The 230000-nt window shown below is 31.7% G+C and overlaps 1 protein-coding gene across 1 annotated transcript; it reads left to right on the top strand.

The window, feature by feature from the left end:
- Nucleotides 1–67839: 67839 nt before the first annotated feature.
- LOC145286035 (acyl-CoA 6-desaturase-like) lies at nt 67840–218411 on the top strand. Its single transcript, XM_080134659.1, has 13 exons — nt 67840–68741; nt 100780–101005; nt 147716–147862; nt 165892–166038; nt 178254–178355; nt 182378–182437; nt 184559–184624; nt 201949–202009; nt 206961–207037; nt 207359–207456; nt 210106–210282; nt 211824–211949; nt 217630–218411. Exons 2-13 carry the CDS (start codon nt 100790–100792, stop codon nt 217688–217690), a joined length of 1338 nt encoding a protein of 445 aa, XP_079990785.1. The 5' UTR covers nt 67840–68741; nt 100780–100789; the 3' UTR covers nt 217691–218411.
- Nucleotides 218412–230000: the final 11589 nt, after the last annotated feature.

The raw sequence follows: 230000 nt of genomic DNA, 5'->3' as shown, positions 1-230000 counted from the left end.
GGAGAGATGGATAGAGAGAGATATTGAGAGAGGGGAGAGAAACAGAAGGTGAACTACACTTCACCGTTTGTTTCCTCGTTCAGTAGAGAAGAAATCTTTCGAGACTGAGGCAATTTTAATGTTTTGTTATTATCCAGAGTACCCCTTTTTTTTGGGGGGGGGGCTAGATTTTCCTCGCATTAGAAACCGACCGGGTTATCTGTACTTTCACTTAACAAATTAATAAAAGAAAAACATATTGTAAAATTTGAATTTAACAGGAAAATACTATTTTAAAAAATAGCACGGTAACATAAGTGCATAAGTCCCACTTTAGGTACTCCTTGGGCGTTGAGTTCCATGGCGACCAGCATAATTATTTAATGGTCGTTCCCTTAGCCCCCCCCCAGTCAATGCTAATGCATGCACATGTAACATTTTTTTATTTACTGACGTTGGCTTAGTAACTAAACGATTTATTGATAATTTCGTAACCCTTAAACACATGCCGGAAGATTTAAATTGGTTCATTATTGTTGTAATGAAAAAAAAAAAGTTTCATTCAACACAAAACCAAAAACACATATTAATGATAAATGATTTATTATTCTATTCATTGAAATTTACTAATTTTTAAATTAAAAATTAAAAAAAAAAAGTTAATAAAAAAATAGTTGCTTATGTGCGCATAAACAACTTGTTTTTTTTTTAGATTAGGTCCACCTTATAATCACCCCCCTCCCCAACCTCCTCATATTAAGAACAGCTTCCGGAATGAACACTACTTTTGGAGGGGGGGGGAGCTATTTGCAAAATTTAACTGATATTTGTTGTCAGCATACCCACCCGAAAATACTATTAAAAAAAAAAAAGGAGGGGTTCAGTGCCCGTGGCAGAGAAGTAGATTTATTTATCAATAAAAGTTGCGGAGAAGTAAATTTATTTATCAATAAAAGTCGTCATTTAAAAAAGAAAATTGTGGAGGTGGACCTAAATGTTTTGTTTTCGCACTATTCAACAATTTGTTCATCTGCGCATGTAAATTAAAAAATATTTGTAAAAGTGAGAAGTTATTAGTAAATGATTTAGTTTTTTTTTAAATTTATTTATTTATTTATTTTTTTTTTACATTAGATCCACCTCCACAAATGTTAAGAACGGCTTTCAGAATAAACACCCCCAACCTCTCCATGTTAACAACGGATTTCGGAATAAACACCATTGGGGGGGGGGATATTTAAAAAAAAAGTCGATAAAAGTCGTCATTTAAAAACAAATTTAAAATCAAATGTTTGTAAAAAGTGAGAAATTATTAATAAATGTTTAGTAACATTTTTCGGTGCTAATGCAGAGAGTGATCTGCGCTATTTTTTAAATCGTGTTTTTTTTTTAAATCAATTGCAAGGTTAAAGTACAGAATAGGTACAAAACACCCCCCCCATGTTAAGAATGGCTTTTTTAAATAATAACGTTATTATTTCAGCATGGATCACTCTCTGCATGAGTACCCATTTTTCTTTTAATATTCATAAAAAGTAAAACTTTTTTCAAAATAAATAAATAAATAAATAAATAAATAAATGTTTGTAAATGTGACAGATAATCGTTTAGTTACGGCAACGTCAGTAAATAAAATACGCGCGGGGTGAGGTGGGAGACTAAGGGAGCGACTATTATTTTTTTCTACTGGTCGCCATGGAACTCAACGCCCAAGGAGTACCAAAATTTAATTTTTTTGTCAAATAAATAAATTTCAGGCAATTTTTGCAATAAATAATAGATAGCAACTTCGTTAATTTTACGACTCGCCCCAGCATATTATAAACACCCTAACTTCCCCATGTTAAGAACGGCTTTCGAGGTTTATGGAAGGGCATTTTTTTTTTGTTTTTTTTTTAACATGGGGGGGTTAGGGTGTTTATAATACGCTGAGGCATGTCGTAAAAATGAAACAGTTTAGAAAAAGTTAAAACAAACTTTTTTATGTAAACAATGCCGTGAAAATAAACTAAACAATTAAAACGTAATGTTTCATGAGTGAAGCCTTAACATAAATAAAATTTAAAAAACATAAGTACATAAATGAATTTAAAGTTTTAAAATATGGGATTATTATTATTTTTGTGTGTGTGTGTGTGTGTGTGTGTGTGTGTGTGTGTGTGTGTGTGTGCTAATGCAGAGAGTGATCCGCGCTATTTTTTTAAAATCGTTTTCCACGTTTAAAGTTTTATGATATGTTTTTATTCAATTGTAAGGTTAAAGTACAGAATAGGTACAAAACACCCTCCCTTCCCCATGTTAAGAATGGCTTTTTAAATAATAACATTATTATTTCAGCACGGATCACTCTCTGCATGAGTAAGGTTTTTTGTTTTTTTTTTACTTATCGAGTTAACAGAAAATGAAATCTTTCGTCAATTCGTGGCTGTGAAATGAATCGAACCGGAAGTTCAGTTTTATCAACAGAACAGATTCGCAGTAAAAAAAAAAATATTTATTTTATTTAATATTTTAATTTTAATAAATCGCGAGGTAAATTTATTTCAATAACATAAAAACATACCTCGACTCTAAAGATGGGTTGTCTGAAAATTTCAAATAAATTGGTAACTTAGAAATAGGGTTTTATTTGTTTAGAACGAACCAACTTTACATTTTTATATATATAGATATGTATATTTATATATATATATGTGTATGTATATTGATATATATATATGTATGTATATATATGCATGTATATGGATGTATATATATATATGTATATGGATGTATATATATATATATATGTATATATATGTATATGTATATGGATATATATATATATGTATGTATATGGATATATATATGTATGTATATATGTATGTATATATGTATGTATATGTATGTATGTATGTATGTATGTATATGGATATATATATGTATGTATGTATGTATATGGATATATATATGTATGTATATATGTATGTATATATATATGTATGTGTATGTATGTATATGGATATATATATGTAAGTATATGGATATATATATATGGATATGCAATCATAATATATGTATATATATATATATGTATATATATATGTATGTACAAATATGTATATGTGTGTATGTGTGTCTATATATGTATGTATATATACATATGTATATATTTAGAGAAAGGGGGGATGGCAGGGAATATTACATAAGAAAAAGTTTTTATTAATAATTTCTTGATATTTATAATTTATTGATAATTACCTGATATTAAGGATTTCTAATTTTTTTTATTTCATTTTATATAAACAACAACTCTATGCAGAGAATTTCTAACTAATCTTTTGATATATATTCACGAATATTTGTTTTGTTGTGTTTCTATCTGCTTGTTTGTTGATGCCATTGCAAACAAAACCCTATACCAAGATCAAACAAGTTTTTTTTTTAAATTTGTATTAGGGTTTATTTTAGAGAATAATATTGTTGGATCTTTGCTTGTGCCAAACTTTCATAAATAGTAAATTCAGGTGATTTCTTTGAGTTGAGATTCCACAGAATGTAGAGATGTAACCAGTAAGTTATATTTTATATGATTTATAACTTGAAAATCGAATATTATAGGAATAAAAAATCGAATATTATAGGAATAAAAAATCAAATATTATAGAAATAAAAAATGAATAAAATGGTAATAAAGTTAAGGGTTAGTATACATAATGGTTTTGCTTGTAACAGATTGACCTTTTTTTTAACATTATTAGATTCTCAGTCGTTAGATTGAGTTGTGTTTTGGTTTTGTACATGGGTGCACACCGTCGGCTTATAATAGGATGCGTTTGCACAGAATCAAACTCCATATGTGTTAATGAAACTTAGCGTCAAAAATATGATTGAAATCAGTTTTGATCGCTCCTTTATTGGATGTGTTATCCTGTTCTCATCACTTTGCCACAAGCGATCTGCTACTATGGAACTCCAGGATATAACATTCGTTTATCGATGAAAGCCAATTTTTGTTTTGCTTCAGTGTTCACTTGATATTTAGTCGTGGAGATGTTGGTCTTATTTATGGAAAATAGTGACCTTTTTCTTGTATTTGATTGCAGTTAGATGCGGTCAGATGAAGATGACTCTACTAAGTTACATTCTTTGTCATGATTTTATTCCGAACCAGTCATCTAACGAATCACATACTATAACTAAATATTTGTTGCCAGGCAACGCCAGGGATTCTTGATCATATTAAATATTTACATTTGTTAGTTTATAAAAAATCAATTTTTTCTATCTATTAACTCCAATCTTAAATGACTTTTACATTTTAAGTGTCAAACTTTTATCGTAAGGAAGGCCAACTTCTGCAGAGTAAATAAGTCCATCTATTCAGAAAATAGATACAAAATATTGTAATCATAAAGTACAAACATCTGTTGCAAGATTAGCTTAATGAATGAACTATTATTTTTAACAAGTATTTTAGTTTGTAAGTCAATCAAATTGGCTTTCGTTTTTGTTCATCTCATATACTGTCAATTAAGTGGATTATCCAAATCACTGTACTAATCGTTGACAACTAATGCTTCCATTGATGAGTGCTTTCTTTTTCTGTTTTGATTTGTTCACTTCAAACAACATATATTGCTACTGAAGTGTAATGAGCTACTGTGAGATGAGCTAGATTTATAAAGGAAAACTTCAATGGGCAGCAAACTGTTTGTTCTCGTTATATTTAAATTCTTGCATGTTGGTACAGTTTGGGAAACAGAAAGCAGGTATGTAATTCCAAAGGGAAGCGATCTGAGCTAAAAAATTATTAGAATAAAAAATGTATATAACTTGAAAGTTTAAAATGCAAAAGTCAAGTATCATGGTTTGAGTGTACTTTAAACAGAAACATTCATTTTTGAATGCACGCTTGTCTTTTCCAAGAATGTACTGGAGATTTTATACATTGAATCCTTCTGCTTGTGCAGTGATAATATTTCTCAAATGCACTTTTGATGTTAGTCTGATTTTGGTCAAAGTTAGATTGGTTCTTTTTTAATCAGAATTTTTCAATTATCAATTTTTCATTCTTAATGGAAACATTTTGATACAAAACTTATTTAAGAACACTCTCAGACACATAAAGTACAATAAAGTTAATAGTGAACTCACACTCACACACTTACTCATACACTCACTCACACACAATGCCTTTCATATATAAGTACAGATAAACATATTATTGAATAAATGTTTAAAATAAAATGTAAGTGAAAAAAAAGAAGGGTGTTATAATAATGGCAGAATAAAACATATATATATATATATATATATATATATATATATATATATATATATATATGAGTGTATGTCTAAAATAGTTTAATACAATAAAGATTAGGTAAAGGGAACATTATTTGTTTCATTTGGGATTTACCAAGATTATCCTAAATGTACGAATAAACTTTTGTAAACAAATAGTATTAATCTAAAACTTTTACACACACACACACACACACACACACACACACACACACACACACACACACACACACACATATAAAACTCAATTAGATTAATATAAAGGGGATAAAAATAATTAAGTTGGTTGTATTCTCAAAGTCAGGTCGATATATTCATGCCCCTGGCAAACTGATATTTAATTCTTACTAGCCAGTCATTTATGTAAATTTTAAGCCTGTTTTTGTAAATAAAATCTATTTCATCAATTAGATACTAATTATATAATTTTAATTTTGTCTATTTTCGCTTTTACTTAGCTATATATGTGTGCACCAGTGTAATGTGCACAGATTATTCTGTAGTGAAGGTCCTGAAAGGTACTACTTACACAAATGACAGGATCATGGAAGGAAAAATTAAAAAAATATATACATACACGTGGCATTAATTTGAACATGAGGGAAATAGTGGCCATAAGAAGAATGAATTGGTGAGGATCGTCAGTTTAGTTTTAGACAGCCAAGAGAAAGTATAGATGTTAAGAATTACTTTTTAAGTTGAAAGGAATTGGTAAGAAGGAATTCCGATATTTTTTTCTTACAAGTTATTTCAACGTACTACTTATTTATTGTTTTTAACTTCCTCAAAATGGCAAAAGTGAAGCCCTTCTACAAGGGAGATGTGGTGACCTGCCTAAAAAAGGTGTTACTGGTTGCAAAACTATAGAAAATAGATGATGTTACTGTTATATTTAGAAGGAGAATCACTCAAACTCTATCTGGAGATAATTGAGGATTATCATATAAATATTAACCTGATTGAAGCCTAGTTAAAGGAGGTTTTTGCAGATGGAGCATTCTTTGTGTATGTAAAGCTGAAATAAGTGGCTAAGAGAATGCATGGACATATATGCCAACAAAATGTGGCAACTTGCAGGAATGGCTGAACTCACTGGGAAAAGACTTGAAGCTAGCATTTATGTTGGGTTTCTCCATTGACATGAGTTGCAACAGGCAATTTGCTGAGGCAGGTGAGGATGCTCATATAGGATATGATTGAAGACACTATTGCAATTACGCAGCATCTTTGACATGAAGTCAAAGTTTTGACCACAGCAAATCTCTGAACAGAGATCATCTGTTACAAGTGCAGTGGCCAAGACCATAAGACCAAAGACTGCAACAGGATAGCATGATTGGACAAGCATCTGAAGGTTATACCAGAAATTACAATGTTTTAAGTGTAATGAGATTGGCCACTTTGCTTCAGAATGCCAAGGAAACAGTTTTTGGGGAAAAACATCAGTGCCAATCTACTCCTCATGCAAGTGAAAAACGAGGCACATCCATGTACTTGTTAATGGATAACAATGCATGGCTCTAGTTGATACCGGCCGTTTCAAAATCCTGATGATCAAAACAGTATACCATTATTGGAAATGCGAAACTGTGAAAGTGATAACCACAGATGAAACGTTATAAGATGCCATGGGATTGTCCAAGTTGAGCTTACAGTGGGAAGCCTGTGCCTTTTGTACCTAGAGATCTTAACCATCAAAGGAAAACTGTTAGGCTTTGAACTTTTACTGGGATTTGATGTCCTCACGAAGTTGGAGAGTGACTGAATCTGGTCAGGTTCATTTCCTCATGGAGAATGTATCGGAGAATGTATCAGAGAATGTAGTCAGTATAGATAAATGATGCTTCTGACACTAGTAGCTCAGAAACCACCAATGATGCCAATGATGATGATAGATCGCCTGATAACAGTCTTGGGCGTAATTTTCCCATGGAAGAAATTGTTGCTCCCAAATCCCACAAGAGAACAAAGAAGCCCGCACCCAGCTGCACTATTTGAGATGATGATTAAGATAATGGAACATACTACTCACACAAGTGACAGCGGCTCTGTTTAGCCTGTAAAGTGATGGGATCACAGAAGGAAAAGAAGAAAAAAAATTAAGTTTGTAGATAGATTATTTATATACATACAGCATAAATTTGCATACGAGGAGTATAGCAGCTACGAAAAGGACGAATTGTGGAGGACAATCGGTCAAGATTTTGACAGTTGAGTATAGACATTGAGAATTACGGTTTAAGTTAAAAAAAGGTGAGAAGGAATTCTGACAAATATTTTTTTTACAGATTTTCATAAAATTTCAAAGAAATTATTTGTACAGCTTCACAACATTTTGTGTAGTTCTTGATGAAGTTATAACATGAAATGAGAATAAAATTAGAACTGTATTTTCACCGCAAATCATGGACATGATCCAATTGCAATCTTTCAATTCATAATTATCAAATTGTCAAAACTGCTGAACTTTCTGGGCACCAGAAATGTTAAGATTATAAAAATCAAATTGAAATCTTACCTATTTAATATTTAGATAAAGAGCAGAGGTTAGTTTGCTATGTAAGTAAATCGATTCATAGGTAGTATTTACAAAACTAACATAGCTGGATCCACCCTATGCTACTTCTAAAAATTAAACAGGTAAGTTTTTAAAAAAAGTTTTTATCATCTTAAAAATTGTTGCTGAATCGAGTGTTCCATAAACTAAAACATGTAATATGTACGTCTGTGTACTGTGCATAGGTGATTTTTTGCAGCATAAATTTTATCATAACAAAAGCATCTACTTATGTAAAATTCACTTAAGAATTTCCAAGTGAAAGTGTTTTTTATTTTAATTGTATTTAACATAATTTCACTTCGTTACAAACAATTGACATAATTGACCCAGTAAATGTAACAGTTCAATTTTGTAGAACATTTCAAGATTTTCTTTTAACATATGACACCAAATGTGAAGGGGAGTTAAATGTGTCGGTAATGCAGACACCATATCATCTTCACAAGTTTTATTTTCTTGTTAGCAATGAACATTAAAGCGGTATACTTTGCAATCTTAATAAAAAGGAATGTTTTCTATGTTCACCTTTATTCTTTCTTTTTTTTTTTTTCTTTGCAAAATTACTATTTTGAAAACAAGTTACTTATTATTCTGGGTTTTATTTGTCTTATCTTTTTTGTTTTTTATAAAAAAACGTCCTACTCGACTATGTTCAATTATTTATGAAAACATTTTGTCAACTTGCGACAAACTACTGCAGGATGCTTTGTTCTAAAAGAGAAATAAATCTTTAGTTACCTTACTATTTTCAACCAATTACGGTGAAAACATTTGAGACAAAAATACATCTACGCCCGTCTCCCTTCAAGTGTATTTTGTGCAAATATATTTATATTTTACACGTTTTTATGTGGTAATCAAGAAAAAAGATGAAAATAAAAATAAAACAACTCTACAACGTCTAGTTTTAAAACGAATCAAAATCAGTAATTATATCAGAATCAGGACAAATATTGAAATCATCCTGTTTGCATATATTTTAATGGTTTCATCCCCACCTTTCCTAAAATTAAAATGTCTCTGATTTGCATGAAATTTGTATCATATGTATTATAGACCAATTAAAAAAAATTGTCAAAATTTCCAGAATCATTTGAGTATTTGGAAGAATCGTTAAAGGTCATAAAAGGGACACAATCCTTTTTGCAAAAATTCTTTTGTTTGTTATGATTTTCTTCTTACCTTTTTTTGTATTATTTTTAAGCAGTTTAAAGTTTTTATATATGGGGGGGGGGGTAGGTAAACTAAAAAATAATTAATCAATCAGTATAAATTTTTTGACTAGTTCTGGGCATAACGGTGGGTAATGTGTGCTATATTTTATATAAAGAGGGAAAAGGGATTAAACACCTGTTTGAAATAAATGTATTCATGGATTAACAACTGCTGATCAGATTTTATGAGATTTAGAACACAGATAATAGACATAAAATTTCTCATTTCTTGTTAAACTGTTGCAACTGATATTTCCCCAACACACACCTGAAATTGATATAATTCTGTATTGATTTATATGATAAACCGTGGATGAAATCAATAATGTAAGTAAAAAGAAAAAGTAAGAAATAATGTAACATATAATTTGTTGCTGGACACTTTAAGGCTAACGACCACATGTATACATGTACAGAAACAAATTCTAGAAAGTGTTACCAAGGACGCTCTAACTTACAAAAGCTGACGATCGATACGTTTCTACGTGTAGTCTTAGCCGAAATGTATTGAAGGTTTGAATTCTAACATGAACCACAATTATATACAAAAAATCGAACGCTTTTATAAAAGTGCGAATATTTTATTACAAATCATAGTCTAACTTTTCATCTGTAGAATTTTTCAAAGTTATTCTCAAATCAATGTTTTTTGTAATGTTTTTACCACACCCTAAACACATTAATTAATGATATTTTTTAGTGCGAACACTTCCACTTCCATTCCCTCAATGAATGAGATCGTATTTGAAAATATCTATCTCTTCAGCTTAAAATATATAAGGGGTCGGGTACACCAACCAAGTGTATTTGCTTTAAAACAAGTTTTGTCTGTAATACAACTTATTTAATAAATTTGTTGCGATTTTTGTTGTTGTTATTATGTCTTTATTGGTATCGTTCTGGACCTACCATTAAACCTAAACCTGTGTAGTTAATAAAAAGAAGCTCCAATAAAATGAAAATAACAAATTCGCAAAACTCACAACATTTCCATTTGTGATCTATTTGCGTTTGTTTCTTACAAAATATAAACCTTAGATATAATATTAATCCTGTATTATGTACCCTGTTGAAATTTTAATAAAGAAATAATTTTTATTTATACACACACACATTCAACATTTAGCGAGAGGAACGCACTCTTTGACCGGCCATTTGCAGGGCACATCATCATCATCATCATCATCATCATCATCATCATCATCATCATCATCGTTATAATTCCCTTCCAGCAGTCTGCTACTCCCCCTCCCTCTGGAGAGGGAGGTGAGGAAGGGAAGAAGAAAGGGCCTTTGCCTATTTTCATCAGTTCAAAGATAACCTGCCTGCGAGGAGGAGGTTTTATTTCTTCGCCAAAGAGATTTGGCGTTAAATTCGTCAGGGGGATTTTTTTTCTTTCTCCTTTAGAAAAAGACTTACTAAAGTTTCATTGTAATTTTGTTCCAGTTATTAAAAACAAGGTTTTATCGACTGGAAAATTAGTCCCAGTTATTAAAAAGCACAAGGTTTTATCAACTAGGAAATTAGTCTCTAAAGGATTAACAGAAGAAACTGGCTGTGTTTTGAGGATTTCTGTTCTGTAAAGAACAGAAATTAATTTCGCTGTCAAGTCGAGCAGATTATCGGCGCATGTGACCTCCAGGAAAGATTATTCAACCGAAGTTTCCTCCACAAAAAAAAAATATTCCATTAATACCAGAATTTATCCTGTGAATTATTTTATTTGTACACTTAAAGCCTACCAAAGCGGCTTTTTTGTTTTCGTTTCTTTCCTTTGAATTTCAAGGTATCTGAGCCTTCACAAAGGAAAAATATTTTACCTCTTTCTCCCAATTAAAGTCAAAGAGACTTTATTTGTTTGTGATTTGTTTCGCTACTGGCTAATAACATCTGAACTTATATTACTAAGGCAGTTCATAAGACAAAACAAACAAATTTGCAGATCAAGTTGAATTCTTGTATAGGTTTTCAACTTGATACTTTGTCCTAAAGTTTAGAGAAGTGTCATTTTAGAGAGAGTGATAAAATAGTGATCCAAAATGAGCCAAAGAGATTCAGTTGAGCATTGATACTTCTCAATCGTTAATAGCAATGTTACTTTCATTTTCTACGTTTGTATTAATTTCTATGCTATTTGTAACAGCCGAAACTCGCTACAATCACAGGCAGGAGCTAATTATCACAGTTTAAGATTTGAAATCCATTTTCTCCCTGGTTTGTCCAATGACAAGCCAGCTCTCAATCATGTGAGCGAGTACATAAAAGGCGAAATCTGAAACTCTTATTCCTCTTTCCTTCTGAATCTGCCGGGCAGCTTTGGCCCCAAGCCGAACATGTGTAAAACAAGCTAATATGGCTATCGTGAAAACTTGCACTTCACACATGTACTCTTTCTTACTACGAGACACTAACCCTTCACCCTGTCTCTACTATCGGACGCTCCTACATACATAAATACATTAAACACTTTTCTCTCTCTCTCATTACAACAGGCCTGACCTGCATCTAATTGTCGGATATCTAATCTACGTCCCCACATCAGAAACTCTATATAAATACAAGCGCGCACGAACACTGGACTCTTCTACTAACCCGTTTCTCTTCTACTAACGCTACTAACAAGGATGACAAATAAAGTTGTTTATTAATATAGAATGAAATTCTATTCTATATTTTTATAGGACAAATGTGACAAATGTAGTATGAAGGCACTTGATGCCATTTCCATTTTACTTTAGTTAGATGAAGCATGATCACACCTCCGAGTAATTCTCAGTGTTTCATATATTTACATAGGCAAGCAGAATTGTTTCAACCTTTTTCTCTTTTTCTTTATATTCTTACTGCTAAGAATTGACAGTAAATAAATAAGAATCTATTATATTAAAGAAAGTCGTATTTCCTCTGTGTGTGTATCTGGCTAAAACTCAGAACTACACAAGATACACTTACAAAACTCATGTACTGGTTTGGCATTGCTAGATAATGGCAAAAAATGTAAAGTTTGTTTTTGCAAATTAATAATTATCTAATACTAACATTAAAATATGAAAGTGCATAAAGACACAATATTATTCCCCCATAAAGAGAGGAGGGTAATATCTGATGAGGTATAATAATATTTTCAATGCACATTTTGAAAATACATTCGTAACTAAATTTTACCTATCTTGTCTTGCTTTTTTGTTCTGTTCTGAAATCTTTGTCAAATAGGCTGTTAACCAATATCGTCTTGTTACATGTAAAACGAAAAGAGAGAAAAAAAAAGTCACCTATGTAAACGAGACCTTCGCAAATTAAAATCTTGAATAATTATCGAAACTCAAATGTAAATTAATATTAAGCCGACTTCACAAATTGATAAAAGTTAATTATTGGGTTTTAATTATAAGGTGAAGCTCGAAGATCCTGATAGATAAAGCAAAAAAAAAAAAAAAAAGAATAAAAATAGACAAAGAAATAAAATAAAATAAAAAATAAATAAAAGCATTACCCCCCCGCCCCCAACATACACACACAACGCCCACCATATCCTTATGTAGCTAGAATGAGTTTGCTAGGTTCCCACTTCCGATATGACTCTAAAAAAGGGTAGGACGCTGTTTCCAGACTCTTCAGCTAAGGTTAAAAAATGTTTCCAACTTTTGAACCTAATTTGTACTAATTACCGCTAACGGTTTTCTTATTACAGCTTTAACTTAAAAACTCATAACTAAATTTTACCTATCTTGTCTGGCTTTTTTGTTCTGTTCTGAAATCTTTGTCAAATATGCTGTTAACCAATATCGTCTTGTTACATGTAAAACGGAAAGAGAGAAAAAAAAAAAAGTCACCTATGTAAACGAGAACCTCCCAAATTAAAATCTTGAATAATTATCTAAACTCAAATGTAAATTAATATTAAGCTGACTTCACAAATTGATTAAAGTTAATTATTGGATTTTAATTATAAAGCGAAGCTCGAATTATTCAAACTCGAGATATATAATGCCAAAACATCCACCCATTAATATGGGAGGGGAGATTATCTTCAAAAGCATCCTGAATTGATAATTGAGCACCGGACTTTTACTAAGTAGATATTAATAAGCCCCTTGTACCCATTCCCCCACTTTTTTTTTTTAATGGAGAGTAGATAATACAGTGGATGTGTTATCGGCAGCTCCAGTAACTCTTGCTTCTCCTTTTTTGTCCCTCAGTCCTCATGCAAATGAGTGATTTTTCTGACAAAGGGTGAAGAAAAAGCTGCTTTAAAGGTCGGTAGTACTTGGTAAACAGTAGTCTGAGATGTCGAAAATTTTCTTGTCTCTATGTCTATCCTTGTGGCCATGTCACTAGTAAGGGTGCTGGAGGTAAACGTTTTGTCTGGGCTGACATTATCCGCCTGATAGTCAGGGACCCGAACCTTGGATTAACCACTAACGAGGCTGTCCTATCAGCAGGTGCAAAGTACTGGGACTGCTGTATTGCCATTTGGTGAATAGACTCTGGATCATGCAGTAGTCTCTGGTGGGGCCTTTCGATGCCATACTAGTGGGTAATTGTTACGGCTTTACCTTTTCATGTGCCACAAAAAAAAAAAAAATTTTCCTGTCTTTTTCTCTCTTACTTTCCGTCTCTGTACTGCTCTAACCAAGTATGCCGATCTGTTCCACAAATCCCAAAACCTCAACATGAAACATCTCTAAAAAAAAAAATCGAATAAACCTAGAACCCCTTCTTCCAACGTAGACCCCTACTACCATGTCTCCTTCTCCACCATCAGGGGTCTATGTTCCAACCTTCCAGAGGTTAAAACCCAATTACAGGAGACGACACCGGACATATTCTTTCTAAGCAAAACTGGAATAGGGCCGACCACTTCCCTAGATGAGTTCATAATTAACGGATGCTCTAACTTAACATCTAAATCTGACCCCCAAGATCGCCATGGGCATGGAATATGTGCCTACATTAAAGATGGCTTCCCACGTGGCAGGGATATCTCTAGAGAAGATCCTAATTTACCTTATATGTGCTTCTGGGTTGCACTTGCTTACACCACTGCATTTATATTTGCCCTCTATCGGCTCCACAACAGCGGAGTTACTATCTTTAAGAGCATATCTGAGAAAATAGACCACATCCTGTCTGCACACCCCTCGGCTAACATCCACATCTGTGGTGACTTCAACGTCCATAACGTGGAATGGCTGACCCACTCAAATAAGACGGACAATGAGGGGAGGTTCTGTCATGATTTTGCCATTGCTTATGACCTCACTCAGATTGTTCGCGAGCCTACCCATGTGCCCGATACTACAGGTCAATATGCAAGCCTCCTAGACTTTTTTCTCTCAACTTCCCCTGAGCTATGTTCATGTGCCATTCTTTCTCCTCTAGGACCCTCCGACCACTCCGTTGTATCAGTTAAGATAAAAATGAAATGTAATAAGTCCCCAGACGTACCCCTCCACCGTACTGTATACCGATACTCCATGGCTGACTGGGATAGCTTCCGTACATTCATATCTGATCTACCTCTGCATTCCATATTTAAAAAGGATGTGTCCTCTATAGTATCAGACCTGACCGAATGATTAATTATAGGCATAGACCGATTCATACCATCTAAAAAATTCAGATCTGATCAGCGGCTTGGTTCCCACCAGTTTTGGCAAATAACAAATAGGATCCTGAACAGAAGTGTGCGTTCTATCCCAACCATTATCAACGGACGTTGCCTTAAAGAGAAGTGCTTTCCAACAACTTTGAAAATCTCATCAGTATGCCCTATATTTAAGAATTCAGGTGATAAGTCATCTCCCTCTCAGTACAGACCAATAAGTCTCCTGTGTGTCATGAGTAAGTTGCAGGAATCCATATTAAATAGAAAAATAGTCAACCACCTCAGCAGAAATAACCTTCTTAGTGACACACAATATGGTTTCCGTTCTGTAAGATCTACCGCAGATGTGCTAACGGTTATATCTCATAGGATTAGTGAATCTCTTGACAAAGGCTTCCTTTCCAGGGCAATTGCTCTTGGCATATCAAAGGCCTTCGACACGGTATGGCATAAAGGCCTACTTCACAAGATCTCCAGCTACGGTATAACTGGAAATATTCTCTCTATCCTTAAATCATTTCTTTCTGATAGGCTCATAAGAGTAGTGGTTGATGGACAAAAATCAGAGGCCTGCAGTATTAATGCTGGAGTCCCTCAAGGGTCCATCCTAGGCCCAACTCTCTTCCTGATCTACATCAATGATCTTCCTAAACACATACTTAAATCATTCGTTGACATCTATGCTGATGACACGACCATCTACAGCAACACATCAAAGGCTGTAAATGACAAAGTTCTCTCTGATTCTCTCTCCTCTGATCTCGAACGAGTGGTTCAGTGGGGGAAGACGTGGCTGGTTACCTTTAATGCATCTAAAACCAAGCTCCTATCTTTACATCATCAATGCTCTGATCCCCATCTGGCATCAGTTGAAATGGATGGATCTCGTCTAGGAGAAGCCCGATGTTTTGACAAGCTTCTGGGCTTGACCTTCACTCCTGATCTGAAATGGAACACGTACATCAAGTCTGTTGCCAAGGTCGCTAGAAAGATGGTGGGATCCTTCTACTGCTCCAGAAGATATCTCACTACTGATGCAATTCTCTATCTATATAAAATCCAAGTATGTCCAAGGATGGAATACTGCTGCTACATCTGGGCAGGAGCTGCTAAAAACAGCCTATCCTGCTTTGATAGAGTACAAAATAGACTTCGTGGCTTAGTGGGGGATGCTCTTCCCTGCAACCTCTCTCCTACAGAAGAGACGTTGCAAGCCTATCTTTGTTTTATCATTACTTCCATGGTAGGTGCTCGTCTGAACTCCAATCTCTGGTCCCCCCTCGCCAATCTTTTACAAAAATGCCCGTCTAGCTGAATCCACTGTCAAAAAACTTTCTCCTCTCTTTATCTGTGCCTAAATCAAAAATAGATTCCACGAACAAAGCTTCTTTCTTAGAACTGCACGCCTGTGGAACTCTGTTCCGTTTGCCTGCTTCCCTCCTGACTACAACTTGGATGTCTTCAAGTCCAACCTAAACAAATTCCTGATGAACCGCCCCCTTAAGTAGACACTTTAAATATCCACACTAACGTACTGCACTTACAATAACTCTTATCCCTGAGTAGCTTCCGGGCCTTGATAAGTGGTGACCACCTTGTAAAAAAACAAAAAAAAAAAACAAAAAAACATTAACCAAAATACTTGAATAAGCATGTTAAGTTTTTAACAAATAGGATACAACATTATTGTTGAGTCTATATCTACAAAAGAAAATACATGGCAAAGATTACATTTGGGATGACCCTATGTCGAATAGCAACATATAATGATCTAGTATAAATCTTTGTTGTGAGACTGAAACTTACCTGCATCTCTTCGTAATATAGTACTGGAAGAGTACTATATTACGATGTGAGATAACACTCCCAATGGGCAGTATTGTAATACCATAGAATCAGCAGGAGTACTAGTAGTGTGTAATATTGGACACCACCAGATAGTAAGCTCCACTTACCCTTTCTCCTATCTTTGTAACCCTTTGTTAATATATCTTTCTTATACCTAATCCGTGTTCTGTGTTTTTTTTTTCTGTGATCCCAACCTTGGGTCTACATCAGTGATGACAGAAGGATTTAAAAAATGTACTCACTCCAAAATTACAGTGTCTGCCCAGTCCCATGTCAATAGTGACAGAAATATTCCGGAATTTCATTGAGAATTTCGTTCTCATCACATCAGTAGCAACAGAAGAGGACCTGTTTAATTACACAGCAGTGTTGAACGATGAATTAAGCTAACATTACTACATCAAGGATTACATATAAAATAATATGCCAGTTACCAAAATCAGGGATGAACTAGTAATTCAACACCTACAGAATATTTAAGATTATTTAAAGTTTGTTCAAACAATATAAACCAGTCAACTAAAAGTATCGAGAACGATTGCTTACACAAAAAACAGTTTGTTTTGTGAACAAATTTTGCGCATAAAATTATTCTCCACTCAAATTATCAAGACGAGTTTTTTTCTTTTCAAAAGAAAAAAAAAGCAAGTTCTCACACAAATGAAAAAAAAATGCCAAGTATTTTTTTCTGTCTGTAGGATATTTTTTCTTTTCTATCCTCCTCACACTTCTAAAGAAAAAAGTTGTCTACAATTATAAAAATCCTGCAGTGAAGAACATGAAAAACCCTGCTTACTTACAAACACTTAGGAAAAAAAAAAAAAGAAAAATATTGAGTCCCCACCAAAAAATATTTTTTTTTTTTTTTTTATTCCTGGGTGAAATTTTTTTTCTGGCTAACATAAAAAATAAAATAATAAATGTGTAGAAAATTTAAATGACTACATAAAAGTCATCGGAACAACGGTATCTTGAAATAACTAAAACCAGTAAATAGTTCAGTGTAACTAATAGCCTGTCGATTTCTTTTTTTGTTTAAAACAAAATGTAAAAAAATGTGTACCTTCCCTTTGGTACATGGGTTTTCATAGTATAAATAATTTTTTTTAGTTGTTCATCCTTTTATGCTACACATAATCGTCTAATGCTAAAGGTCCACATGGATCAGCAACAAAAATTCAAAGAAAGGCAGCTGCTTCACCAACAAAATTCAGATGAAAGACAGCAACAATCAGAGAAAGGTCGCAACTCCACCAACAAAAATCAGAGGAAAGACCTCAAGCATTGTTTATGGAGTTACATAAACAGCAACTAAAATCTCAACAAGTTATATTTCAGAAAACTGAGCTACAGCAAAAACAACTTGAAGTCAGGTTTTAATATACCTGGACAGTTGTTCTTCTGTGGTGTTACTCAGTGCATATTGACCAACAAAATTGAATAACATTTCGTTAAGGGACAAACTGCATGCGGACCATAGCACATTTCATGTTTCGGTGGCGTCAGTGAGCCGTATCATTTCCTTGTAGCATAGTCACATATCTTGGAATATAACCGCTCTATTATCCGATGAGTTGAGTTCAATAATTGGTTGCACAGGTTTCACACGTGGATGGTTCAATATGGGGTGACGTTACTTGGTGGGCAAAATAAGTGCGTCTTGGAGATTCGTTTGGTTAGACATTTTGAGAGATTATTAACATTTACCTCATGTCCTTTGGCTTCCCTGTGTTTTTTTCTTCTTTTTTTCCTAACTTTGGATGAGTTGTTGTATTTTCCTTTTATTCTTGTTTTAATTCGACTTCTGACACCATGTATAGTTAAGATATAAGAACATTACATAACACGGAATGACAACAGGACACAAGTATTTGGTTATTAATTTCTGATGTATATGAGATCTTTTATTGACTCTGCCATGACAGTGCACTCCTCTCATCCACTCATGGTCAAGGATAGATAACTCAACATTAAGTTAACACTAACTTAAATAAATAAAAACAACTTGTTTGTACAAAAATAGCTTATTTAGCCCCCAAAAGCAAAAGATTTTGCCTTCGCAGAATCACAATCCTCAGATGTATCTCTCCATCATACAGTATATCGATACTTTATGGCTGACTGGGATAGCTTCTGTACATTTATTTCAGATCTACCTCTGCATACCATGTTTAAAAAGGATGTGTCCTCTATAGTATCAGACCTGATGGAATGGTTAATTGTAGGTATAGACCGTTTCATACCCTCAAAAAAATTCCAGCAAAAACCTAATAGCCAGCCGTGGTTCTCTCCAGAATGTGCTGCTGCCATTGCGCACAGAAATCACCTTTTCCATTGCTTCCAACATAATAGATGTACTGAGACTAAAGCCGTTTTCAGGACTGCCAGCAACCACTGTAAAAAAGTAATAAAAAACGCAAGAGAGTTGTATGCTCAGTCCGTTAAGTCCAAAGTAGCTGAGCAGTGGCTTGGTTCCCACCAGTTTCAGCAAATAGCAAACAGAATTCTGAACAGAAGCGTGTGCTCTATCCCAACTATCATCAATGGACCTGAGGTAATCTCGTCAGCATCAGACAAAGCCAAACTCTTTGCCAAGAACTTTGCAGTTAACTCTACCCTTTGCGACCAAGGTCACCAATATTTCCTCCTGTATCAAAAAACACGCTATGTGATATACAAATATCTGTATGTGCTGTTGCCAAGCTAATCAAAAACCTTGATTCCAAGTAAAGCAACCAGCCCTTACGGTATTCCAATTATAGTACTCAAAAGACTTCAACCAGAACTTGCGCCCATCCTTACAAAACTGTTTAAACGTTGTCTTAAGGAGATTTGCTTCCCATCACCTTGGAAAATCTTATGAGTATGCTCTGTATTCATTCAGGTGATTAGTCATCTCCCTCTCAGTACAGGCCAATAAGTCTCCTGTGCGTCATGAGTAAGTTGCTGGAATCTGTGTTAAATAGAGAAGTAATTAACCATCTCAGCAAAAATAACCTTCTTAGTGACACTCAATATGGTTTCCGTTCTGCTAGATCTACAGCAGATGTGCTTACAGTTATATCTCATAGGATTAGCAAATCTCTCGACGGAGGCTACTTTTCTAGGGCAGTTGCTCTTGACATATCAAAGGCCTTTGATAGAGTATGGCATAAAGGTTTACTTCACAAGATCTCCAGCTACAGTACAGCTGGAAATGTCTTCTCAATTATTAAATCATTTCTCTCTGATAGGTTCATAAGAGTAGTGGTTGATGGGCAAAAATCAGAAGCTCTCAGTATTAATGCTGGAGTCCCTCAGGGGTCCATCCTGGGCCCAACTCTCTTCCTAATCTACATTAATGATCTTCCAAATCACATCCTTACATCATTCATAGACATTTATGCTGATGACACTACTATCTATGGTAACACATCTAAAACCGTAAATGACCAAGTTCTCTCCAATTCTCTCTCTTCTGATCTTGAGCAAGTAATACAATAGGGAAAGAGGTGGCTTGTTACTTTTAATGCATCTAAAACCAAGCTTTTATCTTTACATCATCAATGCTCTGATCCCCATCTGGCATCAATTGAAATGAATGGCTCTCGTCTTGAGGAGGCCTCATGTTTTGACAAGCTTCTGGGCTTGACCTTTACTCCTGATCTTAAATGGAACACATACATTAAATTCGTTGCCAAGGCCGCTGGAAAAATGGTGGGATCCTTCTATCGATCCAGTAGATATCTCACTACTGATGCAATTCTCTATCTATATAAGAGCCAGGTACGTTCAAGGATGGAGTATTATTGCCACATTTGGGCAGGAGCTGCTAGAAAGACTTATCCTGCCTTGATAGAGTTCAAAATAGACTTTGTAGCCTCGTAGGAGATGTCCTTTTCTCTTCCCTGCAACCTCTTTCTCACAGAAGAGATGTTGCAAGTTTGTCTCTGCTTTCTCGTTATTTTCATGGCAAGTGCTCGGCTGAGCTCCAAACTATGCCCCCCCCCCTTACGAAACTTTCACAAGAAACACCCGTCTAGCAGAATACACTATCACTAATTTCCCTCACTCTTTATCTGTGCCTAAACCTAAACGTAGATTCCATGAGCAAAGCTTCTTTCTTAGAACTGCACACCTATGGAATTGTCTTCCATTTTCCTGCTTTCCAACTGACTACAATATGGTTGTCTTCAAGTCTAACTTAAACAAGTTTTTAATGAGCTGTTCTATATAAGTTAACAAATTTACTGAATTTCCATTACTAACGACTACTATATTGTCCGATTTCTACTGTACACTCTGTAACCCTTATCCTCGAGTGGTCTCTTGGCCTTGATAAGTGATAATGCTTATGTGAAAAAAACCAAAAAAAAAAACCAACAAAACCAAAGTCATGTAAATATGGATTATACGGAAGCTCAAAATCTCAGACAGTCCAAAGGCTGTCTGAAAATCACGCCAGGTAGTTAAAGGGAGGAAGGGGTACTGGCCCCCCCCTCCAGCCATGCATCCGTATATTCCTATCGTAAATGTTTGTATAATTTTTACCATTTACTATTTATTTTTCAAGATTATATAAAAATTATGTCATGCCAAAAGTTTCACATTTAGGAAAAGTATTAGAATCTTACAAAAAAAATTATATGAAATCTATAATTCAAAAACAAAAGTAGAAATATTTTTTGTAATTATAATTTTTTGGTGTGAAAAAACAATTATTAATTCAACGATAATATTGGTAGTTAGAGAAATTAATTTTTCTTTGAGTTATATCGAATTCATTAATATGGATCTTAGAGACTTTTTTCAGAATGTTCTTATAAAAATTAATTTTTTTTTAATCGTTACAATTTACGATGATTTATTTTCATAAAAAAAAGCAAAAATAAATTCATGCATTTTTTTGCTACTAGAAAACCATAACTTTAGTTTAAACACTGAAAATTTCATTAAAATCGGTTAATTTCCTGATTTTTGGTGAACTTTTAAGTAAAGGAGAGGTCAAAATGTTTATACATATGAGCATCGACATTCATTTTGCACATACCTATTTATTTTTCTCTGATTTTATCTATATATATATATATATATATATATATATATATATATATATATATATATATATATAGATATATATATATCCACAGACAATGTTTACAGCTCATCAGTGCTGCTAGACAAGCAAGTGCTTTGCTTCAAGCCGGGATTAAAACCTAAACATCAAAATGACAGTCTAAGTCTCTACCTTTGCGCTATCATACAGCACCTGCTTAATGTAAGAAAAATCTAGATGACAAGAATGTAAACATCTTTTCAGCCATTCAGAGAGCGAACCAGTTTTACCTAATGAGCAATACCTTAATTTAGTAGTATGTAAATAGACATACACACACACACACACACACACACACACACACACACACACACACACACACACACACACATATATATACTCAAATATAAATACACACACATACACATATGACAATATAGTGTTGCAAGAAGTATAAAAGCTCATAGAAGACTCAACTCTGGCAGCCATCTTTTTTCTCTCAACATACATTGAGCTTTTAAACAAAAAAGATTGGTATACACAGTGAAATATCATTGAAAAAACATATTTTACCAAAACAACATATATATATATATATATATATATATATATATATATATATATATATGCTCACACAAAAACAGAAACAGTGGCTATGGCAGAAATGACAGAAAGGCATGATGGGAAAACAATATGAGCAAGAATGTTTAATGCAATAAAGCCATTATATACCAAATATATAGGCAAAAATTAAAAAGTAAGTGATTATAAATTATTGTATGCAAAAATTGTTTAAAATTATTCAATAGCTTGGCTGAAGAGAAAAAATATGGTTCTACAAGAGATTATATTAGAAACGAAAGTAAACAAAGAGGGGCAAGAATATATTAGCAGGAAAAAGTAAACAAAAAGGTGCAAAAGAAATATAGAAAATAGCAAAGATAAAGGGGGAGAACATAAAATAAGAGAGAAGTAGTTTATCTGTAGGGACCAAGAATTGGGCATATTTAGATTTTCTCCTATGCTTACAATGGAAGATGACTTCGTTTTTTTTTAAATTTAAAGAAGAGAATATGATTGAAAATCTTTGGCAAGATGTCGCATTGATGATCCAGAACTTTTGTCAATCATACTATGCACCCTTCTGAGAAACGCAGGTGTTCTGAGTAAGTTAGAACGTTGGCAATGTGTTATGTAATGGGTGTTATTATTATGACATATATTCTGTAATATTAGTATTAGAAAGTCTTAGTGTGATATCTAGAGACAGTCTTAGGAGTGTTCATGTGTCTTAAGATGTTCCTGTTTGTGGTACATGTTAATACAAGAGAGCCGACGGCTTGTAATACACAATGAGAGGAGATTTGATATATAGATAGATAGACCGAAAGTTTGTGCGTTTGGCATTTATATGTTTGACAGTTCTTATATGAACGGGAGTGTTTCTATAACCAATGACATATATTTCTTACCTATTTTTGAGATGATGATTTTCACAAAGTTCTTATAATATAAATGGACAATACCTTTTCTGTTGAATCACAACACGAAGACGCAGATACACAAAGATGATGACGTTCTTTATTTCATGACCGGTTCATGATTTCACTTCAAGAATTCAAAGTTTCTTTACATGGCTTTTTTTTCTCTAACCTTTCGCTTCCAAGGTTTGACGTCAGCAGCCGTCTCTGACCTCTCTCTCTCGGCTCCCTATCCCCAACTCTTCTCTTCTCCCAGACTGCATCTAAAACTCTACCTATATTGAGAACTCACCACGTCATCACATGATTAAACATGTGCTCATAAAGCACGTTAGATGACATGCGTCACGTTGCCAAACTTGACATGACCTCGAGTTCAGTAACCTATTTTTCCAGTAATATGTTTACAATTTCAATTGATGATTAAATTCCTTATTTTAATTTTCATTTTTATAACAGAACAAATTTCATCATTACATTCCTTTTCCAATAACAGATATGTAAGCTAAACAATTGCAATTCCACATTCCTTATTTCAATAACATTCTGTATTTATTTTAACTTATGATTGGATTTTTCAATTCCAAATCTAGCTTCGCAAGTTCGAATCCTTGACTATCCTATTTCATATTTACATTTAACTAATTCCCTATTTTTTTACTTACATGAAAAGTGGACAGCCCTTTATCATGTAACAAATGCTGTTTTCGCTTGCTTGTAGCCAATTCTTTTTATTTAGCTCCTTTCTAACTTGGCAAATGAAAGATCTGGTGACTTTAAGAAATATTGCAATTTCTGAATTGCTGTGTTTCGCTTTTATAGACACAATTACAGTGTGTTTCATTTCATTAGTTACAGTAGTTACATGGGATATTCTGAAAGCAAAAACTAAAAAAACATTAATTAGTATATTTTTACTTAAAATTACAAAAATATAAGTGTGCTCAAATACCTTACACAGCCTGTCTAAATTATCATACATATATCCCTACCTTCATCTCTTGTCATATATTAATATATATACTCTTATGCTGGTACATTTAATCCGCCCTCTTGTAAAACAGCATTGAGTTTTCAAATCTCGGTTGGGTCAATACACTGGTCAACTGGTTTCTATACCTCTTAGACTCACTTACATATAGAAGAGTGTAAAACATATTAGAATCTATTCTATATTTATATATAGGTATATTTGCGTATATATGCATTCAATTATATATAGGTATATTTGCGTATATATGCATTCAATTATATATAGGTATATTTGAGTATATATGCATTCAATTATATTGTACCTTGCCAGTTCATAAAACTAGCATTACTTTTTAACTATCTTTATGTAAACAAACACTTACAAACATCTCACATACACTCATCAAGTTCAAAATTCCAAAACCTTGTGTATATAATATTATGCTTGTTCCTTCCTAAATTACTATGTACGTTATGCTTTGAAAAAGAACAAATACAATTTTTCAAGGTCAAAATGCTTAAAAAAAAAAATGGCGAAATTCACGAAATTTGGCTGGCAATCCTGGATAAGAATATGAGAGTGATCTTCCTTTAATGTAACCTCGTTTTCGAATATCATTATACTAATAATATATGATCGTTGTTGTAATGATGTAAGAAAGGAACTCATAGTAATTTCGATGTGCAGCAGTTCTTCACCAAAACATTATGTAAAAAAGAAAACATTTGAAAGAAAGGGCAAAAGAACATTGTCTGACGAAAGGTGCTGGACAAATTAAAGTAAATTAAAGACTTCACCCATCGTGTCTCACAACATGATGGTGGCCAAAAATAATCCATGATGTAACAATTAAAAAGACAGGAAAACAATGAAATTATAAGTAAAAATTCTCAAATATGTGCACACACGAGAAGTAGAACTAAAAAAGACTTAAAGATACAACAAATAATGGTTAAATATTAATGTATAAAAATAGAATATAACACTGACAAAAAACTAATGAATACTAAAACTTGAATAAACAAGCAGAAGAGCAGTTCAGTTGAAAAAATGACATGAAAATAGGAACAATTATTGTTATTTTTTTTTCGTAAAGAAAAAGAGACTTAATTATTTTACAGTGAAACAATAAAATTGTCGGCTTAAAAAAGACGACAGGATTCCATTTTCGTTTGATGAAAATCGGTTTTCTTTTTTTATTGCAGACTATCTACTAGTTGTCCAGTTGTGTACAAATCTCAAGAGCGATAGGAGCCTTCTATCATGCCTGAAAGTGACACAATGTTTAATGAGCAAGATCAGAGATGCGCCGCTGTACAACTCATGTTCTTTACTGATTCAATTCACAACAACAGTATAATTGCGAACATCCTTAAAATGCATCGCTGGATTGCCACAAATAACAGGAACGTGTCCAAAGTGATGAAAACAAAGTTTCCGGCTACGGTTATGGTCTTTGGTGTGGTTTCAATTGAGGGCCACACCTTCAAAGTCAGCTTGAAAGTCAACACCAAAGTGTACCTGGATCTGCTGAAGAGTGTGGTGATCCCCTGGTGCAATCAGGTGGCCGCAGGCAGAGCTTGGGTGTGGCAGCAGGACTCGGTGCCAGCCCACAAGTCCAAAGCTTGGTTTCAGACGAAGTGCTACAGCCTTTGTACCATTCTCTCACTGGTCCCCCTCCTTCTCCACACCTGAATCCGCTGAACTACTTCATTTGGTCATAGGTCGAGAAAAGCACCAGCGTGACCTCCCACAACACCAAAATCAGCCTGATTGCCACCATCTGCCAAGTATTCACTGAGCTCCCACTGGTACTTCTGGGAAAGGCATCCTTCCAGTTCCAGGCCCATATCGAGGCAGTGATTGAGCCTGAAGGCAGTTGCATTGAATAGATGCCAACTCTATTATATAATCATATTACCTGAATTGATTTTGTAAATAAAAGTTTTAAAATAAAGCTGTAGCGTTGTTTGCTTTAGGGCGATACTTTTATCGTTCCACCCTGAATTTGATACAAGTATATACAGGTGTTTGTTGAGAGAGAGAGAGAGAGAGAGAGAGAGAGAGAGAGAGAGAGAGAGAGAGAGATACATGTAGCAACATGCATAGACTAAAAGCATGTGTGAGATGTTTGACACGCACAACAGTTATGGCAGCTGTGTTATTACAACTGAATGTCAACGTTAATTTTATGAAGGAACGACCAATAAAGAAAAAATTTGTACAAAATTCAAGAATTGTGAATTTAAGTATATATATACTAGTGGAGTTTAGTTGTCGTGAAATTGATTTCTTTGCTTGCTTGTTTAACTTTACAGTAGATGTTTGGGAAGGGGAAGCAAATCCAAAGATAAACTACATTTTTGCAGGAGATGGTATAAAAAAAAAATAATAGTAAACAAATAAGGAAAATCCCAGTATGGAGCTTAGAAGTTTAGGGATTGTTTTTGTAAAGAAAGAGTTGCAGAATCAAGCTAAAGAAAAAAGAGAAAAACACAAAGCAAAAAGATTCTGTTCAAAATTCTGTGATGGTTACTACTAACTACTAACTAATAATCATCATTATGACTATTATAAACATGTGAAATATCTCAATAGTTTACGTGATGAGCTATCATCCAGATAATCTACTGAAACCAAAGAATTGGTTCACCATAGTGCTAGAGAGAGAGAGAGAGCGAGAGAGAGAGAGAGAGAGAGAGAGAGAGAGAGAGAGAGAGAGAGAGAGAATGGGCAAAATAAGATCAAAAGAGTGTCAATTGGTTTCTTCTTTTTTATCATTTTAAAGAAACAAAATATATAAGCATATTCCAATTGTTTATTATAGATAAAGACATTTATTTTCAGATGCTAAAAAGGTATGCTTAAAAAGGATGACACAGCAAAATAAATGTACGTTTATGTCTCTATTAGTACAATCAGCGTTTCTGCATAATTCCTTTTAGTTTTGCTGAAATCTAGTTATTATTGCAAGTCTTTGAAATGTTGTTAAAATCATGATTAAGTATCAGACGAAAGCTAAATAAGGAAAGATGAAGAGATAAAATGTTATAAGAAAAGACTTGGAGAGACACGAAGATTGTTATGAAAGACCAAAGAATAAAGAAGGAATGAATTACACAAAAGAAAAATGGAGAACAAGACAATATTAACCTTTAAAATAAAGGTGAAGAGGATCATTGGTATTTCAAGACAAAAATCAAGTACTTTGACGATTTCTTTGTCAAAAATACTTTCTGAAATAATTTTCCTTCCTTCGTTATTTATACGTTTGATTATTCCTTTGGCGATATGTGTCTTAGTTATTTTAAGTGGATGTCGATGTGTCGTCCGTGTTATTGGTCACCATATTGTTAACTTCTTTTATTTTATAGTCAGAATGTGCAGCCAATAATCGACACTATTCAAAAATGTATGTGAAACAAAACGAAATATGGATGAAATTGATTTTTAAGAATCTCTAAAAGTTTGTTGTATGATAATTAAGTGTGAGGATTTATTGGGTGAGATGAGGAAAATGTTTTTATGTTTGTATATGTCCATAGTGTGAATTTGTGAGACATGCTGTTGCTATATTTAGAAGTCCAAGACTTCTTCTTCTTGAAGTTTGATATAAGTAACCAACTACTACTACTACTACTACTACTACTACTACTACTACTATTATGGTTGTTGGTGTTATTGTTATTATTATTATTATTATTGTTTTCTGTTCACAAAATTGATGTTTTATCTCGGGAGCTGAACTGCAATAGCGGACCTCACCTAGTGGTCTTAGGTATTGCAGCTACCCTATTTTCTCCATTTTATATCCAACACTTTCCGAATGATTCTGGCTGTTCCAAGTAAACAAAGATTTTGTAACATTTATGCTGTTATTCCCAAATCCAATTTGTGAAAGTCTTTCGTCACCGATCCCAATGCCCCCACTACAACAGGGATTACCTCAATTTCTTTCAATTTCCAAATTCTAGCAATCTCATATTTCAAGTCAGAATAATTGGTGCACTTTTTCTCTTTCTTCTTCCCGATATGAGTTTCAAAGGGGCAAGACCGGTCAATCAGAAGGCCCCTTTTCTTTCTTTTCTCAACTACAATGATGTCCAGCCTATTATGCTCCAGTGTTTTTGTCTGTTTGTATGGGGAAATCCCATAGAATCTTGCATTCTTCGGACTCCAGCACTTTTTCAGGTTCGTGTGTGTACCATTTGTCAGATATTTCAAATCCTCATTTTTCGCACAATTTCCAATGGATCACTTTTGCAACATTGTTGTGTCTTATTTCTTTATATTTCCTCTGTGCTAACTTCGGGCATTCAGAAACAATGTGGGACACTGTTTCCTCTACAGCACCACATACTCTACAATTTGGGTCATCTACACCATATACTTTTTCTCTCAAATTCTTTGTGGACAGGGCTTGATCTTGAGCTGCTATTATTATACTTTCAGTCTCTTTCTTCAAATAACCCTTTCTTAGCCAATCCGATGACTTGTTACTTTTCCAGTTTCTCTGTGGCTTTGTGGAACTGCCTATGCATCACTTTGTTCTGATGCCTTTTATGGATATCATCTCTTTTCATGCTTCTGATTCTCCAATGCATTATTGCTGTTTACTTCCTTCAACATGTTCTCCCATGAAGCACGTAAGTACTTATCAAGACAGTCAACTTCCACATACACACAATCTTCGACTCCGATTCAGCCTCTTCCGCCACTCCGTCGTTTTATGTACAACCTATCTACATCAGCTTTTGGGTATTGTGCCCCATACATTGTCATCAGTTCTCGTTCTCCTGTCCAGTTCCTGCAGTTCATTTTTGTCCACTTTATGACTTCTGCTCCATATCTGACAACTGATACTGCCCTAGAATTGATGGCGGAGAGGATTTTTCAGGATCCTCCTAATTCTTCTGGTATATTCATTTTTCACTTATTCCTTCATCTGGTCATGCATTATTTCATTCATCTCCAAAGCACCAAGATATTTGTATCCACTTTCCTCAATGTTTCTCATCCTTTCACCATCACTGATGCAGAGGCCATCACTTTCAACTACTTTTTCTCTGATTAGCATCCATGTTTAAATCTTCACTTGTAGTTGGTCTTTAGTCCCACGACTTCCTCCACCTGCACTTTTTTGTTCCCATGGCACTAACGTTGCTTGTTCAAGATAACTGTAAAACTGATCAACTACATTTTTCAAGTCTTTCACACAAAGTACAGTTTTCCCTGTGACCACCCAAAGCGGCAGATTATTATTTTGAAGACACTTATCAAGTTGAAAGGATATCCTACTATGCAGATTCGTTAACTTCTTTGTCCAATACCCTTGTACTCCATCAGAACCTATGCTTTTCCAATTTGGTATTTTTCATATCCGCTTCTTGCTTGCAGTATCTCAATGCTTTCTTGCACTTCTAGTCCTGCTAATTCTCCTACCTTCTGTATCCTCCTTCTACATTGCTTTGTAACCTACAAATTCTGAGACAACGTTCCCAGTTGCCCTCAATATGGTGTTTGTTTCCGTTACTGACTTAGTTCTGATAAGAGGCATAACTTTATTCACTTTCATTGTGGCAGCTTTAACTTTCTTTCTATCACTATATCTCAGATTTGGGGGACGGGGGAAGTCTTTTCTGAATTCTGATTTTGTCGAATAGTTGTTGCAATATTTGTCTGTCCTCTTCCTCGTACTTTCTATCATCAGCTCTCATCAGTACCGTTTCATTATCATCTCTCAGGAATATCCAGTTGTCGTCACTTTCATCTGTAGGCCCTTCTTCATGCTGCTCATCTGCGGACCTCTCTTCCTCTCTAACACGTAATGTCTCTTTAAAATAATTTCAGGTGTGTGCTGTTACTGATATATTAATCTTCTTGGTTTGGATTTTATTAAAGAAATTTATCTTTTCAATGTTCCCCATAACTCAATTTTCAATTCTTTCCATATTAATGCTTAGAGCAGATGCTGAAACACATTTTAAGAACACACTTAAGGAAAAGTTCAGCAATATTTTTCAATGTTGTACTGAAATGAAAGTGACTGCTTCAAAACCGAACTCAGATGCAAAACAAGTCTTTAGACAAAAGCGTCCTGTAACATACCCAGCTTTAGCTACAATAAAAAATAAATTGGACCATCTTCAACAAGTAGGAGTAATCCAAGCTACAAATCACTCATCCTGGGTAGCACCTATAATCATTTGAAAAAAGCTAATGGCAAGGTACGCCTATGTGCAGATTTTTCCACAGGATTAAATAGCATCATTATCCACTACCTGTACTGGAAGATTTGCTCTCAAAATTCAATGATAGAACTTGTTTTGCAAAAATGAACCTTGCAGATCCATATCTATAAATGGAAGTTGCTGAAGATTCCAAAGATCTTCTCACTATACACACCCACAAGAGAGTATTTCAATTTAACCGTCTTCTATTTAGGGTCAAGTCAGCTTCAGCGATGTTTCAACAAACTATTGGATGCAATGCTCACAGGATTGCCAAGTATCATCATTACAAGCACATCCCAAGAGGAACTTCTGTGTCACCTAACTTCTGTACTGAATTTCATTTAAGACCAGACAAATGCAAATTCTTCCAAAATTCTGTGAAATAGCTTGGATTTTTATTTGATAAAAATTTTCAAAAACCAGATCCGAATAATATCCAGGTAATAAAGCACATGACAGAAAGATGTTTCAATGCTATGATCCTTTCTAGGTCTTTTAAGTCATTATGGTTCTTTCTTACCAGAACTGTATAAGTTACAGAGGACTCTTAATAATCTTTTACAAAAAGATACTAAGTGGAACTTGTCAAAAAATCATTTGGAAAAATCAAATCACTTCTTCGTTCTGGCTTATTGCTTACACATTATTAGACATTACTGTGGTGACTGATGTGCCAGACTATGAAATCAGAGCAGTAATATCACTTTTTCGAAAAGGCCGTTGCACACACATCAAAATCGTTGGCACCCACTGAACGAAAATATAACCAGAATTATCTATTATGCTTTTAGATTATGATTTTTCCATAAAATACCAACCAGGCAGGAAAATTGGTCAGACAGATGTGTTATCCAGACTCATCTCTTCTCATCAAAAAGCAGTGGAAGACACCTTCATCATTGCTATATCTGTGGAACTTGATGTTGTCTCTGGACTTGTTTCCACAGTGAGATCACTACCTGTCATATTAGAGATGATCCAGGAGCCTACAGCCGCAGATCCATTATTACAGAAAGTTCTACATAAGCTGGCCAAAAACATGAACTGACCAGCAACTTCAAACATTTTTCAGTGACGATCTTCTTTATCCGCGATCAAAGGAACTCTCCTTTTTGCTAAACATGCTATTGTCTCATTCAAACTCCAGAATAGAGTTCTCAAGCAATTTCTGAGGATTAAGCCTTGACACATGGCTATGTGTATGTCAAGCATGGACAAGCAGTTAGAGGAACTTGTAAAGAGTTGTACCAAATGTCAACTGGTTGCAAAGTCTCCTTGGAAAACAATATTGTATTCATGGCCTACTTTAGTTCTAATTCCTTGGTTATGATTATATGCTGATTTTGCAAGATCCATTTACCTAATATTGGTTGATGCTTACAGTAAGTGACCAGAAGTCTTGAATTAAACTGTAAAGAAACCACAAGAAATTCTAAGCAGGCTAGACGTCCCTAAAATCTTAATTTACGATATTAGTACCGCATTTACCTCAGCAGAATTTTCCTTCTGTTAACAAAACAGTATTTAACACCTCAGATCTCTACCCTTCTTCCAACAATCAAATGGATAAGCCAAATAGTTTGTCGACACATTTAAGAAAGCAGTGTTGAAGTTAAAAGGGGAAGGAACTACACAAGATATCATGGAGCTATTTCTAAGTAGTTATAGAGCTCCTCTGCTGAAGCACTGATAAACAGAAAATATGTTTGCCAATAGATACTATTCGTCCATCATCAAATAATCTTCACAAGAGAAACAGAACGATGAAAAACCAGTTCAATCGCCATTATAGAGAAGGTCACATAAATTCATACCTGGACAACCTGTATTGGCAAAAGACTACAGCAATGGTAAAGAAAAATGGACACAAGGTCACATAGTATGTCGTTCTGGTAATGTAATCTATGATATAGATGTACAGTCATCTATTTGGGTCAGACAAGCAAATTAGCTTCATCACTCATACCTTCGAAAGAGACAATCAAATGACACACCCATTTCCTTAAATGCTTCACTGAACACATTTGAATTATCCCATAGTATTCAAACAACATACGGTAAACAAAGCAAGTCCCACAAAAATAGGTCCAACTAGAAGGACGCAGTGAAGGTGCAAATCAACTTCGACCCTACAAGTTGATTCACATCAAACATTCACATACAAGTATCATATTTCAAGGTGGGGGGTTATAAGCAGAAATGAAGGGAAATAGCTCTAAAAGAATAGGATTACCTCCTCTGGTAGACAGAACAAACAAAGATAGCTGACTCACATTATTTGCAATTATCATTCTTGTAAAATTATCAATTTTTTATATTATTAATAAATAGTTTTCATGCTCATGCGAAGTGCTCTTGCTAATTCTCATAACCAGCAACAAATGACATCATTCTGACGAACACAACGGAAGCAAAAATACACAGTAAAATAGTGCGTTTTATTGTTGCGTTGATTATTTAGTATAATAAATATTGTATATATGAAACAGGTCGATGATTATACGTATTATTTGTAATCATGTTTTGCGTTTGCTTCCCATATCTTGAAGTTTTTTATTCAATAAATTTAAGATATTCGCTTTTCTAAGGACGTCCGTTTGTTCGAACGAAATTGGTCCATCGATTTGTGTTTATTTGTTTTAGAGTAGATTTGAAGAAAACTGCAGAGACACCCCCACTCACATCAGTAATACACCTGCCATATGAAGTGCAGAGCGAATTACCCAAGAATGCAGGCCAGGGTACAGAAGAGATGCGTCACAGAACTACCTCAATATGAGATTCAGGGATTTCACATGTACGTATTATTTGTAATCAGGTTTTGCGTTTGCTTCCCATATTTTGAAGTTTTTTATTCAATAAATTTAAGATATTCGCTTTTCTAAGAACGTCCGTTTGTTCGAACGAAATTGGTCCATCGATTTGTGTTTATTTGTTTACACTGTTATGGGTTTATGTTTATGTACACATGCACAACCGGAAGTCGTAAACCGGATGTTGGGTTGCAACACCCGTTACAAGGTCATTAGAGTTTTATAATTATGTAGATTGTTGTGTTATCCGTTTCTTACACTGTATTTAGTAGTTTTCTTTGGTCATGTAAACTATAAGTATGCCGATATAATTCATGTTGTTTTTTGAAAAACTTCTTATCCAGAATACATCATTTTTCCTTATTTTCAACGCCGATACCTGAGGGAAGGGAGTATGGGGTTGGTGAAAAATAATTAAAACTAATTTCCTCATTTACTTGCATCCCCACGAGGGCAGAGTTTGTCAGACACAGGGCCAATTTTCTATGTGAGCAAAATTCATCATCCCATATATTATCTGCTCTTTTTTATTTGTTTATAAAATTTAATCGGTGTTGCCCAGGATTTATTATAATTATATCATAACAAGTGTGTTTAATTGCCTGCAAAACAGATTTTCTTTAAAATTTATTTAATATCTTAAATTAAAAATGGTCACTTTTTACGACGTGACCCAGCGTCATTTAACCCCTACAAAAAAAAAAAAAAAAAATTAACACCTACTTTTTGGGGGCCTAATAGGTTTAAACAGTCTTCATAAATAATATGAAAGAAGAAATTTTGAAAAAAAAAGAAAAATTAACATTTTAGCTTAGGGGATCACTTTTCTATATAAATTTAACGTAAAATGAGCACCCCACTTTTTGGCCACAAAGCGTTCAACGAGATATGTCATCTCTAGCATTTTTTCAAGTTTGACGATCGAGGGTGGGGCAAAACATGACAAATACAATTTTCTTTGTTTTTTTTTGGTGGTGGGCCGGGAATTAAGCAAAACGAACCCCAAAATATGACAAATTCAATTGGGGGGGGGGGGCGGATTACATTAGAAATATAAAATGACGGAAAATTTCATTTCATTGTTTTTGGAAAAAATTTTTGGTAGATTTCTTTTTTTCGATTGCACGGGCATTCTCAGCTATTTTTACTGAAACAAAAGTTGTAATGATTTATTTTTAATTATTTTTTTTTTTTGTGGGAGGTTCTTTCCAGTGCTCAATATCCGGAGAATAGTTTCTTCTCTTTGTAGCCCTTCTGCCGAAATATCTAGTGAAGAGGGTATCACATACTTCTTCTTTGTGGGGGCGATTATATTTACATGTTTTCATCTGTTTTTTTATTTTTGTTGTGAAGGTATCCACGTTGCCCATTATGAAAATGATTAGTATACAGGTGTGCTTCAAACAGAACTTAATCTCAACCCAGGCAATGTGGGGTACCTATGCTAGTATAAAAATAATTTCATAAAATCAATATTAGGTTCTCTAGAATGCAATGTAGACTACAATGAATTGTGGACTAAGTCACTGCAGAGAGGCATGTGAGGCTTTCTCCTGGTGCACTATGGTGGGTTCCTGACTAAAATAGGCAATCAATTGATTTTATTGGGTCAGTTCACTGATTTCGATGAAAAGTATTGGAAGTATGAAACATTCGTTGATCTGCATTCAATCCTGGGCAACATTGGTGTTGTATATTGGTTTATATTGGAGGAGATGATATATTAAAACGTGTCATGTGTTATCTAGTGGATGTAAGATATTGTTCTTTTAACAGACAGATAATAAACGTATAAATCATATGTATGTTGTACAGACCGGAGGACATGATATTGACGTGTAAACTGAGTCATGTTGTATCAGACTTATCACACGGGATATTTTTACAGTTCATATGTAAGAAGAATAATATATGCTTCATACCTTTTTTTCTTGAAGAGTTCTTCTGTATCTTCTCACTGCTCCATGACAAACCATGAAGTGATCAGCATCATCCAATTGAGACATCTGTTCTTATTTGTGAAACCATAAAACAACTCTTTATATTTTTATAATATAAATTTATTACAGTTGTCTCAAATGGTTTTCACAGGATCTGCAGTTCGTCTACATTTTCTATTCTTACAGTTCGCTCCCTAGCTGTCTGTCCACCCCTGTCTAGACGTCTGTCCGCTTTGGTGGTCAATCCTCAACTCTCTGAATCTCTCCAAAACTAACTACATCACATGTTCTCTTATGTCACCTAATTACGTGTCTCAGACCAACCTAATGTCCACAGCTAGTTATTTGTTTATTCGAAACCCCAAAATAATGTTTACATATATTTTCTATTTTCACATTCCTTTTGTGATTCACATGTCAATCATTTCTTCCGCAATTTAATTGTTTATTCTTCTAATCATAATAACTGATCCAGCGACCATCCGTTGCTCAAATCAATTAATAAGAACACAATAACAATAATAATAATGTTTTGACCCTTGACCCCGCTTGCCACAGTTAACAGATACTACGCTATGATCACAGCCTAAAGGGTCATAACATTACATTGGGTCTTCCTGTTCCTTAACAAAACAAATGTAGGGATTGATAATTTCGATTATTTAGACTCAAATGTTATTCTCTAAATATATAAACTTAGTCCTTCTTCAGGTGTATTATATCGAACGGGAATCTGTATGGAATTTAAATGGAATCCTTTATTTAATCAACAGAAGTAGCTTTCCTTTGATCTGTCAGCCATAATCGAGTAGGAGTCTTAAAGAATGTGTAATTGTATTCTTAATATCACCCACACTGAGAATTGAACCTTCATCCTCCAAATACTGTCACTTAGAATTAATTATTACTTAGCACTTTATCTGTGGACATTTCTAGTATGAAATATTTAGGAGTCTTAATTTAGAAATTAAAAAAGAAAGTTGAATCTAACACTGCACAATCCAATATATATGATAAATTGCTTACATGTGTGCATGAGATATTTGAATTAGGAAAGAATTGAAACTGACATCGAATTGAAAGTGACATTTGTTAGCAACGACATCGCATTGCGATAAATATCGGCAGAATAGTCGAAAGAACAAAGAGATAAGAAAAGGCAAAAAATTGGTGGGGGGAAAGACATGTTGCTGAGTTATGGACAAAGTAAATAATCATGAAGAAAGGCAGACGATCACAAAACAAAAAACTGGTGACTCAGGCGGATCTCCGTTATGTTTAGTGAAAGTGTAATTTCTTTCTATGTAGAACAAAAAAACACAATACAAACTGCTGGATATAAGTTAACAAAAGCAGAATTTACAATAAATAAATGAAAATAATTACTACGAACTAGTTTTTTTTTTTTTTATCTGTGAGAAAGAGATTTGCCCCATCAGTACAATCCCCTTTGAAATTCATAAATACTGAATTTAAAAAAGAAAAGAAAAAGAAAAAAACAATGAATAAAATAGGGGTAGCACTTCATATGTAAATGAAGCTGTTGGGCAACCTACATTATTTTTATATACGAATGCCTCCCTTCCCTCTACTTGATATAGCATCAGTGAGCAAAGTTGCAATAATGATTGTTACTGATCCAATGTCTACTTATACTCAAACTACATAACAACAATTGGCTTGGCCCTTTTTGAAACGCAACACATTTTGATATGGTCACAATGACCCCCGTCCCACCTCACAATACTACATAAGTCACAAATTGGTGATGTCTCATTGCATTTGTATCACACGAAACGAGTGGCAGTAGAACAGCAGCTACAAGCTAAACAATACCATTGTTTTGTGACATAGAAAATGAATAAAAGTATCCATGTCCAAAGGGAGGGGGTTAATAGAGGAAGTTTAAGAAAGAAAACGAAAGTTCCAGACAATAAGCCATTTACACTTGTGTTTCATTGTTATAAATAAGTGTTGAAAACAATGTCAATGAAGTGAAATAGTCTTGCCCGGCAGAACGGGACCATTTGCACAAAGAAAATAAAGACATCAGACGAATGTATTAGAATGATTTTTTGAAGTTAAAATGCAAAAAAGCCCTCTTTAAGCACCAGACTACTCACGTGAAAAGCTTATTAATCTGAGAAAAGTTACTGATATGTCCTCAAAGTTTCAACTATAACAGGGACGGTCAATTTTAAATGTTGGAATCTTATAAAATGCACTTCTCAACACTGGCATTTTTTATGTGTGTTTGAGAGAAACTAAAAAAAAAATGATTTTGAATTCCACAAACTAAGATACACATTGAGCTACATGTAAAATCTAATCTGATGTTTTTAAGGAGTGGAAGCATTTTAAGTTAAAAATTATGAAATTTTTGAACCCAGTCATGGGCAGATTTGTGTATAAGTTTAGGTAAAGTTAAGGATATGCATATGTTTATGTAGTCTTAAGGGAGTCTTAAAAATAAATTGAAATTCAATGAATCTTGCTTAAGTAGTATAATAATTAAACATCAAATTTAATGTATATTTGAAATGTTTGAATGAGAGGTTGTGATCATATGATTCTCCTTTAAAATTTTTAAAAAAATAATCCAAAGTAACTAAAGTTTGAGGAATTTATATTAATTGATATCAATCAAAAAAAAAAAAACAAAAACAAATCAGCAATATCTGGATTTCATGAAAGGCTTCCACTCTGTTTTTGCTTCCTTTGCATAAATAAATTAAACTTAATATAACTCACATTACCCATCCTGAAACTGTATCCATAAAATTTATAATAATTGGTTCATTAGTTTAGGATCGAATCTTGTACAACGAAATATATCTCTTCTCGTCTCTTTATTTATAAAGTTAGATGTGTTTCTTATGGAAATCGTTTGAGACAAGGTATGAAGCCACTTGATGTAAGGAGCTAACAAGAACGAAATTTTATTATTGCAAAGACAGGAAATATCTATGGACCTTAGTCTTATAAAGGAGGAAAACAATCAGCACAGAGAGTTCCACAATCTTGCAGTCCTTGGAAAGAAGCTACTGTCACGAGAAAACATGGCATAATGCAGAAGTGGCTATATCCCCTCTTTTTTCTTTTATTTTATACTAGCGGGGTACCTGGCGTTGGATCAAACCGGAAGCCCTGAGGCGAAGTTTGAAAATAAAATCGGCCAGCCAGAATGAGTTAGTGAAAGATGTTTGAATTTATTTAAGTAAGAACCAAATTGACAGGTGCGCGCCCGGAAGTCGTCGAGCGTTACGACGACGACAACATCAATGACCAGGTTTGTTTGTTATAAGCGAAGTAAAAAAAGAAGGGGGGGATGTAATCAAAACATCGAAAAAAACACAAAAAAAAACTAACGTAAGGCAAACGAACGATGAAAACAGAAAAACGAACCCGTGAAAAATTGCTTAAATAAGCCTGTTTCGATATTAAAATTTAAAAAATCGGTGGGTACTACTCGGGTGTTTTTGGGTGTGTGGTCGGGGGTGAATAAGCGAAGTAAAAAAAAAACAAACAGAAAAACGAACACTACGTGAAAAATGGCTTAAATAACACTGGTTCAATATTTAAATTTAAAAAATCGAAAAAAAAAAATAAAGAAGACATCTCACACCACGATTCGAACCCAAAACGTTTAGATAACGAACCAACGTGCTAATCAACTGACCTAACGCAGAATTTGTTCAGTTTTTCAACTATTTAAAGTAAATCAGGCCATGATGTCATCTGACGCATGCGTAGAACCGCTCGTCGTCACGAGAAGACCGTTTATCTAAGCTAAGAACTTTACATCTATCATTGAGTTGTAGAGGCCGTAGTAGTTCCTAAAAAATGGCCGAATAAAGCAGTTACTTGTAACCTCGTGTCTTAAATGTATTCATTACAATTATATACGTAACGTCGTATTTCAATAACAAAAAATAAATAAATAAAAGGAGAGAAAAGAGGTAGTGTTTTTTGAACATTGTTTTCCTTGTTTGTTTTTCTGCTTATTGGCCCATTCGGCATTGTCTGCATGTTTGTTTTTTTTTACTATTTCTTTTTTTATTATTGAATTTTAATGTATAATAAAATGATATGTATATAATACACATATATAGCCATGTTGTTTCGTCATTTCATTGCCTTGTATTTCGTCAACCGTGAATCTTGTTGGGGTATTCCATGATGGTGATACTGATAAGAATCTGAATAAAGTGCTACTTAGCCATAATAATTTCATGACTGGCACGTTACATTTTTTTATAAATCCCCTTTTACGATTTCTTAACTGAGACATACGGTCATACTACTGAACTCGGAAGCTGTATTACAATGAGGTATCAAAACAACAAATTGATGGAGATCACTCGACCAATAAGTCAAACAAACTGGAACAAACGAAGCAGGAAATAGATCCGACAATTCTGAGGAACACATGTCATAATAGTATTTGTAGAAAAAACTGAAACTAGCAACATCACGTCTGTGAAAGAGAGGTTGCAATGAAGAAGAAAGTGTGGGGCCAATCAAATTGCAGATACATTTCTGCAATTTATCAAGAATCTTCAAATGTGACATACATTCACCAGCCAACAATACTCCGTACATGATCTGATGATTTGTAGAGATAGAGAATAGCTTCGGTGTGAGAAAGTGTTTAAAGCGATAGCAAAAATCGATTTTACAAGAAGCAGAAAGAGCAATGGATTTAATATATAGACTTCAACAAAGATTTGATAAGAAAGAAAGAATCAGAAGTTTTAGAGTTGATTTCTCATCGAAAGCAGAGCCATCCATAAGAAATTCAGGAAGAAAAGGAACATTTTTGTGATTGAAGGACAATAGCTAAATTTTAATACCATTAAACGAAATGAGCCATTTCTTACTCCAAATCATAATAGAACCCAAATCAATTTCTAGATCAACTGCATATTTCAATTGATCTGAGAAAGATGAACAAGAAGCAATAACAGAATAAAGGGTCATCAGCATAAATGTTGTCTAGATTTAGAACATTCTCTAGAAGCTCATTTATATAGAGAAAAAACAGTGTTAGACCTGGTATCGATTAGAAAAGAAAATAATGACTACAAGCTTGCCATTGATCAACCTCTTAAAAACTTTGCTAATAACAGAGAGAAGACTAGCAGGACGATATTTAGTTGGGTCAGATCGATCACTAGCATTTTTAGACCGAGCATTTGCCTTCCAACAGAACTGAGACAAACAGAGATTGAATAATTTCGAAAGGATAGAAAAAAGTTCAGAAACACAACATTTGAGAACAACAACAGGAATCAAATCAGGACCAGAAGCTTTAGATTGTTCAAGACCAGCAAGAATTCTAACAATCACCTTTGGAGTGACCATTACAAAATCAAGAGTCTGGTCAGTTTTCGAAGGAAAATTTAGAAGAACAGCACCAGAATCATCGATAGAAAAATTGTCAGCAAAAGCACAAGTAAAGAGATCAGCCTTATCCTTAGAAGATAAAATGACTTGAAAAACATCCAAAAGAGGAGGAATAGCAGACTTGTCACTATTAATAAAACTATTATGGATTCTCCAAAAATCATGAGAGCCAATCTTTTGGAATGAAATCCTTTGAAAACAGCTAGAAATTGCTCTTTTAAGGCATTGTTGCTGTATGATTGAACCATCTCGATGATACTGATTGAAGTAATGATTATGATGGGCAATAGCAGATGCACAAATGAAAACCAGGAAGGAGAATGAGATTTGGTTTTCAATGAACGATAAGCTGTCAATTTCAACAATCAACCAATCATTAACCTCCTTAGCATCATTTGGAGACATACCAAAAATATGACCCCATGAAACGTCACATAGGAAGCTGCGAACCCATTCCAATCAGCCGTCCTGTAGTTAAACGTCTTCCTGGAAGGGACGATCAACTAAAAACTTGACAGCAAAATTAATCTCAACATCAACAACAGCATGATCAGAATAATGTAATGGAGGAAAATAGGAAACAGAATAAGATTCAAGAACAGAAGTGAGAAAAAGATCAAGTAAAGATGAAGGTGATGAAGATTATTATCAGGAAAACATGCAGGGAAGGTGACAATTTGGAACAAGTCATGAGACAAAGAAAGGTTAAGACAGATTTCACCAACAAGATCTGCACGATTACAGCAAGAAAGCCAGTTAGGATGGTGAACATTAAAGTCACCAAAGACAAAGATAGAGCTTGACGGATGAAGTTGTAATGCATTATCAATATTGTTGGATGTAGCATCAACAACAGAATAGTCACTGTCAGAAAGGGAACGGTATAACAAGATCAAATAACAAGTGGAGTGTAGCAAAAACAACCTCAAACAGTTAAAAGGAGATCCATGACATTCAAAACTGAGGACGCATACAATGTATATATATATATATATATATATATATATATATATATATATATATATATATATATAAAGTAGTAGCGCTTGTGTGTGTGTGTTTGTTTGTGTGTACAACCACCCATGTTCAAAGAAATATAAAGGCGATATGTGTGTACACCTCTCCTGGCTAAGAAATATTAATGCCCATGATAGGATACTTCTGTCAAAGGAGACATTATGTTTTATGCATAATTTCTATATATAGCATTCTTCAAACCACATCTACATTAATTGAGTTACGGTCATTTGCATATCACATTAAATTAAATCTATTTAAATAATTAGCTTGATGATATTACTTATTCGACATAATAGCCTCGTTTCAACTGTATTATTTAAAAATATAATTTAAAATTTAATTATTTAATTTATTTTCATTTCAATTTATATTTGATTTAACTTATTTTATCTGAAATCTGACACCGTTTAATTTTCACACCATAAAACCAAAGTTAGTTTAATTCTTTATTTTTAATTCGGAGCAAAAGTTTTTTCGCTTTTTCTTAATTTTTAAGTAACCTTTTTTATTTGTTTCTAGACTACCCGAGACCCGTTAGGTCATGTTATATTAGCTATGGAATTAATGTATGAACGTGACATTTGTGACGTAAAGAAAATAGGTTTTATGACATAACAGAAACATTTCTATGAAAGTATATTAAAATGAAAAAAGAATATAGATAGATTTCTATGAGTCGTTCTGTTTATAATTGTTTATTTTTGAAAAAAAAAAAAAAAACTTACAGCCATTGAATTATAAGTGGTTTGCCATACTTATAGGTAAATGTGCACTGAACAGATATCATAATACTTAAAGTTAAATTCAAATTGTGATATATCTTTTCATTTAAACGCGAAAAAAAACAAAAAAATAATTGGTACGCTAAAAACGTACACAGTAAAACAATACGTTTTATTGTTGCGTAAATCGCTGTTGTAAAATGCTTTTATGGTTGTCAACAGGGTTAAAGCGTGGCTACCAAGAGTAAGAAGAAGGCTGATGCATATGACAGCATAACGTGACTTCCTGATTAACTTGTATGTATAGACAGCTTCCGGTATTCAACCACGTGGTCATGCTAATAAGCAAGAAATATAGCTATCGATTTCCGATTATCCATGGCTACCAATATGTGTTACTGATTGTCCATGTATGTTCTAAAGAGAAAGAACAATTCTCCATTTGGATAATAATTATTATAATTGCACATTGGAATAATTTTAATCTAACAAAATATAGTAAGTGAACTCGTTTTTGAACCTTTAATTTCTATCGGAGAAAGTCGAATATTTCATTTTATTTTTTTATTTATTTTTTACTGCAAAACAAAAAAAATTTATATAATATTTTTCAGTCTGTTGTTTTAATAATAAATTGAACTTTTCACTGAGTATTTCCAAATATTTTAAAGCTAGCATTTTTCACGGCAGTTTTTTTTTTTATGATCGGTGAATTTTCAATATTTTAGCACCGGGTGTAATTTATTTCTTTGAAATATATTTAAAACTTCAAGTTTTATTTTTTATAACATTTTTACTGTAAATAATTATTTACATGACGGGTTTGTTTTACTATGCACATAGATTCGAAGACGTTGTCAAAAAACAAATATATAACCAATAAAATATATCGATAAACATTGTATGATTTTCGAAGCGATTACACGTTTTAAAGTGAGTAAAACCATTAAAAAACTTTTCCAGATAGGTAGAAGAGTAACTTATCTTGCCTTTGATAACATTTATTTGTTATATATTTGTTTTTTGATAACTTTTCCGAATCTATAAATAAAAACCCAAAATTTAATTTAACTTGGAAATAATATTCAAAATACACGTGCACAATTTTACGAAGTACATACGCGATCTCATTTCGATTTGTGAAGCTTTCTTTGCGAGAAAGCAACAAAATTAGCAGGAGCAGCGAAATATATCGTTTAACATTTCAGTGTTGTATACACCTACGCAATTTTCGCAATCGTAAAAGCTAGAACTCGTCTTATTTTTGCTGATGTGGTTGGAAGCACAGGATTGTTGTATTTTCAGCCAATCACATTGCAAGGAAGAGAATATAAAAATATTTTCCCTAACAGCCCCGCTGGAGCTTGTCTGTCCACTATAAAAAGAGGGCAAACGCGCCGAAACCAGTCAGTCGAGCCCAGAGTCACAGTCAGTCAAGCAGCATGGGGTAATCATTGGCTCCGTCGGATTTCTTTTTCCCAACGTTAAAAAATCACTTTCGCGCGCATCATTCATCAACTTCTCCACATGGAAGCACCAACAGCGAGAATTAACATTTTCATTTCTTATTTCATCATGTTTCCTATTAGCGTCCGACTTTTCTCTCCTAAGAAATTACAAACATTAACTTTATGCCAAAAATCTTCTTTCCTGAACATTCTCACATCCTTACGAACTTTGAACACTTTAGTTTGTTTTTGTCTTCTCGTTAAGTTTGTATTTTTAAATAAACGATTGAGAAATCAATCATTTAAAATTTAAATCTATATTGTTTGTCTGGTTCCTTCTAGCCACCATTATCATAATAATAGTAATAATAAAAAAAAAAACTGGTGTAGATGACATCGACTGGTGCCACTCCAACTAGTTGTGAAGGGTTACGGAGGATGGAAAGACTGAGGTGAGAGAGTACTAACCAAACTCCACTGGAAGTGTGCAGTTCAAATCTAGTACCTTGGGGAGATTTTGTCACTCAAACCCTAGGAAACACCAATGACCGATGCCAACGAGAAATCAGTGACAACGGCTGTTGCGATAACATGCAATCATCTGCACAAGTGGTCAAGAGGTGGAGAACACTGGAAATCTGAGGAAACTTGTTGTCACTTGGTCTCCAGGGAACACTACAGGTTACTGCCAGTGAGCGATTACTGATGATGGCCTGTGAGACAACTAATACGCTACACATTTTGATGAAAAACTGGAAATATTTTCTCAATCATTAAATCATTTCTCTCCGATAGGCTCATAAGAGTAGTGGTTGATGGACAAAAATCGGAGGCCTGCAATATAAATGCTGGAGTTCCTCAGGGGTCAATCCTGGGCCCAACTCTCTTTCTGATCTACATCAATGACCTCCCTAAACACATACTTAAATCATTCGTTGACATCTATGCTGATGACACGACCATCTACGGCAACACATCAAAGGCTGTAAATGACAAAGTTCTCTCTAATTCTCTCTCCTCTGATCTCGAGCGCGTGGTTCAGTGGGGGAAGTCGTGGCTGGTTACCGTTAATGCATCCAAAACCAAACTCCTATCCTTACATCATCAACGCTCTGATCTCCATCTGGCATTAATTGTGATGGATGACTCTCGTCTGGGTGAGGCCCTGTGTTTTGACAAGCTTCTGGGTTTGACCTTTACTCCTGATCTGAAACGGAACACGTACATCAAGTCTGTTGCCAAGGTCGCTGGAAAGATGGTGGGATCCTTCTACCGCTCCAGAAGATATCTCACTACTGATGCAATTCTCTATCTATATAAAAGGCAAGTACGTCCAAGGATGGAATACTGTTGCCATATCTGGGCAAGAGCTGCTAAAAACAGCCTATCCTGCCTTGACAGAGTACAAAATAGACTTTGTGGCTTAGTGGAGGATGCCCTTTTCTCTACCCTGCAACCTCTCTCCCACAGAAGAGACGTTGCGAGCCTATCCTTGTTTTATCGTTATTTCCATGGCATGTGCTCGTCTGAACTCCAATCTCTGGTCCCCCCTCGCCAATCTTTCACGAAAAACACTCGTCTAGCTGAATCCACTGTGAAAAATTTCCCCCACTCTATATCTGTGCCTAAATTAAAACGTGGATTCCATGAACAAAGCTTCTTTCTTAGAACTGCACGCCTGTGGAACTCTGTTCCGTCTGTCTGCTTCCCACCAGACTACAACTTGGATGTCTTCAAGTCCAACGTTAACAAATTCCTAATGAATGACCCTCTTAAGTAAACACTTCATCAAATATCCACACTAACGTAATGTACTTGCAATAACCCTTATCCCTGAGTGGCTTCCGGGTCTTGATAAGTGGTGATCACTGTGTAAAAAAAAAAAAAGAAAAAAAAACATGGGGGGAAAAATTAACATAGAAGAACAGAAAACGAAAACTTGAAATTTAATTTCTGTATTTAAAATAATAGTTATTTAAATATTTCAACATATAATCTTGTGGGCAAAATCCAGCTTCCCAATAAAGGGCATTCTGGATAGGAACAAAAATAATCTCAGTCATAAAAGATTTATCCTCCACCGACCGAGGACAAAAAAGGTAAAGTGTAGCATCAAAACAGATACTACACTGTGATCTTGTTCTGAAGGCCAAAAAGTATTTGTCTTTAATGTTTCTTTAATTATTTGTTCCCTAAATTCATAATGTAGTTTTATCAGTATTAAATTGTATATTGCTTTAAAATTACTTAATTTTATGTTGCATGACTAATAAGTGTTTTCACCATCTCGAGTTGCGTCCCTTACCGGTGTACGTTTTGCTTTATTATAATGATAATAAAGACGCCATTATATAAAAGCTGATCGATCGTTCTATCTTTTCTAATCCATTGACATCCTCAATAAGATGTTGACACATGGCGGCAGCGGTGGGATGGAAACAGTCCAAGTAAGATGTAGAAAAGAGTAAGAAGCGGAAAGTTATTTGCAGAAACAGATAAATAACTTTATTGTTCTTGTTTCAAATTGTAATTTATACGTGCATTACGTGAACAGGAAAAAAATTGTCGGAAACGGGCATGGAAGAAACAAATAGACCAGTGGCTGGCATAAAGCCTTCGGTGCCTCTATGTATGGAAGACAATTTAGCGGTGAATTGGAAGTTGTTTAAACTGAAATAATATAACTACACCATTATTACGTGTTTGATAAAACAGTCATTACAATATCAGAGGGCACTTTTACTTCATACATTGGGAGACGACGCATAGAAAGTTTACTATGGGTTTCAATTTTCAACACCTGAGGACGAAAGAACATCCATCGAAATTATTCAGGCATTTGATAAATATGCTATAGTGGAAACGAATGAAACCTATGAGTGTTATGTATTTCATTCTAGAAAGCAAGGAAAATCAGAGACTGTGGAATCCTTTATTACGGCACTTCGGACGTTGATAAAAAGACATCGGCACAATCTGACAGAGAGTGCTGGGCGTGTGCATTGCGGCATGGAGCGAGCAAAGAGTTATGTCCTGCATTTGGTAAAACCTGTTACAAATGTAAGGGAAAAAACACTTTGCCGTGAAATGCAAAATATCAAGGAAAAAGACGGGGCAGACGGTCAAAACCCAACATTATGACCAGGAAAACGACAGTAGTAGTTGTTCAGACTATGGACATGTAGACAATGTGACAATTAAGGAAAAGGTGAATGCTTTAAGTCAAGAGCTGATAAAAGCGGAAATGATGGTGAAAGGAAAACCAATTGCCTTTCAGTTTGATAGTGGAACGTCCGTGAACATATTGAATGAGAAACACATGATTAGAAAAACACTGGAACATTCAAATAAGACTCTTGTCATGTGGAATGGAGCAGAAGTGAAGCCATTGGGAGAGTGTCGAGAAATATGATAAAGCCCAAAAACTTTGTCATTGTGAAAGAGAATTTCCATCCCTTACTTGGAGCAAATGCAATCCAGAAAATGGAAATTGTCACAATCAATAACGACAAATTGTCACAATCAATAACGACAAATTGTCACAATCAATAACGACAAATTTTCACAATCAATAACGACAAATTGTCACAATCAATAACAACAAATTGTCACAATCAATAACGACAAATTGTCACAATCAATAACGACAAATTGTCACAATCAATAACGACAAATTGTCACAATCAATAACGACAAATTCAAAATGGTTGCCAAAGTTTCCCAAATGAATTAATCCAGCAGCCAGTACTCAGACAGCAATATCAATGACTTCAGAAATGTATTCAAGGAAGAATTGGGTCAATTACCAAGAGAGGTACATTTGCAGGTGGATCCAAGAGTAACACCAAATGTTGCAGCAACACAGAGAATACTTAAGGACAAGTTAAAAGTCGAGTTAGAAAAACTGGTTAAGAAGAATGTTATTGAGTCAGAGTGAGCCAACACCATGGGTAAGTGTTTTAGCACTGGTAATTAAGAAAAATGGAAGCCTATGGATATGCATAGACCCAAGACCACTGAAAACAGCTTTGAAGAGGGAACATTTTCAGTTACCTACACTGGACAATTTACTACCAGAACTGGCTGACAGCAAAGTATTTTCTACCCTGGATCTACGAGATGGATTTTGGCATGTAAAATTAGACAAAACCAGCAGTCGCTTAACAACATTTTCTACACCATATGGTAGGTTCTGGTGGAAAGTTTTACTTTTTGGGATTGCTCCAGCACCAGAGATATTTCAAAAGACCCTTTTTGACAATGCGTCTGATTTAGAGGGGTTGGTTAACAAAGTGGATGATCTTCTTCTGGTGATTGGAAAGGGTAAAACGATGGAAGAAGCAACAATTGATCATGAACAAAAACTCAGGAAACAGTTGCAGAGATGTTGTGATCGTGGGATGCGATTGAATGCTGAAAAATTGAACCTACGACAAACGTCTACATCTTTCCTAAGACACATGATTACCAGTGATGGTTTACGTCCTAATTCTGGGAAGGTAAGAGCCATAAAAGAGATGCCGTGCCTAACAGATCTGAAGGGAGTGCAATGATTGGTTGGATTCGTAAATTATCTGGCAAAATTTCTACCACACATATCTGACGTGATGGCCCCTATTAGAAATTTAATGAAGGCAGATGTGCCATGGACATGGTCCCAAATTCATGAAGAGGCTTTTGGGAAAATTAAAGAGTTAGTGAGTGAGGCACCAGTGTTAAGGTACTATGACCCCAACAATCTTTGGTCATTCAATGCGATGCAAGTGAGAAGGGCATAGGGGCTGCACTACTGCAAGAGCATCAACCGCTAGCCTATATCATCCGTGCACTGACTGACACAGAAACTTGGTATGCACAGATTGAGAAGGAACTACTAGCAGTAGTCTACGCATGTGAACGGTTTCACCAATATACATTTGGTCGACAGATAACAGTACTAACTGATCATAGGTTACTGGAAGCGATCATGAAAAAAGAATTGGTGCCCAAAACGACTGCAAAACATGCTGATGCGACTACAGGCTTACGATTCTACAGTTCTGTACCATCCAGGTCAGAGAATATTCCTTGCAGACATGCTATCAAGAGCATACATCTATGGATTGGGCGATGAATATATGGACGATGAAGATGATGTCAAAGAAGCAGAATATATTCCTGTAACAGAGAGAAGGCTGCTTGAACTGTGCTCAGCAACGAAAGAAGACAGAAGCATGCAGCAGTTGCAGCAAGTAATTTTGGAAGGATGGCCAGAAGACAAAATACATCTTGACCCAGAGGTGAGACCATATTTTAATATGCAGAGTTAAATGACGGTGTAAGATGGGTTAATTTTCAGAGGAAACCGGGTAGTGGTCCCACTTACAAAGCAGGGAGTATTGAAAGAAAAGATGCATTCCACACATCTGGGAGTAGAGCGATGTTGCAGAAGAGTAAGAGAATGTTTGTATTGGCCAAATATGAACAGTGACATAAGGGACTACGTTTCAAAATTTCCCACGTGTAGAAAATATGAAGTAGCCAATGTGGCAGAACCATTAAGGGTTCATGAAGTTCCTGACAGACCCTGGGCGAAAGTAGGAATAGATCTCTAAGTTTGCAGATAGAGACTATCTCTGCACAGTTGATTACATGAGCAACTTTTGGGAAATCGATCATCTTTTCAATACGTAAGCAAAGACAGTGATAACTAAACTGAAACACCATTTTGCACGACATGGAATATCAGATCAGGTGGTAACTGATAATGGGCCCCAGTTTAGTAGCCAGGAATTTTCTAACTTTGCAAAAACGTGGTGTTTTACACATACATCGGTCAGTCCATACAATCGCAAGGCAAATGGTAAGGTGGAATTTGCAGTAAAGATGGCAAAAAACCTTTTCCGGAAAGCGATGGAAGATAAGGCTGACCCATACCTAGCAATGTTGGATCACACGAATACGCCAGGCAGGGGTCTCTTACCACCAGCTCAGAAGCTGATGTCAAGGAGAACAAAAACAGTTCTCCCAACCAGAGAGGATTTACTCAAACCAGAATTGCCCAAAAATCTAAGAAAAATGTTGAAGCAAGACCGCAGGAGGCAAGAACATTCTTTCAATCACAAAGTAAAACCACTGAAACCATTGTATCCTGGAGATGTTGTATGGATGAAACCACAAATAAATAGTCAAAAAGAGTGGAGGAAAGCAGTTGTATGGTGGAGACTGGATGAACGATCATACCATATAAAAGTGGATGGGGAATTATATCGACGGAATAGAGTAGATTTGAAGAAAACTGCAGACACCCCCACTCACATCAGTAATACACCAGCCATATGAAGTGCAGAGCGAGTTACACAAGAATGCAGGGCGGGATACAGAAGAGATATGCACCACAGAACCACCTCAATATGAAGGTGAAATAAGAGAAAGCCCAAACCCGACCCCATCCCCAACAAAACCAAGCCCGGAAAAGTTGCGGACAATGCGGTCGGGAAGAATAGTAAGAGATCCTGTGAGATTAAGTGAAAGGGCAGAATAATCTGTTAGGTATGAGGGTAGTCAGCCCAATGAATGCCTAAATCACTATATTTTATAGACTCTGTTTTCATTGTTAGACTTTTTTTTTTTTGTTCTGTTTTGTCATTGAGAAAAGGGAAGATGTTGCATGAGAGACTAATAAGAGTTTTCACCGTCTCGAGTTGCATCCCTTACTGGTGTACGTTTTGCTTTGTTTACAATGATAATAAAGACGCCATTATGTAAAAGCCGATCAATCGTTCTGTCACACCGAATCCATTGACATCCTCAATAAGATAATGACACATTTTACATAGGTAATATTTATATTTTATATTGAATAAAGTTCAGTTTCAGTATTAATCGAACTGTGTTCCTTTTTCTTTTTAAAAATGTTTTATTGCTCTTTTTCAAATGGCCCTCATATAGTACTGACAGTCTGACAAATCTTACCTACATTGCCTGCTGGCATTTTTCAGTTAACAGGCCTTCTTCTAACTCTTGGTGGCCGTGGTTAAAGTAGATTTATTTGTAAGAAAATTGCATTATAATAACTTAAACGTAATATGGAAATGAACGATGTAAAAAAAAAAGCAGAAAGTATAACAATTGTTTATTTGGATAATTTAAATGTGAAAAAAAAATTTAGGACGCTGATTATTTAGTATAATATATATTGTATATATGATACAGGTCGATGATTATACGTATTATTTGTAATCACGTTTTGTGTTTGCTTCCCATATTTTATTCAATAAAATAAGATATTCGCTTTTCTAAGGACATCCGTTTGTTCGAACGAAATCCGTCCATCGATTTGTGTTTATTTGTTTACACTGTTATGGGTTTATGTTTATGTACGCATGCGCAACCGGAAGTCGTAAACCGGATGTTGGGTTACAACAACCGCTACAAGGTCATAAGTGTTTTATAATTATGTAGATTGTTGTGTTATCCGTTTCTTACAGTGTATTTAGTAGTTTTCTTTGGTCATGTAAACTATACGTATGCCGATATAATTCATGTTGTTTTTGAAAAACTTCTTATCCAGAATACATCATTTTTCTTTATTTTCAACGCCAATACCCGAGGGAAGGGGGTATAGGGTTGGTGAAAAATAATTAAAACTAATTTCCTCATTTACTTGCATCCCCACGAGGGCAGAGTTAGTCAGACACAGGGCCAATTTTCTATGTGAGCAAAATTCATCATCCCATATATTATCTGCTTCTTTTTGTTTGTTTATAAAATTTAATCGGTGTTGGCCAGGATTTATTATAATAATTATACCATAGCAAGTGTGCTTAATTGCCTGCGAAACAGATTTTCTTTAAAATTCATTTAATATCTTAAATTAAAAATGGCCACTTTTTACGATGTGACCCAGCGTCGTTTAACCCCTACAAAAAAAATTAACACCTACTTTTTGGGGGCCTAATAGGTTTAAACAGTCTTTATAAATAATATGAAAGAAGAAATTTTGAAAAAAAGGAAATTAACATTTTAGCGTGGGGGAACACTTTTCTATATAAATTTAACGTAAAATGAGCACCCACTTTTTGGCCACAAAGCGTTCAACGAGACATTTAATCTCTAGCATTTTTTAAAGTTTGGCGACCGAAGGGCAAAATATGACAAATACAATTTTTCTTTGTTTTTTTTATGGTGGGGCGGGAATTACATTTGAAACATAAAATTTTTTTATATGAGACCATTCTGTACTTTCACCTAACAAAAAACGAACCTCAAAATATGACAAATTCAATTTTTTGGGGGGCGGGGGGAGAGATTACATTAGAAATATAAAATGACGAAAAATTTCATTTAATTGTGTTTGGAATAAATTTTTGGTAGATTTTTTTTTTTCGATCGCACGAGCATTCGCAGCTATTTTTACTGAAACAAAAGTTGTAATAATTTATTTTTAATTATTTTTTTGTTGGGTGGAGGTGGGTGGGGGTTCTTTCCAGTGTTCAACATCTGGAGAATAGTTTCTTCTCTTTGTAGCCTTTCTGCCGAAATATCTGGTGGAGAGGGTATACTTCTTTTTTTTGGGTGATTACATTTGCATGTTTTCATCCGTCCTTTTATTTTTGTTGTTAATCCATTGTTACGCATGATGAAAATGATTAGTATACAGGTGTGCTTCAAACGGAACTTCATGTCAACCCAGGCAACGCAAGGTACCCATGCTAGTATATATATATATATATATATATATATATATATATATATATATATATATATATATATATATACTAGCAAAAGTACCTGTCGTTAACTGGGTTAAAAACAGCCTACAGAACATGGACTGATTTATGAAAGTATGATAGGTTATGAAAAGGAAGGGTTGTAAATAGATAGCTTCGAATTTGGGGGTATCAAAACCAAAGCAAAATAGGATGAAAGTAAAAATAAAATAGATAAACCCCATAATTTATTATACCATACCTGTTCACACTGAAACACTGATCACAATATTCTGTGGCTGCTCCTGGCTGCCATTAAACGCCTCGCAGTCAAGGAGGAAAGCACACTGGTCCATCACATGTGACTAAGCAAAATGGTTCAAACCCCAGGTACCCCCATAAGAACATTTCCGGCAGCACTGAAAGGGCAGGCTGCCCTTTGCAAGTTTACCGCCAGGTGTAAAGAAACCGGATGTCAGCACCAATATGATTACAACGTGGAGATTATTCTGGATAACCTCATCCGAGGCATTGCAGACCCGGAGATTCTCGCTGAGATACTGGGGGACCCGAAAACTTACCGCACCCTGGAACAAACTGTGGACTTGATTACCCAAAAGGAGCAGGGAAAGTCCACCAGGGCTGCAGTTGGTGACAACACTGCTGCAATGTCCCACCAAACTCAACACAAAATATATCCGACGACATCGTGGCCAGAGGCGAAAAACACCCCAACAGAGAAGTGCTGGGCCTGTGGTGGACGCAGCCATGGCCAACCAAATGATAGGAATAATCGTGCCAAGATGTGCCCCGCATGACTCACCACATGCAGCAAATGCTCCATCAAAGGGCATTATGCCACCTGCTGCAGCAGGTGCTCAGATTGCAATGGATGGGAACACCGCGACAAATCATCCAGGTGGTGCCAACAAAACTCCAGGTCAAAGAATAAGGGCAGGAAAACGACAGTCACTCTGAGCACTGAAGATGACGATGCAACCGCAGTCTACCATCAACTTTGCGCGGTAGAAAATCTGGTGAATAGATCGGCCCAGCACGGTCCCATGGAACACCACGTGTATGAGGACAAATGGATTGCCCGGCCGTCTAAGCCTCATCCTATTCTAACTGTACGCCTTACTCCACTTCCAGACGATCACGAGACATTGGGATACCCTTTGCGGAACTCGACCCCCACCCCGGTCGAAATACCTATGGTAGCTGATTCAAGGTTCCAAAGTTCTGTAATTCCCCTCAGGACGGCCCTAGCTATGGGTGTGGCAAAGTCAGACATATCTCCCATGAAGCTAGCCATGCGAGGAGCCATAACAGAAGACATGGGCGTCATTGGTGGCATCCTTGCAGAAGTCTCAACCACTGACATTGTAGGTTCAGCATGGGGTACTAAACAACTCATCTATGTGTCGGATAAAGTGGGGAAGGCTATCCTGTGCAGAAAGGCCCTAGTATGTTTAGGGGTCATCCCCAAAGACTTCCCCCGCAGCGAGTTGGGACTCCGCCACTCAAACCCATAACAATGCCTCCAGGCATAGCCGCAACGGAGGAAAACGTCCCCGTGCTCAAGGACTGGCTATTGGATTACTACACCTCATCGGCATTCAACACATGCGAACACCAGCCCCTACTCATGATTAACTGTGAGCCTTTGGATGAGGACGCAAAACAATTTTTTTTCACACAACCACTTTCCCCTCACTCCTCAACCCTATTTCCTGTTATTCTAACCCCCCTACTTGTCTGTATCCCTTTCTTTTATGCATTCCCTAGTAATTATTATTAACATTATTATCATTATTGGTGATAGTGGAGGTAGTGGTAGTAGTATTGTTATTACTATTATTATTATTGCCTTGTTTTCACCGCTTTTATTATTATTATTATTATTATTATTATTATTATTATTATAAGCATCATTATAATTGCTGTTATTATTATTATTATTATTATTATTATTATTATTATAAGCATCATTATAATTGCTGTTATTATTATTATCCCCGTTATTATCCCCGTCATTGTTACCATAACCGTTACCATTATCTTCATTTTCATTGTTATTACCATTAACATTACTTTTATCACAGCTAATGGTAATATTATTTTTATTTTTATTTTTATCTTCATTTTTACTTTTATTTTATTTTTATCTTTATTATTATTACTATTATTATAATTATCATCATTATTATCATTCTCATTATCATAATTACCCTACTATTATTGATATTATTACCACTTTTAGAAGTAGTAAATATCTCCTTACTCTTTCACCTTGCTAACTATATGTATCCTTAAACCTTCTGCATCAAGTTAAAAGCACTCATAGACATTGCCATCCGATCCTCCGACCGCCTTCTTGTAATCATACTCCCTATATCATAACAGAAGAAACTTAAAAATATTGCCGCATATTACCAAATCAATATTACAATCTTGCATAACCTCCTCCCAATTATAAACGAATTTATAGCCATCTTTTGCCGTTTAGGTTGCACCTGTCAAAAATACCACTCCATAGATAATAGACACCCCACAAACCGTTAAAATAAATTACCACACAGCAAAAATACACCCCCAATTGAACCCTAAAACATATACCCCTTAAACTCAACACTATGTTAAAGACCATATACAATCTTATATATCATACTATATATAACAAGCTTCTCCTTTATTTATTTAGAATTCAATAAAGCTTCCCTTAACATTTCATAATTCCCCTTAATCTTCTTCATCCCTAATGAACCCTATGCTAGACGCCGCATCTCCCCCATGCTACCTAGCACCTTCTCTACTCTTCTGATGAGAAGCATTAGGCTTCGAAATGCCCTGGCATAAAGAGTCCCTTCTATCCCCCAAATTTTGCTTGTATTCCATTATTCAATAAATGATCCATTCTAAATCTACCAATATATAGTTTTGTGTCTTCATTTCATACTCTTGTTGTCCTATTGTATAAGCTCCAATAATAATTGTTGAGCTTGGCATTATCCAGATAAGTCTCCTCTTGTGGAATTTAACTCTCTCTTTTCCTCTGACGCCTTAAGCTATATATATATATTTACTATAATAATTAAATGCCTACAGATACTAGTGTTTCATCCTTTCATGAATCTTCAGTGCAGGGTGTCACGATTAACACCAGTTGATATATTCGAACCCGGTAACACAAGCCATATATATATATATATATATATATATATATATATATATATATATATATATATGAGAACACTAGAATAGTGTTCCATTATTAAGAAAATTCAAAAACAAGATTGTAATATTATTTATATAGATATATTACAGATCTTCTTAAAAACGGGCAAAAGTTATAGCCTGTTAACTTAGAATGAGTGCTTTATGCCAAATTGAAGGTTGAATCTGGTTAACTTTGTACTCATTTTTGCATTAAATACCAATCCCTATTAATCCCTAACTGTGCATTGAATGGATACAATAATATTTAGTTTGCTGCACCTTATCATAACAAAAGTCCATACAAAATTTCAGTCAGATCGACCCAGTAGTTTCCGAGAAAAGTTATAGAGTAAACGTGGTATTGTGGTGAATAATTACTAGTAATCCCTATTAGTCTTTTACTATGCATTGAACAGATACCATGATACTTAGTTCGCTGCACCTTATCATAAGTCTATACAAAATTTCATCCTGACTGGTGCAGTACTTTCCGAGAAAAAGTAGAATGGACACACAGATATATATATATATATATATATATATATATATATATATATATATATATATATATATATAATTTTTAGGGGGTGAATGCTAGTATAGGCGGATGCACCCTTCCAAATAATAAAGTTTATAAAAAAAATAATGTGCCTATGTTAATCTATGTCTTGCTAAGAATTTATACTAAAAAATTTATAAAAGAATCTTAAAAAATTATGTATATGCACCTCCATATATTTTCTTATGGAAAATTATGATTGGATTCAAAATTCAACTATAAAAAAAGAGATTCATTCTTTAAAGTAAAGGTTTTTTATATTGCAAGTTTATAAAAAGTTCTATACAATATGTTTAATTTGGTCTAAAAAAAGAATAATCGTCTAAAAATAAATATTTTTTTTAACTTGAAAATATCTATGGGTGCAGAAATAACAAAGAAAACAATTTTTGTATGAAGAAACAAAATATATAAAACATATTCCAATTGTTTATTATAAGTGTAGACATTTATTTTCAGATGATAAAAAGGTATGCTTAAAAAGGATGACACAGCAAAATAAATGTACGTTTATGTTTCTATTAGTACAATCAGCGTTTCTGCATAATTCCTTTTAGTTTTGCTGAAATCTAGTTATTATTGCAAGTCTTTGAAATGTTGTTAAAATCATGATTAAGTATCAGACGAAAGCTAAATAAGGAAAGATGAAGAGATAAAATGTTATAAGAAAAGACTTGGAGAGACACGAAGATTGTTATGAAAGACCAAAGAATAAAGAAGGAATGAATCACACAAAAGAAAAATGGAGAACAAGACAATATTAACCTTTAAAATAAAGGCGAAGAGGATCATTGGTATTTCAAGACAAAAATCAAGTACTTTGACGATTTCTTTGTCAAAAATACTTTCTGAAATAATTTTCCTTCCTTCGTTATTTATACGTTTGATTATTCCTTTGGCGATATGTGTCTTAGTTATTTTAAGTGGATGTCGATGTGCCGTCCGTGTTATTGGTCACCATATTGTTAACTTCTTTTATTTTATAGTCAGAATGTGCAGCCAATAATCGACACTATTCAAAAATGTATGTGAAACAAAACGAAATATGGATGAAATTGATTTTTAAGAATCTCTAAAAGTTTGTTGTATGATAATTAAGTGTGAGGATTTATTGGGTGAGATGAGGAAAATGTTTTTGTGTTTGTATATGTCCATAGTGTGAATTTGTGAGACATGCTGTTGCTATATTTAGAAGTCCAAGACTCGTGTTGTTTGTTGAGATGCTAGTAATCAGTTATTATGTCCAGCGGTCATTTGTCTGTCAAGAGTCTGTGCAATAATGTTATGATTGGCAACAATTCCTGTTGTAAGTTGGGGCTACTTCTTCATCTCATTGATGACAGTGTTTGAGTGATCCCTTATATAGATAATTTGAACAGGCGCTCGGTTCTCAGTGGTGAAGTTTCTCTGATTAATTGAAATCTCATATAGACAACCAATCAAGATTGAGTATTTTATCCAATCATTATTAAGAGATTATTGTTGAGTTCTATTATCAGAGTCGATTTCTCCTCAAGAGCAGAGCCATCCATCAAAATCTTTGCTCAAAGATAAAGGAGTGTTGTTACTAAAAGTTTTGCTTGATCTCACAACTTTTTGATGATAACAGTGGTAATAGTAGTGGTATCTCAACATTATAATAATAATACTAATAATGGAAGTAAATAATCGCCTGCAGAGGCAATAAAACATTTAGATAATAGTTGTAACTGACAAAGGCTCGTATGACAAGTTTAGTCTCTCTCCTTTGCTGCACTTGGTTCTCATTTATATAGCCAATTTTCACAAGTGACAGCACGATCCTTAACAAATTTGTCCACGCAATTCCAAACACCACCGCTGAATCGACATGACCAAATACAGTTGAATCGACACACACATCCCCAAGAACGACTGAACAATCTCACCGAATCGACACGCTATGATACGAAAAGGCAATAATGCTAGACACGTTATCAAAGCAGTGTATTTCACCCCCCCCCTCAGAATCACTTATTGGCTTGTTCTTTTCAAAGCTGTTGGACGAAACAAAATTCTCACTTTGGGGTAAGATGGGTATAGTTCATTAGTGGACTTGATTTATAATCGAAAGGTCCCAGGTTCACTTTTCACCACAAGTAGACCTGACATATGCTTGTGTGCTTCAGCACATACTTGGCACACTCCTTCCTGACCTTGAGATCACACAAATGACAATGCTGAGCAGGACTTTCCTCCTGGTACTTTGCCTTAAGGGTAAAGGCTCAGGAGCTTCCTCAGTAGTGCTTGCATCTACTGCCTCATTAAATTCTTCCTACTCTAGATTATTGGGTGCGTCATCTTCTGGTTGTTTGTACAGCAGTGGGGCTTTGTCATCTGATGAGGTGAGTTTGTCACTGATTACACAATCATGTAAGCACACTGGGCACACATCTTTTATGTGGCGTGGTGTTCTATCAACTGAGATCGAGTGTTGGTTATTTATTTTTGTCACTGTGTTGTGCATCTTCCTCATGGATTCTTCACCCAAACTGCATCGTATGGATTAGCGACTGTAGTGTCAGGCACCATCACTTTATTGATACCCTTGACATGGATCTTATAATTGCATAGCACATTTGCAGGTGCCGTCATGGCCGTCTTGTCGTCCTTAGGTGTGATGTTGTGCCAGTACACTGCTTCTAAGATCATGCACTTTGTTCTTGCTGCAGTGTGCTTTATTGTGTGATGAAACCTTTCAATTATTCCGTTTCCGGAGTGTACATGGGCGCACTGAAATCGAATGTGCATGCCCCTACATCTGTGTAAAGTCAGCAAATGTCTTTCCACAAAACTCTGCGCCATTATCTGTAAGCAATTTGATCGGCAGTCCCCTTTCACAGAATATACTTTGCAACTGCTTAATGATGCTAGCAGAATCCTGTTGGTGCAACTGCCTCCAAACGGCAAAACAGCTAGGGCCACAGTCTATCAACGTCAAGTACAACTGAGTTCTGAAATGGGTTATATCCATAGCAACCCTGCTCCAGGTTTTGGGGACATCAAGCCTACCTGGCTTCCAATGCACCAGGGCAGAATCTATGGACTGCCATTCTTTACAATCCCCAACCATCGATTGCACTTCAGTTTCAGTTATTAGTGGATTTGCTAACTTAACAAAGTACCATGTCCTTTTCACACCGGGATGACTGATGAATTGTCTGTATCTGAGACGAGTGTTCATGTTCAGTGGCCACAGCACACACAAGTTCTCTGGGTTCTGTCGCTTTACGGATCTCATTTCACCACCACTGTGGTACTTGAGTAAGTTGATCAACTCTGTTATCGTGAGAATTAACGAGCCCTACATTGATTGTTAGTGCATATTCCAAGGCCAAATCTCGGAGTGTGGAGAGGCGACGCCTAATTAACATTTCTGAGGCTACTTTGGTGTGCACTCTCATCTGTCCGGACAAGGTGTCATTTATCCACCAATATACACATGAAACTCTGCGGAATAAGGACTTTGTAAATTGTTTTTTGGAGTATTCAGTCGAACAATAAATTTTGATTGTAAAGTTCAACTTACAGTTTTAATTTTCTTTCTCTGATAATAAGCTCTACTCTCTATTGCGTATTGAGTTTTTTTTATTCGGTTGGGATTAAATTTTCTATATATAAATACTGTTATTTATATTAGTTTGAAGTTTACCATAGTGTATATCAGGTAAACACTACATCCCTGTGTTTTCATTAATATATATATATATATATATATATATATATATTAATAAAGTGACAGCACAGTCCTTAACAAATTCGTCCATGCAATTCCGAACATCACCACTGAATTGACACGCCACACCACGAACAAATACCGTTGAATCAACACACGTTCCCAAGCAGGACCGAACAATCTCATCGAATCGACATGCCATGATACGAAAATGCAATAACACGAGACACGTTATCAAAGCAGTGTATTTCACCCCCCCCTCCGAATCACTTATCGGTTTGTTCTTTTCATAACCGTTAGGCAAAACTAAATCATAACTTTTGGATAAGACGGGTGTAGTCCATTAGTGGAGTTGATTTGTAATTGAAAGGTCCCAGGTTCGCTTTTCACTGCAGGTAGGCCCGACTCATATACTTGTGCACTTCTATGCATGCTTGGCACATCTTTCCCTTAGTATTACCCTAAAAATGTCTGAGAATATAAAGAATTCCTTTCCATTTGATGTCTTTGACATCCTGCGAAATGGAGAATATCTCTTGGATATCTATCTCCCTATCTTAAAGGTTAAGTAAAAACTAATCAATTCAGTAACAGTCTTTTATGTTTTCTATAATGTTATGCTGTTGTTCTTTAGCTAGCTTCAACTCACGTACAGTTAAAATGGCTATAATTAAGAATTTGAAAGTAAAGGCTGAACTTTCTATATAAATCGTTCAGTGTCCATTTTTACCAAAACTTGATGAAAAGAAATCTCTTTATGTGAAAAAAAAAGAAGATTTTCACATTTTTTTTAAATTTAGTATTTTAATATGTAATCATTCCAATTACAAGAAATTAAAAAATTTTTTTTTAGATTTTTAGAATGGGAATCGATTGAGCTATAGTTGAGCCATCCAACTCACTAATCTAGAACGAAATCAAAAAGGATGTGTGACGCCTCACTTTTTTAAAAAATTACTATAGCCTGTTTTTAATCCCTTTCGAGCACTGCCAAAATAAAAGGCATCCTCTGTTAAATAATGATAGCATTTTCTACTCTTTCTTCTGTGAACCAGATGGATTTTCTATCAATTTCGAACATGGAGTCAGAAGGACTATCGATCTTATCTTAAACCTTATTTATAATGGTTATGGATATCCAACCACATTCATTCAACCACATTATGGATACCTCAACCACATTCATAATAAGCCACCATTATAGTCTTGAATCGAGCCCAGTACAATCGAACATAATTTCTGGGGCATGAGTAAACCACGTTTTGATCTCACAAATTCAAAAGCATTCAATCCTTCTCCTTGGGATCACAAGCAGATACATAAATTGTGTTTGTATTGTTCATTTGTAACAAAATAAATTAGTCGATATAATCAATCACAAGAATACAAATCATTTCAGTTCAGCTGTTCACCTTTAAATTTATCACTTGGCAAAATGATACAAAAATATACAGCAAGTCCAAAAAACAAACAAAAACAAAACGAATTTAATTGCTAAAATATTCACTGTTATTTGCCATCTGTTACAACATGAACTACTAAATGGATGGAATGGATATTTGCTGTTTTGGATAAGCTTTTAGTTGTGTCTGGCATAAGGCAACATATGTAAAGCCCTCATGTGACATACACAGACATGAAAGAAGTGAGTGAACACCCTACAAAAATAATTCATACATATCTGAAGTTTCTACTTCCTTCGCCAATGGCTAACACTCAAAACCCTACAAAGTAGTAGTAAGTGCTTGAAACATAAATATTTTATCCTAATTGACATTTGTTTTCGTATTTTGAATATAAATATCTTGATCATATATTGCTACAACACTAACCAAAGAAACATTAATCTCTGAGTTTCAGAGGAGTCATATACGTTGATATAAAGGTAACCTTAATCAGTGTCAAATCACAGCAAACATTGGGATTCTATTTTCCACTGTTAACTAAAAAATTGTACAATTCATCAGCAAGGGAAATAATCGATATTATCTTGCCTAGATCCACCAGGCCACACTAACAGCAGTTTTCATGATTAATGATGATAAGGGTTTCCATATTATTTAGATTATTCAAACTACTGCTTCAGTGTTATTTTCACGTTTCAGTTAATGTAACATCTAACCTTCTATAGGTGTATCTTGTTGAACTCGGGAATCTTCACAGAATTTCAAACGAAAACCTTTATTTAAAGCATAAGGGTTGCATGCTCTTGTTCGTCAGCCAAGGACTTGTGGCATAACGGATAAAATACTTGATAAAATTCATTTATAATTGACACTCTTCAAGAGGTTAATAGTTCAATCTTCAGTTTGAATGATTTAAAAAATATAATTCATCAATCGTCATCTCAAAAATTCAGAAACATAGATTTTTATGTACTTTTTTATATTGTTTATTTTGCAAATGGTTATTGTTATCAATTAATCCTTGTGTCATGAGAAATACATTTTTCTTTAACACTAATTAATAACCCTGACTGTACACCTAATGGTTAGTTGCTTGTTTCTTGAGTTTGGATAAGTGTACAACCAATTTGAATGTACGTCAAAAGAGATTGAGAATAATGTAAATTTTAAAAATTTGTATGGTCAAAAATAATCATCTATGAAAAAATATAGTATTAAGGCTATTATGTCAAGCATTCATCAGATTGATACCAGAAACACAAATTATGATGCATATTTGATTAAAACCAGTTGTCTTATGATACATGAAGCCAATTCCTCAATTCTATGCTCCGAAGACTCAAGTATAAGTACTGAGAAATATCATAAGAAAGGGAAATAGTTTGAATACGATCGGATTTCATTTATCTTCCAATTTGGATGTTTGTCAACCTCTTCCTCCTGATCGCCACTGGTCGAGACATAATTGGAGATATGCACGAGAGCACCAAAGCTACACCTTATGATAAATTGTCATTTGTCAGTAATATAAGCAATATAAGCAGTGATACAGTCCACACTCACTTGATACTGGGAAATTGTTTTCATTTTTGTATAAAGAGATTTATAAAAATGACATTACAAAAGAATCACTATATTTTTATTGTCTCTTTCGAAGCACAGTAGGAACCACTGCTGTTTTACCATTAATAATGGAGTATATGACTTAAGGAAAGAAATTTAAGCATCGTCTTGAAGAAATATTTGTTCTTATTTAGAACTCAATCTAATAAAAAAACAAAAATACAGAAAAAATCTTCATGATATACATATTCAAAAATCACTGAAATTGATCAAGTAGTTTTTTTTTTTAAATGAAAATATCATTTTTAAATGATTTAAAACGATTAATATGAAATCGGGAGCATTACAAGGCTGATCTCGCAAGTTTGAATTGTTTTGAAGATGGTGACACAAGACAGTTCCTTTTGCTTACTCATAAATTTGATTTTCTTAGTTAAAAAAAAACTACTTGATTAATTTACATGATTTTTTGGAATATGACATTTTCATACTGTGATGAGCACTTACATCAGAAAGATTTTTCTGTATTTTTGTTTTTTTTATTAGGTTGAATTCTAAATAAGAACTGAAATATTTTTTAGGGGAAGAAAATTTGAAACAAACCTATAATCTTGCAATATGAAAAGTCTGTTGCATAGCAATTAAATATAAATTTTAAGAAAAAAAAAAAAAAAAAGAACAAAAGCTCAGAGAAATTGAAATTTCCAAAAATTATGTATGGTTGGATAAAAAAAAAAAGTTAGTATATTTACCTTTCCTACAATTAAAAATAAAATGTTATGCAGCTAAAGAAAATCCTATGAATCAGAAATTCTTTTTGTTTAAAAAAAGTGAAACATATATCCCTGGCCTTATTAGGACCATTTTGGATGATAGCATTTTTGAATTTTGCCAGAACCACACAAACATCTATAATATAAATCTCACCGGTCTGTTTAAATGTATGTATGTATGTCAGGTCATGTCATATGCTACTGGTACCATGTAACCCAGTACTACCTGCCTCATAGTCGGGTCACCGGCGACTAAATTGGTTCCCCCACCAGACTTGTTTGGTGAGGAGGGTGGCTAGTCTCCCTGAAGGATTAAAAACAAGACCTTCTAAAGGGTGAATGAACCCTTTTTTGGGGTCAACGGCCAACTAGCACCGTGCGTGTTTGTGCATATGTATGTGTGTGTTGGGGTGGCATGGTGAAGTCAACCTTTCTAAGAAGCAAATCTCTGATTTAAAAAACCATATAGCGGGAGACCAGTACCCGCATTAAGCTGGTCTGCAGATTAACTTGTTGCTGGCTATCTTGCTCTTGCTTGTTGCTGGATCTTAACATTTTGAAAAGAGAGAGAGAGACTTAGCTGTCGTACAAAGCTAAGACTCTGTAACATCATCTGTGTATAGATACTCCCTCAGGCATTTGTCTATTAAAATGGTCCTGTGGCGATGGAAGTCATTTTTGGGCTCATGGGCTTTAAGTGTCTGAGGGAATGGCACTCGTCTGACAAGACATCATGTATGTCTTGCAAAATCTTTCGACAGAGGTAACGGATTTTCATGAGATCGGTATCTTTTTGAAGCTCAACCCTTCGAAAGGTGTATAGGGTCTGTTTATACTACCTTCATTTAAGACTATAATAGAGATCCTATACACCTTTTTGCATTACACTCTATGCATTACGCTCATCCTTTAGCTTAGAATTTGATATAACTCCCCCAAATATCATCTATAATTTTATTGATTTATTTCGTTGCTGATGAATCCCACGCTAGCCGTCGCATCCCCATTATGTTACCTAGCATCTTCTCTACTCTTCTGATGAGAAGCATTAGGCTTCGAAATACCTTGGTATAAAGAGTCCCTTCTATCCCCCAACTAAATGTTTGTATACCCTTATTGAATAAATGAACCATTCTATATTTACCAATATATAGTTTTTGTGACATTTTTTCCATTACTATTGTTTTCCTATATAAGCTCCAATGAAACTTGTTGAGCTTTATATTATCCCGATAAGTCTCCTCTTATAGAATTAAACTTACTCTCTTCTTCTAACTCACTAAGCCATATATATATATATATATATATATATATATATATATATATATATATATTGTGGTATTTCGAAAATGTAAAAGATTTCAAGGCGAGATGTTGAATGTTTTATCTTGATTAAAATTTGATTACTCTAATGGATTCCAAATGAAATCTGACGTTTATTCCAAAGGCTGAACCCAATTCTGCTTTCAGATCTTTCTTTTTTATTTCATTTTTATGGAAATGAGAAAAAAAAACTTCGATTTTTATGAAATTTCAACTACAATTATGAGGCATGAATTAATATATATTTCCCAAATTTAAGTTTCTTTAGAATATTTTAAAGCACAACCTCTCTTGAAATTTCAAATATTTCTGATTTGCAAGAAATCTTACTATAATCATGAAATATCAATAAATCCGATTGCTCGGATTTAATTTTCTTTTTAAGAAATGTAAACCCCAAATTCCGGACATTTGTTGTTGTTGTTGTTAATGTTCTTCTCCTTCCATCTTTTCTTGATCAACAATGGTAACATTTTCATGTATCATCACACCGTGTATACATACCTCATACCTTTGATCAACAATGGGAATACTCTGTTGTTTGGTACCAGCAGAAGTTCCTTGAACTTATTCCATCCATTCTTAATTCTTGGAGTCACACTAGCATCAGGGTGCTCCAATAGTACCACCAAAGTAACAAGACTTCTCCACAACCTCAATAGCTTTGCGTTCTTAAATCTAAATCATTTAATAGATTTCTATCGAAATTGGAATAAAGATTCTATTGATAAGCTTTCATAGTATATACATCTTAGACATTGTCGAAGTTGTGGACTCTCAGCTACACCCTCCAGTGTAATTCTACTTTTTTTTTTATTATGCACGAACACCTTGAAAACTTGACGAAAATAGCAAAACAAAGAAAAACAATCCTTTTCTCTTTCCTACAACCTCTACCTCACAGAAGAGATGTTGCGAGTTTGTCTCTGCTTTATCGTTATTTTCATGGCAAGTGCTCGACTGAGCTTCAATCTATGGTCCCCCCTCACCAAACTTTCACAAGAAACACTCCTTTAGCTGAAAACACTATCAATAATTCCCCCCCCCCACTCTTTATCTGTGCCTAAACCTAAACGTAGATTCCATGAACAAAGCTTCTTTCTTAGAACTGCACACCTGTGGAATTGTCTTCCGTTTTCCTGCTTTCTAGCTGACTACAAACTGACTGTCTTCAAGTCCAACGTAAACAAGTTCTTGATGAGCCGTTCCACTTAATTTATCGAATTCCCATTACTAACGATGACTATATTGTCCTTGATAAGTGGTGATGCCTATGTAAAAAAAAAAAAAAAAAAAAAACAACTTAGGGTTGCTGGCAAGATTAAGGGAGATTTTTGTTTGGGAAGGTAAGTGCCACACTGCCACACGGACTTAGAATTAGTGCAAGTATTAAGGACAGATTTAAGGATGTTACCCGGACTTAGGGAGTTGTGGTAGAGTTGGTTTGTTCCTGCCAAGTTTGAGTTTGTTTTTCAAGCTATTTCTTAAACATAAATAAAGCGCACCCGCGCGCGAGCACACACACACACACACACACACACACACACACACACACACACACACACACACACACACACAGAGAGAGAGAGAGAGAGAGAGAGAGAGAGAGAGAGAGAGAGAGAGAGAGAGAGGCTCGCGCGCAAATAAATGAACCTTTATTCATTTCAATTTTCCCCAGCGCATTTTGCACAAAAAAAATAGGTTTTGTCAGCAACGGCACAATTTCAAATACGCCCAAACACGTGTCTCAAAACAACAAAAGTAAAACGAACATATTTTTGGCGGACACAGTTGAAGACAGCATCATGTGACACAAGTAACCAATGAAAAAATTGATTGTCTTTTTAACGCTTTTCCAAAAGCCAAAATATCAGCAGGAGTAATCGTGTTCTGGAGCCGACCAAAAATGTATAAAAGGCATCAAACAGTCTTTTCCTTTCTTCTCGCTTCGACGACAAAACGAGAACATACCTCTCGTGTTCACAACATCGTCGCTGCCAACACCGCCAACACCATGATACACACGCCACGCGGACACTCAAAAATCACTTATGCACACACGCATTCATTCCTCACATTTTCTAAATTAATAGCAACAAATCACTTTCTTCACGAATTACTTTCCTCATGGGACTTTTTAAGTAAGGCGAATTTCGCCAGATAAACACAAACTTTAAAATAATCTCATTAATTCCACGCAGGACTTTTTAATCATAATGACTTCGAAAGAACTTTCACCAATTGGACCTTTGTTTATTCACCTTATTGTTTTTGTAAAAAAAAAATAAATAAATGCGGTTCATTTTAAATCAGAAGAAGGTGTCATTTTGTTTTATTCCTTTTGTTTTTATTATTATTTTGTTTGGGGCGAGGAAATTTAATTTTACTTAAACTTCTGACCCCTACAATCTCCACTCTCAATTATAAAATTTCTTTTTACTTCAAGTTTTCCAGGGGACGCCAAGAAAAATAGGAAGAAATGAAAAGGATGGTACTTTGAAAGTTAATTTCATAATTTCGTAACCGCCTAAAAAAAGTTGCATCTCATTTGTGTGTGTGTATGTGTGTGTGTGAGAGAGAGAGAGAGAGAGAGAGAGAGAGAGACAGAGAGAGAGTTTTCGGGGAGCTGATGTCTTGCTTTTAATCTTCGCAACGGGACATAAAACTGTTCTGTTTTATTAATAAATCAACTAGCAAATTTTCTCTCCATGCAACGCATGTCCCCAACCCTCGCTAGTCAGGTTTCTACTTCATACCTCATACTTCGTAGAAACACTTGATCAACAGTGGCAATGCTTTGCTGCTCTGTTGGTTAGTAATGGCAGTAGTTCCGCGAACTTCATCCCCTTAACTCTCCCTTCTGAAGATGGATATTCTGCTTGTTTCTATTGCAAATTATCATGCAACTTAGATATTTTTTTTATACTACTAGAAAAGCATCAGATATTTTTGTGATTTGCGTTGCCGGGCCGTTGCCCCCTCCCCAGATCGCTAAAAAACTACTACTTCTCAGATCTTTTCATTAAAAACAATAAGATTTTTTTTTATGTTCGTTCGTTAAAAACATCGTTGCACGACGACACGTATCCGCTATTTATGCATCCAACTATGGACAATGGACACGATCCCAGGGAGATCTTTTCTTTTCTTTTTTTCTTTTACCAATTTTAATGATCTCGTTTATTTATTATGTAAATTTCTAGTCTCAGCTCCCGTTAACCTACCATATAAGTACAAAAACCGCTGAGCACAAATAACACTATGCGTAATAAACTTAATTATGGTGATTTTAACTTTAATACTTTAACTAAATTTAATTAAGTATTTTTCAATTTGTCATAACAAATACAATATTGTCAACATAAAATATTTTGTTCTGAGCAAATCTTCTGTAAATGATCTTCGTTCGTTTGTACAATTTTCAATATCATATCTACCTTTGTTTTCTAATTGCTTTTGCTACATTTGGTGGAAGCCGTTACTACTACAAAACCGAGTGCGCCTAGTCATCATCATCACCACCATCATCATCACCATCAAATAGAACAGGAGCAGCAAGAAGGAGAAAATGAAGAAGAAAAAAGAAGGAGGAGAAGAAAGAGAAGATTAAGAAGGCGAAGGCAACTTGCAACAACGAATAGGGAAATTTTACTTTTTACTGTCGGAGCTGCTCCTCGCAGCAGCTGCTGCCGCTTGCCAAAGTTTTGTTGTTCGGTGAGAGAAAAAACAAACAAAAACAATCTCTAATAAAAACAAATTCTGATTCTACCTTGCACCAATTTTTGAGGTATTATAGTCCACGATTTGTTTTTACATCTTGCGAATTTACAATCGCAAGCCTCGAGTCAATAAGCCGGCAACATCAAATATTTTCAAAGTAGACACTTTTCCCATATCCTATTTTTTAATCAGAATCTCTTGTGTGTGACGTTTTCTTAAAAACTTCAAGTAAGTCTTTTTATCCTTTATTTATTTTTAAAAATAAAGTAAAAAGTAAATTGGTATTATTTATTTTAACTGTAAAAAAAAAAAAAAAAATCGGCCTTCACATTCAGTAATAGTGATCAATTTATCTTTAAAATGCGGTTTTTTTTTGTTTTTGTTTTTTTTAAATTCATCGTTTCTTTTAATTTCTTTCTTTATTTCTGTTGTTTCATCAAATGAAAAAAAAAAAAAAAAATTAAATGACGTTGAAAATAAATAAAAATGCCACCTTTTTCAATCCTCCTTTTTTGGTCCGATCACAAGATGCACTCGTTATGCATTAGAAGAAAAGATATTAAACAAAATATTTTTGTCCCCATTCTACGCCACGTTATATTGTACACACACACACACACACACACACACACACACACATATATATATATATATATATAATACTTGTCTCTAAATCAGTCTTCGCGATTACAGCACATTTTCGAAAATTTTAGTTTGTTTCTAATAATCTGAAAAATATCGCATTATTGTTATTACCCCCCCCCTCTTATTTACTTAAAATTATTTCATATCCCAAATCGCCAACAAAACAAATACCACAATCTTTTTAAACGATCTTTTTATTAGTTTTAATCTCCTCGTTTTTCATCACTTTCTTTGTTCAATTCAATTTTGATGCGAATAATAAGTCTGATTCGTAGAAATGAAAGAAGACGTCATCGGCTTTCTTCTTCTTCCATTGAAGAAAGTCGAAGGTGTACAAATAGCGAGGCTGCTTCTCTAAAACTAATCATTTCATTCGAATCTTTGCAAACATCGGTGTTAAAGAAGTCATTTTTTTTTTCTTTCTAATTTTTTACTGCAAGAGATCAAATTTTCAGTTTCTGCAACTTAAAAGAAAATGTCCCTTCGTTTCAAAATTGACTTACTGCTACCGACTTAGAATTGCTATATAATTTCTTAAGTTCTGCTTCAAAGATATATAAAAAAAAAAGCATCATTATAGATTTTCATATACACGTAAACAATGATCTAAACACCTAGAAAATTTTTTTACATTTATTAAAAAAAAAAATAATAATAATAATAAAATTGTAAAAAATTACGAATTTCAAATTATAGACATCATATTGTCACAATTATTAAAAAAAAAAGTTGTAATTATTGTATTATGGAGTGTAAAGTTTTATCCAATTTAACAATATGATGATCGAGAAATTATTTGGTCACATTTTTAATTCTTAGTTTTTCATCTCATTTTGTAAAGATTCAAGATCTTAGATTACTTTCTGTTTTGTTATCTTCTCATATTAAAAAAATCTTTTACAGCGCCCCCCCCCTCCCCGTTAAATTCTAATAATCAAATTGAAGTCGTGGTCGTCATCGTCAATTTCTCGCACCTGTCTCTTTCTTTCTCTCTTTTTTCAATTTGTCGTCACGTAGGCACCGACGCATGTGCTCGTTGAAACACGCGCACACTCAGACTGCATTCGCCGTTGCAACATTTTCTGCATTTAAGGCAAATTTCGACGTTCACCTTGTACAGTATCAATGCTATTTCTGCCTCTCATCAACCTTAAACTAAAACCATGTTATGTTTTTACTGAAATAATATTTCCTTTTTGCGGCGCCGATAATTCTTGCATTTTGACATTTCTTATTTAGTGTAAAAAATATAAATTTCTTCCTTCTAGATTATTTTTAGAAATGGTACTCTTGGGTGAATGGCATTACCATTGTACATGCTATGTTTTTATTGGAAGATTATTGGCTATAAATCTGTAATTTTGAGTAAAAAGTAATTTCTAATTTTGGAAATTGTTATAGAATACTGATATTTTCAGCTCTTAGAAGTTTTTATATTAAAAACTTATATAAAAGAGATTTACTCCGTATTCGTAGAAGAAATTATGAATATTATTCCCATAATGAATATTGGAGATTTCAGTTTTCCGTGATTTTACAGAATAAGAACCGTGCTATTTTCAAGTTGACTTTAATTTTTACGGTATCTTTTATTTATTAAATTGTTAAATGAAAGTACAAATTAGTTACAAAACGCCCCTCTTTTCTGTTGAAAATGGGGTTCTAAATGTTATTTCAACACGGTCCGTGTTTTCTGCACCAGTGCCTAATTTAATTCTTATTTAATTGGCCTAAAGATAAAAACAAAATAAAACCGCGCGACAACTAAGATGACGTTTTGTTTGCTCTCTTTTAAAGCAATTACATAATCACTGTAGGAGGGGGGGATTGTCGACTGAAAATTCATGCATTAAAAGGCATGCATATATATATATATATATATATATATATATATATATATATATATATATATATATATATGTCAACCATTTCTCTCTTCACTTTTTTTACCTGACTGCTACACACACCTAGCACAATTAAACATAATGCCAGTTTATTGTGAGATAATCCAGCCAGCCTGCCAGCACCTAGAGGCATTCTGGACGGATGCAAAATGTGCCGTAAACCTGTCGGTATTCCCCGATAGAACTTCCTCTGGCGATCAGTACCCCCCCCCCAAAAAAAAGAAAAAGAAAGAATTAATGCCTTCTGACCAAACAGAAACACACCACACTTGTGCTATAAGCCGGAGAGTCCATTTCATTGCACAGTAGTTAAAGATTCTCAAAGGAAGCGACAAAGCCAATGAATATTCGGTTCCTAATCTCATATTTATTATTTTGTTGTAGATTCCGCGCGCCTCTACGTATATATCTTTTACATTATTAATATCTCGTTGATTATAATTTAGTTTTCACATTTTCTCGTCTCTTTACGAAGGCCATTGTATATTCTAAAAAAAAAAACCAAAAAAAAAAAAACCCCAAAACAAAACCTCAAATCATTTTCGTGTGACAGATGAGTGAATTAAACATTTCAATATTTAGGCGGAAAGTTAGGTAAGCATAACAGCTGAAGTTTCTGACAAACCTATTTTCATCATTTAATTAGCTGTAATTTGCCCGACGTTGCCCGAATGAAAGGCTCGGAGAAAAACTCATTTAAAATATAATTAGAAATATTTAAAATTGTATTGTTGATTTAAATAAATATTTGAATAGTAGATTAATTCGCCTCTCTTGAATTTTTCAGCTTTAAGATTAAAACGATATTATCTTAACCAAATAAATTTATAACAGTTTAGTTCAATTAATAATTTTATGAGCAAACAATAAGGATAAATTATTAACTGAAAGTGAAATTATTTCCCTTTTATTCTTCGATGACATTCTTTTCATCTATTCTAGAGTACCTATTTTCGAGAGCTGGATTTTTCCCACATTCAAAACCAAACTTGTACCTAAATTCGTCCTCGTGGGGGGGGGGGGCTAGTAAATAGAAACATTCTTTCAAACCATATCAACTTAAGTACGTATTAAAAAAAAAACAGTAAGAATACATTAAAACAAGCCCTTATACGCTGCAACTTAATATATGTGTGTGTGTGTGTGTGTGTGTGTGTGTGTGTGTGTGTGTGAATTGTGTTATTCCACGTATGCTTCCAGAGAAGTATTTTTATGGTTATAGGTAGTGTAAGTGACATAAAAACTGTTTTTCATTCATAATTTTTTATTTCAATATTTCCAGCAGTTCTCTGCTCTTTGTCAAAAGATACAGTGAAATGAGTAAAAGTAATCAACATGGACATTTTACATTTACTCCTTTCGGTATATTTTTGGAGAAAGAGTGGAGTACTGCTCGAAATATCAAAATAAAATTTTATACATTAAAAACAACATCGTTCCTATGTTTCTTGCATCATTTACAACCCTGAATATATATATATATATATATATATATATATATATATATAAAGCTACAATTTAGAGGCAATACTGAACCAACAAATTCATTCATTTCTGATTTTCTAATTACTTAGTCTGGGCCACCACCTCTGTTACATTAGATGAAGTAGAATTTACGGTCTCAATCCATATCCTAGGATTCTTGACCAACACGAGTGATTTGGGATAATGATGAAACTGTTTGGCTTAATGAAGGGGAAAATTGATTGTTGGCCTTCAATTCTGTCCCGGAATAAAATTTTAATAAACCTTTTAAAGTGTTGAAAAAATTTAACTTCAATTAAATGTTTTAATTCTTAATGACCATGTTAAATTTTTTGTCCTTGCACTTCTTAAAAAAATTACGGAAACACTTTGAACATTGCTTTTCTTTACAAACAAAATGTAACAAATGTAAAGTCAAAACCTGTTGATAATATAACAATTTGTAATTAATTGACGAAAATGAACGCACTAGTAAAAAAGAAAATTATGAATAATCAGATTTATGTGTTGAAAAATACCAATTACAATTTAATTTCATGATAAAAAAATGCCGATGCTTGTTCATGTAGACACGGTAGTGAAATAAGCCAGTTAAAAATAAAATGGCAAAAACTTTAGGAAACACTTGTTATTGAAAAATGGTAGCGTACATCGAAAATTACGGAAAATGATCGAGTATTTTTTTCTTTAGCTAATATTTGTAGTCTTTAAGGGAGATAAATCGAACTTTTCTTTTAAAATAAAGATGACAAATGGCGTTACTCTAGCGTAAAATCGTTGATCTTATACATAAATTTGTTTTATTTTTAATTAAAATTTTACTCCGTCATTTTCTATAATTTTCATTGTGCGATAATATTTTTTAATAAAAAGTAGTTCCTAAAGTTTCTTTGATATTTTAATGCAACATATCAGTAAAATGTCTACAATGTACATGCATCAAGATATTTCAAACCAAGAGTCACTTTTATTCAGCATTTCAGCAAATGCCATGTGAAAATAGGTGACATATTCCAAAGATCCCTATAATACAATTGAATCGACCCAGATGTACCCCGCCATATATATATATATATATATATATATATATATATATATATTGAAAACATTTAAATTCTTCACTCAATTTGCAAGTATTTACAATTATGGCTACCATTAAATGTGAAAGGCAAAAATCAGACAAAAAAATGAATACTGTAGATTAGTTTGCTTTCTCATCGCCTGGAAAACAAAACTAGTAGATAAAATTTGGCAGCTATTTTCGGAGCCAACCGCTTCAATATAACCAAAAATTGGCTGTAAAAAAGTTTTCATACGATTTAGATTTTTATCAATTGAAAAAGTAATTCAAGTCTCCACATGTAATGAGATATTTGATCACTGAATCTGAAGTGAGTATCATACAATCACAATATGATGTAGCACTTTTTATTCTGCCACTAATCAAAATCAGAGTGTTGTCTCATATTAACCAGTCAACAGCAATCATTTAAAAGTGCAAAAGAGTGTCGTCTCAGAATATTTTAAAAAAAGTCTGACATTTGTTGAGCTTATGGACTTTGATATTTTGCTTCCTCCAAAGTGTTTGGTAGAATTTGCAGATTATAAGTATTGCTTGACTAGGATTGCAGTATGAACACTTTTATCTTGATCTTCAAGCTTCCGCAGCCATGTCGAACCTCTAACAACATCCACACCAGCACTACAGGTGTGGACCAGACAGTTAGAGAACCCCCCGCTCTTACTGACATGGGAATCCTCTTTTGAGGTTCTCCCTCTGTTCAGAAGCACCTTGCTCCGTGAGGAAAAATCTCAACCATGTAAGAATAGGAATATGCGATTATAGTTGCTATGACCAGATGGGACTCCGAAACTGACACAACAATCTGCGAATGTAGAGAGAAGGACCACATGGTGCAACGTTATCTTGTCCACCCTTTACTGGCCAATTGGTGCAGCTTGAAAGATTTATTAGAATACAACAATAATGCAAAGGGTTGCATAAAAAGAAAGTGTGAAACTGGTGTATGATCACATGCTTCAAAACACACAAAAAGAACTTGAAAAAAGAGAAAACTCTATTGCAAAATCGGCAAATATTTAAAGCATAAAAAGTGGGTTTAAAATGTTCAAAAAGCCAGATCGGTTTTCATTTGTAAAATATTCAGTGATGTTCTTTTTCCTCCTCCTCCTGGTTTGCTAGATGACATCATCGTTTTGTAAAGTGATTCAATGTGCATGATTATCCTCATCTTTGTTTTAATTGATGACGTCACAAGACTAATGCCATTCAGTGTGCACAGAGATGAACAATATTGGATGATGGTATTTTTGTTGCTCAATTAGTCACCTAATTATGACTATTCAAAGTTTATTGGAAATAAGAAAATTTGTTGTTTTATATGTTATTGGTTCAGATGACAATGTTTACAGTGTATATAACTAAAAATGAAGATGCCAAACAAATAAAAAATCTTCTTGTGGTAAATGAACAGAAACAATAATTTTTAAATCAAACCCATCTAAACATCGCAAAATTCCATTGCTCCACATTTGATTCAATTTTTAAATCAAACCAGTCTAAACATTAGCAAAATTCCATTGCTCCACATTTGATTCAATTTTTAAATCAAACCAGTCTAAACATTAGCAAAATTCCATTGCTCCACATTTGATTCAATTTTTAAATCAAACCAGTCTAAACATTAGCAAAATTCCACATAAGAATCACATGGAAGCAAAACTCTGTTCATATAAAATTCATGTCAACATCCAATGCAAGTTTAATATGATCAAGCTAGATCTTTCCTTTAATAGCAAATCATTAAAAACCTCAGATTTGGTTGATTTTAAAAACAAATGGAAATAATTTATTACTACCTGGATTTTTTTTTTTAAGTGAAAGGTACCTTAAAACCTTATATTAAAACCAGCATCTTGATAAGTTGTTCTTGTTTTTAATATAGGACTTTCTTTGCATTCAGAAAATACTAACTTAGCCTAAAAAATTAATAACATGAACAAACTGTAAATTTATAAAGAGAAAAGATTGTTGATTACATTGAAATTTATGAAAATAACACAAAGATTGAAGGGAATTTAACTATATTTATGTTTGAGCTCTAACCTAGACTGATTTTTGTGATTAGCAATTCTTACAAAAACTATTGTTTGTATCATTCATGAATTTAGTGTTGACATTTTATTACTTCAAAAATGGAAATGGTTTCAAAGCTAAGAGGAGCAGATTTATGCAGAGTGTCTGTATTTATTCCTAAGCAATTCTGAAGTGACATTCAGCAAAAATCCAAGTTCTGTTTTTATAAGAAAAAACATTGGCTCTTGTTTTTTTTTACTCTACTTTTCATTGCCTTTTGTTTTTCTTCAGTTTCTTTGTAATTTAAGTTGATAATTTTTGTTTCATGTCTGTTGAAATATGAAGGAAAGTGACTCAAAACTAGCCAAATTAAAATGTCTCCATTATAAAAAAAAAATGCGAGGAGTGTCAATTTAGTAAGCAACATATCTGATCAAATAAGATAATCGCACAAACCAGTTTGACTAATTCTCATAAACTTAGTTTTTCCCGGATTTAAAAAATATAACTATAATAGGCTTATTTGGAATTTTAAGTGGATAAAAACAACATAGGTGCACTTGGAATATATGCATACCTTTGGTGGTATGCATATATTCCAAGTGCACCTATGTTGTTTTTATCCACTTAAAATTCCAAATAAGCCTATCCACATACACTTATCTACTCGAGTAAAATAGTATAGAATTATATAATTCAAAGGTTTCCAAACTACGGCCCGTGGGCCAGATCTGGCCTACCAAAGTCTTTAATCCGGCTCACAGAGCTCTTATGGAAAATGTAAAAAAAAAATGGAAATGTGTGAAAATAGTGTGGTGATTTTTCTTTGTGTTCATAAAATGATTGAAAGAATGAGGTTTTGGTGGAGAACTAGTTTCAGCTAATGACCCAAATAGTATAATGCACATCCGGGTCATTTTTTGTTGGGTGGGGGGGGGGCTGCATAGCTCTAAAAAGTCAGAATTTGAAAACTTTGGTGACTCCTAATATAATTGTTTCTTAGGTTTACTTACATTTCTACAAACATTTTTGCATTTTGATGGGCCAATTAAAATATTGGACTGATATTTAGTCTTAAAGCTATTTGTTATACGTTAAATTATATTTTTTTGGTTTCAATTTGCATTTCCACTTTCATTTCGTTAAATGTAAACATACATTTGCTTATTGCAATGTGTAGTTCTCTGAGTTGACAGAAGATTGAAATAATGACAATTGATGAGAAAATTCTCTGAGGTTATGAGTATGGATCTAAATAGCTAGATGGAGTTAGCATTCATGACTTTGGTAAAGCTACATTCTTGAGAATGAAGTTTAACCGTTTCTTCCTTGAGCACGGATGTTTACATGTTAATCTTATTTTGATTTACATGTTAATCTTATTTTGATTTACATGTTAATCTTATTTTGTTTACAATCTTCGTCAGTACTTATTATTCTCCCCTGCATTAGGAAGAGGTTTACGTAGGCATCCCTAGAAACTGTTTCACCACAAATTTTGATTGTACTTGAGAGTTGTTTTCTCAACTAGGATTCCTGGCCTTTGGAATGGACTTCCAGGAGATGTATTAAATATACCAACCACACAGCAATTCAAAGCGAAATTGGACAGGTGCTTTGGCTATTGTATCCTCTTCTGTCTTATTTTTTTCCTACATGACAACTGAAGCAGACTTATTTCATTTTTCTCTCAAATTTATTGGAAAAAACTCTTAGAACATCCACTTCTATATTTTGTTCACTTTGCCAATCAGATGTCTGAGTTGGACATTTAAAAAATTTCAGGAGTTGAAGTCAAGAATTTGGACTACCGTCATCATGTATCAGTTTTGTTTTTTTAAATTGAATGATTTATTTAAAATATTTTTTTCAAGAGGAATGCATGAAGTAAGTTCAAAGAACTTTTGCCACTATTAACCAACAGAATGTTAACAGTATCGATCAAGAGAAGAGTATCAAGTATGTGCAGTGTGATGATGTATAGAAGTGATGCGTGAAGATAAATGATATGAGAATGATAGTTTTAAAGACTGGCTTAGATATGATGACATCAAAGGAAGATTAAATGTAGACAATATAGGGAGATGTTAACAGAACAAGAGCCTTTGTTAGTTTGCTCACCTTGTCACAATTAGTTTTGGGGTTAGTAGATATAGAACAGTAGCAGAAAAACACCAAAGAAAATATGGAAGCAAATAAAGATGGATTTGAAAGAAAGGCAAAGACTAAAGATAGATTAATTTTTAAGTCAATTCAGTTTTCTAAAAGTTATCCAACACATGTAAAGCAAGATGAGATTATTTGCACTAAAAAATAAAATTAACATGAATGCCAATAAAATCTCAATAATATATATCACAATGATGTTATTGTAATTTGGCCTGTCAGGTGACAGGATCAGGGAGGGAAGAAGAAAAAAGGAGAAAGAATTTTATACATAGATTTTTTTTTTTTTTAAATAGTAACGCAGATGCTAGTAATTTGCATATGAGGCGACACGTGGTCGATTAAAGATACAACTTAATGAGAAAATGACCCTAGTTTACTTCGGATATTAATCCGTTCTCTGTGTGTGAGTTTATGATCAGTTGGGACTGAAAAGAAGAGTGCTGCAGGAGAATAATTGAACGTTTTATTTTGGGAGAAACACAAACACAACTTTGATGTTGTGGATTCTTTCCCAGCTAGCAATAAGTACGAGAGCCCGGTATGCTATAAATATGAGGGTCTTAATCATTTTGTTAAGGAGTGTCGGAGTTAAAGAAAGGAACATTTATTCATGAGCACAAAAAAAAAACACAACAATTTTATCGCTGCAATGAGCTGGGTCACATATCTTGCAACTGTTTTAGGAAACAAATTCAGAGACATAGTATCGTCGCCACCCTTACCAAACAATGAACGCAGAATTGCCTATCATTGACATCAAAATTAATGATGTGCAGTGTTCTGCACTTGCACACACGGGATGTTCCCAATCTCTAGTTATTGTATATTGCTGTCAGATATGGAGGAAGCAGTGAGTAAATGTTATGATCATCAATAGCTTATCTCTGTGATGTAGGGACTGTCATGATTTGTACTGAGAATGGTGACACAGCTGAAGTTGACATTCTGATGATGCAGGAAAAACCTCTTGGCTAGGACATATTAATTGGAATTGATGCAATAAGAGCTTTAGGGGGTGTTATGTTCACAGCGACTAGAAGTGTGACGCTTGATAAATGGAAAAAAAGTCTGGACAACTATTTCTATTGAGGAAAAGGACTTCTAGGTTATGTTTGATGACAAAGAAAGGGTCTGGACTGTGAGGTGGAAATGGGCCATGAGCGAAGCACCAGATCAGCTGTGCAATACGATTCCAGAGTATGCTGTTTCTATTAAAAATTCAGATGCATACAAAGAACTTCAGATGTGGATTGGTAACGGTTGGTTAATACTATACCCACAGGAATGTCTGCAACCGCCAAACGATTAATCCCATTCAAGGCTATTGAGCAACCTACTAAAGACAAAGTGCAACCTTTACTGAATTACCGAGAATTAAATCAACATGTTGATGCTTTCATCACAAATGCTGCTGTGTGCATGGCTAAACTGCAGGAGTGGCTTCAGAAGAGGATTACTGTAGCATTGCTGGATTTAAAGAGAGCCTACCTGCAGATATAGGTCCATGAGTTTCTGTGGCCATTTCAGACAGTAATGGTCAAAGGAGAAAAATATTGCTTAGGCTTTGACTTAAATGTAGCACCCTTAATAATGTCATTAATGTCATTAAAACCCTTAATAATGACATTAATGTCATTAAAACCCTTAATAATGTCATTAATGTCATTAAAACCCTTAATAATGACATTAATGTCATTAAAACCCTTAATAATGTCATTAATGTCATTAAAACCCTTAATAATGACATTAATGTCATTAAAACCCTTAATAATGTCATTAATGTCATTAAAACCCTTAATAATGACATTAATGTCATTAAAACCCTTAATAATGACATTAATGTCATTAAAACCCTTAATAATGTCATTAATGTCATTAAAACCCTTAATAATGTCATTAATGTCATTAAAACCCTTAATAATGACATTAATGTCATTAAAACCCTTAATAATGACATTAATGTCATTAAAACCCTTAATAATGACAGCTGTCATTAAAACTGTTTTAATGCAAGATGAGTCCACAATGAAAGCTACTTCAGCTTACATTGATGACGTATACGTCAATGAAGATATAATGTTGGCAGATACAGTTCAAATGAAACTAGAATCCTTCGGTTTAGCAAGCAAGGACTCTAAGCACTTAAAGGATGGGGTGCAAGTGTTTGGCCTTGAGGTCTGGGAGGAGTGTAACACTTTAAAATGGAAGTGAGGGAGCCTAATTCCAGAGTTACCTAGTGTCTTCACATAACGCATCACATTGTCTATTTGCAGTAAATTAGTAGGACATTTACCTGTCTGTGGATGATTCCGAGCAGCAACAGGAGTACTAAAAAGACGAGCTGCTACGGTAATAAAAGGTGGGACGATAAGGTAGATGATGATTCTCTCATGTAAATGATAGCCAAAACATTGACAAGAGTATGTAGAAATACCCAAGGTGAATGGTATGTATTTGGACATGGCTAAAAAGCCTTAATCTTGCACTGCAGTGACAGGCCAAGGTTGTGTATCTCCACATTGGCTCATTATGCCTTTAACACCCTGACAAGAGAAGGCACAAGTAAAATGCAGATACGAACAAGACTAGCGATAGTAAAGCATCTAGTTGATGAATACAGCTTGCAAGTTAATATTACCTTAGTTCCATCAGAGCAGAATTTGGCTGATAAGTTAACTCGAGTGCCAAAAAGATGGATTGATATAATGAGGCAGGGATCTAATCCTCCACAACTGATACAATCTTAACAGACCAGAGCAAATCCGTGAAATGTATCAGAAAAGTGGACATCATGGAATTCATCGAACCATGTATTTTGTCCAAAAATTGTGTCCTGCAACTATGAAGGCATTGATCAAGGCAGCCATATGCTCATGTGAACGAATGGATCCAGTACCAGTCCGATGGCAAAAAGGGAAGCTTGATGTGAAAGACAACTATGATGGCAAACATTTCTTGACCCTCCCAGATTGTGGCCCAACATGTTTCACACTATAACATCTGTTGACACGACAGGATCCATTTAGCATTATATTTCAATTAATATCTGTCTTTTTTGACGTGGTCCCCCATTTGAAATCTTGTCTGTACATTTCAATGTCAAGAATTTCAAACATTCACAAATCAATGGGGAGTTAGAATGTGCTACCAATGGGCATATTTTCCAGAAGGTAATAGTATAGCTGAGCAGTGTCACCGCACTATCAAAAGAATTGCAGCCATGATGCAGTATTCAATGTCAGGAGCTGTATACTGATATGTGACACCACAAAGACAACGCAACACTTTCAAATGCACCAGGCAAGGGATTTACCGTTATGAACAGCGTATAAGAAGGATAAATGTTGTACCATTACTGGTTATAATTGTTGACACTCCGTGTAAAGTGGGAGGAAGTGTTTGGGTAAAACACATGAATACCTGGTGCACCATCAGATTTGGCAGTGGAAAAATAGAAGACATAAGTCCTCAGACTATGTTGGTTGATGGTGTCCCCCCCTCCCCCGTTGTGCATCTTTCAATGCGGAGGATGATGAGGAAGATAACCTACCATTCAAAGATGACCTGAACCCTCTAATATGTTTTAGGATAAGCTCAGGAATGCTGTCTACGTAACCAGAAGAGACAATGATGGAATTGGCAGGTGGTGATGTCAGTGGTGGTGACAAGGATGTGAACAATGGAAACAAAGAAGCTAACCCGTTCCCCCCACTACCTTACATAGAAATACCTGTCGAAGGCTATCACATAATGATATCAGGAGGGGATGTAATAGAAGGTATTATTTGCACAAGTGACTGTGCTTATGTTTGGCCTGTCAGGATTGGGGAGGAAAGAAGAAAAAATACATAATTTTGTACATGTTCTTTTTGTTTTTCTATTTTTTTTTAAATAGTAATGCAGGTGCCAGTAATTTGCATATAAGGCAATATGTGGTCGATTAAAGAGAGAAATTAGTGAGAAAAAGGACTCAAGTTTGAGACAGGCAAAAAAGAGCAGAGACGACAGTTTACGTTGGAAAGAGTTAGTGCAGAATTCTGGAATTTTTGTGTTTGTTCATTTTGGATGTTGTTTTACTTTTCATATGTGAGTTTATGATCGGAGAAAGGAATGAAAAGTGCTGCAGGGGAATAAGTGAACGTTTCATCATGAAAAAAATACAAACACAACTTTGACACTGCTTGTTCTCAACTCAAAAGAATTTACATGATTAAAATAGGAATTAATCCTTGAAAAAAATATTGTTTGGTCATGAAAAACTATAGACAATCTTTCAATTATAAATAATATATAGAATTGGAGCCAAATCTCTTAAACTTAAAGATTATAGCTGCTGATTCCTGGATCTTAACCCGAAGTATATCTTATAAACTCTTCAAATTCTAGAATTATCTACATGTGCATGTGTAACAGATGAAAGAAATCTGTTGTAAGTGACCAACTTCTGGAATTATTAGCAATAATAATTAAGAATAACATAACGCTTTATGTCTGACAGAACGAGAACAATGTACCTCCATGTATTAAACAAAGACTTCAGTTCATAATTCTGTACAGGCTTCCAAATTTGACCCTTAGGTTGTTGAGTTTAAAAAAATGTTGAAGGTGGAAATTGTTAATGATACACACTTCAAACCCAGTTCCCTCCACAGAAATACATTCATTAAACTTACACTTGACCTTGTGTTTAACATCCTGGCAAGGAGGTACATTGAATAACAATCACAATGAGAATGGTAGTTTGAATAATCTAAATAATGCACATTGGATTGGCTTTTTCTTTTCTTTTTTCCAAATAATGAAAGCTTAAAGGATATGTGTGTTTGATAACTGCATTAAGTACTTGTAGTCATGCATCTATTGAAATTGCAGTTAAAAAATGAAAGCATAAAGTGGTTTAAAATTTATGAAAATTTATTGTAGGAAAAACGCCAAAAATTGCAAAAATATTAATTGTACTTTTGGTCCAAATCTATTGATGTCAATAAAATGTGGGAAGAATCATGAAATGGAATAATTATCTTTGAATAATAATCGGTTATTTCTAAAAAATAAAACAGTTTTGGAAAACTTTCAAATAATATCAGTTTATACACATTTGGAATTACAGTACATCTTTATACATAATAATTTATACACATTTGGAAATAATGACATTATACATAATAATTTATACACATTTGAAAATAATGACATTATACATTATAATTTATACACATTTGGAAATAATGACATTATACATAATAATTTATACACATTTGAAAATAATGACATTATACATAATAATTTATACACATTTGAAAATAATGACATTATACATTATAATTTATACACATTTGGAAATAATGACATTATACATAATAATTTATACACATTTGAAAATAATGACATTATACATTATAAATTATACACATTTGAAAATAATGACATTATACATTATAAATTATACACATTTGGAAATAATGACATTATACATAATAATTTATACACATTTGAAAATAATGACATTATACATAATAATTTATACACATTTGAAAATAATGACATTATACATTATAATTTATACACATTTGGAAATAATGACATTATACATAATAATTTATACACATTTGAAAATAATGACATTATACATTATAATTTATACACATTTGGAAATAATGACATTATACATAATAATTTATACACATTTGGAAATAATGACATTATACATAATAATTTATACACATTTGAAAATAATGACATTATCCATGTCAGTTTTAAAACCATTTTGTAACGTATGTCAGCATTTTAAATATTTGTTACTACTTTTAATGGAAGACAGTTCCTATTATAATGTCAATATATTGATTTATTAGAGTGAAAGTTTTAATCATATGAAAGAAAATCATTTAGGTTGTGTGTTATAGCAGATAAACATTACAATAGAAGTTTGTAATTTTCTCATACAAAGGCATTCTTTCTTTATGTTTTTGCTATGAACAAAGTGTAGTAGTTGTTCCAATACTACAGATTTCTTTCTCTCCTGTGCATAGTTAGTGCAAGAAAAATTTTTCTCTACTAAGTCAATTTTAATTTTTTCCCATTATTTGGAGTATCTCTTTTGTGGTAACTAGACATGAAAATAGACATTAAAAACTGATGTTGTGTCTAACTCTGCCCTTGTGGAAAAATAAATAAGTACATCTGAAATCTTGGAAGTAACAATAGATTCTGCACCTTGAATAATTTATTTGTAGATAAAAAAAACAAACAAACTGTATTCTATTTACAAATTAAGTTGAAGACTCTAAAAATGTGGAGGTGAAGCCTGTGGTCATCCTCTATTTATCCTACTCTTAGCTAGATATATTTTAACCCATTTCTCCAAGCATTCTTCCTGTCAATCTCTTTCATTTCAGTAATCACTACAAAATCACATTTCCTCTATGGACTACTTAAAATATCCATGTACTAGACTTAGATTCTAGCATGAAGGCCGGATAACTATGCAGTTAAAGTGTTCAATTTTCTTTCCAAACTTTAAAGGCTGGTTTGATTTTAAATAATCATGAAATGACCTCTTGTTTACTCGCTTGTAAAAAAAAAATAATTAACCAATACCCTGATTTAATAAATTTGTTAATGAAATATCCTTTTTTTCAATTTGTCTTTCAATCAACACACATAGTGACATTTTTAACACATTTCACTTTGATATTTTTCACATTTTAGACACAGTCATTGTAATATTTAGCAATCTCTTATTTATGTAAAGTTAGCTATGGTTATATGTACAAGATTTACTTGTAAACTAATTAACCGATCATTATGAATTTGGAAACCCACCTACTGGGAGTAAACCGTGTAATGTAGACTATATTTCGTTTAAATTAACTTAATGCAAATAGAGTGAAGATGGGTTGAAACACTTTGTGAAAATTCAAATATCTCCAATTTTTTAAAAATTTAAACAATACATATTAGACATCAATCAATAAATGTTCCCCAAATTTCAGTTTCTTTGGAATATTTTACAGGGGTTTAAGGGCATAATACAAACACAACCTCACATTTGAAAATTTAAATATATTAGCATTGAATTTAATATATAGTCATTATACATCAGTTAAGCAGGGTTCTCTTTCTTTCGTTTTTTGAGACCGTTCAAGATTAAGACTTAAATTTCCTAGAGTCCAAATCATGCAATGGATTTTGCTAAAAATCATAAGGATTAATATTATTATATCTTGGTTTTAATCTCTGTAAAATAAAAACCATTATGTTTTGGAAATTAATTTTACCTATACTGGGACGGGTGTTCTAGTTTCTTAGATATAGTATTCAGTGTTAAGTTAGAAATAATCTAAATTTCGTAAGCTTAAAATATTGGTTTGTCTTTAATAAAAATTGTAAAATATTTGAAACTAGCTGTACCTGACTATGCATTGCTATGGCACAGTTTGTTTAAACCAATTAATAGTGATTTGTATCACACACACACACACGACTGTAATAACTTGTAAATACGATATTAAAAAATAACACGGTAACATAAGTGCATACGCACCATTTTTATTATTAACATCTACGAATTATTTAATGAAAAATAAAAATAATTTTAGCTTATTTTTATTTTAGTTCCTTTTTTTCCAATGACTGCTGTTCGAATGTTAAGATTTTATATTTAAATAGCTGCACCCAGCCATGTGTTGCTGTGGCTCAGTTTGGTTAAAGCAAGTATTAGAATGATTTGTATTGTATGCACATGCACAAACATGACTGTAATAATCTAAGCATATAATGAACTTGATGCCGTGCAAAAAAACATGTCTCTTAGTGACGTCATATTTTAATTTTAATATCTATTTGTTTATTTATAAGAATCGAATTATGGAATATGAGAATTTTCAGCTCTCAGCCAATCAGAATGGACAAACTTTGGCCAGGGCGCCGTTATTATTTATGAATCGGAAATTGGAAAGATTGTGTTATGTCTGTGTCTATGAGCCAATTACGATGGGTGTAATCACAGTATCTGTGAAAAATATAGAATTGGTCCCGGTGACAACTAGTGGCGGTGTTATGACTAAATACTTAGAGAGAAAAGTAGGGACTCTTTCTTCTAAAGATGTTGCGATTGTGATGGTGTTGCTCATTGAATGCAATGTAGCATTTTAGTATCGCGACTGAATGTGTCTAAAATGGTGTTCGAAAGCTATTAGGCTACAAGTATTGAATTTTTTATTGACATCTGTTGTTGCAAACCTACGATACTTTGGTCCAGAGGGGAATTTCTGCAATCATTTTATTATATAGGAGATAAATCTCACCAATGAGAAAATATACTGAAAGATTTTTTTTTTCTTGATGTGATCATTTTGAAATCATAACAAATTCAACTTTTTCAATTTTTATTTTTTTAATTTTATTTTCTAAATCGAGGCTTCATTTATAAAAACTGTTGTCAAATCCTACCTATAATATTAAACATTCAATGGTGAAGCCCAAATTTGTAAGCTTTAAGTGACTCCTTCAATCACCTCTGACCAGCTATGGGGTCAAGTAGTTTTCAGTTTAAATTATTTACCAACTATTTGAAAAAACATCTGTTTACAAAACAAATTAATCTGTAAACCATTTGTATGCAAAAGAGAGGTATATACTGTTTATAAATAAAACTAGCCTGGGTGCCCGGTGTTGCCTGGGTGTTTGAAGGTGTGTGTTGAGAAAAAAAATAAATAAGTGGTAGTAGGCAGGGAGTCTCGAACCCATGACATGAAGGCGGAAAAGAAAGTGAAAGAAAATCTGACGCTTTATTTATATGAAAAAGACAAGCAAACACTGGAGATGACGGCACGGTGGGAATTTTGTTTAACTCGGTCAAAAACAAGATAGAGACGATGTCTGTTTGCGAATGCGAGATATTACGATCTGGGAAGTATGCAAAAACTTCTCGCAAAATTTAACTGACGTGAGAAACCGATTTGAAAAAAGCCTTTTGTGAACATACACAAATGCTTGCGCCCATTTTGCCCTTTATATAATAGACTAGCAGGGGTGTCTGGCGTTGCCTGGGTGTTTGTAGGTGTTAAAAAAAAAGGCTCAAAGCTGTACCACGAAGGAGGAAAAGAACATGAAAAAAAGATTTAGTAATTAACTTTTGGTCGAGTGACAAAAGACGAAGTAAAAAAATAAAAAAGCTAGAGAGAGAGGTGGGATGATTAGTCCTTCTCATTAACCATTACACCATCGCGCATCGTGAAATCAATGAGTTGGTAATTAAGTTAAGAATCACGCACGTGCAGAAATGATCATTGTTTTTATAGCTGGCCGGAAGCCAGTTAAGCGTGCCACTTTCTGCCGTTTTATTTATTTGTTCCTCACAATGTTGGGGAAAACCAGCTCCCTCCAAAAAGGGGGAACTCTGGCAGTGTCCAAATAAATAGCAATTGTCTGATATGAAGAGTTCCCCCCACATTGATCAAACCTAATTGACTTCAAAACGTCCTGGCCCGGAAGGCCAGGAAGCGCTTGTGTTTGCATCGATTAGTTTCGCTTTAGAGAAAGACAAACAAACTCGAAACGAGGACATTTTTTAAAACTCGATAAAATAAAAATAAAAAAATATAAAGACGATGTACAACTAACCATTAAATAAATATTTGAAGCATAAAAACTTTTACTAAAATGACTGGATTTGAAATTAAATAAGCTGCAAATGATTGAAACAAAACAACGGAAACAACCTATTCATACTTGCTTCCTCATTCCCACACAGGAAAACCAGAGAAAAATGTTTATTTGGTACTTTTGGCATATGTTTTTTGATCTCCTGTAGAACTCAATTTTTAATTTGTCTAAATTTTCATTATTAAACTTGAAACTGTTTTCCTCTACTTATGTTAGACACTCTAAAGAATCATCTTCAGTTTTACAAAAATTAAATTGAAATGGTTGTCTCATTTCAAACTCTCCTCTCCAAACACATATTCTTATTGGACGTTTCAATAGTGCAATTATGAAGTCACAAATGTTTTGTCAATCTGTTTCCTCGTCAGATGATAGAATCATAGAATCTTTTTCTTAATTAGTTTCCTTTTCTGTTGATGCTTTGCCAAATGTGGAGATCATTAGTCTAGTTGGTTGCTTGTGTTTTTAATAACCAAGATGAGGATAACAGAGGAAGTGAAAATAGGATAAGACCCCCACGAAAAAAAAGTAATGTTCTTAAAATGATGTTCATCTTTCTCTAATTCATCTGAAGCAATTATGCAAATCAGATAAACCTTAATATCATCGGCAAATTTTAAGCTGGAATTAAATGTTTAAATTTTGAATTTATTAGAAAAACTGCAAAAGTCTGAAGCTATATATATATTAAACTGTATATGGGTATTCTTGGGTAAAGAAAAGATTTTCATGAAAAACTAACACGGCTACCTGGTGTTGCCTAGGGCAAAAGTGTAAACTAATTTCTATTAAAATCTACTATTCATCTCTCTTTTTCTCAACTCCCTCTTTATCCTCTGCCCAACCCATTCATCTCTAGTTGTACACACACATGCACAGACAATCCTCATTTATATAATAGATTCCTCATGGAATTAATCAGCATTTTATTTCCTAATTAATACATAATAACACTGCCCCCCCCCCCCTGACAAAACCTGGCTCAGTTGACCCTCAGAGAATGAATATGTTTTTCTAAATTTTAGATATTCATCCAGGGCAACACTGATCTAGAATATACAAACTTTGTGCATATTTGTTTTGTAGTTTTTGACTTTGCAGACAGACACACACACACAAACACAAAACTACCATTTATATAATAAACTAGCAAGCTGTCCGGCATTGTCCAGTCATAAAATATGTATAAATATTATATTTTAATTTATGCAGATTTCTTAAGCCAATTCTGCATTGATTATTACCAAGATATATAGTAATGATGTCAAAAGTCAAAAAATGACTTTGGTACTATCCACTGGAATCGAAACCAGAACCTTAGGATTTATCTCTTTCATACCATTGCTACAAGTCCAGATGTCCTATGTATCAAATTTCAAGTCTGTATACCAAATATTCAGAGAGGAGTTTGGTAGAGACTTTTCACAGACACACAGTCACTTATATAGATAGACATATACATAAATATTTCCATCTGCTAGAACGTTTTCATAACTTCTACACAAGTTTGCAGGATATATAAACTATGCATAAATAAAATTCAGCGTAATAGTGAACTGAAACCAATCATCTAATAAGAAACCATAAAAAATAAATAATTAATGAATACTCCTTTTTCAAAGGAATATGCAAATTAGTTAACCTTCATGTAGTCACTTGCATCTCCATGACTGAGTATATTAAGAAGTTCATTTTAATAATTTTTTAATAGAAAAAAGTAATAATAGCATTTTCAATTGATAATATGTTGTGAGATGTTATTAATAAGAAGGATTAATATATTAAAATGTAAATTCTTTAAAGACTTATGTGTTTGTTCTATTATGAGTGTTGATCAATTGTTGATTTTATTACTGTAACTGGAACAGCATTCACCTGGAGTGGGTTGAGCCGGCTCAAAATAAGTTCGGTGCATCTTGCATCAACCTGGTTCACCTCTGCTGTTCAACAGCTGAGTACTTGGTATAATTCAGCCATTCCCAGTTCCAGTGATAAGCATCTAAATCCTGGTGACCAGCCACCAGCTTCAGAGTATGAGTCTGTGTAGTAGTAGTAGTAGTAGCATCTTACAAGACTCATCAGCTGTATCCTGAGAATATCAGAAGATGTAGCCATGCCTGGTCCACATACATACTATAAATTTTTCATGTGTCACTCCAAGCACCATACCCTGCCAAACTGTCTCAGCTCATGAAATTACCTGCTACCCTGAATGTGTTATCTGTGGAACAGCAGGGGCTAGATCTGCCATTACAACTGTGGTTGGATAGAAATCCATGTGCTTTGGATGACATATTTTTTTACTTGCACATCTATAACTACTAGAGATTCTGTGGCAAGTGTAAGTATGTGAACATCTAAAGAGTATCTGCCTTGTATCTGGTGGCTTCTGGTTGCTCTTTCTTCTGCCTCCATGGATAATCTGCGACATGAACTGTTTTCATAGTAACAAGTATAATCTTGCAACACTCCAAATAATTTAGTCTCCATACAATTCTATCATCAGTTTACATTTTATTATTGAATTAAAAACAATTTTCTGAATTTGTATAATATAATTTTATAATCCAATAACTTGAATGAAACATGTTGAAATTACCTAAAAAAAAAAAAATAACTCCAGCTTTATTTTGATGTTGATCATTTAAAATTTGGCAAAAAGTTTCAAAGATAAGTTTGGAGGTTAATAATATATATGAATTCAGATGAACTTTGTAGGTCTAACATATATTTGTGTTTTTTTTATGAAAATGTTTTTACATTATATGAGAGCTGTTTTAATAAGTATTTGAAATTGTATCATTTTGCACTCTATAAGCAATAGTTTTATGTTTATTAGAAAATAATTGAAAAAAAAAAGAATAAAAAACATTTATTAGTTTATTCAATTTAATGGCTAATTTTTTTTTATATTTTACCAAGATTTCAATCAAAGGCAAAATGAGGGGATGGCGACTCAGATGGTCTGGATATGTACGGAGGGTTGACAACAATCCTGTTGCAAAACTTACTTTTAAATTAGAAATTGCCAAGAAATGACCAAGAGGAAAGGTTATAAGATAGGCAAACACCCTGCACAAAGATCTTTGTAAAACCAACCTTCATCTAGATCAAGCTTGTGATTATGCCAAGTGGAAACAAAAATACATTATTACAGACTCTACCATAGCTGGAGATTAGTTAAAAAAAAAAAAAAGTAAAAGCTGTTTTTAAATAATGTTTTGAAAGGTAATTTAATGAAAAAAGAAAAAAAGAAAATCGGATTTGTTAGAAATACTTTAAATGAAATTGATGCAGTGATTCATGTGACTTGAATTGAATAAATGCAATCAGAAATTCAATGTTTGTCTTATGTAATTGTCAGAACAAATTTATGCTGTGCGTTTTGTTATGAAAACTATTGAGCACAAATATAGGGGAATAAAATCAATTTTACTCTCTATGTAAACTATGACTATATCTCTATTATATTTCTCTTTGTCTGTCCATTCCACTTTTTCTTGGAAATTACTGGGCTGATCTGACTGAAATTTTGTATGGACCTTTGTTATGATAAGGTGCACTGAACAAAGTGTTATGGTATTCATTCAATGCATAGTTAGGAATTAATAGGGACTAATATTAACAGCAAAAATGAGCACAAATTTTACTATATTCAACCAGCAATTTGGCATAAAGCACTCGTTTTAAGTCAACGGACTAGAATTTTGGTCCATCCTTAACAGGCTAAAAAGTCTTGTATACTTATTATCTATGTACATTTGTAAAAGGTAAAAATATTATCACATTGTTATGGAGAACTTGAGTGGTGTAATGGATATAGATGTAGACTATGGAATTGGCTAAACAGAATTCAAATATACATCATAATCATGTTGACATTAAAATTAAGTGATGGGTGAATATCAAGAATTGTAGGTGAGAAGATGCGAAAAACTAATATCAAAATTATCTCCTATGACTGAGACTCTTTGTGAATTTAATATTCTCCAGAAATTTCTTCCTTGGAGACAGAAATTGGCTCAATCTGTTGAGGATGGATGCTGCACCAGAAAATGGCATTCACTTAAATTTCTATTAACAATAGTATGAAGCTCCCACCTCTACCCATAGCCAGGAGTAAAATAATAAATGAACAGTTTACAACAAGTATAGTTTTGGCATTAAATAACCCTCAAAATATTGTGATAAATCAAATCTATTATAATTTAGTATAACTGCAATTTACATGAGTAGAGCTTAATATGTGCACTTGTTTTTTTTATAATGACAATAATATGATGATGATGATGATGATGATACATTTCTAGAAAACAGTCTATGCAGAATGTTATTTTGTTATCAATCATTTTTTATAAAATTTAACAAAAAAAAAATAAAATTGTTTAGCATTTTCCATACATTTTGATAAACATTTCCTGGTCATTGCACGTCAAGTGTTTCAATATTGCTTTTTATTTTAATTAATTAATTTATTTTTAATTAATTAATTTATTTTTAATTAATTCATTCATTTTTAATTAGTTAATTTATTTTTAATTAATTAATTTATTTTTAATTAATTCATTCATTTTTAATTAGTTAATTTATTTTTAATTAATTAATTAATTAATTTATTTTAATTAATTAATTTATTTTTAATTAGTTTCTCCCTGAACCTGTTTTTATACTTGCATTTTATCTACACACTAAATTGTCGCTGTGCCAAATATATTTTATAAAGTCTGAAAATTGCTAATTGCTTTAAGATATTACTTTTGAAATACAAAGCTAGAACAATATTTCCATGGTAAAGCAGATTCTTAATAAGGTAAAGAAGTCGTCCTCAATTTTATACTTTTTTCTTGTGCATTTTTTCTTTCTAACCTTCTTTATTATGAATCATTTTGATTTCAATGCTTTCTTCATTACATAACCATGGAAAACGAATACTGCTTATTTCTTTTGTAGTTTTGTTTTTATGCAATATCCGTTTTTCCAGATTTCACATGACCTTCTATAGGGTATGTTCTGATTTTATAATCTCTATATTGATAACAGTATGAGGCAACTTATACATGTTTCTTGTGTGAATGTAACTTTTATAATTACTGAATTACTTATGATAAGACTTATATGGTTACTTGAAGCATTGTGTGTAGTATATAATTTATAGGAAGTGGCTCCTAGCACAGAGCACATGGCAACTGCATCTTTTTGTACCATAATGATCATAAAATGGAACTTCTGTGATACAAGTCAACATTATTTTATGTACGGTACTGGGGATTAATTTTAAGGGGGTAGTGATTATTTCCCAAATAACTTTTCAAAATCATTATCAGGTGATATCCCCCTTTATAAACACCTGATTAATCAACTTCCTGTCCATGGCTCCAATTTAGAAAAAAAAACTTTTGTAGACAATACTTGAACACACGACTAATAACCATAAACTCAAAATATTAGAAGAATTGTTAATTAAAATTTCAAAAACAACTATCAATAAAATAAAGTTTATTAAGAGTAATAACGTCCTAAAATGCTTGCAAAGTGATAAAAATAATTTAACATATTTTGTTAATCAATGAATTAATAATAAAATATATACATATTTATTTAAAAAAAAAAGAAATTCTAAAAATTGTCCAGAATCAGTTTGAATCCCTGGTGATGAATCCATATAGATTTGAAAGTACTTGGGCCTAGAAAATTAATTAGAAAGATGAAAAGGGTCCAAACCAGAATTAATAGACATGAAATGTCTATTTTATTCAATATATATATATATATATATATATATATATATATATATATATATATATATATATATATATATACTAGCATTACCTGTGTATCACTGTTGCCTGATAGAAATGACACAAAGGCAAAACAGATTAAATGAATTAAACTATGATTATCTAGTGCATTGTCATATGTAAGTCATGTACACAGGTGGTAAAAAGAAAGTCTGCACTTGTAATTTTTTCAAAAACTGCAAATTTAAGCTAAATTTAATGTAACTGTTTAAACAAACTATACCTCATTTGATTTGACTTTTATTCTTCTATAATTTCATCTGTTCATATTTGACTTTTAATTGAAACATTCTAATGTTCATGTCAATTTAAAAAGAATAATTTCAAATTGAAGAGGTAAAAAGAAAGTCTGCACAATGGAAAATTGTCATTTAAATGTAACTTTAGGACATTAATGCAACACAAATACAACAGAAACACAATGAGCTAGTTAATATTTAGTAGCCATAACCCTTCTGCAATTTGACAGCCTACAATCTTTTGGGAATTCCTTGAATTAGACTGCAGCAATACTCCGGGGAAAAGGCATCTCACTTTTCTTTAATTTTTGTCCAAAGTTCTTCTAGATTTGAAATTTTATCATTGCGTAGCTGTTGCTTGATGTAATGCCATATGTTTTCGATAGGATTGAGGTCTGGAGATTGTGCAGGTCAGTCCAAACACGGAATATAATGCTCTTCCAGGAACCTCTTGACATTGCCAGCTGTGTGAATGGGAGTATTATCCTGCATGAAGATGGGATTATCATCCAAATTCCGACCAAAATAGGGTAGAAAATCCTCAGTCAACATATTAATGTACTTGGTCAAATTAATTCGACCTTGCAAGCAAACTATAGGCCCTGGACCATTGGTACTAATAATGCCCCACACCAAAACTAAATCTCCACTACCTTGCAGTGTTGAAACTGAGCACCTAGGATTAAATTCTTCGTCTTTCCTCCAATGGACATACTGCCTACCATCACTGCCTAGCCTATTGAACTTGCCTTTGTCGCTTAAAACCACTTTTAACCAATATGAAGATTCATGATCTTCATTGCATCTGATGAAGTCCAGACGGAGCTTTCTGTTCTTTACAGAAATCCTTGGCTTACATCTTGCAACATATCCTCGCAAATTAAATTCCTTTAAGCTGTTCTTGACAGTAGAAAGAGAGCACTTTTTAACAAGATTGCACTGTTGTTGGATTTGGGGAGCCGTGTCACATCTGTTTCTTAGGCTGCAGATCTTGATAGCATTGTTTTCCCTGTTAGAAGTAACTCTAGTACGACCAGATTTAGGAGCATCACGAACATTGCCGGTGTTTTGGTGCTTTCTTTTTGCCTCCTCAATTTGAAGTTACTTTTTTTAAATTAACGTGAACGCTAGAATATTTCAATTAAAAGTGAAATATAAACAGGTAAAATTATAGAGGAATAAAAGGCCAATCAAATGAGGTATGGTTTGTTTAAACAGTTACATTAAATTTAGCTTAAATTTGCAGTTTTTGAAAAAATTACAAGTGCGGATTTTCTTTTTGCCAGCACTGTAAATTGCTGACTTATTAGTGGTTTGAATTGTTTACTGGTGGCCACTTTGGTTTAGGGTGGTTACTTACAACTGCTCCAAAATGAAGTTGTTTGTTTTTAATAGCTGCCATTGGAAGCCCGTGGCAAGTACTGGTGGCCATTGACGTTTAGTGGTGTTTTGAATTCTTTGGTGGGTATTGGTTGCCTCTGCAACTATTGGGCATTGTCGGTGACTGTTGATCATGAGCATTTTTAGTATCCATTGGATTACTCTGAAAAGAAATCACCTGTCATTCAGTGAAGGTTAGTACTCTTTTAAGGTGATTACTGTCACTTGGTGGCAGTGGCAGGTATTGCTGTATTGAAGCGGTTACTTTTGGGTATTGACATTTACTTATGTTTACTTGTGGGCACTATTCAAGTTAAATTCAATTTTATACAGTATTTATTGTTTATTAAATTGTTAGCGGCTACTGAATACGTTTTTTTGGGTTTTTTTTTTCTGGGTTAATGTGTGTTAGATATTATTTTGTTAATTTATTTATGGTTTGTGAAGAAAATAAAAAAAAGTTTCACAATAATATATATGGCAACCTGTTTAATGGCAAAGAGTAAAATCTCCAAAATAAGTAATTTTTAATAGAAAAATGAGTTAAAATCAAACTCCATCTGTGTTTGTTCACACTTACTGCAGGTGTTGTTTCTGCCTTATGATGAATGCCCTGGAAAAGTCACGTTTGAGTGATGCTTACCAGTTGTAAACTAATAAAATTGTGTATTGTTTGCGGTAAACAGGGTGAAAGTCTGTGTCATAGTGCTTTGTATGATAAGCGGAAATTTCTATGTTTTTTGTCAAAGTGAGTAAGCAGGGAAGCCATATTGAAATTTAGCTTCATTATTCTGAGTGTTCGAAAATGCAATCTATTAAACCGTGGAAGGAATCTGAGCTATCAAAGTGTTTGAAGGCAAAAATGAAAATAATAGGGCGTGTTCAGTATGTACAGATTTAAAGAGTATTATCTGATTGGTAATAAAACAAAATGATGAAATGGAATAATATTTGGTAACGCTAGAAACTGGGGTAGGAGGAGGGCATAACAATTAGGGAGGAAGTATCTTGCTACTACCTAAGTGTGATTTATTTGGGAGAACGATTCACCTCAGGATTATTGTAGGAATTTAGTAAATTGAATCAAATCGATCAAAGCACGCATTAGAGATTGGCATGTAGCATAGTCATTTTGAACTAATATGTACGCCAGTGTTTCTTTTACTAATTTCCGAGACAGGGGAAAAATTGACTACATTTTATCTCCTATATAATAATTTGACAGCAGAAATTCCCCTCTGGACCAAAGTATTGTAGGTTTGCAACAACAGATATCACATACAAATTCATTACATCTAGCCTATTAGGCACTATCTTATGAAGCTTTCGACTACCATTACATTCAGTTGTGATAATAAAATGCTACAGCACATCTTGCAAGCTACACCATTACAATTGCACCATCTTTAGAGGAAGGAGTTCAAATTTTTTTCCATAATTATTTATTGCTACAAGTTGACACCACATCCTACTCTACTTATTCCAGATATGTGCATGCATACCAATCGGCCACAGATGTGTGCATGCATACTAATCGGCCACAGATGTGTGCATGCTTACCGATTGTCCACAGAGATGTGCATGTGTACTGATCGGCCAACGATATATGCATATGTCCCGATACGTGCAGGCGTCCCGATCGGCCAGAGGTAAGCGCAGGCGTCCCAATCGGCCAGAGGTAAGCGCAGGCGTCCCAATCGGCCAGAGATACAGCCCTGCATGTGTCATGATGATATACATGCATACATATGTCATGATGACTAGCTGTTTAAACCCCATTCTTGCCTAGGAGTATTTGTATCATTGTTTTACAACCAAAATATTATGTATGTATCCATAAGGCAGTCAAACAGAAGTAGTCAAATCAAAAATATCTGAACTGATAAAAAATGATCCATGATATTTTTCCTGTTTTCATTTTATTTTAAACATAAAACTAAGCCAACCTAATAAGACAACCGTTTTGTATGCTCACGGCATGCCTACTATTAATGTCTTTTTTTTTTCATATGAACCTGAACTTACAGTTACTGATGAAGTTGAAGATTTTATTTTCCCATTTATACCAAATATTACCTTTCTTTCAGTTTTAGTGTAGAGAACCCCTCATCCCTTCAAAAAACATTTAAATAATTTATATAAATTTAATGCAGAACACTGCAATTAATATTTATAGCTAAGTAAAAAATTCAGTAAAAATATTTGTATGAGAGCATGAGTTCAATTTTCCTCAGCAATGTGTCCCACTAATTAAGTAAATAAGACAGAATATGCATTGTAATCATTTTTAAAAGTCTTAGTTTATCCAAAAAATAAACTGTGTGGAAAGACTTAATGTAATAATTGTGCAACGGAATATGATCTATACATTTTTTTTTCATCAAACAGCACAAAAAAAATGTTGTTTGTTAAAAGTAAAAACTTATCAAATGCAGAATTGAAACTAGTTATTTGTTTTTCTTGCCTCTTGCTCTTGTTGTCAAACTTCACTGTTGACTTTCATTTTTTATCTATTTTTAAATTTTTTCAGTGTTTACTTTTTCTGCTGTCATTTTTCCTACTGCCTTCTAACATGTTTTAATTAATTCTTTTATATGGAGTCCCTTTCTGCTTTGACACTATAGCAAGTATTGGCACCATAGAAAATTATGCAAGATAGTATTTTACAAATATTTGTTAGAAAATATGATGAAACTGTGATGTCACATGATGTAAAATTTTTAATGTATAACTTTGCATACAATTGATAAAGTTTTGCACAGCTGTTTCTATATCAATGTGAGTAATATGATATGTAAATGTTATTAACAGTAAATGCAATAATGGAGTAGCAATTACAATCAAGAGAGTAATTTGTTGCAAAGAAGAAATATGGGGCTCACTTAAATATGAAATTGCTACAAAGAAAAAGATGGGAGTCATTGGAAAAATAGTTCTTGTTGACTAAAAAGAATTTCTGAAAGGAATTATACAAGTAAACTTATCCATCTTAACAACATGGGTGGGGACAATGATAATGAAAATAAAGTGGTTAGTCAGACTCAAATACTGATTTTTTTAGATACGTTGTTATTTAGGTTTAATTACAAAATCTGACAGACTTAATCTCCTATATAATAATTTGACAGCAGAAATTCCCCTCTCGACCAAAGTATTGTAGGTTTGCAACAACAGATATCACATACAAATTCATTACATCTAGCCTATTAGACACTATCTTATGAAGAGAGTTGTATGCTCAGTCCGTCAAGTCCAAAGTAGCTGAGCAGCAGCTTGGTTCCCACCAGTTTTGGCAAATTGCAAACAGAATCCTGAACAGAAGCGTGTGCTCTATCCCAACTATCATCAATGGACCTGAGGTAATCTCGTCAGCATCAGACAAAGCCAAACTCTTTGCCAAGAACTTTGCAGCCAATTCTACTCTTTGCGACCAAGGCCGCCAACCCCCCAATATTTCCTCCTTTATCAGAAAACACACTATGTGATATACAAATATCTGTATGTGATGTTGCCAAGCTAATCAAAAACCTTGATTCCAGTAAAGCAACCGGCCCTGATGGTATTCCAATTACAGTACTCAAAAAACTTAAACCAGAACTAGCACCCATACTTACAAAGCTGTTTAAATGTTGTCTTAAGGAGAATTGCTTCCCATCACCCTGGAAAATCTCATCAGTATGCCCTGTATTTAAGAATTCAGGTGATCGTTCATCCCCCTCTCAGTACAGGCCAATAAGTCTCCTTTGCGTCATGAGTAAGTTGCTGGAATCTGTGTTAAATACAGAAGTAATCAACTATCTCAGCAAAAATAACCTTCTTAGTGACACACAATATGATTTCCGTTCTGCTAGATCTACAGCAGATGTGCTTACAGTTATATCTCATAGGATTAGCAAATCTCTCGACGGAGGCAACCTTTCTAGGGCAATTGCTCTTGACATATCAAAGGCCTTTGATAGGGTATGGCATAAAGGTTTACTTCATAAGATCTCCAACTATTGTATAGCTGAAATGTCTTCTCAATTATTAAATCATTTCTCTATGATAGGTTCATAAGAGTAGTAGTTGATGGGCAAAAATCAGAAGCTCACAGTATAAATGCTGGAGTCCCTCAGAGGTCCATCCTGGGCCCAACTCTTTTCCTGATCTACATTAATGATCTTCCAAATCACATCCTTACATCATTCATAGACATTTTTGCTGACGACACTACCATCTATGGTAGCACATCTAAGACAGTAAACAACCAAGTTCTCTCCGATTCTCTCTGATCTTGATCACGTTGTACAATGGGGAAAGGAGTGGCTGGTTACTTTTAATGCATCTAAAACCAAGCTTCTATCTTTACATCATCAACGTTCTGATCCCCATCTGGCATCAATTAAAATGAATGGCTCTCGTCTTGGGGAGGCCTCAAGTTTTGACAGGCTTCTGGGCTTGACCTTTACTCCTGATCTTAAATGGAATACGTACATCAAATCTGTTGCCAAGGCCGCTGGAAAAATGGTGGGATCCTTCTATCGATCCAGTAGATATCTCACTACTGATGCAATTCTCTATCTATATAAGAGCTAGATCGTCCAAGGATGGAATACTGTTGCCACATATGGACAGGAGCTGCTAGAAAAGACTTGTCCTGCCTTGATAGGGTTCAAAATAGACTTTGTGGCCTGGTGGGAGATGTCCTTTTCTCTTCGCTGCAACCTCTATCTCACAGAAGAGATGTTGCGAGTTTGTCTCTGCTTTATCGTTATTTTCATAGAAAGTGTTCGACTGAGCTTCAATCTATGGTCCCCCCCTCACCAAACTTTCACAAGAAACACTAGACTAGCTGAAAACATTATCAATAATTTTCCCCACTCTTTATCTGTACCTAAACCTAAACATAGATTCCATGATCAAAGCTTCTTTCTTAGAACTGCACGCCTGTGGAATTGTCTTCCATTTTCCTGCTTTCCAGCTGTCTATAATATGGTTGTCTTCAAGTCAAACGTGAACAAGTTTCTGATGAGCCGTTCCACTTAAGTTAACAAATTTACCGAACTTCCATTACTATCGATTACTATATTGTCCTTTTGACTACTGTACACTCTTTAACCCTTATCCTTGAGTGGCCTCTGGGCCTTGATAAGTGGTGACGCCTATGTAAAAAAAACAACAAAAAAAACCCCAGATATCACATACAAATTAATTACATCTAGCTTATTAGGCACTATCTTATGTAACCATTACATTCAGTTGTGATAAGTTTTTTTGGGCGCTGAAATCGAAAATAATGCTTACATATCGATGTAACAAATACTTTCTAAGATATAAAAAAATTAGTTTCATAAAGTGGGGGATCACTTTTCTATATTAATTTAAAGTGCAATGAGCACTCACTTTATAACCACCATTTTGGTTGGTGAGGAGAGAGCTGTTTCATTTTTTTTACAGGGTGGTAAAAATTGCAATCCTTGAACTAAAATAAATTAAAAAAATAATTGCAGCAAAAAAAAATTTTTTTTTAAAAATAATATAAAAATAAATAAATAATTTTCGTTTCATTTCATTTTCAAGTTTCCAGTCAGGTCCTTGGTGGACGCGGACGATATTTTCAGCAGTGATTTGACTAGCGTATTTTGGTAGTCACATTTACTGAAATATATATATTTTTTTACAGATTGAGAGGGGGGGGATACTTCTACCGGGCAACACCGGTACACGAGTTCTGCCAGTTTTATATATATGAAAAGCCTTAAAACTGAAACAAAAAATTAATTTCAATTAATAACTTTATCTTTTTTTTATAGCTTCCTTTTTTTATCAATGTATTTTTCCTAAAATTTTCCTGTTTATAACTATATAACTCTATATATAATATTTTTTTTATTTTTGCAGATAGTCAAATATGGGTAAAGGAGGAGAAAATTCTAGTTCTACACAAAATGAAGAAAAGGCCAGCCCATCTCACAAATTCTATTCCTGGGAAGAAATCCAGAAACACAATCAGCGTGAAGACCGCTGGCTTGTCATCAACAGAGAAGTTTACAATATTACAAATTGGGCTCGACGCCATCCAGGTGGAAGTAAAGTTATTAGTCATTATGCTGGACAAGATGCTACGGTAAGCAATTAATTTTGCCTCTTAATCAAATTGGTTTCAGTGCTCACCCTCAGTCACGCAAGTATTCATACAAATGTTTAAACACTCTACAACATTTGCTTAAATATTTATAAATCAATTTCAGTTTTACTAAAGACAGTTTAAAATTTTGAGTAATAGTTTTTAAATAAGCAGCAATGCATTTTGGGGGACAATGTAGTTGTGATCGCAGCAATAAAATACCTTAGCTTTTGAAACAACAAAAAATATTTTAATGTAGACACATTAAAGGTATTTGGATAAACTATTTAGAAAAAGAAAAACTGCTTTATTCAACCAGAGCAAGATGAAAATTTGACACTAAAAAGTTTAATTAAAATGCTTCCAAAGTTTCCAATGATCACAAAGTAAATCAGTCAAGTATTAAGTAAAGATTAAAATTGATGAATTATTTGCAAAGAAGAAATGTATTCTGGTGATGTAAAGAGAAAAATGATTGATACTAATTATAGTATCAATCATTTTTTAATTAATAATAATAATAATAATAATAATAATAATAATAATAATAATAATAATAATAATAATAATAAAGTAATGATGTCATCTCTGAAATAGCTGACTTGTTTTCAAATAAGCTACAATGCATACTGGTGAATTTCATAAATAAATTATAAATTCCTGTTTATAACAATTTCTTAAATATGAAGTCCACCAATATGTATGCTGCTTATACAAAAACAAGTCAGCTATTTCAGTAAATATGCATAAAAAAGAAACTGTATAATAGTAGAAATTGTATACTATTGCAATAAATTTAATAAATATGTAAATAATAATATATTGACTGCTCAAATCTGGGATAGAACAAGAACTCAACCAATTGAACTATTTAGGACAGTGTAAGAAAAATGTGGAAATAAATGTTTATAAGGTTGAAATTTGGTGAGGACATTTGTATCTTTTTTATTTTTTGTGTGTGTGTTTATTTGACAATTACTGCTATGCACAACCTGAATTTAATGATTATTGTGAGACTGCATGAAAGCTATATTTTTAATCGATGAACCACGATGTTATTGATAGAAATTATTTGTTTCCAATAAAAGTAATCCACATATGCATAACAGGTTTTATTCTAATACAAGAATAGTGTGAATTTAGATTTTTGTGATTGTGAAATACAATATTTGTTTTCAGAAGTAAACAGGAAGACCAAGAAAGTATTACTGTAGTAATGAAAACAGATGTTTACAATGAAAATTTGTTGCGTGAGGATGGAAGACTATTGTAAATAAAAAAATTTCAATTTCCATAGTGTTTTCAATAAAAACACATTTTTTTAGTTTTGTAAATTTTTATGTTAAATTTTTTGAAAATATAATAATGTAGAAATTAATGATAAGTCTTTGATTTTAACTCAAATGAAGTAAAAAATTTTTTCTTTCCTTCCATTAAGAGACCACAAAACGTTATTATTTGAATGAAATTAAATTAATAATTATCTTTCTATAACAACAGATTTTTATTTTATATTTTAAAAAAGATGAAATGGAAAAAAAGCAATGTTTTATGGGAAAGCCTACATGTAAACATATTTTATATATAATAAAAATATTTTTATCACAAACCAAACGAAGAGAAAAAAAGCATTTTTTCAGCATTCTTCAATGCAAAATTAATGCTGCTTGCATTATTGCAGTAGAACAATAGCTTAAATAGTTATAAATAAAAGCTATTTACCTACTAATCTACTAATCTATAAAAGTGAGAATATGTGTGAGGACACTTCTCAACCTATATAGTCAACAGATTTTTAATCTACACTTGAAATTTGGTATATAGGGTATTCAGACTTGTGGAAAACTTTTAAGTCGGTTTTCATTTGGGAAAAAAGGGCTGCTAAGGGGTCAAAATTGAAAAATTAGTATCTTTATCTGTTTTTAACTGTTTTTAACTGCATGCATAAACATTCATATAACAGATTCCTTATGCTAAGAATAAATAGGTGTGAAAACACATTTTTAAAATCATGGCAAACTGGCCTAAGTGTTATTGTACTTGACTCGCTATCTTAGGGTTTTGGTTTCAAACTCAGCGCAAGTCTTTATTTTTTTTACTTACAAGAACTGTTTAGAAAAAACATGATACTTGCATACACATATCACAGTTTCTTTCCGTCTTTTTCATTTCTTTTAAAGGAATTTAACATTACGTTTAATGCCTACAGTATTTCTGTTTTTAATAAATAAGAAATCTACATTTCTTAAAATATATTTATGCATCTTTTCTGACTGGGCAATGCCGGGTGGCCCGCTAGTATGCTATATAAAGTATTTCTAATGAATAGTTTAATATTGCTTTTAAATAAATATATTTGGTTATTTGAAAACTGACAGAGAAATGCACATTTTTTTCTTAACAATATAAGCAGCCAAAGTTATGAAGGTGATTCATGAAAAAACTTAGTTTAACAAAGATCCGTGTCATAATAAGTATTTTCTAAAAGAAACTAAAACTAACTACATATTTTATTACAAAGAACATACTGTAAGGATAAAAAGACATACAGTGGAATATTACTTTCAAGTAATTAACCCCTGTATGTGCTATATTGCTCACTAGATGCGTCAATAAACACACTGTTTACATTTAATTCAAAATTCACTAGTGACAAATCAATCCTCTGACAGACCTAAACGCTTTACTGAGAAACAATGAATAATGCCTACATTTTTGATTGAAGGAATCAATGAAAACATTACTTTGATCAATTATGTTTTAAAATTTCATTGATTTTTATTTACTTATTTTTTGCTTATAAAGATCAAACCAGACTGACCTATTTCTCAATTTTTTTTTTTTTCTTTTTTTAGCAAAAGGTGGGACAATATCAGATTGATTTAAAATGAAATGACCGTGGGTTACAATATGAGTTCTGATATGCTTATACAAATGCTTAGGTGATTTATTAGACTTAAAAAAAATCTTCTATTACTCATTGAACAATACCTTCGAACAATTATTTCAAACTATCAATATGTACAATATATATTTCCTATAAAAAGACGCAAGCTCCATTGATATTGCATGCTTCCTGTTCATCATGGTCACTTACAACATGGCAGAATCACTACATATTAACCATGGTTTTGACAAATGTTATTTTACTGTTACCTTCAACAACTATTCTTTGCAAGAATTTTTGATTGCAGTTGAAGGTATTCTTATTCATTCAGTGTTGAAATATTCTGCTACTTAGTAATAGAACCAAGTAAGTTACGAGAGAATTTTTTAAAACTGATTTGTGACACTATATGTCATTGATAATGGGAACACAAGCAAATGGTGAGTTAACCAAGTGAAATAAGCAGCACTGTATCGCATGTGCCTTCTATCAGCAAAAAAACAAAACAAAAAATTCCAATGGCTTCTTTTATAGAGAGAATGTTAAGCAAACAGTAATTCCTTGTCAGCCAATTACTGATGCCTTAATTACAATAAAAGCTTGTTGTTGTGAATGACCAGGGAGTTTGTATTCAGTGTTGAAGTGTAATTCATATATTTTCAATATGAACCTTACAATATTTGACCTTTTCATATCAACCTTCACTACTGGCAAACTATGAGCATCTTGTGTTTTAAATGAAAGCTTGATTTAGTTGTGAAGCTGGTGAGCTTATGCTGCTAAATAACCTTTTTGTTTATTCATAATACAAGAATGAAAGGAGTGTTTGCATTGGCAAAGGGTCACCTTGACCTTGTCTATTTGTAAATGTGTCGATCAGTTTAAATATGGCTGAAAGATAGTGACTAACATGATGTTAAGATTTCAGTTTTTGTTGCAGCTAGTGGTGTTATTTTTACTTTTTAACTACCGACTATTTTTTTTAAATTGATATCCAGTTGACCAAACACTCAACCTTCTTTTTTCTTAAAGGTGACTGATGATAGTCATGACTGAATATCTAGAAAGAAATAAGATTTTAATCCTTGAGATCTCCGCTTTGAGCTTGAAATTAGTAGAGGCTTCAAACCCTCTCCTAATGCATCCATATTGGTAGATGTATATTCAACTCTATCAAAGCATACGTTCGACACTATCCTGGATGCAGAATCCATGAATCTTGCTTACCCCAATAAAAAACAAGCTTTAATTCTAAATCCAAATAAAACCTGAATCAAATTTAGAAAATATAGTTAGAATTTTCCAGAATCATCATACAGTACAACTATGAGATACGGCATTAATCTGTTCCAGGGCTGGGATTGTAAGGTGAAATTGCTGTATGGTGGGCCTAAGCAAAATTTTATTCATTATGACCTGACAATTTCATCTCTCTGTTGCAGATATTGTCAGTGTGAGATTCTAAGAAAGCAACCCCTTTCATGGATGTGCGTCAGAAGCAGAGTGGCATTATTAAATTCTTGACAAAAGTGTATTGAGAATATTGGTGACTATGTAGAGAAATAAATTCTGAGGTACAAAAGACCACTTGTTTTAATGGTACAACTCCCATCTTCATAGCTCTTCAACTTTTTGAGTTAAAAAGAAAAATAGGCTTACTTTTGAAATAACTCCCGTAAAATATAATTTCCAGAAAATTCACATATTTTGTCAATGAAAAGCCATCAGCATCACCTATATAAAATATGTCCAGATGAAATGAACATGACCTTCTCTTAGAAATAACCCCAAATGTCTTGATATAGTATAGCAAATTGATTTATCCATGTCATTACAATTATTTGCCACATCTTTTAAAAACGTTTTTTCTCTGAGCCTCTTAACTATGCAAATTTAGTTCCCTCTCTAAGCTTTCTCTCTTAGGCCACATGACACCATGAGAGATGGATCTATTTCCAAACTTCTTCAAAAGTAGTAGTTATATATTTTAACCTAAGTATACTATTTATAAAAAAAATTGGCTGTTAAGGGGTCAAAGTTCAATGATTTAACCTTTGAGAACTCTACCAAATTCCTCCGTCAATTTTGGGTATAAACAATGAAATTTTAGATATAGGTTCCTTGGACATGGATCTAACTTAATAACTTGATTTGAGTCCAAAACAATAAATGTTAAGGGGTCATAATAGGGGTCAAAGTACTCAGATAATTTCTGGTCTAAACATTTGAAATTTTTCATAAACGGTATTCAGAGATAGGGCAAGCTTTTTAATCGGTTTGGGTCGAAAATTTGAGCTACCAATATATAAATGTATGTATGTTTGCATGTCTGCCTAAAACTTTCGACAGAGGCGACGGATTTTCACAAGATCAGTATCGTTTTGAAGTTCGACCTTTCTGATGACAAATACCGAAAAATTGGCTAAAAACATTAATTTCTTCACCCTCAACTGGGCCCTTTTCTACAGAGGGATCGCTTTTTTTCATCGATATTTTCGAAAGTCATCCCCTCTTTTTGATTGTCTAGGCTTAATTTAAACCTACGTCACTTCCGGTTTGGCGGTGTTCATAACAGCAAAGATGTCATGTTTTTTTTCCTGTTCTTTTCCTCCTTCATGGTACGGGTTCAAGCCTTCTTCTTACGACCACTTTCTTTTCTTTTTTTTTGTTCAACATACACCTCCAAACACCCGGGCACCCATGCTAGTCAAGTAAAAACCCAGAACCACAACTTTCAATGTAGACCGCCACTACAAGGTCTCCTTCTCTAACATCAGGGGTTTACATTCCAATCCTTCAGAAGCTGAAATACAATTACAGGAGACTAAACCTAACCTGTTATTGTGTTGAACTGGTAGTAACTCAACTTACTTATGACACAGATTCTTAACGAACCCACTCGAGTAACCAATGCTGATGGACAACATGCCCTGAACTGTGCTCATTCTCAGTACTGAACAAATGTGTCTTCAATCCAAACCATCAACAGGCCTGAGGTGATTTTGTTAGCATCTGACAAAGCTAAATTCTTTGCCAAGAACTTTGCAGCAAACTCAACCCTATGCAATAAAAGCTACCTACCTCCTAAATTTCCTCCCAAGACCAAAAATAATTTGAGTGACATCCACATATCTGTTCATAGTGTTGCTGCACTCAAGAACCTTGATGCCAGCAAATCAACTGATCCTGACAATATTCCAGTCCTAGTACTCAAAAAGTGGAAACTGAAACTAGCACTCATTCTTACAAAGCTGTTCAATCGATGCTTAAAGGAGAAATTCTTCCCAACATGTTAGAAAATGTCATAAGTATTCCCAATATTTCAAAATAATGGAGATCAGTCTTCTGCATCTCAATACATACCAATTAGTCTTCTGTGTGTTATGAGTAAATTGCTTGAATCCATGTTAAATAGAGAAATTGTCAACCACCTTAGCAAAAGCAACCTACTCAGTGACAAGCAATAAGGTTTCTGTCAGGAGAGATCTACACCTGATGTACTAACTGTAATTTCACATAGGATCAGTGAATTTATCAAGAGCAATAGCTTTTGACATATCAAAGGCATTTAATAGGGTTTGGCATAAAAGTCTACTCCACAAGATTTCCAGCCATGGAACATCTGGAAATGTCTTCTCAACCATCAAATCTTTTCTATCTGATAGGTTTATACAAATAGCCATCGATGGGTCTGAAGCTTGAAGTGTCAATACTGATGTGCCTCAAGGACCCATCCTGGATCCAACTCTCTTCCTTATCTTCACCAATGATCTCCCAAATCACATTGTAAGTTCATTTGTCGACATATATGCAAACGACACTACCATCTATGGCAACACTTCAAAGGCCAGTAATGATCAAGATCTCTCAGAGTCTCCCTTCTCTGTGATGCAATGGGCAAAAGGCGTCTGGTTAATTTTAACACGTCAATAACCAAGCTTCTATCTTTTCACTATAAATGCTCTGATCCCCACTTGGCTTCAACTGATATGAATGGTTCTTGTCTCAAAGAAGCATTCTGCTTTCACAGGCTCCTGGGACTGACCTTCACTCCTAACTTGAAATGCAGGACTTACATCAAATCTGTTGCCAAGATTGCTGAAAAAATATTTGCTTCATTTTACTACAGAAAGTATCTCACTGCCAACACAATCTTCTACCTGTGTAAGAGTCAGATACATCCTAAAATGGAGTACTGTTACCATATCTGGGCAAGAGCTGCTTGGAACACCCTATTCTGCCTTGACATAGTTCAAAACCAGCTTCAAAACCTTTTCTCTTCCCTGCAACCTCTTTCGCACAGAAAACAAGTTGTGATCCTGTCTCTGCTCTATCATTATTTTCATGGTAAATGCTCATCTGAGCTTCACTCTATGGTTCTCCCTTGCCAAACCTTCACAAAAACACACATTCAATAACAACAATTTACCACACTCCCTGTCTATGTCTAAATTTACATACAAACAACAATTTACCACACTCCCTGTCTATGTCTAAATTTACATACAAATTTCATGAACAAAGATTTTTTCCTAGAACTTTCTGTCTGTGGAACTCTGTTCAGCTGGTCTGCTTTCCAGCTGATTATAATATTGTCGTCTTCAAGTCTAATGTAAGTAAATTCTTGTTTAGCTGTCCCCTTAAATTATCGAATTATACCCAATTTCAACCACTAATGATTACTACCGTTGTGCACTTATTAACCTTTATCCCTAAGTGGTTCTCAGGTCGTGACATGTAGGAACACCCTTGTAAAAAAAATATATGAAACACAGAAGCCAAATCCAACAATTAAAAAAGCAAAACTTAGTGCTAAAAAAAATGATTGACCGAAATTTCGAAGAGCACCTATTTTAACAGCCTTAAAACAAACTTGAGGAACTAGAATGAAGAACCAAAACTCCACAACTAACCAAAAACTGAACTAAGGTTATTTTGCAGCATCTGGTTCTGGGTATGATTTTAAAATGAATTCAGCTGTGAAGCCCAAATTTGAGATCTTTGAAGATTGTGGAGTCACATTTTAATTACTATTGCTTACAGCTTCATCTTGATCTGAAGTGGTATTACTTGTTAGTGTCCAACCTCTCTATCCCTAAACTCTCTATCCCAACCCGCCTGAATATAATACAAAACTGCGTTCACATCAATTCAAGAACATTAAAGTGTGTGGAATTGTTTCTTAATTGCTGTTCCTTTTGGGTTTATTCTAGCTCAAAGTGTTAGTACCTGCATATGGATTAAATAGAATGTCCAAATTTTTTACAAAAACATTTAGTGACAGCTTTAATGTTAAAAATTGGAATACAAGGTTTAGTACTGAGTTTGTTGATTTTCATTTTGTATTTTGAAACATTGTCCAGAAAGTTTCATATGGTTTAGTACTTGCCTGTGAATAAAATACTTGTTAAAGATTTGGATGAATAATACTATGGAAAGTAGATCTGAGAGTGAATGTTATTAAAACCAAGTAATCAGTAGTTGTTAAAAACTTGCTCAGTTTGTAATTTAGTTTTTTGTGATACTAATAAGTATTGGGTAATGACTGGTAGTTTGTGCATAAGAAATACAAATGAATGAAATGTAATGAGAAAGTATATTTGGATGATCCAATCATTGGCAAAAGTTAGACTTAAAGAAACTAGTATTGAAAAAAAAAGTTATTGAAATCATTCACTCTTGACTGACTGACAGTAAAAGCTTTCCTATGAAAACAAGCGGAAGATGCTGGTCAAATCATTCAGTTTTCATCTTAGATTCCCAAACTGACTAAAAATACTTGAGTAGCATGGACAGAGTGGGTGAGGGTGAGTTGGCATGCATAAAAACAATAGGGTAATACTATGACGTCGTTTTGTGTCTTAAGGCTTTTAAGGGGTGGTACCTTCTTGGTGTCAAATCCTCATTTGAGGCATAATTGTGAGAGGATTTATATTACTTGGATTATTTAGACTATTGTTCTTATCTTGAGTTTTATTATTGTATCTTGTCAAACTCAGGAATCAACATGTAATTTGGAACAAAACCCTATATTTAATTTATGGGGGTCCTTGAACCAGAAGGATACCCAAGTTTAATAAGATATACTTGAAGAAGGTCAGAGGTTACATCAACCGAAACGTTGCTAAAATAACACTCAAGATGAGAACAATAGTCCAAAGGATCCAAATAATCAATCCTCATCTCAAAAATTCAGAAACCAAATTGTGACAAAGTATGGGCATAGTCCCTGTGCTATTGTAGGAGTCCACAAAGTCCTGGGGTTAAGTATCTGTTTATTAATTCTGTAATGTTTTAGAAAAATGTTTTTACTTAAATAAAGAATCGTTGAATTTACAATTTGAAGAGAATGTTTTCAAAAGAATTAACAAGGCATTTTGTGTTTTTCATAAAAATATAATTTATTTTCTTTAGTCCCTTTCTATTCAGCTAAGGGCTGACATAGCTATTATATTTTGATGAAATTAGCAGTCCGATACAGGTGTCACTCCATCGTTGTGACAAATGATTTCTCTCTTGCTAAAAAAGGAAAGAAAGAAAACAACCGCTGTCAGTCGAAAAGGTCAGCCTTACCTTACCCTCCTAACATGCAGACATGCCAAGGGCTCAACATTTGAGAACCTCACTGCTATTACATATGTCAACCTCTGACTTCTTGCACTTATTCACCAATCGATCATTTTAACACAGGAGCAGGTGGCAGGGGAAGGGAGTGATTGATAGTCACCATACTCTGGCAATATTTAATATCTAGAAACAAAAAAGGTTGCAATATTTTCAAGTTTGACTCAAAGCAACACAAACAATATACCTTGGGAACGTTTTTTGTGGTGCACTAGTAGCAAAAGCAATATATTGTTTAACCAACTATTCTTTCAGATGATAGACATGTGTGACATGTGTCACTTTTTCTACTAATTTTAGTGCATTAATATGATCAACAAGATGATGTCTGCTTATATCACAACTTCTGTTGTTGATGCCTCAAATAATGGTGGTGCTTATCTCCAACATGCATCCAGGCATTTACTGAGTTATTAGTTTTTTCATCAGTGAAAATATTTGCCTGCCTATTAACTTTAATTTAGACATAAGAGAGGGTATTTTCAAAAGAACTATCATCAAAGTTATGGTTTCAAGGATATCATTCCTTATAGATTTTGTCCGGATGACCAACTGCAGAGAAAATGAACTTTCTTCATTGTCCAGGTCTTCTATGGCACTGTCAACTAATATTTCTAAAATCTTTATCTTCGTGACAGTCTTGGGAATGACAACACCGAATATTTCTTTATTGGGTCTTTCTGGAATTTTCCATTGTCAACATGACATGCTATTTTGGGGGAAATGGTGTAATTAACAGTGCAATTCAAATGAAAGCTTTTTTAAAACATAACTCAATCCTTCAAAGTATGTAAAAAAAAAAAAGCTCTAAGAAAACAAATGTTGATCTCTCATTTTTATTTATTTATTTTTTATTTGTTAATTCACCCCAAAAAAGGCACAGAGCCACTTAGTCGTGAGGAACTATTATTTGAGACCAGATTTACAGGGATATTATTTAGGGAGTTGGGCAGCGAGATGTCTATTTACATTACACTTGAATTTCTGCATGTCAGAACAGTCAGGAAATCAGGGGCTCGGGAGGGAATTCCAAAGTGCAGCAGTCTGAGGGAAAATCTGTTCGAGTAAAAAGTTTTATGGCATCTAGGGATTTTTACAGTGTAGGAGTGGGATTTTACTCTTTGTCAGATTTGTCGAGGATATTGCCATTGAAGGAGTACTAGTGCTTTGAGTTTGTCAGAGCACTTGCCATTAAAATACTTATAAAACATAAAGATGCCACATTTCAGCAATGGGACAGAGATTGGAGTTTAGTTGATAGTTCAAGACCTATTAGGTTGGCGACTTTTTCTTTTTTTTAACCCTGTCTAGGAGTGAGAGACTAGTGGCAGATGCACCAGCAATACTCCATGCATGGGTGAACCTTGGCCTTGTAGAGATACAAGATACTCTCAGGTGTGAGTAACCTTTTAGCATGGTAGAAAGAGCCCACCTTCCTCACAGCGGCCCTGGCAATTACTTTAATGTATTTGTTCCAATTCATGTTGTCTGTGAATGTTAACCCGAGGAGGTTGAGGAAAATACTTTCAGGCAGTGTATCATTAGCCATGGCAATCGGTGTTTGAGAAGGTTTCTTGTAATTATTGAAGGAAAGAAACTTAGTTTTGGCAGCATTGAACATGACTAACAAGTTACAGTCCATTCAACTACAGACTGGATATCTTCCTCTAGAGTTTTAGCAATTTCCTTAGATTTGTGTTCATTAGCTTTACCCTCGTGTCTGTTATAAAGCGTGATGTCATCAACAAATATCCCCATGTCAGAGAAAATTTTATCAAGGAAGTCATTTATGAGTATCAAGAATAATAAAGGTCCAAGGATTGACCCTTGTGACACACCCACATTTATATCATATTGTTTTGATGTACGACCATCAAGAACAACCTGGATTTTTCTCTTATCTAAGAAGGATTTGATTATGTTAAGTATACGTCCGGCAATACCATAGGATTTGATTTTCATAAGAAGACCATCTTGCCAGATCCTGTCAGATGCCTTAAATATGTCTAGCGCTACTAACTTAGCTTCTCCTGCCAGTGCTTGGTATATACGCTCGGAGATTATAATTATAGAACTGCAGTAGAATAGACTTTTCTAAATCCATGCTGTCAGTTGGATGAAACTTTATTGTCTGTGAAGTGACAGACTAGTACTTGATTAGTTAAGGACTCAGATTTTGGTGAAGAGAGAGAGCAGACGAATGGGGCGATAATTGAGTGGGTTAGCTCTTTTACCAGAATTCTTGTAAACTGGTACAACAGAAGCAATTTTGTAGCAGTTTGGAAAGCAAGATTCGTTAAGGCATTTGTTGTAGAACTTGGAGAGAACTGTAACAACCTGAGGAGAGCATTTTTTAGTAGTATAGCAGGAATAAGATTGGCCGCACATGTCTTTAAGATGTATAGATTTATTATGGCATCACAAACAAGGGAAGGGGTGTTTTTCAGATCTTTGAGTGTGGCTACTGTTCGCATAGGGAAATTTGAGAGGGTACAGGCTGCTGGGTCTAAAGTGGAGTTGGAGGCAAAACGTTGAGCAGATTTGCCTTTTCAATCTCAATGTTGTTGGATAGTGATGGAATTGTTGATTGTCCATTATTTACTACACGGTTATAAATTTTCCAGAAATCATGAATTCCTAATTTCTGCATTTTCTGATGACTTCAGAATGCCTCCTCTTGGCTGCGGCTATTTCTCTCTTACAATTATTTTTAGCTTCTACAAATTTTTGCCTATTTGTATTGGACTTATGTCGGATAAGTCTGCAGATTGCATGCTGCCTTTGAGTGATACTAGTTGCACAATCAGAGGTGAACCATTTGGAGAGTGTGGTTTGATAAAGCACTTCTGTGTGGGAATGTGTGCTTCAGCTGCTGCTTTGAACCATTCAGTAGTCTCGTTTGCACACCGTTCTGCACGAAGAGAAAAGATACTATTCCATGGAACGTCTCTGATGTGATCCCTGATGGCTGCCTAGTCAGCCTTCTTATAGTACCTTGTTGTTTTGAGTTATGACTCTTCAGCTTCAGGTCAAGAGTTTATGGTGATTTCCATCATTATTACATTCCATCATTATTGAGTGGGCATTTGTTACACAATTATCAGGAATTATGGTCAGAAGTGAGACTTGTTGGTCCTGTCGATCTGGGAGACAGATCGGAAACGTAACTGTCTATGATAGGGAATTAGTTATAGAGAAGTTATGCTACCGGTTGCCTCTGTGTAAGTTGTTGTTGTAATGGTCATTATTATTATTACAATTATTATCACTATTATTGTTATTACAATTATTATCACTATTATTGTTATTATAATCATTATCATTATTATTATCATTATTATTGTTATTACAATTATTATCATTATTGTTATTACAATTATTATCATTATTGTTATTACAATTATTATCATTATTGTTATTATAATTATCATTATTGTTATTATAATTATCGTTATTGTTATCATAATTATTATCATTATTGTTGTTATTATAATTATTATTATCATTATTGTTATTATAATATCATTATTATTGTTATTATAATTATCATTATTATTGTTGTTATAATTATCATTATTATTGTTATTATAATTATCATTATTGTTATTATAATCATTATCATTATAATTATTATCATTATTATTGTTATTATAATTATCATTATTGTTATTATAATGGTAGATGAGTTATGTAAAAGATTATTCACATTATTGTTTTCCCATTTATTTGATGTGTACAATTTCAAATTCTTAAAACAATTCAATAATATCCAGTTTCTTCTCTAGTATGTTTATTGTAATTTATTTTTATGAAATAAACTTTCAAGTTTGATTGAAATGATAATGAAAATTTTTTGCACAGGGATTGAACTCGTAACCTCCAGATTATGCGATTTTTGTGTTTTCTCTTCCTAGTAACTTGTTTTATCATTTTAAGTACCTGTTGGACACATGCACTCTTATCTTGTCCATATTTATGATATACTTGCAATGCAATAATTTTTTATGGTACTTATGCAGTATAAGGACTTTGCTATCATTCTTATCATCTAGACGGCATTTTTTTTTTTTTAGACCTTTTATATATATATATATATATATATATATATATATATATATATATATAAACTTGAAATATTTAGTAAGCAAAACTTTTTTAAGATGAGTCAAAAACATCTGTCAGTGTTGTCTGAACCAAACAACAGCAACAAAAAAACACTGGCATATTTGTAAGTCTTAGCTTTTAATTTTGGGCATATACTGCTTTAAAAATGTACACCTCTAGACTGATAAGAATTAAATAAAATGTATCATGTATCTCCATTGTGAATTCTTTAATAGCTAAATCATGATCATTTCACTTTGAACAGTATGTAAGATAATTAGTGGCTAAAAGCTTGTAAATGCATTGCTTACACAAAACCTGTCATTAGAGATAACTTGTATGTTAGATTGTGTGCATCTATTTCAACATTTGCAAGACTGAAAAGATTGTCTCTCGGGGGGGGGGGGACTAAACAGATACATGAAACCTAACATTTTTTGCATATAGCTTCAACACTGGAGTAATTTCATATGTTACTCATGATTATACCCGCATACACAGTAATGCATACTCTTTTATCGATAAACTTATATACGCATTAACAGATCCTTTTCTACATTATTTAACACATGTGTACATGTACATGTGTTTCTATATGTATGTGCTCGCATTAATTAGTTTTTAAATGTTTGCTTCAATGTTTGGTAATGTTAGCCATTTTTTTCTCAGGTTGCTTTCTTTGATTATGCCTACTCTGCACTCTGTGCTAATTCATCCATAAAGAAAAATAAGATTCTTTATTTCTTTATTTTTTTTTTAGGTGGTTACATGTAAACAACCGGAAAAGTGGATAGTTTTAAAGAAAAAATATTTTCACCTTAAAGTTTCACATATACTTTATATGTGAAACTGTAACAGTGAAAATATTTAACTTCAAGAGCATCTAGCATTTTAAGGACATGTAACCAATTATTTTCTATTTTCTTCTTGATCATTAAAAATAAATTATTTTAGGATCAATTTCCCGTATAAAGTCAACATGAACTGATCACTCACTCCTGGGCCATATAGTGTTCTTAAAGACATGTGACCAAAAGTCATGATCAAATTATTTGGAAAAAACAAAAACAAATATGATTAATTATTTTCAGATTCTTATTCAATTCGATTTGAGATATATTTTACTATGTTACTATCTCGCAAATTATTGATTTCCTCAAGCTGCTTTGCAGTTACAATCAGTGCCTACTACTTTCTTGCGTTTTCTTCTAATATATAAAATAAAGTCAGTTTCTTTACTATTTCTTTGTCATCAATAGCTTTTTTTTTACTGCAGAGTCAATATTTGGTTTTTGTTAGTCAGTTTTTTTATGGATCATTGCAGCATGTTAAAAAGAATAAAATTAAAGACGATTTAATTCCTTCCAGAAAATACTGTGTCCTGATAGGAATTATTTTCAAAAGGATTGCCAACTTAAAAGAAGGGACATAATTCTATATTTAAGTATTAAAGTTACTTTACTTGAATTGAAACAAAAACCTTTTGCCCCTCCCCTAAATTTTTTTTTAAAAAGAACAAAGTAAAATAGCATAATTAAAAAAAAAGGTAAAAAAAAATTTCAAGCAAATCCATTGCTGGGTAAGTGCAGCTAGTTCATATAGCACTAATTTTAGCAAGTAGAGATTCAAGAGTCCAAGATTCTTCTATGTAAAATAAAAACTGGCATGGAGATTATAAAGACTGATAAACATTAACAATAAGATTTAAATATGAAAACAATATCAGTATCACTAAAGAAGGCAAATGGACACATCATTAGACTAAATGTGGAAATAGAAATATCAATGCATTAATTTAGAAAATCTGGAAAAAAAAAAACAATTTCTTAGTTTAGATATACTTATTTGGCAGATTTGTAACTTTTAATTATTATTTTAATTATTCGGACTACTATTCTCATCTAAGATGTATTTATTTTAATCTTTTTATTTTATACTCTGTTTTATTTTCATTTGCAGTTGAATTTGTATTTGAATTATTCAGACTAATGTTCTCATCTTGAATGTTATTCATATAATGTTTCGGTCGATGTAACCTCTGACCTTCAAACTCGAAAATTTGCATGAAACCCTTTATTTAATCTATGGGAGTAGCATGCTCTCTTTCTAGGCGCCATGACTGTGTAGAAGTCTTAAGTAATTCATAAATTTAAAAAGTTGTACCACAGAATTATATTTTAAAAAGTTGTATCACAGAATTAAAATTTAAAAATTTGTATCACAGAATAAAATTTAAAAAGTATCACAGAATTAAAATTTAAAAAGTTGTATCACAGAATTAGATTTAAAAAGTTGTAACACAGAATTAGATTTAAAAAGTTGTAACACAGAATTAGATTTAAAAAGTTGTAACACAGAATTAGATTTAAAAAGTTGTATCACAGAATTAGATTTAAAAAGTTGTATCACAGAATTATATTTTAAAAAGTTGTATCACAGAATTATATTTTAAAAAGTTGTATCACAGAATTATATTTTAAAAAGTTGTATCACAGAATTATATTTTAAAAATGTATCACAGAATTTAAAAATGTATCACAGAATTAGATTTCAAAAGTTGTATCACAGAATAAGATTTAAAAAGTTGTATCACAGAATTAGATTTCAAAAGTTGTATCACAGAATTAGATTTAAAAAGTTGTATCACAGAATTATATTTTAAAAAGTTGTATCACAGAATTATATTTTAAAAAGTTGTATCACAGAATTATATTTTAAAAAGTTGTATCACAGAATTATATTTTAAAAAGTTGTATCACAGAATTATATTTTAAAAAGTTGTATCACAGAATTATATTTTAAAAATGTATCACAGAATTTAAAAATGTATCACAGAATTAGATTTCAAAAGTTGTATCACAGAATTAGATTTCAAAAGTTGTATCACAGAATTAGATTTCAAAAGTTGTATCACAGAATTAGATTTCAAAAGTTGTATCACAGAATTAGATTTCAAAAGTTGTATCACAGAATTAGATTTCAAAAGTTGTGTAACTTGTTTTGATGTTAATATAATTATAGGATAGGTAGAAAGAATGTCTTGTTTATCCATTTAAAATTGTAACAACTAATTTTTTTTCTTTTCATTGTTGGGTTATACACAGTTATACATTGTTGTCAAAATTCTCTTGTGTGTCAAATGGCACTAAAATAAAAAGAAAGCAAAGAGTAGATTTTTTAAACTGCTTATGTTGACAGGATAACAAAATTCAATTTTGAAAATAATTATAAAATGGACCACATCATATTTTAAAATGGATATGGAAGGTAATAATTTACGTATAAAATTTGAATAAAGAAAGTGAATTCATGATACAATTTGATATGATTCTAGGATCAGTTTAGCAATAATGAAATTGGTTTCAAACAAAATATAGCTTTATTTAGCACAGGTAAAAAGTAAAAAATAATTTAGAAGATAATTAAGCCTAGTGTGTGTGTGTAGAGGGGGGACAAGAGCATTTTGTCTGCAAACAAAATCTGACCTCGTCTTTGTGTGAGCAAGTTCTTTCAGATGTTAACCCTTTGTTAATATAAAAAGGGAATGTTTTGTTTGGTTTTGGCCTGGTTGGATGGAAAGTGAAAACAGTTTGCTGGTTGTTAGGGTTAGTAATGCCATGATAGAACAAAACAAAAAACGAAAAAATATATAGTTTTTGTTGATGAGTCAGAAACTAGTCAGCAGACATTATGAAGCCAGTAAGGTGGCAGCAGTTGGAAGTCATGGCTTAAGTGAGATGGTCAGTAGATATCAACAGCAACATACAGAAGTTACCTTAAGAAGTGGGGGTTGGCCATCGACGCTGTCTGTGCCGAGAAAAAAGAAAGATTACCCTTGCGCACGCGCACACACACACACACAAGAGAATTCTGCCAACAATGATTCTTCCTCTGCTTAACCCAACGGTGAAAAAAAAAAAAGGGGGGGGGTGTTTTTAATCTCTCTCTTTTTATATGTGAAATATGTGACATGATTCAACCCCATCAAATATATTCTCATGCACACAACAAGCAATCTAATAATGAGAATATGGCTGAAGACTGAGTCCCAACTAAGAGTGGAAATGTATGGTTAAAACGCATATTGTCATTAAGTAATCTGATAATTATAACTCCTACAATGAATCATTTCCACTAGTGTTTTAACAATAACAATTTTCTTAACAGTAGTAATTATGAAATCAAAAAATTATCCTGTAAAACAAAATCAATTTTCTAATTCATTTTCATATAAATTAGAGAAATTTCCCTCCACAACGTTGACCGGAAAGTTAAATGTAAAAAAAGACATTAGTTAGTAAAATAGGGAAAATATTGGTTCATATTATTAAAAATAAAAAGTTTTTTTTTTTTTTTTTTTTTTTTTTTTTTACAATCGATTTTAAACTTTTCATATCGAATTTGATTGACAGTTTTTGTTTTGTTTACTAATGTAATGGAAAAGGTCACTGGAGATAATTCTCTATAACTTTTAAATCTTTTTAACAAAATTTTGAGAATTTTTTAATTTCTTGAAATAGTATCGATAAAGAATCATCAAAAAAAAAAAATTGAAAAATTAATTCATTCCATGCTTAATGAAAAAATGTACAAGTTTCACATAATTTTGCAAAAATAATGTTAACAAACACCTTTTCAAAGTTACAAGCATGGGGGCGGAGTCATTTTATGCTAAACTTGTTCAGTAAACTAAAACTTGGAACATTCACTTTTAAAAAATCTTTTCATAATCTGAAAAGTTGATGTTCAATTGATATATATATATATATATATATATATATATATATATATATATATATAGTAACCTGAAGATTTTCTTCCCAGAAAAATGTTAGAATTTGGTCACATGAACCTTCGGATCAACTCTAGGGGAGCATTTTATGTTAAGCTTACATAAAAACTAAACTCCAACCTTGAACTCGAACAAATCAATTAAAAATAAAAATTTTAAATTGATAAATCCTTATTTGATAGTAATCCAAGATTAAAGATGTTTTAAAGACGAAGGAGTGAGTGCTTACTATTTTAGTTTTTTTTTCTTTTAAAAAAGATTTAAAAACAATTAGAATTCATGTAACTATTTAAATTGTTACTTCACTAAAATTTCCTAAAGGCTTTTGCATACATTAAAAAAAAATAATAATCTCAAAATGTGTTTAAAAAAATTATTTTCATTAAAAAATGTGTTTCTAATGCTACTGCTGCCTATGTGAACTGCACTCTATTTATTTAATCTTAACGATCTTTGGATTGCATCGCTAATTATCATAATGAAAAATAAGATGAAAATATCAAAAACAAAATAAGAAGCAATAGAAATTTCCAGGAATGCTGGACTAATCAATATAACATAATTGATAGAAATAATAAAGCTGTTTGCATCTTCTATGATTGTTGTATTAGATGGGGGAGCAAGATCTTATTAAAGATGTCATGGCAAGGGTTGAGGAAGTAATAATTGGTTCTTGTTCCAGCAGCGAGCATCCGAGGTAGATATTTATTTGGACTCATGTCAATCTTTCCTCATTTCCCAACAGCCAGCATGGAAGGGAAGGGGTATTGAAGCTCCTTTCATGTTGTATGATTAACTGTACGGTTTTTCAATATCCTGGCCATGGAGGTATAACATCAATAAATCTATGAAACATTTAAAAAAATCATCTATTTTGTTTTCTTGATACGATTTTGTGCATTTTTATAAATCGGATGGAATTATGCAACAGCTCTGATGCATTAGATGTGGATGTCTAATTTTCGACAAGGCACAAATGAACAAAGATAACTCCTTGCCTCTCTAAAAGACACAAACATTGGACCAATGTGTTTTCTTTTTCACACTAAGTAATATGATGAACAAATTGTGAGCAGAATTTGGAAGGCATGAGACATTGCAAACAAAAAAAAATGTTAGAAAATTGTAGAGAATGTAAAGAGTACCAATTTACTGTCACAAGTTTTAGACACAGTCAGTTTTTAATGTGGGTGGTATCTAGATTCTCAAAAAAAAAAAAGTGGTGGAGTCATTCTGGGTGGGGTAAAAATAAAAATTGTCTCTGTCGTGAAGTGTTTCTTCACCTCTAACTGAAGACAGAACAGATATATTTTGATTTCCACCTGAATGCTGGAGAACATAAGTCAAGCAAGAAAACTACTTGATTAAAAAATTGACATTTTTAGCTTGGCATTCAGGTTGGTTTCAGTAAGTTTAATTCTATCATACACTAGTGTCATATTAAGCATGAAAAACCTTTCAATAATGGTGAGTTTCTTATGAACTTTACAGCTTTTTTATTTACTGCTTTTAAGGCAAATGCTATCCTCAATTGCATAGAAAGTTATTTTACCAGAAACACGTGCTCTAATATAACGAGTCAAATAAGAAAAGATTTGAGTGACTATGATTTTATTATTTCGTTCATTTGATGAAACTATTAATATCATATTGTCTACTCAACTCCAGGTTTTATAGTAATCAATGAAATATATAAGGAATTGTTTTGTTTAGAAACTTGATTTTCAAATATCATAATAATCTTCAACTGGCATACATTCTTGTAAATCTGTGTTTATTATTTAAGTAAAGATGTCTACGCCATGCTTTAGTTTCAATGGTTTATCTCCAAGCAAAACTATTGGTATATTTGGAATTGGCAAGTTCCTGCAGATATTTTAACCCATTTTTAAATGATTAAATTTATTTTCTATAATAACAATGTATAATAAAGAGTTGGATTATTTTGTTTGATTTAACCTTTTAATGCTGGGAAGTATTTTCCTAAACTAATGTTTTACTTTTGTGGACAAATTGTTTGGCGTATAAATGGTAGGAATTAATGGATTAATACCTACTTTTTTTTTTTTAGGTTATTCTCAACATATTTGATACTCGATTAATGTTAGGTAAATTTGCTAGTTTGTATTTTAATTTTCTAATGTTTAGTATTTTCTAAGTGAACCATTCAGAAAATACTTTTGACATTTATTTCTGGAAAAGTTCATGAGAAACTCGTATGTCTTTAAGGCACCTAAATAAATGTTATATAATCGATTCAGGAAGAATAAAGATTTCTTGTTATTTTATGATTCCTTTTGTTTTATCTTTATATCTGGATGGCTGGGTTTGAAAATTTTACATCACTGAAGTATATTTTTCTTGAAAAAGAAACCTATCCTTTTTATTTTTTTTTCAAATACTGTATTTAAAAAAAGCTAACTATTTCAAATGAAAATGTTTGCTAAAACAGAAATTACATGATTTTCTAATAATCAACTGTTTTCAGAAAGTTATTTCGTTTTTGTGATTCTTGTCATTCAAATCTGCAATCCAGATTACACCTGCTATTGCTATGGATTACCCCAAAAGTAATGTTATTACTCTCATTGTTTGATTGGCATTCCGTGGCAGATATGATCATCCTGAACCCGGATAAAGCAGTGAAAGTGACTAGACTTGCCTCATTCCTGCCATAATGGGGGTCTGTCTTTTCCTGGCATATAAATTACGCATTACTACAGGTGCTATTTTCTGACTCCTCGATTGTGGTTTGTCTCTTTTCTCAATATGGTGGCCACTGTAGCAGCAAGATTCGATTAGTATCATTCATCAGTTAAAGACAGTTTTATGAACAAGCGAAATATTGATTAACAAAGATTCCACATGCTGTCTCTGCTAACATCAGTATTCATCATCAATGGGACACTTGCAACCTATGATTTAAATATTGTTTTATTTTCAAATTGTACGTAGATGAAGCAAAGTGTGGTCATTTCTTCTGCTTGATCCGGGTTCAAGATGATCATGTCTGTCATGCAGTCATTCCCATCTTATTAATCCTTGGCCTTGTAAGTGATGATTCTGATAGTAAAAAGAAAAAGAAAAACATTAATTATTTTATACAACGAAGAACTTAAAACATGAGTTTGATCATAAGGAATGATTCTTGTAAATCATTTTTTTTTTTTTTTTTTTTTTTTTTTATAAACATCATGTTGAACTCCATGTTGAAAATGCTTTGGAGAAACATCACACAAATTATGAAAAATGTTTCTGAACTCTGGATTGAATTTGCTTGTGGATAATAATTAAACATTAACTGTTAAAGAAGTTTATAATGCAATTTATAATGTGCTTAAGTTAACTGGGGGGTAAGAACCCACACTGCACTGCACACATCAAAAATATAATGGGTGAATATCTAGTGTCCAGTAGAATGTTCTATCCTCGGCAAAAAAAACAAAGAAAGAAAATTAGGGGAAAAAAGTGAAAATGACCACGATATCAAAATCCATCTGATTTTGGACAAAATATCCTGATGATGAGTAAGAATAATATATATTGCATTTGTTGCCTCTGTATGAGAATGCAATTCAAAACAAAGCCTTATACCAACTACATTTTTCAATTAAAATTTTGTGAAGAGTAAATGAGTTGTATTATGAAAATTATCCAGACAACTGTTTTCATCTTTGACATTATTGATACAATAGTTCAGATGAATTAATCTGACCTTCTTTACTGCATTTTCTCAAACTCTTAAAATCTGAACCGAATTTTGAATTATCGCTCATACTAAGGAGTGAATCTTCAACTTTTAAAAGTTATTTTGAACTGATTTTACTTAGCACTTTTATCTGTTGTGCCACACGTCTATACTCATGATATAATTAAGAATTACTTAAACCTTCTATCCAGTTATGGTTGACAGAACAAGAATAAACTATTTCCATGGGATTAAATAAAGAGTTCCATTTGAAATTCCATACATAATTCCTTGAGTCTGACAAGACACTTGAAGAAGGTTGAAGGTTAGATCGACCAAAACATTGTAAAAATGACATCGATGACCAGGAGGAGAGTAGTAGTCCAAATAATTCAAATTAGTAATCCTCATCTCAAAAATTTCAAAATATTAAATTAATGGTAGGAATTTTTTGTTTTTAATAATATTGTGGGGTTTTGTATTGAACATCCATAAAAAGTAAGGATGCCATTTTACTTAAATTAATATCGTCTGCTAAATCACCTTTCCTCATCAGAACTTGAGATTCTACTTTTTATATTGAAAAATTGAGGGTGGAGACATGACCTTGGGTTGAGAAATTTGTTTCGAGTTCAGATATTTTTTGTCATCGGATACTCATATCTCTGTAGTCTTGAGATTATTCATGTATCAATTGTTATCTGATGTGGGAATAGGTGTATCTTTACAGTTGTATTTTTATTGTTAATATGTGTGGCAAAATATTACAGGTTCCAATTGTTCACATCTGTTTTAGCACCTGTTCATTTTTGTATTGTTTTCAATGATTTTTATATGGACCATAAATACAGAACTTTCAAAGGTTTCAATATTCTTTTTATATTATTTTTGGTTATATCTGGATATTGTTGTTCAATTGCTAAGTGGAGAAAAACCTTGTTCATTCAACATATTTTTTTCTATTGCAATAATGATAATAATAATAATAATAATAATGATAATAATAATAATACTATAATGAGTAGAGTGTCTAACCAGCTTTGTTTTCTCATCATTGCTGTACAATTTTGTTCAATTATTTTATTAGTTTGACGATGCGTTACATTTGTACATAGTCTTTTGAAATCCTATTATGACGAAACGGTTTAATGATAATTCATATGCAAATTGGTTTCCTTTGTCATCACTAGGGCTATGACAAGAGGATATCCTTTTCATTATTTTCACTCTCAAGTATGATGTAAGTTTTGGTGCAGGGTATTATACCACCACCACTTGCTACTCTAAGTATCAGTATATGAATAAATTTCGAAAAGCCCGCCTCCTCCCCCCCCAAAAAAAATGGGGCGTTTTATATTAATTATTTTTTACCACATCTTTCTGCAGTATGTGGTTAAACCATTTTACACTTTGTATTTCTACTTCACATTCAATCCTCTGTATGTCATCACAGAATGTATAAGGGCAGATATTTCAACAAATGTATTGTTAAAATTGCTGTAAAAAAAAAAAGAAAATCTTACATTTCTTTGGAATGTCAGATATAAATTAATAATTTTTCTTTTTCTTAAGTACATGTAGCGCTTAATTTAAAATACCAAAGTGAATATAAAATGATATTTTATTTTTATTTTTTGGAATACTTTGAGATGAATCTTCATAATTTGTGCATTGACTTTTTTTTTCACTGATAAGTTATTTAAAAAGTAACTAAATTATTTGGTAACTGAAGCTATTTATCATTTAAAAAGCAAAAGTGGTTATTTGTGCAAATCAATGAAGATATTTTTGTCAGGTTTACTGCACTACGAAATGTTGCTAAGGAGAAGAAACATCCGGGGAAAAAATCTATAAACTCTGATTGTATTTGAACAACGTTCAAGTTGTCTATAGTGTTAAACAAGGTCATGGACAAATTTTGTTATAAATCTTTGATGGGATTAGTAAAAAGGAAAGCTGAAGATTATATTGTCTACTGACCAATTTCTTATTTATTATGCAGAACATTTAGATTAAAAACAAAAACAATTAAAATAAGAATATATATGAATGTTCAGTAACTGAAAATGTTGAACTATATTTTGAAAATAATTATTTTAAAGATTTAGTAGCAAACATTGTGCAAAGTAATTTAATTATGAATAAATATCTCAGAATGAAATACTAAAAAAAAAAAAAAAAAAACAGTTAGCTTTTTACACCGGTTTTTTGATTTCTAGTTGATTTGTATGATTGCTATATATGTTTGGGAATATATAATTAGTTAATTTTTTTTTCACAATTTCTCATTAGATAAACGATGTAATTATTTTCTACTAGTGAGATTTGTTGCTCTGGAAACTCAAATAACACAAGAAATTCATACTCTCATAACTGAACCCCATGTAAATATTTTAAGTTTATTTTTTATTTATTGTAAGTATTAAATTTATAAGGGTCAAAATTAATTATAAAGGTAAAATTGATTTAAAAAAAAAAACAACAATTTTGCACCACTTTTATGTCTTCTTACAAAGATTAAAATGAAGATCGAATGCTACTAAACCTTATGTCTAGAATCTTTATTCTCATTTTGATTAAAATCGATTACATGGTTTTTATTCCAGAAAATGTTTCAAATTTAGGTCTTTTTAAGCTTAAGGAGTTTTCAAAAGAAAGTGAAATTTAGTGAATCTTAATTGGTGATCAAATCCAATGCAACTCTGAAATATTTTAATTTTCGAATGAGAGGGTGAAAGGCAAATAAACTTATCCCCCTCTGAAAAGAAGTGGCAATGCTGGGATGGCCTCTCGTTAGCTTAGCAGCTGTGTGTGTGTGTGTTTTTTTTTAATAATAAACAGTTAAATATTCATATTGTTTCAACTACGAAAGAACAGCTGCATAGCAATGTAATTACAAATAGTCTAGAATTTTAAAAAATAAATTTCTTTATTCTTTTTTGAGGGTGTGTATGTGTGTGATTATAATTGTCTGTACACAAACACTGGAAGAAAGGTAATATTTGATAGGAATATGAGTATTATTAGAGTCTTGCACTCTATGTTAAATCATTTAAAAATATATCAGATTCTACTATTTTTAGGCTTTACTTTGGCAATAAAAATAAGTAACAAAAAAACAAAAACTTAAGGAAAGGGTGTCTAATTAAAAACATGTAAAAGGTAATTATGCTCTGTGGTAGGGAGAAATTCATTTTTAATGATCCACAGGCCATTCTTTTGTTATGGACTTTTATTAAGTAATTACCATGTTTCTCCTCAATCCAAACCTGTAATGGTAACATTAGTAATAATGATTTTAAAATTAGTATTTGAAAATAAAATGATTACCTGTTGTTATGGGCAAAATTCTTTTCTTTTCACATCCTGTAAATTATAAACTGATTTATACTTGTAACACAAGTCTAGGTTTTTAATTTTTTAAATATTTTATTTACTTTTTGAATTGCTATACAGATTGATATTTGCTTGTTACGAATCCATATTATGAATGAATAAAGCCCATGTCTAACCCAGCTATTCTATTTAAGTATAAAAGAAATCTTAAGATGATTATAATTAAAAAAAAAAATAATCAAAATAATGTGATGAATCATCATTACGCAACAATGAGAGATTGAGCAACCTAAGCATGTTAGATGATGATTTTAATTATAATTGAATCAGTTGTTATTGTCTTCAGAATATTCACCCAAATATTTATTCCTATATTCCATAGTTTGTTTCACTGCTGGCTACATAAACCCATTTAAATCAATACTTTAAAAGGAAAATAAAATGTATTTCAATGTATTCGATGTGAACCAGGAATCAATTTAAAAATTTATTTTTACATATATGTATCAGAAAATGTTAAAGAAAATTAAATAAAAAGAAATAAAGAGTGATTGTATTAACGACAAAGATTGTTCTTTTAATACTAATTTACTATTCAATTATTCCGGTAACCCAGAATCCAAAAGGTCATTGTTGGAATGGCTAATCAAAATAACCCCACAAAAAATAAAGTGCAGTTAAAGAGAGTTCCATATTTAGATGAGAAATATAGTGTAAATTTTTACCTCTGCTTTTCATATATGACATTTGAAGCATACTTATTTTATTTTTTGCCAAATTTATTGAATTATGAATTTTATAACACATGCTAGACGTAAAGGATCTAAATGTGGGGTATATTTAGTTTAATTTAGTTTCGTAATATGTGATCTCCTTTGTTAAAATTCAAATGTCAGCAACGTTTGTGAAATTTTAGTAAAAGTATTGGATAGCAATTAATAAATATTCCCCAAATTTTAGTTTCTTTTGAATATTTTGAATCATTTTTAAGGGGCATAATCTCATTTGAAAATTCAAGTATATCAAATTTGCATTGAATTTGATCCATAATCAATTTAGCAAAATTCCCTGAATCCCTTTAGCTTAAACCTTAAATTTAAGGCATTTTCGAAAATGAAAATCCATGTAGTGGTATTTGATTAGAATAAGAATTCTAGACACAAAGTTTAATATCATTATATCTTAGTTTTAAACTGTTTTTACTTCTAGTGAAGATGCTGATTTTTGTATACCCATAAATTATTTACAGTTCAAATTTTCTTTCTCCTTTGTCATTGAAGTGAACATTTTAAATATATTAGTTATTTTCCAAGAAAAAGGATAGACTATGAGAGCTTCTTAAAAATTGAGTTTTTTTTATTTATTTATTTATTTATTTATTTATTTAGTTACACTTGGTTATATGCGTCTCGTATACAATCTGTCAATCAATATTATTTCTAATTTTATGTTAAATACTTGTGAGATATGTACGTGATAAAAACCCTGACATGACTGACATAAATATTTCACACATCAATATTCATACTGAATCAAGTAGATATTTATATAATCAGAAATAAATCTTTTGGGGATTTAAACATCCCACTTAAACTTGAAAAGACAGCTGACATTCAATCACTGTTCTCAATTAAGTCATAAGATTGTTTGAATGTTTCTACAAATGATTAATTAAGTTTTATATTTTAGCTATTAGATTTACCCAGCTTTGCCAGTGTTGAACACAACTAATAATGTACAGGTTAAATAGTAAAATTACTCTTCATAACAAATCCTTTACAAATTTTTATGCATAAAATCACTGCAAAGTTGATATGAAATCATTAAACGAAATAATCCAACTATTTTATGTTTCTGAAGTTTTGAAATGATTAATTATTTTTCGGATTCTTTTGATTATTGTTCTCATCTTCAGTTATTGGTTGATGTAACCTTTCAATCGATGTAACCTCCGGCCTTCTATACTTTCCATTTTTTGCACTATGTTGTTTTTATACGAAATTATCTTTTTAAATAGTATTTGGAAAGTTTAGTTATTATGATTTCGTTTGATCATTATTAAATCAAATTATTTAAAAACTATAATTAAAGGTATTCTAACTTGTCTAGAAAAATTTGAGTGAAACAAATCAGTTGTTTAAAATATCAACAGGCAGTGGTTGAATATTTGTGCTCTACTCTAAAGGGAAGGGGACTGCTGAAGTTTAGTTTGCAAACAAAAGGGATGAGCATGTCAAAGAAACAAATGCATTCTGGTGAATTTTCTTTTGAAATTATTTTTTAAACAAGACTTTAAAATTCAATTTTATTTTTTACTGCTGTATTTTATATTTCCATAAATATTTGATTAATCTATATAAATAAAACAGTAAATTATGTATGTCTGCATGAAAATATGTAACTGATAGACACTTAAACTACTGGTCACATCCAACTGAAATTAACAGGAAAGAGTAATCATACACCAAAAATGGTTTAAAACAAGTAAAATCTTTGTTTGGATGAATGACGCGTACAGAAATATGTCAGCAAGTTGAAATACAAAATGTCCATTTCAACTTGCCCACATATTTTTATTACTTCTATGCACATACAAATTCATTCATAGCTTTTAGTGGTTTAATTTTAAATATTTCTTATTTGTCGATAGCTCAAATGGTAGGGAATGTGGTTGAAGTACTAAATGTTTTGGTTTTGATTCTAGCTGATGGCACGAAGTAATTTTTTTCTGTTTTAAACTTTTAAAACCCAGTGGTGCAGCCAGTAAATGTCACTCCAATGACCGCAATTCACCCTGAATGGTTAGTTGTAACTAAATTTTCATACCTGCTCTATTTCTACTGGTGTTAGTGTTTACATGTATGATGCATGACCAAGTCAAATACAGCAAAACAATTAGTCAAAATCAAAAGATTTTCAAAATGCAACTGTTCACTTTCAGAACAACTACATGCAAAACATGGCAAGACACAAAAGAATGATATTCGATACTATGATGTTAGAATGAATGTTTTCTTGTTTTCATTGTGAAAAACTAGTCAATATCATCATCGAAACACCTGTCACTTAAGTTTTAAATAAATACCTTCTATGGTTCATTCAATAGTGAAAATAGGAAACGTGAAAAATAGACGTTGGGTTTACTTTCAGCAGCCTTGTAATTCTCGCTTCCATTATTATCCTTTAGTTCTCATATTCCATGAGTGATGTTTCTGACAAAGGAGAGAAATTGCTGTTTTCTGGATCTGAATCTATCCATCTAACACTTATTGTCGGTTAGTTTTTTGACTATGAAGTGGTATTTTTTAACTCCTTACATGAAGTGGTTTCATGCCTTGTCTGGAGCGATTTCCATAGAAAAACAAGTTAATTTTATTATCGAAATAATTATTTCAAAAAGTTAAAACTATAATTTTTATTTCATGGATTTTAAAAATAAATTCATTGGCGCAGTTGATAGAGACGTTGAATCTCTACAGTTCCAGGTGAGAATTGTCTGAAGATAGCAGTTTCAATTCTACCCAAAGCCGGCCAGAGGCTTACTTGGCCAAAACATGGTGAGACAACAACTACGGAAGGCAGTGAATGCAGTCAGGAGATTCAGAGTTCCTATTCGTCACGGTTACCACCTGACGAAGGCCAGAGGAATAGTTGGCCAAAACGTTGTGAAACAACTAAGAAAAGATGAGGATGATAATCCGCAATACAATACAATTAATAAATGATACTCATCTCAATGAATTCCAATTAAATAATAGATTGAACTTTTGTGTTTGATACACTCTCCCCCCACTATTGTGTACTTCTTGTAACTGTCACCTGTTACATGTTTGATACACTCTCCCCCAACTATTGTGTACTTCTTGTAACTGTCACCTGTTACATGTTTGATACACTCTCCCCCACTATTGTGTACTTCTTGTAACTGTCACCTGTTACATGTTTGATACACTCTCCCCCACCATTGTCTACTTCTTGTAACTGTCACCTGTTACATGTTTGATACACTCTCCCCCACTATTGTGTACTTCTTGTAACTGTCACCTGTTACATGTTTGATACACTCTCCCCCACCATTGTGTACTTCTTGTAACTGTCACCTGTTACATGTTTGATACACTCTCCCCCACCATTGTGTACTTCTTGTAACTGTCACCTGTTACATGTTTGATACACTCTCCCCCACCATTGTCTACTTCTTGTAACTGTCACCTGTTACATGTTTGATACACTCTCCCCCACCATTGTGTACTTCTTGTAACTGTCACCTGTTACATGTTTGATACACTCTCCCCCACCATTGTCTACTTCTTGTAACTGTCACCTGTTACATGTTTGATACACTCTCCCCCACTATTGTGTACTTCTTGTAACTGTCACCTGTTACATGTTTGATACACTCTCCCCCACCATTGTCTACTTCTTGTAACTGTCACCTGTTACATGTTTGATACACTCTCCCGCACCATTGTGTACTTCTTGTAACTGTCACCTGTTACATGTTTGATACACTCTCCCCCACCATTGTCTACTTCTTGTAACTGTCACCTGTTACATGTTTGATACACTCTCCCCCACCATTGTGTACTTCTTGTAACTGTCACCTGTTACATGTTTGATACACTCTCCCCCACTATTGTGTACTTCTTGTAACTGTCACCTGTTACATGTTTGATACACTCTCCCCCACCATTGTCTACTTCTTGTAACTGTCACCTGTTACATGTTTGATACACTCTCCCCCACTATTGTGTACTTCTTGTAACTGTCACCTGTTACATGTTTGATACACTCTCCCCCACCATTGTCTACTTCTTGTAACTGTCACCTGTTACATGTTTGATACACTCTCCCCCACTATTGTGTACTTCTTGTAACTGTCACCTGTTACATTTTTGATACACTCTCCCCCACCATTGTCTACTTCTTGTAACTGTCACCTGTTACATGTTTGATACACTCTCCCCCACCATTGTGTACTTCTTGTAACTGTCACCTGTTACATGTTTGATACACTCTCCCCCACCATTGTGTACTTCTTGTAACTGTCACCTGTTACATGTTTGATACACTCTCCCCCACTATTGTGTACTTCTTGTAACTGTCACCTGTTACATGTTTGATACACTCTCCCCCACTATTGTGTACTTCTTGTAACTGTCACCTGTTACATGTTTGATACACTCTCCCCCACTATTGTGTACTTCTTGTAACTGTCACCTGTTACATGTTTGATACACTCTCCCCCACTATTGTGTACTTCTTGTAACTGTCACCTGTTACATGTTTGATAGTGATTGGTGGGAATAGGTACGCACATTTTGGGAGAAATAAAACTTTAATGATATTGTTGGTTAAGAGATGATCATGAATTCTTAACCTGTAATAGATGTATTTCAATAATTTATTTTACTACTAATCATTATTAAATAAATTACATCCCCCCCCCCCGGACAAAAGGAGGGTGTACCTGTAAATTCACCCTTGTCCGTTCGTCCATCCATACTTTTCTCAATAATTTGAAATTTTTGGAAATTTTGCACAAAAATTAAACATGATATGAGTAAAAAAGTATCAGAACGCATTTTCCGGGAAAACCCAGGTTGGCCCTAGGAGTGCCTTTCAGGTTAAAATGGCTAAAATTGACATTTTTGTGCTTATTAAAAAATTTGATGCCTTTCTGAAAAGTTGTAACTGATTTCTATATAATTTTATTTTTCTATACTTTGCGATAACTCTTGGGTATACCCCTGGGGCTCTTTTAGAGCTAATATAAACACTCCATTTTTGGGACTATTTTACCATATTTGTCCCAAATTTTCTGTGTATGTTTATTTAGCAGTTTTGCATGGTGCTGAACTCAAATTTAAATATGTTAAGGCCTTGGGAACTTTTGGGGCTAAATGATTAAGGCAGGGGGCAAATGTTGGACTTCATTTCTTTTTTTTTCATAGTGTAGAACTCAAATTTACATATGTTTAGGTCTAAAACTGGACCGTTTGTTCATTTTAGCCAGGATTTGACATCCTCTGGGGACTTTTGGGGCTAAATGGAGGGGGGGGTGCTCAACTTAGTCATTTTTTTATGCCTCGTTCACGATGCACTCACTGGAGACCATGTATACTTCACTTGTTTGCATTTTGTTTTCTTTAACAAAATGCAATAACCAGTAAATAATCTAGTTTTAGAATATAAAATAAAAATTTAAAAAATCTTGATTTTTATTCAGCTCCATCCACACACTTAATTATTATGTTAATCGTCCTTAGGGGATTAAGACGACAATTTTGAAAATTATGATCTTAAATTATGGAAGGTTGATATGTTTCAAAAAAAAGTTGTGCAAGCAATCAAAAAGCAAAAACTCATCCAAATGCCTCACGTTTTCATGTGAATATTGGAAGCCCTCTGAAATAATTTGCTTAACAAATGAAGTTAAAATTTCTGAATATGTACAAAGAAAATTTTTCGTTTGACAGAAACCGGTTGTGTTTAGTTTGTCACATTTATTTTCAGGTTAATTCAATGTCAAAAATAACCATTGGGTTATTTATTAAAGTTTCTATTGCTTTCAATATTTCGGGTGGAGTAGAAATTGTATTTTTTTCCAACGGTATTAATGTGCAAGTGTAACATATCCTCCTATAACATTTGAACTAATGGTTTGCATCTTCTACACACACCTATCACCCACCCACCCATACATAAAAAAAAAATAATAATTTAGGAAAACGTAAATTTACTTTAGTAAAACAATTGTTAATTTATGTTTTTGAATTTTTGAGATGGAGGGAAAAGGGAAACTATCGACCCTTATGGGATGAAGTAAAAAATTATTACAGATATAAACGATTACTATGATATTGTGCCATTGACTACTGCTCGCTCTTTAACCCTTATCCTCGAGTGGCTTCTGGGACTTGATAAGTGGTACCTCCTATGTAAAAAGAAAAAAGAAAAGAATTGTGGAGAGTAAGATGATTCAAAGAAACAGTGTATATGCTGAGCAATGATCACCTACTAAGCAAACCTAGTATAGAGTTTAACACTATATGGGAATATATAAACAAAAATAGGTTTAAGGCTCCTAAAATTTCATACTGCAAGGACCCGTTGCATAGTGGATAAAATACTTGGTAAAATTCAGTTGTAAGTTACACTCTTCTGGAGGTTGAATGTTCAATCCTCAGTGCAATGTGAATTACTTAGGACTTCTACCCAGTCGTGGCTGACGGAATGAGAGCATGCTACCCATGTGGATTAAATAAAGGGTTCTATTTGAAATTCTGTGCAGATTCACGAGTTCAGTAGAAAGATTCCAGAGTTCGACAAGATACACCTGAAGGAGGTCAGAATTTACATCAACCAAAACATTGTGAGAATAACACTCAAAATGAGAACAGTAGTCTGAAGAATCCAAATAATATGAATTGTTAATTTGTAGATTTATTTTTAGACATATTTTCATATCACATTATTAAATTAGCATATTTTCAATTACTATGATAGAAAGATGGTAATATGAACAGATTATGATTTTAGAATTAAAACTTATTCTCTTAAGGTTTTACATTTTAAATTTTGTGAACGAATTGTCTTTTCCTAGTTTATGATAAAATGAATTTTAAAGAAAAAAAAAAGTTGTCAAGTTTGTTGTGTTCCTATTTACAATGCCTCCCCAGGGGACAGAGTTAGACACCAGGGTCGTTTTTTAAAGTGGAGATTTTTGTTTGTTTGTTCTTTTGCTTAAATAAAATATTTGAATTATATCATCAAAGATGTTGTGATATCAAAATTGGATTTTTCGGTTTGAATTTTTGATGTTTCATATTTCATTGCCAAGCTCAGGTATATATAATAGGGATCTTATCTTTGAACATTACTGTTACTATGTCTGTTAAACATTTGACTGGCTGGCCATGTCGACCGGACCGAATCAACTTGAGATTCAACATTTTAATCTACTGACAAACTTGTTTTTCTCCTTTTGGGGGGTTGGGTGAGGGTGTAGGAAAGAGTATAATAGTATGGTAATAAACATTTTAATTTAAGATTTATATTTGCGATTGTGTTCTGATTTATTTTTGAGTGAAAAGATTCTAGTTCAGCTTTTCACATGCCAACAAGAATTTTTTGTTTTTTTGTGTAACACTTTTCTGCTGGTTATGAAATCTACAGGTTTCAGAACTCCATTATGATCCAGTTTTGTTCAGTCAAAAAATTCCAGTTTTCTTTCTTTACATAGTTCTTTTTTAACTATAATGAAATCATTGTGTGCATTACACAGTTGCATTTCAACTCATCAAAACTGTATGTATTCTACGTCGGATAATGTACAATTGTTATGAAAATGATGATATCATGTCTTTGGAGGGAGGAGATCAGCTGTAGGTTTGTTGGTAAATTTGTTTCTTCATGCTATTCAATATTATTTTCTAACAGCAATTGCAGAGCAGTTGAAAGTTGTGGATCTAGAAATGTATTATTCTGAGCCATAGTTGTTCTTTGGTTTAGACATATTTAATATGACTGCTAATTTGTTTATGGCAGGTTGTACATCATTACTACTAATGTGAGTTCCTAAAAATTGCATTACTTGCCTTTGCAGATCTGATTTCTCTTTATTGAATTTTAACTTCATTTGCAGTAACTTATTTAGGACTATTAAAGTTGAAGCATAAAAGCTTTTGTCAAAATCAAATGGATTCAGCATTGAATATCCCATAAACCTAACCAATCAAAGATGATTGTCACAGTTTTCATTTTAACAAATTTACAGGAATTAAACAATTTACACAAGAAAATCCTCTTTTAAAATAATTATATTTCTTCATTTTTTTTGTGTGTATATATATGTATATATATATATAATATATATAATACTCCATATATTAATATATATATATATATATATATATATATATATATATATATATATATTGTTGTCTGTATCAATAACAACATGAATACAGAAAGTAAAGGTAAAACAAATATATTAAGACGAAAAAATAATACATATTTACAAAGGTGCAGTTGTACTGCAGTTGGAAGATTGTCCGGCAGAGAGTGTGTTAAAATCTTTCATGGAGCAAACCGGCACATGTGTCTTGCCTATCTGGCGCTTGAACACAGCTCCCTGGTCTTGCTGACTTGATACCTTTATCTATATCTTTTCACCTACGTATGCTAATTAGTGGGTGTCTCCACAACACCCCCCTCCCAAGATTTGAAGTCGTGTAGATTTCAATATCTTTTCCTTTTGGGGTTCATTATCATTGGGTCTATAGCCTTTCTTTTCCTTCCCGATCTCCTCGGTTCGGACATGGTCTGTGGTGGTTCAATATTAAACGTTTCGTATACTATATCAATTGGATCTTCCTGTTCCTCAGGTTTGTCCTGTTCGTTGTCCTTCCTATGACGTTTTCTCAATTGAGTTTGGTGTCTTTTGTGTACCCCTTTTGGACCTTTTATCATGAAGACCAAGTCGCCGATATGTTTATCTACCGTACCCGACTCCTAATATGACATATTATATTTAAAACATTTAAAATATACCTGATTACCAGGTTTAAACCTTTTACGTGATGTGTGTGTCGTTTTATATACGACTGCTTGCTTTGGTATTAATTTATCAAATGGTGATTTTATTTTTCTCGCAAACATTAATTCTGCTGGCGATAATTTCGACGGTGTATTTGGGTTCTCAGTTATCCTGTATATTTGCAGGAACTGTTGTAATGCTTTATCCGTCGGTATCCCTATCGATTTTCTAAGGGCACGCTTCATCGTATCTACGAACCTTTCAGCTAATCCATTTGATTATGATGGATGGAACGGTGGTGTAGTTATAAGGTTTACCTAAAACGATTGACAAAAATCCTTGAAAACACTTGAAGTAAATTGTATTCCGTTATCTGTGACTACAATGTCTGGTTCCCCAAAAAATATTTCATGCAGAAAACTTATTGTGTTATCTGTCATTGGGTTTTTTTCCCGCTTTACTTCCGACCATCTGGAAAAACTATCTACTATGATTAAGTAGTATTGTCCCTCGATCGGTCCAGCAAAGTCTAGATGAATCCGTGAACATGGATGGTCAGTTTTTTTCCAAGGTTTATGAACTATCAGTGGTGCCTTAGCGGCTAACGCACAACCTTTACATTTGTTTACTGTTAATGCAATATCCACATCCATATTACGCCAGTAAACATAACTCCTCATAAGTGTCTTCATCCTATTTATGCCCAGGTGTCCTATATGAAAATCACGTAAGATTTTTTCTGCAAGGTTTCCGGTACAACCACTCTTTCACCATATAATAATACCTCATTGCATAAGGAAAATATACTTTGCGTTTTTCCGTCATTTTCCCTTAATTTTTTATTTATGTCTTCATTTTTGCCTCCCTTTTTATATCGGTAAACGTGACTGGTAATTCCCTTATTATATTCGCCACCATGTTTTTTCCTCATAATTTGAACGAATAGCTGCAATTACTGACTCTTCAAGGGTTTCATCCCTTTTCGGTATAAGCCTTGACAATTCATCCGCATGACCTATTTTTCCCCGAATGTAGATGTTTTATTTTAAAATCATAATTTAGCAAGATCGTACCCCAATGGAGTAACCAATTTGCCGTATATACTGGTAAGCCCTTTTTTGAGCTGAAAATAGTCACTAGGGGCTTGTGGTCTGTTTCCAGTATAAAATGTCTTCCGTACAGATAACGGTGGAATTTCGTCACCACGAAAATAATGCTTAATGCTTCCTTTTCTATTTGGGAGTAAGCCTTCTCTGACGGAATTAGGGTCCTTGAAGCGTGCGCTATAGGTTTCTTCATTTCTTCATAGGTTTCATTTCTGTCAGATTTTTTAATCTTCCTTATAAAGATTATATATATATATATATATATATATAAAGATTATATATATATATATATATATATAAAGATTATATATATATATAAAGATTATATATATATATAAAGATTATATATATATATAAAGATTATATATATATATATAAAGATTATATATATATATAAAGATCATATATATATAAAGATTATATATATATATAAAGATTATATATATATATAAAGATTATGTATATATATAAAGATTATATATATATATAAAGATTATATATATATATAAAGATTATATATATATATAAAGATTATATATATATATATATAAAGATTATATATATATATATATATATAAAGATTATATATATATATATATAAAGATTATATATATATATATATAAAGATTATATATATATATATATATATATAAAGATTATATATATATATATATATAAAGATTATATATATATATATATAAAGATTATATATATATATATATAAAGATTATATATATATATATAAAGATTATATATATATATATAAAGATTATATATATATATATATATAAATATTATATATATAAAGATTATATATATATATATAAATATTATATATAAATATTATATATATATATATATATATAAATATTATATATATATATATATATATAAATATTATATATATATATATATATATAAATATTATATATATATATATATATAAATATTATATATATATATATATATAAATATTATATATATATATATATATATAAATATTATATATATATATATATATATAAATATTATATATATATATATATATATAAATATTATATATATATATATATATATAAATATTATATATATATATATATATATATAAATATTATATATATATATATATATATAAATATTATATATATATATATATATATAAATATTATATATATATATATATATATAAATATTATATATATATATAAATATTATATATATATATATAAATATTATATATATATATATATAAATATTATATATATATATATATATATATATATATATATATATAAAGCTGAACGTCTGTGTGTGTGTCTGGTCACGAATAGGCTCCTATATAGTTGACTATTATAGAAAACTGATCACATATAATGATAGAAGATGTATCGAGACAAAGGAATGGGTATGTTTGATCTGACAGAATGGTTGTTCATTAAAATTGTGGGGTCTACGTTCGCACCTGGTTCACAAAGTATGGAAATAAAAAATTTAAAAATTAAAAAAAAAACGTTTCGAAGTGTTTTTGATATAGATGTACATAAGAATACTTTGATAAGCATGTTTTTACTTAAATAGGGATGGTATAATAAAATGGGGCCTGCGTTCGCGCCTGGCCTCCATAGAATGGAAATAGGCGCAAACTTTAATAAAGACTTTTCATATCTATCTGCGTAAGTATACTTTGATAATTATGTTTCAGTTTGAAGAAATATGGTATGATAAAATTATGTCGTGTTCGTTCGCGCCTGACCATAGAATGGAAATACGTTACAAAGTTTTACAAGGTGTTTTGATATAGATCCACAGAATATTGTGATAAGTTTTTCAGTGTGAACAGGCATGGTATAATAAATTATGGGTGTTATCTATTTTATTTTTACTTTCATCATATTTTGCTTTGGTTTTGATACCCCCAAATTCGAAGCAATCTCTTTACAACCCTTCCTTTTCATAACCTATCATACTTTCATAAATCAGAGTCGATTTTCTGTAGGCTGTTTTTGAACCCAGTCAACGACGGGTACTTTTGCTAGTAATATATATATATATATATATATATATATATATATATATATATATATATATATATATATACATACACACACACACTACTCCAGTGTTAAATATATTAATTTTATTAATAACAGTGTTATATATATTAATATATATATACTACTCCAGTGTGTGTGTGTATATATATATATATATATATATATATATTCTTCTTGCTCGTCCGTCGGAATCGACGATGACCAAGGTATCAATCAATTCGGCGTCAGGGGTTTGTGGGTCCTGAGATGGCTGATGAGGCCAATCCGTGCTCGGCAGACTCTTCCACACTCTGGACACGTGAAGGCGGTATCGGCAGGCTGTGAACAGGCAGCTCTCTCCTTCCTCCTCTTGCGCTTCTGCTGGTCGTGTGTCATGCGTTGATTCTCTGCCCTGTCGGCTCCTAGGCTGTTGACGCAACGCCAGGCCGAACGTTTAGCAGCGCGACTCTCCCAAGACTGGGGGCTGATGTCAAAGTCTTTTAGGGACGTTCTCAAACAGTCTTTATATCGTTTCTTTTGGCCCCCTGCATTCCGCTTTCCCTGGCTGAGTTCCCCATAGAAAAGTTGTTTGGGGATTCGGCTGTCGTGCATGCGATAGACATGGCCTGCCCACCGGAGCTGGGTTTTGCGGATTATGGTGGTGATGGTATGGAGCCCCGCGCGCTTCAAGACTTCTGTGTCAGGAATTCTGTCTTGCCAGCGGATGTTGAGAAGATTACGGAGGCATCTGAGGTGGAAGCCATTCAACTGTTTTTCATGTCTTTTATATGGCGTCCAAGTTTCGCAGGCGTAGAGTAGGGTTGTCAGGACGACCGCTCGGTATACTTTCAGTTTGGTTGCGAGTGTAATGCCTCTCCTCTTCCACACATTGTCTCTAAGTCTTCCAAATGCACTGCTCGCTGTGGAGATCCTATGGTTTACCTCAATGTCAATGTTGGCGGTGCGGGAGAGGGTGCTGCCAAGGTAGGTGAATTGCTCCACAGCATGGATCTTCTGTCCTTTGACAGTGATGCCGGGTTCATGGTATGCATCTCCTGGGGCGGGTTGGTACATAACTTCTGTCTTCTTTGTACTGATGGCGAGACCAAAGTTGTCACAACTGGTGGAAAATCCGTCCATTTGACGTTGCATCTCTATCTCATTTGGGGCATTAAGGGCACAGTCATCGGCAAAGAGAAGGTCTCTGATGATGGTTTCCCTCACTTTCGTGACTGCCTGCATTCGCCTGATGTTAAACAATTTCCCGTCACATCTGTACTTGATGACAATGCCAGAGTGACTGTCTTTGAAAGCGTCCTGGAGCATGGCAGAGAAAACCATGCTGAAGAGCGTCGGGGCTAAGACACAGCCCTGCTTGACCCCGTTGGTCACAGGGAAGGGTTCTGAGGGGTCGCCGTCATCCAGGACACGAGCGGTCATCTCCCTCATGGAACTGCCTGACAATGGCGATGAACCTGTCTGGACAACCAAATTTTTTCATGATCCGCCAGAGGCCATTTCGGCAAACAGTGTCGAAGGCCTTGGTCAGGTCGACGAACGTGGTGAAGAGGCCCCGGTGCTGCTCGACACACTTCTCCTGCAGTTGGCGTGCAGCAAAGATCATATCAGTCGTCGCGCGGCCCGCTCGAAAGCCACACTGGCTCTCGGGAAGAAGACCATCTTCAAGGTGCACCAGCAGGCGGTTGAGAAGGATGCGGGCCAGGATTTTCCCGGCGATGGAAAGAAGGGATATCCCGCGGTGGTTGTCACATGACTGACGATTTCCCTTGCGTTTGTAAATGTGAACGATAGTAGCATCACGAAAATCTTGCGGTAATTCTTCACTCTCCCACATGGATTGGAAGAGTTCTGTTAGTCTTAAAAGCAGTGTAGGTCCACCAGCTTTATATACTTCTGCTGGAATTGAGTCGGGGCCGGGGGCCTTCCCAGAGGAAAGTTGCTTGATGGCTTTGCTTACTTCCTCTGACGAGGGTGGGATGTCGAGCTCCTCGTTGATAGGCTCCTGGCGTAGTCGATCGATGACTTCATCGTTGATGGAAGATGGTCGGTTTAGCACACTGTTAAAGTGCTCCGCCCATCTATCAAGGATTTGCTTTTTGTCATTCAAGACAGTTGTTCCATCGGAGCTAAGCAGGGGGGAGGAGCTAGAGGACTTGGGACCGTAGACAGCCCTCAGCGCATCGTAAAACTTCCTCATATCCTGGCTATTGGCATGCTCCTGGATCTCATCTGCTTTGGCGCTGAGCCAGGCATCAACCCTGTCTTAGAAATATCCTACTCTCATCCAAAGTAAAATTTTTAGTTAACCTTAGAAATAATTGGGATGTTATGACATTTTCTTATTAAATAGCACAATTTCTCTTTTGGTGCTGGTTAATCAATTCTTCCTTTTATGATTAATATTAAATACACACACACACACACACACACACACACACACACACACACACACACACACATAGAGAGTTGCTGTAAAAAATCAGGTAGTTGCTGTAGGAAATTTAAAGTATTAGTGCTCAATACAGAGCAGAGCATACGTAAGGGTAAAATAAAATCCAATGCAAACTTAGCTGAATCTCATCATTAATTTATGTCAATTCTGTGTAACCCTCTTCAGACAAGACGAGCTAGTCAGGTCTATAGTTGACTTAAAAGTGATGACTTACAACCGTTGTGTGTATTTGTTAGAAGGGGGGATGATTTAATAGAGAAAAGTTGTTAATCGAGTAGAGCAAGCAGGGGATGAAGAATGGGAGTTGACTAGAAAGAGGGATGGAGAATGGAGACTATTTAGGAAGACCCAAGGAGAAATGAGTCAGAACATCAAAGAATCTATTTATCTACGTTCGCACCTGGTTCACAGTAGATGTATTTTGTCATCTAATTCTCAGACACATTTGTGATGTATATGAACACACTATGTATAGTAGATGTTAACACTGAGAGTCGCTCATTCTTTTAATGCTCACATTTTTTTAATTAAAAACTATTGTCAAGTAGTTGAACCAACACAGTGAGAGGAGGCGAGAGAAATAGTTAAGTGAATGATGACTTGTTTGGTTACTCACAAATTACGACTAACAATTAAAATATTTTTTTTTCTAAACATAACTTATTCCTGGAAATAAAATATAATTTAGCATGTATTTTATTAAAAATATGTAAGAAAAAGCTTTATGGAAGTAAACATTAATTAACTTAAGTACAACGTTATACATGTGTCATTTTGTTATTTGCAACAATTGAAGTTACTAATGAACTGTTACACATTTCTGTGTAAATAATTTAGAACATTACAAAATAGTCTTCTTTTTTTTTAAAATATAAAGTTGTATTACAAAACTAGGCATATGGAAGTAAGAAAGGGGCAAACGAAAAGGTTTAAACCTTTATTTAAAGTTAAAACGCTTGTGAAACGAACTGCTTGGTGTGTCAGGATATTCTGGCGGAGGCAGTAGTGGGATGTCCGTAGGAATGCTGGTCGGGTGTTGATATGACTCGACGACGATCTGGTGTTATTGTCAGGCTGAGGCAGGGGTGATGATATCAGGAACATGGCTTATGTGTACTGGTGTCTGGAATATGTATGCGGTGGCGGCGCTGACAGGAATGTGGCTTAATGTTCTGGTGTCTAGGATACGGGTGCGGTGGCAGCGGTGAAGGAGTAGTAGTCTTGAAAGCTGATGTCCAGTAGTACGGGGGGGGGGCAACGGCGGTATAGAATAATCTTATAGCATGTGTCTCTGATGGAGCGTTGGTGATGGTGGCTGCTGCTATTGGTGGGACAAACCTCGCTGTCTGGTGAGCTGTGGTGATCTGGCAGCGGTGGTGGCGGTGAAAAAGGGGTAGTCTTCAAGGCTTGCTGTCCAATATCATAAGTGAGATGGTGACGGTGCGGCGGCAGCAGTGTAGTAATTTTAATAGCTGTTATTGCTGACGAGATATTAACGGTTGCTGACTGATGATGGAGTGAGGTTCACAGCTTGACATGCTGGGCCAGTCTGCTCAGTTGTCGAAAAGGCTGTCGTTTTTATACTTGTGTTGCAGACATAGTTGTAAACAATAGTGGCTTTTGTTGCTGGTCATCATTTTTGCTTTTTATTTGTATTTTTCTTTTGTGATTTAACGTATTGTAGGGAGTCATCTGTTTGATGTTTGCATACATGTGTTATATCAATTTAAAGCTAAGAAAGTTGTGAATGTGTTCTAGTAGGTGTTGTACTGTTGCAGTGTTTTGTTAGATAATTATTTGTGTTTATATGGTGACGGAGTTGCGTCTGCTGTGATGTTTACATTCTGTATTTTTTTTTTTTAATTACATTTTCACCCCAAACAAGGCACATTGCCACTTTGGTGTAGGGGGCGACTATCAGGGACATAAGCTACTAGGGTACTATGTAGGAAGTTGGGCAGTAAGATGTCGGTTCACGTTACACTTGAACTTCTGCATGTCAGTACAGTTGGGGAAGCAGGGAGCCGGAATGGAATTCCAAAGTTTAGCAGTTCTGGGGAAGAAACTACTGGAGTAGAAAGCTCTCTTACATCTAGGGATCGCTACTGTGTAGGGGTGGGATTACACTGATTGTCGGGTTTGTCGAGGGTATTTACGTTGGGGGGCACAAGTGCTTGCAATTCATCAGAGCATTCACCATTAAAATACTTGTAGAACAGGCAGAGGGATGCAACACTTCGTCGATGAGACAGAGGCTTAAGATTAGATGACAGTTCAGGACCTATCAGGTTGGAGACTCTCCTTTTGACCTTGTCTAGGAGCGAGGGATTAGTAGCAGATGTACCAGTCCAAATATGACAACAATACTCCATACATGGGCGAATGGTAGCCTTATAGAGGTACAGGATAATTTCGGGCGTTAGTAGCTTTCTAGCACAGTAGAGAGAGCCTACCTTCTTTGCAGCGGTCCTGGCAATGCTCTCAATGTAATTGTTTCAGCTCATGTTTCCTGTGAATGTTAGGCCGAGCAGTTTAAAAGAAGTACTTTCAGATAATGAATCTTTGGCCATTGCTATTGCTGGTAGAGAAGGTTTCTTGTAATTATTGAAGGAAACAAGTTTAGTCTTGGCAGCATTGAATATGATCATCCACTTTTGTTCCCATTCCACTACAGATTGGAGGTCATCCTCTAGTGTTTCCTTAGATATGTGTTCATTTGTTTTCCTGTCCTGTTATAGAACTTGGTGTCATCAGCATATATACCCAACTCAGAGGCAATTTTGACTTTTCTTTTGATGTGCAGCTTCCTTTGGTGGTTTTCTTTGTTGAGGTGAGGTGCAAGCTATTCTGTTGATATGTGTACATAAAAAAAATGGGCTTTGATGTTGTGTGTGTTTAGTGTGATCATTTGCATTGTATCGACGAATTGGATCATCATTATTATCACTGTCGCTGCTCCTGCTGATTTCTGGTTTATTCATGTAAATATGGAGGGATATGTGATAGGGGTATCAGAATTTTTTGGGAATTTTTGACACCCCTAATACCAAACTTCAAATAAAATATAAAAATCTCATAATTTCTCTGTTTAAAGTGAGTTGTTTATTTTCTTTATGGAATATACTTCCAAAATAAACTATTGAAGTTGTTTAAAAAATAATAGAAATATTATTTTTTATTTTTTAAAAAACGGTGTTTACAAAATGTCGGCGCACATTCATGCAGCCATTTTTTTTATGTGATGAAATCAGTTGAAATTTACGAGTTAAATATTTTCAATTTTTAAACTTTAAAAATCTATCAAAATTTTTCTATTGGTTCAATTTTTACGATATTTTCAGGGTCAATGTGAAATTTTATGCTTTTTCCAATAAACCGAATGTAATATTTTAGACAAACGTTTTTTTTTTAAATTCACCCCTCTCCCCATTTTGAACTGTCTATTAATATTTTAATAATTAATTTACTCACCAAAGTTTTATACATTACAAATTGAAGATAAAAGATCAATAAATAATATATTGTGATTTAAAACAAAAAGAAGCGTTTTTTGGAAATTTACATGTAAAATCCAAAGTGTAAAACTTTTTTTTTTTAACCACGTTGATGTTTTTTTTTAATTGGAAGCTTATGTTCTGTTATATTGTCCAGTAAGTATTGGACGCTGACAACAGTTTTTTCTATTTCATTCAATGTTTTCTTTTTTTTAGATTTAAAAAAAAACATTCACTCGATAAAGTAGAATTCAAATATATTGAATCAAAAATTCATGAATTTCTTCAAGAGAATAAAAAAAATAATCGACATTTGGTCAAGCCAATTTTTAGTAATCGGGCAAAATGCATGAATGAAATGTTACTATTTTGCAAGTATGGTAGCACATACTGGCCACTTTGTAGTTGAAATGAAATATGTCAAAAATACAAATTGGAGATAAGGCTGTCTGGCATAAGGACAAAGGGAAGACAACCGAAACTGATTATCGTTCTGTCACACACAGCTTCCATGAAGAAATGCACAGTTAATGTCTTCATGTTACTTACGTTAAAATGGTTAACTAAGCACCTCCCTCTCGAAAAATATTAACCGGCAGCCCCCATCCATGCTCCATGGAAACTACTTGTTTCCTGGAATGTTAAACATTAGTAGTATTTTACGTTAAATCATGTTCATTGTACATTGCCCACCCCCAATGTGGCCATAAAGTAGGTGCCCATTTGACGTTACATTATTATAGACAAGTAAACACCCACTTTTTAGCCACTAACATTTCTTCATATCTTGGAAACTACTCGTTTGTATTTAAAAGGTTATTTCCATTTACAGCGCCCCCGAAAACCTATAAAAGTGGAAATTTAAAAGGAATTTTCGAGGGTGGAATAATTCTTCATATTTACCTTATCAAGAGTACTAATGTGTTGTTTTTATGTTTTTGAAATAATTATTTTTGTCACTTTCATACTTCTATACATAACATCCGGGTTCTTTAATGGCAGATAAACTATTGTCGAAAAGACAGCTTACCGTGACTCTTGGTTGAAAAATCCTTTCATTTAAAAATTACATGGAATATAAAATATAAATATGGATAAATTCTTATACAGGAATAGAAGCACCCGTAGCTTAGTAATTTGGAACAGGTAAGTGATTTCTTGGCAGTTATATATATATATATTAGATCTCGATTCAAGTTAATATTGTTGTTTTTCGTGAAATCTTTCTGAAAGAAAACCGATGGAAAAAAAATATTGTATATTTTTTGATTAAACCTTTTATGATTTTAATATTTGGCCTTTGCTCATTTTAATGAAATAAAAATTAGGGTTTGAAATTACATTTTCATATTGTTACAAGCTTGTAGACATAGAGAGTCTATTTAATCAAATGTTTTGCAATGGCGACTTGCCCAAAAATTCTGATACACCTAGATATGTGATGAAGTTTAAATATAAAATTTGGGGGGTAACTATCATAGAATGTGGAAAGTTAGATATCATGTGATTTAAAAATAAATTTTTGAAAAATATATTAGGATTCATTTTTAAAATCTTTTATCACAACAATTAGCTTATATAAAATTTAATTTACTTTGCAAATTTTTCATTTTTATTTCATACTTTTTTTTCCAGCAAAATTTCATTTTATAATTTCTTTTTTTTAAAGGTGTTAGTTTGCACAATAATTTTTCAATTTAATATGTATGTGAAGAAAATTTTATCCACTATATCCTGCCAAAGGTAATTTTTCTTAACTTTATACCTGCAACTTTGATAAAGAGGAAGAAACATTCATTGAAGAAAATAATAGAAAAAAAAACACAAGTTAAAAGAAATGATTTTTATTAAAGTGAAAGTCCTGTTAGGAAAAAGTCTGTTATCTGCTGGCTGCCAAGAGTTGTCTATCTGACGTAGAAGCGAAATCCTTGTATCGTAACAATTTGGAAAGGGCACATAGGGGAGAGATGGAAAGAGAGAGAGGGAGGGGGGGATTCACTTGCTGAAGGTAATTCAAAGTTCATATAAATCCGTTTTAGAAAGTGTATTATTTCCTTTTATTAGTCTGATTCCTTTTTTTGAAACAATTGTCATCTCCTCATTTGAAACGATATCCATTCCTCCATTAGACTCCATTAGCTTCCTTACTTCTTTACTGATTAAAGAAAAGGAGTTATTTGTCATTATAGTAAGCTTAACATAGAGTTGTAAGTTGTCGTTCACACCAAACTCCAAGTGGAAAACTTTTAGCGAATTAAATTTTTGCATTTTTAGCTTTACACTATAAAATGTGGTTCTTAATCATACAAGACAGCAAATTTTCTAATTTCTAACAAGCATTAAACTGTCATAATTCGATGGTTAATTATACAACCCCAAAAATTGTTATCGGTATTTGTTTTGCAAATATCTATGTATCCATACTCAAAGGTTTTAAGTGTACAAATAAAATTTTGGTTTGGGATACTTATTAATAGTTTCTGAAATCGATTTGTGTTTTCTGAACATATTCTTATTTTTCATTTTTTATGTTTATTTTTTCATTTTTGTTCCTTTCTTTTCTTTATTGTAGAGTTAAGAAAAACTTTTAAAAATCTATTATAGTTAAATGTTCTTTTTAAATCTTTTTCAGGAAGCCTTTAAAGCTTTTCACAATGATCTCAACCATGTCAAAAAATATCTGAAGCCTTTACACATTGGATCATTGTGTGCTGATGAGTTTCAAGTCTCCGAAATCAAAACTGATTTTGAAGAGTTACGAAATAATGCAATAAAACTGGTTAGTTTTTTTTTTTTTTTTTTCAACTTTGTTTGAACTTCATTGCATTAAAATAATCTACAAGTGAATTTCTCCATTAGCGTACAAAATCAAGTAAAGTAAATGCATCTTGATGGAATGCACAAATATTGCCAACTCTGAGAAAATTTTATAACATTGAGAACATTTGAAATAGATCTCAATAACAGCTTTTTGGGAAAAAACGATTTTCAACGAAAACTATAGTCTTTAGACACAGGTTTTTGCACACAAATAGACATTCGAATATTCATTAGAATTGCTGACTTCACCAGATAACAACAACCAAACAGATAGAAGTAATAAATATAGAAAACATACAATTGCAAGAGTCAAACTCATCCCCAATAAATAAAGCATTTTTGACATAGAATAGCAGATGATATCCTGTAAAACTCAACTAAAATCAAATCATTTTCTCCATTAAATTAATTTGTATTTCCAATATTTCATCAGCAAATATATTTTTCCATTAATTTTTGTTTTTTAATATTAAAAATTATTTCTAACACTTTTTTATGCTGTCCCATTTTTCTTAAGTTTCATTTTTTTTTTTTACTTTATTGATCTCCAGCCTTGAGGATTAAATAAATATTTTGTTTGGTCATCTGAATAGCTCAAATATAAGCAACTGTACCTGTTTAAATATTCAAATAAGGAACTTCAGTGTTATATAGTTTATTGTATTTCTGTATTGGTTTAGAAAATTTTGGAGTCATTTTTAAATTTCATGAATATTTTAAGTTTTGACATTCCTTTCTTTTTTGTTCTCTAACCTTAAGATTAAAAAAGAAAATCGTCTAATAGACAGGATATTTTTTATTTTCTCCTTTCTGTTAAATAAAATCTTACAAAAGTGTTTTTAATGTTTCTATCGTTTTCAACAATAATCATGCATGAAGTAATAGTTTAACGTTTTGTAAAATCACAAGTTTGTTTTATGATGTCTTCTGCTAATTGTGAGTGGATGAGTAAGTTTTAAAGTTTCTTATTCTTGAAAATTCAAACATGGTTAGATAAGAATAGGAATAACTTTAAGATAAAGAATTAATAAACCCTTAAAAAAATTGTCTCATTTTTTTTTATTATAATCATATTATTATATATTAATCATATGGAAGTCTTTTCAATGATTAATAAAAAAAAACAAAAACAAAATATAATCTTTTTCAGTTGACAGAAGTTGAGAAATTTCAATTTAACTATGCATTTCTTCTTATTAATAAAATTATGAGTTGTTAGTGTTTATGTATAACTTTCTGTACTGTTAAATAGAAAGTCATTTCTTAGCAAATTTTAATGTATTGAAAATTTTGGAAATAATAATTTTATAAATAGAGATTAAAATATTATCCTATCAAACTTATAACAATTAAATTCAATTTATTAATTTATTGATCGAAAGACACCATAATTAAAGTGCAAGATAACTTTAAGTGAAAAGATTTTGAAAATAAAATTTAATTATTATAGAATCTTTTGGTTAATAAATTGAACTAAATTGTTATAAAACTATAGCTAATGTGGTAAAATAATATTTTAATCTATAATTTTTAATCTATAATCAAAAGTGCTCCTCACATAAATATAATTCTGATAATTTTGTGTTTGTTTGCTATTAATCAATTTAGAGATCAATAATGTAACAAAGTAAAGTATAAAAAAAAAACAATTTTTTAAAAAAATCTTATTTAAAAAGACAAATTAGTACCAAAATTAAATGTCTGAATTCATTTTAATTTCTTCATAAACAAATCAACCATTTTAATCTTTTGCTAAATATTTTTTTCAAAGTGTTAATTAATTCGACTATTTCAAGGGTACTTTGAAACTTTTTTTAAACTGTCAAATAGAAAGTCGTTTTCTTTTCTTTTTTTTTTTTTCTTTTTCAGCAAATTCTCATGTATTGAAAGTTTTGGGAGTTATTTACATAAAATAATTTTATGATTATAGAGCAAAATCTTATCAAACTTGATTATAGTTTTATAACAATTTAATTTAATTCATATTTGATGACCAAAAATATAATAATTAAATTTTACTTTCAAAATCCTTTTAAAAAAGAAATGATTTTGTTAATAAACAAAGAAAACAAAAATAAACTAAAAATTTCTGAGCAACATCGGTTGGATATGTCTAGTTGTATAGAAAAGGATTCTCAAAATTTGCAAAAGAATAAGGGACTTAGCAGAGCTGATAGAGAATGTTGCAAATGTTGTGTGTTTTGTGTTTGCTTTAACAGAACAAACACAAAACCTCAAATTAGATTTCTTGTATAACTTAGATAATTAAAAAACAAAATTTATTGAACAGAAATCTAAATATTTTACAAATTGTAATATATTACAAATAAAAAAATATTTATTATTAATATAATAATAATCAATATTTATAATCATTTTTATTTATTTTATTTATTTATAATATTATTTATAATTAATATTATAGAGGAAAATGTTGAATGTCCATTTCATGAATGTAACGACAACTATTAACTAATAGTTAACTAATAAAAATTGGAGAAAAATGAGGAGGCAATAAATAATAAAATGACTACTTTCAAAACCAATTTGTATTTTTATAATCTTCTGATTGTGATGCATAATCTCCTATATAATAAAATAACTGCAGAAATTCCCCTCTGGACCAAAGTATTGTAGGTTTACAATAGCAAGTGCCACATACAAATTCAATACATCTAGGCTAATAGCCACTATCTTATGTTGCTTTCAAACACCCTTTTAGACACATTCAGTCATAATAAAATAATACATTGCATCCAAGGAGCAAAACCATCACAATCACAATGCCTTCAAAGGAAGGAGTACCTGTTTTTCCCTCTAAATATTTAGTCCTATCACTGCAATCAGTTGACACTGGGAGGAAATTTACACATTCCACAGATTGTTCGCTTGCACTGCTCTTAAGTGGATCATACATACCATTATCTTTTCCATAGTAGAATCAAAAAATAATAAAATCTCCCTAGGGAAAGTCTGCTGCCTCTGGTTGGTTGCCCATTAATTCTTTTATTCCAGAATTAGATCATTATAAATGAACACTTCAGATAATTTTTCAATATGGCGTCGCTCTATACAGAAGGCAACAGTACTAAAACAAAACAAATACGAACATAATAATCGCTCAAAAAACAGAAAATTAAATTCTTGTAAGCTTAAAATTATCTCATAAATACTGGCAACTTATTTTTAACAATTCAGCATGTTAACATACTTGCATAATTAAAACAAACATAATGTCTTTTAACAATCGATAATTGCACAAGCATATAAATTATAACAGCTACTAAACATGATGCAATTCTACTACAAAACCTAAGCATTAAATACGGGAACCCTTAAAAATTTAGTACAGTGAGCTCTTTATTCTGAAAGCCGTTCTTAACATGGGAAGGTTGGGGATGTTTATTCTGGAAGGCATTCTTATTTTCAACCTCCCCATGTCAAGAATGGCTTTCGGAATGAACAGGTTAAACAACCAGGGCACATTGACCCATAAATGTTATCATGTTGGAATTATAACGGTATTATTTAGAAAACCCATACTGCAAAATGCAAAAGAGAAGGTGTTTTGTAATTATTCTTTACTTTCACCTAACAAGTTAAAAAAAGATTATGTAAAACTGGAATTTATTTTGATACGGTTTGTGGAAGATTTGATTTCCCCAACATCCAAAAAAGAAGCGAAAGACTAAACCAACAAATGGAAACTGCCAGGACTACTTTTTCCTTCTTGGTCTTAATGATGACGATGAATGCTCTAAAACTTAACCAGTAAGAAGGTGTGCTAAAGCTACTTAAAAAAAAAAAAAGTTATCTACCACTGATTTCGATCACTCTAAAGAGTTAATATACAATGAGAATTTTTTCAAGTGGGGTGTCATGTTTCCACCTGGCAATGCCGGTTAACAGGTCCTGCTAGTTTTATATAATAAAGAAAATTCCATGAAACAATAACTGATATAATCTTAGTCAATTATGTATTTATTTTTCTAGCCTCCTCATCATGACCTACTGATTTCATGCATATTTTTGTTGCTCAATTATTTGATACTTGTAATGCTACATCACATGTTCTCTCTAAAAATGTTTCCTGGAACCATTCAATGATGTGACGAATAAAAATCCTATCAACACATGCTTTCATTGTAATTAACTTGTTAGCCAGAGTAATTACCTTTTAGCTAAATGTTAACTCATTTTTTTCTTGTAATTTCTCTCCTAATTGAATCTATGATGACAATAATGTGAGTAAATTTCACTAAGTTACAACTGGTGCAGAAAATATAATTAGCAATTTATGTATTTAGTTCTTTTTGAATGAGTAAAAAATATTGAAGATAGAGAATCTGTCATGTTATACGGATGATAGATTGCCCAATGCCATATTAAACGGTTTAATATTATCCGGTTCTAATATATAAGGTGAGTCAGAAGTAATTGGGCAGTCAGTGGCTTATTATAAATTAATGGGTGGCTCTTTAGATTCGTAATGATTTGTGTTACTGGTTGTAGAGCTCTGTGTTAATCAGTTGTTGTGACTGTGGTTACCAATCTGTAGGCTGCGTGTTCAATATTTCTTACAGACTGTTACATTGAAGGTCGGAGGTCATCATTAGCTGGTGAGACACCGCAATAAACAATTAACAATAAAGAGCAAGTTTTGAGTACATTTAAAGAAGATAATGTTAAAAAGGAGAATGTAAGAATTGAGTTACATACATACAAATAAGATGTTTTATTTAACTATGGAATATGAGAACATTAAGAGAGCATTTTTGCATACGTGTGTCTGGATGCTTCATTGTGCATGTGAGAGTTTGTTAAGATAAACACGTGTATTCTTTCTTACCTTGGAAAGGATGTATCTCCATTTTATCTTAAAACGGAGGTGTCGCCTTATCGAGACATGTGTAAACAGTGTGTGTCTACATTGACAGCTAGAGGGGAAAAGGGATAGAGATGGGTATCTAACGGAACAGGAAGTAGAATGCTCTCTGTCGACTAAAACGGGAATCACGACAAGAGCAGGTAACTGGTACATAATTGAAATGCGCATGTGTGTACGACAGACCATAAGCATATTAGTCTGAAAAGCAGCTGCCTATAGATTCTCCCTTAATCGATGGTTTAATATTAGATTATTGTTAGCCAAAGCCATTCATGTGAACATATTGGTCTCAATTTATGAATGAATTTGCCATCATTTTCCTATAAAGTATTCTCCTCACTTGCCTTTTTATCTTTGGGATGTACTGCAAAAACAGTCTACACTAAAAGCCGGGAGATGTTCAGCAACTCTCTAAGGTTCAAGGAATTCCATGCATTAATTAAATGCAGATTTGTGTGCAACTGTTTCTCAGAACTTCTAAATGTATCAAAGAATGTGATCAGCATTTTGAGTATATAATTGTGCTCTACAAAGTTATTTAAAACTTTCATGTACATCTATATATCTATAAAAGTGAAATCGTCTGTCTGTTTGTCTGTGTGTGTACATTTCCCTACCAAACTACTCTGTCAGTTTTCAGTCTACATTCTCGAGATTTGACATAAAGGGTATTGAGATTTGGGAAAATCTTTTTAATCGGTTTTCAGACAGAAATTTGGCTGCCAAGGGGTCAAAGTTCAACGATTTGACCTTTGAAAACTCTACCAAACTCCTCCACCAATTTTGGGTCTAAACACTTGAAATCTTAGATGTAGATTACTTGGATATGGGTCAAACTTTTTTATTTGATTTGAGTCCAAAACAAATGTTAAGGGGTCAAATTGGGATCAAAGTTAAAAAAAAAAATGACCTCTGCAGTCTCTACCAAATTACTCAGCCAATTTTTGGTCTAAACATTTGAAATTTTACATAAAATGTATTCAGACATAGGGCAAGCTTTTTAATCAGATTTTGGCCGAAAATTTGGCTGCCAAGGGTCAAAGTTCAAAAGATTTGACCTTTGCAGTCTCTAGCAAACTACTCAGCCAATTTTGGGTCTAAACATTTGAAATTTTACATAAAGGATATTCAGACATGCAGCAAGCTTTTTAATCAGCTTTTAGGCGAAAATTTGGCTGCCAAGAGGTCAAAGTTGAAAGCGTTTTGACCTTTACAGACTCTACCAAACTCCTCTGCCAATTTTGGATGTAAACACTTGAAAATTTAGATGTAGGTTACCTGGACATGAGTCAAACGTTATATATATACATATACACATAAAGTTATGAACAGTGCATAGGGCCCGAGTAAAGCCGGGCTGAACTGCTAGTGTTATAATACATGTAATAATCTAAATATCAATGAATTTTATTTGAACTAAAATGTTTTGACTTCCTCGATTACTTTAGACTCACTCCATATTTTAATTTAGTTATATGTGTATATATATATATATATATATATATATATATATATGTGATGAAAATAATGGAAATAGTATTCCGACAAAATAGAGAAAATAAAAAGGAACAAACTGTATTATGTGTTCATCAACGTTTCGTCTTTATTTCGAGACTTCCTCTGGAAGTCTCGAAATAAAGACGAAACGTTGATAAACACATAATACGGTTTGTTCCTTTTTATTTTCTCTCTCTCTCTCTCTCTCTATATATATATATAAATATATATATATATATATATATATATATATAATATATATATATATATATATATAATATATATATAAACTAATTCTTAGCAATATACATGTAACATCCAATGAAAAGTAATATCTTATTGCAATGATTTTTGTTTAAAAGAACATGAATTTCCAATGAATATTTTATTTCAAAATTGATAACTTTCAAAATTCCTGTAGGAAAGCAGCTTTTACCTTTTCTAAGAATTTCATAAAATTCACTATTCATAAAAACTATTTAAATATTGAAAAAAAATGTTGACTTTTATTGAAATTGAAAAAAATCCCATTAACAAACATTATTAAAAAAAATATACAAATTTTATTTTTTAGAAAAAGTGCTTTTCATTCATTTAAAACGGTGTTGTAGTTTTCTTGAAGCATTGTGCATAGTGTATAAGAAGTTAAAATCAGTTATAGTGCAATATTGAGTCAAAGATGGTACCTAATATATGGCGAAGATAGATAAAATAACAATACTGATGAATTCTATAATTATTGATTCAAATATTTCCAAACATATTGTTTGGAATCAAAGATGGTAGAGTCTCATTTTTTTTATATTTGAGATAAAACTTCCTTCTCAAAAAAATCTGTTTAGATCTGGAATAAACTGGAATTTATTCATTTGTTGGATTTCATAAGCATCAGTGATTTTGTTGCTTTTCATTGCGTAGTTTTATTGATTTTCATATTGTTGCTTGTGTAACTAAAACCTTAATATTTGTGAGTTTTACACTAAATTATGAATATGTCGTATCAAACCAAAGAAATGCAGTCTCTCTTGATTGTCTTTATATTTTTTGTTAATGCTTTCTGGTGGAACAGTCCCATTTTAGGTATTTCTTTTTTTGGTGCATCTTTTAACCTTTTCATAAAGCTTTGTCCATTCTTATAAATATTGATGCGAGGAGAGAAGTCTATTCCTTATCTGTCCATTATAATGCATTTTCTTTTTTTGCCTTTTCTCTTTTCTGTTTAATTATTTCTACTATTGATAAAGATATCAATACTGATTGCTTACAGGCATTGTTATCATCTTTCTCCTCCTATTGAAACGTCATTTTAGATTTCCGTTCTTATCCTTTTCGTCTTTCTGCACATTTCTCACTTTTTTTCTTTTCATGCAGAGGACATTTAAAAAATCTGACACTTTCTCTTTTTTCTTTGCTGATTCTTTATTTTTTTTTTTTCTCCCACTCTCACACACTGTTGGTTTTGTTTTTTTGTTCATTTTTTTTTGTATGTAATATAATAGACATGTTTTTTATGTACAAAAAATAATTTAAATATAAATAGCCTTATGAAAAGCATAACAGTCTGTAAATTACAAATGTTGGTATGCTTTTTATATTTTTGAGCATTTGTCTTTTTTTGAAAAGTGTCTTTTTTTCATAAAATTTAATACAAAACTTTTCTGAATAACCTGACATCAAATACATTTAAGACTTTTTCACCTAATCATTTTGTTTATTATTTTAACTATGAACAATGCTTATTCTGTCGTGATGTTCTCATATTTATAACTGTTTATTAACTTTACATGAACTTGATGCTTGAATTTGTAAAGAGATTTTTTTTATTATTGTCTTCAGTGTATATGCATTTATGTTCTTATTACTGTTAAGTAAAAGCAATTTGTTCATAGTTAAAGTAAGATCTTTCAGTCTGTAATAATAATAATAAATAAATATATAATTTTACTGGCATCAGCCTTACTGTCTATTTCTCTCTGTACATGTTTTTTAATTTGCATATTGCAGTCGTTATAAACTATTAAGTTTCTTGCATTATCAATTCAGTTCAATATTTCTGTTTTGTTATTTACTGTGGTTCATACTTGCATTTGTTTTTTTATTTTGAAATATACAATCGCAATAGTTCTTTTTATCCTCCCCATATTCTTTTGAATTATACTTTAATTCATGTGATAATTGTTTATTTTCAAATTTTAATAAATTGAAATATTAGTGAGCCATCATAGAACTGATAATTTTACTTATCACAACTACATATTTTTTAATTGGAAAACCTTGAAATGTTCCATGGCTTCAAATATTGTTAATTTTACAATAAACTGTTTTAGATTCTTTTATGTTTAGTTTAGTCAACTGCATGTTCAAATCATGTAATTCCATTTGTGTTCTATTATATAATTCATATAATTGAGAACTTGACAACTACTGTTTACTTGTATTTTACTATTTGTAGATATGATTATCATTAATTATGGAGATACAATATGCATTTTAACAAGATTGGATGGTGGTTAAAATGAAACATCAGATTTTTTAATCAGATTTACTTAGTTTGATATTCTATTGTTAAATGACGTAAATGTTAATAAAGGACAGGCATAACCTTTATGTAGATTTATTGCTGGTTGGAAGATACCTTTTTCTTTGCATTGGAAGAAAAGTTAAAAATAACATTTTCAATATGGAATCAATTAAAAACTGTTACGGTGGTGGTGTTATTAAAAAAAATAAAGTTACTTGTTGATGCTGCGTTTCTTACAGATAGTTGTACAATGACAAATTTGTTATTTAATTATTTTTAATTAAATTAACAATTTAAATGTTTTAATCTTTTTCAAATACATTCTTCGCTGAGATATTCTTTGTTTAATTTTATTTTTGTTTTATAAAAAAAGATTTATTTAAAAAAAAATGAATTTTGTTTCTTTACATTCTAATACATTTCAGTTATTTTATGAATCTAACCAATAATTGCGCCTAATGACCCCCAAATAAAGTTAAAAAAAAAAAAATTCAATGGTGTTTTAAGATTCTGTGGAAATTTGACCCTTATTGAAATTTATTTTAATGTTCTAACTGTTCAAATATCGACTTCTATAGTACACAAACATTGATTTTTATAGAGATTTTAAGCAAATGGCTAAAAAAAATTTATATCTACATTCAAATGTGTGAAATAATCTGCTTTTGTTAATTGGGTTTACCATGAAATTCTATTAAAGTGTTAAGATAAACCTCTTTCAGGACTATTTTTAAAAACTCAAACAAAAGAAAATATAAAAAAAGATAACATGAAAGAATTACATTTTGATCTTAGAATGACAATGTAAAAGAAATCGAATAAACAATTGCGTTTTTTGAATATTTGAATAATATATTTTTGTAACTAACTGAATAATATATTTTTGTAACTAATTGAATAATATATTTTTGTAACTAATTGAATAATATATTTTTGTAACTAATTGAATAATATATTTTTGTAACTAATTGAATAATATATTTTTGTAACTAATTGAATAATATATTTTTGTAACTAATTGAATAATATATTTTTGTAACTAATTGAATAATATATTTTTGTAACTAATTGAATAATATATTTTTGTAACTAATTGAATAATATATTTTTGTAACTAACTGAATAATATATTTTTGTAACTAACTGAATAATTTATTTTTGTAACTAACTGAATAATTTATTTTTGTAACTAATTGAATAATATATTTTTGTAACTAATTGAATAATATATTTTTGTAACTAATTGAATAATATATTTTTGTAACTAATTGAATAATATATTTTTGTAACTAACTGAATAATTTATTTTTGTAACTAACTGAATAATTTATTTTTATAACTAACTGAATAATATATTTTTGTAACTAATTGTCAAATTTGATTATGAACAACAATAATGTGGCACATTTAAAAATCAAATTAGATAAATTCCGAAATAATGGTAAAATGTGAATAATCAGTTCAAATATTTAACAAAATTTGATTTGTATATATTTATGATAGTATTAATGATGCAAGTATGTTTTTAAATAAGTAGTTTAAAAAGGAAGATGTTCAAAGTGGCATAATAAACAAATAATAATATTAATATATAATAAATATAAAACATAAGAATTAATGTAGATAGAATGTTTATTTGATTCTTTATTCTAAAAGTAATCCCCTTTCTGTAAAGTGTCCAAGAGAAGGTAGTGTTGTTTATACGTGCACATTTATCCACTACAAATACACATATCACAAGCAGTCTACCTTGTTGCAGCAGTCCCATAGTCTAGCGCTATAGGTTCAGTCTTGATGGTTGCTGTTCTGTCCAAAGACATCCTTTAATTCAATGTATTACATGACATGCCTTCTCATAATATCACAAAATGTTTGAGTTGTGGTCACTTTCCAAAACGTTCTTGAATATTTTGAACAGACTTCTTGATAGTTTTACACTATAATGTGGTGGTCAATTTTCATATCAGTTTTTATCAACCTCCATCATTATACTGATGCTACCAAATCAGGCTGTTTAAAGATATTGGCTTCCTGAAACAAAACGCACCTAACATTGATGCTTTTTGTTTTTCTACTTCTTTTTGCAAAACTTAATTCTGCAAATCCAAAAACAAAAACAACCCTTCCCTCTTCCCAGTCCATCTTTCTCTTTCTACCCGCCCTCACTTCCTGACTGGTTTCTTAATTTAAAATATACCAAACATTAATACTATAACCCTTTTCCCTCTCCCATTCCAGAAGTCATTCATGTTCTGCAGGGCAGGGAACAAAAACGACAAAATCCACTATAAAACAACCAAACACTACAACCTAGCGATTGAAAATACAAAGAGATTGAAGAATAAAAACGTTGGGGATGTTCAAACACAGACAGAAAAGGAATCATGATAGAAAATATTATCAACAACAACCTATGCATATATAATAACAAAAAAAAGCTTTATTCACTCCGCTACAAACTCGTATTCAGCAATTGACCTCTCTATAAGTGATCCTAGTATCTTTATGGATTATAACTGGACAGTGCAGGAGGACACCTGTGGAAGTGATCACTTCTCAATAACATTAAAACACTTTGGTCCTGAAATAGCCTCAAAAATTTCTCGCTGGAGCCTTAAAAAAGCTAACTGGAATAAATTCAAATTATTATGCAAGCATAAACTCCTACCTGAAAAACATGAGAAAGACCTTATCACTTACTTTACAGATACCATCATCTCAGTAGCTGAGGAATACATACTAAAAACAAAATCATCAACTAATCAGCCCTGGTTTAATAATGATTGCAAAAAGGTTATCAGGCTACGACGTGCTGCATCAAGAAAATTTTACAACCAACCATTCAGAATTTAAACAGCTTTAAAATATGCAGAGCTAAAGCCAAACAATAAAAAAGCCAAATGGGAATCATGGAAGAACTTTGTGTCCAAAATCAACAATAACACCAAAGATAAAACCATATGGAATATGATACGGAAGATATCAGGAAAAAACACTGTCCCCCCCCCCCAATTACCTTTGTATAAACAATAACAAAATAACCAAAAAAAAAAAAAAAGAACATGGCAAACATGCTTGCAGATACTATTGCAAATAATTCATCATCCATAAATTACAATAAAAAATTCCAGATTATTAAACAGGAATCGGAAAAAAACAAAGTGATAATGAGAAAGAATACACCAAACCTTTTACCATTTATGAACTAAAGGATTCATTTAAAAAAGCCAATAACACGGTCGAGAGACCAAGTGAGATAACATATGAATTCCTAAAACTACCAGTTGAACCAAGTATTTACTTTCCATTCTTAATGGCATCTGGATCAATGGCAATCTTCCAGCTATATTGAAACAAGCCACAGTCATTACATACCAAAACCAGAAAAGGATGCATCTGACCCCTCCAATTATTGTCCCATAACACTAACAGTGTGTGCAAGACAATGGAGAGAATGGTAAACACTAAACTAATTCGGCTTCTTGAAATTAATAAAATAATAACCAACTTTCAATGTGACTTCTGAAAACATCAGAGCACTACAGATCTCTTAATACAATTGGAAACTTTTATTAGAAATGCATTTATACAAAATAAAAACGACTGCTATTTTCTTTGATTTTGAAAAGGCCTACGATATCATATGGAGGTATGATATCATGAAAGATCTCAAAGAAGCTCAACTAAAAGGAAGATTACCTGTCTTCATCAACAACTTCAACAACAATAGACTATTTAATGCTAGTGTAGGAACATGCTTCTAGGACATCAAGGAACAGAAAACAGGAGTCCCACAGGGAAGTATTTTGTCTATAACATTATTTAATCTAAAAATTACAATATCATTGGATGCATAAACCAAGATGCGGATTGTTCACTATATGTCAATGATTTTCTAATTGTGTTCAGCTCAAGGCATATCCATATAATTGAACGTCAACTTCAACAATACATTGACAAATAAAAAAATGGAGAAAATGGATTCAAATTTTCCATTAACAAAACAAAATTCATGGACTTTTATTAGCTTAGAAAACTATACCCAGATCCTCTTTTAAAACTGGATGATACCCAGATTCCTGTTGTAGATGAATTCTTAGGGCTAATATTAGACAAGACTTCATCCCTCACATCAAACACCTAAAAAACATAAATGTTACAAAACTCTCCAGCTAATGTGAGTCATTGCCCACACAGATTGGGGAGCGGACAGACAAACTTTATTAAAGTTATATAGATCACTAGGGCAATCAAAACTAGATTATGGCAGCTTCATTTATGGTGCCACCAGAAAGTCATAAATAAGGATATTAGACACCGTTCAACATCAGAGCCTCAGGTTTGTATTGGAAGCTTTCTGAACTTCCCCCATCGATAGTTTCTATACAGAAGCCAACGAACCTCCATTATCAATTCTACACAACAATCTAGTTTTACAATGCTTAACCAAAATTCTCTCTTGCCATACAATCCTACCTACAACTGTATTACAGATTACTCTCTATATGACAGACAAAAATCACAACCAACAAATCCAGCCCATAATTGCATCTTTAATCCCAAATACAAAACCTATTTGACCAAAAAGTAAAAACTATGAAACCTTTTGGTCTCCATATGAAACCACTAGTGGAAGTTGCAGGTGTCACAATCACCAACATCCATGATGTCAACCAACTAAGCTTTCCACCCTGGCTACTAAAACAGCTTGAAATTATCCTTGAACTAAACAAGCTCCTAAAAAATCAAACTCATCCAGTAAGTTATTAAGAAAAACTCCTTAACATTCAGGAAAAATACCTAAACTATCAACATATCTACACGAATGGTTCCAAAGACAGCAGCAGAACTGGATGCAGAGTAGTATCCAATAATATTAGTTTACAGAAGTGACTACCAGACTATGCTTCAATTTTTAATGCCGAAGCCACAACTATAGACCTGGCTCTAGACCTCATTACTGACCTCACCCACAACAAATTTATAATTTTTTCAGACTTCCTAAAAGTACTCGAATCCTTAAAGAACCAAAATTTAAATAACCCGCTTCTCATCAACCTATTACAAAGAATGCAAATTCTGCTGGATCTAGGCAATGAAAAAGCTGACATAGCTGCCAAAAATGCATTAAAACTCAATATAAGCAATAAAAAAATTTCACACTCTGACTACAAACAACTAATTAATAATTTCATTATGAAGAAATGGCAAGAACAATGGAATGTCAAAATAACAAACTTTCAAAATCAAACAATAGAAGAATGATTATCAGATTTCAGAAAATCACACAGAGAGGAAGTGGTTTTGTCCTGCATTCACATAGGACACATGCACATAACCCACTCCTTCCTGCTAAAAAAAGAAGACCCTCCAAGAACCCTTTATGATAAAACACTTTCTTTTCGATTGTGACAATCTCACACACATATCCGCCAAAATTATTACAATGTCAACAATATGAAAGAACTATTTAAAAAAATAAATTCTAATAAAATACTAACATTTCTGAAAAAAGTAAATTTATACAAAAGAATATAACTTTAATTCAATCCAACTTTACCAAAAAAAAACCCCAAAAAAACCCACATCACCTAATGATCCAAAAAGACTGACTAAAAGGTAAAATATCTAAATCACAGCAAAAAAAAAATCCAAATTACGGAACTCGGCAAAAAAAAAAAAAAGAAAAAAAAAGGTTGATATGCTGTATAACCAAACCAAATCCATCACATAACGTGGGCCTTCGTTCTACCCAAGCTATCTGCATCTTTAACTTTCATATCCACTGGTGCGGTATTTTGGGTTGATATGCTTCTGCTTCAACAAAACAAACCCCCACATGTTTGTGCCTTATGAAGCTGCGAAGACAGGTGTGGAGTTCGCTGCTCGATCTTGTGCAGTTGGCATGATTAGCTCATGCCAAATACAAAGAATTCATGTACAGAGTAGACATTCAGGTATCAAGAGAACACTGTATTTTGCGAGGTGTGTGGACCCGGCATTGACAAGGGCAAATGTCAGACAGATCATCAAGCACTGTGAGGCATGCCAGTCTATCGATCCTGCACCTGAGCAATGGCAGAAGGGGTGATTGGAGGTTGAGCATGTGTGGCAACAAGTAGCGATGGATATTACCCATTACAGTGGTAAGCCCTTTCTAACCCTTATCGACTGTGGACCCACTCGTTTTGCGGTGTGGCGGCAAATGACCAGGCAGGACTCAGCGAATGTTGTCTGCCAACTGTCATCTATCTTTTCTGAGCGAGGTGCGCCAGAAAAGATATTGACGGACAACGATGCTGCTTTTTGTAGCCACCAAGTTCGGCAGTTGTTGAATGAGTGGGGTGTCCGACTACGACTGCGATGTGCTCATGTGCCATCAGGGAATGGCATTGTTGAGAGGAGCCATCGCAGCATCAAGAGAATTGCTGCCAGAAAGCAATGCACCATTATGGAGGCCACATATTGGTATAACATCACACCAAAGGATGGGAAGACACTAACAACAGCACCGGCCAATGCCATACACACATACCGTGTTAGAATAAAGGGCATTGACACTGTCCAGCCAATCGACGAGGAGAATCATGACAAATGCAAGGTAGGGGATCCAGTTTGGGTAAGACCCCCTGGAAACCGGTGCACCACCAAGTTCAAGCGAGGACGAATATCTGGAGTGGTCAGCCAGCAGTCGGTCCTTGTTGATGGAACCCCACGCCATGTGCGCGATCTTCGCCCAGCTAGTGAAGTACATCCCACAACTACAGAGAGCGATGAATCATCAGATGATGAGCTGCTGATAAGTGAGGTCACTGAGCAAGAGAGTGGTAGTTGTAGTTCGTCTGATCAGGCAGGATCAGAACCAGAACCAGAAACACAACCAGAACCAGAACCTGAATCTGAGATTGTAAATACCACCCTTCGCAGAAGCCAGCGAACTAAGAGGCCACCCCTGGAGTGCACTCTATGTGATCATCAGATCAGGGGGGAGTGTAGTACTTACCAACAAAACAAATGCCCATGTGTTTGTGCCTTGTGTAGGCATGCGCGACAACAAAACTTGGGTTTTTATAAGCGGAAGTCTCGAGGTTGTTAGGAATCTCCGGGCGCATGCGCAAGAGGAGGGATTGAGAGAGTGGTATAAAAGGCAGGTCGAGTGAGAAGGTTGTTGTTGTTGTCATTGGACATTACAGTGATGCATGCGTTAGCAGTTGATTAAGAAGTTGTTTTTTTTTTTGTGTCAAGTCGTGCACCTCGGTGAAGGTCATATAAGTTGTGCACCTCGGTGAAGGTGAAGGTCATACAGGGTTTAGACTCTGTTGAATTGTCTGGCATCTTGGGGCACAATTTTTCTCGCCATGGGTAATATATTCCACCATATACCAGAATTTAAGAGTATGCCACTATCATTAAATTTGGTTTTCCAGACCATATCAATGGTTATATCATCAAATCTGCATGTATGTGTGTGGAAGCTATTGATATCTGACTTATTCAGTGATAAACATAGTCACATCCCATGTATCTATGATAGCTGTTCCATGCATTCAAGACACGCTAATTGAATGGAGATTGTGTGATGGGTCTCTCAGCCACATTGAATTTTTGCAGTCTTACTGTATGTCTAGTTGAGCCATTTTTTTTTTTTTTTTTTTAGATGAAACCACCACTTTAGAACACCATGCATGTTAAATCCTCTTTATCAGAATCTATTATTTTCCATAAGGGTAAACAAGATATTATCTTTATTAAATGGGACAATCTACACAAATCTTTCCATTGTCACTGGATGCCACATTTTGTTATAAAGTTGGCAGAGGTAACAGGCCAAGATGTTTTGCAACACTGATATTACTTGGGGCACCTCTTTTCTAACTCAACTCTAATTATTTTTGTAAAACACATCCTTTATTTGTACCTGTTCTTCTGTGATACCCTGACTTCTGTTTCTCATTGATACTAGGCATTCATCTGGGCATTCTATAATTCCACATCTAGAGCACTGGAACATATCTATGTCAGTTGATTCTTTCTGTGTTAGTTGGTCCATGGAAATGTATCTAAATTCTGCACGGGCTTCAGAACAAACTCAGACAACTGGCCTGATTATATATACATATTTATCTGCTATTGGTGTGCACATGTGCAGGTTAATCCAATCTGACAGATAGTTTATGCTGTTGCAGTAACCTAGTGTTATTCTTCACTTCATTCACTTAATAGTAAGAAATAGTAATCACCTGGTGCAAGGTATTAAAGAATTTGGTGGGTGTTGCATATTTTTTTAGTAAATATTTAGTCTATTGTGCAATGTGAAGATTATACTGCAAAAATATCTCCTGGGAAATTATTCCTTGGCTGCCTTATTCTCCATATCATGCATCAAGAGATTTTTGTTTAGAGGATTACAAGATCATTTAAATGATTACGATTTACTCCAAGCTTTTCAAGTTGAAAACGAGATAGTTAGATTTTAAATTTAAAAATAAAGCAATTAATTTTATGAATATCTAATAAGGCTTATTAAAAAGAGGTTCTAGGAAAGAATTGTGACTACATTAACAATTCTATAAATCTAATATTCTGTTTCCTTTCTTTTATTAGACTTTACAAAATTGACAGAATTTTTATAACTTTCAACTAAAAATTCAAGCTATTCTCAAGATTCTCATTTTCCCCAGATATAATTGAAATGAGATGAACAAGAATGTTGTAGAATAATAGCATAATTTAAATTGCATTCGTTTATACTAAGTCTTTTCCCTTTTCTCAATTATATAATTTGAAATGTTTTTATTTTTATTTACAATTATTTTTTTTTTCCAGGGGTTATTTGAACCAAGCTATTGCATAATTATATAATTTGAAATGTTTTATTTTTATTTACAATTATTCTTTTTTTTTCCAGGGATTATTTGAACCAAGCTATTGCTTAATTATATAATTTGAAATGTTTTATTTTTATTTACAATTATTCTTTTTTTTTTTTTTCCAGGGATTATTTGAACCAAGCTATTGCTTAATTATATAATTTGAAATGTTTTATTTTTATTTACAATTCTTCTTTTTTTTTTTTTTCCAGGGATTATTTGAACCAAGCTATTGCTTCTTCTTCTTGAACCTTTTACATGTCCTTTTGCTTGAAGTCTTAGCATATCTCACCCTTCGATATTTTGGAGCAGGATGGCTACCCTACATCATTTCTGTTATGCTATACTCCGTTGTGCAAGTAAGTGAAATGCTTTTATCTCTAAGTGGCAAATGAAAACCTGAATAGAATTATAATTCATTAATTTGCAAAAACGTTTTTAGTTTTAGGTTTAAAAAATTTTTAAACAAATGTTTTAAGTATTAACAAATATTAACAAGTCTTTCTAAATTTCGATTTTGTTAAATTTCTCCCGCAAACCATCCATTTTTGTCTAAAATATAGTAATAAGTGCATAACCAATATGTGATCCAATGACAAAATTATATACATTTCAGAAACTCATTTTTTATAGTTTCAAAGATATTTATGTTTATATAAAAATATTTCACTGAGACATCTAGACAAGATGATTTGTGATTTTTTTTCAAGCCAGTTATCATATATAAAAAATAGCATTTGAAATTTTATGTCTATTACGTCTGTAATGCAGTTGAGAAAGGTACCAATTTTACCGCCTGCAAAATCAAAGACAAGATGATTGCTAGAATCAAACTGGTATTCAGGTGTTTCTCCAAAGACACTGTGTAGGCCATTGTGAAAGCTTACAGCACCTTCTTTGATTGAGTTATATTTAGCAAAAGATCCTCTAAGAGATGCTTTTTAAATTTTGTAAATTGTGAATACTATACTGACCAATGTATGACTTTCATTTCCAGAAAATGTCTAATTTATCTCAGACACCTCATAGAAAGGAATGCTTCTGATCCTGATTTGATTCTTGCTGTTCTCAAATAGTGTACATCTGAACTATCTTCTATCCTCTAGAAATTATTCAATCTCTGTTTGTATCGGTCCTGTTTTCCTTGTTGGAAGAAGTCCTCTGTTGTCTCTATCTTTAAAAATGCTGGTAATCTGTCTGGCCCAACTAAATATTGTCCTGTTAGTCTTTTCTATTATTAGCAAAGATTTTAAAAGGTGTGTCAACAGCAGGCTTGTTCATTTTCTGGAAAATCTAGGTCTCTTTCGTGGTTTTCATCCAATAGCTGATCTATTAACTGTTTTAACTGAACACATCTCTTGGATTATGAATGATTCAAACAAGGGTAGGGTCATCATTTTGAAGGCATTCGACAGAGGGTAGCATCTTAGTTTTCCACACAAACTTCAAAGTTATAGTATTGGTGGTAAAGTTCTTGACATTGTTAGGTCTTTTCTTTCTGAACAAAGCTTGTGAGTAACTCATGATGGAGTATCTTCATCTTTTTTTTTCCCTATCAATTCCGGTGTTCCTCAGGGCTCTATTCTAGGTCCAACACTATTTCTTCTCTATATAAATGACCTTCCTGGGAAAATTATTCACAAAATAAACATTTATACTGATGACACCACCCTCTATTCTGGTATTGTTTCTTTCTCAGCTTTTTCGGATCATGTGAAATATGCAGTTAATCTAGAAGTTGATCTGGGTTCAGTTATGGATTAGGGTAACAAATGGCTTGTTTCACTTAATCCTGTTAAGATTCAGCTATTATTTTTCAATCGCAGTCTCTTTTCTTCCTGAAGTTCTTATGGATGGCTCTGCTCTCGATAAGAAATGAACTCTAAAACTTTTTGGTCTTTTTTTCTTGGATTTCATATGTTAAATCTATTACTTGGTTCTCTCTATCACTCTAAACACTTTCTTACACCTCAAACTATTCTCTATCTCGGCAAATCTATCAGACCATGTATGGAGCATTGTTGTCATATTTGGACTGATGAATCTGTGTCCCATTTGAAGGTTCTTGATAAATTGCAAAAACATATCTGTAATTTTATTGCCCCCTCCATTTCATCTTCACTGCAACCGTTCTTTCACAGATGTTGCTAGTCTTAGTTATTTCTACAAATACTATTATGGCCTGTGTTTCTCAGAATTGTCTGATCTGTTCCCTGCTTTGTTTCAGCTCATTTGACTTGTTAGTCTAGAGACTCCCATCAATTCAATGTTTTAATACCTCAATTTAATACATCACTGCAAAGTTGTGGAACTCTCTTTCTGCTCATTGTTTTCCTTCTACGCACAGCCTTAGTCTTTTCAAGATTAACGTCAATAAGCATCTCTTGTTCTGTGCAATACTTGTCTGACTTCCGGATTCAAATGCACCATACATCAAAGTTTTTGTCACTTTATCTCTTTGCAAAGCTTAATCACGTTTTACAACCCCCCCCCCCATCCCCCTTTTCTTTCTTTTACCCCCACCTTTTCTGACCCAGTCAGTAAGGTATCAGAATATGCTGACTACCCCCCTACAGAGAGTAAAAGTCCCTCAATGGGGCCACTTGTTGGCCGTGGGTAGTGACCTGTGATGTTTTGGGACGGGATCTAGACCTTAACCTAGGTACAAAGAGGACATGACCCTGCAACACACCACTTTGGCCCTTACCTGGGCTAGATGGGCAGTCGGAGAGGCCCGATCTGATCAATTAGCTAGTCATGTCAAGCCCTAATTCAGAAGACAAAATCAACATCCGCATAAACACACAAGTATCACAAAAAAATATTCCCCTAACTACTGAATTAGAAGGCGGTGACTCTAGGGTCAATTGGTTTGAAGAAATGGGTATATGACATTGTTGTACTCCCCTGACTTATTATTTTCTTTGTAGCAAAACAAGACGGGAGAACAAGTGCTCGTATAAGTATACCACCCCTGTATCTCTTTCCTACAAGGACTGATGGGTTTCCCTCCTTGTATTCCCTATTAAATTTGAATTCCACGGCAGATGGAGAGCATGGGCGATGAAATTGAAAAAAAATAAAAACATTCATAGGAACAAAATAACCAACGGACCTCACACAAAGTTTGATTTGGACAATGAAAATAGGGAAAACTTCCCAAGATTCATTATTCTGGAAACAGTAAATAACATCCCATTGAGAAAACTATCTTCACTTTTAATACAAAGGATAATTTCTACAAAAATAACACCCAAAGCAGTTAAAAATTTACGAAATGGGACATTCAAGTGGAAGTAGAAAAAAAAAGATATGCTGATGTTCTACTAAAAATGGAAAAATTCCATGACAAAATATTAAAATCTATCCGCATGGAAAACTGAATACATCAATTCGAAACAAAGAACTATTCAGTTGTTCAATTGACGAAATAAAAATAGTACTAAAATCCCAAGGCTTAATTGACATAAAAAAAAATTATCCTTTAAAAAGAATGGAAACATTATACTAACAAACACCTACGCCATTACCTTTATTACACCAAAAGCCCCAAAAGAAATAAGAATTGGTTATTCAATTGAAAAAGTAGAACTATTTATATCAAACTCTCTAAAATGCCAGAAATTTGGGCATCATGAGGATGTATGTTACAACCGACCAACGTGTGGTAGATGTGCTAAAAAAACCTGACCATAACACAAATGAATGCACAAACAGATGCAAATGTTGTACCACCTATCCTATGCAAGGACCTGCGATATATAGATAAAAAGAAAAAGAAATTATAATGGGAAAACAAAAACAAAACATTTCATTCCCTGAAGCAAGGAAAATTGTAGATAGATATATAGGAGATAAAAGTTATGCACAAATTACCCAAAAAAAGAAATCACAGAAAAAAGTGATAAATATGATATACTCATTGAAAAATTAATGAAACTGGGCCCAAATGATTGACAAAAATTAATAACCAAAATAAAACCTACAATCACATAACCATGAACACCTACCTGAAATAAACCAAAACAAAGATCAATCAAATCAAAACAGAAAAAAGCAATAGCATCAAAAGAAACAAAAATAGAATCTCTACAAATCCCTAGCGCATCTGGAAACAAAGAATCACTTTAAAAAAATGACAGAATTAATATAAAACTACTCAATATACAACTACATAAACAAAACATCAAACAGCCACTAGTGGATTATCATTACTCATAAATAATAATATTCCATACGGTGCAGTAAACTTAAAAACAAACATGCAAGCCGTCGCAGTAACCACAACACTACACAAAGCAATAATCCTTTGCTCACTTTATATACTACCAAATGAAACAATAGATGGAATAGAACTGAATGATCTAATCCAATAACTACCAAAACCTTTTTTTTTCTTTTTTGGTGGGCGACTTTAATAGTTAACCAACTATGGGGCAGTAAAAGAACAACAACAAAATCATTCCAAAACGCATGCCAACATAGATTAATACCCAAAGTAAATACTAACTCGGAACATATTACCTATTTCAGCAATACACTACTTTCCATTGCAGAAGAGGACATACCAAAAAGCTCTACTTCCTCAAAATATAACAAACCCTGGTTCAATAAAGAATGCAAAAAGCTATAAGAATAAGGCATGCTAATTTAAGACAATTCACCCCCCCCCCCCAAAAAAAAAAAAAAAATTTTGGACATATACAAAAACAGCAGAGCATAAACACAGAAAACTATCAAAGAATTAAGATGGAACACATGGAAAAACTATGTATCAAAAATAAATAAAAACACTAAAACCAAAAATGTCTGGGAGATGGGCAGGAAAATATCAGGGAAGAACAAGAACCCAAACACCTAATATGCAACAACATGAAGATCACCAACAACGAAAACATTGCAAACAAACTAGCAGAACAATTTTCTATAAATTTATCAAAAAAACAAAATTAAATAATTTCGAATTATAAAACAAAACAAAGAAAAGAAAAAAATTAACTTCAAATAAAAAAATGAAGAAAACTATAACCAACCATTCAATAGTACAAAATTAAAAGAAGCAATACACAAATCTCATGATACAGCAGTTGACTCTGATAAAATCTATTATCAATTTCTTAAAAAAAAATACCACCCCCATCTCTGGATGACCTACTATAAATATATAATGAAATATAGATAAATAACAGTATCCCAAAAAACTGGAAGCAGGCTATAGTGATCTCAATACCCAAACTAAAAAATGATCCAATAAACTACTGACCCATTGCCTTCAATGGAAGAATGGTTAACGAAAGATTAACTTGGTTCTTCGAAAAACAAAAACCTGATTACAGAACATCAGTCCGGTTTCAGGAAAAGAAGCCCCATTGACCACTTAAGAAGTGTTGTATTGTGTTTCGTATGGATACAAAACTTTCCAATAGCACTCTCCCTGACGAAGCGCTAGCTCTGTATACTACTCCAGTAGTGTCTGCCATTTTACTTTATAATGTTGACGTTGGGCCCGACGTATCGTTCTTTTGTGCTAATAAAAACCTTATTTAAAGGGTATACAGTATTTGTTTTACTTACAACAATTTTATTAGCACAAAAGGGTAAAAAAAGAAATAAAAGATTTTAAAAATGGATCGTGCCCTGAGGCCTTCTCGATTGGACGTAAACCCTAATTCATCTAATGCCGAGCAAGAATTTAAGCACTGGCTTTCTACGTTCAAATATTTTTAGCGGCACTACCCCAGGAAAATCTCAACAAGTTGTCAGTCCTGATAAATTTTATTTCACCGGATATTTTCGAATATGTCAGTGATTGCGGAAATTATGAAGAAGCCTGTCTCAAACTGGAGAAACTCTTTATCAAACCAAAAAACGAGATATACACACGGCACCTACTCGCCACGAGGCATCAGCAACCGGGAGAAAGTCTGGACGAGTATCTTTGTGACTTACGAGTCCTTAGCAAGGACTGCAATTTTAGGGATGTCAGCGCGGCGATATACGCTAATTAATTGATTCGGGATGCCTTTATTGCTGGAATTCAGTCCCATATCATTTGCCAGCGTTTGTTGGAAAATAAAACGCTCGACCTGGACACTATGTTTGACCAGGCCTGAGCGCTGGACAATGCAATGAAGAATATGGAATCGTATTCACCAGCACAATACCGGGAACCAACCGTTGCAGCACTTGGGAAGGAAGAGACATCGGACTTGGGTTCTAATCAAATAAATCTAAGTGCTGCTAAATCAGAAATTAAATGTTGGAACTGTGAAATTTATAAACACCCAAAATCATGATGTCCAGCAAAATCGAGTGTTTGTCATCGATGTAAACGGATCGGGCATTTTGCAAAATGCTGCAAATCAAATACTACTCAATCAACTTCTACCTCGGTCCTTTATCCAACCTTAGCCTCTATAAGTTCGAGTTCGGCAGTTTCATCGTCCCTACAGAGATCCACCGTAGAAATCCACATTTTGGGTCGGCCATTAAGAGCACTAATGGACAGTGGTAGCTCTGACAGCTTTATTCATACCTAAGTAGCTGAGGATCTGGATTTAAAAATAACAGATTCAGACTTGAGAGTTTCGATGGCATCATCTGACCTTTCATCCAAAGTGGTAGGTGCTTGTTTTCCTAACATACTTTTTAACAAACGTATGTATCCCAACCTGAAACTGTCAGTTTTAAATAACCTTTGTTGTGATGTGATTCTCGGACTGGATTTTCAAAGTAAACATGAAAGCGTTACCTTCAAGTATGGTGGGAGTTCAACTCCTATTGAAATTTGTGCACTCGCTGTGGCTTCGGTGGAACCGCCTGAACATTTTGCTAATATAAATAAGAACTGCAAACCGGTTGCCACAAAGTCTAGATGTTATAGCTCAAGTGATAGCAAGTTCATTGACTCGGAAGTTAAGCGCCTTTTAAAGTAGGGGATTATCGAAACCTCAAACTCCCCCTCGAGGGCACAAGTGGTCGTGATTAAATCCGATAATCAGAAAAAGAGAATGGTTATTGATTATTCTGAGACTGTGAATAAGTGCACAAGCCTTGACGCCTACTCCCTGCTCCGGCTGGATGACGTAGTGAATAAGGTTGCTCAGTATAATGTATTCAGCACAATCGACCTGAAAAATGCGTATCATCAGATCCCCATCAATGAGAATGACAAATCCTTCACTGCTTTTGAAGCTAACTCCGGTTTGTATCAGTTCACCCAAATACCCTTTGGGGTTACAAACGGAGTTGCTTGTTTTCAGCGAATTATCAATGAAATTATTAGTTCTGAGGACTTACATGGCACCTTTGGATACCTGGACAATATTTTCATCTGTGGAAAGGATCAGGAGTAACACGATGAGAATCTGGCGAAATTTAAATGTAGCAGAAAAACGGAAAATTATGTACAATAAAGAAAAGTGTGTGTTTTCTGTGAATGAACTGAGCTCCATGGGTTATATCATTGGCCCCAACGGTCAAATTAAACCCGACCCCGAGAGATTGAAGCCTTTAAAAGAACTCCCTTATCCAACTGACGGCAAATCACTCAAGTGGTCCCTGGGGTTTTTCTCGTATTATTCAAAGTGGATCCATAGGTATTCTGATAAGATTCAGCCTCTTATTAAGACCAATTTATTTCCCTTTAATCAGGAAGCTCGAAATGCATTTGACAGTCTAAAGCTAGATATTGAATCAGCTGTAATAAAAACGATAGTCTCCAACTCAAGGGGAGCATTCTCGTTGATAATGCTCCCCTTGAGTTGGAGACTGATGCCTCTGACTGTGCTCTTTCTGGAGTCCTCAACCAAAATTACCTCTTGGGGAAGCACTTCAAACTTATTACTGATCAGAAATCAGTAAAATTTGTTTACGACCAAAATCACCATAGTCGAATAAAAAACGATGAATTGCTCCGTTTGAGCTTTCATGCTTCAATTTCGACATTATCTATCGCCCTGGTGAGAATAATCTTGTAGCTGACGCATTGACATGTGCTTCTTGCGCTACTGTGAATAGTAGCAACAACCTCCTCAATTTGCATCCATCCTTGTGCCATCCTGGGATTACAAGGATGATGGTCTTCATAAGGAGTAGACACCTCCCTTACTCTCTTGAGGATATTCAACAGATGACAAAGACTGTATTGTTTGCAACAAGTGCAAACCAAGATTTTTCCGTCCTGTTGATGGGCATTTAATCAAATCAACTCAACCTTTCGAGAGGTTGAACCTCGACTTTAAATTAGTTGATGAATACAGCCGCTTCCCATTTGTATACCCTTGCAAAAACACAAGTACCCAGAGTGTACTGCAATCTTGCTCCCATATCTTTTCTATATTTGGCATGCCCAGCCAAGTTCATTCACATAACAGGAGTTGTTGAATGCTGAGTACAAGTATTATATGCACGGCAAAGTGATCTCCACCAGCTACAGCACTCCATATCACACACAGGGGAATGGTCAAGTGGAACGAATGAATGGAACAGTGTGGAAAACTATTTCATTAGCATTGGAAGACAAAGGTTTGCGGACTGAACACTGGGAAGAAGTTTTAGTAGACTCCCTCCATTCCATTCGGTCTTTAATATCCACAGCCACAAATGAGACACCTCATGAGCGCCTGTTTAAACACCCAAGAAGATCAGTGTCCGGGATAGCGGTACCGTCTTGGATGACCGAATCTGGTTTTATTTTAATGCAGAGACACAACCGGTTAACTAAATATGAACCTCTGGTTGATAAGATTGAACTTCTAGATGCTAACCCCCATTATGCCTTTGTCCGATCTAACAAGGGTAGGCAGATGACTGTATCTACATGTGACTTGGCCCCGTTAAAAAACTTCCAATTCACCGATCACCCACATGACTCGGAAAACTGGAATGATACACCAGCAGATCAGCAAGGAAAATTCACCCCTGCCAGTAGAACCACCTGTTTTGCGATGGTCAGAACGTAGTAGAAGACCAGCAAATAATTTGAATTTGTGATTCTAGAGTTTAGTGAATCTTGATTAAATTTATTTTGCGCATCAGAACTATTAAATTGCACTCCTTGTGCTGGCTGAATTAGTGAGTTTTAACATTGCGAACCTGAACTATTAAACTACATTCCTTGCATTGGTTGTGATCAACCCACCTTCATACACTAATACTTGAATGAACTTTCCACCCACGGCAGAAACTTTCTAATTTAATGGCGGGGAGAATGTTGTATTGTGTTTCGTATGGATACGAAACTTCCCAATAGCATTCTCCCTGACGAAGCGCTAACTCTGTATACTACTCCAGTAGTGTCCTCCATGTTACTTTATAGTGTTGACGTTGGACCTGATGCATCATTCTTTTGTGCTAATAAAAACCTTATTTAAAGTGTATACAGTATTTGTTTTACTTACAACAAGAAGACTTGAAACAAGTATAAGGGAGCCATTTGCCAAGGAAGAACACCTAATCGCATTTTTTTTGACATCGATAAAGTATGTAACATGTAACACTACTTGAAAGTACAGTATCAAAAGAAACCTGCACAAACTAGGACTTAAAAGCAGAATGCCAGGATTTGTCAGCAGCTTTTTTAATGATACTTTCAAGTACAGATGAACAACATACTTTCAGTCCAAAAAAACTAAGTATACCAACAGCTGAACGCAAATTCCAACTAATGATAAATTCATATAGCTATAGAAAATGGATTCAAATTTTCAGAAGAAAAAACAAAATGCATTTCTGGTTTCATGCCTCGTCGTGAGCAACTTCGATTTAAAAAAATTCCAAATTGATACAAAGTGAACTTAGTGAATTCAAGACCCATTGATTTTTTTTTATTATGGAAAAAATGCGCTAAGTTTTTGTTATACGTATTAATAGGTTTGCACAATAATTGTTACATTTTAGACTAGAATTAATCTTAATAAAATTTTTGTTTTTTGTATAAGCAGATATGGTTTTCTTTTATTTCTAGGGTTCATTACATCATTTGTAATTGTGTAATGTACTATTACTGGCATATGTGCCATAGATTATGATTATTAGATAGTGAAAAGAAACTTGAAAGGGAAGAATATCAATAATGATTGGCAAGATAATACAAAAGACAGAATGAAAACATCATTCTTATTACTTTCCTACTTTTACTATTTTGACTTTGAGTGAATTCCAAGAATTCGGCTAAGCAGTTCATCACACAGAAAAGAAATACCATAAGGATAGATCAGGGGAACATGTTGGTCAGCTCCTTTTATATATACATACTAGCATGGTTGCTTGGGTTCGCATGAAGTTCCGTTTGAAACACCCCTGTATACTAATCATTTTCATCATGGGCAACGTGGATACCCCTCAACAAAAATAAAAGAACGGATGAAAACATGTAAATGTAATTGCCCCCAAAAAAGGAGAAGTATGTGATACCCTCTCCACCAGATATTTTGGCAGAAGGGCTACAAAGAGAAAAAACTATTCTCTGGATATTGAGCACTGGAAAGACCCTCCACCTAAAAAAATAATTGAAAATATATCATTACAACTTTTGTTTCAATAAAAATAGCAGCGAATGCCCGTGCGATCACAAAAAAAAAAGAAAAAAAAGATCTACCAAAAATTAATTCCAAAAACAATTAAATGAAAATTTTCACCATGTAACCCCCCCCCCCCAATGAATTTGTCATATGTTGGGGTTCGTTCTGTTTATAAAATTGTTAGGTGAAAGTACAGAATAATCTCATAAAAATTAATCAAATTATTTTATGTTTCAAATGTAATTCCCGCCCTCCCTCACCACAAAGAAAACAAAAAAATTGTATTTGTCATGTTTCGCTTCTCCCCCCACCCCTCGATCGCCAAATTTGAAAAAATGATAGAGATGACATGACTGGTTGAATGCTTTTGGGCCAAAAAGTGGGTACCCATTTTACGTAAAATTTATATAGAAAAGTTATCCCCCACAATAAAATGTTAATTTTTTTTTTTTTTTAATTTCTTCTTTCATATTATTTATAAAGACTGCTTAAACATAATAGGCCCCCAAAAAGCAGGTCTTTATTTTTTTTTTAGGGGTTAAACGACGCTGGGTCACGTTATAAAAATTGACTATTTTTGATTTAGGATATTAAATAAATTATAAAGAAAATCTGTTTTGCAGGCAATTAAACACACTTGCTATGGTATAATTATTATAATAAATCTTGGGCAACACCGATTAAATTTTATAAAAAAAAAAAGAAAAGGATGATGGATTTTGCTCACATGGAAAATTGGCCCTGTGTCTGACTAACTCTGCTCTCGTGGGGATGCAAGTAAATAAGGACACCCTCGAAAATTCCTTTAAAATTACCACTTTCATAGGTTTTGGGGGGTGCTAAACATGAAAATAACGTTTAAAATTACAGCAAATGTGCATTTCTTCATAGCCTATAAACTACTTGCTGGAATTTTTAACGTTAGTGGTAATTTTAAAAGATTGTCCTAGGGTGGAAAGGAAGCCCCCCCCCCCCAAATGGTGCCCACAAAGTGGGTGCTCATTTTACATTAAATTATTATAGAAAAATGATCCCCCACTTTTTGAAACTAACATTTTTTTTCATATCTTGGAAACTACTCGTTTGCCGTAATTTTAAACGTTATTTTCGTTTTCAGTGCTCCTGAAAATCTATAAAAGTGGTAAATTTAAAGGAATTTTCGAGGGTGGGGTGATTCTTCATATTTACCTTTTTCTCTAACATATAAAAAAGGTTACTTAAAAATTAAGAATAAGCGAAAAAAAATTTTGTCCGAATTAAAAATAATAATTCAGCTTAGAAAAATATTTCGAAATGAAAACAAATCTATTATTTAATAATTTAAAAAAATTTTTCAATTAAACTCTCACAGTTATTTCCCCTTTCGTTTCTGGTTTGAAAATGAAACGATTACAGATTTCGGATAAAATAAGTTAAATCAAATATAAATTGAAATTTAAATAAACTAAATAATTAAAAAAAATTTAATTAGTACAGTTAAAACAAAGCTATTATGTCGAATAAGTAATATCATCAAGCTAATTATTTAAATAGATTTAATTTAATGTGATATACTAATGACCCTACTTCAATCAATGTAGATGTGGTTTGAAGAATGCTATATATAGAAATTACGTATAATGTAATATCTCCGTTGACAGAAGTATCCTATCATGGGCATTAATGTTTCTTGACCAGGAGAGATGTACACACATATGGCCTTTATATTTCTTTGGTCATTGGGAGTTGTACACACAGACACACACACACACAAATGCTACTACTTTATATATATAGATATATATTATAAAAGGTATAAAAAGGAAAGTAAAACTTGAGAGATAATTACGCAGATTAAATTATTTTCCAGAGTTGGTATTTTGTGTAATTTTTTCCTAAATCCCTAAATAAACAACTTCAGTTATTAAAATTGTTGCAGAGTGCCATTATAACCTTGAATTCCACAATGAAATAAATTTGTGTTGATTTATGTAGAAAGGATAAACATTTTCGTTTTTTTTATTTTGCATATTTATATTATTTTCTTTTGAGTGCATTTGTTTCTGTTTCAGGCTCAAACTGGATGGATACAACATGACTTTGGCCATTTGTCAGTGTTTAAATTTTCAAAATGGGACCATTTCTTGCATTTTTTTACAATGGGTTTCATTAAAGTAAGATTTTAACATTTTTACAACTGTCAATTTTTTTCTATTTTCTCTTTCATTATTTCTCTGTTTATTTACCTTTTAACATTCGCTCTCCTCTTCAATACTTTTATTTGTTAAAAAATAGTTTAATAATATAAAAACATTTCTTTTCAATATTCTTCAGGTATTTTCTAAATTTTTAAGTTTTAAAGTATAGGTTTTAAGACAAAACCTTAACTAGTTTGTACATGTATAAATTAGCTCAAATATGTCTTAATGTGTAGTTGAATAAAATTTGAACTCATATGGAATGTTGTAGTGTGATAACATTCTTCATACAATAATGAACTAAACATAAAACGAACTATAAATTGTATTTATTGAAGAGCCAGAATAAAGATATGTAATTTATTTCCTAACATTATATTCAAATGTATTTATTTCATTCTGTGTATGGTATAACAGTTTGATGATGAGGAATTTTGTATTAACCTATTAACAACATTATATATAAGGTGAAAAAATCACTAAGTTTAAAAGAATTATGAAGTTTAATGTTGGAAGTTTAAAACTTCTAAACTTCATAATTTTTTTTTAAACTTAGAAAGAAAGAAAAACAATGTAATCAAGATATAGAAAGACTCAAAAAAAAAAGAAAACTTTAAAAACAGGAAAAATCTTTTACAAAGACTTTTTGAAAAAATCTTGAGGTAGTGACCAAGGTAACTGAATTCTTTTTCTTGGAATCTGTAAAAACAAAAAAAAGACAACTATTTTGTTCTCAAGGGGAAACTAAACTGTAAGTACAACTATTTTTTTTATTTAGTGCAAACTACTGGGAAACTAATTACTGTTTGAATTATAAGATCTCAATGTGGACAATTGTAAATGTCTAGTGCTTGCAGAGAGACTTGCATTGGGTCGAAATGCAGAAATCAGAAAATGTGTTCTAATAAAATTAGAAAATGAACCAAGTTTAACTTTACAAACAGAAGACTGTCAGAAGATAGAAATCAGTAAAAAAAATTCTAAAGACATCAAATCTGACATGTTGCATACAAAAAAGGTAGTCAAATGATCTAAAACACACATAACAAATAAAACCCAGGATAGGAGAAATTATTACACTTATCTGCAGAAGAATTTTCCCAAAAAATTTCTTTTTCTTGTAACTGATGTGAAGGTATGTATTGGGTCAGACATTGCTCAATGCCCATATCTGTCTAACAAAAATGTTTGGTATGTAAAAAAAAAAAAAAAAAAAAAAAGGGACACAAAAGTTCCCATTGCAGGAATAAAAATAGGATTAAAAGTTTGGTGCACCTAATGAAAACCATTAAAAACTATGAAGAAAGTTTAACAAATTTTGACAAAGAAATTACAATTAGATTCAGGCTCAAACCTATCAATACTAAATTTAAATACATGGAAAAAATTGAATAGACTCACAATGTTGAGATCTCACAAAATGATGACGGCCATTAATGACATACAAATCAACTTTGAGGAAGAATTTCTAACCGATGTTACATTGCTGGGGAAAACTAAAAAATTAAAAGTTTATGTACAAAAGAATTCCGCAAATTTACTAGATTCAAACTGAATACATAAATTCAACTTATGGAATCTACCAATACCCATGTTCTGCAGAAAGGCAGAATCATTTTGATCAGAAACAGAGAATTTGATTTCAGACTTAAAAAGAATTCATAGATGTGTTCGCATCTAGTCTGGGGAAATGTATAAAAATGGCCACAGAACTAAGGTTAAAGAAAAATATTTAACTACTATCCAAAAGAAAACATATCGTACCATTTGTATCCTTAGAAAAAATCAACCAGGAGCTTTCTAGCTTTGAAAGTGAAAATAGAATACAGTCAATGGGCTGCTTGCACCATCTGAAAAAGAGATGGGGGAAATCTGTGTTACTGCAGATTTTTTGACCGGTTTGAATGCATCATTAGAGGACTTCATTACCATCTAACAAGTCCAGAGTTTTGTCTTAACAAAACTAAACAGTGATAAGTTTTTCTCGAAAATCTCCAAATCGCAGTCGAAAATGAGTGCTAAATTACTCTGTATTAATACCCATCGAGGCCTTTACAGATATGAAAGATGAGCATTTAGGATCAAGATCACCCTGCCATCTTTCAACAGGTCATGGACACTATGCTAGGTGGCCTTGACTTTGCCATCACATATCTTGATGATGTTATTATAGGCAGCAAGAAATGGAACAACATAAAGACCATATCTACATAGTATTTAGAGGAATACAAGAGTTTAGTTTCAAATCAAAGAAAACAAGTGCAAACTCTTCTTACAAAACATCAAATGTTTAGGACACATAATAGATAAGAATGGTAGACATCTAGATCCTTACAGAGCTATAAGGGACATACCGGCACTTGGAAATACTACTCAACTGTAAAGTTTTTTACGTGTCATTAATTATTATCAGAGCTTTATCCCAAAAATGCACAAACTGTGTGCAGCAGTAAACCAGCTTTTGAAAAGGGATAAACGTTTTAGGAAATTAAAAAATTCTAATGTCAAATCTTTTCCTCACACATTTCAACTTGGAACTAGATACCATAGTTGCTAGCAATGCTAGCCAATATGGTATAAGTGCATTCTTGCTAATAACAGAATTTTGGAGTCATTACCAAAATTAATACAAGACAATTAAAGCAAGTAATACAATGCATAATCTAAGGGCAAATGCTGACTTCCCCACCCCACCCCCAGCACTGCCTAATAGGGAAAAGAAATAAAATTTCCAAAAGTACATAAGATACCAGATAGTTTTAAAAAATCTGTATCCAGAACACTGCTTCCAACATAAAAAACCCTACTCACAGATAGAAAAGAGGATTTCTGCATTATCTATGCAGTCTCAAAATTTCTTTGCATGGTAAACATTTTACACTTTAAATGGACCACAAGCCTGTTTTAACCTTTTTTTTTCTTGGTCTAAAAAAGAGATTACCCACGTTTACTGCCAACAGGGACTATTTTATTGAACTACAACTTCAAATTAGAATTCCTATCTTCAAAACAAATTGCGCATACAGATGGACTGTCTAGGTTAATTCAATGGACACCATAATCACTGCATTGTGCATAAATAATGAAATTAAAACGATGATATGCAGCACAATCTGGGAATTACTGGTGACCTTTCAAGAAATAAAGACAGAAGCAGTGGATGGTGAATTTATCAAAAATACTAAGCAGAAATTAGCACAAGGGATTTTACTTCAGACATCTATCCATTCTGCAACAACGTCTTGCTTAATAGTGAAAATCATTAACTCTAAAACTTTGTAAAAGGGTATACTTAAAAATTTCCACATAGGCCATCCCAGCACTATGATGTGAAGTTTTGTTTACTTGTCCTCCATGGACCAAGATACCATCAATATGCTTAAAATATGTAAAGGATGTGCCTTAGCAGTAAAGGGACCCTTCATTACTCACAAAATCTGGCCCAAATCTGAACAACCATGGTCCAGGATGCTTTGCAAGATGACTAGAAATTTTGACTACTTGATAGCGGTGGATAGTTGCTCCAAATAGTCAGAGATTCTAAGATGTAAGAAACCTCCCACAGTGGATGAACCAGCTTACACTTTTATATGTTCTGTTTTATCCTATTCCAGTGTTCTCTTTTCCTTGTAACCCTTTAACAGAAACATAAAAATGATATTCAAATAAAAAAAACATTAAAAAAGTCTTTCACTGAAAACATTGGTGTAATGTTATCTTAAGATTTTCCTTCTTTTTTAATATGATAAACAAAAAAATAATAAGTCTATTAAGAGTAGTTAATGTTTAACTAATTTTGTGTCAACTCTCTAATGAATGGTCATCTGAGAATCACAAATGTTCAAAATTATTACACAGAATAATTATTACATTTTTGCAAATGTTTTTCTTGCTAAAATTGAAAACTTTAAACAACGAATAACTAATTCTATATTAAATATCGAAAACCATTAATGTGGTTACTCTTTACAGATTTATTTTTGTATCAATTTTTGTAGGGTGCATCGCCATCATGGTGGAGTCATATGCATTATCAACATCATGCCAAGCCAAATGTGGTTTGTATTTTTTTTTTTAAATCTATTTAAAAATTGTTCTGTTTTAAAAACTTATCTATTTGCTGTTACAATATCATTAAAATATCAGCAGAAGTTTTAGTTCAAATAATAAAATTTATTTTTTGTTTTGTTTTAAAGAGAGATGCTTAAATAACAGTTTTATCTTGGAAATCAGTTTGTCCTTGATGCTGCAGGCGATATGTCTTTCTCACGTGTGTCCGACATAATAGTTCATAAGGTTACAATTAGATGCTGAGATTGTGGGAGTTCTGAGAGAGCCATGTCTGGAATTTCTCCCAATGTGGGACAAAGAGTTCTGCTGCCAAATGTATAGCCTTTCTGCAGCTATCTTCTTCACCTACCATATGACAACAACTGAATATAACCATCTAAATTGAGTCGGAGACCATTTTTGTATGTTGGCATGATATGTCCTTTACTGACAACATAGCCAAGAACCGTTGCAGTTCAAGGGAATTTGATCTTCGTTTGGTGTGAACCTCTTGTTTAATTCATGTAATCTGATTCTAGTAGAAATTCTTGTCTGAGAACAACCAAAGTATTTCCAATTTGATTGGGTGTTCAATCTGTTCAAAGAGTTTCTTGGCTTTCATAAAGCATAAGTTACCTTGGCGGTAAGTTCTTGATCTTATATGAGTGGAGAAAATCTTCATTTCATGTAAGCATTAAACATTATGTTCAACTTCATAGTTGCCACTCCAACACCATCTCTCTCATTAACTATCCTTTCTTTACCCAAACTGAAATGATATTATCAGATATGAGTATTGTATTCATAACATTCTGTACAAAGAACTGTCAAGCTTAAAAGCTGCTTTATAATATGCTCTTGAGTATCACCACTGCTATATTTATTCTGAAATAATAGCAAGAGTAGTTTGCTTTTGTGTGTGTGTGTCGCAGCATCTTTTCATTTAGATATTATTAAAAGCATGGAGTATCTCTGATTATTATCTTTTTGATTTTTTTTCTAATTTTCGTATTTTCCTGTTTATCGTTTTGTCAAATTGTTGCAAATAGGAACCATTGTTCCATTATTTTGTTTTGGGGAGTTGAGTTTGTATGCATTATATTTTGTGTGTGTGTGTATATATATTGTGTGTATTTGTATTGTGAGATTATAGAATGAAGTTATGGTTTTATATTTATATGTATATATTAAATGAAATACTGAAATGCTGTTAGATTACAGAGTGTATAATACTGTAAACTTTAATTCCAAATAAATATTAGTATCAATATTTATAAGACACTCCCAAGCAGATAAAGAAAGCTCAATATACAAGAGAGGTAGAGCAATAATATAAATGCAAATTTTCAATTAAATTATGTAGAATTACAACAAAATTTATTGCTTGACAAAAGAGTACAAATAATTTTTTTTCCTTAATCCATGAATTTTCAATGCATGGCTCATCTCATCATAGAAAATGTTATCAAAATAGAGCTGGAATAAATTTTACTTATTAACACATAAATTGAACATTAAATTTGAAATGATAGTTGAATGAACGAGGATACAAGAACAGTTGTAAAATCCAAAGCAATGGATACTGAATTAATGTATTCATTTTCGATACTGGTAAATTCTAGAATGAATTGCGTTTTTAAGCATATTCCAGGCTGGAAGATAAAATCTTTGAAGATCCATGTCATGCATTTGTGATAATTTATTATTTTTAATGTGGTAAAAGTCCTTTGAATAATTCGATATTCATGCAAGTAAAATACTTGAATGAATTAACTGAGAAACAGTTTATCTTAGGTATTGTCTACTCAAAAGCAAATATTTATTTGTTAGCTTAAAGTCTATGTAAGTCTAATAGCAAAAACCTGACTAACTGTTATTTTATTATGTTTGCATAAAATCAAATCTTATTTTCTTCTCTTTGGCTGGAACTAATTTATTTTTGTTTTCAATAAATATTCAAATCATAGCAAATAAAAAAAAAACAATTCTATGTATTTTTATAAAAATTATTATGTACAGGTGAGAAGCAAGTGTTCACATAGATATACAAAATTTTGTGCAAAATCTTGTCTAATATTTTGAGCGATTAAAATCATTGATGAAATAAGTTATACCTTTTTTCTTTTCAGTTGGATAAAGATCCTGATATACGAATAGATAAATACTTTGTTATAGGAGACACTATGCCAGTTGAGGTAACTATTTCTTTCTCTTTATTGAATTATGCAAAACAATTTGGGCTTAATAATAAGAAGAAAATGACTTTTATATGTCTAATTTGTTCTCTTTACTAGAATTTTATATTTTCATATTTGAACTCGTTTGTAGATTTTCATTAATAAAATTTTATTTTTACTGGCATATTATGAAATTATTTATATAGTGTCATTCATAGACAGGCTGGTCATTGTATCACAACTTTTTATTGTGATGAGACAAAACTTCAAGCTTCGATTGGAACTTTTGTTTTTTAACAGTGGGCGATTCTGTTAGATCATGAGCAGCAAGCTATGAGGAAGTGAAATCTTAATGTTTATATAAACACTATCAACTGCCAAAGAGTACTCAATTCATTTGTATGAACAACTTTACATTATTGTTAATGGTATGTGGCAATTTCTCTTACTGCTGTGCTCAACCATACATATAAGATAATTAGTGTCAGTTTTGTGAGGATTCAGAATTCCCAAAAAGTTTTTCTTCCTTTTTGTGTGCTGTACTTTATGAAAAGAAATGGTAAAATTTTATCAAAATAACTAAAAAACAAACATGATATTGCAAGTTACAATTGAAGAGAATTTCACACTTAATTATTTACAACTTGCTACAGTTGTATGAATGTGGCATGGTGTAATGGTTCCAGGCAGGAACTGTGATCTTGGCGTGCCGTGTTCAAGTTTTGTCAGAGTTACTGCATCACATTCACCCTTGGGAAATGTATGATTCACACATCCACTCTTCAGTTATGGATGAATTAAACTGTTCAGCCTTGTTTTGCAACTAGTTTAGGAGAATGAAAATGCAAAAATAACAGCAGTCTTTTTCTGATTATATTTTTTCCAATTACTGGGCTTAAACAGTGCCAATTTAAAAGAGATTAGGGTTTAGGTACCGCACGGTTCTTAACTGTTTCCTTTTCACAAAGATGTCCCTAACCTTGTGATTGAAAAGAGGCCTTTTGTATTGTAATTGGAATTTGTATCATTTTACTTTTTACAAACATTTAATTGCTTCTTTTGTTTCATATGTGTTATTATTTCATCAAATTTTGCAAAATGCAATGCATTAGTTTGTGTGTAATCTGTTAGAAATATGCATAGTATATATATTTGGTAAAAGTGGTAATTAGTAAAAACCTGAAGAGTGTGCTCAATACAATTGCAGAGCAAATACATTTTATTTTTTTATTACCGTTTTATCTATTTGATTACATATGTTTCAGATGTTGGACCATATTTACGATCTAACAGCCTAATCAGACCTTACAGAAATGGTTGTTAGTATTAGGAAAAGAAGTGTTTTAGAAAAAAAAAAGGAGGTAAGATATAATAAGGGGGGGGGAGGCGGATATTGACAATATTTCAGTTTTGAGGGTTAAGATACATTAGATTGTATTGTGTGTGTGGGGGTAGTAGATTCAGGTAGGTGTGGGTGGATATATATGGATATAGGGAGGGGGAGGTGGAGATAGGATGGTAAAAAAAAGAAAAAGAGAGGGGGTAAGGAAAGGAGGGGGCGTTTCAATTTTTAGGTTTTAAATTTTAACTGCCTTTTGCTTGTTCCGTAAGGTATATTAAGTAGATGAGAGAGAGAGGGAGATCGAGAGAGAGAGAGGGAAAGGATTAGTGTAGATGTCATGTCTTTTGACAGGTACAGGGTTCATTTCTATATGTCAACTTGTCCATTTCAGTTTACAGTGGTTTTTTTTTTATAATACATACGTTAACGCACGCACAAATACGCATAAATACATATACATATATATGTACATTTCTACACATCCATATACAGACACATACAGATATATAAACAATGTATATGCAAACATACATGTATGTATATATGTGCATAAGAGTTGTGTGTATGTATGTCTGCATATGGATCCATGTATGTCTGCATATACATTGTTTATATATATATGTGTGTGTGCGTGTGTGTGTGCGTATGTGTCTGTATGTGTATGTATGCATATTTGCATGTGCGTTAACATATGTATTATAAAAAAAACAACCTACTGTAAACTGAAATAGACAAGTTGACGTATAGCGACTACGAAAATTTTAAATGAACCCTGTACCTGTCAAAAGACATGACATCTGCACTAACCCTTTCCCTCTCGCTCTCCCTCTCTTTCCCTCTCGCTCTCCCTCTCTTTCCCTCTTGCTCTCCCTCTCTTTCCCTCTTGCTCTCTCTCTCTCTCATCTATTTAATATACCTTAAGCAAAAGGCAGTTAAAATTTAAAACCCAAAAATTGAAACTTCTCCCCCTCCTCCTCTCCTTACCCTCATCTCCTTACCCCTCCCTTTTTCTTTTCTTTACCATCCTCTCCTCCTCCCCCTATCCATATATCTCCACCCACGCCTACCTGAATCTGCTACCCACACACACAATACAATCTAATGTATCTTAACCCTCAAAACGGAAATATTGTCAATACCCGTCTCCCTCCCACCTTATTATCTCTTACCTCACCACCCTTTTTTTTTTTTTCGTATTTCTTCTAAAACACTTCTTTCTAATACTAACAACCACTTCTGTAAGGTCTGAAGAGGCTGTTAGGTCGTAAACATGGTCCAACATCTGAAACATGTAACCAAACAGATAAAACGGTAATAAAAAAAAAAAATAAAAATCATAAGTGAAAACAATACCTCTACCACTGGCAGAAGTAAAAATATTTGATTAAAAATCACTACAAAACGTACATGTTTAAATTTTTTCAAGATTCATTTGCAATATCAAATAAGCATTTTGAAAGTAAATATTTGTTTTTAATAGAAACAAATGCTTATATTTGTGATTTTTAATCACATTAATGTATAATAATTTATGTATTTGTATATTTTGTTTTTAGTGTTTAGCCTTGTCTTAGCCTGCAACACAATACTTTATACAATATACATATTGCCACATTATTTTCTATTATCATACAATATACATATTGCAACATTATTTTCTATTATCATACAATATACATGTTGCCACATAATTTTCTATTATCATACAATATACATATTGCAACATTATTTTCTATTATCTTACAATATACATACTGCCACATTATTTTCTATTATCATACAATATACATATTGCAACATTATTTTCTATTATCATACAATATACATGTTGCCACATTATTTTCTATTATCATACAATATACATATTGCAACATTATTTTCTATTATCATACAATATACATATTGCCACATTATTATCTATTATCTTACAATATACATATTGCAACATTATTTTCTATTATCTTACAATATACATATTGCAACATTATTTTCTATTATCATACAATATACCTATGGCCACATTATTTTCTATTATCATACAATATACATATTGCCACATTATTTTCTATTATCATACAATATACATATTGCAACATTATTTTCTATTATCATTCAATATACATATTGCAACATTATTTTCTATTATCATACAATATACATATTGCCACATTATTTTCTATTATCATACAATATACATATTGCAACATTATTTTCTATTATCATACAATATACATATTGCCACATTATTATCTATTATCTTACAATATACATATTGCAACATTATTTTCTATTATCTTACAATATACATATTGCAACATTATTTTCTATTATCATACAATATACATATTGCCACATTATTTTCTATTATCATACAATATACATATTGCAACATTATTTTTTATTATCATACAATATACATATTGCCACATTATTTTCTATTATCATACAATATACATATTGAAACATTATTTTTTATTATCATACAATATACATATTGCAACATTATTTTCTATTATCATACAATATACATATTGCCACATTATTTTCTATTATCATACAATATACATATTGCCACATTATTTTCTATTATCATACAATATACATATTGCAACATTATTTTCTATTATCATACAATATACATATTGCCACATTATTTTCTATTATCATACAATATACATATTGCAAGATTATTTTCTATTATCATACAATATACATATTGGCACATTATTTTCTATTATCATACAATATACATATTGCCACATTATTTTCTATTATCATACAATATACATATTGCCACATTATTTTCTATTATCATACAATATACATATTGCAACATTATTTTCAAATATCATACAATATACATATTGCAACATTATTTTCTATTATCATACAATATACATATTTCCACATTATTTTCTATTATCATACAATATACATATTACCACATTTTTTTTCTATTGTCATACAATATACATATTGCAACATTATTTTTTATTATCATACAATATACATATTGCAACATTATTTTCTATTATCATACAATATACATATTGAAACATTATTTTTTATTATCATACAATATACATATTGCAACATTATTTTCTATTATCATACAATATACATATTGCCACATTATTTTCTATTATCATACAATATACATATTGCCACATTATTTTCTATTATCATACAATATACATATTGCAACATTATTTTCTATTATCATACAATATACATATTGCCACATTATTTTGTATTATCATACAATATACATATTGCAACATTATTTTCTATTATCATACAATATACATATTGCCACATTATTTTCTATTATCATACAATATACATATTGCCACATTATTTTCTATTATCATACAATATACATATTGCCACATTATTTTCTATTATCATACAATATACATATTGCAACATTATTTTCTATTATCATACAATATACATATTGCAACATTATTTTCTATTATCATACAATATACATATTGCCACATTATTTTCTATTATCATACAATATACATATTGCCACATTATTTTCTATTATCATACAATATACATATTGCCACATTATTTTCTATTATCATACAATATACATATTGCCACATTATTTTTTATTATCATACAATATACATATTGCCACATTATTTTCTATTATCATACAATATACATATTGCCACATTATTTTCTATTATCATACAATATACATATTGCAACATTATTTTCTATTATCATACAATATACATATTGCCACATTATTTTCTATTATCATACAATATACATATTGCAACATTATTTTCTATTATCATACAATATACATATTGCCACATTATTTTCTATTATCATACAATATACATATTGCCACATTATTTTCTATTATCATACAATATACATATTGCCACATTATTTTCTATTATCATACAATATACATATTGCAACATTATTTTCTATTATCATACAATATACATATTGCAACATTATTTTTTATTATCATACAATATACATATTGCCACATTATTTTCTATTATCATACAATATACATATTGCAACATTATTTTCTATTATCTTACAATATACATATTGCCACATTATTTTCTATTATCATACAATATACATATTGCCACATTATTTTCTATTATCATACAATATACATATTGCCACATTATTTTCTATTATCATACAATATACATATTGCCACATTATTTTCTATTATCATACAATATACATATTGGCACATTATTTTTTATTATCATACAATATACATATTGCCACATTATTTTCTATTATCATACAATATACATATTGCCACATTATTTTCTATTATCATACAATATACATATTGCCACATTATTTTCTATTATCATACAATATACATATTGCCACATTATTTTCTATTATCATACAATATACATATTGCAACATTATTTTCTATTATCATACAATATACATATTGCAACATTATTTTCTATTATCATACAATATACATATTGCAATATTATTTTTTATTATCATACAATATACATACTGCCACATTATTTTCTATTATCATACAATATACATATTGCCACATTATTTTCTATTATCATACAATATACATATTGCCACATTATTTTCTATTATCATACAATATACATATTGCCACATTATTTTTTATTATCATACAATATACATATTGCCACATTATTTTTATTATCATACAATATACATATTGCCACATTATTTTCTATTATCATACAATATACATATTGCCACATTATTTTCTATTATCATACAATATACATATTGCCACATTATTTTTTATTATCATACAATATACATATTGCCACATTATTTTCTATTATCATACAATATACATATTGCCACATTATTTTTTATTATCATACAATATACATATTGCCCCATTATTTTCTATATCATACAATATACATATTGCCACATTATTTTCTATTATCATACAATATACATATTGCCACATTATTTTTTATTATCATACAATATACATATTGCCACATTATTTTTTATTATCATACAATATACATATTGCCACATTATTTTCTATTATCATACAATATACATATTGCCACATTATTTTTTATTATCATACAATATACATATTGCCACATTATTTTCTATTATCATACAATATACATATTGCCACATTATTTTTTATTATCATACAATATACATATTGCCACATTATTTTTATTATCATACAATATACATATTGCCACATTATTTTCTATTATCATACAATATACATATTGCCACATTATTTTTTATTATCATACAATATACATATTGCCACATTATTTTGTATTATCATACAATATACATATTGCCACATTATTTTCTATTATCATACAATATACATATTGCCACATTATTTTTTATTATCATACAATATACATATTGCCACATTATTTTTTATTATCATACAATATACATATTGCCACATTATTTTTTATTATCATACAATATACATATTGCCACATTATTTTTTATTATCATACAATATACATATTGCCACATTATTTTTTATTATCATACAATATACATATTGCCACATTATTTTTTATTATCATACAATATACATATTGCCACATTATTTTTTATTATCATACAATATACATATTGCCACATTATTTTCTATTATCATACAATATACATATTGCCACATTATTTTTTATTATCATACAATATACATATTGCCACATTATTTTTTTATTATCATACAATATACATATTGCCACATTATTTTCTATTATCATACAATATACATATTGCCACATTATTTTTTATTATCATACAATATACATATTGCCACATTATTTTCTATTATCATACAATATACATATTGCCACATTATTTTTTATTATCATACAATATACATATTGCCACATTATTTCTATTATCATACAATATACATATTGCCACATTATTTTCTATTATCATACAATATACATATTGCCACATTATTTTCTATTATCATACAATATACATATTGCCACATTATTTTCTATTATCATACAATATACATATTGCAACATTATTTCTATTATCATACAATATACATATTGCAACATTATTTTCTATTATCATACAATATACATATTGCAATATTATTTTTTATTATCATACAATATACATACTGCCACATTATTTTTCTATTATCATACAATATACATATTGCCACATTATTTTCTATTATCATACAATATACATATTGCCACATTATTTTCTATTATCATACAATATACATATTGCCACATTATTTTTTATTATCATACAATATACATATTGCCACATTATTTTTTATTATCATACAATATACATATTGCCACATTATTTTTCTATTATCATACAATATACATATTGCCACATTATTTTTTATTATCATACAATATACATATTGCCACATATTTTGTATTATCATACAATATACATATTGCCACATTATTTTGTATTATCATACAATATACATATTGCCACATTATTTTTTATTATCATACAATATACATATTGCCACATTATTTTTTATTATCATACAATATACATATTGCCACATTATTTTTTATTATCATACAATATACATATTGCCACATTATTTTTTATTATCATACAATATACATATTGCAATATTATTTTCTATTATCATACAATATACATATTGCCACATTATTTTTTATTATCATACAATATACATATTGCCACATTATTTTCTATTATCATACAATATACATATTGCCACATTATTTTCTATTATCATACAATATACATATTGCCACATTATTTTTTATTATCATACAATATACATATTGCCACATTATTTTTTATTATCATACAATATACATATTGCCACATTATTTTCTATTATCATACAATATACATATTGCCACATTATTTTCTATTATCATACAATATACATATTGCCACATTATTTTTTATTATCATACAATATACATATTGCCACATTATTTTCTATTATCATACAATATACATATTGCCACATTATTTTTTATTATCATACAATATACATATTGCCCCATTATTTTCTATTATCATACAATATACATATTGCCACATTATTTTCTATTATCATACAATATACATATCGCCACATTATTTTTTATTATCATACAATATACATATTGCCACATTATTTTGTATTATCATACAATATACATATTGCCACATTATTTTCTATTATCATACAATATACATATTGCCACATTATTTTTTATTATCATACAATATACATATTGCCACATTATTTTTTATTATCATACAATATACATATTGCCACATTATTTTTTATTATCATACAATATACATATTGCCACATTATTTTTTATTATCATACAATATACATATTGCCACATTATTTTTTATTATCATACAATATACATATTGCCACATTATTTTTTATTATCATACAATATACATATTGCCACATTATTTTTTATTATCATACAATATACATATTGCCACATTATTTTCTATTATCATACAATATACATATTGCCACATTATTTTTTATTATCATACAATATACATATTGCCACATTATTTTTTATTATCATACAATATACATATTGCCACATTATTTTCTATTATCATACAATATACATATTGCCACATTATTTTTTATTATCATACAATATACATATTGCCACATTATTTTCTATTATCATACAATATACATATTGCCACATTATTTTTTATTATCATACAATATACATATTGCCACATTATTTTCTATTATCATACAATATACATATTGCCACATTATTTTCTATTATCATACAATATACATATTGCCACATTATTTTCTATTATCATACAATATACATATTGCCACATTATTTTCTATTATCATACAATATACATATTGCAACATTATTTTCTATTATCATACAATATACATATTGCAACATTATTTTCTATTATCATACAATATACATATTGCAATATTATTTTTTATTATCATACAATATACATACTGCCACATTATTTTCTATTATCATACAATATACATATTGCCACATTATTTTCTATTATCATACAATATACATATTGCCACATTATTTTCTATTATCATACAATATACATATTGCCACATTATTTTTTATTATCATACAATATACATATTGCCACATTATTTTTTATTATCATACAATATACATATTGCCACATTATTTTCTATTATCATACAATATACATATTGCCACATTATTTTCTATTATCATACAATATACATATTGCCACATTATTTTTTATTATCATACAATATACATATTGCCACATTATTTTCTATTATCATACAATATACATATTGCCACATTATTTTTTATTATCATACAATATACATATTGCCCCATTATTTTCTATTATCATACAATATACATATTGCCACATTATTTTCTATTATCATACAATATACATATTGCCACATTATTTTTTATTATCATACAATATACATATTGCCACATTATTTTTTATTATCATACAATATACATATTGCCACATTATTTTTTATTATCATACAATATACATATTGCCACATTATTTTTTATTATCATACAATATACATATTGCCACATTATTTTCTATTATCATACAATATACATATTGCCACATTATTTTTTATTATCATACAATATACATATTGCCACATTATTTTTTATTATCATACAATATACATATTGCCACATTATTTTCTATTATCATACAATATACATATTGCCACATTATTTTTTATTATCATACAATATACATATTGCCACATTATTTTGTATTATCATACAATATACATATTGCCACATTATTTTCTATTATCATACAATATACATATTGCCACATTATTTTTTATTATCATACAATATACATATTGCCACATTATTTTTTATTATCATACAATATACATATTGCCACATTATTTTTTATTATCATACAATATACATATTGCCACATTATTTTTTATTATCATACAATATACATATTGCCACATTATTTTTTATTATCATACAATATACATATTGCCACATTATTTTTTATTATCATACAATATACATATTGCCACATTATTTTTTATTATCATACAATATACATATTGCAATATTATTTTCTATTATCATACAATATACATATTGCCACATTATTTTTTATTATCATACAATATACATATTGCCACATTATTTTTTATTATCATACAATATACATATTGCCACATTATTTTCTATTATCATACAATATACATATTGCCACATTATTTTTTATTATCATACAATATACATATTGCCACATTATTTTCTATTATCATACAATATACATATTGCCACATTATTTTTTATTATCATACAATATACATATTGCCACATTATTTTTTATTATCATACAATATACATATTGCCACATTATTTTTTATTATCATACAATATACATATTGCCACATTATTTTCTATTATCATACAATATACATATTGCCACATTATTTTCTATTATCATACAATATACATATTGCCACATTATTTTTTATTATCATACAATATACATATTGCCACATTATTTTTTATTATCATACAATATACATATTGCCACATTATTTTTTATTATCATACAATATACATATTGCCACATTATTTTTTATTATCATACAATATACATATTGCCACATTATTTTTTATTATCATACAATATACATATTGCAACATTATTTTCTATTATCATACAATATACATATTGCCACATTATTTTCTATTATCATACAATATACATATTGCCACATTATTTTTTATTATCATACAATATACATACTGCCACATTATTTTTTATTATCATACAATATACATATTGCCACATTATTTTCTATTATCATACAATATACATATTGCCACATTATTTTTTATTATCATACAATATACATATTGCCACATTATTTTCTATTATCATACAATATACATATTGCCACATTATTTTTTATTATCATACAATATACATATTGCCACATTATTTTTTATCATCATACAATATACATATTGCCACATTATTTTTTATTATCATACAATATACATATTGCCACATTATTTTCTATTATCATACAATATACATATTGGCACATTATTTTCTATTATCATACAATATACATATTGCAACATTATTTTTTATTATCATACAATATACATATTGCAACATTATTTTTTATTATCATACAATATACATATTGCAACATTATTTTTTATTATCATACAATATACATATTGCCACATTATTTTCTATTATCATACAATATACATATTGCAACATTATTTTTTATTATCATACAATATACATATTGCAACATTATTTTCTATTATCATACAATATACATATTGCCACATTATTTTCTATTATCATACAATATACATATTGCCACATTATTTTTTATTATCATACAATATACATATTGCAACATTATTTTCTATTATCATACAATATACATATTGCCACATTATTTTTTATTATCATACAATATACATATTGCCACATTATTTTTTATTATCATACAATATACATATTGCCACATTATTTTCTATTATCATACAATATACATATTGCCACATTATTTTTTATTATCATACAATATACATATTGCAACATTATTTTTTATTATCATACAATATACATATTGCCACATTATTTTTTATTATCATACAATATACATATTGCTTCATTATTTTTTATTATCATACAATATACATATTGCAACATTATTTTTTATTATCATACAATATACATATTGCAACATTATTTTTTATTATCATACAATATACATATTGCAACATTATTTTCTATTATCATACAATATACATATTGCCACATTATTTTTTATTATCATACAATATACATATTGCCACATTATTTTCTATTATCATACAATATACATATTGCAACATTATTTTTTATTATCATACAATATACATATTGCCACATTATTTTTTATCATCATACAATATACATATTGCCACATTATTTTTTATTATCATACAATATACATATTGCCACATTATTTTCTATTATCATACAATATACATATTGCCACATTATTTTTTATTATCATACAATATACATATTGCCACATTATTTTCTATTATCATACAATATACATATCGCCACATTATTTTTTATTATCATACAATATACATATTGCCACATTATTTTTTATTATCATACAATATACATATTGCCACATTATTTTTTATCATCATACAATATACATATTGCCACATTATTTTCTATTATCATACAATATACATATTGCCACATTATTTTTTATTATCATACAATATACATATTGCCACATTATTTTTTATTATCATACAATATACATATTGCCACATTATTTTCTATTATCATACAATATACATATTGCCACATTATTTTTTATTATCATACAATATACATATTGCCACATTATTTTTTATTATCATACAATATACATATTGCCACATTATTTTTTATTATCATACAATATACATATTGCCACATTATTTTCTATTATCATACAATATACATATTGCCACATTATTTTTTATTATCATACAATATACATATTGCCACATTATTTTCTATTATCATACAATATACATATTGCCACATTATTTTTTATTATCATACAATATACATATTGCCACATTATTTTTTATTATCATACAATATACATATTGTCACATTATTTTCTATTATCATACAATATACATATTGCCACATTATTTTCTATTATCATACAATATACATATTGCCACATTATTTTCTATTATCATACAATATACATATTGCCACATTATTTTTTATTATCATACAATATACATATTGCCACATTATTTTTTATTATCATACAATATACATATTGCCACATTATGTTTTATTATCATACAATATACATATTGCCACATTATTTTTTATTATCATACAATATACATATTGCCACATTATTTTCTATTATCATACAATATACATATTGCCACATTATTTTTTATTATCATACAATATACATATTGCCACATTATTTTCTATTATCATACAATATACATATTGCCACATTATTTTTTATTATCATACAATATACATATTGCCACATTATTTTTTATTATCATACAATATACATATTGCCACATTATTTTTTATTATCATACAATATACATATTGCAACATTATTTTTTATTATCATACAATATACATATTGCAACATTATTTTCTATTATCATACAATATACATATTGCAACATTATTTTCTATTATAATACAATATACATATTGCCACATTATTTTCTATTATCATACAATATACATATTGCAACATTATTTTCTATTATCATACAATATACATATTGCCACATTATTTTTTATTATCATACAATATACATATTGCCACATTATTTTTTATTATCATACAATATACATATTGCAACATTATTTTTTATTATCATACAATATACATATTGCCACATTATTTTCTATTATCATACAATATACATATTGCCACATTATTTTTTATTATCATACAATATACATATTGCCACATTATTTTTTATTATCATACAATATACATATTGCCACATTATTTTTTATTATCATACAATATACATATTGCAACATTATTTTTTATTATCATACAATATACATATTGCCACATTATTTTTTATTATCATACAATATACATATTGCCACATTATTTTTTATTATCATACAATATACATATTGCCACATTATTTTCTATTATCATACAATATACATATTGCCACATTATTTTTTATTATCATACAATATACATATTGCCACATTATTTTTTATTATCATACAATATACATATTGCAACATTATTTTTTATTATCATACAATATACATATTGCCACATTATTTTCTATTATCATACAATATACATATTGCCACATTATTTTTTATTATCATACAATATACATATTGCCACATTATTTTTTATTATCATACAATATACATATTGCCACATTATTTTTTATTATCATACAATATACATATTGCAACATTATTTTTTATTATCATACAATATACATATTGCAACATTATTTTCTATTATCATACAATATACATATTGCAACATTATTTTCTATTATCATACAATATACATATTGCCACATTATTTTTTATTATCATACAATATACATATTGCAACATTTTTTTTTATTATCATACAATATACATATTGCCACATTATTTTTTATTATCATACAATATACATATTGCCACATTATTTTTTATTATCATACAATATACATATTGCCACATTATTTTTTATTATCATACAATATACATATTGCCACATTATTTTTTATTATCATACAATATACATATTGCAACATTATTTTTTATTATCATACAATATACATATTGCCACATTATTTTTTATTATCATACAATATACATATTGCCACATTATTTTTTATTATCATACAATATACATATTGCCACATTATTTTTTATTATCATACAATATACATATTGCCACATTATTTTTTATTATCATACAATATACATATTGCAACATTATTTTTTATTATCATACAATATACATATTGCCACATTATTTTCTATTATCATACAATATACATATTGGCACATTATTTTCTATTATCATACAATATACATATTGCAACATTATTTTTTATTATCATACAATATACATATTGCCACATTATTTTCTATTATCATACAATATACATATTGCCACATTATTTTTTATTATCATACAATATACATATTGGCACATTATTTTCTATTATCATACAATATACATATTGTCACATTATTTTCTATTATCATACAATATACATATTGCCACATTATTTTCTATTATCATACAATATACATATTGCCACATTATTTTTTATTATCATACAATATACATATTGCCACATTATTTTTTATTATCATACAATATACATATTGCCACATTATTTTTTATTATCATACAATATACATATTGCAACATTATTTTTTATTATCATACAATATACATATTGCCACATTATTTTTTATTATCATACAATATACATATTGCCACATTATTTTTTATTATCATACAATATACATATTGCAACATTATTTTCTATTATCATACAATATACATATTGCCACATTATTTTTTATTATCATACAATATACATATTGCCACATTATTTTTTATTATCATACAATATACATATTGCCACATTATTTTTTATTATCATACAATATACATATTGCCACATTATTTTCTATTATCATACAATATACATATTGCCACATTATTTTTTATTATCATACAATATACATATTGCCACATTATTTTTTATTATCATACAATATACATATTGCCACATTATTTTTTATTATCATACAATATACATATTGCAACATTATTTTTTATTATCATACAATATACATATTGCAACATTATTTTCTATTATCATACAATATACATATTGCCCCATTATTTTCTATTATCATACAATATACATATTGCCACATTATTTTTTATTATCATACAATATACATATTGCAACATTATTTTTTATTATCATACAATATACATATTGCCACATTATTTTTTATTATCATACAATATACATATTGCCACATTATTTTTTATTATCATACAATATACATATTGCCACATTATTTTTTATTATCATACAATATACATATTGCCACATTATTTTTTATTATCATACAATATACATATTGCAACATTATTTTTTATTATCATACAATATACATATTGCCACATTATTTTTTATTATCATACAATATACATATTGCCACATTATTTTTTATTATCATACAATATACATATTGCCACATTATTTTTTATTATCATACAATATACATATTGCAACATTATTTTTTATTATCATACAATATACATATTGCCACATTATTTTCTATTATCATACAATATACATATTGCCACATTATTTTTTATTATCATACAATATACATATTGGCACATTATTTTCTATTATCATACAATATACATATTGCAACATTATTTTTTATTATCATACAATATACATATTGCAACATTATTTTTATTATCATACAATATACATATTGCAACATTATTTTTTATTATCATACAATATACATATTGCCACATTATTTTTTATTATCATACAATATACATATTGCCACATTATTTTTTATCATCATACAATATAGATATTGCCACATTATTTTTTATTATCATACAATATACATATTGCCACATTATTTTCTATTATCATACAATATACATATTGCAACATTATTTTTTATTATCATACAATATACATATTGCCACATTATTTTCTATTATCATACAATATACATATTGCCACATTATTTTTTATTATCATACAATATACATATTGTCACATTATTTTCTATTATCATACAATATACATATTGTCACATTATTTTCTATTATCATACAATATACATATTGCCACATTATTTTTTATTATCATACAATATACATATTGCCACATTATTTTTTATTATCATACAATATACATATTGCAACATTATTTTTTATTATCATACAATATACATATTGCCACATTATTTTCTATTATCATACAATATACATATTGCAACATTATTTTTTATTATCATACAATATACATATTGCCACATTATTTTTATTATCATACAATATACATATTGCCACATTATTTTTTATTATCATACAATATACATATTGCCACATTATTTTCTATTATCATACAATATACATATTGCAACATTATTTTCTATAGTTTTGTATGCATTACATAAGTATCATACTTAATAAAAGTAACAGGATAAATTGGTCAGCAAATAAAATTATTTATCTTTATAATTGAAAATTCCGTAGAAACTTTTCAAATGCAACCGGAAATTATCAAATAGAACTTGTTGAACTGAATCCTCAAATATTGATCATGTCAAATCCTAAACGTTTTCCATTCTTCATCTCATTTAGGTTGCTAAAAAGAATAAGAAAAGCATGCCGTATAACTGGCAGCACAAATATTTCTTTGTTCGTAAGTATTTTTTTTATTTTCATGAGATTATTTTGTATTCTTCATACTGTATCATTTAAATGTTTACCTTTGCCTTCAAAGTCACATAACTTTCTATATCTGCCATGCCATGATGATGATTCCCTATAATAAAGACCCATGTATATCACTTTGAAAAATTATCACCAAAATCTTCAAAAACTGATTGTTTTTTTTTTGTTGTTGTTTTTTTTTTTACCGTTATTGAAATGAAAAACGATCTTTAAATCTTGTAAAAATTCAAATTAAACAATTATAAACTGTTTTTTTTTTTTTTTTTTTTTGAATTAGTTAAAAGGTTTTATGTAAATATGTATATAGATATATTTATAAAATTATATTAAAAAAATTAGAAAAAAAATCTCAGATCCACCAATGTTTTGACAGGTCTCTAAAGTGATTCGAAAGTATTTTATTATTGGAATACTGTGAGATGCGTAATTTGTATATTAATTTATTTGTTAATAACCACATGATGAAGGCCAGAAGAATGGTTGGCTGAAACGTTGTGAAATAACAACCATGAAGATGAGGATAACAGTCCGCAATAAATAAAGAATAGTTTTTCAAAAATCTATACTCACTTCTTGAGGACTTTGGAAAAATATTAGTTTTTAGTCCAATATATTTGAACTTATATATATATATATATATATATATATATATATATATATTCAATATGATATATATAAAATATTTTATTGGTTTTTATCTCTAAGTAAAAAAGCATCTCTTTGAAAATCCATGAATTAAGGATTTAATTTATTTCATTCCTTGTTTGAATATATCAAATATTCTTCTGAATAAATATTGTAATTTATTTAATTTTTATTTCTTATCAATTTTCTTGTTTCTTAAATGCTCTGTCTAGTATATTGAGTTTTTTTATTATCTAGATAGGTTCTAATATAATATAAAGGTATTTATTTTTGCAATTATATATATATATATATATATATATATATATATATGTTATCGTATATAAGATTATGAGAAAATGAGGGATAAAGTGTGAACAGTCAAAATTGATAACCAAGAAAAGATAGTGAAGCAAAAATCTCTTTAATAATTATTGTTATTTTATATTATGAATATCATTATTGCTTTTACTTTTAGATTATTTTGTTGTATAAACTGCATTGTCGATTGTATAATTTGTTCCATGGACTTTTGATAAACTGCATGTACAATATACAAATATATTATTATGGCAAGAACACTGTCGCTTGGCCAGTAGCTGTAGCAATATTGGTTCTTTTGTTTAAGTGAAGCGTAGATCATGTTTATATTCTTATAAGTTATGAAATCTTGGGTTTAATACTTCCATTATGATTCCAAGTGGCATTTATATTGTTAAAAAACAAAAAGAACAACAAAAAGGATTGATATGCTGTCAAAACATTGGTCTAGATTTAGATGGTTGAATAAGAAGGGAAAGAAAATGGGGAAAAAGAGCAGAGCCCTGTTAAGGGCTTTGTATAGTCATAAACAAAAAGGGATTGATAAGGGGCGTATAGGAGTTTTCTCAAAGAAGACTTTTTGAATAATTTTTTTAGGCCATAACTCCAAGTTGAATTTGGCAATAAACTTTACCAAAGATTTGGGGAAATGAAAATTGATTGGATAGTAAAATCACTTTCCATGGATTTGTGAAATCAAACATTGGCTGACATTTTTAATGGCCCTGTGTTTGGCTATGTTAGCATCTTCCAATGTGAGTGGTTTCGCCATGGAAATCTGTTGTGAGCTGACCAGTTGTTTTTGTTTTTTTTAAATTACTATTATCATAGTAAGAATAGTACGAGCGTGATCAATATCGGAAATAAGATGGCATTGACTCGATTTGCACAAATATGCTAATTAGGTAAATAGTTTATTTAGAAGGCTGAGAGGATCACACACACACACACACACGCATTTATTTAAACCCCATTTTGTGTTTAAGATTGGTAAGAGATTAAACAAAGCGCATTTATGATTTGGAGGGCCAGCCCACAGAAGGAGAGGCAGAGTAGAAGAAGAAATAAAGAGACAACCCTAAAGGCCCGTTGGACTGATAATGTATACCTCCGAGTTGAAAATTGTAAAATATTACCAAAATTGTGTTGTCGAGAATTCAGTTAAATTCTATTTGTAAGAGAGGTGGAGTTACAGCCTTCAGGTTCTCAATATAACACAGTCATACAAAGAGGCAGAAGTAGAAGCGAGAGCATCAGAAGTCAGAGAGAGAGACCCGACTGGGCTGAGAGACTCCATTTTGCTCTCTACTGGACTGCTCATTGTTAGAAGTTTGACCTACAGACTTAGGGTTAATGATTAAACTTGAAAATTGCCCACATTGCCCAGAGGATGCTGTCCACAAACAAATGTTAAGGGCCTAAGTTGAAACTTGTGAAGAATCAAAGTGTATGACTTTTTTCTACAAAGAATTGTTATCCAAAAAGACCAGTCATCAAAGTGTTATTCTTTCTTCTTTTGGCTTAAATGACCTTTGCTCTCCAGTGATACAGACTTTGGTGACAGTGCCCGGCAATTTGCCTTTTCTATCTGAGACCTAGAATGTGCAAATTTGGTGATGTCATGCAATAAACATCGTTTAAAGAGTGATTGAGGTAATATAAGATGAACACTCTTGTCGATTTTGACATATAAAGTCCACCACAACAACTAAGTTGTTGGGAAATCCACACATTTGTGATTTGTTTATAGCGGTGGACGCTTTGTATAGAATTAACTTTTTTTTATACAACTGCTAATCTCAGTCGGTGCAATGGCTGCCACAATACAGAGCAGACAGTAGATCTCAGGTTTTACACCAGTTTTACTTTCTCCCTAGATTTATGTCTTAACAGAGATTGAGTGTGCATCTCTCCCAGTGGATTAAACGTGCCCCAGATACCAACCTGGAAATTTTCTATGTTCTGGTGCAGTACCTACAGTATCTAGCATTCCCAAATGGTCACCCATCTGGTACTGACTAGGCTCATTATTGCTTAACTTTGGTGATCTGACAAGACCTGGTGCATCAACATGATTATGCCATATTAGACACCTATATATAGATTATACTTATATATTATCTATATATTTCATGTATAAATTGTTACTTTATATCGTTAGTCTACATAAACACATAAATTTTTTTTTTTTACAACTCTGTGTTTTGAAGTGTTTGTGAAGATTTGCAAGTTTGATATTTTATTACTAATGTAATCATAAATGTATAAATATACAACCTATATTACTCTGCTTGATGCCCATCTTGATGTAAGATACTGACGAGTATGTACATCAATATATATATATATATATATGTTGTTGACATTTTAGGTAGCATATCAATAAAAATATTTTATTCAGTTTGGTTACACTTGTATTAATAACAGCAACCAAGTTTTGGGCAAGTTTTCAGTTAAGAAGAACACCCCCCCCCCCATCAAACAAATCTTTGTTTTGTTGATAATTTCAAAAGAAACACGTATTTACAAAATAACTAGTTGATATATTATGGCAGGAAAAATTTATTTTGTCTTTCAAGTTATGATTTAAACAAATGTTCTACACCTGTTACACTGGGAACATGTTGTTTCTGCCATCGTCTCAATGTCTTGAATTATAATGAGTCATACTTGAACAATCAATATTTCTCTTTCATGGTGTCTTCTAAAGATGTTGGAAAGAAGGTAAATTCTACTCAATTTTAATATATAATTTGCCATGTTTAAACATTCTTGATATCTAACTCTTTGCTCTTTACTTCAGACGATTCTTACTTTCAATTAAACATTAATACCATTTTGAAGAGACAAAAATTTTATGATATATGATTTTTTATAGTTTAGTTTTATTTTAAGAAAATTTTATTAGCTTGGTAGCTTTTAAAGGCTTTCTTAAAAACTATGTTGATATTTTGGAAGAGGAATATTTTTACCTGGTATTTTTTAAAGTGTTTAATTTACCAAAATATTTAATTTTTATATTTGATGTTAGAAAAAAAATTTGGGGAAAGAATTTCAATACTTTCTTTCAAGACTTTGTTTTTCTTTTTAAGGTCAAATAAAAACGAATTTTACAAAAAGTATTTGATCTATTAGAAATAAGAATTGTTTTGAAAAACAAATGATTTCAATTTGATATTTTGTATACCTAATATCAATAATGACTGTATGTTTAGGTGTCTTTCAATTTGCCTAGACATGATGTAATGGGTGAAAATGAAGGGTAAATGGTATAAGGAGTAGTAGTGGGGGAAATGGAATATGGGCACAAGTGTCTCATAATCTGAAGGTTGTGAATTCAATCCCTGAATAAGGCGGTACATTTTCAGTTTTCTCTTTAATCACACCTCAAAATAGATTTAATTTAAAAACATTTTAAAAAATTAAAAAAAAAAAAAACCCAAAAAATAGGTAATACATACAAGGTAATTTAGTTCGTTTCTTCCATTTTGAAGAATATTATTTTTGTAAATTGCTATTTTGTTTAATTTTAAATGAGTGAATAACAAGTTTTGAGCAACCAATATTACTCTATTTTAAAGTTCTTGGTATATATGAACTCCAGCTAAAACTTTGAAAAAATATATCTTTCTCAATTTTAACATAACCATTTGGCAATTTCTATATCCATTTTGTTATTTTTAGATAGTGGAATCATATTTTATTGTCAACTTTCTATATAATTATTTAAAAAATACAACTTTCATCTTTCTATTTACAAATTAAAAATTAGAAATGAAAATGCAAAAAGAATTTTATTAAAATAGGTATGCTTTAGAAAAAAAAATTCTGTAAATTTGCTACTTATCAAATTGTTGAATTAGGAGTTAATTTATAAGGAAGATTTTAATTAAAAAATTATTTCAAATTCAAAGATTGTAAAATTTCAAAGAATTAAAAATATAATGAATTACAAAATTTATTTTTTATTTCAGTTGGTCCACCACTCTTGTTTCCAGTCTATTTTCAATATGCCCTTATGCGTTATGCTGTATCAAGACGAGCTTGGGCTGTGAGTAACATGTTTCAAAATTTAACTTTATTTCTAGTTCTTTATTTTGATCTGGTGTATTATTGACTAAAATACTTTAATTATTAACGTGTTTGAATATTGTAATTTCATTACCAAAATATATTTTGAAACTTTCATTTATTAAGCAACTTTAAACATCTGATTAAAAAAATTATTGAATAATGGTTTAATATTTTAATTTATTTTAATGATATTTTGTTCTCTGAAAAGATAATATTTTGATTTTAAATGTGATTTTTTTTTTTTTTCATGTAATGTAAAAAATTCAAATCTTTTAATTTTATTTATTTTATTTTTCAGGACATAGCAGTGATGATTGCCTTTTTTATTAAACTATTTTATTTATATACACCATTCTTAGGAGCCTGGGGTGTCTTGGCTTATTATTTTATTGTCAGGTAAAATGTGATTTAATTACTTCTATTGATCTGTTTTTATGTGTTTCATTAATTAACAGTTCAACAAAATTAGAAATTAAAAGTTTTTTGTTTATTAGTTTTTAAAGATTTATCTGGAGTTTTATTCAGGTGAAAAAAGAAACAAAAATGGAGTTCATTGAATAAGGGTTTAAACATAATTTCTTTTAAATATTTTGACAAATCAAATTAAAGTACTCGGTTTAATTGTATTTACTTTTATGAAAAAAAAAATACATTGAATGTTGAAGTTTATATACATAATCTACATGGTAAATAATTTATAATTATTAAAATTTAAGATTTTGTTTCTGTTTTTGTCATTTTTCAGATAATTTCATAATTCCATCCGACCAAAAACCTTCATAGCAAAGTATTGATTGTTGCAGATACAATTCTTAAGAGAAAAAAAAACTTTTTTTTTTCATATATTAAGACTATCTTAGAAAAGTTGAGAACATAATTTAATCATGGAGTGAAAGTAATTTCTCATTAAGAGTCATAATTTTATAGATATCTAAGCAAGTTCAAACTGGATATTTTGAAAATATTGATATTTATTGCTGTAATTTTAATAAGTCTTTATTTACAAAAACATTGAGAAATGCAGCATCTACCATTTCCATCTTAAAGAATTCATACCTGCATGATTGGTAGGTTGGGGCCAACAGTAAAAATAGTTAATAGTTTATTTTTCAGGATGATTGAACTACTGTGGATATTCAGATGTTTGATCTTAGAGCTAATTGAGTAAATGAAGATCAACAATTGAATAGTTTAAATGTTTATGATTTGAAAAGGAAAGATGTAGACATCTCAAGATAAACTGTCCTTTGAATTTAGCACAAAATACCTTGAAAGAATGTGAAAAGAAACCAAACCACAAATAAAAAGAAAATGTAATAACAAGAGAACATTAGCTAAGATATTTTCAAAAGCAGAAATATACATATTAGAACTAGCCTAGAAAGTTTCTCTCTCATTAATTTCAAAGATACATATTCATCATCTTTACAAGTTCAGTGTCAACAAATAGACCATGGAAGAAGCTCATCAAAATGATTTCCAATCGTATCTACCGAATTTATGTTGAAGCAGAAATTTGACAGATCCATTCACATGAATAATTGACAATTTTATTGTACATTTCTGAAAACCCTTCAACTAATCATATAATCTAGTAAAAACATTAAATATTAAACCACTAACAATGATAACCCTACTAATCATGCTAATAATCACTTACCACAATTGGTTTTATATAAATAATAAAATCTTTGGTGATGAATAGGTAATACAAAGTCAGCAGCAAACATTCTCAGATAAAAAACTGGCATTATAATGAATTATTTTTTTGTAAAATAATAAATAAAATGTTATTGTTTCATTGTTTTTAGTATTGTAAAAAATATATTACTTCATGAAATATTTATTGATTTCTTTATATATATATATATATATATATATATATTAGAAAAATTAATTTTTTTTTATCTGAAATTGTTTGCTGTGGACTTTGTGCCACCTATTCCAAATGTTTTTTGCAGCTGAGCTGTTTAAAAAAATATGTACAAAGTTGGATTTCCATAAAATAAAATATGTAAAATTTACTTTTTATTTCTGAAAATTTCTGAAGATCCTTGTTTCTATTTTTTTTCCAAATAAAATTCCAACAAATCAGTAACAATTATTTTCCTGGTTATAAAGTAAACTTACAGCCTCTCTTTGCCATCTGTTATATTTTTTATCTATTTTTTTATTCATTGTAAAACTTTCATTTGGTTCAATTGAGATGAATAATTAAAATACTAATTAGTCTGTTCTTCGTTGCTGCACAGAGTGGCCTTTCAACTCAAACAGGGCTGACCTTTAAACTAATGCTTCATTTCACTTGTTACCTCTGAACCCTTTTCCCGATTGTTCTAACAGATTATTTAAAACAATTCAGTTTTGCTTTTCCTTTTGCTACTTTGGAAATCACTCATCAAAGTGATTAATACAACCAAATATTTTTCACAGCTTCATTTATATTCTTAAGTGAAAATCTTTTGATTTCAATATGGCCAGACACACAATTTTATTAATATAGAGATTTGACTGATTGTAGGTTAAGTTTGTGTGTCACCAAATTGTTTAAATTATGGCTCATTTTAATATTTTGGATGATCCATGAACCTTAATTTTGATACCATTTGCACGTAAACATAAAATATAATAATTTGTGTTAGCATTCAAAATACCATTATCCACTAAGTAACATTTTTATGTCAGATAAAATAAAAATCATCAAAATAAACAGAGATTCTAAGAGTGTTCAATCATTCATGTGCCTGCATCAGAAATTGAGCGATTTAAAGAAAATAAAACACATTTTGTCATATTATTTGGATTCTTCAGACTACGGTTCTCATCTTTAGTGTTATTTTTACATTTTGGTTGATGTAACCTCTGACTTTCTTCACATGTATCCTGTTGAATATGGTAATCTTTTTGTCAAACTCGGGAATCTCCACGGAATTTCAGAAACTTTTTTTGTGATTATTATAAAACATCTCCATAAAATGCTCTTCAAAATGCTTTCTTTATTCTGTTCTGTCTACTTTAATAATTTTCTTTGTTTTTTCTCTCCAGGTGTGTAGAGAGTCATTGGTTTACATGGGTTAGCCAGTCAAATCATATTCCAATGGATGTAGAGCATGATACAGCACAGCCGTGGGTTCCCCTGCAGTTGCGGGCAACTTGTGACATTGAAAAATCCTTCTTCAATGATTGGTTCACTGGACATCTTAACTTTCAAATAGAACATCAGTGAGTATTTTGTAGTAATCAGATCATTTCATTAACATTCAAGATTTTTATTTAATTTTTGCATTTGTGCCTTCATCAGGTCAAAATGAAGTTATCTCCTTGAAGAATTTATACTTAATATCGATGCTCTACAAAATTTCATTAATAATCATAGAGATTACTTAGACTAATTTCTGCACAGAATTCAGCCAAAACAAAAAAAAAATTTTGAATTTTAACTGGTCAAATACTAGAATTTCATTACAAATGTGTCCTAGAATATCTTTTGTCTAAGCTAAAACAACTAGATATCAATGAACTGTTTCTATAGTCAAACAGTGTCTAGTAGGCATTCAAGTTCTCTCTTTACTCCTGTGAAAAATGCTACCTATAAACATAATACCAAACATTGAATGGATATGTTGATGCATTTATGGTTAATGCAAGCATTTCTAGTAGTTTGTGTAGTCTGCTTTTATTTAGTCTTTTATCATGCGTACAGATTAGTGATAATGTTTAAACATATCTAGAAGTTTGCTTGCAACATGAATTATAAGTGGCTGTTGCCTTAAAGCAGGTGAAACATGTTTTTTAGCATTGGATAAATCTGAGTTTCTTGGTTGTCGACCATCACAGAAACTTAGAATACATTCCTGTATGCATGAGTGTTAATATTTGTTAAGTATCAAATGTAAGTTCTAATTACTGGATGTAGTAATGATTTAAGGATAATTTTATACTTTTTTGTTTTATTTTACTTCAGTCAAAGTTCTCAGAAGTCAAGGGGCCCACAATCTGAGGCTAACACTTGAAGTCTATATGAGATACATAGATATTTGAATATTCCATTTAAGTTCTTCATTTCTCAAACACTGAGTTAGTAAAGAAGTTGAGAACATAATTTTCCTCTCCCTAATTAACCATTTTTATACGTTGTAGTATATCTTTCATTCTGATCTCTTGGTCTTACTGGATTCCAGGACAAGAATTTATCTAGTCTGGTGGAGTATCCAGCTCCGTGCTATTACTATTAATGTGGGTTAGCCATAGTGAGGAGATCTTATTTGGGCAGCGAATACTATGTGATTTTGAATATTTAGTCAGGGTTTATTTCTATGGAAAAAGTATCCTCATGCCAGGTTGTTCTGACAAACCCCTGTACAGAGAGACCTTAGACACTCAAGGACAGTGTCTAGTAGGCATTCAAGTTCTCTCTTTATACTTTTTTTTTTTCATTTTTCTTAAACTTTTTCTTCTAGGGGATGGGACATCCAACCAGATGTCTGACATTTACCCCTATTTTAGTGAGTCCAACCAAGAGATCTTTTCAGGATTCTGATTGGAGCTTTACATGATGTTTAAGATATCCAGTAGTTGTACACCATTCCATTAAATCAGACCAAATATGAAAACTTAAATGTGTTAACAATTTATTAGAAAATCACTTTAAAATCTGCAAAAAAACCTGTTTATATTAGTCAACTTTTAAAAATAAAATGTTTTCAAATACAATATCTTTTCAGAAAAAAATTAACCAATTTATTACTTTTTTTTCTTACCAGCTTGTTTCCAACGATGCCAAGACATAATCTCTATAAAATTGCTCCCCTTGTGAAATCCTTATGCAAAAAACATGGTATAAAGTATCAGGTGAAGCCACTTTGGAGGGCATTTGTGGATGTTGTAAAGTAAGTAACACATTTTAGTTGAATAAATGTTGATGGCTGATAAGAGTTCATTTAAATAAAATCTCTTCTTGGAAAATTTTCGGCTGCAATTCATCAAAGGACTATCAAAAAAATTTATCATCACATACATTACATTTTTGATGTCTATTTTTAATTCTATACTCTTGAATGTTAAGAATCAAGAAAAAAACGTTTTTATTTAGATAAATTATCTCCCTTAAAAAGTAATGAATAGCTTAAAAAAGGTTTTGGCAATTTATACTTTTTTTTATTAAATTACTTTATTTCTGTTAATATCAACAAGGCTATTGAATATATATATATATATATATATATATATATATATATATATATATATATAAATAAATAAAGCTGAATGTCTGTGTGTGTGTGTGTGTGTCTGGTCACGAATAGGCTCCTATATGGTTGACTATTTTAAAAAAACTGATTACATATAATGATAGAAGATGTATCGAGACACAGGAATCGGTATGTTTGATCTGGCAGAATGGTGGTTCATTAAAGTTGTGGGGTCTGCGTTCGCACCTGGTCCACAAAGTATGGAAATAAAAAAAATAAAAATAAAAAAAACGTTTACAAGTGTTTTTGACATAGATGTACATAAGAATACTTTGATAAGTATGTTTTAACTTAAATAGAGATGGTATAATAAAATTGTGGGGTCTGCGTTCGCGCTGGCCTCCATAGAATGGAAATAGGCGCAAACTTTAATAAAGACTTTTCATATCTATCTGCATAATATATTTTGATAATTATGTTTCAGTTTGAAGAAATATGGTATAATAAAATTATGGGGTGTTCGTTCGCACCTGACCTCCATAGTATGGAAATATGTCACAAAGTTTAACAAGTTTTTTTTAATATAGATCCACAGAATATTGTGATAAGTGTTTCAGTGTGAACAGGTATGTTATAATAAATTATGGGGTTTATCTATTTTATTTTTACTTTCATCATATTTTGCTTTGGTTTTGATACCCCCAAATTCAACCCAAATTTACAACCCTTCCTTTTCATAACCTATCATCTATAAATATAAAAGCGAAAATGTCTGTGTGTATGTGTGTTCGCTTTTTCTGTATGTCTACAAAAGGCTTTTTTCAGGGAAGCGGTCAGTCAGTTCACAACTTTTTAAAACTTTTTATATCACATATAAATCGTAATATCTCAGAGTTAACAATGGAGCTTGCCTGTCTATTTAATTTGCTCGACTTCGGGAAGATAAATATTCAACATTTGTCGCTCGCTGCATGTAGATTAGTCTTTTTCCTATAATAAAAGCGACACTAATTCTGACGGTATTTTCCGTCTATCGGCGGAAATGTCTGAAAGCAATCAGCTTTGATCAATGTGGAAATATTTTCTATATATCAAACAATTGTTATTTAATTTGGACAAGTGGAGCTGTTTCCCCTACCCCCAACGACTCTGAAAAATAAAAATAAAAAAAAGCGTTTCCGCAGTAAATGAAATACTATCCCGCAGTCAAACTTGAGCTCATTAAGTCATTAAAACGTGCACCTGCAAAATCTAAGTAAAGTTAAATAAATTCAAACGTGTTTCCCTTAGCATCTCGCAGTGGCCCAATGGTTAAAGCCGTCGCACTCTTTTTTTTTCGCACTTTAATTTCCAACTTTGCCTCAAGGGTTTGGTCCTCATACTTACCTACCAAAACATTTTTTTTATTATTTCCCCCCACCCCGGAGTTTTGATTTACCCAAAACCACACACACCTCCAAACACCCAGGCAGAGTCCATTTTCTGTAGGCTATTTTTGAACCCAGTCAACGACGGGTACTTTTGCTAGTATATATATATATATATATATATATATATATATATATATATATATATATAAATGTTTAGAAGTAATGAAATCAAAGGGATATAGTGTTTACCTGATATACGCAATGGTAAACTTTAAACTAATATGAATAACAGTATTTATATATAGAAAATTTAATCCCAACCGAATAAAAAAGCTCAATATGCAATAGAGAGTAGAGCTTATTATCAGAGAAAGAAAATTAAAACTGTAAGTTGAAATTTACAATCAAAATTTATTGTTCGACAGAATACTCCAAAAAAACAATTTACAAAGTCCTTATTCTGCGGAGTTTCAAAGAATGCTATTGTTATTCTTCTCATCAGGACATAAAGAAATTAGCAAATTATATTTGTAGCAATGCTAGAATTTGCTAGTTAAGGCATTAAGTGAAACCGCAATTTATTGTAGTTATATATGTATTGCCAAGAAAAGAAGTGAAAAAATGTTGGATATGTAAAAAAAGATATAAAAACAAACCGCGCATAATATTTCAGCTTGTATGAAAATTCTCAAGTTGATCTGAAATGCGAAATAGTTCTTTAGAGAGAATGGAGTCCAAAATTAAGTCCAGCGTGACGATGCATATAACTCTGTTCATGTTACACAGACGACTTAAAAATCTTGAGTTCTATTTGGTTACATTTCCATTTAAAAGTTTTTGAGATTTTTCATACTATTACAACCTTTGTTGGTTAAAGAGAATGAATTTCTGTGTCCTCTGAATCTTTCTGAACATTTTTAGGATTTTACTGCTCATATATTATTTGTTTGATACATGTTAACTAAAAGAAGATATTCTTAGCAGACAATTTTCTAGAAATGAATGCTGCACTTTTATTAGTTACTAGCGGGAATACACAGCATTTTCCAAGACTGCATCATCTTATTGTTGTGATCAAAATTTTCCTCACTCAACACCTCTGTAACATCTGATGGATTTTCTACAAATTTCTTTTTTTTTTTTTTTCAAGCATCACTTTTATTTCAATAAATATTTCATTAATCTATATATAATCTGTATATAAAGTTATCTTTTCAGATTTTCAGTTTCTTATCAATAGAATTCATCTGATGAATTACTATTCGTGTCTGACAATTTTTTCTTTCTTAAACCATATTGTTTTGTTTGATACAAAAATGTATATCCTTTCAGCTTAAATAATCTTTAGTAGATGGGTTCTGCCTATCACCCGGTTTTCACATTCTTTCTTCATCTATTAGCTAGGTGCAAAGATACAATCAGGGACTCATCAGACACACTCAGTGCTGGGTCTTGTTTCCTGATTAGGAAGAGGAGAAAGTTTTTTAGCATCTGGGGACCTCTATAGTGAAGAGGTGGGATTCTGCTGCTTCTTAGATTTGCCAGAGGTATTTATGTTGAGGATGAGGGCCACAAGTGCAGCAAGTTCATCAGAGCACATTTCATTGAAGTACTTATATTACATTGCAGCGATGAGGCTGGAGCTTGGTAGACAGTATGGGATGCATTAGGTTAGCGAGACTTTTTTCAAATTTTGTTCAAGAAGGAGAGACTAGTGGCTGGTGTGCCAGCTCAGATGTAACAACACTTCATGCAGAGATATAGAATACTGGCAGGTGTGACAACTTGTCTATCATGGTGTAGGAAGCTCACCTTCTTTGCTGTGGATTTGGCAATTATGTCATCTGTGAATGTTTGATTGAGGAGTCTTATAATTGTTAAAAGAAAAGTAGCTCTGTCTTGGTAGCATTGAATGCAACCATCCATCCTATTCTGCTACAGACCGAAGGTCGTTTTCTTAAAATTCAACCATTGCCTTGAATGCATGTACATTCAATTTGCCTGCATGTCAAATGGTGTCATCAGGAAATATACCCATCTGTAACATAATTGCATCAGAGAGGTCGTTTATAAAAATCAGGAATAACAGTTCAAGAATCGATCCTTGATGTACACCTGCATTAATATGATATTGTTTAAATATATGGTTTGGACCTTTCTTTTAGCTAAGAAGGATTTGAATATATTAAATATTCATCTAGTAATATCATACAGATTAATTTTCTTGAAAAGACCTTCACGCCAGATATTGTCAAAATTTTAGATATCCAAGCACTACTGTACTTACTTCACCTACCTTATACAGTATATGTTATATGCATTCAGAGATAATCATTAGGATACCTACAATAGAATGTGAATGCCTAAATCCATAACATTGGTCAGAAAGAGGTTAGAATTTATGAGGTGGTGAACTATTGTTAGATTGATTAATTATTCAAAGATTTTAGCTAAGAGCAATAATTATGGGACAATAATTTTGCAGATCGGTTCTTTTACCATAGTTACCAAGGCATTTGTTGTAGTGTTTAGAGAGGACACAGGGCCAGTTCAGAAGAACATGTTTTTATTACTATAGCAGGGATTAGATCAGGTCCACATGCTTTGGTTTTGTTTACTTACTGAAAGTGGAAAGCTGCATATTCATCATAATAACAGCACATGCCAGCTTACCCTACCAGTCAGTGTGGTATCACAGTTGAAAGTAAATCACTTTCCAGAGAAACATCAATACCCATGAATAAATACATTTTATAGCAATAAACAAATTACTTTATTTATAATATTAATAAACAAATTACTTTATTTATAAAATACAATTATATAAAATAGTATCTTCCTTCCAGTGTTTATTTCTAATTTTAGATATTTAATTTCTATTTTTTTTTACTTAAATTTAAATTGAATTGGATATTGATTAGTATTTGACTGAAAATCTGTTTTTCACGCAAAGTATTTGCTTATTCTTTTAATTAAACATTGATCTTTAAAATATCACTTAAAATTGATTCATTTACAAATATTATTTCTATCAAATATAATCTTCCTTCCAATGTTTATGTATAGACACAAATATTCAACCCCCCTAAATTTTTTTTTCTTTTAAAATTAAAAAAAAATTCACGTTTATGTAAGTATGTTGCTGCAACAATGCGCTTTTCTAATATAAGTTATGATTTTTCAAATATAAGTTATGATTTTTCAAATATAAGTTATGATTTTTCAATATTAATGATTTCAGGAAACTTTAATTGATATTTATAGAAATCTAAAAAATATAATAAAATATACTTATGTGGGAGTTCAGAGATGAAGGCAGGAGTTTTTTGGATTCTTTAATTTTCTTGAGCAACCTCCAGGCATAGATTTGACTGGTAATTATATATATATATATATATATATATATATATATATATATATATATATAATTACCAGTCAAATCTATGCCTGGAGGTTGCTCTTTTTTTGTTTTCAAGTAAGATCTTTGACTTATTCGTTTTTTCATCAAATACTTTTGCATGCAAAATCCGATCCCGCATTTTGCTAATTCCTACCCTCTGATGAAAAGGAAAATATTTCTTCGAAACTCCATGGATTAAGGACTATCCACTTATCTAGTGTTTCCTTTTCAGATTAAATATGTTTTTAACTCATTTCAAAGTGTTTTTAACATGTTTTATTAACTGTTTGCTCGTATTATAAGCTTTATCTCCTATTTGGCTTTATCGAGCTTTTACATCTGGCTGAGATAACTTTATAAATATTAATTCTGTAATATTTATAATATACTTTAGTTTTACCATCTTGGATCATTTTGGTAAATTTAATTGTAATTTTTATTTTTATTTTATACATATATATATATATAACAAATACTAACCCAACATGAATGGTTTAGTACTTTAATAAAATTAAACTTCTTTTCTTTGAAAATTGTTATTTACTTTTATTTTTTTTTCACCTTGGGTGATAACTTTATTTCTTTTAAATAATTTTTCTTTCTATTTCAGAACACTGAAACATTCTGGTGAAATTTGGTATGCAGCCTATCATGCCTATCATATGTTGTAAGAGAGATCAGTCGAAATGAATAAGCAGTTTTCCTGGTGTATCATAAAAGTGATGTAGTAAATAGCTTGTGACATGCTGCTGATTGATTCTACATGGTTTAACTGCTTTTCATGTCTACAGCTATCAAAGAGAGAAAATAAAAACAATAACAAAATGAAATTTCTCAACTGACTGCTGCACACCAAGAACTCAAAGCCCCCCCCCTCCCCAAGTGGATCAATCATTTAAATGTGTGTCCTTTCTTTGTTTCTATATACAAGATAATTTTGTTATCGAATCTAAAAAAAACGTATTCATTAAGAATGTTGGTTAAAGAAGGAACATGGATTTGGGCCAGGTTGAATGTATTTGGTCTGATGATATTTTTGGACCTTTTTAAAATTTCATTTAAAACGATTTTTTTTTCTCACTCTATGAATATTAAGACATATAAAAAAAAGGAAACCAAATTTGTCCTGTTTGGGTGGGCACTTTTTCTCTAATTATGATTATTAAAAAAAAAAAATCAAACAGCCATTTCATGATTGATTGATTTTTTTTTTGGAGGGGGGGGGTTGTTTATGGTTTCTTTTTTCTTTTTGTTTTTTGTTTTAATTTTAATTTTCTATTTTTATTTTGCTTTATTTGCATTGAGGAATGTTATTTAAAACAATTTATACACTGATTTATTAAATTGTCACTTAATAAACTTTAAACTTAATAAAATGTTAGTATAAAATCACCTAATATTTAATTTTGCTTTGCTTAAAAAGAGCTTTTACCTCTTTTGTTACTCTTATTGAGATGGGTGTGGTCTTGTGTGCCAACTTCTAAATCATGCGCAATCGTATTCAATTAGGATTCTTGTAATATTAATTACTTCCATATTTGCCTCTTTTTGCTCATAAATAAAATGTCTAAAATAGTACATCCATAAAAAGTTAGTTTTTATATTACCTTCTTTCGTAAATATTAAAAATTCACAGGACTTCATCCATACATTTCTATTAATTTATAATTGTATATTTAAGATTGTTTTGAAAACAAATTCTTGAAAATTTTTAACATGTGATGGATGTTCTAGATTAAGAAATGATTTTTATTGTTTATGAAAAAGAGTTAACCGAATTCATACAAAATATATCTCATTTTTCATCAGATAATCTCTATATTAATAAAATTCTGTGACCATTTCGTGTGTTCTTGCAATGCAGAACTTGCACATTATTTTTTAATTTATTATTAATCAAATATTTATTGAAATAAAAAAGGCAATAGCATAAACTAAGGTGAAATTTTTAACAATAATTTAAAATATTTTCCAGGATGCATTTTTCTGAGTCCATCCACAGTAAAACAACTTTAAAAATATAGATGCACGAAATGTGTTTAACTTTATTTTGAAACATCTTGGTTTGTAGCTTTCCTTAAAAATTATATTAAAAATCTGAAAGAAAAATAAAAAAAAGCCTAATGCGGTTTCAATAAAAAAAATGTATGCTACTACTTAATAAGACTAGTTTCAATAATAACTTATTAAATTTCTTATGGTTGATTTGTCTTTTTTAAACTCTACAAAATTTCTATTTAATTAGAAATTGACATCTTCAAAATCGATATCATGTTTTTATTTTAACTATAAAATGTATTTAATGTATTTAAATTTAATTAACGTACATATTTTTAACATGACATTTAATTCCAGAATATTTTTATATATCTCAAATCATCATAATAGTGCAGAAAATTACAAATAAATTAAAACTTGTAAATCATTAAGAATTTAAAAAATTCAATCTTTGAATTTAAAATGAAATTTAAATTTTCATGAGTTGGAATGTGAACAATGCTAAACAAATACAGTAAGTCAATAAAATCGCTCTGTCTACAATAAGCAAATGATGTAAATATCAATTTGATTTCTTTTTTACATTTGAATCTGCTATTTTGACATTGCCAATTTTTACTGAAAGTTGCGTTACTGACCAAGTGGATAGAAACATGGAGTATGAAATCATCTGTGCTGATTCCATAGTCTTAATGAATCTGTACTCTTCAATTTTGTACTAATATTGTTGAAAAAAGTATGAACCTTCAATTTACTCACAGCTTATGTTAAATATCAACTAGTATTCAAATAATTGTTCACAATGATTTCTTAACAAAAGTATTCGATTTAGAAATATTTGCCACACATGAGTCATGAGTAAAAACTTATTTGGTTTATCTGTTTTATGTGATATCAACCGGTTTGAAATCTGTAAGAACCTGAAGGCTTTATTCCCCCCACAAAGGAGTCTGCATTAAATAACCGAAAAGGGTTGATATGCCGTAAAACAAAACAACCAACCAACCAACCATCAACCGGTTTGGAATCATTTAATATCAAAAACTAACTCTCTTAGAAAATCACTAATTGTTCACAATGATTCATTTCCTAAGGGAGTTAGTTTTTGATATTAAATGATCCCAAACCGGTTGATATCACATAAAACAGATAAACCAAATAAGTTTTTACTCTTATGACTCCTGTGTGACAAATATTTCTAAATCGAATACTTTTGTTAATAATATTAGCTGTGATGCTCTCTTTGTAGTGTTATGTTTAAAAATACCTATCACTCACTGCCATGCCATTTGTAATAAATATCTGTTAATAATAATAGCCTGTGTACTTTCAAGAGTTTGACTGCAATTTTTCTAGAAAACATTATTTTATATTTTCCTATACAGAAGATTACAGTAAAAAAAAATCTCATTTAATTAAGCAATAATAAAATATTCATTTTTTGATAAGATTATATCATGTAAATAAGATATTGAAAAATATGCATTCTTTGAAATCCCGGATTTATGCATATACAGTCTATTCTTTGTAAAAATGTTGCACATTGTGGCTGTATTAAATATGGTTGACAGAAGAAAAAAAAGCTCTTTTTAAATAATTATATGTTTAACTTACTATTTAATTATAACACCTAAGGTCTTTAATAAGGTGTTTCCTTGTAAATATAAGATATCTAATTACCATACATGTTTGGTTGCTTGATTTTAAAATCATAATCTATGTCACTGCCACATTAAACACATTTGTTTTTCTAAATTTATTTTCTGTTAAATTTTTTCCTAAATTATAAATATTGACTTAAAATTTTTCCTCAATTCTTGCTTTTCACTATTTACCAAGTGACATTCTTTAAATAAAAAAGAAATAAACATATTTCAGTGACTTCTGTTTCTAAATGAATTCTAATTGTTGAGGTTATCAAATGAGACATTATTTCACCCGAATTTAAGTTGATCATATTGGCAGTCTAACAGCCGAAAATTATCCACCAAATTATGACTTTATTCAAATTTCAATTTTCTATTCTTGCACCAATTTTCTCATGATTTTAGGTAGAAATATTAAATAAGACAATAAAAAAAGGACAAACATTTATTTTTCAAATCAAATAATAATCAATGATGATGATGGTGATGATGATGATGATGGTGAGTGATGCCCTCAATTGATTTCTTAAAAATCTATTTTTTTTTGTAAACAACAAAAGTTAGGCAAATTAAAATTGAATAACTTTATTAAATATCTGATTTCCAAATTGATTGAATATATTCTGATTTCAATTAAAAATGTTAATTTATTATCAAATATCAATGTAACAATCCAAACATGAATTTTAAAATTACAAAATTAAAGTAAAACAATTGTTATAATATACTTATTCAAATTTCTGTTCAATTTTCATTATGAAGAAATAATTTACAGAATCATTTCTTAAATTTTTTAAAAGATGACCAAAAGTAATCTTGTACTAGCTGGATGCCCGGTGTTGACCGATCATAAATATGATATTTTAATTTATGCAGACTTCATATTTATTATTAGAGAGTCAATTCTCTATCGATGATTATATTGTACTTAATCTATAGTAATGATTTCAAAAATTCAAAAAAAAAATTGAAAAAATATGACTTAGGTGACATCAACTAGAATCAAAATCCAAACATATAACACCTTAGTCATTACTATTTGAGCTATTGTCAGGTGGATACGAAATAATTAAAAATGAACTGACTTCAACGTATAAATGTATATATTTGCGCATGCGTACAAATAACACATTCAGTCGACTTACACTTGCCAAGTTTCAATTTTCTTTTAATTTTGACCCCTTAGCAGCTATTTTTACTGGCTCACAAAATGGTCCACAAAAAAATGCAATTATTTGACCTACCTCGTACCACTCTGACATTGCATCTCAGAGATGATGCACTTTGAAAAAAATGGAGACAGACATGCATAGTGAGTTTATATATTAGATTATGATAAAGTATAAATAAGACAAACTTTTATAAATATCTAATTTTAATTAAAAATTAAAATAGGGTCTAACCCAATTACTAAAGGCTTATCAACAGGTAAAAATTAATTAATTATACAGAACTACAAAGCCTAAGTAGTGTATATTTTGAATGTATAACATTAACAAAAACAAAAAAAATGTTAAAAGTTTTTACTCTGCCAAATAATCTGAGGTTTGACTAAATATTTTGTCTGTTAGTTTCCTTTGTCATCAGATAACAGTGCCTTACCTACCCTTAACATAGAACATGTGTATTATTTATTTGCCACATGACAGTAAATATTTTGCTATTTTGTAAAAAAAGAAAAAGAAAAAGAAAAAATTCTGAGAAACAGTAATTTGATCTCTTTTATTATTAGTGAACATTTTGTTTATTACAAAATCTTTATCATTTTTAATCACTTACAGAATGTAAATAATTTAACAATTGATTTTACATAACATTCAATCTTTATAAAGCAATATATATTCAAATTTCACTTTTTAATTGCTTATGAAGTGCTGTTTTTAGTCATTGCTAATATTCATAATGTCCTTTATATTTTGCTATTTTCATTTGTAGGAAATGTTTTTATCAGTAATTTATATTCTTACGTTTGATTTCTCAGCTGAATTATAAGATTGAAGTCAACACTTTTAAACCCGTTTCGATTAGTGTTAATTTAATTGACCTCAGTTGTTGATATAATATCAGTATTGAGACCTGAAAACATTTTTTGTTTTTTATATTTACTTGGAATTTAAGCTTTAGGAAGTAATTTCTGACATAAGTATACAGTGATTATCTTAACTTTATCAGACATTAAATTGTTTAAGAAAAAAATTTAAGAGCTTATAAAAATTTCCTTTGTTTTCTTTGGGTTTTTTTTTGGTTTTTTTTTGAGAAAAACAAACTGCTACATCCATCTCAATGGCTTTTTTCACTTCAATATGCTGTTAGAATTGAAAGATTTATTATTGAAACTAGAATTGATTTTATAATGGGATCATTATCGCTAAGTATTAACATTGAAATTAATTTTGAAGACCAAATTCTTTAAGTCAAAATCCATTTCTTGCTTTTAAAATCTCGTTCTATCACCATTTTATGAATTGTATTTTTTAAACATAAACTGTGACGAATTTGTTAATGACTATTTAAAATTATTAAAATGTCTCTTATAAAACATGGCATCAGCTGAACGAAGCTCTTGATATTGAGAAGATAAGTTTACTAAGCATCTGTCTATAAATCTATCATCTCATCCATAATAGCATATAAAATTTTGTAATATTTAAAGCAAACTATTATTTTCTGCTTCTTTTGGATTACAATATAAGATAACATTAGATCCAATAAAAAATAAAAGATAATTTCGATAGACCAAAATCAAATGATCATTCTGGTTGTATATTTGATTCCAATGTAAATTCGATTTCTCTTCAATAAACTGAAAAAGGTAACATACAAATGTAATGAAATTTCTTATTTATACTCAAAAAAATTTTTTTATTACTAAAGGTGACTGATTATATGCTGTCCTTGACCTTTGCTTGCACCATAAATTATGTTTTATTTAATTTGTATAATTTTGATTTTATTACAAAATAAATTATTTTTTAAAGTTAACATTTTGCCTGAAAAATTGGTGACTAAATTTCTCTAATTTCCTCATTTATATTGAGATTTTTTTAAGCTTCTCCACAATAAGAAAAAATCAGTTGTAGTTTGTACAGACTGATTACTTGATTGGAAAAACAAATAAATGTGACATTTCTTTGTATTATGATATTTATTGGTTGTGCAATTTTATTTCTGTTTTTTTTTTTTTATTATTAATAAACTGAATTAATTCGGGAAAAATGACTATGGTCAGTGTATAATGTTTTGTGACTCTAGTTTTAAGGCTATGTTGGGGAAATCTTTAATTATCTTATGTGTGCATATGATGGAATGTTTCCAATTGAATTGACAGATTTTGCATGTCTTTAAATTCCCGTAATTTATTTTTGCATCCATTTTCCTTAAACAGAAATATACCACCAAAAACAATGACTAATTTTACTAATGAATTCTAAAGCTGATAAGAATATATTTATATTCTGAAATATACCGCAATATTTTCATAAAATACATTCCATTTTTGACAATGTTTCTGCTACGATGAAATGCTTTTGTTGTTTGCATTGTTCGGACTGTTCTTCTCATTATGGTTGTTCTACGCACATTTTGACCAATTTCTAGGCTTCATCATTTTGCTAGAGTAATTGCGAATTTTATTCATTGGCCTTGACTGTTTTCAATCTGTGTTCCATGCCTTTCAAATATCTCTCATCAGTTAGTTAATTTTCTTTTTAGATCCCCCCCTCCATGTTTCTTCATCTGGAATTGAATTAATAACCTTACTGTAGAATATCCTTCAATCAATGCTATATTCATTAGATCATGTGTTATTGAGAATGGTTTACTTCAACAGATAAAATTAAAGCTTTTGTTTGAAACACAACTACAAAAAAGGTACATAAAGAAGGTCAAACCTGTGCATATAACAACCACAAATCTTGTAAATAAAATGGCTGTTCTACATTTTCACCTACTTTATGTAATGCAGACATATTGATTTGTGCACTTATAAAACTGACTTATATTGACTCACTTCATTTCACTTGGAAGTTATGCTCAAATGATAAAACTCTTTCTGTAAAATTCCTGACAAAATTTTGTTTGAATCAGAAGTAAGCAATGTTAACATTGCTTTATTCATTTGAATTGGATGTCTCTCTCTCATACACTTCTCAATAGCAAAAAATATATGTATATATTCATCAGGTACGAACAGCTTCAGTAAAAGTGTTACATAAAAAAAAAATTGTGGCTTAATTTTATGGATATACATTTTAAGATTCTATGACAAATTAAAAACGTACTTATACAGTATAAGGACCGTTGTATCATTGAAATTGTCCAAGTGATATACAGAAAATGCCAGAAGGTGCCGAATGAAAGCTTCATGAATTCTCACATAAATGCTGGCTATTTTTTTTTTTTTTTTTTTATGAAAAATATTATTTCTGTCAGCCAAAGCTAATTCAATGAAGAAATAATTGAAAAATAAAAACAATATTCTTGAATAATTATTTGACAATTTTTATGAAACTTACAAATTATAATTCAAGGTAAGTTTCCTAAATAAATTAAGTTGTTTGGCATTTTGGCACCTTCCAGCATTTTCTGTAAACTGCCTGAATGATTCCAATGATAGCATGATTTTATATTGCATAAGTACGAACAAAAAAACATGGAACAAAAGATGAATTAAAAGAAACCTTACAACTGCAAACAAGCAAGATTGGAAACAGCAATATGGTTAAATAACTGTATTTTATTTTTCATCTATTTCCTTGAACACTGTTGATAATGTGGAATATGTTTAACGTTTATTTGTGATTTGATGTAAAGAATGGACAAAAATAACTGTACAGTCTTCCTATGAAATTGTGTGTTGAATTTCTTTGCTGAATTTGTGCCAAAAATGAAGTTACCTCCTCGACATGAAGGAATATGAGGGCTGAAGAGAAATGCGGTTATTGAAGTGTTTGTTAAAGACTCATCCTCTTGACATTTCCTTCATTAATATTCTCATTCAATCCGATCCTCTGGAAGGAGGCATCACTGATGAAGCATTTTTTTAGCAAACATTGCCATAGCACATATTGGTGTATATTTATGCAAAGATGTGTGCATAACTTTGATATTTTTTATTTTTTATTTAACACTTTCTTCGGTCATGATGATTCATGAATTTTTTTATTTTACAAATTATCCAACTGTTATTCTGATCATCAGTCAATAACACGAAGAAAAAAAAAACTCTGTAGACTCATTGGACAGTTTTCGTTTGTTTTCTTCTTGTGGCAATTTTGGCAAAATTCAAAAAGTCAGAAAAAGAAATAAAGATGAGTAAAAACAAATGCAAAGAAATTTCTTCTTGGATTTCTAAAATACAATTTCTTTACAGTGATTTTTTTTTCCTGTCGTTTGGCATGCTTTCCTGATTTGTTTCAATCATTGATTGGTTTGGATGAATTAATTGCTGGGGTTTTTTTCTGTATTGGTTTATAAGACGATTACACAACACTTATTTGTTTGTTATCCCTCTTCCACCATTTCTGTGACCCTGTGTTTGTGTACTTTCACTGCACAGGCTTTGATCGTCTGCTTGTTGAATTTGTCTGAATTTGATGCTTCATTTCAATACTGGCTTTGATGTCATTTATAAGATCTTAGTGTTGTAAGGGTTTTCTCTTCCAAATAAAACCACAACTGAGTTTAAAAATCAGTAACAATATTTTATTTAGAAGTTATAATGATACTTTTGTTTCTTTATTGAACAACAATCACTTTTATATAGACACAAAACTTGTCTGCTTAAATTCCTGCCTATACTGAGCCCATCATGCATATAGATATGACTGTTATCTGAGGGAGACCACCCAATAAGATCATTTAAGAATCATATATATTGACCTAAAAACTTACTGCTCAAAATGACTTGTATGTGAAGGAGACTAATTTTTCTAAGATCTCAAGTGGTTTGATTTCTCAACATAGACCTCTGTTTAAATGGTTAATAACTTTTCCAAGATGAGAAATCTAATTCTGGCTGGTTAAGACCCAAGCCAGATATATTTCCCATCAACAGCTCATCTGCATTGTGCATGTTTACATTTCAACTGCACCCTTAAAACAAAAGGATATTGCATAGAACATTTCCACTATTAATACAATGTCAATATACAGACCAAATGCATCACTTTTATATTTTGTGATAAACAATGTTTATGCATATGCAAGTTTTATTTGATGCAAATTCAAACAATATTCTTCATCTTAGGGAAAGTAAAAGTCTGAGAGTTAACGTTATGGAGATCAGAGTGATGCTAAATGGTTCTAGTGTTGGAAAATTCTCCTGTTCACTTTGTGGAAGAGAAGTTGTAATGATTTTTTTGTAATACTTGTAAGCACTGGGTACACAAAATACGCAGTGGAATTATGCGAAAGTTGAGAAATGATAACTGTAGGAAGTGTAAGATAATGGAAATGAATGAGAACTTGGATGTGGAGAAAATACATTTGGAAGATGACTCTTAAGGTTGTTCAGAAGTTTTATTACCTTAGTTATATCACTGGAGCAGAATGGGGAGCTAGTGATGGTGTGATTGCAAGAGTTACAAGTGAATGGATTAAGATCAGGGAGCTTCTATTAACCAGTAGAGTGGTACTACTGTCAATCAAGAGAAGTCTATCAGGTATGTGTGATATATGAAAGTGAAACCTGGCCAATAAGGGCTGAGGACAGGTATTATATGGAGAGAATATGAGAATGATACAATGGATATGTAATGTGAGTCTTGAAGACAATTATAGAGCTGTGACCTCGGGGAAGATTAAATCTGGATATTATAGGGATTATATTATGTGCAGAATAGAAGACAGTTGATTTAGTCACATTGGAAAAATGAATGAGATGGAGAACAGTTGAGGTAGCAGGGAAGAAAGTGATAAGGGTGGATTTGACCAAAGATGAATTAGTTTGAAAGTTAATTTCTAAAAGCCATTTAACATATGACAGCATTATGGACATAAAAGGTTTCTACTTTATATTTATGCTTTTATAAAGTGTTATTTTTTCCTCTCAAACGTGATTCTATCAACTGCATCATGTTGTTGGTTGTTAAAAATCCAGTCATCTGCAACCTGAATAATTATAGATGATTTTCACTGGTTTGGGATTAATTGAATTACAAAGGGTCACTATGTCTTTGTGGAAGTACCTTGTGTTTTCTTACTGTGTTTTCGACTAACATTTTATATGCAGTAGAAAAGAAAACGTTGAATTAATCTGAAACACTTTTAGTTGAATCTTTTTTATACATAGACATAGGTTAGCAATATGAATGAACATTCTTGAGCCGCACCTATGTAATCTGCATTTGGTCTTATTTCAAACTTAAGACTAAATTGAAGCGTTACAGACTGACAGACTAGACAAAGCTGTCTTATAAACATGTGAAACAAAACATTTTAATGAAAGAAGACAAATTTTCCTTAAGTGTTCATCATTTCTTAATAGTGTTCATCACTACTCTTTTCTTTCTTTTTATTCAATTAAATTTTGTGACTGAAATTTTATAAGTAAAAAGTGAATGATAGTAACTCATGTTCAGTTACAGCAATGAGTAAATATCATTTTACTTTCCTTTTTTGTGTCTCAGTATAATTAATTTAACGACATTGTCAAATAGTCGAATTCTGCTTTTCTAGGTGTCTCTTTAATCGGGAACTTGTCTTTGTGTGCATTCACTTCACAAGTCTCGATCATCCGTTTGTTCTCTTTGTCGGAATCAGTGCTGCATTCCAGCATCAGTCGCAGTGTCAATCGTGTGATCTCTGCCATGGTTGTAACAAAAAGGATTCAAGTTTAAAACAAAAACTATTTTATTTTGATAGGTTTAAAATGACACTTGCTTTCTCTACCAAATACAGATTTGCAGTCAGAACTCTGAACCTGACAAAATCAAACCATCTCCTAATGAGCAGGATCTACAGCCTGCTTGCTAGCTAACTCAAATGCCAAATCCTCCTTTTGCTCTGTTTTGCTCAGAATATATAAAACAAATGACAGTTTTATTTGAATCACACACAGATCACTTGAGAATTGTTGCCTATTTAATCACTGGATATAAAAAACTGACTGACCAGGAAGACTATCAGTTGAATACAGTATAATCATGTTAACACACAGGTCCTTTTTAGATTCCCAAAGTTAAGCAACATTGAATCTGGTCAGTGCCAGATGGGTGACCATTTGGGAATACCAAGCGATGTATGCAGGAGAATCTTAAATCTCCTCGCAAGAACTGCAAAAACCTAACGTCATCTCCCCTAATTAGGATATATATATATATATATACACGACTGAGAACTACTTGTAAATTTAATATTCCCTTGACATTTCCTTCTTCAGAGGAAGTCAGTTCAACCCGCCTAGGATTAGTGCGGCTATCAGGTGGTTATAATTTCTGTAAGATTTTATGTTGCTTGCAAATCACAACAGAGAATTTTGCCTTTAAGGAGACATTTTTTCAAAGAGGCTAATTGATTTCTTGTATGGTTTCCTATCTAAATATTTTCCCATTGATGGCTTGTCATTTGTAGTATGCACCAGTGCACCATCACTAAACATGCAGCATAGTGCATGTTTACATAATACATTCACTAAAAGTATCCATCAAATAATCTCCAACGTGCATGCACCTTTCCTTTGTTTCCTTTTAATATTTTTTTCCATTTTCATTTGTTGAGTCTAATTGGTGCATCCATTATGTCCCTCTTTCCTTTCTCTCTATATGTCACTCTGTCCCTGATTCCATTTGTTTGTCTCATTCTGTCTGTCTTGTCCGTCTTTTCATTTGTTAGTTTTGTCTGTCTTGTCTGTTTGTTTGCTGTCTTGGCTAATTGTTCGGTCCCTCTCTTTTTATTTTATTGTCTCTCTTGTCCATTCACCCTCTTTCTCTCTCAAACGTTTATTGTTTCCACGACGTATGTGAAAATAGAGATATAAAGAATGGGGAAAATTGTTGATAGTGGATGTAGCTAGTTGAGTGTTTTTTTGTGAAAGTTTGGCTAGGGGGGCATAGATTGGAGTTCAGACGAGCACTTGTCATGAAAATAAAAATAGAACAGAGACAGGATTGCAATGCCTCTTCTGTGGGAAAAAGGTTGCAGAGAAGAGAAAAGGGTATCACTTACTAGGTTTCAGAGGCGGTTTTGAACTCTATCAAGGCAGGATACCGAACAGCTCCTGCCCAGATGTGACAACAGTACTCCATTTTGGGGCATAACTGGCTCTTATACAGATAGAGAATTGCATCAGCAATGAGATACTTAGGTGAACAATAGAGTGATCCAAACATTTTTCCAG

Source organism: Euprymna scolopes, chromosome 10 (assembly GCF_053919585.1).
Source record: "Euprymna scolopes isolate OS-2025 chromosome 10, ASM5391958v1, whole genome shotgun sequence".
Taxonomy (NCBI): domain Eukaryota; kingdom Metazoa; phylum Mollusca; class Cephalopoda; order Sepiida; family Sepiolidae; genus Euprymna; species Euprymna scolopes.
The sequence above is the reverse complement of the archived record's forward strand: the minus strand, read 5'-3'. Positions and strand labels throughout refer to the sequence as shown.

What these genes read in the sequence shown, in the direction of transcription:
- LOC145286035 (XM_080134659.1), top strand. Translation starts at nt 100,790, where the DNA reads ATGGGTAAAGGAGGAGAAAATTCTAGTTCTACACAAAATGAAGAAAAG. An exon ending in TGCTATACTCCGTTGTGCAA is followed by an intron (nt 166,039 to 178,253) that starts GTAAGTGAAATG and finishes TTTCTGTTTCAG; the next exon opens with GCTCAAACTGGATGGATACA. An exon ending in GAGACACTATGCCAGTTGAG is followed by an intron (nt 184,625 to 201,948) that starts GTAACTATTTCT and finishes CATCTCATTTAG; the next exon opens with GTTGCTAAAAAGAATAAGAA.